This window comes from Eulemur rufifrons, chromosome 29 (assembly GCF_041146395.1).
Source record: "Eulemur rufifrons isolate Redbay chromosome 29, OSU_ERuf_1, whole genome shotgun sequence".
In the NCBI taxonomy this organism is placed as follows: domain Eukaryota; kingdom Metazoa; phylum Chordata; class Mammalia; order Primates; family Lemuridae; genus Eulemur; species Eulemur rufifrons.
In genome coordinates this window covers 79,453,676-79,736,810 of record NC_091011.1, presented here as the reverse complement: position 1 = coordinate 79,736,810, position 283,135 = coordinate 79,453,676, and the positions used below count along the sequence as shown (strand labels likewise).

The following is a 283,135-nucleotide window of genomic DNA, read 5'->3' as shown; positions in this document are numbered from 1 at the left end:
CTGTCACATTGTCAGGCTGGGGACAGGTACCGCTCTTTTGTGGAGAAGGCAATTTACTGGAGGGTAAGGAGCAAGGGCACTGCAACTATCTGGCCTGGGTCCAAATCTTGGTGCCACCAATCTTGGTGCTGTGTGATCTTGGACAAAGTACTTAATCTCTGGCCTCAGTCTCCTCATCTGTAAAATGGGGATGATGGATTTACCTTGTGGAACTGCTGTGAAGAGTTGAGATAACACGTTAAATGTGCCTGGTATAGCACCTGTCAGGTAGCAAGCACCCAGGAAATGTTAGCTGTCATTATTACCTGTCCGAAGCCTCTGTTCACAGCTCTCAGAGTCTATTCCAGGGCACAGGCCAAGCTCCTGCCAGTTAAGAGGCAATGTCCTCAGGCAAGAGTTCCTACTTGACTCAAATCAGAATCACCTGGGGAACCTTTATCACCTAGGTGGAGGATCCAGTCTCGGAAATACTGAGCAGGTGGGTGTGGGTGGAAAACAGAGCAGTGGGTGCGGGGGGTTGCAGGGAGGGGAGGGTTTGCCTGCAAAGCAGCACGAGAGAATCTGTGAGGTGATGGGACTGGTCTCTATCTTGAATGTGGTGGCTGATTACACAATTCTATATATGTGTCTAAACTCATAGAGCTGAGAAAGTGAATTTTACTGGATGTTTGTTACATAATACATTTGCAGCGGTGGGGGGGGGAAGCTCTCTGCAGCAAACTGTATTCTAGAGGAGCATCAGTTAATTTAAAATGTTGTGTTATTTTCTTGATTATGTGATATTTGCGGTGACTATCAGCTTTTAAAAATGTGTAATTTGTTGTTTTTCTTTTTTTTTTTTCTCATTTTAAATACTGTTTCATACTTTAAAAATAAACTCCCTAGGGAAAAGACAGATTATTAAATAAATCTTAAAGGACAACTGGACAGCCATCTAGGGAAAAGATACTTCACCCCATTTCTCATAGAAAAGTAAATTCCAGGGGGACCAAAAATAACTACATTATTTTTCTTAAAAATTAAAGTACTAGAAGAAAAGATGAGAAAGGGTTTTTCAAACCTTGGAGTGGAGAAGGCTTTTTGAAGCATGACACAAAACCTAGAAGCCTTGAAATAAAAGATTTAAAGAAAAGACTTCAAAAAAATAGATGAATTCAGTAAGGTAAAAAACAAAATCATAAAAGCAAGACACTGAAAAAATATATTTTCAATACATATCACAGTTAAAGAGCTAATTTACTTATATGCATAAAGCTCTTCCAAATCAGTAAGAACTGCATAACCCTATAGAAATGTGGGCAAAAGACAATAGATTACACAGAGAAGATCACAAAAAGTCTTCATAAACATAAAGAGATGTTCAACCTCACCCTCAATAAAGGTGAAATAAAACTACAATAAAATATGCTTTTTTAACCTTGTATATTTTTCATCACTTTTTAAATGATAAAGATGAAAACATCTGAAAATACTGTATTATCAAAAGTGTGAGGGAAAACTGGTACTTTTATATATTGTTGGTAGGAATAAAAATTAGTAAACACTTGTGGAGACCATTTGGCATGATCTATCAAAATTTTATACTGGCAATTCCATTTCACATGTTCCCAAAGATACTATAGAAGACTATTCATTGCAGCATTGTTTGTAATAGCAAAGGAGTAGAAAACAGCTTGAATTCACATCCATCAAACGGAGACCGGCTAAATAGACTACCATACATCAATGTAACAGAACACAATTCAGGCTAGAACTGCAATCATGCATTGCTTAAAGACAGGGATATGATCTGAGAAATGCATCATTAGGTGATTTTGTTGTTGTGTGAACATGATGGAGTGTATTATACTTACACAAACCTAGATGGTATAGCCTATCATACCCCTAGGCTGTACTGTATAGCCTATTGTGTATCTAAACATAGAAAAGCTACAGTGAAAATACGGTGTGATAATCTTATGGCAGCACCATTGTATGCATAGTCTACTGTTAACTGAAACGTCATTATGAATCACGTGACTGGATAAGCACTGAAATGGAATGATGTCCAATATGTATTGTTAAATGGACATGGCTGAGTGGAGAACAGTGTGTAGAGCATGGTACTGGCTGGGGGGTGGAGGAGAGACTAAGGGACACATCTACAACTGGACAGATGTCAGATATCTATAAAAGGACACACAAAAACCAGTATTGGTGATTGCCTCTGGGGAGGGGAAATGGATAGCTGGAAGCAGAAGTAGGACTTAACTTTTGTTCCTTTTGAATTTTGTGCCATGTACACGTACTACCTATTTTTTTTAAAGTAATTAAGCTTAAAAACAAAAGAAAGAAAAATACAAATTACTAAGATGGAGAAGCTTCCCAGAGAAGAGAAGGGAAGGAAACTGAAAAGAGGAAGAAAGGGGACGTCCACATTATCTGTATTGTTTTCTTTTCTTTTAATAAAATATGAAATATAAAGAAAAATAGGGACACAGATATTGTAACAATATTAGTCTCTGCACTTTTCTATGTTCACAGACTTTTAAAATAACATTTGCCACAATTTGATCTAGAATTTCAAAATGATTTTTTGTTGGTGTGATTCTGATGACCAGTCAAGTTAAGAACCACTGTTGTAAGGTTGGTTTAACATTAGATAATTCAGGCCGGGTGCAGTGGCTCACGCCTATAATCCTAGCACTCTGGGAGGCTGAGGCAGAAGGATCACTTGAAGCCAGGAGTTGACACCAGCCTGAGCAAGAGTGAGACCCCATCTCTACTAAAAAATAGAAAAAAAAAATTAGCCAGGCAACTAAAAATAGAAAAAATTAGCTGGGTGTGGTGGTGCATGCCTGAAGTCTCAGCTACTTGGGAGGCTGAGGCAGGAGGATCGCTTGAGCCCAGGAGTTTGAGGTTGCTGTGAGCTAGGCTGACGCCACGGCACTCACTCTAGCCCGGGCAACAGACTCTGAGACTCTGACTCAAAAAAAAAAAAAAATTAGAAAATGCTGCTTATTACATTAGCAGATGAAAGGAAAACAATCATACAATCATCTCAATGGATGCAGAAAAGTTGATAAAATTCAACATCCATCTATAAAATTAGGAATAGAAGAAAACTTTCTTAATCTCATGAAGTGTAACTAACTACAAGAACCCTATACCAAACATCATATTTAATGGTGAAAGGTGAAAAATCTTTCTCTTTAAAATCCAGAAGAGTCAAGAATGAAGGATGCTGCTTCTATTTAACAAGGTACTAGAAGCCTTAAGTAGAGCAATAGGGATAAATAAAAGGTATAAGGCTTGAACAGGAAGAAACAAAACTCATCATTCACAAATGATATGACTACGCGTGTAGAATAAATTTACCTAGTTTACTGGATTCAAAATCAATTGTATTTCTATGTATCAGCAACAAACAGAAAGTGAAATAAATATTAAAGGCATCATTTACAACAGCATCAAAACATCAAGTACCTAGGAATAAATCTAACAATATGTATTTAAGAACTCTGTACAGAAAACCGTAAAAAAATACTGAGAAAATGAAATAAGATCTAAATCAACAAAAATATATACATGTTCAACGTCTAAAAGACTCCATATTGTAACGATGTCTTTTTCCCCCCAAATTAATGTAAATAGTCAATGCAATCCCAATAAAAATCACAAGTATTTTTATATTAAAACACAAAGGATCAAAAATAGCCCAGACTCTCTCCTAGATACTGATATACTATAGAGTAGACTAAGTTCATATCCTGTGGTTCACAAAGCATTCTTGGAGAAATTCAGGGGTCTGTGAACTTGGGTGGGAAGAAAAGTACACCTAACTAAAACTTAGCCCTTCCTTCAATTGTGAATGTAAGCAACATACCACAGAACATGTTGGCAGTACCTTTGGCTTTGTCATAATGGAAATCAGATGTTTTTCTTGCAGATGTCTCAAAATGTTGTCAATGCTCATCACCACTTCGTCATGACAGTGGCCATTACTACACCTGCACTAGATCTTATTTTGTGTATTAATAAAGAAGTGCACATACTTGTTTTTATATTTGATAACTATATGTCAATATAATTCATTTCCTTGGTAATCCTATATGTTTTTTAAAAGTTCTACATGTTTTACTTTATGAATTTAAAAATATTATGTTGGAGGCCGAGGTGGGCGGATCGTTTGAGCTCAGGAGTTCGAGACCAGCCTGAGCAAGAGCGAGACCCCATCTCTACTAAGAATAGAAAGAAATTATATGGACAGCTAAAAATATATATAGAAAAAATTAGCCGGGCATAGTGGCGCATGCCTGTAGTCCCAGCTACTCGGGAGGCTGAGACAGGAGGATCACTTAAGCTCAGGAGTTTGAGGTTGCTGTGAGCTAGGCTGACGCCACGGCACTCACTCTAGCCTGGGCAACAGAGTGAGACTCTGTCTCAAAAAAAAAAAAATAAAAAATAAATAAATAAATAAATAAATAAAAATAAAAATATTATGTTGAGAAGGGGTGCATAGACTTTACCAGAGTGCCAAAGTGGCACATCGCTCAAACAAGGGGAAGAACCATACTACAAAGATATGGTCATTAAGATGCTGTGATACTGGGAAGGGACAAACAGACCTATGGAACAGAATGAAGACCCCAGAGATAAATACATACATTTGATTTGTGGCAAAGTGGTGGAGAAAAGATATTTTTTTATTTTTTTATTTTTTTTTGTTGTTGAGACAGAGTCTCACTTTGTTGTCCAGGCTAGAGTGAGTGCCGTGGCGTCAGCCTAGCTCACAGCAACCTCAAACTCCTGGGCTTAAGCGATCCTACTGCCTCAGCCTCCCGAGTAGCTGGGACTACAGGCATGCGCCACTATGCCCAGCTAATTTTTTCTATATAGATTTTTAGGTGTCCATACAATGTCTTTCTATTTTTAGTAGAGACGGGGTCTCGCTCAGGCTGGTCTCGAACTCCTGACCTTGAGCAATCCACCCGCCTCGGCCTCCCAGAGTGCTAGGATTACAGGCGTGAGCCACCGCGCCCGGCCGAAAAGATATTTTTTTAAACAAATGATATTGAGATAATATATGTGAAACCGGAGTTCTACAAAAAACAACTCCAGATAAATTATATACTTAAAATAACAGGAAAATCTATAAAGTTTTAGAAAATAACCTTTAGGGTAGGAAAATATTTTTTTAAATAAAATATAATAAAATAAAACATAAAACATAATAAAACATAAGCACTAATGATTAAAAGTTTGATAAATCACTACCTTAAAGTTCAGAACTTCTGTTCAACAGAAGACACAAAGAGAATGAGAAAGCAAGCTACAGAATATTAATAGATGATATTTTCAACACATACAACCAATAAAGAACTTCTATCTAGTGTATATGAAGAAGCCCTACACCGGTGGCTCATGCCTGTAATCCTAGCACTGTGGGAGGTCAGGAGTCCAAGACCAGCCTGAACAAGAGCATGACTCTCTCTCTACAAAAAATAGAAAAATTAGCTGGGCGTGGTGGTGCGCATGTGTAGTCCCAGCTACTTGGGAGGCTGAGGTAGGAGGATCCCTCAAGTGCAGGAGTTTGAGGTTGCAGCGAGCTATAATGACTCCACTGCACTCCAGCCCGGGCGACAGAGCAAGACCCTGTTTCAAAAAAAAAAACAAAAAGAAGAAGCAGCCCTACAAATCTTACAAAAATGACAGACAGCCCTATGGAAAAATGGGCCAAAGATGTGAACAGACATTTCACAAAAGAAGAAATTCAAATGGCCAGTAGCCTTTGAAAAGGGAAGTAATCAGGAAAACACAAATTAAAACCACAAATATATACCACAACATATGCACTAGATTGGCAAAATTTTTAAAGGCTGACCATACCAAGTGTTGGGAATCATGGGGACGAATGAGGACTTCTACATGGCTAGTGGGAGTGTAAATTGGTGCAACCACTTTGAAAGACAGTTTGGTGTAAGCTGAAGGTATGCATACCCTATTATCTAGCAATTCCACTCCTTAAGTATGTACCTGAGGGACCTGTACCAGGTGCACCAGGATATACATAAAAGGCTATTCAAGGCAATGTTATTCACAGTGGGCAAAATTTAGAGACAACAACAAAATGGATGAGTAAACTGTAGTACATTCATACAATGGAATACTATTCAGCAATGAAAAACACAATCTGCAGTAACACGGATGAATCTTACAAAATAATGTAGCGTAAAAGAAGCCAGACATAAAAGAATACAGGCAGCATCACGCCATTTGTACAAAGTTCAAAAACATGCAAAACTGAACTATACTGTTAGGGGATTCCAAACTAGGTAGTAAAACTACAGGGAAAAAAGGAAATGATTACCAAAAGCATCAGGATAGTCGCTACATCTAGAGAAGGGGGAGAGGGATGTGCCTGGATGAGACAGAGGGGGAGCTTCTGGGGTCAGACTATGTTCTAATTCTTGACCCATGGGTCACTTTATAATTATTTATTATTTAGGACCTCTGTGTTTTATGCACTTTTCTGTATGCATGCTATATTTCACAATTAAAGAGTTAAAAACCTGAAGCAAAAATGAAAATTTGGGCCGGGTGCAGTGGCACGTGCCTGTTGTCTCAGCTATTTGGGGGGCTGAGGCAGGAGGATTCCTTGAGCCCAGGAGTTCCAGGGTGTAGTGCACTATGATCAGGCCTATGAATAGCAACTGCACTCCAGCCTGGGCAACATAGCAAGACCCCCAGCTCTAAAAAATTAATTAACTAATAAAAAATAAATTAAAAAAAGAAAACTTGGGCCCATGGGTGTTTTTCTGTATTTTTACACTTTCCCAAAATATATATTCTTTTAACTGATTCTGGTCACCAGCCAGGTCTGGGAACAGCTCTAAGGAAATTCTTCCTGATCTGCCCCGCAAGTAACTCATCATCACCAACAATATCCCTCCTTTCACCTCTCAAATCAATGTGTGAGAGGCAAACGAGAAATTCCTCCCAGTTTTTCTGTTTCTTTCCTACTTACTGGCTGTGCCCGGGCTGGGTGACAAGACCACACACCCAGGTACACATGCAGAGCACAGCAGTGGTCAAGGAGGCTACGTGCTGGCTCTCAGGGACCTATTTTTCTCGCCAGCTGCTGGCTTCTCTGCTTTCTTGCCCCATTTACTAAACCAGGTTTGACCTACGGTGGACCACGGCCTGGACATTATGTTTATCTGGTCAGCTTGGAATGCCTGGGAGGAGAAATTTCCAGCTGTAATAGGGAGAGATGCTAAGTGATTGAAGAAGCCCAAGGCCAGAGAGAGGAAAGACATAGGAGAGCCCTGAGGTCTATACAGACCTAGAAATTGGACCAACCTGAGCTATAAACTTCCTCCTCAGTGGCATCTTTCCAAAGCCTCAGCAATCTGGGCCAAAGAAGCAAACAGTGGCCATTCCTTTTCAGCAACTCATATTTCCAGATCTGCTGGGAATCTCCATATAAATGTCCAACGAGAACCTCTAATTCACACAGCTAAAACTGAAGCCATACTTTCTTCCTAAATCTACCCCTCCTCTGGCACTCTTTAACCTAGTGAAAGGGAATGGCACCATCTCTCATCCAAGACTGAAACTCGGGGCCTCCTGCTTACTCTGGCCTCCATCTAACTCATCGGCAAGTCCCATTGGTTCTACCTCTGAAACTCAGAGATATCTGCCCACTTCCTCCAGCCTGGTGCCCCAGAGCTGACCGCCAGCATCTCTCACCTGGACTACTTCAACCATCCCCTGGGCAAGCAGCTAGGCTCCAGGTTTCCCCTACTCCGGTGGCTTCTTCTTCTTTTTTTTCCCCTAACAGGCCCAGTGAGGTGCCATCCTGTGGCTTCTTCACATAGCACCTAAAGAGAGCTTTCTAAAATGCAAATATGATTATGTTTCTCCCTTGTTTAGAAGCCTTCGGTGGCTCCTTATCGTCCTCTGGATAACATCCAAACTTAATATGGGGTATGAAGGAATCTCTTTTTGGTCTTATCTCTTCCAATTCTACCCCTCACAAATTTTGATCCAATTCTACTACAATTCTTATACTTTTATTCTTTAAAAGTACCAAGCCCTCTTACCTCTGCACTTTCGTACATGCTATTTATTTCCTCTTCCTATCTCTTCACAACCCAACTCTCCCTTGGCCCTGGTAGTTCCTGCTTATTTCTCCAGGCCTGGGTTAAATGTCAGTTCTCCTGGGCATCTTTCCTTGTTCCCCAAAATCCTTTGTGTTCTTTCAACATCCCAGAATGTCACAATACCTTTCACAGGTGTTTCTAAAGCCTGCTTAACTGTCTGCCTTCCTCTTGATGACAAAGGGATCATGTCTGTATTTCTCACCCTTATATGCCCCAGAACTTGACCTAGGATGTAACCTAGAGTATGCACTCTATACATAACTGAATGAATGAGTGCATATATAGCTGTGGATATATAGGCTTTGGAATAAAAAGTGAAGACCAAGACTCTACCTCCAAAAGTTTACAGATGAATACAACCTAGATCATCCTCATCCTTTACCCACAAAAACACTTCCAAAAGCTGGGTGACACTGACCATATGTAATGCCAAATCAATACCACTCACTCAGGATAGGACAAATCACTAGCCAGAGGTTCCCAGCTGAAGACCTGGCTGTGATTTTCACACATGGCTCAGGTTCATTCTACCATCCATGACTCAGCTCAAACCAACACCTGCTCTGGCCCTACTTCATAAACCAGGAAGCAGAGAGACCCAAAGCAGAAAGAGTAAAACCAGAACACACTTGCGAATGAATAGGACTGAGCTGAGGGATGGTGGATGGCAGCAGAGAAGAGCTCAGAATGAATTAACTGCCCTGGGCTCAGTGCTGGTGCCTCTGCAGGACCCTGCCCTGCCAGAGGCACAGCTAGTGAGATTTGAACCTGCACAGCCAGCAGATGGTTCTAACTCATGCACTTTCCTGCCAAAACCACTCCAGCCTGCTCAGCAGCTGCTGTCGGGAGCATGAGCTGGAAAGAAGTTCCTACCCTTCCTCCTCGATCTGATGGGTAACTACAAAGGGGCCAGCGTCAAACATGCATTTAACTTAAGAGAATTTGACCAAGGGGCCCCACAAAATCCAGAGAGAGGGAGAGAGAATATCCTCTCCGAGCATGAGCAACTCAGAACTGGGTGAGATTCTAGTACTGAGAGACTTGGATTTTCCATGCAGCTGGCTCCTAAACTCAAGTCTCATTTCAAGTGGTGCTCAAAGAAACCTTGCTTCATCTTTCTTTCATGTTCCTTTTTGATTTTCAGTCTTTTGCATGTATGTAACTTTAAAGACTATAATCATATTTTCTATGTATACCATTCTTACATGTGTTCACTACTATATGTTACACATTTATGCAAACATCATAAAAGGAGTGCAGAATCACAAAGACCTTACAATATGGTAATATGTGGATTTTTCAAAGCTACTGTTGATTACACACAGTTTCTATCTTACGTGTCGACTTTAGAACATGATCCCTACATAGGATACAGCTCTGCGTCAATGGGTACCATCCTCCAAGTTCCTCCTCCAGCATCTGCCGCAAACCAAGAACCTTTATGGCCTTGTCCAAGATCCCACAAAGGCTGAAAACTCTAGTGGCCAAGCTGACAATGACAGGCAGCTATACATATACTCTACCCCCTAAGGGTCCTCACCAGACCCTGGGCAGAGCTAAGAGATGTGGCACCCCAGGCCTGTCAAAAGGAGGAGGCTCCTAGGTCTGCTGTTGGCTCCTGATTTTCTTTTCTTTTTCAAGGACAGTTTTACAATCACACTGGCCAGAAGTGAGGGATGACAAGGCCAGTTCCCTTCCCCAGCACCCTCCAGGGCCCACCCTCGCATGCCCCCATCCAGAACAGTGACAGGTGGGGAGACAGTCCACTCCGCACTGCTAAGGAAGGACCTGTTCCGGTTCAGTCTGCAGTTTTGCTCGGGCCCTGCCATAATCCCACCCTGACAAGAGGTGGGGGACCTCTGGGACCTCCACCCACCATGGAAGTATCCAAGGATCTCAATAGCCCAGACTTAAGTGTCCTTCCACAACCCTGACCAGCCTGAGGATCCAAATTTCCAAGAAAACACAAAAGTAATTGTAAGAATGGCCAAATTCCTTCATAACCCCTTGCATGGATCAGAGCCCGCATTTTTCAGATGAGGAGACTGGGAAATCTCCTGTGAAAGCAAGACAAGATCACAGTTTTCCAGACTTCCTGTCGCCCAAATCAAGACTAACAGAACTTTCTGGTTACCTCTTAATTATTCATCACCAGAGGGTTTCTTTTCCTTCCCAAGTTCTTTTCACTCATTCTTTTCCCCACCCCTTCTCTCCAAATGCCTAAACCTCTTCCACAGCCATCCTTCCCTTTTTCTTCTCCACCCCCAATTTCCCCAAGGTCTTAAACACCTTCTTGAATCCCAGAGGACCTTCAAGAGCAGGTGGAGTATCTCCTCTTCTTAAAAAAATGTCCTTTCGTGTGGCTCAGAGGCCCCTCCTCACAGGACCCTCATCCCCCCACCCTTTGCTCAGCACCCTGCTCAGGCCCTTTGTGACCGGCCTCCTCAACCTCCTCGCCCTCCCCGAGGGTCCCTTGCTGCGCGTAACCTGCCCCCAAAGTTTCGGACTCTGTCCCTCCCACCCTCCTGGGTGCGGCCCCCGCCCTCTCAGAAGCTCAGGCCTGACCCTATTCTTTCCACAGTGTCCCCCCCGCCCCACCAGCGCAGCCCCCCGAGGTCATGCTCCGGCGCGCTTACCCGACCAGAGCACGAGCTTGCCGTGCGCTTCCTCCTGCGAGTCCGAGTCCCCAGCCAGCAGCGTGGAGGTGGCCCCGTAGGGCAGCGCCGAGCCCAGGCACACGTTGTAGCGCAGCGGCTCGCAGGGGGCTGCCCGGCCGCAGTGGCTCAGCAGCGGCGGCGGGCCGGTCACGGCCGCGCTCCTTCTCGAGCTCCCACCCGCGCTCCGCGGCCCAGACCCGGTCGCGTTCCCGCTCAAGGCCGCCCCCCGGCCCGGGCCCCCCAGCAGCAGCAGCAGCAACCCCAGGAGCGGGAGCTCAGGCCCCCGCGCGGGGCGGGCAGCAGCCATGGCCAAACCCGCCAACTCAGCAGAAGCCCCGGCGCCCCCGCCCACTCCCCGGAGCCCCCAGGCCACACGCGCAACCCTCTGGGTCGCGGATGCGGCTCAGGCGACCTGTGCGCCCCGCAAGTCCGGGCCCGGGCCTCCCCGGACACTCCGCGCGCCACGGCCCCTCGGCGCCCAACTTCGCAAACTTTGGAACCACGGGCCCATGTTAGGCTGCAGAGGCCCGGGCCGGGATGCACAACTCCCCAGCCCCTCGCCTGGCAATCCAAGTTGTCTTCAGCCCCGGGACCCCTCTGGACCCCCAATCCTCCGCCCCATTCCCTCTCCCACCGTTAAAACCAACTCCCGGCCGAGCGAGGGAGGCCGGCGCAGGCCGGGGCTTCGGGACTGCGTCTCCGGCTCCGCCCCCGCGCCAGCCCGCGGCCCAGCAGCCACCTTCGCCCGAGCGCGCTGCAGCCCCCCGAGTTCTCCCCGCCGACTACCCGGCTCCTTTGTTGCTCTAGCTCGCTCGGCTCTCTGGAATGCATGGGCCTCGCTGAGCCAAGCCCGCCCCCCCTTCGCCAAGGCTGTGGGAGGGACACGAGGAGGGAGGGGAGGGGAGGGGAGCCGAGGGGAGGCGAGAGAGGAGGAGCGCGAGCTTCGGCCTCCCCGCGCCCGGAGGGGCCCGAGCTGGGGGGGATCCGGTGACCCTGACCGCCGCCGCCCCGGGCCCCGGGGAAAGAGATGGATGGAAATCGTGGGCCGGAATTGCAACTAGAGATAAAGCCGGCACCTTAATCGATCTGAGGATCGCTCAACTTGGTAGTCTGTAGGGAGCGGACTTTTCTCCTGGTTTAGTGTGGTAGAGTTAGAGGATGCCTGAAGTCAGCGGGAGCTTGTACTCCATCCCTGCCGTTTCCCAGGCCCGCCAGTCTTTCCTGCTTTTGGTTAGATCTTTCAACTTATCCCGGGGCCCCATGGAAAAGAACTTGGGTTTGGGGTTACCGCTTCTCCAAATCCTTCTGCAGTTTTCTCACTCTGAGTGATGACCTCAGAGTCACTCACGAAAGCTACCCGGGCTGCTGTTACCTGTGGGAGCAGGTGTCTGCAAATCAAATGTGTCAACATCAAGACTTTATTGCTACGAATGTGTGCAGTCTGAACTGTGGTTTCCAGTGACTGGCCTTGGCGTGTCATTGGTTGTGTCCCAAGGAAGCCAGTCCCTCTTTCATGGCCCTTGTTGCTTCTGCGCCTGAGCAAGTTTCTGCTGCTCCTCTTCCCCACTCTGCTCATTTTGTTTTTCCTCACTCTGTGCATCATGCTTTCAGTCACCACACTTAATTTCACCCTGCAGCAGTTACTCCTGCATAACCGTGTAACCAAGGGTCCAGCCAGGAGAGTGGGCTTGCATTGAGCAACTTATCCACCTTGCTGCTCCGACATCACACCAGGGTAGTTTTTCCCTTCTGCCCCCTGGAAGACTAGCTTATGACCTAGCTGAAGCTGAAGTTCTATTACCTTTCACTGTTTAAGAACAAATTAGCTATTGCACTTTAGCTAACATCCTTAACTGGCACATGAGCCCAGGAAATGAGAGAGAGAATTTAATTCAGTTTAGCAAGTCTTTCTAAAATCTCGGGATGTGTGTAGCATGGTGACATCCTTGAAGAACTTGAGGACTTACATTTTACTGTGGAGACAAGGCTTGCCCTCAAGAAACACATATCATGACAAAGCAGCGAAGTTTCCTCCTCTGTGGCAGGGACTTTATCTTATTCCCTTTGTGTTCACAAAGCATCTAGTTCAGTCAGACATACATATCAATCACTTGATAAATAAGCTGCCCAAATGAGGTGTCCTGTGAGTATACTACAGGAATTTATAGCAGAGAGGTCAATGTCAGTAGAAGTGGAGGCGATGGGTTTTGAATTCAGGACTGAAATGTGAGTAGGAGGAGTTAGAAAAGTAAAGAGGAGTAGAACTGGCATCAGAGGTGAAGGAAACTATGACTGCAACTCAGAGCATGACTGGCCTGGCGCTCAGGAGGTAGAGACCAAGGTAAGTAGGAAAACTGATTGGTAAGAAGCCTCAGTTGACATACAGAAGAATTAAGGCTTAATTTTATTGGCAATTAGGAAACAGTGCAAATTTTGATCAGGGGAGTATTATTGATCGTTAGTAATTAATAAGCCAATGTGAGGATGGCATGAAGGGCAAGAGGCTGGAGGAAGGAAGTCATTGGTGATTTATGGAAGAAGTGGAATAGACTGTCATCAGGGCATAATATTCCCAGTGGAAAAATAATTTAAAACATTATGACTTACATCAGTTATATTTTTTCAGTGTTATAATGAAATGACTGTTATAACATGTCCAAGTATGAGCCATAGAAAAAGTTGCCTTGGAGCCTGATATGACATTGATACTCTTTGCTTTGTGAACTTTCTCCACTTTTTTTCTATATGATCATTACTGTGGCATTTTCTCAGTATTCCATATGTGCTCAGGCAGCCCTTTAGCTCTCTGCCTAAAACTGTCAGTGGGCAATTCTTCAGATAGGAAGGCTCTACCATTCCTTGTCTGGGATTTCTTGGGAGGTATGAGGAAGATTCACATTGTCATACTATAGTGTCTTTACACTGGAAATAGAAGAGGGAAATTGAGAAGATCCTAAGATGTTATCTTCTAGCCAGAAGGCTCCTCCCTTCAGGGGAAAGGAGAAAATAATCTGATTTCTCAATTCCATGTGCATGTGTGCGAGTGTGTGTGTGTGTGTGTGTGTGTGTGCCCGCTCACACATGCTCCTGTTTACCAGGCTTTGGCATTCCTTCCTGGGAATCCTGCTGGCCTAGCAAAGGACAACAGGAAGGCAGACTGAGAAAATTCTCATGGCACTGTCTACTGCTACTGGGCCAGGTTCCCATCAGTGGCAGCTGCACCAACGTGCTAGTCCACAGATACAAAAGGAAGTAGAAAGAGATTTAGGAATCCTGTCAGACAGCAGGTTTGGGAGAGAAAGGAAAGTGCTGAATAGGGACCAGGGAAGAGAGAATTTCCTGGTGGTTCCTGAATGGCGTTCAGGGTTCCAGAGAAGGCTCATCCATCTCCTCCTGCAGAGATACCAGGACTGCCAATGTCTGTTAGAGATGCCTCAGAGCCACTCACTCGACACACTGCCGTCTCCAACCTGGTGGCAGGCTGCGAAGTGCTTCTCTCCTGAGCCTGGGCCACCCCCCACGCAGTTCCTCAAGAGTCTTAGCCCCGTCTTCATGTCCTAACACAGTCCTTTTGTCAGGGATGAGAGGCTATCCTGTTGACAATGCATTTCAGTACTTGATTTGCTACAAGTAGCTTCTTGATTTCTGAGTCATTCTCATCAAATATTCTGGCATTTCGAGGTCACACATTCAATGTTGACTCTTGTTATTTGCCTTTGGGCCCTTCACTCAAAGAAGGTTGACATGAAGGTACCTCTGGGATTTTCCATGGGCATCCTTGAGACCCTGGTTGCCTCCTTCGGGTTCAGTTGTTACCCTGGCCAGAAATGGCAGCATAATTGTTGTAGTGCTCCGGTTCTTTTTTCCCCAGTGTTTCCTATTTTGTAATTAAGAGCACTGAGTCAAAGGGAAAAAGCAAAATGGGAAAGGGGCCAGATAAGCAACCCCCTCAGAGAGACAGCACAATAGATTTGGAGTTAGAGCCCTGACTTGGGCCTTACTAGCCAAACACCTTTGAACAACTTATTCCGAGCCTCTATTTCTTCCTTTCCAAAAATGAGGAAATTATCAATTGTGTTTCTATACGCCAGTGATGAATAATCCGAAAGGGAAATTAAGACAGCAATTCCATTTACAATTGCATCTAAAAGAATTAAATGCTTAGGGATAAATCTAACTGAGGAAGTAAAAGACTTTGAAAACTATGAAACGTTGCTGAAAAAAATTAAAGAAGTCCTAAATAAATGGAAGGCTAGACTGTATTCAAAGATAGGAGGACTTAACATTGTTAGTCAATACTATACAAATTGATCTACAGATTTAACACAATCCCTATCTAAATTCCAACAGCCTCTTTTACAGAAATGGAAAAGCCAATTCTCAAATTCATATGGAATTTCAAGAGGCCCTGAATAGCCAAAATAATCTTTAAAAAAGAATAACATTGGAGTATTCACACTTCCCAATTTTAAAATGTACTACAAAGCTATAGTAATTAAAACACTATGTGGCCAGGTGAGGTGGGTCACTCCTATAATCCAATGTTTTGGGAGGCCCAGGCAGGAGGATCACTTAAGGCCAGGAGTTCAAGACCAGTCTCGGCAACATACTAAGACCCTGTCTCTACAAAAAAATTTTAAAAATCAGCCAGGTGTAGTAGTGTATGCCTGTAGTCCCAGCTACTTTGGAAGGTTGAAGCGGGAGGATCGCTTGGGCCCAGGAGTTCAAGGTTACATACAGTGAGTTATGATTGTACTATCGCACTCTAGCCTGAGCGACAGAGCCCTGTCTCTTAAAAAAAAAAACAAAAAAACAAAGCATAAAAACACTATGGTACTGGCATAAGGGTAGACATATAGGGATAAACCCTCACATATATGGCCAGTTTGTTTTTGACAAGGGTGCCAAGACCATTCAATAGGGAAAGGATATTCTTTTCAACAAATAGTGCTGAGAAAACTGGATATACACATGCAAAAGAATGAAGGTGGACCCTTACCTTACACAATATACAAAAATTGACTCAAAATGAATCAAAGACCTAAATTTAAGAGCTAAAACTATAAAACTCTTAAAAGAAAACATTGATAAGGCTAGGTGTGGTGGCTCAGGCCTGTAATCCTAGCACTCCAGGAGTCCAGGGCAGGAGGATTGCTTGAGCTCAGGAGTTCGAGATCAGCCTGAGCAAGAGCAAGACTGTCTCCACAAAAAATAGAAAAATTAGCTGGGCAGGGTGTCGAGAGCTTGTAGTCCCAGCTACACAGGAAGCTGAGGCAGGAGGATTGCTTGAGCCCAGAAGTTTGAGGTTGCAGTGAGTTATGAGCAAGACTCTGTCTCCAAAAAAAAAAAAAAAAAAAAACCACTGGGGAAAATTTGCATGGCATTGGAGTTTATGGATATGATACCAAAAGCATGGGCAACAAAGAAAAGATATATAAATTGGACTACATCAAAATTAAGAACTTCTGTGCATCAAAGGATACATCAATAAAGCAAAAAGACAACCAATAGAATGGGAGAACATATTTGCAAAACAATATCTGTTAAGATTCTAATATCTGGCATATATAAAGAACTCCTAAAACTCAGCAATAATAAAAATACAACTAATCTAATTAAGAAGTGAGGAAAGACTTGAATAGACACTTCTTCAAAGCAGATATAAAAATAGCCAATAAATATATGAAAAAAATGCTCAACATCATTAGCCATTAGGGAAATGCAAATCAAAAACCACAATGAGATACCACTTCACATCTATTAGGATGACTGTAATTAAAACAAAAAAACACACACAAATACACACAGAAAATAACAAGTATTGGTGAGAATACAGAGAAATTGGAACACTCATGCATTGCTCCCGGGAATATAAAATGGTGCAGATGCTATGGAAAACAGTTTGGTAGTTTCTCAAAAAGCTAAACATATAATAGAAATAACATATGACCCAGCAATTCCACTCTTGGTATATATGATCTGAAAGAACTGAAATCAGGAACTTGAATGATATTTGTACACTAGTGTTCACAGCAGCATTGTTCTCGATAGCCCAAAGGTAGAAATAACACAAGTGTCCATGGATGAATGGATAAACAAAACATGGTATATACATATAATGCAATATTATTAAGCCATAAATAGGAATGAAATTTTGATATATGGTATAACATGGGTGGACCTTGGGAAAACATGTTTAGTGAAATAAGCCAGACACAAAAGAACAGATACTGTATCATTTCACTTATATGAGGCACCCAGAACAGGCAAATTCTTAGACACAGAAAATAATAGAGGTTTTCAGGGGTTGGGGGGGAATTGGGGAAAAAGGAGTCAATGCTTAATGGATATGGAGTTTTGTTGGGGATGGTGAAAGAATTTGGGGTATAGACAGTGGTGATGGTTATACAACACTGTGAATATACTTAATGCCACTGAATTGTAAAGGTACTAATGGTTAAAATGATAAATATTATACTATGTATACTTTACTACAATTGAAAAGAGAAAAATAAGAGTATTACTACTTAGCTTTAAGGAGTCTAATGAGAATTAGTATGAAGTTAACATGAAAAACCTTGGTTCTTAAGGGCTTAACAACAGTTGGTTTCACTTTCCTCTTCTTCTATCGCCAACATCCTTCTTATGGTACCATCTCAGTGGTTCCTAGAAGTCCAACTAGTCGCCATAAGCATTGTAGAAATCTGGCTGGTTTGGGAAAGAGTAATCTTACCCTATGCCAATCTGCGACTGCACACTATGGTATTAATATTAGGTTTCAGGTCTTTTCTGAGTGGTGACAGTCTTGTTTTGTTTTGTTTTGTTTTGTTTTGAGATGGGGTCTCACTATGTTGCCCAGGCTGACCTTGAGCTCTTGGGCTCAAGTGATCATCCCACCTCAGCCTCCCCAGTCACTGGGATTACAGTCACCTGTCACTGCACCAGCTGACAGTTTTGTTTTTATACTAAAGAATGTATTTCTCCCCTTCTCAGTAAATGGCACCAACTTTCACCCAGCTGCACAGGCCAAGAACGTTGGAATCCCCCTGGACTCTTGTCTTTCTATAACATCCCACACCCAACCATCAGCAAATCCTGACAGCTATACCTTCAAATTATGTCTAGACTCCAACTACTCCTTATCCCCCTCCACACAGCTGACCCCTTGTCTGAGCTACTATCACCTGTCACCTGGGCCACTCTGAGAGCTTCCTAACAGAGATTCCTGTTTCCCCTTACCCTCCTACAACCTATTCCCCATCTAGGTGCTAGAGTCTGCCTTCAGAAGTCTGTCAGATTATATCATTCTTGTGCTCAAAATTCTCTGATGGCATCTCATCACAGAGTAAAATTCCAATTTCTCATCAGGACTTCACCAAGTCTCTGCTAACCGCTGGCAACCACCTGGATCTCATTTGCTGCCACTTTCTCTAGTCATGCCACCTCAAACATGCTGTTCTCTTTATTGATGAATGGGTACAGAGTTTTTGTTGTCTGTCCTTACACACGGCAAGCAAGCACCTGCTTCAGGAGCTTTGCACTCATGCTTACTCTTACGTTCGAGCTTCACTCAGGCCCATTCAAATTTCTTTCATCAAGAAGGCATTCCTAACAAATCGGTCCAAAGAAAATTAAATACTTAAGTATAAAACTAACAAAAAATAATAAGGATACATATGATGAAAATTATACAACGCTGATGAAAGAAATCAAAGGCAACCTAAATCTTCTGAGAGACATAATGTATTCCTGGGATGGAGAATTCAACATAGCAAAGATGTCAATTTTCCCTACACCTCTAGGTTTAATACAATTCCCATCAAAATCTCAACACATTTTTCTGTAGACATAGAGAAGATTATTCTAAAATTTATATGGAAAGTGAAATGCCCTAGGCAATTTTTGAAAAAGTGTGAAGTGTGAAGAATCACTTCCTAATATTAAGGCTGACTAGATAGCTACAGTAATCAAGACAGTGTGGTTCTGGCAGAAGGATAGGCATATAGATCAATGTAACAGAATAGAGAACCCAGAAACATGCCCACAAATGTGGTCAATTGGCTTTTGATGAAACAGCAAAATCAGTTCAATGGTGGAGGGAGAACTTTTTCAATAAATAGTGCTGGAGCAATTAGATATCCACGGGCCAAAAAAAAAAAAAATGAAACTCCACCTAAACCTCATATCTTAAACAAAAATTAACTCAAAATGAATCATGTACTTAAATGTAAATGTAAAACTATAAAACTTTTAGGAAAAAAAATAGGAGGAAATCTTCAGGACTTATACTAGTTAAAGAGTTCTTAGACTTGACACCAAAATTATAACCCAAAGTCTGGCGCAGTGGCTTGAACCTGTAGTCCCAGATGCTCAGGAGGCTGAGGTGGCAGGATCACTTGAGCCCAGGAGTTTGAGGCTGGAGTGCACTATGGTCATGCCTGTGAATAGACACTCCAGCTGGAAGTGCCTGTGAGCAGCACTCCAGCCTGGGCAACATAGTGAGAATCTGTCTCTAGAATAAATTAAAAAAGCACAACCCAGAAGAGAAAAAATTGATAACTGGGATCTCGTCAGAATTAAAAACTTTTGCTCTGTGATAAAAGAATGAAAAGGCAAATTATATACTGGGAGAAAATATTTGCAATCCCATGTCCAAGAAAGACCTTGTATCTGGAATATATAAAGAATTTGAAAAACAGCATTTAACAAGACAAACAATCCAATTAGAAAATGAGCAAAATGCCTGTAATCCTAGCACTCTGGGAGGCCCAGGTGGGAGGATTGCTTGAGCTCAGGAGTTTGAGACCAGCCTGAGCAAAAGTGAGACCTCATCTCTACTAAAAATAGAAAAATTAGCCAAGTGCCTGTAGTCCCAGCTACTCGGGAGGCTGAGGCAGGAGGATTGCTTGAGCCCAGGAGTTTAAGGTTGCTGTGAGCTATGATGAGGACACTGCACTCTACCTTGGGCGATAGAGTGAGACTCTGTCTCAAAAAAAAAAAGAAAGAAAAGAAAAGAAAAGAAAAAAATGGGCAAAAGACATGCACAGACATTTCACCAGAGAACATACATGTGGCAAATAAACACATGAAAGGATATTCAACATCACTAGCCATTAAAGAAATGCAAATTAAACCACAATGAAATATAACCACAACTTATCAAAATGGCTAAAATAAAAAACAGTGATTAACACCAAATGCTGGCAAGGCTACAGAGAAACTGAGTCACTTATATAGTGCTGGGGAACATAAAATGATACAGCCATTCTGGAAAACAGTTTGTTGTTTCTGAATAAAACCACATATTTACCATATGACCCAGTAATCACACTCCCGGGCACTTATCCAAGAGAAATGAAGACCTATTTCACGCAGGAACTTGTACACGAATGTTCATGGCAGTTTTATTTGTAATAGCTCAAAACTGGAAACCAACCAAATGCCCTTTAATGGGTGAGTGGTTAAACGAACTGTGGTTCATCCATACCATGGAGTACTACTCAGAAATAAAAAGGAACAAACCACTGATGCATGCAACAACTTGGATGGATCTCAAAGGAATTATGCTGAAAAAAGCCAGTCTCAAAAGGATACCTACTGCATGATTCCATTTCTGTAACATTCATGAAATGACATAATTATAGAGATGCAGAATAGATTAGTGGTTGCCAGGGGTTAGTGATGGTGGAGAGGAATGGGTGTGGCTATGAAGGGTAACACCAGTGTGTCTTGTGATCATGGCACCATTGAGTATTTTTTTGTAACAGATTTAATGGAGATATAATTCACATACACGGTTGAGTACCTTGATTATTGTGGGAATTACACAAGGCTACACATGTGATAAAATTACACAGAGCTGTGCACATATATGCAAATAAGTACATGTATAATAGGTGAAATCTGAGTAAGTGCACATATCTTTGCAACCTTCTATGAGCATATAATTATTTCAAAATAATTTTTTCTTAAAAAAATATTAAAGTGTTTTTTTAAAAAATGCCTAATCCAAGCCAGGCACTATGGTGTGCACATGTAGTCCCAATGACTCAGAAGACTGAGGTGGGAGGATAACTTGAGCCCAGGAGTTCAAGTCCAGCCTGAGCAACATAGTGAGACCCTGTCTCTGAAGAAAAAGAAAATTCTTTGTCCAAAATAGCCCTCCCATCACTCTCTATCCTCTTAGCTTGCTTTATTTTTCTTCATCTCTACCTGATTTTATAGTATATGTAATGTACAAGATATAACATATATTTGTATGAATCTGTCGCCTCCAGTAGAATGTGAACTTAGTAGGGCAGGCACTTGTTATGTTCTCTCCCCGGTGCTAGAATGGCACCTAGCACACTGTATTTATTGAGTAAATGCATGGGTTTACCTGGCTTCCCATTTTACTTATTGTGTCTGTATATAAATGAGACCTTATAGCCCTCTGCCAGAAACAACACCTTTATCAAGGTATCCACCCCAGATTCTCAGTTCAGAGTAGCCTTCAAATTTTTTTCAAATGGCCTTTTCCTAGTAATTACATTTTAATAAATGCAACTCTTTAGTGGGGAATACACATTTCATCCCATTCTGTCCATTGCTCTCTGGCTCCAATGAGGACTTTTGGGAATAAATCCTCATTTAATGTCTCTCTGGGAGAGCTAAAACTCCAGCTATGAGAGGGCAGCTAAATAAAGGTCCTTGAAGCTGACAAAGTTGACCCTATGTTCCTCAAAAAGGGCTCAGACTGAGTTGTTAAATGAAATGAAGCAATTTTGTAAGAAAAGAAACAGTACAAAGAAAGACCATTAAACTCTTGGTCAACTATCTTACTACAAATGGTCATAATATATCTTACTATGCATCTGTGATTGGCAAAATAAGAGGCCTTAAAGATGTCCATGTCCTAATCCCCAGAACCTGTGACTATATTACCTCACATGGCAAAAGGGTCTTTGCAAATGGATGTAATTAAGGTTAAAAACGTTGAGATGGGGAGAGTATCCTGGATTACGTAGATAGGCTCGATCTAATCACACAAATGGAAGAACTTTCCTAGCAGCAGAGAGGTGGTAGTGTGAGAACGACCTGACCTGCCATGGCTGACTTTGAAGATGGAAGAAGAGGGCCACCAACCACGGATTACAGGAGGTCTCAAGAAGCTGGGAAAGGCAAGGAAACAGATTCTCCCCTGGAACCTCCAGGAAGAAATGTAGCTCTGCTGACACCTTGATTTCACCCCAGTGAGACCCACAGCAGACTTCTGACCTACAGAACTGTAAGATAATACATTTGTGTTATTTTAAGCACTAAGTTTGTGGTAAGTTGTTAGAGCAGCAATAGAAAACTAATACGGCATCTTACTCTGATTCTAGCTTTTCTATTAGCTTTGCTTGTAAGCAAGAGAAACCAAGTTGAGCTTCCTTAAACAAACAAAGCAGGCGTTACTGTAAGTATAGGGGTGTCCTGGGAAACCCAAGGTGAGAAAGCAGTAGAGCTGCAGAAAGGTCATAGAGGAAATTGCCTCCAGGAAGACCCTTCTTCTGCCCCTTTCATCTCTGCTTCTCCACCCCACCTCCACTCTTTCATTCTCCTCTTGTAAACAGACATTCTCCGCTAGTCCATGGAGTCCAGAGGGCTGAGCCTTAGTTCCACGTTGCCTTCTGTCTTCATGAGATCACCCAGGCTGTGACTAGAATCTCAATCTCAATTCCAAAGTCCCAGGGAAGGAACTCTGCTTGGCACAATTTGGGTTAGGTGCCTGCTATAGGTTGAATTGTGTCCTCCCAAAAAGATATGTTGAAGCCCTAACCCCCAAATACCCCAGAATGTGACCTTATTTGGAGATAGGGTCATTGCAGATGTAATTAGCTGAGGTCGTACTGTAGTAGGGTGGGCCCTTCATCCAATATGACTGTTGTCCGTGTAAGAAGAGGGACACTGGGACACAGACACAGAAGGAAGATGGCCATGTGAAGACAGAGGTAGAGTTTGCAGTGATGCTTCCACAAGCCAAGGAATGCCTAGGTACCAGAAGCTGGAAAAGACAAGGAAGGATCCTCCCCTAGAGGATTTGGAGGGAGCATGGCCCTGGTAACATTTTGATTTCAGACTTCTGGCCTCCCAAACTGTGAAACAATAAATTTCTGTTGTTTTAAGCTATCTAGTTTGTGGTACTTTGTTATGGCAGCCCTAGGAAACTGATACAGCATCCAAGCCTGATCCAATCAGCTATGCCTAGGGGACCAGGTCTCATAGTACAAATGGGGCTTCGCTTCTCAGACTCCCCCCCCCCGCCCCGCCCCTCCCCGTGGCTTGAGGGATGGGGGACTAATTTCCAAAGAAGAAAGAATCATTGTGAGTTGGGCAGATACACTGAAAAGCTGTCCACTCTAGCTCTCTGGAGCTAGGACAAATATGATATTCTGATTTTCTTTTTTTGTTGTTGTTGTTTACTTTAAAATATTTAGCTCTTTTACCCTTCCGGAATGCATTACAGTATACGATGTGAGATATGAATCTGTTACTTATTTTTCATACTGTAATCCATTTGTCTAATAACATTTATTAGTGATTTCTCCCCTCCCATCACTGTGTTGCTTCTTGCTTATTAGACAGTGAGCACTGATGTTTGAAAAGATTTCTGGAATCTCTATGCTATTATACTCATCTGATTGATTTACCAGGTTCCTGGCATAGTAGGGAGAGGACTCTGGAGGCTTAATTTCCAACCTGAGTACTAGACTATAGTTACCACTTACTTTATTCCCTCCTCTAAATGCTTTATCTATGATGACAGGAATATCTAATTATTTTCTGGAGGGTGGAGGTGTTTATAAAATGTTCCTGATCTTTTTAGAGTAATGGACCAAGAGAATTCTTCCGATGGAAGAAGTCGTGCTGCTCCCCTTTTTGAAAGGGGTCCCTGGCCCTCTTAACATATCCAGTCTTCAGAAGAAGGATAAGTCAGAAAATAGCAAAGGCTGCATATTAAACTTCATAATAAATATGTGCCTGGTATACAGTAAGCACTCAACAGATGTTAGGTAATTATCAGAATGAAGGCCAAAGAACACCTTCCTCAAACTCTTGCTAGTATCCAACATTAGCTCCTTCCTACACGTCCCCCACCTGAAGCCATGCAGGAGGCTAGAAAGAGGGATGTGATAGGGTAAGTAAGACCAGCCCAAAAATGTCCATGTCCTAACCCCCAGAAGCCATGCATATCTTTCCTTACATAGTAAAAGGGACTTTGTAGATGTGGTTAAATTAAGGATCTTAAAAGGGGAAGAGCATCCTGCATAATCTGGGTGGGCCCAATATGATTACAAGGGTCCTAAATGAGAGTGGTAGGAGAGTCAGAGAAAAAGGAGATGTGAAGACAAAAATTGGAGTGCTATGCTTTGAAAATGGAGAAAGGGACTAAGTCAAGGAATGCAAGTGGCCTCTAGAAGCTGGGAAAACAAATTCTGCTCTAGAGCCCTCAGAAGGAATAGAGCCCTGCTCATACCTTGATTTTAGTTCAGTGAGACCCATTTTGGATTTCTGACTCCAGAATGGTAAAATAACAAATTTGTGTTGTTTTAGGCCACTACATTTGTGGTAATTTGTGACAGTAGCAATAGAAAAATAATATAGAAGGAATCAGAATTTCATTGAACATTCTACAAAACTTGCTCTCCTGCACACAAGACCTTGTTTAACTGTAGGGACTGAAGCCCACAGACCCTCATGGTGCCTTTCTGGCCCTGCCACCCAGCCAGGTTTTCACGATCCTACAGGTCTCTTCCCTCCACCCCTGCCCACTCAGCCTGATTTCTGCTGTCCCCAAGAAACTCCTTCCATTCAACCACTTTTGGAGCCTAGATTTGATTAGCTGTTCTAAAGTACTGGTGTTAATCCCACATGATTGGGACTAGGGTTACTATTAATAGAAATAGGTAGAAATTCAAGGAGCAAATTCAATTGAAACATGAAATAACAATGAGAAACCTTTTAAAAATTGGAGCATTTTCTCCCTCAGCATCAGGCCAAAGAGAAAAAAAGCTAAAGAGAGACTGAGACCCAGAGACGCTGGAATCTAGCCAGGAACACCCAACTGCACTGAAAGTTTCTTAATATTTGCTCAAAGCGTTTTAAAGCCTTAGTCCAGGCCCAGAAGGCTGGATACCGAGAGACAGCACAGAGATCGTGGTAAAAGTATAGTCTGGAGTTTAAAACAATTGAGATTTGAATCCTGGTTCTGAGGACCACCGTTCCTGGTCTCTTACTTCCTCCAAGAGGCCCCAAACTGAGCCCGCTGCTGGGTGAGCGCCTCAAGGCTGCCGAACCCGAAGAGTGCATCACCCCAACACCTAACCCAAGACACTGACTTCTGGGTCCGTGTAACTAAAAAAAGGAAAAGTACAAAATGCACGTCTCTGGCACTAAGCAAGAAAGGCACATTACCAAGAAAGCGCGCTTTTTTACTCTCCTCTCCCAGAATAAAATGCCCTTACTTTTTATTCTATATTCCACATGATTTTATTTTTTCTTTCCGTTCTGTTACTAGCTGGGAGCTAAACATTGGCGGGGGCCCCCCGGCGGCTGCTGGAAAGGCGCCCTCGCAGGAGCAGAAGGCTCGCTTAGGAGACGCAGGGGGCGGGGAGCGAACTCGCGACTTTGTCTCCCGGCCGGGTGGATTCTCTCGAGGCTTTCCCGGGCCAGGCCAAGACCCCAGCCTGAGCCCCCGACAGCAGGCGGCGGCCGGGACGCTCTCCGGACACTCACCCGGCAGCAGGCTCTGGCAGCCCCCAGCTCCTCCCGGGCCGGGGGCCGGCCGCGGCGGGGGCGGGGACCACCCACGGAGCCGAGCGGCCCGCCCCGCCGCCCGGCTCCGCGCCCTGGCTGGCTCCTCTCCGCGCGCCGCTCGGGTCTTTTGTGGGTCCTCCATAAAGCAGGCCGGGCTGCGGCACCCAGCGTCTTCGGAAAGCGATGGAGAAGTGGGCTCAAGGGCCCAGACTGGGGGTGAAGACATGGCCTTCTTCCTCCTCATTTCCTTCCCTCCCCCCATCCTAAATTTTGCAGGGCAAATTAATTTTAATCTACCTTAATTCGTAAGAAAAATAACATCAGGTTTTGGAATAAAATTACGCTATTCCCAGATCAAATCTGGTAATCTTTCGACCTACTTTAGACCACAGAGGGCGAGGTTGTGGGAGGGTGGCGGTGCATCCGGTTGAGGGAGATGGATCGTGCGGTGAGGCCACACCGGGGAGGTACTGTGGCGTTTAGGGGAGCCTCCAGTGCCCTGCTGGAGGCAGGGCCCACCGGCGAGGCCCTTCTACCCCTCCCCTTCTAGTTGCCAGAATGGAAAATTCATGGAGTCCGGTTTAGCCCAAGTCAACAAACTTTTATTGCCACTTCTGGCTCCCCCAACCCCAGCAAGATTCCTGCTTCTTACGCTGTAGCAATACTGAGCTCCGGCGCAGAGGTGGCGGGGACCGGGGCGGGGCGGGGGGTGAGTACTGGGTGGGTGTTACCACTCCTCTGCACACTGCCAAGTTAAAGAAAACCCCACTTGCTGGAGAGGGAGGGCCAGACAGGGAGGAATTCAAGGGCATGTATGGCTCAGTCCCTCTTGTGTCTGTAGAGTGTAGGGACTATGGTTCCAAACTTCTTTCGAAGGGGGTGGGGTGGGGATGGATTTGGCTGCTGTTGTACCCGTTGCCCTTGCTGCCATGTTTCCATGGAAATGAAGGAGGGGCAGGATGTAGCTCACTCTGACTACCTGGGAGGATGGCAGGGCAGGCATTTGGTAAACATATCCCCTTTCACTCCTACCTAACACATACAGCTGTCCCCAGCCGACCCTCAAGCTCACTCCTCACTGCCTGCTCCACTCCCTTCCTTTCTGGAGCTGGTGTCATACCAACCGGACTCCAGGCAGGGCTGCTGGTGTCTACTCTCCAGGTCTTGCTGGCAACAGTTAGAATCTAACTACGTCCACCAAGCTCAGTCGCAGCCCTAACAGAGCTGCTAGTTGTGGTGCCTCGGTGCAAAAGTAGCAGCAGTACCCCCACAACTCTGCAATTGCTATTGCCCAAACACCTCTGCCCAAACAAGGATTACAACATAAACCCAAAATGCTTAACGGTATAACACTCAAACAATGCTGAGGGCTAGGATGGGGAAGAGGAGACATATCCTTCTGTGACTTCAGGAGCCACCTGTGCACCCTGCCTTCTGCCCATCTGGAGTTTGTTTCTTCCCACTGGGCTGTCACTGGGGGGCTGGAATCCAAAGCTCCACTTGGTGCTGTTCTCAGCACCCGCTGCTGTTGGTCAATGAGGCTTGTCTGTTGCCATGGTGAGGATGTACAGGATGGATTCTCAATACCATGGGTCAGCCTGGTGCTGCTGGTTGTATAGCTGTAGCTTGATCTGATCTTTGATCTGATTCACGAGGATCTGGGATAGCAGGATTCCCACCAGCTGGGAGAGGCAAGCAGGAATTGAGCCCTCAGCAATGAGTGATGCCCTTGTTTTTCCTGACTCAGTCTTCCTAGTGCGGTCAGTACTATCCCTTCCGCTACCCCTCAGCAATGTCAGTTCTTGACACCCTAGCTGATCCCCAGTTGCCCTCCCCAAAACAAAGGAGTCTTTGCAAGTTTATGGGACCCACAAGTCTCGCAGGGTAAGTTACCTGGGGGATGGCCAGGCCTAGTGCCACACCACCAAGTAAGAATAGGTTGCTGTGTATCCAGTTGACCAACTTGTCAATACAGCCATTGGTGTAGATGACTTTGCTAGCTTCCAAGTAGTCCACCTCCTGCATACCTTGGCCACACATAGTGTTGATCACTGCCTGCGGAGAGAGTTGAAAAGCCAGGTGGGACTCCCATTCCAATAACTTTTTGTCTGGGGCCCTAGCTGATGGGCTTCCCACCCTTTCTAAACTCCTAAATTTTTAGAGAATATATGTGAAAGATGCTGGGCTGGAAATCACTAAATGCAAACTTCCCTTCCTCTGACAGGTCTGGATCCAGGTCTCTTTGCTTTAGATCTGCCCCTTCTGAACTCCCATGTGGGCTGCAGGAGTGAAAGGTTAACAGAACCATAAGACTGGGGTGAAGAAAAACACCTGACAGCTATCCTGAAAAATTGGTTGGTAAAGTTAGGGAATGGGGATCCCCAATATCAGCTGCCCTAATTGGAAAGTAACTCAGATCACTGCCCAGGGGGAGATGAGGTGGGATGTTTGCTCACCTGGTCAGGGACAGGCAAGCAACAGGAGTAAGGCACAGAGCAGCGCTCACGGCTGGGGTTGTCTTCCGAGCAGTTGAAGTACATGTTCTGGGACCAGTCCCTGTAGGAAATCCCTCCACAGCAGCTGAACTACAACAAAACCCACCAGAAGTTAAGAATCACCTACCCCACACAGTGAGGTGACCAGGGGAATTCTCAGAGTGGCCACAAGTCTATGGCAAGCTTCTCCTTGTAACTTCAGGTTGTGTTTAAACACAACCTTGAACCTTGAGCTCAAGCTTCCTACTTGCTTTCACCTCAAGAAATTTTCTCTTCTTAATTTCTATCACTTTATGTATGTGCTTGTTGGTATTACAGCTGTGTATGTATTTTGTTTTACACATTCAACTATAAGCTTCTTCAGAGAAGTTTCTGAGCTTTGTAGTCCTGCACAGCATAGAGTCTGGCAAAAGGAGGTGTTCAAAAATGCTGGTTGAAATAATTAAAGTATCAGTGCTGAAAAACTTTGTCTTAAGATAGAGAAAACCGGCCGGGCGCGGTGGCTCACGCCTGTAATCCTAGCACTCTGGGAGGCCGAGGCGGGTGGATCGCTCAAGGTCAGGAGTTCGATACCAGCCTGAGCAAGAGTGAGACCCCGTCTCTACTAAAAATAGAAAGAAATTATATGGACAACTAAAATATATATAGAAAAAAAATTAGCCGGGCATGGTGGCGCATGCCTGTAGTCCTAGCTACTCGGGAGGCTGAGGCAGTAGGATCGCTTGAGCCCAGGAGTTTGAGGTTGCTATGAGCTAGGCTGACGCCATGGCACTCACTCTAGCCCGGGCAACAAAGTGAAACTCTGTCTCAAAAAAAAAAAAAAAAAAAAAAAAAAAAAAAGATAGAGAAAACCCAGCAGGGGAATTTTCAACATTGTGAGTCTATAATTACTCCATGAAAGCAAACTGGATCTCAAAGTCAAGTGTCTGTTGTACCAGGGGAAGGGGAACTCAGCATTGATCTCAAAAGCACTTTTGTTTAAAAGTTAACTTTTGATTCATAGCAGTATCATTCACAATAGCCAAAAGGTAGAAGCAACCTATGTGTTCATCGATGGATGAATGGATAAACAAAATGTGGTATATACATACGATGAACTATATTATTCAACCTTAAAAAGGAAGGAAATTCTGATATATGCTACAACATAAATGAAACTTGAAGACTTGCTAGGTGAAATAAACCACTCATATGAGGTGGTTACAGTAGTCAAATTCACAGAGACAGAAGGCAGAATGGTGGTCACCAGGGAGAGAGGAAAATAGGGAGTTAGTGTCTAATGAGTTCAGAGTTTCAGTCTGGGAAGATGAGAGTTTTGGAGATGGATGGTGGTGATGGTTGCACAACAATGTGAATGTACTTAATGCCACAGGTCTCTACACTTTAAAATGGTAAATTTTATGTTATGTAAATTTTCAAACAATTTAAAAATTTTAACTTTTGAGTAGGTAATATTAAAAAGTCTGTCCAGTTCCCCATTCTCCTATAGGTAACCACCCATAATAATAATTTCTTATATATCCTTCCAGATTCCTTTTGCAAATATGAACATGTATTCTTTTCTCCCTCTTTTTTTTTTTTACACAAGTGGTAGATTACTATATATACTGTTCTGTGTCCTTAAAAGTACTTTTAAAGCACTCTGCTATGTATGTTTTTTTGCCAAACCCCTTCCCAGAATCCATTACCTGGCAGGTAATGAAGAGGCCCACAGGCCTAGAGGGTGAGGTATCTCTTGGGATGATGTTCATTTTTACCCACAGCCCCCCAGACCACTAGCTGACCCCACCACTCTTAGGCCATACCTCCTTCTGGCCAAAATCAATGAGGTTCTGCAGATCCAAATCATCCCGGTAGTGCACAATGGCATTGTTGATGATCTCACTCACTTTCCCCCGAGCCTGCCAGAGACATGGGTGGGGAATCAGGACCTAGGACTAATCCCTAACTTGCTCCTTCCTGCAGAAATAACAGTAGACAGGATCATCCTTCTTCATCTGAGTCAAACTTGAAATCCGAACTGAGTCCTAACAATGGAAGATAGCCAGTTCCAAAGCCCATCTGTCCCTGGGCCCTCAGGTACCAGTGAGCAAAAGAAATGCTGGACCTGCTGTCAGAGATTCTCAAAGCCACATTTCAAGATAATCCAATGTTTATCTACCCCCAGGGCTATTACAAAATACTTGTAGATTGATGTGAAGTAGAGAAACTAATTTTTTTTTTTTTTTTTAATTTGCAGATGAGGTTTACTGAGCTGAGGCACTGACCTCTAGTGGACATTAGAGAATTGCATCTCTTTAGACTCAAAACACATCTGTATCCTTTCAGGATCTTACTAAGCCAGAAGGACTAGGAAATTCTGAATTAACTCAATGGCTCTCAATTTCATAATTTTCTACCATGGTCTCTTTCTTCCTGCTCCACTAAATTTCTCAAAGTTTCCTCCCGTAGTCCTATATTCTGCCCCCAGCAATCATTTGCCATTTGGGAAAGGAATTCTGGTTCTTAATGAAAAAGACAGTCACCAAATGGCAGACCACTTCCAGATATGGTAAGCGCTGTTCAAAATCTTGTTTTCTTTTCTCCCTTCCATCCCCATGTTTATATCAATAAACAATTTTTAAAAGAAATAAGAGGCTCCTTATGTTGTCTGTGTCCCACTTGATCACTGAGTTTTACTTAGTCATTTGCTATTAAAGTTTACAAATTATTTTAACTTGGTGTTCATAGAATTTACTTCCCTGTTGGCCCCTCGGACTGTCAAAGGAAAACACGGTACAACCTTGAAATTCTCTTCAAATGTGGCGACCTTAAAGGCCATTCATTCATTCCTAAGGAGAACTTTTCACAGGCTGGTGTTTCTCAAGGGAGGGGTTGCTGTGGTTAATTAACCAGGCTAAACACAGGCAGGAACTTTCCCTTTCTCTGTCTGGGTCACACCTGAGGAGGCCTCTTGGCTCCCAGTGTTACCTTGTCTGAGAAGACGAAGCCCACGATCCCAGCAGCCAGCTGTAGCAGAAACACGACGGTGAGGCAGAGGGAGAACTGTGGGGAGCAGGCAGGAAGAGGAGACGCCTGTTACCACTCTGGGCAGCACCCCCTCCCTGGGCCATGGGGATTGCGGGGCAGTCACTGGGTACTTCTCCCAGATGCCCCCCACATGGGAGAGGCAGCTGCCTCTGGGACATTGTTACCTGGGGCTAAGCTCTATAGTAAGGAAGTGGACGGCATAGGCCTTGGGAAAGGGTGGGACAGGTTGTAGGAATGACATCAGGAGGTCTTTCTGGTGGGGCCCCTGACCACTCACCGTCTGCAGGAGGCAGATGTTCTCACGGAGGGATCCAATATAGCCACAGAAGGTGAGCAGGAACATGAGGACACCCACCACGATCAGCAGGATGGCAGGATCCACCGCCAGGCAGGCCAAGGCTGCTTCTGGGGGAGGAGCTGTCCTGAAGTCTGAGCCTGGTGCCCACTGGGGATGGGGTGGGAGGATGCCCCCAAACCGTTCTCCTTCCCTTGGTGGGGGAATCTCCAGTATGGTAAGGTGAAGGGTATGGGGAGGCAGTACCCACCTCCCAGGGGGAGAAAAAGGGCCCAGATAGGGTTGTAGCATTTAATTTGAGGAACTAACGATATAAGAGCCTTTATTCCTGGGCTTAAGAGAGGAGGGGCCACTTTCGCTCCAGAAAAGAATTAGAATGGCATTAGGCTCACCAGCTTTGCGGACTCTGTTTCCTAGAGACTGTGCAGTGTAATAGGAACAGAGGTTGAGTTTCTCCAGGACAGAGCTAGGGAGGGGCTAAAGCCCTTGATTGCTCTCTGCTTCCAGAGGCCTCCCTTCTTTCTCAGATACTTCCTAAACCTAAAATGGAAGACTCATGGGGGATCAGGGAAATCCAGGTGGACTGGCATGGGTGGTCTGACACCTAAGTAGACCGTTAAGATTTGGCTAGGCCAGGCGAGGTGGCTCACGCCTGTAACCCTAGCACTCTGGGAGGCCGAGGTGGGTAGATTTTTTGAGCTCAGGAGTTCGAGACCAGCCTGAGCAAGAGTGAGACCCCGTCTCTACTAAAAATAGAAAGAAATTATATGGACAACTAAAAATATAGAAAAATACAGGAAAAATTAGCCGGGCATGGTGGCACATGCCTGTAGTCCCAGCTACTCGGGAGGCTGAGGCAGGAGGATTGCTGGAGCCCAGGAGTTTGAGGTTGCTGTGAGCTAAGCTGACGCCACAGCACTCTAGCCCGGGCAATACAGTGAGACTCTGTCTCAAAACAAACAAAAAAACAAACAAAGCCAAAAGATTTGGCTACAAGGAGGCTACCTTCTTAAGCACCAAAGCTTACGCAGGAAGGCATGCAAAAGGGCCAGGGCTGAAGGAGGCAGAGGAGAAAGGGCATGGCCAGAGTCCTGGGGAGGTGGCGGGAGACCTATGCTCACCTGCATGCTTCATCAGCCGCGCGTACACTCCCACAGCCACCAACACCATGGAAATCACCTGTAGAGACAGGGAACGAGCCAGGCCCTGAGATTTTGGAAAGCAGAGAGCCCTGAATGCACTGAGTAACCTTCCAGGAGAGTAGGAGAGAGATGACTTCCCCAGGACCCAGGGGTGAGCATCTTTCTCCTCTCCAGGTATATTGCTGATAGTGTCTGACAGTGCTTTAGCTCCATAAGATATTTTTACCAAAATCATTTCATTCAATCTTCACAACACGATTATCTTGGAAGGTGGATATTTTCCCAATCTTACAGATGAGGAAATTAAGTCAATACAAGGTTAGTACGGAACAGTAATTAAGAACATGGGTTTCAGAGTGAGTCAAACTTGGGCTCATGTATGGCAAATTTCTGAGCCTCAGTTTCTCTATCTGAAGATGGGAATTAAGAACAAACAAGGCCGGGCGTGGTGGCTCACGCCTGTAATCCTAGCACTCTGGGAGGCCGAGGCGGGTGGATCGCTCAAGGTCAGGAGTTCGAGACCAGCCTGAGCAAGAGCGAGACGCCGTCTCTACTATAAATAGAAAGAAATTATCTGGCCAACTAAAATATATATATAGAAAAAATTAGCCGGGCATGGTGGCGCATGCCTGTAGTCCCAGCTACCTGGGAGGCTGAGGCAGTAGGATCACTTAAGCCCAGGAGTTTGAGGTTGCTGTGAGCTAGGCTGATGCCACGGCACTCACTCTAGCCTGGGCAACAAAGCGAGACTCTGTCTCAAAAAAAAAAAAAAAAAAAAAAGAACAAACAAATAACTACATCTAACAAGATTACTGTGAGAATCAAATAATATAATGCATGGAAAACATTTAACACAATGGCTGACAATACATATTATCTATCATTCCCAATAGTTAACTTGCCCAGGGTCACAGAGAAATAGTGAAGTTTTGAATTCTAATCCATCTACATCAAAGGGCAGCTCTCACAGCTAGAGCAGGCCCAGGATGATGCACACTCCCAGCTCTTTAACCTTCTTGGAGGTCAAGATGGTGTCAAGTACAAGAAGAAAGTGCACTCCAATGTGGAAGAGTGTGGCTAAGTACTGGAGCTGCTGTGGCAAAGGAACCTTTATCTTTATAAACTCTGATTCCAGTGTGGAGTAATAAGAGGAGTTTAGATCTTTCAAATTTTGTGGCTTCTCCCTGAGAGAACAAACCCATCAGAGACTACCAGGAGTCCCCAAAGAAGCCTTCTGTACCCACCAGACCTCCAGGAGTGAGGACAGCCCAGTGTGTGCCTCCCTTGGCTATCCTTTCTTTGTGCCCAGCCTCCAGGCTGGTGCTAAGCAGCAGCTGGCTGTTGCCATGGCAATAGATGGGGCCAAGCTCTGGCAGGAGAGAGTTCTCAGCAGCAGGGACTTGACCAACTCAGTGGGGAAGGAAGTGGCTGGCTAGACTCCACCGTCCTGCAAGAGGAGAAGCCAGCTGGAAAGAGCCACTTTGGGGCTTTGGTGGGAGAAGGGAGCTGAGCCTCTAGAACAGCAATAGGGTCAGACTAGTGCCTCAGGAGAATGACATTTTTCCTTGTAGGCTTCCTTTATGAAGGTCCCCTGCCAGATAGGCAGGTGCATTCAGCAGTAAATGGCAAACCCTCATCTAAAACCACATCTTTCAGGACCCTCCTCCCCCTCTCTTCAGCCCCCATCTTTTGACCCTGCCTCTAACTCAGGGCCCAATGCATTATCCACCACCCCTCAAACTCTGTCCAGGAGAAAGGGAGCTGCTAGCAGAGCTGTCTGTGGGGCTGGAGGTGCCAGCTGGCTTCTGGTCCCACAGCACGACCAGGCCCAGGGAACATGGGGGAGGCAGGGAAACCACAGAGCAGAGATGCCAGTCATCCCCCAGGCCTGCAGGCCAGCCCTCTGCCAGAGTGAGTGAGCATCTCTGCCCCTTAAAACTCACCAGTGCCAATTACAGTTCTGAATATCATTTTACTGACCCATTTAAAATGATGTGTCTGGTCTTTATTTCTGTTGCTCCCAGGCTCCTCACTGTTTACTCATGTTAACTTTTCACTAGGGTGTGTAACTTTCCACAAAGTTGGTCTCTGACCAAATCCTAATGCAGCTAAAACAAGAAAGGCAAAGTAAAGAGATGCTGCATATCACAGGGTAGCTCAATCCTATTTATGCTGTAATTACAGCAATTGCTCTGTCTCTATCTGTGGTAGGTAGAATAATGTCCCCCCAAAGATGTGTATGTCCTAATTCCTGGAACCTGTGAATATGTTACCTTACATGGCCAAAGGGACTTTGCAAATGTGATTAAGGATTTTGAGATGGGGAGATTATCCCTGAGGACCCAAAAGACCTTATGAGAAGGAGGCAAAAGGGTCAGAGTCAGAGGAGATATGACAATGGAAGTAGAGGCTGGAATGATGTGGTGCCACGAATCAAAGAATCCTGGCAGCCTCTAAAAGCTGGGGCAGGCAAGGAGATGATTCGTCGCTAGAGGTTTTGGAAGGAATGCGGCACTGCTGAGACCTGGATTTTTACCCAAGAGACCTGTTTTGGACTTCTGACCTTCAGAAATATAAGAAAATAAATCTGTGTTGTTTTAAGCCAGTAAGTTTGTGGTAATTTGTTACAGCACCAATAGGAAACTGACACACTGTCCAAATCCAATTCATCAGCTGTTGTGTACAAGGGACCCTGAGGACCTATAAACTATGTGTTATATGGTGGACGGACAATAGCATTTATAGCTGAAAACAGTGGTTCTCAACCTTGGCTGCCATTAGAATCACCTGGGGGTTTGGGAGTGGGGCGAGTGACTTAAAAAACTCTTAATGCCTAGGCTGTACCCGAAATCAAGTGGATCAGAATCTTTGGCACTGGGATGCAGACAACAGTAGTTCTGAATGCGTTCCAGGTGATTCCAATGTGCAGCCAAATCTGAAAACCTATAAGTCTAAAGCACAGTCAGCCAGGGAGCTAGAGCAGCAGATGCAGGCTACATTAAAATCAAGACTAAGACTTTAATATTATTTTTAATATTTAATATGATCATTAATGATGCCTATCCCCTGAGCTCTCAAATTCTGCACTTCACAGCTGGACCTTGCATACTGCCATTCCTGCTCCCACTTCCCATCCTGGATTCCTCAAGGCTACTGCCTTTCCAAAGTTAGTGATGCTGCTGTTAATAGCATCACATTTTATTTTATTTATTTATTTATTTGGAGACAAGTTCTCGCTCTGTTGTCTAGCCTGCAGCACAGTGGTGTGATTATACACACATTGTGTGTGGTGGTGGTATGTGGTGTGTGGTGGTTGATTACTGTAGCCTCAAACTCTCGGGCTCAAGCAAACTACTCAAGGGAGCCTCCTGAGTAGCTGGGACTACAGGTGTGCACCACTATACCTGGCACCACTATACCTTTTTCTATTTTTTGTAGAGATGGGGTCTCACTATGTTGGTAAGGCTGGTCTCAAACTCCTCGCCTCAAGCAATCCTCCTGCCTCAGCCTCCCAAGTAGCAGGGACAACAGGTGTGAGCCACCATGTCCAGCTAATTTTTCTATTTTTTGTAGAGACAGGGTCTTGCTATGTTACTCAGGCTGGTCTTGAACTCCTGGGCTCAAGCTATCCTCCCTCTTCAGCCTCCCAAAGTGCTAGGATTAGAGGTGTGAGCCACCATGCCCAGCCAGCATCACATTTTAGAGGTTAATAGAATTTTAAAAATGGGTTTGGCCACTCACTTCTCTACAGATGAGGCTGAAAGACTGGAAGTGATAATTGACCACATGCATATGGGTGCAGTGGCAATATCTGGACCAAATCCAATTTTTCGATCTCATTCTGGTACTCTTTCTACTATATCAGTTTTTGCTGCAAAATCCTTATAACCCCACAATATCACCAATGACCTCCTTTCACAATGAGGATGGAGATAAAGATACTTCTTTTCTTAGGATGGCTTTTCACATTCTGGCTAGAATGAAGCCTGGCTGGAAACTTTTAAAAGCTAGACACAATTTTTAAAATGGCTGAGTCTAGCTTTTAGCAAAATGTATGTTCCTGATAAGTTGTCAATCAAATTATATAAAATAATTTGCACACACCAATACTTTTATCCTCATGTAAGGAGAGTAATCACCCCGTAATAAAAATAGCTATCCCCTGGGCTCCTTGGAGAAAATGGCTGATTCTAGGACTGGGGCAGGAAATATATAAGATGAACCTGAAGCATCTTGTAGTGCCAGAAATTAAGGAAATGCCCCAAAACAAACAAAAACAAAACCCCCACCTCAATACCCACATCAATGTGAGTATGCCAAACAGACACAGGAGCCAATTGAAAAAGCTCCCAATTGGCCAAGGCCAGTGGAACAATTTGAGGATCAATATAAATAGAGAAGTATTGAATTATTACCCAAAGTATAAAATACATATATGTGAGTCCATGCTGATATAAATAAATGACTTATTGAATAAATAAATGGGGGAAAAAAGACAAATCTTCCACAGAGTAGAATTCTAGATGATTTACGTAGATATTCCACCCTCAATGAGATACAGCATAACTCCTTACTCCTAAAGTGTAGACTGCACAATAGTGACTTTCTTCCAAGGAGCACAGTATGGAAAAGGGAGGGGTGGAGGAAGGGGAAGACTAACTATACCATGGAGAAACCTGACAAACGCTACCTCAAGCCAGGTGATCAAAGTCAATATCAACAATGATGATACTGACGAATCATTGGTATGATGTGATAAGATGCAATGAAAATGGCACGTTACCTCTGTGGTCTTCCTCCCAAAAACTTATACCTCCAGTATAACCATGAAAAAAAACATCAGGCAAGTTTCAGTAAAGGGACATTATACAAAATTCCTGCCCAGCACTCCTCAAAACTGTCAACGCCATCAAAAACAAGGAAAGTCTGAGAAAGTGTCACAGCCAACGGGAACCTAAGGAGACATGACAACTAAATGTAATGTAGTATCCTGGATGGGATTCTTCAACAGAAGAACATTAAGTAAAAACTAAGGAAATATGCTGGGCACGGTGTCTTTGTTGCTCAGGGCGGTTTTGAACTCTTGGCCTCAAGTGATCCTCCTGCCTTGGCCTCTCAAAGTGCTAGGGTTACAGGACTGAGCTACTGTGTCTGGCCTATTTTTAGTTTTTTGAAACATGTCCATCTCTGTACTATCTTTTTTATTTTTCTGTGAAGTTAAAACTGCTCTAAAAAATAAAGGCTATTTTTTTAAAAACCCCACCCAATTTGTTAGTTTTGTAAATCTACTTTTTTTTCTTTTCTTTCTTTTTTTTTTTTTTTTTTTGGAGACAGGGTCTCACTTTGATGCCCAGGCTAGAGTACAGTGAGCTCACTGCAACCTCAAACTCCTGGGCTCTAATGACCCTCTTGCCTCAGCCTCCCAAGTAGCTGGGACCACAGGCATGCACCACCATGCCTGGATAATTTTTCTATTTTTGGTAGAGACAGGGATCTTGTTCTTGCTCAGGCAGGTCTGGAACTCCCAGCCTCAAGCGATCCTCCAGCCTCAGCCTTCTAGAGTGCTAGCATTACAGGCATGAGCCACTGCACCCAGCCTTAAATCTACATTTTTAAATATCAGATTTTCTTAAACTGGAGTTCACTTGCATACCGTTTTACAAAGTTTAATCAGGGTGATTTCCCCTCAACCATACCAAAATTTAAGCAGTGTATCTTTAAATTGTTCAAATGACAGTGCCCTGCTGGTGTAGACCACAGATTCTGACTTATTAAATTCTTTTTTTAAAACTTTAATATACTATTACTGTTACCTAATTTATAGTCCCTAACTTTCTCCAATTATCCCCATAATGTCCTTTGTAACTGTTTTATTTATTTATTTATTTTTCTGATTCAGGATCCAATCAAGGATCATGTGTTTAGTGATTAAATCTCCTTTAGCCTGGAACACTCTCTTGGCTTTTGTTCTTTTCTCTTTAATTTTCTTCCTTTGTTTTTGGTCTTTCAAGACACTGATTTTAAGATCTGTGGTAAAATACATATAACACAAAATTTACCATTTTAAATGTGGTATTTTTAAATTTTACCATTTTAAAGTATATAGTTAAGTAGCCTTCAGTACATTCAAATTGCTGTGCGACTATGCTCTGGTTCCAGAGCTTTTCATCACCCCAAATGGAAATTCTGTCCCCATTAAACAGTCACTCCCCATTTCCTCCACCCATTCACTTCCCCCAGCCCCTGGTGACCACAAATCTGCCTTCTGTCTCTATGAATTTGCCTATTCTGGACATTTCCTATAAATGGAATCAAACAATATGTGGCCCTTTGTGTCTGGCTTAGCATAATGTTTTCAAGGTTCATCCACATTGTAACATGTGTCACAACTTCATTTCTTTTTATGGCTGAATAATATTCCATTGTGTGACCATAACACAATTGGTTTATCCATTCATTCACTGATGGACATTTGAATTGTTTCCATCTTTTGGCTATTGTCAATAGTGCTGCTATCAACATCTGTGTACAAGTTTTTGTTTGAATACCTGTTTTCCATTTACCCAGGAGTAGAATTGCTGGGTCATATGATAATTCCATGTTTAATTTTTTAAGGAGCTGCCAAACTGTTTCCCACAGTGGCTGCACCATTTTACTTTCCCACTAGCAATGTATGAGGGTTCCAATTAGATACTTTTTTGGACACTGACATTTATGGTAAGTCCCAGCCAATTGTTTTGCACAATGTCCTTCAATTTGGATTTATCTAGTTGTTTCCTTATCATTAGGTTTAGATTACACATTTTTGACAGAAATATTACAAAGATACTATTATATCCTTCTCAGTATATCATGTGAGGAAGCACAACATATTAATTTCTATCATAGAAATAAGAAACAATTTTACTAACAGAACTGTGGCTGTTAAACATATGTCCCGGAGTCTCATAAAACAATACAAGCAATACTCTAAATAAATTGTTTCCTAGTTTTCCATAATATTAATTTGTTCATGGTCCTCTTCCCTTTGCCTTTTGCTAGCACTTGCTGGCAGATTAGCAGCTGCAGGTACTAGTGTTCATGGGAGAAAACAGAAGATGGAGAAAATTCTCTTCATTATCTTAACTTTTTTCTTACAAATTGGGCAAAGGTAGCCATGATTTGATGTTTGTGAGAAAAAACCATTATTCTAGCCCCTAGGACACTACTTCAAGGCCATCAGCACTAAGAGAGGAAAGGTTGCAGGGTCCCACGCTGAGGTCCTGAACAAGGGTTGTTCTCCTGGCTCTCAAACCCAAATGTCATTAATTACAGGCAAATTAGGTCCTAGAGTCCATTTCCACTGGATTGCACCTTAAAACCAAGGTGGTATGACAAGCCCTGAGGAGTGGACCTAGGGAAGGCTCTCACAGACAACAGTGGGGCTCTGATCCTTGGATATATATGAAATTTCTCCATAAACTAGAAAATATAAAGATATCATGAGTTATCATCTCCCTCTGGCTAATGGTGGGAATGTGATCAAAGGAGGTTCAGCAAAGGCTGGCCCTTACCTAAACTTGAACTCCTCCCACCTTGGACTCCCAAAGTGCTGGGACTATAGGCGTGAGCCACCATGCTGAGTCTTTACCTAGACTCAATCCCCATCTGCTTGCCTCTCTCTTTCCTCCTTCCTGAAGGGGTGGTCAGCCTAGCTCTCCAAATCCACCTCCAACAAGTGACCTCTAGGAGCTATCTCCACCGACAATAGTAGTAGCTACCTTTTGTTGAGTGCTAAGGGCTAGGTACTGGACTAAAGGCTTGAGATAGCATATATAGCATGCTATATATGCTATCTTACTTAATTCTGACCACAACCCCGAGAGGGTATCAGTATCTCCATTTTATAGAACTGATGTTCAGAGAATTCAAGCAACTTTACACAGATCACTCAGTTATTGAGTAGCTGAAGTGGGACTGGAACCTAGGTCCAGATGTCCCCAAAGCCTTATGACCTCGGCCACATGGCTGCCTTCCTGTCTCGGTCTCACAGCAACCCCAGGGTCCCATTCGTTCACCTCGGCCATCATGGGAGGTAGGAAGAAGCAGCTGCCTGCAGTTCCCTCGGGGAGCAGCTGGTAGTCTCCAGATGGAGTGGGGCTCAAGCAATGGAAGGAAGATAGGGCCAGGAGGTGCCAGGGTGGTGGTAGGGCCCAGCAGATAGCTCAGAGGGAAGTTGCTGGAACAGCACCCTGAAAAGGGAAGACACAGCATGGCACACAGGGCATGCCAGCCCAAGCAGCCTCCAAGGGAAAGCCCTGATCTTGTCTGTCTTCCAAAGTCCAGTCTGCAAGAAGCAAGGGAACCAGCTCAGAGTCCCCTCCTCCTCCTCCTCAGAATCTCTTTCCCTCTTGTTTTGAAGATGATGCTGGGGGACCGCTGAGGGTAGAGTGGTTTCCTGTGTGGGAATAAGACTCTGTCCCTACTCAGAGGGAAGTGGGGAGGGAGGGACCACCACCTCTGGTTGCTCAGTCCTTTCCGTCCTTATTTCTGGATGAAGTCAAAGAAGTCACAGCCTGCTAGACCCAAAGCAGGGCACTCTCTCTCCCTGCCCAGTATCTGCACATGCTAGTCCTTCTGTGGTCACCCTGGCACTGCTGTTTCTGGATTTCTGAGGTGGCAACTGTTCGTGTGAAACTGGCTCTCAGCTCTCTCCCTCTGGATTGGATGGTACCGTCCTGCTGGAGTGGAGGAGTCCACAAGACTCTTTCCTCGCCAGTGTCTGGGGCCAAGCCTTTGGCATCTTCCTCAGGCCATGGCTGGTTTTGGTCTTCTAAGGTTAGGAATGAGGAAGGGAAGTCCCCAAGGGCTCACAGTAATATTAATATAAACATTCAAACCCACGGCCCTGGAGTGACCGGTCCAACACACAGCCTAACACCCAGACTCTAAGAGGCTTTCTATGTTTTCTTTTATTCTTTCTAAAGGCTGTTTGAAGTTTATGATTTTCTACTTGGTACAAGGCAAACAGAGCTGCTCGGAGAGTTAGGAAGGCATGCATGTGATCTGCATAGCAAAGGGTATGCTTCTCCTCTTCATTTTCAGTATTTTGCATTTTTTTGTGGTTTTTATAAAAAGAATCTGGCTACTTCAGTTATTGAAGCCAGCCTAGTGCATGGGGAAGGTAAGGGGGAAGTGGGAGGGGTGAGCTTTGCCTCCTAGTGTATTTGGAAGTGTGAAGGAGGATGGGAGGGTTGGGTGGCTACTTAGAAGGGGTTTTTGCCAGGCTTGATGCCTGGTTACTTCCTTGTGGCTTCTGAGCCAGGTGACAAGATGGTGCTGCAGGTGGTCTGGGGTGATTCTGAGTGCTCTAGGGACTCCCATACAATGCTGTTGGATGGGAGAGTGGATTTCTTGAGGAAGATGCCTCACCAGTAGCTTGGATCAGCCTGGGGTGGATCTGAATGCAGGTCCATAGCGCTGCAGCAGAAGTGAAGAAGTTCAGATGCTATAGAGAGTAATTATGTGTGGCTCAGAGGAGATGCTGGAAGGAACAGCTGCCACTTTTTCTTACCTGGCTAGAGAGAGAGGTGCCAGGCCACAAGACCCATTTTAGAGGAGAACACAGTTGGGTACCACATCACCAAGAATGCTCAAGGACTCCAGGTTGTGCTGCATCTTGACAAATCAGTGTCCATGAGGGAGGGAGGAAGGGTATTATGCCTCTGGCCTGTGGGGTTTGCTCTCTCACTCGCCATTCTATAAATATTCAATAAGTACCCCAGTTTCTGCCAAACACAGCTGGGTACTGGGAATCCAGAAGTGAACACGCCAGTGCCTACCCTCAGGAGCCCGAAGTCTAGAGGAGGAGACAGATAAATACACACACAATTGCAGCACAGGTAAGGGATGTGACTATCAAAGTATACGCAAGGTGCCATGGGAGCCTTGAGGCATGGCCACCCAAGAAGCCTGGGCTGAGATACAGGGGCTGAGCTCTGCCTGACTTCCCTTCTGGGCTCTGCCTGACTCAAAAGCCACCCAACTCCTGCCCTGAGTGGGAAATAGGACCAGAAGGGAAGGAGGAGGGAAGCACTGATAATATTCCTGACAACATATGCCCAAGGCTAAGGGATGTACCACCCCTATGTTTTACCCCTGTGCAGAGCTGTCCAACATAGGGAGGTTAGGAAAGGCAGCTACTTCCTAACTAAAAGATTTAAATACAACTGCTATGATCTTGGACTAATTACTCTAGGCCATGGGATCCCAACAATCTGTAACCCAGCAACATGATTTTGGGAAGAAAATCAGAACTCCCAGGCCAAAGGAGAAGTGAGATTTGAAACATGAACACCCAAAGGAGCCAGCAGCTTTCTGAGTCAGACTCCAAATGCCCCAAGAGTCAGGGTCCTAGAACAGTAGCAGAGGTAGCCACTGCCACCGCCACTGCCACCACCATTGAGCATGAGCCCAGGCAATGCTGGCCACCTTCCTAATGTGTTCCAAGCACAGATACAAACACCACCCCTACACAGCAACCCTAGCAGCTGGCCAGAACATGCACTCTTCCTACAAAGGGTATGAGCTGACCATCCCACCCATGGGTGCTTCCTGAATAGATGAGGGGAATTTGATTAGGATGGTGGAATTCTGCAAAAGAGAAAGCACAGTAGCCAGTCCCTGAAGAGGCGATGACAAGAAAGATAACCCCTGATGTGGGGAAGCAGCCCTTTATCTCCAGCTGTACTTGTGTGGAATGCAACTCCGCAGCTCTGGGCTTGGGGGAAAAGTGACACTCAGTAATGCCTGAAAAGTACTGTTCCCTAGGAAGGACAACGTTCCAGGGAGACCAGGACACAGAGAGATTCATCCTTAGATCCAGCCCCAGGTCTTGAAGAAAGAAAACAGTCCCCAAAGTGATTCATTCATCTCTAAATAGTTCACTAAGGCAGAAAATTTTTATCCTTTAGAGGAGAAAGATTAAGGACAGAAAGACAGATACATTGGCTTAGGGTCACACAGTAAGTTGGTGCCAGAAAGAAGCTGGGCCTCTTGTCCTGCAGTGTGCTATTTCTAGAGCCTCCGACTTTTTTATGAGTCTACAGTAGGGCCAAGAAGGGGCTCTACTCTAATTTGGGGTGGTGCTAGCTTGGCTAGCCAGGTCCTCTGACCTTGAGTGAAACATTCTTACCAAGGTAAATGGGTCTATGGAGCCAAACTCTCTCCTGGTTACAACCTCCCAAAGTCCTTTGTCTGATAAAGGAGGGGTGGGGAAGCAAAAAAAAAAAAAAAAAAAAAAAAAAAAGACCAGGAACACAAGTGTAACAGATGCACCCAGCTGTTGTTGCTGGGGAGCACAGACAAGGGTGAGTTGCCAATGGCTCCGAAGGAGACAGTCTTGGCTGACAGAGGAAGCCAGAATGACAACCTGAGGTCTCTGCGATGCTAGTGCTGCCTCTGAGGATGGCATGTCACTGTCCTGGCACACTCAGTGAGCATGTAGGAAGCTTTACTGTACTTGCCTGTAGGTGGGGAGTTCCCCTTAGCACATTCCCCCAGCCCTGGCAGAGCGGTGGAGAGGGATTTTCTTCCCTAACCTCCAGCTGAAGCAGAACCTAGGCCACGGGAACTTGGGTTGACTGGTTAACTGCTAATGCTGCCAATACCCCAGCTAGAGTAGCAGCCATCTGGGCCAAGGACTTCCCCTAGAGGCACTGTGCTTTAGTAGAAAAATCACCAGACCAAGCCTGCTAACCAGCCTTTGGACTTTTGACAAAACATTTAACATCTCTATGCTTCAGCTTTCTATATTTTATAGATAAAATGCAGATGCTAGACAAGATGTCTTCTAAATTTTTTTGTAGTTCTAAAACTAAGAATTTTATAGGAGCCCAAATTTCATTTTTCCCAGGAGTACAATGGCAGAGAGTGAGCTGTCATCACCACCCTCCGGGATTTCTCTCATTTGTCCCAACAGGCCAGCACTTATATACTTTATGTCTGTACTTCACCCCATAGCCCTTGTGAAATCTTTCTAGCACTGGTCTGCTCCCTCTCCTAGGAAACATATTTTAGACTCAAGATTCCTTCCTCCTCCAAGTCTGGACTTTAGGTCTCCAGCTGAGGTGGACAGGGCTGATGGGTTCCCAGAGCAGCAGCTCTGGTGTGGAAGGAGCCAGAAGAGAAACAGGGGAAAGCGGGGAAGGATCTCCCTATGGTCTCAAATCCCAAGGGGCCCAGGGACTCCCTAGCCATGAAACAGGATTGAGCTAGCTTTCTATGATCTGGTTGAGCCAAATTCTCAGCTCCAACAGCGTATTTCTGCCACCCCTGATCATACTGGGTTTGATTTCATGGAGGAAGGAACTAAGGCCTGCAGATGCCCAGGTCAGTCAAGTCAACAATTAATGGCAGGGTGGGGATGAGAATCTAGGTATGTGGAGCCCCAGTCCAAGACTTTTTTTACTTTTCCACCCCCAAGAAGAAGATTCTGAAAAGACCCCTGGCCTTCCAGCCAAACACAGGGGGTTCTACTTAAAGAAGCTGACGACCACCAGACCCCAGGGGTGGAGTCTGGCCCTGAGGAAGGGGAGCAGGCAAGGTTTGGGGCAGTATTGGGATGGGAACGACATCTGCACCTGGAGGCCATTCTTCTCAGCCTCTGGGGGGCCACCAGAGGCCTGCAAAAGGAAGAGATGAAGCCCGTTAACCCATCCTTTCTGAGGCAAGGGGGAGGGAAGGTTTGGGTTTTTCCCTCCCTTTCTCTTCTCCCTTTGCCAGCGGGGCCTCCCAGCCCTCAGGACTGAAAGTCCCCCAATCATAAACGTGCCCGTGGGTCTGCCTTGGGCCAACAGGAAAACCCGCTCCTCCCTTGAACCCACCTTGTTGGCCTGACACAGACCCTCATCCGACCCCCAGAAAATATCCATGTCTTTACTGAATTCCTTGCATACCCCACTCTTTCCCACGCCACCTCCAGACACCACGCCACTGTGGTGTCCCTCCCCAGGATAAATTCCCCCAAAGTGCCGTCGGCCCAGAAAACTAGGCAGTGCCGCTCACCACGCTTGCCTTGTACCGGGCATCCCGGCCGCCCTCTCCTCCGCGGTGGGCAGCCCACTCCGCCCTCCGGGGCACCCTGCAGCCCAGGTGCCCCCACGACCCCCGAGACTCACCCAGAAGAGCATGTTGAAGAAGAAGAGCAGGTATTTCACCAGCGGGCTGACGAAGGAGAACTCGTCCCTGTAGGCGGCCGGCGCCCCGGGTCTCCGCGCCATGGTCCCGCCGCCGCCGCCCCCGGGGGCCTATTTCCCAGCGGCGGCCGGCCGGCCTGCGCGCCCCGCGCCCGGGGGCATGAGCCGCGCCACCGCGGGAGCCCGAGCGGCGGGAGCTGAGCCGCGGCGGGAGGCGCCCGAGCCGTGCGTCTGCGAGCCGCGCGGGCAGGGGAACGACGCCGCCACCGGAGCCGCCGGGAGTCGCCGGAGCCACCGCGGGCGGCGTGAGCGGCGGAGACTCCGCGGCGGCCGCAGGACCAGCCCGGCCAGCCCGGCTCCCAGGAAACCCGGCCCGCCCCCGGCCGCCCATTGGCGCGGCTGCCGAAGCCTGACTTCTCATTGGCCCGTGGCTGATGTCACTAAGTATCCAGCCATCCCTCTCCACTGAGAGTCGGGGGAGACACCTGTTCTGTGAGGGACAACTTGTTAAAGGGTCAGCGGTTCTGCCTCCCCCTACTCCCCGAGAAGGAAAGCATCCAGGCTGCAGCTGCTCAAAGGAACAAGAATGAGGAGAAAGAATGCAAACTGCATCCCACACCCACGTCCTCTACCCAGTTGCTGTGCACACATGCAAACACACATACATTAAAATCAACAAGTACGCACACCGTGTGTCGAGCAATGCGCCGAAAGCTGTGGAAACACAAGAGAATAGAGATAATCCTGGGGGGATAACAATAAAATAAGAAAGATAAAACTAACCTACCCATAACAATTATACTACGCAAGAGTAAATACATTCCTGTTTAGTAACTCTATATTGTAAATACTTATTTCTAAAGCTCTATAACCCAATAGTGAAAATTTGAAAACATCACTGACAAGCTTGCCATCCTAATTCATTATTGTCTCAATCCCCCATCCCCCTCATCTCCTTGGAGTCTTGGTCTACAGGCAGACACCGTTTTTAACATGCTGAGTTGACACACACAGGTTATGTGCAGTGTAGGTGGTGGACAACACTGTGCTGGCTATCATAAGTAACACAAACGTGAACCTCAGGGAGGGATCTGATTCCACCACCATTAGCTGCATGATAGCTGCAAACTACTTAATCTCCCTGAGCCTCAGTTTGTTTAATGTTAAATGGGAGGGTCCTGTTCTAATGATGTTGATGTGCGGATTAAATGAGATAATGCAAGTCGTCACTTTGCACGTGGCTTGGCACACAGAAGGCCTCACTAAATGCGCATGAAATTTTAACAGAATTTAGAATCCAGCATGGAAATATGAAAACTGCACAAATATACATTTGGTGGAAGGTTAGTGAAGATATCATGGCAAGCGAAATTGGGGGACGAAAAGATTTAGAACAGCAGAGATGGAGGAGTAGCATAATCTAGGTAAGCAAAAAAAGGGTGAGCCAAAGCCTGGAGGTGCAAAAGCACATGGTGTATTCTGTGAAAAATAAACAGACGACTTTGGCTGGAGCATAGAGTATGCTTACTATAGCAGTGAAAGATAGTGCTGACTGATGCCAATACATATTGAATTGTGTTAAAATTGTGGAAGTACTTGAATATCAGATTGGAGAGTTTGTGCTTAATTGATTTGGAAATAACAGTATTGAAGAAGGGAATGATGTAAAACCTGCTGTTTTCAGAAAGAGACTGGAGAGAGAAAGGTTTGTTAGGAGCCCACTATTAACAGTCCAGATAATCAGAAATTAAGATCTGATTTAGGGGTAATAGACAATAATAGACTGAGAGGAGAGGAGACGCGTGAAGCCATTGGGAAGACAGAATCTCTAGGGCTTCGGCTATGGTGGGGAGTAGGTGTAACAGAAGAACCTGGAGTGGGGATGGAAGAAGTGAGCCATGGCCAGGTTACTGGGAGATTGTCCATTAACAGGTTAGATGATCACTTGGAGATGAGTTTTAGTATGAAGGGGGAAGAGTGGACAGAAGCCATTTTTTAAGAGGTCAAGTAGTGAATGAATAGGTATCCATTTTCAGATGTTAGAGGGGTGAGGACAGAGAAATAGACCAGCCTGCTGAATATTTCTATTAGACAATCTCCCAGAAATCAGTTTTAATAGAGAAAGAAAGTGGAAGGCAGATCACAAAGTGTCAAGGAAAGAATGGGTGATGAAAAGGAAGCTGTGGATGAGGACTATGGACATTTCTACCTAGAGGTTTGAAGGTTACAGAAGCCTTCAAGGGCCTCAGAGTAAATGGAAAGTTCTCTTTTAGCATATAACAGGCCTGAAATGTTTGTAGGGAAAAAAATGTAAGTCAGTAAAAAGGGATTGAGGTGGATAACGGATGGAACAAGGTTTTGGAATTAATGGGAGAGATGGGATCAGGAGTCAAAGTGATGACCACAATGTCCATAATGTGGAAGTTAAGGATGACATCCATACGGTAGGGAGCCAGGCATCTGTAGAACAAAGAATGAGGAAACTGTCTAAGCACTGAGTTGGAACAATCTCCAAGATAAGTTATTAATTGCAAAAAACAAAGTGAGGAGCCGGGTGCGGTGGCTCACACCTGCAATCCTAGCACTCTGGGAGGCCGAGGCGGGAGGATCGCTCGAGGTCAGGAGTTCAAGACCAGCCTGAGCAAGAGCGAGTCCCCCGTCTCTACTAAAAATAGAAAGAAATTAGCCAGACAACTAAAAATATAGAAAAAATTAACTGGGCATGGTGGCACATGCCTGTAGTCCCAGCTACTTGTGAGACTGAGGCAGAAGGATCGCTTGAGCCCAGGAGTTTGAGGTTGCTGTGAGCTAGGCTGACGCCACGGCACTCTAGCCCGGGCAACAGAGCGAGATTCTGTCTCAAAAAAATAAAAATAAAATAAAAAACAAAGTGAGGGACAGTATATACAAATATATTACATTCTAATTAAGAAGAGAGAGGGAAAAATAAGAGATGACATTTGTATTTACTTGTATCTGCCTAAATAAACTCTGGGAGGAAATGTAAGACACTAAGAAAAGAGGTTCAATACTGGGGTGGGAATGAGAACTAACGGAGGACAGTGACTTTTCACTGTGTACCATTTTATTTATTCTGATTTTACAACATGGAGTGTATTAACTATTCAAAATGAAAAAAATTACAAAAATTGAAAAATCCAAAAAATTTTAAATATTGAAAAAAATTACATCCTTATTATGGAATGCTATGCAATCATTTAAAATAATGTAAAAAATATACGTACCGTCTTGGGAAAAGGTCCATGATCTAGGAAGTGCAAAAACCAGGTTGTGGAATAAAGTATATAAAGTGTCTGATAACCAGGGAATGGTTCCAATTTATTTCAGATCATCAGAAGGTATTTCAATTCGTTGGAATATATGATGTGGCCATTTAAAATGGAACTCAAAAAGATTATGTAATATATGTAAAATTTTAACAATATAAGCATATTCCCAGTAAAGAAATATGTGCAAATTTCTAAAGAGATGACGAACATGTAAACGTAAAATCAGTTGCATTGATGTGGTGGGATGTGTAGCAATTTCTAACTTTAAAAATATATTTAATGTTATTATACATGATTATGAAAAGAATTAAAATATTTGAATGATATTTCCGTAAAGAAAAAAAGTGAGTCATGTTGCTGGAACTAACATTGGCAAGAAGGCATGTGAAGAAAAGAGCAGTGGCAAGGTGTAGACTGGGAGCCTTGGGAAGGAGTTCTAGGTTGAGCAGGGCAGGAAACCCCAGGCAAGATGGGACCACAGCAGTGATGGCCCAGCTGGAATGGCTGATGGCTGTGGTGATCCCAGTTAGCCAGGCTGGTGATTTCCTTCAAAGAGCACATAGTAGCATGGAGAGCCTGCAGTGAGAACTACAAATGCCAGCACCTGCAAAGAGGCAAGTGATTCTGCAATGGTTTGAAATGTGCCGTTGATCTGGGTGGGATCTAGGATTGTAAGAGAACTAACTGCTGGTATGTGAGTCTGCGAGGATTAGAAGGTTTGTCTGCATTATTCTCTCTGTTTAGTGAACTTTCTTTCTTCCTCTTCTTCTTTTTTTGTGTTTTAACTTTTTATTAACATATAACATACTTAGAAATTGTAGCATTCTCTCTCTCTCTCTCTCTCTCCTTCTCTCCCTTTTTTGAGACAGGGTCTTGCTCTGTTGCCCTGGTTGGAGTGCAGTGGTGTCATCATAGCTCACTGCAACCTCAAATTCCTCAGCTCAAGTAATCCTCTTGTCTCAGCCTCCCGAGTAGCTGAGACTACAGGTGTGCACCACATGCCTGGCTAATTTTTCTGTTTTTTGTAGAAAGTGGGTCGTGCTCTTGCTCAGGTTGGTCTTGAACTCCTGGCCTGAAGCAATCCTCCTGCTTTGGCCTCCCAAAGTGCTAGGATTATAGGCATCAGCCACCATACTCAGCCTCTATTTTATTTATATGCTCTTTCTTCCATCTTTTTTATGTGTCCTTTCAAAATCTGAGATCAGTACAAAACTATATGTCCAGAGTAATCACAATTTTGTAAAATAAAAAGAACTATGCATTTTAAAACACCATGTCAGACACCATAAATACACACAATTTTTATCTGTCCATAAAAATAAATAAATAAAATAATTATGTTTATAAGCTTATAGAAGGAAATGCATCATTATATAAACAATGATTATCTCTGTGTGGTAGGATAATGGTTCCTCTTTATTTGTGTTACTTTTCTTTGTCCCCAGATTTTCTTTAGGGAACATGTCTTACTTTTATTGGCAAAAAAATATCTGGAGTTCTTGTTTTCACTTTTGATTAGAAATATTTTCAAATGTACAGAGAAGTAGAAAGAATAATCCAAAAACATCTGTAGCATTCCCACTACCAAATTTTCATTTTGCTGTGTTTCTTTCATCCATTTTTGAGCTATCATAACATTTAACTCTACTTAATTCAGTTTTCACATCTAAAAAGAATGACTTTTTAACATAACTACAATAACATAATTCCTAAGCTTAACAATAATTCCCTAATATTATTTTATACCCAGTTCATACTCAAAATTCCTTAATTGACCCCCAAAATCTCTTATAGTTGGTTTGTTCAAACCAGGATTTAATCAAGAATTAGCCATTGCATTTGGTGTTAGGTGCAGTTCTTTCTGAGAAAATTGATTTAATTGGAACTTCATGAGCAATTATAATGTTTCATGAAGAACATGGCATTTGAGATCTGGGTCTTCAAGGATATGTCAGAATGGACATAGGTACAGCAGTGAAGAGGTCACTTCAGGAGCAGAGATCAAAGTGAGCAAATTAAGAGAACGGGAGCAGGTGTGTTTGGCCAGCAGCAAGTAGCCCAGTGTATTTGGATCAAAGGGAAGAGGGGATAAAAATGGCAAAATAAATTGGAGACAGATCATGGAGGGCCTTGAAGTTGTTTCCAGTCCATTCTGTGGACAAGTTGAGAATTCTAGTGCACCCCCGTTATGAATAACCCATCAGTCCATAATTCCCACAGGACAGTGGCTGTGTTGTATTCGTCTGTGTATCCCTGGCACCGAGCAGAGCATGGATGCTCCGGTTGTGTTCAGTATTGAAAACAGTGCTATTGAAGGATTTTTAGTTGGAGACTGACATGCCAAAATATCTTTTGGGAAGATTTAAAAAATTAGGTGGTTTTCTGGGCACAGTGGCACATGCCTGTTGTCTCCGCTACTCAGAAGGCTGAGGTGGGAGGATCTCTTGGGCTCAGGAATTCGAGGCCAGCTGGGCAACATAGTAAGACCTCATCTCTTAAGAATAAATAAATTAATTAATTAATTAAATTAAAAATTAGGCAGTAGCGTTGGTAAATAGAATAAGAATTTAGAGAAGAGAGCTAGCGGAATAGGCTGGAGTAACTGAAGAAGGCTTCCTAGAGGAGGTGGGGTTGGCTGCCCTAGGTAGGGCAACAGCATAAGCAAAGAGGAGTCAGGAAGGAGGGACCATAGCATAGTGACTGGTGAGGAGAATGTACTTTGGGGTGTTTTGAGAAATGAGGTTCAGGATAGTTTAGGGGGTCTAATAGTGGTCAGTGGTTTCTGGTGTTACTTAATAAAAGACCTCTGATCATACTTAAATTCAAGATTTGGGGTTTTGAAAATTGTGTCTACCTATGTTTTTTCGTAAAAGAATAACTTTTAGTCCAATAAGAAAGACAAAATTGGGTAAGACTATTCTGAGCCTAAAAAGAATTAATAACTCAAGAAAGCCTAAACCAAGGGAATATTAAATCAGAATTATATTGGATTGTGTTCATTTCAAATTTATTAGATAATTAGACTATGATACTGTGCAGAATTGCATATATGAAATGGGAATATGATTGGCAGTGCTCAAAAAAGGAACGGGGTAGCGATATTATGACATATTTAGAGGAAGCTTAGCAAATTTAGTTAAAATAAACTTAATAAAGAAAGCAGAACACTTGCTGAAACCACATAGGAAATTGTGTGCTTTCATTGAAGCTTGACAGTTCTCTCCCCTCCAGAGGGAGGTTGGACCCTCCTTGATTATATTTGAATTAAGCATGATATGTGTGGTGATTAGTACTGAACTGAAGAAAAGAAAGAAAACAAAACTAGCTACATTCACCTTCCCACCCAGCAAATGATTCAAACTTGTTAGGATTATTTGGTGGTGGTTCTTAAGATTTTCTGAGCGTGGAGATCCCCTGGGAAGTTTGTTAAAAGGGAAGATTTCCAGGTCCCAGCCTCAGTGATTCTGATTTTTAGTTGGGAGATCAGGCTAGACAAACAGGCACTCTGGAAATTTGCCTTCTTAAACAAGCAGGCTGTGTAATTCTGAGGCAGATCATCCATGGATAATACTTGGCAAAACTTCTCTAAAGGACCTAGAAGCATCTAGTATCTTTCCTTAGGCAAGAATATGACTTGCACAATTAAAAAATGAGTTCTAATTTAAAACAGTTTTTTTTATTTTTAGATAGGGTCTTGCTATGTTGCCCAGGCTGGTCTCAAACTCCTGGGCTCAAGCCATCCTCCTGCCTCAGCCTCCCAAAGAGCTGGAAATACAGGCACATACCACTATGCCTGGCTAAAATAGTTGTTGCTGATTTAAGTTTGTTAGGACTATATTCAGCTACAAGTAACAGGAAAAAAAAACCAACAGTGGCTTACACAAACCAGTTTTGTTTCGTTTTTGTTTGCTTTTTGTCTCAGCCAACAAGAAGTCTGGGGCTGATCCTTTGTACACAAAGATTTAACAATGTTCTCAAAGAGCTAGGCTCCTTCTATTTTTCTCCTACCCCCTATCTTAAGGAGCAACCTTCATTCTCCTGGTCACAAGATGGCTGCTGCACATCCAAACATCATATCCACACTCCACATAGGGCAAGAGAGAAGCAAAAAATTCAAGCCAAATACAGTCATCCCTTTTACAAAGTATTCACAAATGCCTTACCAGCAACTTGGGCTAATAACTTATAGGCCAGAACTGAGTCACATCACCACCTCTGGGAAAGTAGTAAACATTGCTAACTAAATGTTAATACTTCTCCCAGTAAAAAAATTGGAGTTCTGCTAAGAAAGATGGTGAGAAAGAATAAGGGCAGGAAACTAGAACAATGTTTGTCACACAGTGTTTATTGTGTGTCAGAATGTCTATCAGAATATGTCTACATGTATTAATTCGGATGTTTGTGTGAGCCTAAAGTGTGAGTTAAGGGCCACAGAATTGGTTATAAATTCATTCAATACATTTTTTTTCTTGCAAAGGCATGCAAAGATGAATGAGCCACTATCACCGTCCTTGAGGAGCTCACAGTCTAGCTGGGGGATCAGACACGTATGTAACTCTAACGGAAACTTTTAGATGACCTACCATGACCCCAGTTACCCTTAACTGCTCCATCCCCATCCATAGAGGTAGTGGCTGTTTTGCACAGTGTGATCCTGCCCACCCACCATCCACCCCAGATAAGTCCTGCCCTAAACTTGACCAATCAATTGCTTCACTTTCAAAAAGAGATAGTCACTCTTTGTGTGACTTAACCTCTAACAGATAAACTTGGTAACTGAGGGACACCCACATTTTTTGGCATGGGGACTAGGGAGCAAAAAAAGTTAATTTTCAGCAGGAGAATGAACCAGTCACCCAGAGAGGATCAGGGACGAGAGATGGTTGAAGAGTCTGTCCTCCTCCTCAGTCCTTCGGGCTCAATTGGCTATTTGCACTTGTGTCTTGAGAGTTTCCTTCTTATTCTTTTATTAATAATAGATTTCCGGTTCAGCTAGTTTAAGTTAGTTTCTCTTTCTGCAACCAAATAATACTTACTAATACAACAGCAAACTGTATGATGCAATAAATATTATAATGGAAATACAAGCAAAGTTCTGTTGGCACAGGAGGAAAAGAAACCTTAACATTTCCATTCCAGAAGTGAAGTGAGGTAGAAGGAAAGAGTTGGAGAAAAGAGAGATCAGTGGCATTTGAGCTGAGCCTAGAGGCACGAGGGGGATTTTGCCAAATAGAGAAAAGAGGAGAGTGCGTGATGGTCCAGAGGTTTGTGAGTCTATGATCAGTGGGAGGCAGCCAATGGCCCAGCGTACAGGGTGTGTGAAAGCAGTGGCAGGCAATGGGGGCCTGGGGGACAAGACAAGCTTGTCTGTTCTTGTCATCATAGTTACACATGTTTAAATATGCGGTATGGCATATTTAAAAGATAAAAAAGATAGAAAATAAAAGATCAGAGCAACTTGAAATAATAGGCAGAGGTAAATTGAAGCAAATAATTGAAGCAGGCTGGAGTGTGGTGGCTCATGCCTGTAATCCTAGCACTTTGGGAGGCTGAGGCAGGAGGATCACTTGAGGCCAAGAGTTTGAGACCAGTCTGAGCAAGAGCAAGACTCAGTCTCTACGAAAAATGGAAAAATTAGCCAGGCATGGTGGCACACACCAGTAGATCCAGCTACTTGGGAGGCTAAGGCAGGAGGATTGCTTGATCCCAGGAGTTTGAGGCTGCAGTGAGCTATTATGATGTCACTGTACTCTAGCCTGGGTGACAAAGCAAGACCCTGTCTCAAAATCACAATAGTAATAATGATGATTTAAGCAAATGGGCAGACTGAAGTAGGAAAAGAAAGATGATTTTTTAAAAACTTTATGTCATAGTATCAAATAGACATATATATATGTAAAGAGAATGAGAATAATAGTACAATGAATTCCCATGAACCCAACACCCAGCTACAGCAATCATCAGTTTGTGGTCATTTTTACTTCATCACCACTCCCACTTACTGTCCCCACCACTAGGTTATTGTGAAGTAAATCCATGGCATCATATTGTTGCAAAAATGAAGATATTTTTGAATTATGTATTAATATTTATTAGCCATCATTATTACATTCTTAACTTTATATCTAGGCAGGATTTCAGGCATTTTCTTGCCCTGCAAGTTTTCATGACACATAGTACATATGATAGAAACAATTAATTATGAAAACTGTTTTCATTATAACAACTGCTATTGATTATTTCCTGATCTCTTTCAGGAACTGACTCTGTAGGCAGGAAAAAAGCCTGACTTTCAACACACGGCTGTTTTGTTTTAACAGCTCTGATCTCTTTTAATCGCAATGATGGGTGAAAAGGTGATGTGAATACTACATTTGAAACTCTTTTGTGCTAATGGTCATGCTGATGATGATAGAGAAAGAAAAGCATCCATAGATGTAATCAAGCACTGGATTTGCTCAGTGATATTGAGGCTTTATAGCTATACACTTACAGCTATCAAAACAACATTTGTTATTGAAATTTCTGCAAGAAAACTGTTATTATGAGTCCAAAATTCTCCAGTTCTCAATTCCTTTTTTTTCTCATTGAGACATTATTCTTTTTTTTTTATTTCATCTTATTATTACGGGGGATACAGAATTTCAGGTTACATACGTTGCCCATGTACCGCCTGTCCCCCCAAGTCAAAGCTCCAGGCGTGTCCGTTCCCCAGACAGTGCGCGTTGCACCCATCATGTAGGTATATATCCCTCCCCTTCCCACCCCTCCTTCCTGAGTCAGCACCTTCCAACGTGACCATTCCCCAGAGACATTATTCTTAAAGAAATCATTTCATAGGTTTTCTCAATGACTGAGAAGAGAGTAAACTACACATTGTAAGGATGAGGACTGTATGGCTCACCTCTGTACCTCTGCGGTGCTGGCATGTGGCAGGTGTTCCATAAACATTGTTGAATGGATGAGAGAGTGAACAATTCAGTTATCGCTGAGTAGATCATAGTTGTGATAACATTAGTCTCTGTATGTGTTAATTATGATAAGAGAATATAAAATGATGTTTTAAATATGTTATTTGGGGTAAAAACTTATTTACACAAAATAGGGCCATATGACCAGGTGGTACCTGTAATACATTTCTAAAAGAGAGGTTAGTAAGTGTTACTCATTATCTTAGTCCACCCTGTCTTCTTGGCATCCATATGTACCACTTTCAAGCATACCTAACTTCCAGATAAAGACAAAAGCAAAATCATATTACCACCTAACAAAGCATACTAACTCTTGTCCCCCAAAAAGATACAAAGTCTCCTTATTCATCTTTGGGTAGTGTTTGTCTTTTTTCTACAGGATTCACATTCCTCCTTTCATGTCCTTATGCAACTCAAATACTGAGATATAAGGTTAAACACCATTAACACATTTTATGTTAGACTATAGAAGAATGGGAGAGAAGAAGCAAAAAAAACTTGGTAAATATAGACACAAATATGTTCATACCAAAATAAGGAAAAAATACTCATAACTATTGCACCTGGTTTCTGCAGCTGGTCACATGGTTGCAGTTGGTATTTGTAGCTGCCTTTGTGCACTACTGCGTTCCTTTTGCCCTCAGCACGCACCTCAGCTGGCTGCGATCTGATGCAGAGGAGTAAGTGAGGCATCCAGGGCACAAAACTAGATGTCTCACTCACCTCACTCTGGTCTCAGCTCTGCTGCTAAACACCCTACAAGGCACAGTACAACAAACTGTTATGTCAACTTAAACAACAGAGAGAGTCTTTAAAGGAAAATGATGCTTATTTGTGAAAAGGCATTGCAGTGGGAATATGTGTGCCATAGTAAACCATGTGCGTATTCAGGGAGGTTAAGGAAGACAAACAGTTTTAAAGGAAAAATGAGGATTACAGAATTGTTTTGAGATAAGTATCCTTGGCTACAAGGATCAATAACAAGGGTGGCGCCAGTCCAAGGTTGGAAAGGCAGTTGCTGGGCAGATGTCCTCACAGAAGTATTTTTTGTGTGTGTGTACGGTTGTGATGGCCTTTGTGCAAGTTTGGTTTTTGCAATCTTTTGTGATAGTTCTTGTTATCAGGCATTTGTAGATAAGAACCTTCCTTTCATGGCCTATTTGTCAGGGTTTTTAGCACAAGTGACTCCACATGGATTCTGACAACTTTCACAGTTAACGGCGCCAAGATAGAGGAATTCTGCTTTATAGCATAGCAAGGAAACTTCATTCACTCTAGGACACCTTTGGGTCCAGATTTCAGTTAACTAACCAAGCAAACTACCAGAGCTGTTTCTAGCAACTTGAGCTAACATATTAAATCCAGAATCTCTGTCTAGTGAGCTCATAGCAATAAACTTGGCCTGGTTCCACTTTCACCCTGATCCTATACTCTTAGGATCTATAACCACACATATTCCCAGGTTGATATATTAATAAATTAGTTGATATGAATTATTGAAATAAATTGGTAAATTCATGCAAGGGGCTGTACGTATGTGAACTTGTTCCAGTCTGAGAATTGGTTGATATAAATTGGTAAAATAATGCTGCTCCCCACAGGTTACACTTTGTACCTCATTCTGTGGGGCCTGCTGTAACTTGAATCTTATAGGTCTGGGAGCTATGAGAAGTAGTGGGAATGGGTCCTTAGGGGGACCTGCAGCCGCTTGCAAAGCATCTGCCTCGGGGAAAACCCTTATGGGTTCTTCAGGGAAGAAGAATCTGTCACAAATTCTTAATGGAATGACATGGGAAAAATAAACAGAAATATTGAAGTATAATTGAATTTTACATTTCAAGTGTGATCAGTTCTTTGTAGATATGATTTCTTTACATAAAATAGAAGGAATTTGTCTCTTTTGGAGAGAGGTTGGACATATATTGAGTTTCATAGACTACATTAACTCTATTAGGAAATTCATATGTTTGTGATAACAGTTGCTGGGGTAGAAATTACCACAGGTAATTTTGACCATAATTAGTCTTGGATTTTATGTCACGTTGATTATAAGAGAGTTGTGACTCACCTTTTCAAGGTGATGTATTTGAAATAGAATACTATTCTCTGTAGTGCTTTCTGTGGGTGCTCACCATGGACGAAAACCTACGATAATATGTTTAGACTATGTAATCTGTAAAAAGAATTTGGATCCTTGCAGCCAGAATGAAGTTATGCTTATAGGAGTGTGTGAGCCACCAAGCCCCACCTAATATACTGTTTAAAACAAGTTTATCCCATCTTTCTCAACCTTTCAACACCCTGTACTTTATATGTTAGTTCATTTAATTCTTTCAACATTGACATGAGGTAGGTACAATTAGTATCCTCACTTTACAAATGAGGAAACTGAGGGAAATAGAGGTTTCCTATCTTGCCCAAGGTTATACAGACACAGCCAGGAAGCTATAGAGTTTGAGTTTAAACCCAGATAGGCAAGCTCTGGATCTGTGCTCATAACCACTGAACCTTGCTTCCTCTCGCAGGAAAAGTGTATCTGCAGAAGTAGAGACTTGGAATTGACCAAGTCTAGGAAAGATCCAGAGTCTGACTCTGAGGAAGAGAAAGAAGCTGATATTAAACATGTAACATTTCCAGGCTGTACTCAAATCTTCATATAGCTCACTTAGGATTACATATGATTTCATATTTACATATGAAAAGTGGCAAAGAAATGGTATTCTGGCCAGGCATGGTGGCTCATGCCTGTAATCCTAGCACTGTGGGAGGCAGAGGCAGAAGGATGGCTTGAGGCCAGGAGTTCAAGACCAGCCTGGGCAACATAACGAGACCCATCCCTACAAAAAATTTAAAAATTAGCTAGGTGTGGTGGCACATGCCTGTAATCCCAGCTACTCAGGAGGATCACTTGAGCCCAGGAGTTTGAGGCTGCAGTGAGCTATGATCATGCCACTGCACTCCAGCCTGGGTGACAGAGGGTAACCCTGTCTCTCAAAAAAAAAAAAAAAAAAAGATACTGTAATATTTGCACAAATCCTCCTCCATTTCTAATTACTACCATTTTCTGGAAGAGTTTTAAACAATAAGCTCTAACTCCACCAGATGAGGAGGAAATGTCCTGCCCAGGAAGAGTCCTGCAAAACAGAAAAACTTTAAGACAAGCCTAAAGAGTGGTTGCAGACTTGTCACACATTAGACTCTTTGGATGGACAGCTGAGTTTTCTTTGTTGCACAGCGTCTTAAAAATGTTTAATTTGAATGTCTTTAGCTTGGGCTTACACTTTCCAAGTAGCCGTCATCTTCACCACTCCTAGTTACAAACTCCTAGTTACCTTCAGCCCTAAAAGGCGCTGAAGATTACAGTCTCAGTGCTAAAACTATTCCTATATTCTCATGAAGAGCAGGATGCATAGAACGAGATAGAGATTATTTGTGCTGCAAGAGTAACACAGCCAATGAGTAGCCAGTTCAATGTAAGTAGGGGCACATTGTTATGGGGATGGGACTAGGGAGAGGTAAGGTTGACGGGACAGGAACATGTTGTAGAGGAATCTAAAAAAATCTAACATGTTGTAGGAATGGTGAAAAGATGATCTTAATGAACGTGTGAATTGGCAAAAGGCCCTGGGAGACTTTGAAGGTCTACAAATCAGCAAATGAGCGAAGTTTCTGGTTCTTTTGTGCTCACTCATGAAGTCAAAAGCAGTGAGGTCTTTTAAAATCCAGTGAAAAATTCTCGTTGTACTCAGCCTCCACCGACGATGGCGTTGTTCTAGATCACAGTGGATAGAGGAGACTCACCACGTAGAATTGAGTGAGGCAGCAGGGAGCAGCCTTGTGTGCAGACGTGAAGAGGTGAGACCGTGTGTGCCAACCAGAACGAACTGCATGGAGGCGGAGCAAGAAATAAGTTTGGGGCTGATTGCGAAGGACTTCAAAAGGCAGGCAGAAGAGTCCAGATTGTGTGACATGGGGAACAAATAAGGTTTGTTCTGTTATCTGGAGCCCTGGAGTGACTTGGACATTGCTCTGGTTGTAGGATATCTGGAACTGGAACATGAGTGAGAGGTCAGAAGAGCAGCTGTAGATGCAGAGGGGAGGAGGTATCCAAGGGAACAAGAGGGAGGGAGGTTGCCTTTGTCAGCAGAGTGGGGTCTGGTCAGAGAGGAAACTGGCCAACCCAATCAGGGAAGGCAGAATGGTTTGGTGCAGTTGGACTGGAGCCATGGACTGCAAACAAGAGGGTTGGGAACATTTCCTGTAGGAGCAGTCTCACGTCTGTACAGGGGGTGGGCCACCGTCCACTTTCGTGTCATTTGAGGAGCTCCATATAACTTCCCTTCTACTTCTTGCCCTCACCAGCTTGCCTGAAATTCCCACCATTCTCTAATCCCCATCATTGTTAGATTAAGCTGTGGAATCGCTTTTTATAATGCAAATATTAAAAAGAAAAGAAAAGGAAGTATAGAAAATGCAGATATTTCTGGGAGGCATACCCAGCCCAATATCTGTGCTTAGAAGTTAAACATCAGGACATTTATTCTGTAACATTTATTCTCTATGCCCTCCCTTCAAGCCATCAGAAATCAAAGGATGACAGAGCTCCAAGAGAATCTCATGTGTTTGAAATTCAGCCACTCTGATTTTGGGGTGAAATTATTTCAAACACTTAAATGCGTAGCACTGAATCTTCATCCATTATTTTTTCCAAGCCCAGCACCTCTTCTTCCTTCTGATACCAGTGTACCAGATTTCTTTTAGGGAAACCACCCTACCTCCCAACTCAGGCTAAGTGAATATGGCAGAGATCTACCTTTAGGTCCCAGAGTTGGACCACTGGACTTTGTTCTGGCCAATCAGAGCCCAGGGGTGATGTGATCCAAGTTGGTCCAATCAGAATGAAGCCTAGAATTTGGTGGAACAGGAGAACATTCCTGAAAGAAATTCTCTCTGTCTTTTGCTGGGACCCCTAGCATTACAGATGACCTGCTGCCTCTGAGGGCCACCACAAGGATCCTGAGCAAGAAGATAATACCGAGGAGAGGCAGGGCTGAGAGATGGGGTTAAACCAAGTCCTAATGACATTGTATGAACCACAGACCCTTCATCCAAGGGTGAAAGAAGCCCTATCCTTAGACTTTTCAGTTACATGAATCAATAAAATTGTGTGTTTTTTGTTTGTTGATCTAGTGTTGTGTTTTGTTTTGTCTTGCCCAAGTCAGATAAAAATGGATTTTCAGTTGCCTTTCAACTGAAAAACTACAAACTGGCACAGCATTCCACCGAGTTGTGTGCTGTGAACATTAACCAGGTTCACCTTTTCTTAGGAATTCATCCCACATACAAGATCACCGTCCTAGCCAGTTCTAGGATGCTTGTTTTTACAGCTTAGCTGCTGACTCTTTCCTTACCTCTGGCAATTGCCTATGACCTCCTTTCAGCAGCTCCAGCAAGGAGAAGCACAATGGGGCTCCTTTAAAGGTGATTCCCAGGCCGGGCGTGGTGGCTCATGCCTGTAATCCTAGCACTCTGGGAGGCCGAGGCGGGTGGATCGCTCAAGGTCAGGAGTTCGAGACCAGCCTGAGCGAGACCCCGTCTCTACTAAAAATAGAAAGACATTATATGGACAACTAAAAATCTATATAGAAAAAATTAGCCGGGCATAGTGGCGCATGCCTGTAGTCCCAGCTACTCGGGAGGCTGAGGCAGTAGGATCGCTTAAGCCCAGGAGTCTGAGGTTGCTGTGAGCTAAGCTGACGCCACGGCACTCACTCTAGCCTGGGCAACAAAGTGAGACTCTGTCTCAACAAAAAAAAAAAAATAAAATAAATAAAGGTGATTCCCGAAGTCTGGTTATGTGGACAGCAAACCATCATTAACCTCAGTAGCCACAGCTGGCCTGGGCAGTCCTGAGGCAGGTGATCCACCCCATACTGTGGGCAGCTCTTCCTGCAGTGCTTAACCCCAGAAAAAACCCACTAACCAGTTCTTTACTAAGGTGGGAAATAACCCCAAGAAACCCAGCTCACTAAGCTTGGGACAATCAAGAAATGAGTCAGCCTTCTGGAGAAAACCGTCTGTCCCACAGTCTGTGACTTGCTGTCTCTACCAGGCCCCCACCCCTAGCCCCCAGTCAGTAAGACCTATGCGTTTCTTTTCAAGAGCATAATAGTAGCTTATATCTGAAAAGCTATGAATGCTGTACCTCTTTCAAAGTACTTGTGCATTCATTATCTCATTAGGATACCAGATTTGCTATTTTTTTCTTCAGATTCTTTTTTTTTTTTTTTTTAAAACCCTCAAATCTAGCAGAGAAATTTTTTTATGTGGCTTTCAATGAGCCTTGAGAAGAGAAAATCAGAATTCAATCCAAGAGCAAAGCTTTTCTAGAGACACAAATATAATCCTTCTCTCTCCTGCCAAAAATAACAAGGGGGCAGAGGCTAGATTCTAGAGGAAAGAACACTGAGTGGGAGTTGAAAGCTTTCTAGTTCCAAATCTACCACTAAGTAGCTGTGAGACTTGGACAAACCCCTGGATCTCTCTGCTCTTCAGTTACTTCCTGTGGAAAATGGCAACACTGAGACTTCCTGGGGTCATTGGTTTTAATATTTCCTGTAGACCTTTAAAGCTCAGAGGTTTCATGGCTTGGGGAACTGTAGCGTTTGAAGGGACTGATTTATAAGCAAGTTGGCATGTTTTTATAAGCCCAGACACTCCTTTGTGTGTGCAGGGGAGAGCCCCTGTCCAGAGTGTCAGGAGCCATAGCACAGTGGGACCACACTGAGCGTGGCCCATTCCCCAGAGACTCCAAGGCCCTCCTTAGGCCTCCGGTGGCAGTGGGAGGTTGGTGGTGGTTGGTTGGTTAAATGAAGGGCAAATGCCTGACCACTCACAAAGCGCTGGCCTGTTACTAAATCAGGAAGCTCTGCCATCTACGGGACGAAGGAGGCACAAGCAGATGTCAGAGTAGTTCTTAGAACGGAAGGTAAGTTGAACCCTGGCATTTTTGTGGAGACATGGCCTGTGTAGGGCTTGGCAGGCCAGCGTAGTAGGCCCTACTTAGCAGTGTAGAGACCGGCCCGAGACATTTTTCTTGCCAAGTTCAACTTTCTCTTTACAACCATTTCTTCCAGCAGGCACTTTCTGCCCAACAGGGAGCTGGGAGGGCCCCCAGCGCCATGAGTCCTTTCTGTGTGCCTGTGTTCTCCAACATATCCTGGCTCTTCCTTCCCTTTCCAATGACTTCTTTGAGAAACTAGGATGTCAGTGGTCCATCTTGTCTTACTAGTGCCTGAATTATGTTTTCTCTGGGAGTGGGGACCACGAGCTGTCAGATTGTTCCCACGTCACTCAGCACTGCTTTGGCTCTGGATGCTTCTTCAGCCTCTTCCTTTCTCCCCAACACACACACAATATTAAAATAACCGATTAGCTCCACCACTAACAACAACAAAATCCCTAACCATCCTATTGTGTATCATGTCTTCTCAGGAAGTTTTTCTTTGTTCCTAAACTAATTCATACTAAAGTGCTGGTGGCTGCTCAGGTTCATTACTTGTCCACCTGCCCTTCCACCACTCCGAATATGGATTTGCATTTTAACAGGGGAAGCTGGGTCCAATTTGTCAAAAACTATCCCATGAAAGGAAGAAATTTGTTTCAGAGTCCAGCGTCTGACACATGATGGGAAATATTTTCGTCTTCATCCCTCAAATTACTGAGAGGAGTCTGGGTACTGGTGAGGTCAGAGTGACTGGTGAGCAGCCGCCAATCAGGCCATCCCCTGTGCCAGCAGTGCCATCCTGTTCACACTGTGGTTTCAGCATCCAGAACAAAATCTTACCACACAAAGCGATCTACAGATTCAGTGCAACCCCTATCAAAATACTAATGACATTCTTCACAGAAATAGAAAGGAAAAAACCTTAAAATTTGTATGGAACCACAAAAGATCCCAAATAGCCAAAGCCGTGCCCTTTCTGCTCCCTAATACTGATCTGGTGGCAGAGTAAACACCATGGCACCAGAAACCTTTGTTAGGTCTGAATTTAGGGATGAGCCTCATGGAGACTGGGAGATTTGTGGGGACCCTATATGAAGTCACTAAAAAGAAAAAAGGAGAAAGAGGAATGTGAGGGCTGAGGCTGAAGGGGACCTGCTAGCCAGTGAACCACAATCCAAGGCCTTCTGAGCAACACTGGTGACTGAGTAGATTCCTACTGCTGGGTAGATACCCGTGGACCTTGTTCAGCAACAAAACTGGAGCAGCCAGGAAGACTTTGTTCCTAACCTCACTTCTTTTATCATCAAGGGGCTTTATCATCATCTCCAGGTTTCTGAAACCTCACCACTGTTTCCCAGCTAATTACCCCAGAACCAGACGTGGGCTAACACGGACAGCAAAAAGTTTCTTTGCCCATTTCTCTGACTCACAGGCTTGCCAGCAGCAATCGTGACTGTCAGAACCAAGGGCAGAGTGAGTCTGGGTCAGCCTTGCTTTATGCAAAATGGAGATATGAAAATCCAGATTTTTTTTCCCCCAAAGTGATACATTTGGGAAGTGATTATGTATTTGGTTTATTTCTTTTAATTTTTGCATTCCAAAAGCATTCTGGAGGGTTTCCTTAGTTTTTCTATGTCTCTGTTTTTAAAGGATCATCTTTGATATAAAATTATATAATCACTTTGCCAAAAAAATTGGAAAAAAACTTGAGGAAAGAAAACAATCATATATGACTCCATCATCTTAATACATCTGTCACTTCCTAGTGTTTGGAATATTTCTTTCCCATCTTTTCTCCTATACACTTTTTTTCTTCTAAACATTGAAAGTTCACTTTTAAATTTTTTAAAAAGTAATTCATGCACATAATAAAAAGTATAAAATAGGCTGGGCACAGTGGCTCAAGACTGTAATCCTAGCACTTTGGGAGGCCAGGGTGGGAGGATTGCTTGAGGCAAGGAGTTCGAGACCAGCCTGAGCCAAGAGCAAGACCCCAGCATCTACAAAAAATAGAAAAATTAGCTGGGACTACAGGTGCATGGTGGCATGTACCTGTAGTCCCAGCTACTCAGGAGGCTGAGGCAGGAGGATCACTTGAGCCCAGGAGTTTGAGGTTGCAATGAACTATGATGATGCCACTGCACTCTAGCCCATGTGACAGAGCAAGACCCTGTCTCAAAAAAAAAAAAAAAAAAAAGGAGTTAGGTGGACCCTCTCCCCAGCAAAACAATGACTTTACTGGTAAAAATTATAAAATAAAACACAGGCATATAAAATCCTTGGAAATTGTTCTAACGGCATATAGCAAATAGAGACATATTTAATATGATTCAAGAAAATCTAAATCGTGGTAAGAACAACCAGCATTTGAACCATGACCATTCCTTTCCCTCTCCTCCCCCAGCTCCTTTTTAGGATGCTCTACCTGAGAGCTGTATTTTCAGTAAGAAGATTCTTCCCAGCTCCCAGACTCAGGCTACAGTTTCATCCAGGGTGGGACAGGCTGTCAGGGTTTCATTTCCTCGCCCGTCCTCTGTGCAGAAGTTCTACAGGCAGGATCCATCTCCCTTCCCCACCCACCCCAATCATGGGGCAGAAACTCTATTCCAGGCAGGCAGGCTGAGACTGCTGGGGCCCCACTGCTCCTCTCCCTCTCCCAGCCAGCTTGTACAGTGGAAGTTCTATTAGGTTATTAAGTATGAAATGTCTGATTTCTTTAAGTACTAAGTTTGACAGTTGATATTTCTGACATTTCACTTTGACACTTCTTGTTTTATTGTTATTGTGAATATACATGCTCAGTCTGTCAAACACATGTTTTAGCTTGTGATTATCTTTCAAAAGTTTTTTTAGAGCAATTTTTGTGAAACCATGAATAAGTCAAAAATTTGAATTATTTTCAAATATGAGTTCTGTCGTGGAACCAATGCAGCACAGACATCTCAAAATATCAACAAAGTGTTTGGGAAGGATGTGGCTAATGAACACACAGTACATCAATGGTTTGAGAATTTCCATTCTGGTGATTTTATTTTATTTATTTATTCATTTATTTATTTTTTTTAGAAAATCAAATAAATTTTTTTCAGCTTATTATGGGGGTACAAAAGTTCAGGTTACATACGTTGCCCATGTACCGCCTGTCCCCCCAAGTCAGAGCTCCAGGCATGTCCATTCCCTGTTCTGGTGATTTTAATCTTAAAAATGAGCCACGTGGGCAACGTGAGACCAAGGTGGATAACGATGAGCTAAAAGCTGTAGTGGAAGTGAATCCATCTCAACCTATGCATGAATTAGCAGCAAGGTTTGATGTAACTGTTAATATTCCAACAATATTGGACCATTGGAAACAAATCGGCAAAGTAAAGAAGCTGTATAGATGAGTACTATGTAAATTAAACAAGTGTCAGAAGGGAAATCATCTCAAAGCTTGCCTTTCTTTGCTGTCATGACATAAAGGCAAACCATTTCCACACTGTATTGTTATATGTGATGAAAAATGGAGTCTTTTTGACAATCACAAGCATTCGACACAATGGTTGGATAAAGATGAAGTGCTGAAACACAGTCCAAAACCGAATATTCATCAACAAAAGCTACTGGTGCCTGGTGGTCCAGCGCTGTTATTATCCACTACAGCTTCATGAAACCTGGTTAATCAATTACAGCAGATGTCTACTGCAACCACTTGGTTGAATGATGAGGATGCTTGTGATTAAGCAGCCGAGATTGGTCAATAGAGACAGGGTAATCCTCTTGCAAGACAACGCTCAACCATATGTCGTACAAACAGTGCTGCTCAAACTACAGAGGCTGGACTTGGAAACTCTCTGTCATCCACTGTATTCACCAGACTTTGCACCAACTGACTCCTACTTCTTCCAGGTTTTGGACCACTTCTTGTAAGGAAAAATACTCAATTCTCAACATGCTGTGAAAAACGCCATTTGTAATTTCATGACCACTTGCTCTCCAGGTTTCTTTGCTGCTGGCATAAACAAGCTACCCTTAAGATGGCAAAACTGTGTCAATTGTTTAGGCACATACTTTGATTAATTGTACTGCTTCTTGTTTAAGATATAATAAACTACATTTTTGATTAGAAATTGGACACTTCATATTTAATGACCTAATACACCAAGAGGGGCAAGCAGAGAAAATCAGTGGCTTCCGCCAGTCCCCTGCTGACCACTTACAGAGCCAGGCATCACTCCAGGGAAGGTGGGGCCCCACCTCAAGCTCCAAGGCAGTGGCACAGGGGTTCTGCCCAGGAGGAAAGGCAGCCCATAAGGACAAAGAACTTTAGAGCTCTGCCTGAAGACACAAACTTTATTGGAACAGAGCCTGCAGAACGCTGCCTAAGGATATTATGGAAAACAACAGAGATCTTGATGTAGAGCAGCTAAGAGGAGGCTGGTAGCTGCATGATGTAGCAAAATGTCAGAGCAGCTAGAAATTTAATAGAGAACCAGGGAAACAGAAAGCAGAGCCCTCCTGGAAGCACATTCAACACTAGGGGTCAGGAAGGCTGTTCACGTGTGCTTGACTGCATGGGGCAGACTTAAAAATATTCCCAAGCCACACGCAGATCCATTAACACAGGGCAAAAGGCTCATTGGCACAAGGGCCTTAAACAGAACCTCTGACCAAACACTGACCAGGGCAACTTCTAGGAAGCCAGGCTTAAAAGCAAAATCATACTCATCCCTGGCAGTCAGGGAGGCTATGGGAATACCCAAAGCTGCACTCTATCATGAGCCATCAGAGATGGAACCTCCAAGCTACTAGGCTCTGGCAAACCAAGGGGCAAAAAGATTTAAAGGGAGATATGATACCAATGTCTCATCAAATAGAGAATATCACTTATAATAACCAAAATGAAAAATTCACTAGAGGGACTCAACAGTAGATTTGATCTGTCAGAACTAAGAATTAGTAAGTTTAAAGACTGATCAATAGAGATTATGAAATCATAAGAACAAAGAGGAAAAAAATGAATAAAAATGAACAGTGCGTTGGGGAAAGGTAGGACACCATGAAGTGCACCAAAATATGCATAATGGTAGTACCAGAAGGAGAGGAGAGACAAAGAGACAGAAAAAAATATTCAAAGAAATAATGCCTGAAAACTTCCCATCTTTGATGAAAAACATCCAAGACATGGCCTGGTTTCTCCTTGTTGCTGACAGTAAAATACAAGAGGAAAGAAATAAATGGAGGAAGGAACCACAACTGGATAATTTGAAAAACTCTCAGCTTATCCACATTGCAAAACATGAGAAAGGGTGCCCTGGAGAGAACATCCAGGGTGTGCCCGGACAACTCTTTGCTAAAGACATTAGGCATGTGACTTATGGATCCGATCAACTATCTGAGCAGAAGCCAGGAATACAGTTATCCAGGAAGAATCTATGAAAAGTCCTCATGTCTAGTGGCATGAATTCCCTTGACATCACAGATAACTGACAAGGTTTTTGAGAATTTTATACCAGCAGAAATACTGCCAGCGTAGGCTGAATGAGACAGATATGAAAAAAAATGAAGGAAGACTGAGTCTGGGGACAGAGCCATGGGTGCAGAGGCCAGAGAGGGCAGGGCCATGAGCTGAGAGGCAGGGCTACCACGGAGGGTCCAGAGGATGGGGCACCACACCACAGAGGCTTTGGAACCTCATGGAATTGCCCTGCTGGGTTGTGAGCTTGCTTTAGACAGTAACCCCCCTTTATTCCTTCCATTTCTCTCTCTTTTGGATTGGGAATGTCTCCTATGCCTGTCCCACCATTGTGTTTAGAAAATAACTGACTTGTTTTCTAGATTTAAAAGGTGTATGGACAGAGAGTAATTTTCCCCCAAGATAACCATTTCCAGAGTCTCAAGTATACCTGTTTAAATAATTTAGATGATGAGATTTGGGACTTTTTGAGTTGATATTTAGTGAGATTTGAGATTTAGAATTGGTGCTGGAATGGGTTAAGATTTTTGGAGGTCTTGGGACAGTGTGCATGTATTTTGCACATCGATGTGAATTTGGGGACCAGAGGGTAGACTATACTAGGTTGAACAGTGTCCCCTCAAATTTATGTTCACATGAACCTCAGAATGTAGGCTTGTTTGGAAATAGGGCCTTTGAGGATAACTAGTTAAGTTGGGATGAGGTCATAAGATTAGGATGGGTCCTAAATCCAATATAACTGGTGTCCTTCTAAGAAGAAGAAAGGAGACACACAGACACAGATGCACAGGGAGAATGCCACATGACTATGAAGGCAGAGATTGAAGTACTGCATCTATAAACCAAAGAATGCCAAAAATTGCCAGCAGCTACCAGAAGCTAGGAGAGAGGCATGGTATGGTTTCTCTTTCAGAGCCTTCAGAAGGAAGCGACCCTGATGACTCCTTAATTTTGGACTTCTGTTCTCCTGAACTGTGAGATAAAAAAAATTTCTGTTATTTTAGCCACCCAGTTTGTGATCATTTGTTACAGCAGCCCGAGGAAAAAAAGCAGTGCCAAAACCATTCAACAGGGGAAAGAATAGCCTTTTCAATAGACGGTGGTGAGACAACTGGATGTCCACATGCAAAAGAATGAGATTGGTCCCCCACCTCACATCACATACAAAAGTTAACTCAGAATGGATCAAAGACCTAAATGTAAGGACTAAAATGATAAAGCTCTTGTAAGAAAACATAGAGGTAAATCTTCATGGTATTGGATTAGGCAATGGTTTCTTAAATTGACACCAAAAGCAAAAGAAACAAAAGAAAAAATAGATAAGTTGGAATCATCAAAAGTAAAAACTTTTCAAAATTAAAAAATTTTGTAGTAAAACTCAGTGGAAATCAAGTAGGGGAGAGGTGGGAGGGAAGGGGCAAAAACCTACATAATAGGTACAATCCATCAACACTATTTGGGTGATGGGCACTTATAGCTGTGACTCAAGCATTACAAAAGTAATCCATGTAATCAAAAACATTTGTATCCCCTTAATATTTTGAGAAAAAAATAGAATAGTTAGACAAAAAATTTGTGCTCTAAAGGACCTATAAAGAAAGTGAAAAGACAACCCATAGAATGGGAGAAAATATTTGCTAATCATGTATCTGATAAATGAATTATATCAAGAATATATTAAAGGCTGAGCAAGGTGGCTCGTGCCTGTAATCCTAGCACTCTGGGAGGCCGAGGTGGAGGATTGCTTGAGGTCAGGAGTTTGAGACCAGCCTGAGCAAGAGCAAGACCCCATCTACTAAAAATAGAAAATAGAATTACAAAATAGAAAAAACATTAGAAAAAAATTAGCTGAGCGTGGTGGCACACACCTGTAGTCCCAGCTACTTGGGAGGCTGAGGCAGGAGGATCGCTTAAGCCTAGGAGTTTGAGGTTGCTGTGACTTAGGCTGATACTACGGCATTCCAGTCTGGGCAACAGAGCGAGACTCTGTCTCAAAAAAAAAAAAAAAAGGAATTTATTAGAGATAACTGCTACAATTCAACAATAAGAAGACAGATAACCCAATTTAAAAAGGGGAAAAGGATCTGAATAGACATTTCTCCAAAGAAGAGTTACAAATGACCAACAAGCACAAGAAAAGATGCTCATTAGTCATCAATAGTCACTGGAGGGTGAATTTTGTGATATTTGAGTTATAGTTCATTAAAAAAGCAACTGTGTAAAATAATATGTATAGAACTGTATTTTGGGACCTATAGCATGTGAAAATGTGATATATTTGACAATAACAGCACAAAGGAGACAGGTGGGAGCAAAGCTATATTGGAGTAAGGAAATGACACCAGATGGTAACTCAACTCCATGGGAAGAAATAAAGAGGAACAGGAAGGGTAAATAAGAAGGTTAATATAACAAAGTCTATAAATACATACTACTGGCTCTCCTTCTCAGAGATTCTTTAGAAGTAATAATTATAGCACTGTATTGTGGCATTTGTAACATACAAAGAAATAATATGCGTAACAATAATATCATGAAAAAGAAGGAGAAGGGAACATAGCTATTTGAGAGTAGGGTTTATATATCTCACTGGAACTATTTAAAATGTAAATGCGAGGTCTGCCAAATCAGAATTTCAGAGGGATGGCCAGGGCTTTCTTAGTCCATACAGTGCCTTTGTGTGAGTTCAAAAGGCCCCCCTTTCTCCCATCAAATGTAGCTCCGTGCCAGGGCTGACGGCTTAGCTGGCAGAGCATGAGCTGGATCAACTCCCCACTCACCCTGTGCAGTGAATAATCTGCACAACTGGATGAGGAGATGGTCCCAGGATCCTCTAATAATTCTAAAGTACAGCCAGGGTTGAGAAATACTGGGTTAGGGAATTATTTAAAAAGAATCTGAAGTATCAGGGAACTGATTAGATTTGAGAGGCTGGGCACAGTGGTGCACGCCTGTGGTCCCAGCTACTCGGGAGGCCCAGGCAAGAGGATTGCTCAGGCCCAGGAACCCATATGAGAGATGATTGTTAGGGAGGATTTAGAGGGAAGACTCTGAGGTTTTTTAATCCCAAAGACCGATTGGTAACAGAAATAGAAAAGCTGGAGGGAAAAACCTGATTTGGAGGGAATGAGTTTTGTTTTAATTATGTTGAATTTGAGGTCATGGCAAGACATTAAGGTAGGAATGTCTAGCTGATAATTGGTTATTTGGTTGAGAAAGACGGTTCTGAACTCAAAAACTGTGTACTTAGGGAGCATCAGATAGCATAATGATAACGAAAATAGACATTGTGGACAAAGAGCCTACTTGGTACTATACCCAGTGCTGGACATTGTATATCAATACGAGCAGCAGTAGGCATGAGCTTGATGGAAGACCGTCACTCACAAGGAGTTATTTACCCACAAACACATGTGTTTGGCCAGTGGCCTGGGCTGTACCAGATGAAGGCTGGAGTCAGAAAGTGAGGGGTGACTTGGAGGGTGCAGGTGGTCATGCGCTGATTTTGAGGCCTGTAAGTGGTGCTGATGAGTGACAGGCAGGTGGCTGAGGAGGGTGCTGCCACCTAAAGTTCCAGAGCACTACCCTGGGACTTTGAAACCAGTAAGTTCCAGTATTATTGTAACAAGTGGGTGATAAAAGTGTCAATGGCCTCACAAGTTCCATGGCCAGCTATCACGGGTCTCATGGGGGACAAGCCCCTTTCCATCTCAACTCCTCTGAAGTGTGCCTGGTATTGACATTCACCAAACCAGAAGTTTCGGTGTATTGGTATCTGGGCCCACTGGATTGGCTCTGATTGGCAAGGTGACTTGATACTCTAGAAACATTTGTGACTTGGCCTGCGGATAAATTCCTGCAAAAAAATAGTCAGGCATGAAGAAAAAGGAGATGGTAAGAATAGGATTAGACTTGGCAGGTTATTGGGAGAGGCATGCAGCAAGCCCCACTCCATAGCACAAATGCTACTTATCTCTATGGTAATACACATACAGCTATAGTTGTCCCCATGGGCCTCCATGCTGTGGACAAGCCCCAGGCAGGTTCAGGGCTTGGCCAGACTAGCGAGCAGGTGTAGACAGGTAGCCAGCCTATTTTTTGCCACACTACAGGGCTACTATTTTTGTAAGGTCATCTCCTTGGGCATCTGAGCTGGTTTATGGCATCATTATGCTTAGTTCTTCCTAGAAACTTGTACACAGGTCAAATCCAGAGCCAAGAAGCAGAATTCCGTGAAAGAGAGGCTCACTAACTGTCCTTAGCTGAAATGGCAGATGCCTGCCAGGGTCTTTTTTATTCCAAATGGTCCCATGAGGAATCCAGCAGAGTGGATTCTGTGCAGGATCTTTCTGGCTATATGAGGAGCACAAACCATTTCAGAGTTTCCTGGTGGGGCAAGAAAACAGAAATTGTTTTATGATTTTTCTTATCCCAAATAAATATGGCGCCTAGAGGGTCAAAAAAGTATGCAGCCAGGCACGGTGGCTCACAAATGTAAGCCTAGCACTTTGGGAGGGTCGCCTGAGCTCAGGAGTTTGAGACCAGCTTGAGCAAGAGCGAGATTCTGTCTTTACAATAGAATAGAAAAATTAGCCGTGCATGGTGGCATGCACCTGTACTCCGAGCTACTCAGGAGACTGAAGCAGGAGGATCACTTGAGCCCAGAGTTTGAGGTTTCAATGACCTTGATGATGCCAGTGCACTCTAGCTGGGGCGACAAAGTGAGACTGTCTCAAAAAAAAAAAAAAAAAAAAAAGGAAAAGAAAGTGTGCAACCAAAGCAGGATGTCATGAAACTGTAGGGTCTTTGGTGCAGCGTCGGGGAGGAGAGAGAAGACACTGTGCACTTACCAGCGCTGCAGGAGGATGGGAATGGCCCTTGCAGGTTCAGAATTGTTGGCTCCTCTGACTGCAAAAGCTGGAATTCACCTCTCAAAGGAGAAACTTTCTTTACAATGCCAAGTTAGTCAAGTGGAGCAAACTCACAGTGCCTGTAAGCTCTTCCTTTTCACCTCGCTGGGAATCTCAGATTGGCGAGTTAGTTACTGAGTAACTGGTAGAGGCAGTTGAAGTGACCCTAAGACCTTCCATAGAATCAGCAGTTGAAAGAGCTGCAGCCAGACAGTGAGTTCAAGGTCAAAAGCTGGGAGAAACCAGATCCTGGGCTAAATTGCAGAGCTGAAGTCCAATGCATGTAATGCAACAGGCAAGTGCATGGAGCAGAAGGGAAGAAATGAATTTGTGCAGGATTTAAATCTGGCCTCAGGTTGTCTTGATGCAATGGGTAATGAGCCATCAATTACCCAACTGGGCTGGATGTGGTGAGTTTTGTGCCTTTAGAGTGTCTATAGGCTGGGCGCGGTGGCTCATGCCTATAATCCTAGCACTCTGGGAGGCCGAGTCGGGAGGATCATTTGAGCTCAGGAGTTTGAGACCAGCCTGAGCAAGAGCGAGACCCTGTCTCTACTAAAAATAGAAAGAAATTATATGGACATCTGAAAACATATATAGAAAAAATTAGCCTGGCATGGTGGCGCATGCCTGTAGTTCCAGCTACTAGTGAGGCTGAAGCAGAAGGATCACTTGAGCCCAGGAGTTTGAGGTTGCTGTGAGCTAGGCTAACGCCACGGCACTCTAGCCCAGGCAACAGAGTGAGACTCTGTCTCAAATATAAATAAATAAAATAAAAATAAAAATAGAGTGTCTATAAACATAGACCCTTGGAGTAGATTATAAATTGTCATCACCTAATTCCTCTTATCTCCTACTTCTAATATGCCAAGAAAGTATGCTACTAATTATAGGCCTCCTTTGCAAAGCCTGCCAAGGGGCCTGCCTGCCTTCCTCTCTTTGGTCTTGTTAGTAGAGTTTGTGGGTCTCATGCTTGGTACTTAAGCACACCCCTTTTTTGCACTTATCTTGCTCTACTGAAAGTATTTATTTTCATGACTCTTTCCCCTCACTAAACTGTGGCTTATTGAGGGTAGAGCCATTTCTTATTCATTGGAATTTGTGTTAGCAGTGCTTGACTCAGTATTGGTGCATAGAAAGTACTCAATACTTAGCAAACGAAGGACTCAATTAACCCAAAACTAAAGGCACATATATATTAACCTGGTCCCCTCCTCTTCTGTAGTCTCACCTCCCGTGGCATTGTTCCACATACCCTCAGTTCTCACCACTTCTTTCTACCTGAAGTTCTCAGCCAAGGACACACCCTCTGTGTCCACATCTTTGTGTCTTTTCTACTGTCGTCCCTTCAATCTGGAAGTCTCTTATTCCCTCTCTTTGCTTTTGGACATGCAACTTCATCCTTGAAAGAGTATGAAATTCATACACAGAATGAGAAGGATTTCTCACACAGAGATTAGGATAGAAAGTAGTAAAAAGTTTATTTACTTTCCTGAGAAAAAAAGAAAGAAAGAGAGAGAGAGGGAGGGAGGGAAAAAAGAGAGAAAGAGAGAGATAGGGAGAAAAGGGAAAATGGCACGGGACTGAGAGAAAGTGGTGGGAAGTGCGGCAGCTGAGGAAAAGCTGTTTGGAGTTTTTAAAGGGTAAAGATGTTTTTTTCCCTCTTTGTTACAGACTGATAACAGAAGCAGCTGTGAAACTGTTGTGTGTGCTTGTTCATTTTTGTTCTTTTCTCTGTGAGGCTGACTTTATCAAAGTCCCTGGAATCTGGTTTTGGCAGGAACTGAGGCAGAAAGCTGGAGCGGGGAGTTCGCACACCTGTTGTCCGCTTAGGGCTCTCCAAGGCTATGAAACAAACTCTTAGAGATAATGAGTTAGGCCACAGGTGTTCAATCAAACAAAACAAAGGGACAGCTGTACTGTGAGTTCTCGCTTCAAAGGGGCAATTATGTGTTGTGAGTGTATTTCTCTTCCTTTCTGTTTGATAGTTTATTTTCCTCTGTTAAATGGGTTATTAGTAAGGCCGCCTATCCTTACTTCTCCACCCCCTGGACTGGGAGCTCCTTGAAGGCAGGACTGTGGGCTTATCTGTGTTTCCCGGGAGCCTTGCACCCAGCAGAGGCTCAGTCAGTGTTTGCTCAGGGAAGGGATGAATGACTTTGGCTTTGACTGAAGTGACCTTCTGGCCTCCACCAGGCAGCTTCTTTTTCTGTCTTGGTTAATTGTCATTTGTGTAGGAGGATTTTCTTAGGCGAGATGAAATGAGTAACTACATGAGGCTTTGAGCAGGACTAGTTTGAAAATTGTTGGCACAGTCAACAGTGGCCAGCTATATCCTGTTTCACTGTGGCCATTTAGTTAATAGCATGAAGCCATCTTGGACTTGTTACAGGGGAGGTCCTGGCTCTCCTTATTCTACAAGAGCCAGATGGGTTCGGGAAAGACACTGCGGGGAGACATCTCCACTTCACCCTCTTTTGTCTGTACTTCCTGCCCCAGCCCCTGGACAATGCCAGATCTACACACAATTATAAAGTGGTTAAGGTTTGACTTTGTCTGTGTCCCTTCGTGTGTGCCTCTTTTCCCTCCTTGTCTCCTTCTAACTCTTTCCCAGTTTGTGGACTAAATGTTTCTGCTCTGTTCCCATCCCTCCAGGATAGAGGGAAGGGAATTTGATCAATGAGTAACCAGGGGTGAAAAATTCAAATGCTTGCAGAGGCCAAAGGAAACAAGCCAAGTTGGCTGGATAGGGACAAAGTGACCAGGCCCTGATTAAAGGGGCAGCTGCCTCACTGCTCAGGTGGATGGTTGTTCACAGGGACCTTGGACCCAGGGCTGCCTGATCTTGTGCTTTGCAAAATCACCCTTGTTATGAGCCTTGACATTGTCGGGAAAAATTGTCCAAGACTGGGAAAAGGGCAAAAGCGATTATTGTGTATCCTTTCAGTGGTTGCGGGGTATAGTCTTGCAGATTCTCCAGGGATTACCTGATTCTATAGGAATTTGCTCCACTGATGGGCTTTGAGATGGGGAGAGGAGCCTGGATTATCCAGGTGGGCCCAATGTAATCATGGGGGACCTTACAAGTGAAAGAGGAAGGCAGGAGAGTCAGAGTCAGAGAAAGAGATGTGACGATGAAGGCAGAGCACCTGAGCTGATGCAGCGTGACAAGGACTCAACCAACCATTACGGGCTTTGGAGGCAGAGAAATGGGGCTGTGAGCCAAGGAACGTGGGTGGCCTCTAGAAGGTGGAAAAAGCAAAGCAATGGATTTTCCCTAAAGCCTCTAGAAGGAACACAGCCCTGCCTTGATTTTCACTTGATTTTAGGACTTTCGATCTCTAACTTTAAGACAATAAATTTGTGTTGTTTTAAGATACCAAGTTTGTGTAATTTTTTACAGCAGCAATAGAAAACTAATACCAAATTATTTTACAAGCTGTAGGGGTAGAAGTTACATTGTAGAAAATCGATAGCAATACAAATGCTTCTTGTCCATAGTAACGCAAATGATTTCTGTTCATGGAACTTTAAAAATACTTGTCTGGTGAAGTATAGATCTCTCTAAGTCAAATTCTCATTTGAATTTGTTTTAACATCTTATTGGTTCCTTCATTAATTAATGAATTGAATAAAATCTTTGATGTGTGGTAATTTCATATTTGCATGAGTTCATGTTTTTAACTTTTTAAAAAACTATACTTTAACAATGAATTGTTCATATTCTGTACCACTGTACCTTTGAGTTAAAGCTCTAGTCACACTTTTGAATCCACTGTGAAATCACTTACTAATTTGATTTCTATTTTTCAAGTAGTTAATTATCAAAGATTTCAAAAAGGCATGTGCTAGCAAGGCCTGCAGGTTCGAATCCCAGTGGGAAGGTGTTGTGTTTACCAAGATTTTGGTCATGATGAGCTACCGGCATTCAGACTTGGGAAAGTGTCAAATAAGCCTTAAGGAGTATTTTCATATGCATTTTGGCATTTCTGACAGCTCATACTATATCTTCCTTGTTATCTGCTGCTGAACATATTTATCAACAGGGGATAGGAAAATCAAAAGCACCATGTACAGGAGTAGCTAACTGGTCAACCTTGTAAATCACTGACAACGTGGGGCAAGGCAGGGTGGGGCATGACTGTGTGAGGGACAGAGGCTTGCACCATACAGCTTGCTGCAGGTGCAGTGAGATATATAACTGCTGCTGCTGCTACAAAACACAGAGGCCATCCTCATAGCTGGGGTCACTGAGGTGCAGAGATGTTAAGTGGCTTGCTCAGCGTCTCACAGACAGTGAATGGCTAAGTGCCAAACCAGGTCTTTTCCAGTCCAAAGCCCGGCTTTTTGGTCTCATTCCATGTTTCAGGGCAGTACCTTGCATGCAGTGTAGTGTTGTCAATAGGAGCTGTGCTGCCCCAAGGAGTTTGGGTTATCACAATGACCGGGGGACACTATTGCCATTTAAGGGAATGGGCCCAAGTTGCTAAGTTGGGGAATGGTTGCTAAGTTGTCCTGCAATGAATGTGCCAATCCTGCAAAATGAAGAATTTTCCAACTTTTGAATGTATCCTCGGATATTCATGGAGGTGAAAAACTGTCCGTAATTATCTGAGCCTAAAACCTAACTCCTTTTTGTACATAAGCACAAAATATTTTTTACGTTGTTTAAAACACAGTTAATTTCCTTAGAATACAACTACCATGTAAGTTAAAAGATGATTGTACTTTGTTTTGTTCACAATTTTACCTGAAGTTGCTCACCCATATGGAAAATCATGTCAGGGACAACAATGTATGAGGTTAGAGTTGTAAGTACGACCACTTGGTCTGTGGCTGTTTGAATTTACGGTGAGTCTGCTTTAAGCGGCAAGTATGTATTAGTCCATTACATGTTCTAGTATGGTTATGCTCAATATTCATTATTATTTTATTTATAATTATACTGTTGTTAATTAATAATTATAGTAATTATGTATTATAAATTATCTTTTATTTCTCCTTTATACCATAGATGCAATATATTATCTTTTTTTTTTTTAAGAGATGGGGTCTCTGTATGTTGCCCAAGCTGGACTGTAGTGGCAATTCACAGGTGTGACCATAGCCGCTACAACCTGAACTCCTGGGCTCAAGCGAGCCTCCCACCTCAGCCTCCTGAGTAGCTGGGATTACAGGCCTGCATGCTACCATGCCCGGATTGACTATCTTTTTAAATAAATTTTTTTCTATAAAATTATAAATTGAATTTTATTGTAGTAAAGGGGGAGGCAATACAAAATATTGTTATAAAGGTGGGAGGATTAAATGAAGTTGAGAACCACTATGGTAGAATCAGCATTTGGCCAGGAAGTGGCAAAACCTTGATTGAGAATCTTGGTTGTGCCACTTATTTTGAGCATGTCTCAACCTCCCCAAGCCTGCTTCCTTCTCTGTAAAACAAGCATAACCTCCACCTTCTACTTTTCAGAGTACACGTTGTATTAGCCAAATACTGTACAGGTAGAAGGACTGTCTCCCAATGTAGCCCATGAATAGAACTTGCTTACTTGGATTAAATTGAATACTTAACAATGCTCTTATCGTTCACGGTGGGTAAATTTAGGTTTTAAATTGCCTAAAAGCCTTGAAAAGGCACTTGACAAAAGAAGATATCCAAGCCAAATGGCTGATAAGCTCATGAAAAAGTGCTTTAGTCATTAGGGAAATGTCAATTAAAACTACAAAGTAACACCATTACGCATATACTAGAGTGACGAAAAGGAAAAATAACATACCAATTGTTGGCCAAGCGCGGTGGCTCACGCCTGTAATCCTAGCACTCTGGGAGGCCGAGGTGGGAGGATCACTTGAGGTCAGGAGTTCGAGACCAGCCTGAGCAAGAGCAAGACCCCATTTCTACTAAAAAATAGAAAGAAATTATCTGGACAACTAAAAATATATAGAAAAAATTAGCTGGGCATGGTGGCACATGCCTGTAGTCCTAGCTACTTGGGAGGCTGAGGCAGAAGGATTGCTTAAGCCCAGGAGTTTGAGGTTGCTGTGAGCTTGATGCCACGGCACTCTAGCCCCGGGAACCAGAGTGAGACTCTGTCTCAAACAAACAAACAAACAAAACACATACCAATTATTGTCAAGAACATGAAATAACAGAAACTCTCACGCATTGCTGATGGGAATGTAAATTAGTACACCACTTTGGAAAGCTTGGAGAATCAATTAAAGCAATCCTATGACCCAGCAATTTCACTCTTAGTTATAAAGCCAACAGAATCGTGTGCACATATTTCCCCCAAATTTTCCCAAAAGCTAAATATAAGAATGTTCAAAGAAGCACTCTTACAATAGTTCCAAACTGGGAATACAACAAATGTCTACCACCAATAAAATGGATAAATTTTGGTGTACTTCTATAATGGCATTTGCAACTGAACTAAAATAAAATCTTAAGCCTCCTCCTAGCTGACTGAATGGACTCCCCTTTTGGCCAAGGGGACCCCAGAAATACCCTAAAACTGAGTTGCTGGCCATGAGAAGGGAGGTCAGACATGCTTCCTTCTGCCCACTTCCCTTCTCGGAGATATCCTTTGTCACTCATTAGCAGGCCTGAGGATATGCAAGACAAAGCTTAAACCACACCTGCAGGTCCTCAATTTACTCAAACGATCTCCTAAGTCTAAGTTGGCTGACTTGTCTCTGATTAGCAGACTTCCTTCCTTAACTTAAAACATTCCAAGCCATTAGACAAAGCCTGATTTCTTTAACCAATTACAAATCAAAGTATCCCACCTATAACCTGTAATCCACCTCTCGAGATGTCTCGCCTTATCAGGCCAAACCAATGTACGCCTTCTATGTATTGATTTATGATGAATTTACATGTAATTCCTGTCTCCCTGAAATGTATAAAACCACATTGTAACCCAACCATGGAGAGACCACTTGCTCAAGGCTTCTTGGGTGTGGCTTGGGCCCGGCTTGGGCCCTGGTCACTTATACTTGGCTCCCAATAAACCTTTTAAAATTATTTTTCGGAGTTGGAGTTCTTTTCCATTGACACATAGATTAATTTCACAGTGTTCAGCAAAAGTCATATATGTGAATACATATTGGTTGATTCCTTCTATATGAAATTCAAAAGCAGGCAAAATTAGGCCAGGCACAGTGGCTCACACCTGTAATCCCTGCACTTTAGGAGGCTGGGTTGGGAGGATCACTTGAGACCAGGAGTTCAAGGCTGCAGTGACCTATGATTGTGTCACTTCACTCCAGCCTGGGTGACAGAGCAAGACCCTGTCTCTTAAAAAAAAAGCAGATAGAATTAATCCTTAATCTATGGTGTTAAGAATCAGAACAGCAGTCACCCTGGGGGTGAGTTGTGTCTGGGAGAAGACAGGAAGGAAGGAGGCATTAGGAAATGCTGGGAATGTTCTGTTTCTTGATCTGGATGCTGGTTACATAGCTGTGCTCACTTTGCAAAATTATGTGAACTGTACATTTTAAAACTTTTATTATAATTTGATTAATTTTTTAAAAATTGATGAAACAAAAAATAATTGTTTAGCAGGCTTGTGCGGCTTTGTTCTTTCTCCTTGTGACCAAGCCCCAGCAAGTTTAAGGCTCCATTTGTGACCACAGAGCAGAACAAAGCTAATGGATACCCACAGGGGTCAAGTTCATGACCTCAGTTCTCAGGTAACTGGTCCAGGAACCTAAAACAAGAACGTGGTCAGGCCTACCCTTGTGCAAATGCGGAAAGGCATTTGTGAGTTTTTTCAGTTTTTATTTTATTTTTTCAGTTTTTTCCTTCACATTCTGGAAGAGGAAGAGAGGTAATGTGAAAAGGGAGTGAGAATGGACCACGTGAGAAAGGAAAGGTCACAGTAGAAAAAGACGCAATGAAGAGTGTTCTCTGGTGACATCTTTTCCCCTCCTCTCACGGGCCTTGGATCCCGGAAGAACTTTGGGTCTCTCCGCCCCTTGCGTTTTGTTCCCCTCGCCAGGCGGAGGCCCGTTCTCCGCCGCAAGAGGGCGGTATGGCCGCAACTGCAGCATTGCGAGGAGTCGAAGTGCTGGAGCGGCGGCCTGGGTTTAATCTGGCTTTGAGGGCCAGACCCCCTACTGGTCATTTGTCCCCTCCTACCCCAAGCCCAGCTATGGAGCAACTGTGAAGCAGGAAGGCACGGAGGTATTAAGCATGTTGCATTTCATTTCTGGTGTATTGAAATCTCGGGCATGGGGCTGGGAAATTTGGAGGTGCTTTTTTCCGGAGGCTCATGGGGAATAAAATGTTCGTTTCCTTTGCAAAGGGCTTGGAGTCCAGTGCCAGGAATCCAAGTGTTTCTGGACCAGGGTCATGAGAGCTTTCAAAAGGGGAATAATGACACAATAGGCTTCTTAAAAAATTCCCCAGTAACGCTCTCCCTACTGTCGAGCGATTTTCTCCTCCACTATTCCTCTCCCTGCGCTCCTGCCCAGTGACTTCTCTTCATCAACCCCACCTGAATCACACACGTCGGAGCTAGAAGGGACCTAAAAGATCACTTGCTCCTGTGCTTCTCAAATTATGCCCAAGTGTCACCAGCATTATCAAACAACCCCATCAAAAAATGGGCAAAAGACATGAACAGAAGCTTTTCAAAAGAAGATAGACAAATGGGCAATAAACATATGAAAAAATGCTCAACATCACTAATCATCAGGGAAATGCAAATTAAAACCACAATCAGATATCACTTTACTCCTGATAGAATGGCTTTTATTAAAAAGTCCAAGAATAGGCCGGGCGTGGTGGCTCACGCCTGTAATCCTAGCACTCTGGGAGGCCGAGGTGGGCGGATCGTTTGAGCTCAGGAGTTCGAGACCAGCCTGAGCAAGAGCGAGACCCCATCTCTACTAAAAATAGAAAGAAATTATATGGACAGCTAAAAAATATATATATATAGAAAAAATTAGCCGGGCATGGTGGTGCATGCCTGTAGTCCCAGCTACTCGGGAGGCTGAGACAGTAGGATCGCTTGAGCTCAGGAGTTTGAGGTTGCTGTGAGCTAGGCTGACGCCACGGCACTCACTCTAGCCTGGGCAACAGAGTGAGACTCTGTCTCAAAAAAAAAAAAAAAAAAAAAAAAAAAGTCCAAGAATAATAGATGTTGGCGTGGATGCAGAGAGAAAGGAATGCTTCTACCCTGTTGGTGGGACTGCAAATTAGTACAACCTCTATGGAAAATAGTATGGAGATTCCTCAGAGAACTAAAAGTAGACCTACCATTTGATCCAGCAATCCCACTACTGGATATTTACCCAAAGCAAAAGAAGTCATTTTATCAAAAAGACACCTGTACTCGAATGTTTATTGCAGCACAATTCACAATTGCAAAGATGTGGAATCAACCCAAGTGCCCATCAATTCATGATTGGATTAATAAAATGTGATGTCTGTATACCATGGAATACTATTCAGCCATGAAGAAGGACGAATTAAGGCCTTTTGCAACAATTTGGATGAAACTGGAGACCATTATCCTAATGAAGTATCTAAAGAGTGGAAAAACAAACACTACATGTATTCACTATTAAATTGGAAAGAACCGATGAGCACACATGTATATAGAGGGAAGTAAAACTTAAGGGAAATCAAGCAGGGGGGAGTGAGAAGGTGGGGATGGGCAAAAAGCTACCTAATGGGTACAATGAACATTATCTGGGTGACAGGCACACTTATAACCATGACTCAAGCATTATAAAAGTGATCCATGTAACCAAAAATATTTGTACCCCCATAATACTTTGAAATAAAAAAAAAAAATCTTTCTTACCTGCAAAAAAAAAAAAAAAAAAATCTGGGCTTATTAAAAATGCAGATTCCAGGGCCCTGCTCCAAACTTACTGAGTTAGAACCACTGAGTAGGCCAGAAATCTACATTTTTAAACAGGCACACTCTCCTTCCACTATACACACCTGGTTATTGATGCACACTAAATTTTGAGTTCTTGTTTAGTTCAGCCTCCTCTATTTTCAGAGGAAGAAACAAAACTCAGAGATCAAGTGTCTTGCTCAAGGTCACCCAGCTGACCGGCAGCAGCCCTAGGACTTAAGCAAGACCCTGAGCCGTGTCCTCACACCAGTAAGTTTTTACTCCATGTTTCTGAGAGCCCTCAAGTTTTGAAGAGGTGCTTTGGAGGTTCTGCAAATTTTTGATTGCAAGGTGACCTATTTAAAAGGGGAAATAAACCGTTGGCATTTGCAACTTCTTATAATGTGAATCAGGATTTTTAAAAATATCGCATCTACAATTATCATCCATCATGTCCATTTAATGTTACTGAGATCACTTCAAAAGTCTTACCTTTGGTACTGACTGACTTAAATAAAACAAACTGTTGAAATGCCACTTTTATCTGTTTTATATATTGGGATTCAGTGTAAAATTTCATTCCACCGAACAATTCTACAGCTCTTTATAAAATTTATTGCACAATCATTAAGCTCTGAGAAAACAGTGTTAAGCATTGTGGAAATAAACAAGGACCACCCAAATGAGAGGAAACAGAGGCTGTTTATTCAGAGCTTGCTTTAGCCAGGGAGTCAGCCACCATCATTTGCATTTGGCAGAGATGCAAAGGCAGGCAGGGGCGTGGAAAGCTTTATGGTGAAAAAGGGAAGCCTTCAGGTGTGCCCCAATTGGAGGCTGTTGGTGTGGGAAGCTGGAGGTGGGGCCAAGTAGAAACGGAGCATCCTATGTGATTGGTTTGGGGAATATATTTGGCTTTCTTTGCTTGGTAGTGATTGGAAGTGGGGGCAAACATTAGGGAAGTTGGCACTCATTGACTTGGTCAAGTCCTGACTGTTCTGGGTGGATTGCTACAGAGGTGGTGGTTTGGCTTCCTGGACTGGTTGCTGGAAAGGCTATGAGTCAAAGTTCTATTGTCACATATGGTCTGGCCATTGTCTATTTGCATTTTCAGTCTTTCAGCGTTATATGCATTATTTCACTTAAGCACCATCGCCACCCCATGAGAGTGGTATTATTAACATTATTATCTCAGCTTTGTGAATGAGAAATACAGGTGCAGAGAACTGAGGTAACTTGCCCAAGTCAAACAGTTATGAAGAGGAAAAGCTGGGACTTGAGCCTGGGCAGACCGACCTCAGAGCTCAGAGGGTTTTTATTAAAGTACTATATTTCTGTCTCTGCAGTACAAGAAGAAAGATTGTAGATATTGACAAGCTGTCTAAAAATTCATATGAGAATGCAAAAGACCTACATTAGCCAAAACAACTTTGAAAGAGAATAGTAAAGTTGAAGGGCTGACTTCAAGACTTCTTTTTAATTTTTTAAATTTTTTTTTTTTTTTGAGACAGGGTCTTGCTCTGTTGCCCTGGGTAGAGTGCAGTGGTATCATCATAGCTCACTGCAGCCTCAAACTCCTGAACTCAAGTGATCCTCCAGCCTCGGCATCCCAGAGTGCTAGGATTACAGGCGTGAGCCACCTTGCCCGGCCTCTATGTTCAGCTTTTTGAGGAACTGCCAGACTGTTTTCTAAAGTGGCTGCACCATTGTACAATTCTACCAGCAGTGTGTGAGGGTTCCAATTTCTCCAGATTCTTGTCAACACTTGTTTTTGTCTGTTTTTAAAGTTTTAGTCATCCCAATAGGTGCACAGTGGTTTGTTGTGTCTCATTGTGGTTTGTTTTCGGTAACAGCTTTATTGAGATATAATTCATATAACATACAAAATTCACCCATTTAAAGTACATGCAGCAATGTGGATGCATCTCAAAATAAATTATGCCAAGTGAAATAAACCAGACAAGAGAAGAGTAAATACTGTACAATTATATTCATATAAAATTCTATAATAGAAAATGTAAAAACATACATAGTTATAGAAAGCACATCAGGGGCAGTGGAGGTGTGGGGGGAGTTTGGGGGAAGTTTCAGGGAAGGAGGGATCACAGGAAGGCACAAGGAAACTTTTGAGGGGTGATGTTTATTTTCATCATCTTGGCTGTGGTGATGGTTTTGCAGTTGTTAAAACTTATCATATTATACACTTTACATATGTGCAGTTTATTTGTATGTCAATTATACCTCAAAAGCTATTTTGAAGAAACACAAAAGATACTACAATGCTCTGTTACCTCCCCTTTGTCATGTCACTATTTTTTCACCCCGAAAGCTCCCTCCAAACTTTATTCCCTAAAATTCATTTTGCTCTTCCACCCCCACCAATATCCTCCAACTCCTCGCATCCTACATTGCTCCAGTCCAAGGCATAGCCTATTTCCAGCCACATTCATTGGTACTCCTTTCCCTAAGGCCACTTACATCCCAGGACGATGTATACTTAAGACCCTTGAAGAATGTGGTCCAGTGTCATAATTCTTCATCAAGTTAGTGTGGTGGCTAAAAGCACAGACTCTGGAGACAGGCTGCTTGGGTCCCAATTCTGGTTTTTCTATTCTGACCTTAAGAAAGTTCATTAACCTTTTTGTACCCAGTTTCCCCATCTATAAAATGGGCATAGTAACAGTGTTTACCCCATAGGGTGGGTGTGATGATTAAATGAGTTAATATATGTAAGATGCTTAGATAAGTTCCTGGAACATGGTAAGCATGGGTGTTTGCTATTATTTATTTTTGAAACAAGAATAGGGATTTGCCAAAAAATTGGGGGAGCAGCTATTTCTGGGGATGAAAGACCTTTCGGGCTGTTAGGGAAATACCTTCACCGTAAGTTTCTGCTTTGCAGTAGGGCCTGTTGCTGCCGGCCCTTCTCTGCTAACAATTCTGGCTGGTGATTTTTCTTTGTGCTGTATTTCGTTCCATGGCACCTATAGACTTTGAGGGCTCAGTGAACCTGTGACTAGAGGGAGATACAAAAACAGTGCAGGGGCAAGATTAATCACTTGGAATTGGAATATGCTGTGAGCCTTTGGACATTTGTTATGTGAACCTGGGGAAGGAAATGGTATACTGAGTGCTCCAAGAGCTGGTTTTTCCAGCCATTTGTCTGGTCAGAAATTAGTTAATCCCCTGGTCCCTGCTTCATTGGCATTATGAGAAGGCTTGTAACATCGGGTCCAAAGCACTGCAGACTCTTCAATTTACTATTGTACTTGTGGCTGCCAAAACTTAAAAATAAGAGAAATAAAATTATTATGAATATTAGTTAGGATTAGATTTGGTGGTAACAGAAAAAAAACCTAAAACACCTAAAGCAAGTCAGAAGTATATTGCTTTCTCTTATAAAATTCCAGAGGTCCGTGGTCAAGGGTGGGTAGGCACTGCACAGTGTCAGGCACCCAGGCTTCTTGTAGAGGAAGGGACCTTAACCTTGTTGGTGCCATGGACCCCTCGGCAGTCTGGTGAACCTATGGACCCTTTTTCAGAGTAATGTTTTAAAACACATAGGATTGTAAAGAAAGCCAATTATTTGAAATATAGTTACTAAAATATTAATATGTTTTTAAATTTTGATACAGTAATATATATATTTCTCTGTTAGTGCATTAAGCAAGTTCTAGTGGCAGATCTAATAACTACCATACTTTTCAAGTGGTCATGAGCATAACGATACATCATGATATCTGCAATTATACTGTGATACGAAAATATCAAATGTACTGGTAATATACTATGGCTTTTTGAAGGACATGATAAATTTCCATTAAAGGTTAGTGAAAATAATCCAACCCAAGTTCACAGGCTCCAGGTTTAGAATCTCTCTTCTAAATCATTGCTCTGCCACGTATACCTCCATTCATAGTGTCACCTCATGGTCTAAGGTGTGGCCAACATATCTGCTTTCCAGGGAGTAAGAAGGAGGAAGGGATGAAGATAGGAAAGGGGTGCACATGCCAGCTGTCTTTTAAAGAAGGTTTCTAGAAGCTGCTGCAGAACACTTCCCCTTACATCCTAGAACTTACATGGCTAGAACTTAGTCTAGGTCACCACAACTAACTGCAAAGGAGGATGGGAAATGTAGTCTTTATTCTTAGTCATGCATCCACTAACAATTCTACTACAATGTTAGCAGGAGGGCATTGCATCAGAGAGCAATTAGTAATCTCAACCATATAATCATAGAAAATTAACAATAAGACAAAGACATAACTGACACAGAACAAAAAAGGCTGGCTTAGGACTTGGCTGATTACATTAAAAGATCTAAAGAAAAAGATCTATTTGTCAGAAGGGGCATTGGTTAGCATGGATTCTTAGGAAAGGGCACTTCTGGGAAGTGGACATAGGCAATGCCCGTACACGTATTGCCCCGGAGGCAGGAAATGGCATCCTTTAAACTTGATGAAACTACTTCTAATGTAGATGTGGGGGCAGGAGGTTGTAACCAATGGGCTGTGAGTATTTCTGATCCTGCTAGTAAGACCACCTCTATTGTAAGATGGGGGACCTGGACTGTCTTAGCCTGTCCTGTTACCACTGAACACTGGGGCTTCATCTAACTCCCCTTGTGCTTTTCATGGCTGCTTGGCAGCCAACCTTCTCATTTTCATGGCAACCTTCCTACCAGAGAGAACGTGTCACAGAGAGAGACTTGGAGGGGAGGAGTAGCTTACTCTGTAACATCCCAGTTCTGGCTGTCAATAAGTGAACTGGCAGTCTGGTGTCCCCTCAGTCTCCCGTGCCCTTTTTCTGAGATGAGTCTGTCCTCAGGGTCTGGTCCCTGCTGGGTATTGCCAAGGGCAGGACTTTGGCCTTTCAGAGTGGAAGGAAGGTCTGACCCTGGAAGGTGGTGACTGCCTCCGAGGAGTCTTTCCAGCTCCAGGCAATTGCCCTTAGATGGACACCTCCATCTGCTCTCAGCTGGTGTCTAAAATACGTTGAAAATAGTGTTAGTGTTAGCTGTATTTCATTTTATTATGATTCTTTGAGAATTGAGAAGAGAGAGCGTGAGTGTCCTGGAACACATACTAGGTTTGGTGTCAAGAAATTTTGGTCTAAATTCTGTCACTGCCAGTAACTCTACTGCTCTGAACCTCAGTTTTCTCATTTGTAAAGTGGGCAGAGTAATAGCTGTCTTGCCTGCCTTAAAGCTTTGACGCAAATGGTAAAGCTCCTTTCTAAGGTGGGTCATTATTCTATGAGTACTTGTGGTATTCAGAGTTGAGTATAAAGTAATGCAATGAATGTCCATTGTAGTTACACTCATCTATGACTTTTAACCACAGTGTTTTATTTGGTAGAATACTCTGTGCCTGGACCATGACAGACAGAATTTACCTAAAGGCATGTAAAACATGGTTTTCATCCTTGATATGCTTATGATTTTCCCCATATGTACTCTTTTTTCTGTCTGAAATAAAAATAGCTTTAAAGATTATAAATATAATACATGTTTGTAGAGAAAATTCATACAACACAGAAAAGTATTATACAAAGTAGAAATCTCCCTAAATCCCATTACTCAGAGGTAATCACTGTGCACATGTTGGTGCTCTTCCTCTAGCTAGCTCTATGTTTATAGGTGTGTACAAATGGAATGAGGGGGAGAAAGTTGTAGTAATCAAAATATAAGAAGCCAAGCCCTGTGTTCCTCTGTGTGTAGTGTTTCAATACAACGTCTTTTCTTTTTGCAGGAGGGAAAGGTAACATACACACATGGCAAATGATTCAGACAGTAAATAGTGTATAATCCCATAAAAGGTTGTTTTTCTCCCACTCTTGGTTTACAGCACGCTTCCCCAGAGGAAACCAGTGTTACCAGTATCTTGTGTGTTTTTCTAGAGAATTCTTTGCTTAGCACAGTATTCTTTTGGAAAAACAATTTTAAAATTTTTGTCTTACAAATAAACATATAGCAATATTGACCCTTCTTTTTCTATTCTTCAAGTTTTAACACATGTATAGATTCCTGGAACCACCTCCTCAGCCAAGATACAGAACAGCTCCATTGTCCTGCAGAACTCTCTTGTGCTATCCTTCAATCCTTCTATAGTCCCATCCCCTCCTCCATACCCCTAGAAGCCATTGATATGCCCTTCAACATTACGGTTTTGTCATTTTGAGGATGTCAAATAATGAAATCACACAATATGTAACCATTGAGACTGGCTTCTCACATGTATCATAACGCCTCTGAGAATCATCCAAGTTGTAACCACTGTCAATAGTTCGTTCCTTTCTGTCATTGACTAGTATCACATTGTCTGGATGCCCCACAGTTTGTTTATACTTTCAGCCACAGAAGAACATCTGAGTTGTTTCCAGTTTGGGGCAATTATGAATAGAGCTGCTATGAACATTTTTGTGCAGGATTTTGTGTGCACATATGTTTTCACTTCTCTAAAGTAAATACCTAAGAGTGGGGTTGCTGGGTTATATGGTAAGTGTATATTTAACTTTACAAGCTGTCAAACTGTTTTCCAAGAGGCTGTACCTTTTTGCATTTCTATCAGCAAAGCATGAGAGTTCCAGTCTCCACACCCTTGTCAGCCCTTGGTATTTTCAATATCTTTTATTTTTGCCATTCTATGAAATATGTGAGTCATATTTCATCATGGTTTTAACTTGTATTTCCCTAATAGCTAGTGATATTGAACATTTTTTCATGTGTTTATTTGTCTTCTATATATCCTTTTTGGTGGATTGTCTATTTAAGTCTTTTGCCCATTTGAAAATTGGGTTGTTTGTCCATTTCTTACTGCTGAATTTTGAGAATTCTTTACATATTCTAGATGTAAATTCTTAGCTGGATATGTGATTTGTAACTATAATCCCTCATCTGTAGTTTATCGTTTCATGCTCTTAGTCTTTTGCAGAACAAACTTTTTCAGTTTGATGAAATCTGGAAGAAATATTTTAATATGAGTTTGGATTAGAGGTAAAAATTGTGTCCAGTTTAATACACCCGGGGAGGGAAACTGCCTCCTTGCACTGTTGGGTGGGACTAGCCTGTAGGCACCTAAAAAGACACCACTTTTTGAGCACCTCCTCTAGCTATCTCACTGTGTTACTCTCACACTGTACTATGATATGAATGTTTGTGTCCCCCCAAAATTCATGGTTGAAACCTGATCACCAACGTGATAGTATTAGGAGGGACTTTGGCGAGGTGATTAAGTCAAGAGGACAGAGGCGTAATGAATGGGGTGGAAACTCTAGGGCTGGGACTCAGCAATCTGTGTTTTAACAAATCCTCTAGATGCTGGTGACACATGCTCAAGTTTGAGAATCGTTGGCCTAGAGCTCTGTAGGAGAGCTGGGAAGGTTTCCTTCTCCCCTCTGCTCTTTCTGGGTGTGAGTTTCCTCTATTGTTTCAGACAGGCTGTCTGTGCTGCCCATGCTGCCACACCCCCACAAAAAGTCTTCATGGTAGAAAACGACCACCAAAAAGTCCTAAACTGAAATCTCTTTTGGAGCACTAGTCACATTGAGACTAACATCCAGTTCCAATCATAAATTCTAGGGGAGGCACTCAGGTGACCCAGCTTGTATACATTGTGTCCCAGTATAAACCTAAAGGGAGGAAGGTTGGGCTGGGGAGGGCCATTTTCCAGGAAAGGGGGGAGGGAGGCAGAAGAAACAGTATGTGTCTCTTAGGGGAGGCAATAGAAGAAAATCCAGGGTGACCAACCATCTCGGTTTGCCTGGGACTTTCCGGGGGTTGGCACTGAAAGTCCCAAGTCCTGGGAAACCCCTCCGTCCTGAGCAAATGACACTTGGTTACTCAAGAACTGAAGAGCCATGGGGGAGTGTGTGCTTTCACTCTTGGGAGCTATAAAAAAGGAAAAAGAGTTCATGAGATTCTCAACTAGGGGCATTTGGAGATGTCTGATGCATTTTTGGTTGCCACCATGACTAGGATGTGTTAGCAATAGTCTGCAATGCTTGGGTCAGATCTGCACAAGGAAGAATCGCCCCAAATGCTAGTAGCGCAGCCACTGAGAAACTCTTCTGTAACTAATTGAAGGCATGGCTATCAACCCAGTTGCACATTAGAATCACCTGGGAGCTTTAAAATACCTAGATTGGTGCTCCAGACCTAACCCCAGAGTTTCTGATTCAATTGCTCTAAGGAGGCACCCAGGCATTGGTACTTTTTGAAGTGCCCTCATCAAAATGATTTTAATGTGCAACTGGGTTGATAGCCACACTTGAGAATCAGAATGAGAATCACAGAGGCATGAGTCATGGAAGTTGGAGTCCTAGAAGGTAAAGTATTTGGCTATTGGGGTAAGAGGGAAATTGGAATGTGAGAGGTTGTAGAGAAATCTACAAGGCTGGAGGACAATGATGGGGACTTTGGATTTGTTCAGGAAAAGAGGCTCAGGGGTCGAGACCCAGCAGTGCATAATCAGAGCAGTGCCCACGAGGCAGAGTGGCAGGGAAGGGGAGAGTCATGCATGGATTGAAATATCCAAATTCTTTAGGAAGCAAGAGCTGCTGGCAAGCACTTTGACCCTGGGAAGCAGGGACATGGAGGCAGTGTGGTAAAGTGTGACACTGGTTTCAAGTGCTTGGCTTGTTTCCTGTCTCGGCGCCTCATTAAATATACACTGTTCCTCTAACATTTCCAAAGGCTGTTGGTTTTTGGTCAAAATCTGTGAATTATTTCTAAACATCTCAATAAGACCAAAAGTGACTGTTTGACTCTACATATTTGTAAAACTGTGTTTAATTACTTCACAGTTGTTTACACTGCACCAATTCCAAGGTACTTTCATATTATCTGGTTCTCCTTTCCTGTAGGATGGGTAGGTATCATGACCCCTTTTTGCAGGGGAATCCAGCTTAGGAAGGTAGTTACTTGGCTGGAGTCACATGGCTAGAAAGAAGTAGTCTTGGGACTGGCACCAGGGGGTCTGATTTTAGGACAGCCCTCTATCCACCAGCCTGTGAGAGTTATTCCCTGCCACCACCCCATAGCCAGTGGTGCTTTTTGCATTGGGAGGGAAGAGCTTTCGTCTATCAGCCCCCTTGTGCAACAGTTTGGTCCAGAACACACCAGCAGCGATGCGTTGCTCACTACCCAAAGTAAAACCGGCCTGAGTCTCAGTGAACTGGATAGAATATGAATTATAAAAATCCATCTGGTTGGGAGAAAGCTATTTTCCCCATCCTGTACATCTGGCCTCCAAAGACAAAAGCTCAACGGGAAAGGGGAAACTTTGAGAGTCATTAAGGAAAGGTTCAGTGGTGGTTTGGTGGTACCCTTACCACTCTTTCCCCTGGGATCTCTGTACTATATTTCCTTTTCTGAAATGAATCTCACTTTGTTAACGTTCAGAAAAATTCAAACCTACTTAGTGCTTTCCCACCCCAGCATGTTACAACTGTCCCTCAGAAAATCATTAAGCCAGGCTCTTCTTGACTATGGACCATTAATTTGTGCTGTCATTATTCTGCAAAAATTCCTGGTCTCTGTTCACCATCCTCCACCTCCAGCCCTTCCCACCCGTTTGAATTTGCTTTGCAAGTGAAATCTGGTGACAAGCTGGCTATGACTCAGGGCAGCTTGGAACTGGAAAGCCAAACAAAGGCAGCTGCTGTCCTCAGCAGGCAGCCTTGAATTGGGTTTAATTGAGGAAAAACAAATGTGTTCAGTGTTGGGCTTATGGCTGTCTCAGGTTGTGCAGCTGCAGGAATTTGGTCTAGATTTTGTGCCCTGAGGGCTGATTAGTCAGGAGAAGTTGGGCCAGTAGAGGTTGGTGCTGTGTAACCTTTGCTTGGCAAATAGCCACCAAGATTTAGTCAACACTGGTTCCTGACAGTTATATAACTTCTTCAGGTTTACAGTGTCATCGTTTGGGGGAAAAAATAACACAACCCAGGTGTGTTGATTTTGCTAAAATATGCTTGTTAAAAATGTAAATAATCACTATAAAGAAAAATTCAAATCGTGTAAACCTTTTTAATACATTCAACAAATCTTTATTTTGTGTCTACCATACGCCAGGCACTGTTGAAAGTGCTGGGGACATGGCAATGACCAATACAAAGAGAAATTATTGATGAGACATTTTACATTGTTTATGGCACTGTCTCCAAAGCCCGGGTGTAATTTATAGTTGCAGCACATGTTAATCCACACACTAAATTTTCATTTGTAATACTTTATTCATATGTAGATTTATAAAACTTAGAGTTGACAAGGAGATTCACATTGTTTTTCCAAACATACTTTGTTGTTGTTCTAAATATGCTTAGTTTTCCAGTAGCTGAATCAAGTATCAAAGACTATTTTCTTTTGATATCTGCATCCACACTGACAAAACTGTTCATCTTTTTATTAGAAGAATTGGTTTAATTTTGAAGCAAAAGTACATCAGTTTTAAAACTATGTTTAAGTAAACTCAGTAACTCTCATGTCAACTCAGTATTATTAGGATTAAACGTGGTGAGGTATTGCATAAATGGAAACAAAACTAAATTTATCAATATCAACAAACCATTCTATGAATTTTTTTGTAGCCAATTTACACAATGTTATTGATTTGATTACATTTAAAATGCTTTGCATATTGACTCATTTGAAAAATGTGTAAAGTCATTTTGTTTTATTTATATTATAAAATGTTTCAATTGTAAATAAATTCTTTCACCTGTCTAGCTAGGTCACAAGTTTTTTCCATTTTAGGAGCTTCAGATTTAGCTTATTCATATGCAGTGTGATGTTAGAGAGAAAATATGACTCACAGTGCCATTTTTTGTCTTTGATTATTGAATACTTGGCAAGCATTCCTTTTGGTTCAAGAAAATCATGAATTGGATTTTCTAGTATAGGCAATCGTTATAAAACTCTTCTGTAAGTCCAAGTAACATTGGTAAAGAACACAAGATCATTAGCTATATTTTCTTCTTTTTCAGTCATTCCATAAAGTGGTAATGATTATTCTATAGCATTTGTACATATGTATGAAGAATTTTAACATCTGCATCCATGACTCTTGGAGTCTGCTTCAGAAACTGAACAAAAATATTTTCAATACGTATCATACAATGGAGTAAAGCAATGAGGGAAAAGTTACCCTCTTGCTTTAAAATTCTAATACATCTGTTTTTTTGATTTAACATAGCTAGAGTCTCACCCTCATGATAAAAACAAATTTTTCTATCTCTAGCTGAAATCCTTTGACAGATGGAAAACTGTCAAAAATATGTCATGAGTTTGAGCTTTTAGGTAATGGATTGACATTTCTTTGTAAATTTGGATGATCTACCAAAAGTTTTCCTTGGATAGCGTCTTTATCATACAATTCATCTAAAGAAAACTATTTGAAATTTTTCAAATTTTGAATCAATGGATCTTTGATATCATTAGAAATATATACGTTCTATGAACAAAATATATTTTGTTCATGTATATTCTATAAGCAAATTTGTTTACTGGTTTAATTGAAAATTTCAATTTTTGTGAATGTCTTTTAAAGTCTTTTCCTCATAAATTTCTGAATAAATGGTGATAATTAATTTTTTTTTTTTTTTTTTTTTTTTTTTTGAGACAGAGTCTCGCTCTGTTGCCCTGGCTAGAGTGCAGTGGTGTCATCATAGCTCACTGCAACCTCAAACTCCTGGGCTCACGTGATCCTCCTGTCTCAGCCTCCAGAGTAGCTGGAACTACAGGAAAGGGGCACCATGCCCAGCTAAGTTTTCTATTTTTTGTAGAGTTGGGGGTCTTGCTCTTGCTCAGGCTGGTCTTGAACTCCTGACTTCAAGTGATCCTCTCACCTTGGCCTCCCAGAATGCTAAGATTACAGGCATGAGCCACTGCCCGGCCCTAAAATAGTAATTTTTTAAATCATCCCTCCATCTGAGATTCTTTTGTGTGTGTGTTTGCAAGAATCAAGCTATTCTATAGCTTGCCACATTTTCAAACTCAGATCCAGTTAAAAGTTATTTAAATCATTTTTGTTGGAAATTTAATTCTCATTTCATGTGACTAATTTTGTGGATTCACTTTTGACATAAACCAAGTTATTAATGAAAAATTCCACATCCTAAATATTGTCTTAAGTATTGCCTGCTGTACATGTTTACCACTTTTGAATACAACAAACAGTTTTTTCATTTGCTCTGCTGAAGTAAATTGCAATTGCCATTCATCTTTGAATGTGCACTATACTCTTGTCACTTTTTTCTCTTTGTCTTTTTTTATTACTGTACCAGTCGTAGCTTCTGTATCTGTACTGAATTCTGCCTCAGTAATATGCCTGTTTAGAATTTAAATATATTTCCATATTTTATCTAGAAAATAATTATAAATAGTATCTCAATTTATGATTCTGATTTACATAGGTATCACTCTAACTTGTGTTACTTGCATAAAATATCCAAGTAAATATTAATACATTGTGATATTACATCTGAACATAGAAAAAAGTCCTCTAAACTGAATTAATCTGTTGATACTGACTAGATTGGCAATGTGTTAATGTGTAACACTAGAAATAATGCCCAGACGGTCTGGTACAAACAACATCCTATGAGATGCAGTGGTTAAAGTGAATTGTATAATATTTCTACCAAAACAATAAAGTTTTGTTTAGTGGGAAAAATGAGGATTTATTTGTTACGGTTGCTAAGGGAATTAGAGGAAATCTTGTTGTAAGGTTTTTTGGATTGGCCGGCGCCAGAGAAAGAAAGACAAGCAGAGTTGAAAGGGATAAGTAAAGAGGCTTTATTGGAGCGCTCCCGGGTGAGGGTAACGAGTCCCAGGAGAGGGACCCGGGCGAGATTTTCGGTCCCGGGGGGGGGGAGAGAGAGAGGGAGAGAGAGAGAGAGACCCGAAAAGTCGCATCACCCAGAAGTCTGAGTGGGTTTATATATGTTTTTAGGGCTGGGGGTAGGGGTTTCTTTGGCAGGAAGATTTATGGTGGGGAGAGCAAGGAATTGTCCCTTGCAGTTTTAGGGCGGATATTGAGAAATAGGAGGGGCCTGTGGTATGTGTGGACTCTAGGAACCGAGACTCTTATCAGGGTAACCATCCAGGTGTGGTCCTCGTTTAACTTAGCTGGGCCTTGCAGGCATTGTCCTTGGCAGGTCTCGGGGGCTTCTTCTTTTTCTATTAGGGAGGGGAGGGGTGCCTGCCACCAGCCTTACACTTGTAACTACAGTGTTTTACACATTGTAAGCATTTACCAAATGGTAGCAGCAATGCTGGGAAACCTTTTAAATACTGTTACCTTTTGCCCCAAATTTCTCCATAGTACAGACTGCAAGATTTCTATTTTCTTTTGTGAATTGTGAGACCGCTGATTTTTGATTTGGAAAGAAAGGCACAAAATAAAATACAATTCAATATAAGAATAACCCTAAAGATGTGTGCAAAATGCTCTGGAGTTCAGAACGTCAGGAACAGTAGAACCAAAGATCCCTTTTGGGCATAAGAACTTAGTAGAAAAGGGAGCTGAACAGAGATTCTGGGCATTTTGGATTTATTTCAATGTGGCACATATTTCAGGTTTGTAAAATAGCTACTTGACTACGTGTCTGTCTCCACCAGTAGAGTCAGCGTAGGAACAATGTCTTAAGACATCTTTTGATCTTCAGTACAGTGGACACTCTACCGATAGTTGAATTGACACGCCATGACCACCAGGGATAGAAAGGATTCTTCGAAGAGAGATAGGGAAGTCGGAAGGGGAAAAAATGACTTGGATCCATTTCCAAGGCAAGGAGAGCAGCTCAGGTATAAAACACATGTCAGTCGCAAAGCTCCAGCTGGAAGCGAGGAACAGAGAGAGCTACGTCTTATCACTTCTGACCAGCTCCCCGCCCGACAGGGTCACTTCCGGGAGGGGGCGGGGAGACAAGAGGAGGCGTGCCGGGAAGGAGGCCGTTTGTAGTGCACCAGGCGGAAGTGTGCCAAAGGTATCTGTGCTGCCGCTTCCGGTTCGGGTAAACGCGACTTAGGTGCACAGCGTGGTTTGTGTCGTGCGAAGATAAGCTTCTGAGGGCAAGTCACCGAATGAAGAGGCGTGCACTGGAGTCTCAGAAGTCTGGAGTCAGGGGAAACAGCGGAAAGGCCAGGAACTTGAATACAACCTTACTGCTGTTTCCGAGGGGGCAACTTCCACGGGGAACCCCTCTGCCCTGGTAACGGCCAAAGAGGAGGAGATGGCGCCAGTCAGGGAGCGGCCGTGGCCGAGACTGTGAGGAAGCGCGAAGGCGGAGCAACCGGTTAGCCTCGGGAGAAGAAGCAGAAGGGTCGCTGCCGCCACCACCATGGAAGGCGCAAAGCCGACATTGCAGCTCGTGTACCAGGCAGTGCAGGCGCTTTACCACGACCCAGATCCCAGCGGAAAGGAGCGCGCCTCGTTTTGGCTTGGGGAGCTGCAGCGTTCGGTGAGGGGCCAGAGAGGCCGTTCTGCGCCGCGGGGCCGGGGCGGGGTGGGACCTAGGCTCGAGGGGAGAGCCTGAGCCCGGCGGTTGGCCTCGTGAGGTCCTCCTTAGGGAGGAGCTGCTGCTGTGGGGTGGGGCTGCGAAGCTACATCTGTGCCGCTTTTCGGAAACTAGTCGCAGGTGATCGGTCGCGAACTGGCCCTTTCCCCACCCCGTAGAATCTGATTTGTAGGTCCTAAACTCGCTTGTGGCATCAATCTAGTCGTCTTTCAGTGCTACCCTTGCTATTCCTTCTTAGGCCATGCTTTTCCGTTTTGTCTTGTTTCTACCAAACCCAGCCTGTGTTTCTCCACTTTCCACTTAAGGATGCTTTATCCATCTCTCCCCTCTGTGTCCAAGTGTTATATCTGGCAATTTCTTCCTATTAGTAGCCTTACTCATGTCTCAATGTTCTTGCCTATTTTCACTCCAGTTTGAGTCCTTTCTTCTCGAAAGTTCTCAGGTTTCTAGATTCTTAAACCTGTGAATTTCCCCTTGCTTTGAAGTGCAACATAATATGAAGAAAAAAATCAATTCTGCTTTTAGAAAATCTTTGGAATTCTCATTTTGCTTCATATTGGTCCTCTAACCTGTTACTTACCTAAATTTTAGATTTTTATTTACAATATGGGTATCATAGCCGCGTTGATTATTCCATATAACTATGTGAGCATCCAGTTTAATTGCACTTATTATATTTATTGTATTTCCACATTCTTTGATTCACGTTTTATGCTTCATCCCCTAATTGTCACACTCATTTTTGCTGTGCTTTATTTCTATGTGAATGTGTGCCAGGGCTGTCCGAAAAGTGTCCAGCCATGTAATATGAAAAATAGAGAAATTTATTATATTAACAATGGCTGGATACTTTCCGGACAGGCCTGTATACTTGGTGATTTTACTGAATTCGGTTTCACATGTAAGATTAACTTTACAAATTGTGAAATACTTTGAAAACTAAAGAGGCTTATGCAGACTGACAAAATACTCACCTTTACCTTTATTTTTGCATTTTTTACTCACAGGCATAGTTTTTGTTTGCCCCTTTCCCTTTTATCAATTTATTTGAACTCATAATTGATACTTAAAGGTGTGCTGTCCTATTAAATCAGCCCGTAGGCTACATTTAAAAATTTGCAACTTTGACTTTGAATATTACACGTAACTGGAGTCCCAGTCCTGGTTTCCCTCCTTGGAAAATAAAGGAGCGAGACTCGATGTAAGTTACACAAGAAAATCATTCACATATGGTCTCATCCAGTGTTTAGTTTTTGTGATCTATCTAGGGAGTTGCAATTACCTGATCTTCCTTTAGTTTTCTAAAGTATAAATAGGAGAAATGCTACATGATACTACAAAAGTCAGCTCTTACCAGCTAAACTTGTTTATTGTTATGTGTGTTTTAAACCAATATTTGCCTACTATGTGCCAGCCAACAGCTGTGCTGTGTGTTGGTATTTGGAAATGAACCAGACAAAGGTCTCTTCTTACCACTTAGGGTAGTTGTGATGATTCATTGAGTTAATATCTACAAAGAACTTAGAAAAGTTCTTGGAACATAGAGCTTAAATATGCTAGCAATTATTAAAGTGTTGGTCACTTTTCTTTCCTTTGTTCCACTATTCTCTGTTATAACCTTATATCATCATCACTACCACTGTTAACAATCAGGGTCCCAACAGGAACAGATGGCACACTTGACAGGATAATTTGAGGAGAGTTTATTATATAAAAGTACTAGTATAAGATGTAGTTTCATGGTACCACAAGGAATAGTGTAAAAAAGTAACCCCTACCCAAACTGTTAACATCCTAGCCCAGAAGGGCTAAGAGAGGGAGAAATCACTTGAACTCGGAAGAGGATTACGGAGTTGGCTGCCTTGAGAGGAGTGATGACTACCTGGTGAAGGAACTCAGTTTAAGGTGACCTTACAGGGATGGAGCTGGAGAAATGAATATCCTGACCTATTCTCCTAAATTCCTGCTGTATTCCTCATGGACCAAACCTAGCCAGGAAGCCAGGGGACACCATAAACTGTTGATAAAGTCTATGCAGGTGAGCCTATTAGAGCATGGTAGAAAAGGGTAGAAAAGTGGGCCTGGAAAACATCTAGCAGTCACACATCACTTTTAGGCAACTTCAGCATCTGGATTGACAATTCAGCTAATGCTTTGGCCTCTTGACTCCTTTACTTTGTTTTCTTTAGCCACCCGGTTACACAGTCACACTCAGGGTCTTGTCATTACTAAAAGGTCACCAATCCCCCCAAATTACTAATTCAGACATTCTGCTCTGATCACAACCCACTGTTTCCAGTTTGCCAGTTCAAGAATCTCAAATAACCTCATGTAGTTATTTTTTGAAGTCTTATATAATTTTGATTTTTATCACGATTTAAAAATTTTATTTTTATTTTATTTATTTATTTATTTATTTTTTTGAGACAGAGTCTCACTCTGTTGCCCAGGCTAGAGTGAGTGCCGTGGCGTCAGCCTAGCTCACAGCAACCTCAAACTCCTGAGCTGAAGAGATCCTCCTGTCTCAGCCTCCCGAGTAGCTGGGACTACAGGCATGCACCACCATGCCCGGCTAATTTTTTCTATATATATTTTTAGCTGTCCATATAATTTCTTTCTATTTTTTTTTTTTAGTAGAGATGGGGTCTCGCTTTTGCTCAGGCTGGTCTCGAACTCCTGAGCTCAAACGATCCGCCCACCTCGGCCTCCCAGAGTGCTAGGATTACAGGCGTGAGCCACCGCGCCCGGCCTTATTTTATTTATTTTGAGACAGGGTCTTGCTCTGTTGCCCAGGCTGGAGTGCAATGGCGTCATCACAGCTCACTGCAACCTCAAACTCCTGGGCTCAAGTGATCCACCTACCTCAGCTTCCTGAGTAGCTGGGATTGCAGGCATGGGCCACCATGCCCGGATAATTTTTCTGTTTTTTTTTGTAGAGACAGGGTCTCATTATGTTTCCCAGTCTGATCTCGAATTCCTGTCCTCAAGTGATCCTCCTGTCTTGGCCTCCCAAAGTGCTAGGATTACAGGCGTGAGCTCTGCACCCAGCCCAAGAATTTTATTTTTAAAACAAAAGTTTTGTGCAACATTTTTTTTCCTCATGGTATCAAAACTAACTTCTTTCTTTCTTTCTTTCCTTCCTTCCTTCCTTCCTTCCTTTCCTTCCTTTCCTTCCTTTCTTCCTTCCTTTCACATTTGCTTTGTTTTCTATATATCTATAATAATTCATAACAAAATCTGTCAGTAGTATAAATAGGCTCTTTGTTCAGACTGTAATCTGTTTTCTTTTTTGGCTGTAGGAAACATCTGTCTTGAGAGCTTTCCATCTCCCTGCTCCAATCTGGCCTGCTTCTCTAGGTCTATTGCATAATTATTGTCCTGGGATTCCTGTTTGACACTATCCTGGGGAGTTCCCTTCACCTGGTTGTTGAGTTGGATCCACTGATTCCTATATCCCATGATCTATTCCTGGATCACTCATTTGATGGATAATTGAGAAGGGAACCTTCTTCTCTCATTGTCTTTGTGTTGGTCTTTTTTTTTTTTTTTTTTTTGTGGACTGCTTTTATCTTGAGAGGAGTGCTATAGTCTCCTGCCATGGGGTTTTATAAACTAGGCTGCCAGTGTGGCAAAGACAGGTGGGGGAAAGGCCAGGGGGCCACAGGATAGATCTCACTATTAAGCATGTAGGTTTTGATTTAATCTCCTGTTTTCAGTATGATACACCTGTCGTTAGCTGAGTCTGTTGTCCAGGTATCCGGAGTCACTGTACTTCAGTCTTTCCACAATAAATCCTGAGTCTTCTGTTATAATGGGAGAGCAGTAGCCTGGCTGCTCGAGTGTCAGGGAGAAAATTTGGGAGTCTAACTGCTTCTTATACAGATTTTGAACCCACCCCCTTTTTTTTTTTGTTCCAACTGTACGTCTGCCTTCATATATACCTGGTGCTTTTAATTCCCCAGCCTTCCTAGGGTTTTACAACACGAAGCAGTTTGCCCCTTTCTTTCCCCATTCTTAACTCGTCCTTCCTCCCTACCCCCAGACAAATCTGAGCCTTCTCAGATCTGCTAAGACAGACATTCATCCATTAGCTTTCCAATTTCCACAGTTTTGTTTGTATCTGTTGTCCGTTCCCATTCCCTCTGTCCTTGTGAGTGTTCCTCTGTCTTTGTGAGTTTTTACCATTTATTTATTTTTAAATCTCTTTATTCTGATATTAGTGGATTTTTGGAAGGGACCTGAGAGCAAACAGATGTGCTCAGTCAATTCAGTCCTCTTAACCAGAAGTCTCTGCATTAGTTCTCGAATTTCATTGAAACCTCAGTCCATTGACTGCCCCTTACTTTTTCTTTATTAGGTCTTCCTGTCTTTTCTCTTTACCCAATTTGGATTCCAAGGTCCATCATTCTAGTCACTTTATTGAATATACTATCATCCCTCCCCTCTGATTTCGTAAAACTTCAACATGGGTTTATCCATCTGCTTTTCCTCCTGTCAGATCTAGCTGCCCTGCATCTCTTCTGAAATCTCTGGAATCTTGATGTTTTGGTTTATCCCACGTCTCACCTGCATCCTCAGACTCCTTGTTTTTTTTTCCCTGTAGGGATGGAATCTTGCTCTGTCACCCAGGCTGGAGTGCAGTGGCATGCACAGTCATAGCTCACTGTGACCTGGAACTCCTGGACCCAAATGATCCTCCCACCACAGCCTCCTGAGTAGCTGGGACTGTAGGTGCATGCCACCATACCTGGCTAATTTTTAAAATATTTTGTAGAGATAGGGTCTTGCTATGTTGCCGAGGCTAGTCTTGAACTCTTGGCCTCAAGCAATCCTCCTGCTTCTGCCTCCCAAAGTGTTAGGATTATAGGCATGTGTGCTGCCATGCCCAGACTGTTTTACTGAGTCCTTCCTGTCAACCTTCAGATAGCTGTAATATTTCTCATAGTAAGCAAATATCTTGGGGGACAGGGAACACTACCTTTGCACAACTTTGTTATTTCTTTGATTTCATTCTTCTGTGCTTTTACTCCTTCCCAACCCTGTCTTTCTAATGCTGCAGAAACTAACCCATCTTTTCAAAGCCTAACCTAAATTCTACTTTCTCCTTGAAGTCTTAACTGGTTCTCTTTAGCTGAGTCATTTCTGCTCCCACTGAAAGCCTGGAGCACTTTATTTCATTGCATTTGTCATTGTGTTTGTTTTTTTTTTTTTTTTTTTTTTTACCTTTTTGAAAATTTGTTTTGTCTCCCCCACTAGACTGTGGGATCCTTATCACATTTGCTTATGTAGTCCTATGCCCATAGTTGAAGGAATAAACCATGGTTATTAAGAAAAAGAAATCAAGATGCCTCACACAAAGGCTTTTAAAAATGTCTTTTTCATATCTTAAGTTTATTTACAAACATCTAGTATGCTATGAATTCAAGAGTTTGATCCATCTTTCAAAGAGATTGCACCTCTTAAAATGCTCTTCATATCTGTTGGAATGATGAATTAAAACATCTTAAGCAGTTGGTGTCTTACTGTAAAGAAAGGTGCAGCAAATCCAGATCCAAAGTACAAAGTCGTCATAATTAGTAACCGCCACTTATTTTTCTCTGAAAATGACAAATTCTTCTTGGGGCCCTCCTCATAGTGGCTCCTACGGACAACAGAGGTTGTGAACCTCCGGATGCTCTGTGCCAACATGGTGCTGTTGGAAGCTCTGCGAAAGGCACAGAGACCGAAGGCAGAAGAAATGGCAGCACGACGCTAAGTTCTGAAAATGTTTATTGGTGGAATATCTGCATGGAGGCACGTCTAAAGGGCTGTTGGATAACTCAAAATTGTCTTTATCTGCAAATTTTATTTATTTTTGTTGCCATTCTTCACTATATCCATGATTAATTAAAAATAAACAATTTTCAGCCTCCTGTGGATACGCTGTTTTCAGTCTTTCCATCTTTTTTATTAAAAAAAAAACCTTTATGAGATGTTTATATTGCCCTTATTTTATGCTTGCAAAGACTCAGGTAACGAAAGGGAGAGGAACTTTTTGACTCAATAAGGCTTTCTTGAAGTAGTTATTAAGTGGCATTTGTAACCAAAAGTCTGTTTTCATGTAGTAATAAACAGTTCTAATTTTTGATTCAGAATTGGTAAGGAACAGAATTTGCTTGGTTTGCTATAAAACCACTTTCAAGAATACACATTTTGCAAAACTTATCGTTATTCCTCTCCACCACTCACATTACTAATCTTAGAGTCATTTAGTGTAGTTCCAGTGACGTGGTGACAATACACTTGGTATAGAGGTGCGATTTGGACATGCTTTCACCTATGCTAATAGTTAGCATCTTTTCTCTTTTTCTAATATTTGTATAAAACAGCTATTTTCTGAAGAATCTGTGCTCGTTAAGCTTTTTTCCACCAAAATTCTTAGAAACCTATAGACATGATTATGTTTTATGCGATAGGCAGATATCAATGATAACTTCAAAGTGTTCTGAAAGATCCTTATCTAATAGTAGTACCCTGTTCTGAACATTTAGTAGCTTACTTTGTCCACCCTCAGTAACCAAAATTAGACAATGTAGAAAGCTATGGAAGAAAAGACCGTCTCTTTATAGGGCCAATGAATTATGCTACTCAGTTGTTGTAAGTTTGCAATTTAAATTATAAGTAGGAGAAGACTTACAGAAACAGTCTATGGATTAGAAGTTACCGGAAATGTTTCACAGTCCAATCTGGAAACTGAAAAATCGTGATGAAAAGCATAGAAGACATAAAGAGATGAAATAAACCATGCTTTGGTGGACTCATTTGGCATTGTCATGTTTGGTTTATCACATGTACATGGGAATTTTCCTCTTAGATATCATATAGAAAGGTCATGGGTCATGGAATATCAGGTTTAAACTTCTTTCCTAGTACCTTTCCTCTTTGGAATTTCTTGATTCTTTAGCCTAGTTCTAAAACCCAGTGTTTTCTTTTTTTCTCTAACAATTTACTGATACTGATTTCAGATACTGATTTATCTGAAAATTTAGGCTTTATTTTGGTGTGTGTACGCTTATGCTCTCATTTTCCAGTCAAGTGACCCTTAAAACAAAGCTTTTGAAAAGAAAGCCTAGAAAATAGAAAATGTTCCTGTACAACTTCTGTGGATCAGCTAGTTCAGTGAATGTAGGAATACTGTATGCCTGCACTGGTAGAACCTGGAAGTATGTAAGTAAATAATAAAAACCAAAGGCCTTTCTCCCGAAGCATTTACCAGTTGCCCAATATGATAGCTACTGGCCAGATGTAACTGCTTAAATTTAAGTTAATTAAAATTAAATAAAAGTTAAAATTGATTCCTTACTTGCATTATACACATTCCAAGTATTGGACAGTGTAAACAATGGAACGTTTCATGTCTTTGGAGTATCAGAGTTTGCATATGTGAATTCGTGACGGTATTTCTGTTGGCATGGTAGGCTGTTATCTGGTGGCATTCCTCTGTATTTGGATTAGTTATTTCTTGTCTTGCCAGGCCTGGGGCCAGAGTTGATGATTTTATTCAGGATATAAAATTACCAGGGCACTGCTTCGTTTTCTAATTATAATACAGTTTTTCCAAAGCCTTTCAGATACTTCCTCATTCTTTCATGGGTGATTGCACTGATGTTTATGGAGCACATGGAAATAGGTTTTATGGATTTTCTTTATTGTGGTAAAATATTCAGAACATAAAATTTACCATTTTAACCATTTTTAAATGTGTAATTCACTGGCATTAAATACATTCACATTGTTGTGCAACCATCACCATCCTCCATCTTTAGAACTTTTTCATTTTGTAAAACTGAAACTATACCCATTAAACACACCCTAGTAACCACCATTCTACTTTCTGTCTCTTAATTTGACTACTCTAGGTACCTCATGTAAGTGGAATTACATGGTGCTTAGCCTTTTTATGACAGGCTTTTCTCCCTTAGCATAGTATCCTCAGGGTTCAGTCATGTAGCATGTGTCAGAATTTCCTTCCTTTTTAAAGCTGAGTAAATTCCATTGTATGTATTTACCACATTTTGTCCATCTATTCATCCATCAGTGGACACTTGCCTCCACCTTTGTGAATAATGCTGCTGTGAACGTGGGTGTACAAATATCTGTGGGAGTCCCTGCTTTCAATTCTTTTGGATGTACAATATGCCCAGAAGTGGAATGGCTGGACCATATGGTAATTCTATGTTTACTTACTTTTTTTTTTTTTTTTGAGGAACCACGATACTATTTTCCAGATTTTATAGAATTGTAAGCTCTGTTGAGCATAAAAACAAATTCATAGGAAGTTGAGATTACTCAGACTACATGTCCTATTTCCCTAGCTTGTACCATGATACTGAAATAGTACTAGAGTGTTTTACATCTGTGCAAATGAAGCTCCAGAGAGAAGCCTTATTTCTTTTTCTTGAAAGTTCACAGTATTGCTAAAGGGGATAATTTTGTAGTCTTTGGCACGCAGAACCTCTTTTTTTTTTTTTTTTTTTTTTTTTAAGACAGAGTCTCACTCTGTTGCCCGGGCTAGAGTGAGTGCCGTGGCTTCAGCCTAGCTCACAGCAACCTCAAACTCCTGGGCTCAAGCGATCCTCCTGCCTCAGCCTCCCGAGTAGCTGGGACTACAGGCATGCGCCACCATGCCCGGCTAATTTTTTGTATATATATATTTTAGTTGTCCATATAATTTCTTTCTATTTTTAGTAGAGACGGGGTCTCACTCTTGCTCAGGCTGGTCTCGAACTCCTGACCTCGAGCCATCCACCCGCCTCGGCCTCCCAGAGTGCTAGGATTACAGGCGTGAGCCACCGCGCCCGGCCAGAACCTCTTAAAAGTATTGGCTTAATACTCTTCTGGTAGAGTTTCCAAAATGAAAATATTAGGAAACAGGTGTTTTTCCTTTTGGTGAATTTTCTGTTTAACAGAGTTTACATTATAGTTTTTGCTTATTTTTTTTAAGCGCATAGCACAATTCTTTTGCTTTTCATCTGTATTCATTGTTTCCTTGTTATATTTTTTGTCTGAGCCATAGCGTAATACTGTTTAAACAGTTATCCTCAAAACAAGAGAATGTATTTGGAACTAGACTTGAAAATGTACATGTTTTTATATAAGCATTCAGAGTTTATTTTTACACCTTTACAATGCTTTCAGCTAGGTACCTCACATTTCTATAAGTTTTAAAAATTTGAGTCTTCAGCACTGTGCTAACATATACTTAATATGTGTGATAAAATTCTCATCTGGTTTATATGGTTATTAATATCAAACTTGCTCACATAGTCAGGAATAGAGACCAGTGATGAAAGGAAATACATTTTCTATATTTTTGGCATTTGGGAAGCCCTTATATGGGTTTCATTGAAATGGTTTCAAGCTTGGCATTTTTTACTTTTAAAGCAGAGCTGCCTAGTATAATTAATAAGGGGCACAATTAAGTGATTATCAAGTAATGCATGCCTTAGTTACGTCAACTGAAGTTGATTTTATGGATCCAAACTTATTTGTTTATCTTTTTACAGGGCCATTTTTGGGGTTAATATTCACAGTCACAGGTGATTGAGGATTTTAAGTTTTTGTAGGGATTCCTGTCATGAAAAAATTGGGACAAGATATATCTCAGTACCATCTTATGTGTGATTGACAGCTACAAAGTTGAGCCAGAATTCATCTGACGGAAGTCATTATGACATAGGATTGTTTGAAAATACTTGGCGTAGAAGCACTGGTATTTCAGCAGAAACTAGGAGGGACCACTGTGTGCAGTGCTGTCATTTGGCCTTATTGATTCCTTTCTTTGACATTAAGATAGAACAGTGCATGTGAGCACTACAGTCTTCTGAAATTGATTTGGAGAGTTTTGAGTCTGAATGGCTTATATTTTAAATAATTGTTTTTAGCTAAGAATGTCTTCCCTCCCATATGGGAAATGATTTTTTTTCCTTTTGATTATGGAGATGGCTGTGAAAATGTTAAGCTGGCTGAACTTATCTCTATAAATGAACTTTTTTGCTTTTAGGAAAGTTTTTTACGCATATGAGGGTTTTTTGTGTTTCTGGGAGCTTGCTAAGGGCTTTATAGTTATTTTTCTTTTACAACTTTTTTTTGGAGGGTGGGCGTCCTTATCACTGCTGTGGTGAAGATACAGGCTAAGTTTCATTTCATAATGGTTTCTGTGTTTTAGGCCATCTTGGAGAAGAAGTTATATTGAAAAATATTTTTATGTAGTGATGATTATTTTATGTGCCCCTCAGCTTATTTTTTAAAAAATAATATCCTTTCAAAACATCTTCTCTGCCCACTGTCCGAGAAAACCATCAGTAAGTAATTTGTTGTGGCAAATCTATCAAATTGTCTCAGATTTATAAAATTTCCATAAAGGATTAAATATAAGAACTTAAGAGAGTTGACAACTTAACAAATTATTTTTTGTGTTTCAGGTAATTTAGATTTATTCTTTATTGGACTCATGAAAATGAGTTTTTCTTCATTTGGGAAATCCTGGTTTTTCTAGGTCTATACCACATTGTTGCAGGCCATGTATCTAAAACGTTGCTTTGGCTGATTTATGATTTTCTTTTTAAGAGTTCTTTTTATTCTGTTCCGATAGAATCTTCCATTCCCAAACAAATCCACTGAGTATACTGTAAATCTTCGAAAGTCTTCATTTAACAAATGTATCAGTCACTGATTGAAATGCTTAAAAAAATGCAAGAACCTGACACTTTTATGTTACTTTTCAAGTCTCATGCAATTATCTGTATTTCCAGAATCTCATTTTCTATTTGCCAGACCTCTTTGATACTTAGTATTTTAAGTAATTCTGCTTATTTTGAGGAGTTTTTGTGTAGGATTAACTAGCATCCCTAATCTGCTTCTAATTCTTGGCAGCTAATGAAGCCGTAGGCTCCTATCTGGGTTTGTTCTTGCATTGTTGAGGGCCTGCTCAGTGATTTCAGTTGATTTGGCAATTTTAGAAATGTTGGTGTAGAAGTGAGTCTTGGAGCAACAGCGCACCATTAAAGAAAAAAGCGGGCAAGTACTTTAAGGCTCTGCTGTGAAGTATAATGAAGGACTTAGAGCATGTTAGTGAAAGGATTGCTAGGCCATAGCCTGCCTCATATTCATCACATAGTCATGGAAATATCTTTTGAAAAGACTGCTATAAAGGCCTGCTCTGCTACTGCTTTGTGAAATGGAAGATTGGGATTAGATTCTTAAATGGAAAATGTTCTCTTGTTGCAGCCTCTTTGAAATGTGCTGCTAGTGGGAGCTGCAGCTTCCTCCTGCTGACTCTGAGCCCCAGGCTTCGGTTGAGATGGTCCTTTCAGAAATGTGGAGCTTAGTCCAAGCCTGGATTTCAGTGGGTAGCACCTGGCATCTGTGGCTAGAAAGTCCTATGAAGTGTAAGTGCTTTATTCTCTCCTTGTAAAGAATCTCCATTTCCTTCCTTCTCTTCCTTCTTTCTGTAGCTTAGCAGAAGGGAAGAATAGTGAGCAGTGTACTGTAGCGTCACAATTTGGTTGCATCTTCTTTATGACTCAGTGGCCAAAACAAGATAATTGTTACGTTTTGGATGTCACCAATTCTTAAACTCCCCTACAATTCAAAATAAAGTGATAAATTATGACCCTTCACATTTAGTAGTAGCACTTTCACCTCAGGTGATATTTCATTGACAATTTACTTAGTAGCTTTAATACTCAAGGTTGCCAGGTTTCTTTAGAGTTCATTTGCATATTTAGTTCTTTTTCCTAAAAAGAAACACACTATTTAAAAGGAGAGGCACATTTGACCAGTGGATGAGGCAGTAACAAGATAAATAAGGATACTTGAAATTAGAAGATACAACTCTTCTTTCCTTTTGCTTCTACTTGATAAATACATTTGCACAAAAGTGATTCAGGAATTTTTCTAAGACCAATTCCCCGTAGAACTGTCCTAGGAAATACATATAGTTGACATCTATATTTTAGTTAAAAAATAAAACAAAACACCAAAAACTAAATAATAACATAATGAGCATTAGAAGATGCAAATTTTTTATTTGGTTTAGTTGTCTGGGTCCAAACATCATTCTCTTTTTTTCGTTTTTTAGAAATACTGGTAATATCTTAAAGTAAGCTCATTCCAGAAGAGACTCCTGTTTTTAGAATTTGAGGTTCCCTTCACTGAAAATTTTCTGAAGTTTTTAAATCTTCAGATTTTAGCTAGGAAAATATTGAACTACTTCTGATCACTAAAATATGTAAAAGATACATATTTAAACAAAACAAAACCAAGATTCCATCTTGGCAAGGCCAGTGAAGTTCTACAAATGTGAGGACTCAATGAAAAATGTCTAATCTTCTCAGGGCCTTTGTGTTTAGCTGTAAAGAACTGATTCGCTTGTTCTCTGTTTCCCTTTCTTTCTCTAAACATTTTGGATTTTGTCCTGATGGGTGTCCCCAATCCAGTAAGTATCTCAGCTACTTAGTAATTTCTAAGAATGGGCTTCATGTTTGGGAGACAAAAAGATGTTAATGTCTTGTTATTTGCTTCATATTTAACAATATAATATGTACCTGTTATGGCCAAAGTATTTATCTATGCATATCGGGAGATGCAGAGATAATTAAGGTTGTGTTTTACTTTTGAAGAGAGCTTGCCATCTATTGGAAAAGATGAACAAAGGCCCAGGTAGTTATAGTACAAAGTTCTACAGTTGAGCTGTTGGAGTCAAGGGTACCGTGGTAGTAGGGTTAAAGGATCCATTTATTTCTGCTAGAGACTTCTTTTCTAAGTTGGTTATTTTTAGATTTATTTAGTTACAGAATAATTCAGACTAAAATTTGATTTATTTGGTACTGTAAAATCAGAGTAATTGTGATTCTGTGTTTTCCAGCTTTTTTTTTCTTGCATGTTATACAGTTATTGATATATTCCATGTTAGCATTTTAAACTAGCCTGTCTAAAAGAATTGTGGGACTGTTGTAGTGTGTAGATATCAACATGAGAACTGTTAGGCTATGTAGAAGTTGTGACCTGCAGTCTTATCAATTTTCTGTTTTTGAAAAAAATTTTAAACTTTTTTTTTTTTTTAAAGAGATGAAGTCTTGCTCTGTCTCCCATGCTGGAATGCAGTGGCACAATCATAGCTACCTCACTGCAGCCTTGAACTCCTCTCCTGGGCTCAAGCCATCCTCCCACCTCAGCCTCCTGAGTAGCAGGGACTATAGGCATGTGCCACTTTGCCAGGTCTAAACTTTTTTTTTTTTTTTTAACATTTTTATTATTTATTGATTTTTCTTTTTTTTTCCAGTGGTAGCAGGTCCCATTGTAAGAACTTTAAACTTTTTTGTTGAAAGGTAATTTTTCTTACACATAGTAAAGTATACTATCTTAAGTGTGTATAGCTCAGTGGGTTTTTACTTTATGTGTACATTTCAGTAATCACTAATAATATCAAGGCATAGAACATTTCATTACTCCTACAGGTTCCCAAATATATCTTCCCAGCAAATCATTTCCCCTTTCCAAGCAACCACTATTCTGACTTCTATCACCATGGATTAATTTTGCCTGTTTTTTAAAAAGCAGCTTTAGTATAATATATTCACACAGCTACAGTTCACTCATTTAAAGTATAGAATTCAATGGTGGTTTTCAGTATGTTTATAGATTTGTGCATTCATTACCAGTCGAGTTTAGAACGTTTTAATCACACTAAAAAGAAACCTGTACCCCTTGGCCTGTCTCCCCTTCACCTTCAGTCTCATCCCTAGGCAACCACTAATTGTCTATTCTGGACATTCAGTATAAATGGAATTACACAGTTTGTGGTACTTTGTGACTGGCTTCTTTTTTTTTTTTTTTTTTTTTGAGACAGAGTCTCGCTCTGTTGCCCGGGCTAGAGTGAGTGCCATGGCGTCAGCCTAGCTCACAGCAACCTTAAACTCCTGGGCTGAAGCGATCCTACTGCCTCAGCCTCCTGAGTAGCTGGGACTACAGGCATGTGCCACCATGCCCGGCTAGTTTTTTCTATATATATTTTTAGTTGGCCAGATAATTTCTTTCTATTTTTAGTAGAGACGGGGTCTCACTCTTGCTCAGGCTGGTCTCGAACTCCTGAGCTCCAGCGATCCGTCCGCCTCGGCCTCCCAGAGTGCTAGGATTACAGGCGTGAGCCACCGCACCCGGCCATGACTGGCTTCTTTCACTTTAGTATAATGTTTTTGAGGTTCATCCATGTTGTAGTGTACATATCATCATTCGTTTTTATGGCTGAACAATATTTCATTTTTTGTATATGCCACATTTTATCCATTGAGTGGTCAGTGGACAATGGAGGTATTTCTACTTTTTGGCTATTTATGAATAATCCTGGAGTGAATACTTATGTACAAGTGTTTGTGGAATTTTGAGGTTATAGAATAACTCTATTTTTAATCTTTTAAGGAATGGCATCCTATTTCCAGATCTCTGCATCATTTTATGTTTATCTGCAGTGTATTAGAGTTCCTGCTTTTCCACGTCTTCGCCAAAACTTGTTATGTCTTTTTGATTATCGTCATCCTAGTGGGTATGAAGTAATGTCTGATAATGGTGTTTTCTTTTTTGTTTTTTTTTTTCTCTATATAGTCTTGCTCTTTTACCCAGGCTGAAGTGGAGTAGCCCGATCATAGGTTACTGCAGCCTGGAACTCTTGAGCTCAAGCGATTCCTCCCCACCTCAGCCTCCTGAGTAGGTAGGAGTACAGGCATGCACCTCCACACCCAGCTAATTTTTTAAAAAAATTTTGTGGAGGCAGTGGTCTCACTGTGTTGCTCTGGGCTGGTCTCAAACTCCGGATCAAACTCCAGACCTGCCTTGGCTTCCCAGGGTGTTGAGATTACAGATGTGAGCCACCCTGCCTGGCCTCTTTATAGTTTTGATTTGGATTTACTGATGGCTAATTGTTTTGAGTATTTTTTCATATGCTTATTGGCAATTCTTATATCTTTGGAGAAAAGTGTTTTCAAGTCCTTTTAAGTTGGGTTATTTGTCTTTTTATTGAGTGCCTTCATTTTAGAAATTTCATTGGGTATAGAATTCATGTTTGACTTTCTGGGGTTTTTTTTTTTTTTTTTTTTTTTTTTTTGTGCGTTTTAGGTATCTCTCTCCATGTCTTTTGGCATCCTCATTTCTTTTTATATTTTTTAAAAACACATCAGGTGCTCAGTTTCCTTGTTTGTTTTTTTGTTGAGGCAGTGTCACTCTTCCCTCGGTAGAGTGCAGTGGCGGCATTGTAGCTCACTGCAACCTCCAACTCCTGGGCTCTAAGTGATTCTTCTGCCTCAGCCTCCTGGGTAGCTGGGACTGCAGGCAAGCTGCAATGCCTAGCAGGGTTTTTTGTTGTTGTTTTTTTTTTTTTTTTTTCCCCCGCTCTTTCTTTTTGGTTGGGGGTGGGGGGGTTCTTACTCTTGCTGAGGTTAGTCTCCTGAGCTCAAGCGATCCTCCCGCCTTGGCCTCCGAGAATGCTAGGATTACAGGCATGAGCCACCGTGCCCGGCCTGGCATCCTCATTTCTAACAAGAAGTTTGCTGTAACATTTTACCTTTCTTCCTCTATATTTAATGTGTCCTTCAGTATTTTCTCCTTGTCTCTGGCTTTTAGGAGTTTCAGTATGATATATTTAGTATTTGTTTGCCTGTTTGGGGAAAGTGGAGAATAGTAGCTTCTGTTGTCCTGGTTTACCCTTGTCTTCAGCATTTCTGTTGTCCTCTGTTCGCATTGGTAGAGCTTTCTCAGTGATCTCTCCTTTCTTGTGGCATTTCATGCTCTGCCTTGCATCTTGCCTTGATATTGTGCAAGATAAAATTTTTTGCCCTCTGGTGGTATTGGTGTCAGGTTTTAGTCTGAAATGTCAGTTCTTAGTGCGATCATGGCTGAAGAATGACCAGACATGCCAAAGTAAGACAAGCATGAGGTGAAATTCATTGAGGGGGAGCAAGGTAGGATTACCAGGCTAGAGCAAGATACAGGTTTACAGAGCGTGATACATATGCCACAGATGACAACCAGACCCATTGTCCCAGCAAAGGGAGAGCCAAAGGAAGAGAGCAAAAAAGGGGCTGGTTATGGTCTGTGTCTTGCTTTATAGTGCCTGGATTGGGACCTCCTTACTGGTTCAGACGTCACCATGGAACCACTTTGATTGGACAGTTGGGAGTTACATATGGGTTGTTCTACACATATGGGTTGGTCTAAGTCAATTTCTGGACTCTGTGGTACCTGTGCTGCTTGGCTCATGGGCTAGAGAGTCCTCTGCATTCTTTTGCAGATGATGCACTAAGTTGATTGGCCTGATTGGCAGATTCTTAGGGTATTCCCTCCTACTCCAGGTATGGCAGCAGCTCAGGGCAGGATCAGAGTGGGGCAGGACCAAGATGGGGGCCTGGGGCCCACCCTTGTCCTTTTTCCCAGGTGGAGCAATTGCACCAAGGCCATGCACCCACTTTTGTTGCTAGGAGACCTGGAATCCCTTGCTAACTACCTAACATTGGTAGTGTCATAGGCTTAAGACACTACCACTGTTTTATGCCTATCTCCTAAGGGGGTAGAGGTTTTTTCTTTTACTCCTAGTGCAACAGCTGTGGGTCTTAACCTGTGCCTTGAGGGGTGACATGATTTGCTGCCCCTCCTCCATAGGCTAAAGCTTTTGCTCTGTAGGGGAGGAAGGTTCTGTCCGAGTTTTTTGCACTCCTCTCCTCCAGGACTGCACCACCAAAGGAGGTAGTCTTCTGCTCTCCCCAACCCTTTCTCTTGAGTGTGTAGTGGAGTTCTGTGGAGAAGATCCTGCAGCGGATTGTGAGCTCCCTTTGTGTTTGTGAATACCAGGGGTTCTATATGTTCATGCTAGCCCACATGCAGCCTTTACCAATTTCTTAAAAATTTTAGCTGAACTTTTATTAGCTGGCTATCTGGTGCCCTGTGTTTCTTCTTCTGTTCTGTCTTAGATGAGCCCGTGCTTGCCTCCTGTCTCTTTGGAAAGATCTGTCCTTAGATTTCAGTCAACTTGGTTGCCCTGGGACCTCAGTTTTCTGATGCATTTAAGAAAAGTTATCTTGGCCGGGCGTGGTGGCTCACACCTGTAATCCTAGCACTCTGGGAGGCCGAGGCGGGTGGATCGCTTGAGGTCAGGAGTTCGAGACCAGCCTGAGCAAGAGCGAGACCCCGTCTCTACTAAAAATAGAAAGAAATTATCTGGCCAACTAAAAAAAATATATAGAAAAAATTAGCCGGGCATGGTGGCGCATGCCTGTAGTCCCAGCTACTCAGGAGGCTGAGGCAGTAGGATTGTTTGAGCCCAGGAGTTTGAGGTTGCTGTGAGCTAGGCTGACGCCACGGCACGCACTCTAGCCTGGGCAACAAAGCGAGACTCTGTCTCAAAAAAAAAAAAAAAAAAGAAAAAGAAAAGTTATCTTGTAGTTTATTTGCTTTTGCCTATTGTTAACTTGTGGAAAGCAATGTTCTTTCCATCTTTCTACATCTTAGGTGGATATGGGACTCCCCTTGGGCATTTTTATTCTTCATCTATTTTAAATCCCAACAGATGTTACTGGTTTATATAATCAGTGTTCATTGGGATTTACCCACATACTTAGCTTTTCCACTGCTCTTTATCTGTTCTTGATTGCCATGCTAACATCCAGGATCAATTTCCCTGAAGAACACCCTTTAGTATAATATTTTCTTCTTTGTGGGTCTATTGTTAATGAACTCTCTCTCTCTCTCTCTCTTTTTTTTTTTTTGGTCATAAAATGTCTTTATTTTGTTTCATTTTGAAAGGATATCTTTGAGCAATGTGAAAAACCCATTGTAAATTATTTTCTTTCAATACTTTGAAGATATGATTTTTAGATCCCTTTGTTACTGTTGAGAAGTCAGCTATCAGTCTAGTTGTTATTCCTTTAATGGTAATAGCATCCTTTTTTCCTCTGGCTTTTAAGATTATCCTCTTTGTCTTTGGTTCTTTAGCAGTGTGCCTAGGCCTGGCTTTCTATCCTTCAGAGTTTTGTAGTGCTTCTTAAATCCGTGGCTTGCTATCTTTTATCAGTTTGGAAATTTCTCAACCAATTTCTTTAAATAGTGCTTCTGACTCATTTTCTCTTTTCCTTCTGGAGTTTTGGTTATATGTATGCCCTTTTCATTATGTCCTGCATATTACTTGCATTCTTGTACTTCATTCTTTTCTGTTTTTTTATGGCCTGTTATCTAGCATAGTAATCTTTTCTTCAGCTGTATCATCTGTTCAATTTTTCTCCCAACTTTTTTTTTAATTTGGCGCTTTTTTTTTTTTTTTGAGACGGAGTCTCACTCTGTTGCCCTGGGTAGAGTGCACTGGCATCAACATAGCTCACTGCAACTTCAAACTGCTGGGCTCAAGCAATCTTCCTGTCTCAGCCTCCCAAGTAGTTTGGGACTACAGGCATGCGCTACCATGCCCAGCTGCTTTTTCTTTTTTTTGTAGAGACGGGGGTCTCACTCTTGTTCAGGCTGGTCTGGAACTCCTGACCCCAAAGCAGTCCTCCCGCCTCAGCCTCCCAGAGTGCTAGGATTACAGGTGTGAGCCACCTTGCCCGGCCTAGGACTAAAATTTAGTTGTGTTTTCTTTGCTGGGTTCCAGCTGAAAATTTGGAGTATTTACCAGAGTTCCTCATTGTTGGTAGGCTCTGAATTCTAGTTTTCATCTTTCCCAGTGTTGTGAGATGCCCAAAGCTCTCTAGTTTCCTAGCCTCATGTCTTGTACTTTCAAATTGGCAAATGCCTTGAGGGGGAAAGTGAAGCCAAATAATGAACTGAACTCTCTGCTCTTCCATTCCCTTCTCTCTGGGATTTTGGCCTCCTGTTCTATTAATACTTGTCTTGATAGCTTTGATATCTTCAAAAAGCTCTTTCTGGGGTGTTTTTCTGGTGGTTTTTGGTTGGAGAATTGATGTAACACAAGATAGTCTGTTATAGCCAAAGTTGAAACACCTGATAAATGCTGTGAGTGTGAGAGAGCTTTAGGTTGTTTGAGGAGTATATAGGGGCATAAAACTAATTCCTGTGTGTTAAAAAGCTTAGCTACCTATTCTAAAAAATTTCTATGGAAAGAATCTTACAAGATCTGCATCACTTTTTTAAAAATTGTATATCTCGGAGATCTTTACATATTAAAAGTACACATTCTTTTTCTTTTTTAAAAAAAGACAATTCCAAAGGACATTTTAAAAAAATATTCAAACTCATTAAAGTTGCTTGAAAAATAAATTTCCTTTGCATCCTTACTCCCAAGTTTACTAGTTTGCCCAGTGGCAAAGAGATTTTTGGTTTTGTTTTGTTTTTTGGTTTTGACCTTAATTTTTAAAATCTCTTCTTTTAAGGAGATAGAGATGTTTAAGTCAGAAATATAAATAACTGAGAATAATACAGTTGGTATTTTTTTGTTGGTTTCTGCCATTTAGATTAGAGCACAACTTGGCACTGCACAAACAATGATTTTTTTTTTTTCCCCAAGGATCCTGACGACCTGGTGAGTTGATAGTTCCATTTTTTGGGAGAAAGATTTTATATTAGTTTACTTTAATAGGCAACATTAGGATTTTGTTTTGTTCTTCTGTTTTTTAAACACAGATACAGAAAACCACACAATACAAATGTATAACTTAGTGAATTGCAGATGTCCTTGTGCTCTGTTTGATATAATTACTTCTGTCTCCCTAAAAGTAGACACTGTCCTTTTATAGGAATCCTTTCTTTGTCTTTCTGTATAGTTTTATCACCCAGTCGGGAGTCCCACACTTTGTAGTTGAGTCTTAGTGTTTTGTTTCTTATAAAATATGTTTTTTTGAGTGTCTTTTACCTCTCTGTAGATTATTTATCTGTTGAGGAATCTGGGCCATTTGGCCTGTAGGACTTCTTTCCATAGTGGATTTTGTTGATTGCTTTGTCATGATACAGTTCTATTCTACTCTGTATTTCCTGCAAATTGGCAGCTGGAACCAGAGGTTTGATGAGACACAAAATTGATCTCTTTTTCATTGTGGTAGCTTGTTCTTTCATCAGGAGGCACATAATATTTGGTTGTCTATCTGTTCTGGTTGTTTGCTACTGTAAAACAGATTACTCCAGAACTTAGTGACTTAAAACAAAGCTGTTTTATGGTATAACTTTGTAGGTCAGGAATTCCAGCAGGGCTTGGTGGCATACATTTAGTGGTTGGGCTGGTCTGAAGGTTTCTCAGATGGCTCCATTTATATCCTTAATACTCTGTTAACAATGGCTGGAAGGTAGGGACTTAGCTGGGCCCTTCTAGCTTTCCTTCTCGTCTCAGGGCCTTTCCACATTGTCTCTCCAGTAGAGTAGTCTTGAGTTCTTACATGGCAGTTGGCTTTCCTCAGAGTAATGCTCAGGATACCAAGGCAGGAAGCTCCAGATCTTTTGACCTAACCTTGGAAATCCCAGAATGTCACTTCTGCCATGTTCTATCAGTTAAGCAAGTTACTAAGGCCAAACCATGTTCAAGGGGAATGGAAGTAGATTTTGCCCTTCCGTGTAGGATTAGCACTATATTTGCAGCTACTTTAATATACTCCATTCTACCCGCCTTTTTGTGATGTAATCAGCTATTACCCAGTGCTTGGATCCATTAATTGTTTGTGGGTTGCAAAGTGGTGATATTTTAAATACGTCATTTCTTTTTCACTTATTTACTAGAATACTTCTATAGAGAGCCTTCTCCTCATCTACTATTAGGTTACCTAGTGGTACGGTTTATCTTGGAAAACCAGGATAAATGCACTATTCTTCCCTTGTAAGATAATGAGTTTATGTCTGTCTTCAATGGTGGCTAGTTTTTTCCTATAAAAAGATAAAACTTTATGAATTCTCATGGATTTCAGTATATGTGATCATCTTAATCCCTTGCTGAATTCTAAATAGTCCTATCTTTGGCCTGTGGTTGCCTCATTAAGTTGACTCCTCAGTACTTCTGAAATGACTCTAGTAGTCATAGATAGCTTCTGTGCTTTCTAGTTGTGATGAGATGTATCCTAGACTCATCTTGTATGTTTCCTTCTTCAGACCTTGAATTTGCAGTTCGTTAAGGACCATTGGTTCTTTTTTTTTTTTTTTTTTTTTAGGTTCTCACTCTATTGCCTAGACTAGAGTGCAATGGCATCATCCTAGCTCACTGCAATCTCAAACTCCTGGGATAAAGTGATCCTCCTGCCTCAGCCTCCTGAGTAGCTGCGACTACAGGCGCACACCATCCCACACCTGGCTAATTTTTCTTATTTTTTGTAGAGATGGGGTCTCGCTATGTTGCCCAGGCTGGTCTTGAACTCCTGGCCTTTAAGTGATCCCTCCCGCCTCAGCCTCCCAAAGTGCCAGGAATACAGGCATGAGCCACCTCACCCAGCCCTGGCCTCCTTTTCACTTTCTGTTTCTCTTAAGACATTATTTGATAAGTTTGGTGAGACATGAAATTCCTCCTAGTTTAGTCTTCATCTCTGGTGCAATTTTTTCCTTTAATTTCTAATTTTTCCTGAATTCTTTTGCCTAATTTCTGAAAATTTGTTTCCAATTCTGTTCTTCTGTATCTGGTATCATTTTCTTAATGTCTTTTAGCTCATTTTGAAATAGTAGGCTGGATTTTTAAACTTGTTTTTCTGGTCTTTGTTCCTTGGGTTGTTATTCTGCTCATTCTCTTTTTTCCTTTAGAGCTATATATGACTTTTGACCTCAATTGCTTATTTTTGTGAAATTAGTTTTTCTGAACTTTTAGAAGAAGGCTTGGTTAAGGATAATATTTCCAACTTCATAGAGCTTCCTTGTCTGTTGTTTTCAGGTAGTATTTGCAAATATGATGGTTTGATTTCTGAAATTTCCTAGTGTTGTTCCCCTCTCTTTTTCTTCCTTCTTCTGTATTATAGGTGTCCCATATAATTTTGATTCCGTTTGTAGCAGTTTCTCCTCAATTTGAGGCCCTTTCCTCACTTTGCAGTTTCAAGGTTTTATGGAGGCTAACCTGTTCCATCGCCGTCAGATCTCTTACTCACCTTCTATTGGATTGGGCAACCTCTCTTCCATTTTTATCTACAGTCCTCAAATTGGCTGCTTGTACTTTCCAGTAACTACCTATTGGCTCTTTTGGTGTTCTTCTGTTCTTAGATCCATTAGATACCCTGTTGTTTGCCTCTACATCTGTGTTTACTGAAGCTGAAACCACACAGGTCGTAATAGATGTCACTGGTTTGTCTCATCCACACATAGCTTGAGGTTCTTGGAGATAACTAGATAACAAATAGTTTTGTTGTAACTGTCCATTAGTGTTTTGGTTTTGCTGTCTCATTATCTGTTTTTATGAGAGTATTTGTGGAGATTCCAAAGCTTCATAGAATCTTCCGTCATAGACTCTTTTTCGTAGAATCCTGCTGCCTTGACCTCCCAGAGTGCTAGGATTACAGGTAGGAGCCACCGTGTCTGGCCATCATTAAACATTTATTGAGTGTTTTGGGGACACTATGGTAGGGGTTAAAAAGTACAACAAAATTAATAAAATACACCGTATCTGGAAGGAAGTTAATGCTTTATGCTTACTTTTTACCAGCTTATTTGATTGAAAGCTAAGTTTTTTTTTTGTTGTTTTTTTTTTTGAGACAGAGTCTCACTCTGTTGCCCAGGCTAGAGTGAGTGCCGTGGTGTCAGCCTAGCTCACAGCAACCTCAAACTCCTGAGCTCAAGCGATCCTCCTGTCTCAGCCTCCCGAGTAGCTGGGACTACAGGCATGCACCACCATGCCTGGCTAATTTTTTCTATATATATTTTTAGCTGTCCATATAATTTCTTTCTATTTTTAGTAGAGATGGGGTCTCGCTCTTGCTCAGGCTGGTCTCGAACTCCTGAGCTCAAACAATCCGCCCACCTCGGCCTCCCAGAGTGCTAGGATTACAGGCGTGAGCCACCGCGCCCGGCCTGAAAGCTAAGTTTTATGACAATAAATCTGTAATTTTGAAATTCGGGGTCTCTATTTTCCATTTACTTTAGGAACTTGTACAGGCCATTTGCCAGTCTGTGTATCTTGTCTTCCTGCTTATCTATCCTTGGAAATTTTTTTTTTTTTTTTTTTTTTAAAGAGACAGGGTTGCAGTGGCATGATCATAGCTCACTGTAGCCTCGAGCTCATAGGCTCAAATGATCCTCCTACCTAAGCCTCCTGAGTCCCTGGGACTACAGGCACTTGATGCCACGCCTGGCTAATTCTAGAAAATTATGTTTTTTTTGTAGAGAAAGAGTCTCACTATGTTGACCAGGCTGGTCTTGAACTCCCTGGCTCAAGGGATCCTCCTGCTTCGACCTCCCAAAGTGCTGGCTGGGAAAGATCTTGAAGGATAATTATGTATTACTTATGAAATGATTTATCTTCATAAAAAAATTGATCTCTGCTCTTCACAGTTGACTCTATTTCTGAATTGAGATTGAAAATTTTATTTTCAGTCCATAATTGCCAGTGCATTTAACCCTTTCATGAAGAGGCAGTTTAGTGTAGAATTGGATTAGAATTTATCAGTCATTAATTAGTTGTCTACTGTGTACTGCATGATTTTGTTTTCAAATTTATCTCTAAAATAGGACTCCCTTTTATAATTGTAGCTAGCTGTTGCAGACCAAATTTTATACTTCTGTTCTTTCTGTTATTTCTGTAGATAAGTTTTTCTCCTATGAAAATGATTTTAGTAGCATATGTAGCACTTTGCCAAATATAAATACATCAGAAAATAATTGAAGTATATAAAATATTCACTTGGGCCAAGATAGTTTTTCTACTATTTTATCAGTAACTAAAGATTGACATATAGGACTACTGAGACCAGTACATTTTCCTATTTTATAGAAATAACAGCTTCTGGACTTAATTCTCAGAGTGAACAAAGTTTATTTAAGTGGGAAAAGAGAAGAAACACCCAATCTCTAGGTTAGGGTTGGAAGTTATACAGTGACATTTTAGTTTCATTAGAAACTTTTGGGGCATTTTTCTTCATATCCTACCCCCACACACAATTAATGATTCTAATCAACAGGTTTATATCTATCAATTCAGTTGATTGCTCTCATGCCTTCCTAGAATGAGTCAGAGAGATTTTAGGCAATACTTTTGTTGAGCAAGGCCTATAACAATGTAGTTTGAACTATTGGCTGGGTAATTTGTGGGTAATTTGACTTGTCAGATTTTTCTTCCATTACCTTTGGTCTAAATATGTTTATATAAGTATTGAGGTTGTATGGCATTAAAATTATTTGGAAAAGTAATTTTCTTTAAGACATTTGTCTGATCTGCTTTCAGGTTCATGCATGGGAGATTTCCGACCAATTGTTACAGATCCGACAGGATGTGGAATCATGCTATTTTGCTGCACAAACCATGAAAATGAAGATTCAGACCTCATTTTATGAGCTCCCCACAGACTCTCATGCCTCTTTACGGGACTCATTGCTAACCCATATCCAGAACTTGAAAGATTTGTCACCTGTCATTGTAACGCAGGTAAATCCTGTGCTTCACATTAGGGAAATTTATAAGACCATTTGGATTTACCAGGTTTATTTTAATTGATGTTGCTAGGCCATGTGAGGTAATGTTAACTTTATTAGTGATGCATTGCTATATTTTTAAGTAAATAGAAAATGAAAATTTTAATCTTTTGTATTAATTTCAGAGTTCATTTGGTTTCAGACAAATTTAAATACCAAAAGTGGCAAAGGTGAGTGTATGTTTTCACAGGCATGCTTGTGCCCTGTGCTGCTAAAATTGCAGGAGATAAAAATATTGTATTATGGGCCCAGTGCGTGCTCATGCCTATACTCCCAGCACTTTGGGAAGCAGAGGCAGGAGGATCACATGAGGCCAGGAGTTTGGGACCAGCCTGGGCAACATAGTAAGACTCTGTGTCTAAAAAAATAAAAATAAAAAAATTAGCTGGGCGTGGTGGCATGTACCTGTAGTCCTAGCTACTTAGGAGGATGAGGCAGGAGGAATGCTTTAGTTTGAGGTTACAGTGAGCAATGATTAGGCCACTCCTCTCAAGCCTGGGCAGCAGAGCAAGATCCTGTCTCTTACTGGCTAGTAAAAGTCCCATGAATGAAACACAGTGAACTAGAGCATCCGGCTTTTCCCTCTTAAGACAGGGAAATACATTAATTAGAAAGGAAAATTGGAAGCTTCTGTGAATACATACTCACATGTGTTTATCTGCCTGGCATAGAAGTGCCCTTAAAGAGGAGGCTTTTGCATAAGGCTTCAAGGTGAGAAATGGAAAGAGAAGGGAAATGGTAATCCGTTACTTGAGGACTGAGTCAAAGGTCTCACTTTGTCAGTAGCTTTGGCTTTTTGGCAAAGTGTAATTTATCTGTCCATGAAGTTCTATGGTATTGTGAGATAATTGTGAGATATTGATATATTTTGAGGAAAATCTACAGACTATTATTTCTGCCTTCTTTTTTTTGTTTGTTTTGTTTTTAATTTGTAAAGGTTAACTTTTAAATCCTAACAATTTGTAGCTAACCCAGGAGAGTTTACATGAGAGATACATAGTTGTAGGGATTGGGGAAAATCGGGGGATGGGGGGGTGTGGTGGTGGTGTCAGTTGTCATATTGTTTGGAAAAAATTTAGTTTCTTTGCTTTCCAATTAATATTTTTGGTAACCCTATTTCTTTTCATCTGTTCTATTCATTTATTTAATCTCTCTTATTCAGCTGGCTTTAGCAATAGCAGACCTTGCTCTACAGATGCCTTCCTGGAAGGGATGTGTACAAACATTGGTGGAAAAGTAAGTAATTTGTATTGATCGTATACTAGCATTTGATATTATCATTAACCTATACAGAAATTTGTTAGCAGTAGCTAGACAGTTTCCCTGAACTCTTAACATAGAATTATGTTATTAACTCTTGTCAGATTAAAAAAAAACTCATCTAAAATTTAAATGCTACAGAAATTTATTATGTGGATGTACCCTTGTAATTTACACACACATACACATGTGCACACACATTTGAATTAACTGCAGCAAAGTCTTTGATTGCCTTGTGGATCACACCCATTAACTGGCATAACAGTAATTTTGTAAAAATATTATATAATATTTAAGATTAGGCCGGGCGCGGTGGCTCACGCCTGTAATCCTAGCACTCTGGGAGGCCGAGGCGGGTGGATTGCTCAAGGTCAGGAGTTCGAGACCAGCCTGAGCGAGACCCCGTCTCTACTAAAAATAGAAAGACATTATATGGACAACTAAAAATCTATATAGAAAAAATTAGCCGGGCATAGTGGCGCATGCCTGTAGTCCCAGCTACTCGGGAGGCTGAGGCAGTAGGATCGCTTAAGCCGAGGAGTCTGAGGTTGCTGTGAGCTAAGCTGACGCCACGGCACTCACTCTAGCCTGGGCAACAAAGTGAGACTCTGTCTCAACAAAAAAAAAAAAAAAAAAAAAAGATTATATTAAATTGAAGGTGGTTATGAATAAATGTTCTTACTAACTGGGGTTTGTTTTGTATCTATCAGAGGGACAATATTCTTTTTAGATACATGTAGCCTGCTACTTTAAATAAAGCATTTCCTCATGGTTCCTGGCAAGATAATCTTGAAATTTGCTTGCATTTTGGCATTTGGATGAGATACTATTTTTTAACAAAGTAAATGTCCTTTTTACCTCCAAGTATAGTGTGTCATTAAAGTCTTTATATGGAGCTTATTTTTTTAAGCAGTTTTTTTTGAAAAAATTAACACATGCTCCTTGAAAGAATTCTAAGAGTATGGAAGCTTTCAAAGTACAGTGTGAACACCATCCTTTCTCCCTATCCCTGTATTTTGTAAGTAACCACTATTAACAATTGGCTATATAGTGATACAGATTTTCCTTTGTGTATTTTATGAGAGTGATGTGCTGCCTACTGCACTAAGGATAATAAAATGTATCCTTATATAATGCATATATATTTTAATATACATATACCTAAGTATTTGTTCACTTATTTAATATGTTTCATATACTTTTATTACATTGAGGACATTTTTCCATGTGATGACATACAGATGACCACTTTCATTATAATGGCTATGTATGTTTCATTGTATAACTATAACCTTTTTTATCCTATTTAATTATGGAGGACATTTATGTTTTCCCATTGTTTTTGCTGTTATAAAAATACTGCATTCCTTCGGCTTTACATATAAAAAAATACTACAGTGCACATCTGTGTATACTTATCTTTGCCTATGTATGTGAATTTTTTCTGAAAGGTGTATTGCTGGAAGTAAAATTGCTGGGTCAAAGATAATGCAGGTTGAAATTTTGATTCTAGATACTTTTCTAAAAGACTATCTATGTATAAAAGATTATGTCTCTTTTCTCCCCCTTAACAGTAGTGGGAATGCTTCTTTTGTTGTCATAGGTTATTTTGATGGCTGTTATCTTATGTGATTATGTATTTTCTGGCTCTAAATAACTTGTATCTCCTCCCTTTTCTTTTGTAGATATAGCAATGATGTAACTTCTCTGCCTTTTTTGCTGGAAATCCTTACAGTGTTACCTGAAGAAGTACATAGTCGTTCTTTACGAATTGGAGCTAACCGGCGCACAGAAATTATAGAAGATTTGGCCTTCTACTCTAGTACAGTAGTATCTCTATTGGTAAGTTAGTTTGAAATACTAAGTTGCTGCCCAGAGGCAGAAAGCCATGTTGGTTATTTTGTAATCCAATGGCATTATTATGATATGCTTTCTTTGCAAAATTTTACCATGTTGATACTTTGGCATTTATGTAACATTTTACAAAATACTTTCAGAACCTATACTTTTTGAGCTCCTATATAATCCTGTGAATGTGGTGTTATCTCTGTTTTATGAATGAGAAACAGGCTTTAGAGCTACATGACTGCTAATTCAGAATTTGAACTTAGGCCTTCTTTGGTTTTATATTCTCTGCCCTTCTGCTTCATCCTACAAACTGTCAGCTTTTAGTGAAGGACCATGCTAAGGTAAATGTGTGTAAACTTACTTTACTAAGGAAAGGATCCTTCCCCTTTCTCTCTCTCTAATTGATAAATGATTGTGCATATTTATAGGGTACATGTGATATTTTGATATAATGTATGTACAATGTGTAATGATCAAATCAGGCTAATTGGGTTATCTGTCACCTCAACCATTTATCATTTCTTTGTTTTGGGAACATTCCAAATCTTCTCTTCTATTTTGAAGTGTATAACAAATTATTGTTACTTGTAGTCACCCTTTTGTGCTATTGAGCACTAGAACTTACTCTTTCTATGCAACTGTATTTTTGTTAATCAACCTCTCTTCATCCCCTCCTCTTTATTACCCATCCCAGCCTCTGGTAACCACCATCCTATTCACTACATCGATGAGATCAAAATTTTTAGCTCCCACATATGAGTGAGAACATGTGATTTTTGTCTTTCTATGCCTGACTTATTTCACTAAACAGTGTCCTCTAGTTCCATCCATATTGCTACAAATGACAGGATTTTATTCTTTTTTTATGGCTGAATAATATTCTGTTGTGTATATATATTATATTTTCTTTATCCATTCATCTGTTGATGAATACTTGGGTTGATTCCATATCTTGGCTATTGTAAATAGTGCTGCAGTAAACATGGGAGTACAGATATCTCTTTGATATACTGATTTCCTTTCTTTTGGATGTATACCCACCAGTGGGATTGCTGCATCATATGGTAATTCAGATTTTAGCTTTCTGAGGAACCTCAATACTGTTTTCTATAGTGGCTGTACTAATTTGTATTCCCACCAACATTTCCCTGCATCCTTGCCAACATTTGTTTGATTTTCTGTTTTTTGGTAATAGCCTTTTTAACTGGGGCAAAATAATATCTGGTTGTAGTTTTGATGTGAATTTCCCTGATTATTAGTAATGTTGAGCATTTTTTCAAGTACCTATTGGCCACTTGTATACCTTCTTTTGAGAAATGTGTTTTCAGATCATTTTCCCATCTTTAAATTGGATTATTCAGGGGTTTTTGCTACCAAGTTGGGTTCCTTATATGTTCTGTTTATTAATCCTGTCAGATAAATAGTTTGCAAATATTTTCTCCCATTCTGTAGGTTGTCTCTTCATTTTGTTGATTGTTTCCTTTGCTGTGCAGAAGCCTTTTAGCTTGATATGTCGTATTTATCAATTTTTGCTTTGGTTGCCTGTGCTTTTAAGGTCTTGCTCAAGAAATCTTTGCCCAGACCAATGCCATGAAGCATTTCCCCGATGTTTTTTTGTAGAAGTTTAATAGTTTCATGTCTTATATTTAAGTCTTTAATCCATTTTTATTTGATTTTTGTATATGGTGACAGACAGAAGGAAGGATTCTCTCTTAAAGATGAATTGAAATTTTGTTAGGGTGGCAGTAGAAGACTTTACTTGACCTTTGAGTGCTATCACAATTATAGATTAGCTAATACTACACTCTTTTTAAAGAATTAGATGGGATTAAATCTTTTTCAATTAGTTGGAATTTTTAATACACCAGTAGTGGGTAAATTTATGGTCTGTGGGCTGGCTTCCTATTTTTGCAAATAAAGTTTGATTGGAACACAGCTACGTGCATTTGGTTACATATTGTCTATGTCCATTGTTTTGGGCTACGTCAGCAGAACTGAATATTTTTCACAGAGACCATATGGCCTTCAAAGTCTAGAATATTTATCTGGCCCTTTATAGAAAATGTTTACTTGAACTAGATGATATTAAATTTATTATCTAGCCCATATCTCATTTGTAGATCTTTATAGTCTAGCTTAATTTGTATGATGTGGTTATATAGATTGAGTATCCCTTATCTGAAATGCCTAGGACCAAAGTATTTAGGATTTCAGATTTATTTATTTATTTATTTATTTTTAATATTTGCATTATACTTATGAGTTCAGGATCCCTAATCTGAAATGCTCTTTGGACGTCATGTTGGTGCTCAAAGTTTTGGATTTTGGAGCATTTTAGATTTTCAGATTAGAGGTTTTCAACCTCTAATAGATTATTTTTCAGAGATTTGTTTCAGTACTTCTGCAATATGCATCTTTTTGTTTGAAAAAGCAAAATTTATTTAAAAAATTACATTCAGTTTGGTGTTATAAATTCATTGGAAAATTATTCTTTTAAGTTAAATGTATGTTTCACTTTTCACTTAGTCAAATTTTTTTTTTTTTTTTTTTTGAGACAGGGTTTCGTTCTGTCACCCAGGCTAGAGTGCAGTGGTGTCATCATAGCTCACTGCAACCTCAAACTCCTGGGCTCAAGCTATTCTCCTGCCTCAGCTTCCCAGGTAGCTGGGACTACAGGTGCGTGCCACAGTGCCCGGCTAATTTTCCTTTTTTTGTAGAGGCGGAGGTCTCACTCTTGTTCTTGCTCAGGCTGGTCTTTGAACTCCTGGCCTCAAGCAATGTTCCCGACTTGGCCTCCCAAAGTGTGGGGATTACTCGTGAGCCACCACGCCCAGCCGTATTTTAAAGAAATAGTGTAGGAAATTAGAAAATATAGACAAGCAAACTACATACAAACCATCTGAAAATCATACTTTTAATGCTTTAATACATATTTCTCTGTGAACATTATTTTAGCCCCAATGAGATTATGCTCTACTTAATCTTCTGCACCTTGCTTTTTCAGTCATCTGCTTCATCTTTCCATTTCAGTATATTTTCATATAATATAATAAACACCCAAACCATATTCATATTTTCTCACTTGGTCCTAAAATATCCTTTAGAGAGTTTTTCCAAATTAATATCCAGTCTGCAACCATGCCTTACATCAGTTTTGGATTTTTTTTGTTTTGTTTTTTTGAGACAGGGTCTCACTCTGTATAGTGGTGTAATCATAGCTCACTGTAGCTTTGAACTGCTGGGCTCAAGTGATCCTCCTGCCTCAGCCTCCCAAAGTGCTGGGATTACAGACGTGAAGCACTGTGCCTGGTGTATATAAGGTTTTTAATCACAGTCCCCTGTCCTCTTCCTCTTTCAGCATGACGTTTGTTGAAGAGATTGTACCAGCTGTTTTATAGAATATCTTACTTTGTGGATTTTCTGATTGCCTCTTCTTTGTTTCATTTAGCTTGTTTATCTGTTCTTTGTATTTCCTCTAATTGGAATTTACACATAAAGCAGCCCTTCTCAGTAGTTCATTGAAAATTAAGCCTTAATGCCCTATATCATCCACCATGTGTAAGAATTCTCTGCTTTCTATTAATAATGGTACTAGCTATATACCATCCTTAGGATAATTGAGAAAATAGTCACTAAGATCATTTTCTGTAAGGTTTAATTCTTTCCTAGAATCCTGGTTGAGAAAAACTGAGAGGCTTGATGGATTCACTTTACAAAGCTAAACATTTTTGACTAGAATACATCATAGGTACTTGGTGCTGCATCTTATCAGAAGATACACACTCTTTGGTTGACCTTCCATTAGTGGTTCCAGGATTGACCACTGAGATTAGGATTATGACAGTCTGATCCTCCCATTTATAAAGTTTGTTTTCCTCCTTGTAATGTAATTTGTGCAATGGTAGCTTGTTATTTTACAAATATCCAATTCCCTATTCCCCAATAACCTTTTGTTTAATTGCTTTAAATTCCAGTAGATAGGCCTTACCTTAATGAATAATTTCATTATGGTTTGCAAAAGGATATTTTTTACTAATTTTGTCGTTCCTTTTAGTTAGTCATTACTAACTCTGTCATTTTAATTAGCATTCTTCTGAGTTCCTACTAGGTAGAACTAGGATAAATCTTAATTGTTTTTTAATTTCCTATTTTAAAAATGATTTATTTTAAAGTTGCCTCAAATATTAATTTTTTTCTGCCTTTCTCTTTGTAAAGTATTGTGAACTCATGGATTTTCATTGATTTAGAATCTCCACTAAAATCATTCTTTTGGTGCTCAAAATATCGTAACTTTGGTCACTGGAGCCCTTCTTTGCTTCCCAACACAAAAAGATGACTCATAATCATCCTTACCCCAGCCATGGAATCCTTGGTTCCTTTTAGTATCAATCTGAGTTAGATCAGAAGAAAGAAACCACACAGTATTTTGAATGGGAATGTTTAATATAAAGAATTATTAACCATGACAGGAGATTATAGTAATAAAGGATTATCTGATGATATATAAAGAGTATTCTAAAAAATATGGAAGAGCTATGATGATGATACCGCTGTACTCTAGCTGGGCAACAGTGCAATACCCTGTCTCAAAAAAAAAAAAAAAAAGCATATAGAAATAAAATAGACAGAAGGAGCAGTCATTAACCCTAGGGCTGAGATAGATCTAAGGAAGGAAGAGTCTACCTTCCTCCCAGGGCTGAGATCCAGACCCTGTTGGAGAGGGCATAGCCACAGCTCACTGGATTATAGAGACGTCACTGTGGTGCCGAATACTGCTGGAAATCTCAAATTAGCTGAAAATCTGCTTTCTGGGAAGCCCAAGAAAGCTGTTCAGGTGTCTCATCAGAGAGTTCTGGTGTCTCACCAGAGGCACTGTGCCACACAATAAGTTAAGAATCTCCAGGAAGTACACTCATATCAATGAATTTGGTTCAATCAAATGTTATGTATTCTATCGTCTTTTGTTCTAATACCCTCGGAATCCATTCCTACATCTGTTCCCCTGGTTTCTTTATATGCGTATTAGCAAAGTTTTATAATTCTTTTGGTGTGTAACTTATTTCCTTCTGTGGTACCTGTCCCCCTGGAACACGCTGAGGTTTGTCCCTGATTATGGGTTTAGTGACAACAGGATGTGGTAGTAGTCGGTCTTGAGGAGAATGGACATTTCCTTTCAAGGCACTGTCTCAAGTGAAGTTATCACAGGACATCAAGCTGAGGAGGGCTCGTCTCTTCAGGCACTGGAGGGCAAGCTACTTCCACTGAAAAGGGAAGCTCAGAGTGACATGAAAATTTAAGATTATCATTTTCATTTGGGTCCAACCAGATCTCACCATTCCAAGATTCGGAATCCCATTCCTTACAAATTAATTTCCTAACTTTCACATGAGAAATTTGGTGAGAGTGTGAATTCAACTAATTATAATTCAGCAAGCCACACAACTAAGTTTTGTATACGAGTTTTGGCAATACCAGCCCTGGAGCTACAAAAAATAACAGTTGCTTTTAGAGCTGTCATGGTTCTCAGACTGTGACTTGAGCTGAGAGTTAGTGGACCTGAGTTTCTCATTTTCTTTTTGTAACAACTCAGAAGAATCCAGTGCACATCACAGTCATTGGTGTCATCATTACTGCCTCAGTGGTCAACTGCAGCGGCCACTTGCTTGACTTGGCATTTTATTACAATCGACCACAGATACCTTCACTGATTGTGATGCAGTCTGAAAAATATATTACCTATGGTACTTAATAAGGTCTCTAATTCTGCCTTGTAGCTTGTCATGTTATAGAACCCAGAGGATGAAATTAGTCCAAAATTGCCAAGAAAAAATAGGCATTTGGCTGTAATATCAGGTACCAAAGACCTCTTAAAACCTTTCTCATTCAGGGACAGGTACAGTGGCTCATACCTGTAATCCTAGCACTCTGGGAGGCTGAGGCAGGAGGATTGCTCAGGAGTTTGAGACTATCCTGAGCAAGAGCGAGAAAAATAGAAATTTTTCTATTTTTGTACTAAATAGAAAAATTAGCCAGGTGTGGTGGCATATGCCTATAGTCCCAGCTACTCGAGAGGCTGAGGCAGGAGGATCACTTGAGCCCAGGAGTTTGAGGTTGTAGTGAGCTATATGAAGACGCCACTGCCCTCTAGCCTGGGGGACAGCAAGACTATCTTAAAAAACAAAACAAAACAAAACAAAAACCTTTCTCATTCAATTTCCCTAACACTTTCCTCTAATGGTTACATTCTATCCTATTTCTTGTTAGTACTATACTTTTGTGGTTTATCCTAATGGAGCCGTGCCTAAACATGGTATAGAACTTTCTGAAGTTTTAAATATTACTCTTCTTGCTCTTACAGCTGAACTGAGCGTGGCCTCTAATATTTTAATCTAGATTAAAATATTTTATTAATCTCTATTTTGTTAATCCAAGATCTCAATTCTTATTTATTCCTATTGTATTTTTATTGGTGAACTCTTCTGGACCCTGTATGGCATTTATCCTGCAGCATTTTTGAGGCCTTACTTTAAGAGACAGATTTTTTAATGATATAGTTCTCAAAAAGAAATAAAAATAACTCTTAGTTTTGAAGCTTTGTGGTGTGCGTTTGATTTAATTAGCAGAATTTCTTCTCTTCAAAGCAATTAGTTTTAGATACGGAGTTTTTTTGTTTTTTTTTTTCAGAATTCTGTCCTGAAGATTGAGTCAGTAGTTAGAATATACAAGCAAGTCCATCCATTTGTAAACAAATTGAAATGTCATTTAGGAAGCATACAAGGCCAAGCAATTGTGTAATGAATTCACCTCAAGAGTTTCAAAAATTCAGGTGTTGGGGAGGGTAAGTGAGAATCAGCTCTTAAAGAGAAATCTCTTAGTGGCTCCAGTTCATGTTAAAGGAACTTTGTTACTGCATACATTTTGTTTCTTTCAGCCTTGAACCATATTAAAATAAGTGCCCACTATAGGAATTCTTCTTAGGTGCATTCACTAGTTTACATATATTACGCATCTTGGTATATTTATTGATACATATATTGCATGTATTAGTGTCTTAATCCTTTCTAAAAATGCTGGGCATTTTAGTGATCCCAGGCAACTACCTGGCGTCTCTGAATTTTTTTCCTCTGAGTTTCAAGAGGAACAAAGGGCCTCAGAAAGTCTTAAAGAATAACTAACTAGAACTTAATGGAAGTAGGACTATATTTGTGACATTTTCTCTTCTCATTCAGTGTGTTTTCTGGTGACTTTCTATAAGTACTTTCCCCTCTAAAGCAAGGGTTCTCAACTCTTCTACTATCCTTCCTTCAGTAAATAATTGAGTATGTACTATGTGCCAGCTGTGGTTTTAGACGCTCAGAAGTCATTCATATCCAGTATACTCACGGGATATACCCAGGTTATGTGGATAATTCCCCTGCAGGTCAGCTGTGTAATTCCGCCCTATAAGTATGTATGATGCAGTGTATACAAAATGAATGGAAAGGGAGAGAAGTGAGTCTGTGTAAATGTAGTTTTTTAAAATAAGCAGTCAGGCTGGACGTGGTGGCTCACGCCTATGATCCCAACACTTTGGGAGGCCTAGGCAGGAGGATCACTTGAGCCCAGGAGTTTGAGACTAGCCTGGACAATATATTGAGAACTTCTTTGCCCCCCAAAATTTTAAAAATTAGCCGGGTGTGGTGGCATGTGCCTATAGTCCCAGCTACTCAGGAGGCTGAGCTGGGAGGATTGCTTGAGCCTGGCAGTTGGAGATTGCAGTGAGCTACGATTGCACTGCTGCACTCCAGTGTGGGTGACAGCGAGACCCTGTCTCAACAAAATAAAAATAAAAAATAAACAGTCAATTAGGTTCTGATATTATTAGTTAAAATTAGTATTCAAACTGACATTTAAAACTAGTAAAATAATTGATTAATGTGTGATAGATGATTGTTTCCCCATGCTGTTAATATTTCCTGGCACTCTTTGGTAATGTACTAATCACTGTCAGTGTATATTAGTGTATAGATAGTTGTACTAATAATTATTTGTAATATTCATAAGATCATTGCTGTAGTCTACCCCCTTTAGAGGTTTTGAAATATAAGAAGTTCTTGATATTAATAGCATATTTGTTCTGTATGTACAAGCAAATAGAAAAATTTGAGAGATAACTATGGTGTAGTGGTTAAGATCATAGACTTTGAAGCCAGACTTCTTCAGTTTAAGTCATGGAGATGGTATGTACTAGCTGTGTCATATGGGGTCAAGTTACTTGACCCATCTGCCTCAGTTTTCTCATCTGTATAATGGGGGATAATAGTATCTATTTCATATTGTGGGCATTAAATCTGTTAATACACATAACTCGTATAAATCTCTTAAAATAGCGCCGTTGTGTAGTAAAGCCTCAGTAAATATACGATGATTGATCAGCTTGTTTCTTATTGATAGTTATGTGCTTTTCTTCCTCCCCCTAAAATGTAATGGCCAGGAAGAGAGAGAAAAATAGAAGGAGCCAGGGGCATTTATATACTAGTAATTCCTTTGTCTCTTCTTATTTTCTTCTGTCTTCTTATAAGAAAAGGTTAATTTAAAAAAAATGTAGGCCGGGCACAGTGGCTCACGCCTGTAATCCTAGCACTCTGGGAAGCTGAGGCAGGAGGATTGCTTGAGCTCAAGAGTTCGAGACCAGCCTGAGCAAGAGCGAGACCCTATCACTACTAAAAATAGAAAGAAATTAGCCAAACAACTAAAAAAATAGAAAAAAATTAGCCGGGCATGGTGGCGCGTGCCTGTAGTCCCAGCTACCCGGGAGGCTGAGGCAGGAGGATTGCTTGAGCCCAGGAATTTGAGGTTGCTGTGAGCTAGGCTGATGCCATGGCACTCTAGCCCAGGCAAGAGAGTGAGACTCTGTCTCAAAAAAAAAAAATGTAGTTTTCCAGACCCTAATAACTTAGTGTTCTGTGGGAATGAACGTGGTATATAGTCACATATTAACCTCTCACTTCCTTCATCTTAGAAACTTAGCACTCTTTGGAGCATAGTAATAAAGACAGTCATCTTAAGTGTAGCTTGTGTGGTAGATGAAGCTTCAAATTTGGAGGATTTTCCTGTGTAGTTTATACCTGTATTGTAACCATGAATATCAGAATTCTTTAGACTATGGTTGCCATAAACTTACCTGAATCATTTCATTTTTTCTTCCTTCATTTCAATTCATTACAATTCAAACTAATTAAGTGTGTACACATATTGCCTGATATTGCAACATAGGGGGAGTATGGCTTTAGATCTGGTTTGGTAATACATTATGGGATTCCACTACTTCCCCTGGCCATGCTTCCTGAACCCCATGACAATTACGTTTCTAACTCAATGCCTGTAAAAGCTATTTTAGAACATTCTTTATCTGGAAAAAGTTGCATTACATTTTCCTTTGGAAAAAATACATATCACAAAAACAGTCTGCAAAGAGAAACACTGATGAGTTTTAGTCTGACTTCTATTTTGTCTTTTTTATAATATTTATAGTAGTGTCACTTTCTGTGGAATGACATATTTACTAGAGTATTCCAGTGCTGAAACTAGAACATCAGCTTTTCATGTAGGACTATATAGTAGTATGCCTAGCTAACTCCAGCTTATTTTTATTCTATGAAAATCAGGTGTATAGATGAATAAATATTACTTTTAAAACAATTCTGTTGATAATACAACAATAATACAGAAATGGGAACCAAGAAACCTAATAAGTTACTTCTAAAATGTGTTTATCTTTGGGTAAGTCTGTAACCCGTCTGTACCTCAGTTTCCCTATCAAGAAACTGGAGATAAGAGGACCTGCCTGTAGATTTTCACTGGGGAGAGAATGGATTAATGATATTTGGAACAGTGGCACTTACAAAGTACTTTTAACTATTAGCAGTTATTGTCATCCTTCTCATTATTATACTTGTAAGATGATTATAATAATGGTTTAAGTGTATACATTGACATTATTTAACTTTGTTCTTCTATTCAGATGACCTGTGTAGAAAAAGCAGGAACAGATGAGAAAATGCTTATGAAGGTCTTTCGCTGTTTGGGAAGCTGGTTTAACTTGGGAGTTTTGGACAGTAACTTCATGGCTAACAATAAGTTACTAGCACTTCTTTTTGAGGTTTTGGTAAGTAATGACTTTATTAAAGTATTTCTGCCACAGTCACTTTTCGTAACTAACCTGCTGGGACATAACAGTGTTTTCAGATTACTGCGCAGTGACTGGAAGGTGTATACTAAGAAAACACCAGTGTCCCCTCCTTGCTGCCAAGTTCCAAATTAAAAGTATCAGTTATAATACTCAGAATAGAATGTAGTTATATTTAAGAGGAGAGCAATCTTATATGCAGAGAAATGATCTACATAATAAAATCCAAATAACAACCATTGGTGTCTTTTTCCTTTTTTCAAAAGTATAAAATTATGTGTTCCTAGTAATAGTCATTGAATCTTAGACATTACCATTATGTAATTACATGTACATCAGAAATTTAGAAAATATAGAATAGGTGGAATTAAAAATTATCTTTATTGCATCCAGAGATAATTATAGATCAGAATATTATCTTTGTAGTTGAGATAGTTTAGTTAAACAGCAGTGTATGTACAGAATGGATTTGCAGTTTTTGACGTTAGTGGAATAAGTGGTAATGTCTCTTTATATACTTGTGCATTCCTTTAAACTTTGAAAGTAGTAATGCCTAGTAATTCTTAGTAGATAGGAGTCAGTGCTTAGAATAAGACTAGATTTTTGAACAAAAACATAGCATTGTCTCAAGCACAAATACTGAAGAGGTCTTTGGAGATATGAATGGCTTTGTTGTCTCTTTCTCCTAGAGGATTTCCTTTAATGAAGATGTATTAGTATGGAAGCTCTGTGTATACTGGATATATGATCGTGCACTGTTATTTAGAAGATGGTAGCATGATGCTAGACTGATACCACTGTGAATTAAAGAAGGAAAAGGAAAGCACCTTCTTCAAGGAGACACTTGACATTTTATTGTTGTTAGTGTATTTCTGCTGTCATTCTTGCATTAGAAGCTAAGCCTCAGGAAAGTTAGGGCGCCAATAATTGTTTCACTAGTCATTATCTTGGTCCCCATGTCTGTTGGTAGCCTACCTTAATAATGGTGATTATGATTCTCATCTCACCAAATTGTGTGAAGCATAGTCACTTAAATAAAGTCAAGTCCCACTTCTGTTTAAAAAATTTAACATGATTACATATGAATGGAAGACAGTTTAGAATATACTTCAAACTTAACCATGGTGACTTCTGTTAATTGGGATTGGACTAATGAAGAAGCTGAGCAGTATGCCAGGATTATGTTATCTCCTCTACTAATCCAGTGTCAGGACCCGTCTTGTCACTTGTAAGTAGAGTATCTGGAATCAAGGTCAAATAATCTCGTTTTTTTACATTGATTCAGTGGTTCAAAATCATGCCACATTTTGCTTTAGGTTTGGACCACAACTTGCTTGTACAACTTCTCCCCCATAGCTCTTTTTAAAAAAATAAAAAACCTGATATAGACAGAATAATAAATTTTAACATTTATCTAACTTTTATAACATGGTAGTATAATGAGTATCTTTAAACCCACCGTTCAATCCAAGAATAACCTAATGAACAATTTCCATCTGTGATGTTCTCCCTAACCTGCTTAATAGCTTTTTGACCCCCTCCCCCCACCCCCAGATTCTAAATGTTCTTGTATTTTATTATTCAAGAAAGGCTAACTCACCCTTATTAAATTTATTCAACCTTTCAACTGTACTCTCTTAAATAGAAGCCCTGGAGGCTTTCTTCTTTGAACCTTCTGATCTACTCTAATTTGCATCAATTGTTCTTTAGCTCTAACTCCCCAGCTGTCATCTTGGGACTTCGCTTTATTGTGCTGTCTGAGTTAGATTAACTGGTTTTTTTTGAACCATGGCAAATAACTTTCTCAGAAAAGATACATAGAAAGCAAAAACTTGGAATTGTTACATGCCTGAGAAATATTTTTATTTTGCTTTTGGTCTTGATTGATGGTTTGGCTAGGTATAGAGTTCTAGGTTCAGTGTTATTTTCCTTCAAAATTTAAGAGGTCTTGCTCTCTTTTACTAGCATGCGTCATTAATGAGAAGTCTGAGAACTCTGATTTTTGCTCCTTTCTGTTACCTTCTTCTCTTTTCCCCAGAATCTTTAAGAACCTCTGTTTAACTTTTTGCTATTCTAATATTTCACAATGGTATATTTAGGCATGTGTCTTTGGTACTTGTTGAGCCCTTTCATTTTAGATAGTACTGGAATATCAGAAAAAGGATAGAAAATATTTTAACAGACTTAAAATAGGGCAGGGAACACATGGCATTCCATTTGGAAGGACTCGTCTGAACAAAAACATGGAGAGTAGAAATTATATGATCGCAATTGAGGTACAGAAAGACTGATTTGCTTGGCATGTTAGAGAAATAGAAATAGGATTGGGAAGATTGATGGATGTTGTCTCATAGGTGGCCATGACTAGGCTACTGTATGTTTAAAGTACGTCTTCAGGCTGAGTGCAGTGGGTAACGCCTATAATCCTAGCACTCTGGGAGGCCAAGGCAGGAGGATTGCTTGAGCTTAGGAGTTCAAGACCAGCCTGAGCAAGAGGGAGACCCTGTCCCCACTAAAAATAGAAAAATTAGCCAGGCGTCGTGTCGCGCACCTGTGGTCCCAGCTACTCAGGAAGCTGAGGCAGGAGGATCACTTGAGCCCAGGAGTTTGAGATTGTAGTGAGCTATGATGATGCCACTACACTCTACCTGGGGTGACAGAGTGACACTCTGTCTCAAAAAAAAAAAAAAAAAATCTATAAAGAAGCTAAAATTGTTTTCCTGTTATAGTCTCTCAGTATCCTGGGGGCATTGGTTTCAGGACTGCCACCCTTCCTATTGAATACCGAAATCTGAGGATGCTCAACTCCTTTATATAAAATGGTGTAGTGTTTGCATATAACCTACACACATCTTCCTGTATATTTTAAATCATCTCTAGATTACATACCCAATACAATGTAAATGCTATGTAAATAGTTGTTATACTATAATTTTAAAATTTGTATTTTTTATTAGTTTCATTTTTGAATAATTTCTACCCACGGTTGATTCAATGCATGGGTGTGGGGAGCCAACTGTGCTTGCCTTACACACCTTGGTAATCATATTTCTTGCTTCCCTATTCTTGTTACCTCCCAGCAACAGGATAAGACCTCATCTAACCTACATGAAGCTGCTTCAGACTGTGTGTGCTCAGCTCTCTATGCCATTGAAAATGTGGAGACTAATTTGCCATTAGCCATGCAACTTTTTCAAGGCGTCCTGACGTTGGAGACTGCCTATCATATGGCTGTGGCACGTGAAGATTTAGACAAGTGAGTAATTATTTAAGCCTGGATTCCCTGGGTTTGCCTATAGACTAATGTTCTTTTAAGTCACTTTTTATTATTCATCTATCATTTGTGATTCTCAGTGACTCTGTAAATATAAAAACAGTGCATCCTAAAGATGCTCTATTATTCTTGTCTGAACCTAGAGTGGCAAATTGGATGCAGAAGGAGAGATTGTAGAATTACCAATCATGGAAAGTCATAAGTTTTTGCACTTACGAAGTAAGGCTCTGCAGTTAGGGACAAACTTTAAAATATCAAGTGTGATTTGATGAGAATTTTTATTCAGATGTTTTAGTAATTGAGAATCTGAACTGGCAAGTCACTTGCTTATATGTGTACAAGTATATGGTCTAAGTAAAGGTGCCTGTCATAGAGATTGTGATACAGCATAGCAGTAATCACTAGATGTTCCTTAGGTTGAGAAACCTTTTATTTGATTCACTGTGACTGTGAGTTTATACATACAATATCCAAATTTCTGACGTGGTGCTGCTATTCCTCTTCCTTTTGCAGAGTTCTGAATTACTGCCGTATTTTCACTGAACTATGTGAAACTTTTCTTGAAAAAATTGTTTGTACTCCAGGCCAAGGTCTTGGGGACCTGCGAACTCTGGAACTGCTTCTTATCTGTGCAGGACATCCTCAATACGAGGTAGTGTTTATAGTGTGCTAAGGCTGTTATTCTCCAGGTTGTGTGTTACTTGTTGTCTACATTCTACTGCTTCATGCTTAGCCTTTTATTCTTGAGAAATTATAGTCTTGTTTTTAATTAATCTGATGTGGGGATTTTCTCTGTATTGGAATTTTTTTAAAAAAACAAGTATATTTGAGTTTCTGCTTTGAATCCTTCTTACCTAGTTAGCGGGGCTGACTATTGTAGGCACCTCAAGGAACCCATTAGCAAGAAAGCCCATTTCTTTGTACTGAGCCTCTTCTCTAGCTCTATTTATTCTCTAGAGCTTTATAGCTAAAAACCACCAAATCCTGACTGTACCTCCACAAATCTTAGCACCTAAAATTTTTCTTCACATGAGGAATGGCAATGAGAAAGGGGTTGAAAGGACTTAAGGGTCTCCTTCATTCAAAAATCTTTAAGATACTGTGCCTCTTTGAAGTTTGCTAAATTTTTAAAAATCTTATGTATTTGAGAAGTTTTATCTGTTTTTAGTATAAGATGTAAGAAAGGAGTACTCCTAAGTTGGGCATTGTTTTAAATAGCTCTATTTTGGATCCTTGATGGGAAAAGGATGGAGGGACTCTCTTAATGTCTACTCTTAGGCCTAGTAGTCCTGTGATTCTCAACCCTTTTTCTGTTATCACCTACAAGATAATGTTTGTTTTACATAATCTCATGCGGATATCTAGATTTGGGTGAAACTCAAAACAATTTTGGGAGAAGTATAGCACCACACAATAATTATCACTCCTTTAAGCAGTGCCATCTGGAAAATAGGCTGTGAGTAACATCCCAGGCTTTTTTTCCCTTTCTCTCCCACTCAAGAAAGTAGATGAATAAAAGTTGAGACTGATTCAGCTATGTTCAGGGAATTACAGATGGTTTGCCTGGTTTTGTTCTAATCTCAAACATTTAATGAAAGTATTTCAGAATTTTTAAAAAAATACTTAAAAGAGATTTCCGTTTCTGTATCTTTTTCTCTAAATTCAGAATCCAGTGTAACTTTTGGAGAAATTATCTCAGGGCTAAAAAGGGACTGTAAAGCCAGTCATTCTAAATGAAGTTTTTGGGCCTAATGTGAGAAGTTAATTTAGAGGGGTAATAATAAATCTACTGGACAAAAGGTGGCTTCTTAACTGGTTCCTCTCATAAATTTTTTTTCTTTTCTTTTTTTTTTTTTTTTTTTTGAGAGAGTCTTGCTCTGTCACCTAGGCTAGAGTGCAATAACATGATCATAGCTCTCTGCAGCCTTGAACTCCTGGGCTCAAGTGATCTTCCCATCTTGGTCTCCCAAAGTGTTGAGATTATAGGCATGAGCCTCTGCTAATATTATTTAAAAGTATATCTTCTGCTGGGCACAGTGGCTCATGCCTATAACCTCAGCTGCTTGGGAGGCTGGGTTGGAAGGATTGCTCAAGCCCGGGAGTTTGAGGCTATAGTGAGCTATGATTTTGCCACTGCATTCCAGCCTGGGTGACAGAGCAAGACCCCATCTCTTTAAGAAAGAAAAAAAAAAAGAGTGTGTCTTCTTTTCTATATGGTCCTAGTAATAAGACTGTTTTCTTGTTCCATTCCAATAAATCATCTTTTCTCTTTTAATCTAATAGGTGGTAGAAATTTCCTTTAACTTTTGGTACCGACTAGGAGAGCATTTGTATAAAACTAATGATGAGGTTATTCATGGCATCTTCAAAGCTTACATTCAGAGGCTACTTCATGCCTTGGCTCGGCACTGCCAGCTGGAACCAGACCATGTAAGTTCCCTTCTCTGTTTCTTCAAATCTTTCTTTCCTCCTTGTGTCAGTGCTAATTTGAAAAGGGACTGAAAAGGTAAAAGAATAAAGCTAACAGAATCTGTACATTTTGTTGTTCTGTAGCTTCCACTGGAGAAGTCAATTACCAGTATAATGAAGAGTATTAGGCCTAGGTAGGAAAAAATCATTCCAGCTTAACCAGTAATTCTTCTCCTAGGAATTTATCTTAAATAATTCTGCAGAAGAACAAACAGCTATTTTATGTACAGAGCATTATCTGTAAAAGTGAAAAACGATGAACTCATATACAGCAGTATAAGAAGAGTTGTATAAATTATGATATAGCAACTTGATGAACCATTATGTAGCAATTAAAAATAATGACTATTGAAGGAATGATGAAAGGCTAAGTGAAAAAAACCAGATGTGAAATTTTATACTGTTTTTAATAGTATAAAATATGTGGTTAGATGAAAACTAATACAAAAGTGAAATGTTTGTTAAGCATTTTGAAAATTACATGACTCCCCCTCCCCCACATACGTACATGTTTTTCTGTATATTATTTATACTGATTTTATAGTTTTAAAGAAAATACGGAAATCTGTTTGCTAAGAAGAAAGCATACTAGAAATATTGTAAAATAGTCCATTGGAAAATTCTTCAGCCACCATGCTTTGCTTAGTTTCTTCAAATTTTGCCACATTTATTTCATCCTTTTTGTTGTTCAGTTGGTTGGTTTAATCCTTGTCCTTTAATCTAGGACCTGGAGTAAGTTCAGTTGCTTACAATTAAATCTGACATGCTATTCTCTTAATTTTATTGTGAGTCTGTGTTTGAGTCATGGTATTTTGTATCTCCACAGAACCTTAGTGATGATACAGTCTAGTGGTTTTCAAACTTTTTTTTAAATTGAGGAATCCTATCTCAACTACATCTTACTTGGAAGCCTGATTTGTAATATTTTATTTTTATAGTTTTTCATTTGATCTCTTCCAAGTACCATACAGAACTGATTGGTAATAAATAAACAAAAGCGGGGCTGCTCTGGTTTAAATGGCTTTATGCTTGATCTCCTTGTCTTTGCCAGTTCTGTGGCACCATTTCCCTTGCAGGTAATCCCTCATAATTTTATCCATTATTGCATCAGAGACAGCCATCATTTCCTCCTCCTTACTCGACCTTTAATTTCTTCATCTTAAAGCAAGAAGGTCGAACTATTAATAGTACTAAAGGCTTTTTCCAGGTATTTGGATCCAAGATTCTTATACATGCCCTTAACGTCCCATAATTGGTAACCCTTTGTTTACTTACAGAAGTGTGCTGGAATAGGAAAGCATGGAATGTAAATAATCTTTAAATTTTTTTAATGAAAATCTTCAAACATACAGTAATGGTGAAATAATTTTATAGTGAATATCTATACACCTATCACGTAAATTCTACCATTCATATTTTACTGTGCTTGTTTTACATATTTGTTTACCTATGTGAAATTTTTCTTTAAGTCAAAAACTCAATTCTATTTTCTGTGTGAAGTTATTGTGATAGTGGTTGATTTTGGTATATCTTGAACCATAAAACTTCAGAGGCTTGTTCAGTACTAAGAGCTGACATTCTCTAGGTAGGCTTATAACTTAAACCAGGTCACTTCTCACCCTACTACACTACATTTTTCTAATAACAGAACAAGATGTAGCTTAGAAATACAAAGCACACACACCCCAAAGAGTTTCTCGTAAAAGGTAGAGAATATGTTACATTGACTTGACGTACCTCACGGTTTGGGAGACTATCTGTCTATGGTAAAATACCCTTGTGATTTAGGGCAACGTTTGTTCATTGGGACTTAACTGCTTAATGGTTTTTTGTTCTTTATTCTGAATTTTATAGAGGTCATTGAAAGCCTCAGTGAGTTTGAAACAAATATTGTCTGATTTGAAATTTTAGGAGGGGGTTCCTGAAGAGACTGATGACTTTGGGGAGTTTCGGATGAGAGTATCAGACCTGGTGAAGGACTTGATTTTTTTGATTGGGTCTATGGAATGTTTTGCTCAGGTAAGCCTATTTGGAGATTCTTGCCGCTTTTACCAATCACCTTGATTGTGTTTACTTCTGTCTTCTGTAAAGGTTCCATCTTATTGCTTCAATCTCAGTGACTAAATGGGGTGATAAACATGCAGGTGTCTAGCACACTGCCTGGCATATAGTAGCTATGTTTATTTAGCATCTTACAAGCGAATTGTAGTCTGGATGATTCAGTCATGATTTACTCTATTACTGTTGCTAATGAGGCTGTTCCACCTGTGCAACTGTAATGGAAGATCATAGATAAGCATTAAAGCCTCCAGGATACTTACAGGGAATTTGAACCTAGCCAGGAAAAATAGGCAAGTTTTTCTGCCTTAATAGTTTATATACCAAGCTCCTGGCAATTCTTATAGTTATGTGGCATTTCCTTTGTCCACACTTATGGCTAGATTCCTGTGCAGTTTCATCCCAGAGGTGACTATACTAGAGTAGGAGATTCATAATCCTGTGTTTTTTCTGACAGAGTAGTAGTAAGATTTTACCTCATAAGGCTGTATGCTCATCATTCCATATCACTTAACATCAGCATAATTTCAGGTGGTTTTCATATTGCTGGATCGCACATACTCTAATGAGCTCTGAAATACTAGTTAGAATGCTTTGTCACAGCAATACTGAGCTAACCTGAACTTTTCTGGGGGTAAATCAGCCATTTTGTGTATAATTGGGCATAATCTGATCTAGAAAATGTTAATAAAATTATAACCTTTTCATTTTATATGCAAAGCTTGTTTATTGATCTACCTATGAAGGGTTAGGGATTCTCAAAAAGCAATTTCAGTGAGATCTCTGGATCATAAGCAGATGACCTGTGCTCAGATTTCAGTTTTTCTCTCTGGCTCTCTATGGCTTTGAGCAAGTCCCTTGATCTTCTTCAGGCTTAAGTTTACAAATTTATGTAAGTTATCAATGTTATCTAAGATGTAGTCTGTGGAACACCAGCCCCGTGAGATTTTTTTTTGGCAAAAGAAAAAGTTTCATCATCAATTGAAATTGAGAAATGATTTAAATAATGTGTTAAAGGCTCCATGAAGTCATGTTGCAAGAGGGTTGTTTAATTTTGCCTTCCCTAGCAATGTCTGTTATTTGACTACAGAAATCTTAGACTAATACATAGTCACATTCCACAGATGGATATAATCTGGGAAATTCTGGATCAGAACATTTCTTAGTATCGTGCTAGGTCTATTTATTTTTTTAAATTTTGCTTGCATATGATACTGTGATAGGTGCTTCTAAACACCTACTTTTTAGGAATTTCATCTGTACTACCAGTATTGATGCAGACAAATAGTTAAAAACAATAGAAATGTAACGCCCATGCATATAGAGAGGATTTACATTGTATCTTCAGTTTAAGTATGTTTATGTGTTTATCAGTTATTATCAGGACCAGGAAAAGACACTCTTAGACTGTGTTTTGTTTTTCCCCATAGTACTCATTGCCTGGGGGCAGATGATGATCTTGAAAAACTCTTGGGGATCTAAATGAGTTTATTTCAAATATTAAAATAGTAGTTACTTCTAGTTAATAAGGATGTGAAAAATGAAAATAATATTCTTACCTGGCTGTAAGTAATTAGATTTAGAAATAAGGAGCTGGATTTATTGTAACTAACAGGATTTTTTGGTTTGTTTGCTTTGGCATTCTGTTTTCTTTTAATGGATCCGTAATCCACCTCTTCTTCTCTAGTTATATTCTACTCTGAAAGAAGGCAACCCACCCTGGGAGGTGACAGAAGCCGTTCTCTTTATCATGGCTGCTATAGCAAAGAGTGTTGATCCGTGAGTGTCTAATAAGTCTTTTGCTGGAAACTCTAAATATCAAGAGGAAGGAAAATTACACAATTTTTCTCTTATATGATATATGCTTGGAAACTCTTAGAACTTACTTCTGTAGTGCTGTCTAGTCTTCTGATTTCTAGAGTCTAGTCCAGGGTAGAATTGTTGATGCGATGTTTTAACCACATTTCCTAGAGTTAAAATTATTTTATTCTTGATGCTGAGAATAGAGTACTTATTTATTTTTCCAGCTGAGGCTCCCTTGTAAAAGTTGGTATGATCAAGAATTTGTTAGACTGTTAAATTGTTGGTACTTGCTTAAAAGCAGTTGAATAGGCACTAATTTGGATCTCCTGCTTTTGTGACCTTGGGTAAGTTATCCTTACAAATATTTAATTACATTGTTTTCCTTTTTTCTGTCTTAGAATCATTTGTGAGTTTCAGAGAGGCAAGCCATAGGCACTGCTTCACCTAAAAGAGTAGCAAAATCTAAAAGGCAATTATTATTTTTATTGCCATTGACAATTGTTTAATTATTTGAAATTTTACTTCTAATTGCTTACCATAGAAAATGCTATTTAAGATATGAATCCCTAAAGACAGAATTTACTTTGCGCCATGAGTTTATAAATTGATGTTAATATCTGCCATGGCACCTTAAATTTTGATCTGATACCTACAGTTGAGCTCTCTATTCAGGGCCTTGATTGGAGAGATGGTTAAGGCAGATATTTATAAAAAAATATATAATGCTTCTTTCTTAGCAGCCTTTCAGGGCCTAATCAATAGAATCTTACGTTGTTTCTAATCCAGTAAATATTCGAAGAGATGGAGTAGGTTTATTTATTTTTCTGTGTTAAAATGTTCTAATCCTTAATTACGTATCATACTTTTTCCTCTTAAACCCATTTTAGTGTCTTTTGGAACCATACATGACAGTCTGAAGATTATTAAAATCATTAATATTCTAACTGATATGTCTTGGTTTGAAAAATGATGGTAGATAGTCTTCAATAACTAGTTTAGTATCTCTAGGAACCATAAAGCATAAACGAGAGGTTTTATATTGTTTTTTTGTTTGTCTGCATTTCAAGTCAGCTACATATAATTTTCAGTTCATATAAAGGACTTAATAGACCTAGTTTATCAGCAGAGGGTGCTCTTGCTCTAATCCAGGATATTATTTACATTTTAAACATCTTTCATTTCTGGATTAAGTTTTACCACTTTGGGGGCATTCTCTACTCTGCTCAAAAGAACTATAGCCAGTATACTTGGGGGGTGGGAGGGAGAAAAGGAAAGGGAAAAAAGAAATTCACAGAAAGCTATGGAAAAAAGCTATGGAAAGTGTTTGGTTAACTTAAATTTTCCCTTATGTTCCAAATTGGAGCACCTTAACTAACTCGTGTAGCTGTTTTCTTATTTTTTCAGTTAGTGAACTGGCCACCCATACTTTCCTGTTATTAACATTTCTAATATCCAGCTATACAAAATCTTTTGGAGAATAACAACTAATAGCAAGTGGTCTATGAGAATTATTTGTTTCACCATTCAGCAATATTTACTGAATGCCCACTATGCGCCAGGCACTGTTCTAGGTACTGCAGATGTAGGAATAAATAAAATAGATCCTTTAAAAGAAGACATTCATCTACAGTAAATGTCTGCCTCCAATTTAAAGAGCCTCTATCTGATAGCATGGTGTGTCTTTAGGCACTTGACTGGCATTCTGAAGATTAAGGAGCAATATGTGTCTCCTGAAACAATGATATCTTTGATTTCTGTCTTTCCCCCTTTTTTGAGGATCTGAAAACCTTGCACACTCAGTGTTAAGCACTTTTATCTGAATGGTTACTTATTTAGAAAGAAGCCCTTTAGCATTGCTTTGTGTCACCACAGCCTGTTATTTGGCTGGAACATAACCTCTGAAATCAGTAACTGTGAGTACTTGCCTCTGTACTCAGGGAGAACAATCCAACACTTGTGGAGGTCCTAGAAGGAGTTGTTCGTCTCCCAGAGACTGTACATACAGCTGTGCGATATACCAGCATTGAACTGGTTGGAGAGATGAGCGAAGTGGTTGATCGAAATCCTCAGTTCCTTGGTATGTGTGAACTTTCCTTTGCTGCTGTTAACTTCTGGTTTTCCTGATTTTCTTCTCCTCTCTTACTTTTGCATTTGTTTTCCTGCTTGCTTTTTTTTTAACAAGTGGAATAAACATTGGGAATAAACAATATATTGTAAGTTACTGCTTAGTTGATACATTTATAGTCTGATCTGGGAATGGGACCTTAGAAAGATTAGATCTCTAAATAGGGAAATGGTTTGCTTCTAGTACTCTATGTAAGCATGAACATATCTGTCTTTTTTTGTCTTTGGCATATGCTTGAGATAATCAAACTCTCCTATAGTTCTAACCTCAAAGCTACTAATAGGCTAAAGAAAAGGAGAGTTTTTCAGTGTTAAATACATGCTCTATTTAACAACCAAGAATTATCAATTGAAACTAAATATCTGCAAGTTAAAATGAGGAGTGCTCAGTTATATAACCTCTGGCTGTCCTTATTGACTTGAGAAAAATAACTAATGATCTATAAATAACAACTTTAAAATTGAAGGTTAAAGTTAGAAATCATTTATTCTAACCCCTTCATTTTGCAGATAAGGAAACTAAGGCCCAGAGACACTAAATAATTTATCCAGAGTGTAATATATATCAAGCCCCTGACATTTAAGGATACATTCTGAGAATTTTAATAATACCCAAATTTGTGAATACTATTACATCATTAAGTTTGACATGTTTCCTTGGTGCACTTTTATCACCTTTTTATTTGATTTTATGTTATATATGATCTGTTTTTAGTGACCTTTCACTTGCTAAAAAAAAAAGTGAATGTGTGCCTTTTTTTAATTTCTGTATACAGAGCATATGATAGGCATGCTCACATCATAACTGAGCCACTTTCCAAGTTCAGTTTACCATTTCAAAGTGTTTTCAAATGCTTATTTTCTAATTCTTAGATTTCTTCACTTCTTTTATCTGCCCTGACATTTGGTGTTCTTTTCTGAACTATGTTTTCCACAAAGAAACATAGTAGGTTTGTTTGGTTTTTTATTTATTTAATTAATTTTTTGTAGAGATGATGTCTCACAATGTTGCCCAGGCTGGTCTTAAACTCCTGACCTAAAGTGATCTTCCTGCTTTGGCCTCCCAATGTGCTGGGATTATAGGCATGAGTCACTGCACCTGGCCTATTTGTTTTAATTTCATTTAATATCTTCAGTTCATGTCCAGTGGGCAGCAAAGCTAGGTTGAGCTACAGAATCTTACTAACACTTACTCATTACCACATGCAGTATCTGATTCAGATTTGTGTCTCAGCAATAGACAGATTGCTGTGTGTTCATACACACTCTAGAAGTCAAAACCACAAATAATCAATTTGAGAATCACAAAAGTCTACAGTATTAGAGTTGCTTGGGCTAGATTCTCAATTCCAGGTCTTCTGATTCCTAGGCTAAACAGGGTTGGGGTGTTTGTTTTTGGCAGATTGTGCTGGATTGGTGTGTTGTGTTGGTCATTATACTACAAATGGAGATAACAGTTTTAAGTGGGCTTTAAGAAATTATTCTTTTGATTTCTTCCATTTTTTCATGATTTGCTACAAGGTCACTCTAAAGTACTCAGAATGCTCTTTTAATCGTATATGATTTTTCTTAGAGTTTTCCCATAGAAAAACCTTCTGAAGGTAAAGAAGAAGAGTATAATTTGCTCTCTAGCAATTCACCTTTATAATCAACTGTCTAATGCCGGGCACAGTGGCTTGCACTTGTAGTCTCAGCTACTCAGGAGGCTGAGGTGGAGGATTGCTTGGGCCCAGAGGTTCAATTCCAGTTTGGGCAATGTAGTGAGACCACGTCTCTAAAAACAAAAACAGCCCCAACTTTCTTGGAACTCTTATGTTTGGTAAAATTAAAACATAGTCAATTAATTCATCTAGAGGTACTCAAGATTCATCTGCGTGTTTTTAAGGCTGTTTGTAACTAGCAAGAAGCAAGTATAAAAGCTTTAGACAACTATCATTGTCTTGGTACATGTAGGCTATTTTACCAAGTGATTCATCTCTGGGTATAATCATAGCTCTGAGCTTTGTATTCTTTCTTGCACTGCCATATTATACACGGCCATAATACTTCGATGGCTGTGTGTGCTCTTAAGTCATTGGTTTTCAAACTGTGCTCTTTGAATCCCTAGGGTTACAAGGAATAGTTGACTGCCATGAGGGAAGAAATAAAAGATGAAATAGAACTCAGGGCCTTCTGAGACTGTGTCAGTGATATTAGCTCCATTTTTATATGTTTTGTATATTGATTCTGAACACATTTCATTTTTTTAAAGGGTTCTTTTGCTTTAAAAGAAAAAGTATGTAAACCTCTGCTCTAACAATGTAGAAGTTTTTGTTAAGCGTCACATATATAATCACTACCTGGCTTTTCTCCTTAGACCCTGTGTTGGGCTACTTGATGAAAGGCCTGTGTGAAAAGCCCCTGGCTTCTGCTGCAGCTAAAGCCATTCATAACATTTGCTCTGTCTGCCGAGATCACATGGCTCAGCACTTTAACGGACTCCTGGAGATTGCCCGTTCCCTCGATTCCTTCATGTTGTCTCCAGAAGCTGCTGTGGGCTTGCTAAAAGGTATTTACTATATAAAGTAGTAACAGCCTCTTCAGAGCCACTCTTCAGAGTTATCTTACGTCAGTCATATCCCAGTTTTTCGGTCTCAATGTACTTAGCAATAGGGAAGGTGGCTTTTCCATTAGAGAGAAGGGTGTTGATTATTTGTACATGTATTCTTTTCTTAGAATATTTTAAGGTTATATAATTAATTCTTGGTGCTTGCAGTATATACAGCACAGACCTAGATTTGGGTGGAGACAACACATTTGTACTATGCATAATTGCTTTTTAAGTTGAAGGAATGAAAAGGGAGACCAAATAAGCATTGTTATACCAAAAAGGTAGGTGGAAATTGAAAGGTAGAGTGCATGGATTAGTGTCATAAATAGAAGTTAGAGGTCCTGGTTTCTTAGTAGTCTTTAACTATTACTGATTCAGCTTACCTGAGTGATTGTCCAGAGGCAAACAGCCAGAGTGCTGACAAGGCCCAGACTTAATAGAAGAACTAGAGATATTAAGGCTAGGAACAAGACTTTAAAAGTGATGGCTACTTTTAAATATTTGAAAATTTATCTTCTTAAAAAGGGATCATATTTACTTTGTGAATAACCAGTTGGTAACCATTTATGGGGAAGCACATACTGGCTCCTAGAAAGAAAACACTTTCCAACCAAACTTTCTGAAAACAGATTGGGGTGCTCTGTGAGGTAATGAAATCCTTATAGCTAGTAAATCAGAAAGGATTGGGGTATATCAAATATAGGAATAGGTAAAGTGACCTGTGCAGCTTCTTCTAAGACTGTGAATGTTAAACAATTAACTTGGCAAGAGTAGATGGCCTTATTAGTTCACAGATGTGAACTAATTCTGTTCTCTGCCATTTGTATGACCAGGTTCCTTACCAGCTAGTGTGACTGTGCATTTTTTACAGAAGATTTTGTTTTCATGCCATGGGTTTTTGTTGTTTGCCTTCATAGGCACAGATAAGGCATTGAATCAGAGTCAAATATTCTTGTCATTTTCTAGTGAAGTTTAACCTTGATATTAAAGTGACATCTAACCCATAGTGGAATCTGGTCTACACTTATCAGTGGTATCTTCTAGATGTAGAAAACTTTCTTTTCTGTAGGAATGAATTAAAAGGAAAAAATCATATTAAATTAAATTAAATTTTCCCCTTAGTTTTAAAGAAAATTCTAACTCATCCATGGCTTATTGACTACCAGGGGAAAATCACTCAGTTTTTAATTCTGATTTGAAGATGTAGGGATTAATTATTGTTCTGTTGAATGGAACTTCAGGAGATGGAAAAAAATCATAATCAAGGAGGTTTTTAACCTAGAAAGGATGTAGGCTAATATGTAACTCTTTGGATTTAGGGGACATGTTCCAGCAACTGGTGGGGATAGTAACAAGAAGAAGGCTGAATGGGAAGGATCCGGGCCTTCTATCCTTGCTTGAATCTAACTGCCTTTTTTTTTTTAAACCCATTTTATTGGAGTACCAAATTAAGATTTTATTTAGGGGGAAGGGAAGAAGGGGATAGGCTTCTGTAACTGTTTTGGGGGGGAAAAAAAAAGAACAGACTTAACTCTTTTCTATTCACATCACATATTTCACAGATGAAGAAACTAAGGCCCAGAGAGAGTATCTCACATAAGCTCACAGAGGGGGTTATGGTAAATTGGGAGTGAAATCTCTAATTGTAGCCCACTCTTCCTAAAAGCATTATGTCAATATTTCTTTCTATTATGATAAAAATTGCCTGAGGTGGTTATCACAAATAAAGACTCTCTTTGACCTGCTAAATCAGAATCTCGGGGAAGTTTGAGAAACATTGCACTATGGTTTACATTTAAAAATAGCTTTGCGGCCGGGCGCGGTGGCTCATGCCTTGTAATCCTAGCACTCTGGGAGGCCGAGGTGGGCGGATCGTTTGAGCTCAGGCGTTCGAGACCAGCCTGAGCAAGAGCGAGACCCCATCTCTACTAAAAATAGAAAGAAATTATATGGACAGCTAAAAATATATATAGAAAAAATTAGCCAGGCATGGTGATGCATGCCTGTGTCCCAGCTACTCGGGAGGCTGAGACAGGAGGATCCCTTGAGCTCAGAAGTTTGAGGTTGCTGTGAGCTAGGCTGACGCCACGGCACTCACTCTAGCCTGGGCAACAGAGTGAGACTCTGTCTCAAAAAAAAAAAAAATAGCTTTGCCATTGGCTTTGTGAAGGAAATTTTAAAAGTCTTTAAAGAATTGGAAAGGGGGGCATATTTAAATATCTTTAAACCAATAGACTGCTGAGGAAAAATAAGTTAATATCAACTTCAGTTGAAAATGTCAATGTGAAGGTCTTACCGACTTATAAGCCAAATAAAGAAAAAATCACCGTAAATAACAAAATGTTACAATTTTTAAAACAGTGCTGATCTTTTTAAAAGAAAGGAACCAGTCAGCCTTTTAATCTGTATGATGTAGACCAATTAATTGAGATCTCAATTCAGTCTTTCTTTTCTTCATTTGCATCTTCCTTTGTTGTTCAGGAACAGCACTTGTCCTAGCCCGATTACCTTTGGATAAGATTACTGAATGTCTTAGTGAGCTGTGTTCCGTTCAGGTTATGGCACTGAAAAAGGTGAGTCCACATGAGTAAAATGTGAAACAAGTATTAGACGTTTACATGTTAGAAAGAAAAAGACAGAATTATTTATTTACAGATGATCTTTTATCTACCTACAAAAGCCAAGAGAATGAACTGAGAATTTATTAAAATTAATGTCTATCAAAGTAGCTATGTACAAGGATAAGTATTTCAAGATCAATAGATTCTCACTATATCAATAATAACCAGTTTGAAGTTATAATGGGGAAAGATCATTCAAGTTAGCAATCAAAACCGTAACCTACCGTATTTCCTTGAAGAATTTTTTAAAGATGTCAGCTCTTCTATTATGTTTATAGTGAAATAACAGTAGATATACTAGTGGGATTTTTAGAATTTGATGTAATGATTCTAAAGTTCATCTCTAATGATACACTGGTAGGAATATCTAAGAAATTTTAGGAAATAATGAGGCCACTTGCTTAAAATGTATTATAAAGCTATAATTCTAAAGCTTTATGCTATAAAGCTAAATATAAATTTATGATTATATTTTATATATTAAGTATATGACACTATATACAGTCTATATTATAATATGTAATATCTTAATCGTAATTAAAGTTAGTGGAAAAAAATGATACAGTTTTCCACTCCCCAGTGATCAGATCAAATGTAGTAATGTGCAGTCTTGGCCATCGTGAAGTAAGATGGAAGAAAATAATTTGACAATATAAATTAAAGTTTGTACCATTTGAGTAACTTATAGGACTCTGTTATTTTAAGGAAATAAGCAGAGATTGAGACAAAAGTTGATGTATAAATGTATTTCCTGTAGGCTTATACATGTGGTGACTGAGTGTTAATGTCTTTGTCTCTTCAGCTGTTGTCTCAGGAGCCTAGCAATGGCATATCCTCAGATCCCACTGTGTTCTTAGATCGCCTTGCAGTGATATTTAGGTAAGAAGGAAGACTTTGGATGCCTTACTTGGGTTAAAAGCTTAAATGAAGCCATTATATGTTGAAGTAAACAATCATTTTTTTTCCTAATACTTCCAAGTTCCTCTTATAAATCCCCTGTGTCCAGAGACAAATTAAGCCTGCTACCTGAAGTTTTGGGACAAAGGCAAATTCTAAGAATTCATTCTTGGTAGATCTTTGTCAAAAGACCCTTTAAGGCCAAGCATGGTGACTCAGGCCTGTAATCGTAGCTCTTTGAGAGGCTGAGGAGGGAGGGTTGTTTGAGGCCAGGAGTTCAAAACCAGCCTAGGCAACATAATGAGACCCCCCATCTCTACCAAAGGGGAAAAAAAAAAAAGATTAAAAAAAATATTAGCCAGGCATGGTGGAGCACACCTGTATCCTAGCTACTTGGGAGGCTGAGTCAGGAGGATCCTTTGAGCTGAGGGGTTTGAGGCTGCAGTGAGCTATGATCACAACACTGCACTCCAGCCTGGGCAACAGACAGAGAGACCCTGTTTCTAAAAAATAAAAAACTCTTTAAAAATGAAATTGATTGTCGAGTTCTGTGATTTTCAAAGTTTAACATCCCTCAGCATCAATCACCTGGGCTCATTAAAACATGGATTGCTAGGTCCCATCCAGTGTCTGATTTATTGGATCTTGGGTAGCACCCCAAAATTTGCATTTCTATTAAAGTTCCCAGATGCTGATGATGCTGATGATTCTACTTCCTGTTACAGAGACCACACTTTCAGAGTCATTGTTACATAGTATATGGGTACAAAAAAACAATGAAGCCACTTCAGTGATCAGGTGAAATTGATCCTTTGAGGTCAAGAAGCACCTAATGTTTAAAAAGGCATTTGAGTGACAGTGTTCAAAGGGTGATTCTTACTGAGTTATTCAATTTGTGATTTGTCAGACCTATGGTTATAACTGGAATGGCAGAGTATTAGTTGTGTAGAAGCCTTATATGGGATAAGTTAAATCAAAGACATTGTTTTCACTTATTAGTTATTGTCAGCAGGGATCTTTCTCTGAGTTGGTACAATGCATTCCTTATATAATTAGAGTCCTATCAAAAATTACCTTTTCACGGCGGGGAGCGATGGCTCACACCTGTAATCCTAGCACTCTGGGATGCCAAGGCGGGTGGATCATTGGAGCTCAGGAGTTCGAGACCAGCCTGAGCAAGAGTGAGACCCCTGTCTCTACTAAAAATAGAAAGAAATTATATGGACAACTAAAAATACATATAGAAAAAATTAGCTGGTCATGGTGGCGCATGCCTGTAGTCCCAGCTTACTCGGGAGGCTGAGGCAGTAGGATCACTTGAGCCCAGGAGTTTGAGGTTGCTGTGAGCTAGGCTGACGCCACGGCACTCTAGCCTGGCCAACGGAGTGAGACTCTGTCTCAAAAAAAAAAAAAAAATACCTTTTCACAATAAATGAAAGAAAATATGCTATAGATATAAATGCCTGAATTAAAGAAACTTAAATTTTTATTAAGTTGCTGTTGAGCTTTTTAAAATTAAAGAGTAGCTTTCCTTTAAAGAGATTGGTATTTAATCATGCAGGAGGTTGGTTTTTTTTTTTTTTTCTTTTCTGCTTTTTTTCAAACTAGTGGGCTCTAGAACTAGACTGAGGAGTTGTATTTGACCTATTGTGGGTGGGGCCATATTGTTTCACTGGGTTCAGACTAGAACCATGAGAAATATCTTTGGTGGACTACCATTCCTACAATTTTTTGTCTTTTGATGCTAGGAATGGAGCAATACTTGGTTTCTCATAGTAGATTTGGACAACCTATATATATTTTTTTATTGATTTGGAAGAAACTACATATTCAGGTTTATAAAGGGAAAAAATGGAAAAGATAGTCGTAGTGCCCTATACCTCGTGTACCTAGGGTTAGATTGAATTTGCCTGGTTGGGTAGAAGTGACTTAAACGTAGCAAAAAATGATAGGATGACTTAAAATATGTGCTTGTGTTTGAATGGAGTAGGAGGAAAAGGCGTTGATGTAAGTAAATGACTTTATCATTTGATTTTCTTTATTTGGTGAGAATGATACTAAATAAGCAACGCAGGGGTCAGGGTTCTGGGTCCACAGTGAAATATGCTCTTCTTTCACTCTTTTGGGCTATTGTCTTTTCCCAGACACACCAATCCCATTGTGGAAAATGGACAGACTCATCCGTGCCAAAAAGTCATACAGGAAGTAAGTGCTAATGGATGCCTGTGGAATCAAGGCTTTCTTCTTTTTTCCTTACAAGGCTTTGGGTAACTGAATTAAGAAGGTACTGTCTTCCAGTTTCATAGGGAGAGTGCATTTGTTGATATGGTTTCGATTTCATTGAAATGAGGGTCAGAGCCATCCCAATATTTCTTATTTTAGATTTGATAACAAAACATGCTGTGGGGAAATACACTGAAAGGCCCAAAGAAGTAGAAAGAGATTAACTGTGTGACTCCTAGGCCCGATCAATACTAGCAAAATATTTTTGACAAAGCTGGTGACTTCACTTCCTTATCAGTACATGTTTCCCTTCCATTTTTTTCACTGATAGTAATGTGAGGATCAAGAATCATGTTTTTAGAAGTGCTTTTCAGACTTCAGGGGAGATGTAACATAAATACCACATATCCTTAAGTGTTCAGTGTTATCAAATGATGCCATTTCCTTAACTCTAATCCTTGTTCAAAGTTCTGCCTTCTTGGAACTACCTTTAAACATCTCTTCCTCTATAACTCATACTTATTCTTTTCATCTTCTTTCAGGAAGTCTGAAGTTAAGGAAAATGTATATCTCTGTCTTTTAGCAAAGTTAGACATGCTCTTCTTCCTGTTCTAGAAAGTGACTGTGTTTCTCTTAATAAGTATTTAATAGTATGTTTTTGTGCTGGGTAGTGTATTGAACCTGTGCTCACTGGCCATGGTCAGAGTATGTGTGTCCCTATAAAGAATGTTTTATACAAATTATGTAAATCCAAAATTAGTTATTTAAAGCCAAATCAGATGTTATCAACTTAAAAGCATATTTTCAGCTCTTAGTTGTTGATTATTTTCTTTCTTGTGCTCTTTTACTCTTGACTTAGATATGGCCAGTTTTATCGGAGACTCTAAATAAGCACCGGGCTGATAATCGGATTGTAGAGCGCTGTTGCAGGTGTCTGCGCTTTGCTGTTCGCTGTGTTGGCAAAGGATCTGCAGCCCTGCTGCAGCCACTAGTCACACAGGTAAGTTCTCCATGAGAGGGGAAAATGTTAAATGTACGGAATTTGAAATAGGAGCCTTTAGAACAAAAATTTTGCTGATGGAAGCCAATACTTTTGTATTTATTAAATAACAAACTGAAAATATTTGAAAGAGATTAGGGCCATATGTGTCATTCTAGATCCTTAAGTGTTTTTCTTTCCTCCTTTGGTGCTTAAAAAAGAATAATCTTAAAATCAGAAGGCCACAGCTTCCTCACCCCTGTATGTTGTCTATAAAGAAAACAGTCTATAATCTCTTCTGTACAGTGGTAGTCTAAATAGCAACACATTCCAATGTGAAATTATATGAAGAGAATGATTTTCATGTTTGGTATATTGATGGTAAGTGTTTTTATATTGATTTCCTTGAGGGAAAATGTGGCAGGACAAACTTTGTTATTTCTTGGTCTGAAGGAATTTTCTTCTATCTTGGTCCCAGTTAGTTCACATAAGTCTCTTATTTGTCAAAAATAAATTTGAATCTTTTAGTCATTAAGATTGATATATAATTATGGTGTGACCACTCTGTGAAGTTCTTTGAGATCATATGACATCTAGAACTACTCTATATGAGATGCCTATGCTTAGGTCACTAAGTGATTTGTGTTGATATTAACCTTACAGCAGGGCCAGGACTAGGGTGAATCAAGGGCACGGAACCAGGGGATAGGCTAGGATTGTGGCTCATGCCTGTAATCCTAATACTTTGGGAGGCTGAGGCGGGAGGATTGCTTGAGGCCAGGAGTTCAAGACCAGCCTGGGCAACATAAGGAGATCCTGTCTCTACAAAAAATAAGAAAAATTATCTGGACGTGGTAGTGTGTGCTTGTAGTCTCAGCTACTCAGGAGGCTGAGGCAGGAGATTGCTTGAGCCCAGAAGTTGGAGGCTGCCATGAGCTATGACTGTGGTCCCCAGCCCCTGCGGGCTGTGGCCTGTTACCAATCCATGGCCTATTAGGAAATGGGCCGCACATCACCACCTGAGCTCTGCACCACACCCCCACCTATCCATGGCACCCCACCTTCCCATATCCAGTCTGTGGAAAAATTGTCTTCCATGAAAACAGCCCCTGGTGCCAAAAGGGTCGGGAACCACAGAGCTATGATGATGCCGCTGCACTCCAGCCTGGCCCACAGAGCAAGACACTGTCTCAAAAAAAGAGGGGTGGGGTAAGAAAGAAGGAAGGATGGACTAGGGCACAGAATTTAGGGAGGCAAGGGAAAGTGCCAACCTTACATATGCAGCACTCTGAGGAAGTACCTTCTGAAATTTTGCACCCATGCTGTGAGGAAAACTACTGCAGGGCTCCAGACTAGAACCACACCCCACCTGGCCTGACGTGACTCTTCCCCACCTGGGTGGGTCACCTAAGGTACAGATTTTAAGGAGGTGCTGACCCTGAGAGTGAGTGCCTCCTTAAATTCTACATTATAGGCTCTAACCCTAGTTTGCCAACCCCTTACTAAGCAGCCCTTTAAGAAAAAGTTTGCCAACCTCTGACTTAAATCATTCCTTTGAGCATACAACATGGAACAGATTGATAGCTCCCATCTCATGCTCATTCCATGGCACGTGCTGATAGAAGAGTCACTCTATTTTTCAGCCCCCCACCAAGCTCAGAGGAATTTATGTAATAAGACGAATACACATGCGTTGTGATGGCATTTAAATAGGTGAATGTATAGTTACCTCTTAATTTTTGGTGGATAATGAAATAAAAAATCCAAATCAATTAATTTAAATGTACACATTAAAATTTTTATTCTGTTGAAATCCAGGTATCCTGATTTTGTTTTTTTACTTAACAAATAAAATAAATGGGTTTAGGAGAAACTCAAGATTTAAAGAATGCTTTCACTGTCTTCTGCAAGACATTGAAATGAGGGCATTTGATGCTTTTGTTCCAACTGTGGCTATATATCTTATTTTAAAATGAATTATCTATTATATAATGCAAATGAGAACCTGTAGGTATTGGAAATTTGAAGTATATTGTGCTAAAATTTTGCACATATTACATGAATTCCCTAATAGCTTCCAGCTTGAAGTATTAACTTGAAAAATGACTGAGAAATTGAATACTATGTTTCAAAAAATGTTGCCAACAAGCTTTACTGTATTGCTTTAAAGAGAAGAGACTACTCTGTCTCTGAATTTTTTCCTGGAGACAGTTTCCTAAGATACTTTTTGAAGGGTGAAGAATTGAACTGATTGTTTTTTCCCTTTGCAGATGGTGAACGTGTACCACGTACATCAGCATTCCTGTTTCCTGTACCTTGGCAGTATCCTTGTGGATGAGTACGGCATGGAAGAAGGCTGTCGGCAGGGACTGCTGGATATGCTCCAGGTTGGGGAGAATGGATGCATCAGGCCTGGGGAGGGTCTTCAGGCCTAGCAGTGTGTTCTTCACTGTATCTTTAATTCTGTTGCTGCTTTATGGTTTTCCCCCAAGCATGTTGATTTCCTAATAACAGGGAGGTAGAAACTTCCTAGTTGTTTTCTGGACAGGCCCCAATGAGAGAGAGAGACCGCACAAATGTAATGATCATTACAGATGTTACTGCCTGGTTTATGCTCACCATAGATAGGGTGCTTTTGAGGGAGAAGTGAGCAAAATGAATCTTGTAAACTTAATTTCTTGCCTGGAAAAGACAGTGAACTAATTTACTTAGCAGAGAGTTTTAGAGTTGATAACAAGCATTGGAAAAGGCTCCTGATGTACCTCTTTTTTCCTTCCTTCTAATCACAGGGGGAAATATATTACATAAAGTATATTATTCCTTTTCCCAAGATGTCATTCCACGTAAAATGGAGATTTCATAATTATTATGAAAACTCATTCTACTCCCTCAGTGGGCTAGATCATATCAAGTACATAAATGGAGTCTTTGATTTCAGAAATTCCTAAACTTTGATATGACATCTATCTAGTTTTATCAACTAAAAATTGATACCTTCAACCCTTTCTGAAATGTGGACTGCATGTGTGAAAACTGTGTCAACTGGGAAAGATTTCTATTTTCCTTTTCCTGATCTGATTCTCATCACAATCTTTTTCTTTTCCTACCTGTGCTTCCCTTCTTTGTTTCCTTTGTATTTATTGTGATATTTGGCAAGTCTGAAGGCTGTGGCATTTCTACGTAAGCATTTCTTTTTAAAATCATTGTTCTGTTTTAGGCACTGTGCATCCCCACCTTTCAACTCCTAGAACAGCAGAATGGCCTCCAGAATCACCCTGACACTGTAGATGACCTGTTCAGGCTAGCCACCAGGTAAATCCCTCTGAAGAGCAAACCTTTTTTTTTTTTAATTGCTCATCCCATCACTGCTTAGCTTTGCCATCTGACACTTGGCTCTTTTCTTCTCCTAAAATAAGGTCATTGGAGTAGATAGATTAATAATTCATGGCCCAAGGTATAATTGTGTGCTAGTATATCCCAGAAGTGAGGAGGAGGTATTGGGTGGGAGCAAGAGGTAAAGTAGCTGAGTTCACAATAATAATGTGCATGGTAAAAACAGCTGACTAGATACTCTCTACAATCCTCTGTAGTTTTAACTTTTTTTTTTTTTTTTTTAAGAGTTAGTGTCTCGCTCTGTCACCCAGGCTGGAGTGCAGTGGCCCAACCATAGTTCACTGTAGCCTGAAACTCTTGGGCTCAAGCACTCTTCCCACATCAGCCTCCCAAGTAGCTGGGACTACAGGTGTGCACCACTGTGTCTGGCTAATTTTTTTTCTTGCTATGTTGCTCAGGCTGGTCTCAAACTCCTGACCTCAATTGAGCCTCCCACATCAGCCTCCCAAAGTGCTGGGATATGTAGCCATGAGCTACTGCACCAGCTCACTTTTAACTTTTTATGCTGCTGTGATTTCATGTTTCACCTCAACTTTTTCCTTGAGAAGCTTAGCATCCTTTAGATATAATCATATCTCAGAATAAAAAATTCTTAGGATTTTAAGGTGTCCTTAGAAGTTTTCTGGTACTGTACTTCTCAGCTCTACCCCTAGCCTGCCACCCCACTTCTTAAATTCCTTTTACCAGTAGCACTGACAATATGGTCGCTGAACTTCTGCTTGAATTCCTTAGTTCCTAGCTAAGGAATTTGAACCATAGCAGTTAGTGAACGTAAAAGCTTTTTTTAAAAAAGAGGAACCATTATTTTTAAAAAATCTATTATATAATTTACAAATATAATTTTAACTTGATTATTTCATCTGAGGATTGAATATTGAACACTTTGTTACTTTTCGGACAGGATAGAAAAACCTTTTATTTGGAGTTGATAAGAGAGAGTTGTTGGATGGGCTGTCAGCCTCTTTTTTCCCAGAGTGTATTCCTTGGACAACTAATCTCTAGAGATGCTCTTTGTACAAATAATGAAATAAGTTGGGAAAATACTGTATCTTTTTCTTAAGAGATGCTCCCGGTACATTAAAAGATCTGAGAAACTCTATAGTAGTTTAAAACAAAAAATAGAGAAAACCACTTTTAAAATCCAGAATTTTCCAAACTTACTTGAACACACAACCTTTCTTTGAGAAATTCCTGTTGACATCCTGGGAAACTGGTATTCTATGAATATAGTTTAGGAAATGCTGTTCTAGAGTTTCTAGGACTTGACTTTTTAACCTATGAGACTTTTATTTTTAAGCCCATTTGACTGATTTTCCTTGAAACTACCTGGCTTGATTTTAAAATCTTAGTTGGAAATTGAGTTTGGGGACATATCTTTTTATATGCTAATCTAAGATATGGTCCCTTCCTCCCCTGACTTTTTTTTAAGGATTTTTTTTTTTTTTTTTTTTTTTTGAGCAGCTTTAGGTTCACCATAAAATTGAGTGAAAATTATAGAAAGTTCCCATATGTCCCCTTCCCCCGAAAAACACATACCCTTCCCTACTATCAGCACCCGCCACCAGAGTAGTACATTTGTCACAATCAGTCAACCTACATTAATACATCATTGTCACTCAAACTTTACATTAGGGTTCACTCTTGGTGTTGTACATTCTGTGGGTTTTGATGAATGTATAATGACATGTATCCACCATTATAGTATCATACAGCATATTCTCAATGCCCTAAAAGTCCTCTGTGCACTGTCTGTTCATCTCTCCCTCCCCCCAACCCTTAGCAGCCACTGATCTTTCTACTGTCTCCATAGTTTTGCCTTTTACCCTGACTGCTTTTGTGGTCTAATCTTGTCATATATTATACCTACTCTTTCTTTCCACACCAGGTTCATTCAGCGTAGCCCTGTCACCTTGCTGAGGAGCCAAGTAGTCATCCCTATCTTACAGTGGGCCATTGCCTCTACTACCTTGGACCACCGGGATGCCAATTGTAGTGTCATGAGGTTCCTACGAGACCTCATTCATACAGGGGTAGCCAATGATGTAAGTGTTAACATTGTTCCTTTTCTATTTCACAGCTTACTATCTTCTATCTCTTCCTCATTCTTTAGGGGAAAACCAGTATCCCAGTATTTCTTTATTTGATCAGTATTAGTTAGACATATACCATAGCTGGATCATTCAGTAGCCAAAATATCAACTTAGATCTAAAACACTTGTGTTGACTGCTCTATGCTGTTCAAAGCAGTCTAAAACTATCCCTGCTCCCAAACCATTTGGTGTCTGGTTGAAGAGATAAACAAGTGTAAAGAGAAATTGTAACAAGAGACCAATATTTGATTGTCAGATGAGTGATTGGGGATGAAAAGCTCTGGACAAAAGTAGGTTGGAATAACTTTCTGGAAATGAGAGCCTTAAATGGAGCCATAATATAGGGGTAGAATTTGAATGAATTAGAGGAGGGTAGTCTAACTGGGGTACAAACCAAGATCAGAGAAAATTAGGATAGTACTAAGTGTTAGTAGATAATTAGGAGACCTTTTTGGAGGAGTAATAAAGTGGTTCACAGGATTTTCAAAGGTAGGTTTGGCTAGATATAGAGTAGAATTGAAGATAAGGGAGAGCAATGAAAAAGTATGTATTCCCTTCTACATTCTATTCAGGCTAATTATTTAAGAAGTCTGGTAGTAAAAGGTGTGAGAATAAAACAACTAGAAGTGAAAGGCAGTTTTTAAAAAGATATTTTTCTCAAGATATTAGAAATATGTGTATTTAAAGACTGCAATGAAGGAAGAAAATAAGATTTTTTTGATAGAAAAGATATGAGTATCTTTGATTCTTATTTCAGTTGGTTTTTTTTTTAAAGGAAAATAGGGACACAAGTTATTTTTCAAAGAAAAAAAGATTAACAAAATTGCGATTTTGTTTCTTTTCTGCCTTCTGATCATGAAAAATCTAAGCATTAAGGTTAATGTCAACTGAAACCTATGCCCATTGCCTTATTACTAAACTCTTACCTTTTCTTCCTGATGACACAACATTTTGTGGACTTCATGAATCCAGCTGTTTAAACACACACTCACACACTTACTCTTCCTTGGCAAAGAGAAGTTACTAGACTAAAGGGGAAAGAGTACTTGATCTTTGGAAAGTTGAGACTAGAACTTCTATGATGCTCCTGCTTTCTTATAGCATGAAGAAGACTTTGAATTACGGAAAGAACTAATTGGACAGGTGATGAACCAGCTTGGACAGCAACTTGTGAGCCAGCTGCTCCACACATGCTGCTTTTGTCTCCCCCCCTATACCCTACCAGATGTGGCTGAAGTGCTTTGGGAGATCATGCAGGTTGACAGGCCGGTAAGATTGTTTTCATAAGGAATCTATCTCATAGTCCTTAAACCTAACAGGCTTTGGTTCTTTAAGGCCAATCCTAAGTTTGAAACAAGCCGTGTTGTATGTCCATGGAATCAAATTTAGGATATTGCTAAGTTTAATTGGTAGATGAAGGCACCCATAGAAGGCTAGTAATTCATTACTGGGTTCTTGAAAGTATGTTTATGTGTCACTGTCATGGTGTTTATATATTACCAGAAATAAGTACTAATCATGGAACTCACCTGTGTGGCTGGCAAGTATGAAATTTTTTCACTTGTAAGAGATGCCTGTATATCAGTTATATGGAGTTGCAGATTATTCAAGAAGTGTTTAATCTTTTCAGACTCCTTATGTAGCACTGTGTTTTTCCTTGGTAATAAATATAGCCAGAGCATTTGGAGGCATGTAAGAGTCAAACTAGCCCATAGTATATTCTTGGATTTATTTTCCCTTTGGATTTATTTGCTCTTCACCTGAGCATGGAAGGGTTTTTTTTTAGGCTATCCAGTAATTGTCCAAGTAATTTCTGTACTGGGCCATATGATCATAAATCAGGTTATATATACTCAGTGAAAGTTGAACAGAGTGGCAAAGTATAATATATCCTATATAAACTATTTTTAAAGTAGGGTTTAAAATTTAAAATTTTTAATATTAATATAAAAGCACAGTACACATTGAACCTAGTTAAAGTAAGCTGTCTTTTAGAACCATGGTATATATAACAAATAATATATAATGGATAGTACCTGTAGTTCCCATTGCTGGTTGTTTGATACACATGTTCTGTTTCAATCTAACGCAGTAGCATTTTTATGTTTTCCTAAAGAAAATACTCTTTGGGCCCTGGGGTCAACAAATTTAATTCCAGAAGTTCTTGATTTGAGAAATAAAATGTCCACGCTCTGCTTAAACTTTTTTTTGTAATTATACGTGGTTCCCAGGTAACAGAAGACTTACTATTTAAATCTAACTATATAAGAACATCCTTGATTTGTAAACATGTAGTTAAGTGCTAACAAAAGAAGAAAATGGGAACAGCAAGTTTGAACAGGAACAGAAACTAGGTGCCCATGTGCTCTTAAGAGTTTACTATATAGATACCTACTCAACCGTCAAGTAATTTAAAGTGATTGTCCTCTATAAACATCAACTTACAACTGAGTTTTTGTAAATGAACTCCTACATAAATTTGGGTTGTCTATGGCCTGCAAACTGATTGATAGTGTAACTAAGGACATGAGTCCAAAGAAAATTCACATTCTTGAGCACTTTTGTAATCAAATCATTTTTAAAGTTCAACACAAATTCTTCAATAGAAGATGACATACCAGCTTTCTCTGTTAACTCGAATAAACTATTAAAACCCTTTCCTCTGTTCCCCCCTTTGTTAGATACCCATCTGCGGCAAATTTATTCACTGTTTTCAACCAAATTTTTCAGATTCCTTTACTGGAAGATGATAAGGACCATTATGTGCTAGTTAATTAGTTTTTGCTTTTTAGTTTGGTTTTTTTTATTTTTGTTTTGAGGGGATACTGTAATTAACTAATGGGCCATTTTTGGATGCCAAAACTTTGTCAAGTAAGCGTTCTTTCCTGAATATTTTGTCCTGTTTGGTTTTTTTCTGAGTAGAATGTTGTCTCCCCTGAGAGCAACATTTGCAGTATTATGTAGTACTTAAGCTTTTATATTGTAATATTTGCTTTTGCTCTGGCCTATTATGATCATAAACGAACATGATGCTACCTCAAACTCCTGGGCTCAAGTGATCCTCCTGCCTCAACCTCCCAAATAGCTGAGACCTCAGGCTTTCCCCACTTTGCCTGGCTAATTTTTCTATTTTTTGTAGAGGCAAGGTCTTACTATGTTGCCGAGGCTGGTCTCAAACTCCTGGCCTCAAACTCCTGGCCTCAAGTGATCTTCCTGCCTCGGGCTCCCAAAATGGTAGGATTATAGGCATGAGCCACTGCACCCGGCCAAACACATTATTTAAAATAGCAACAAGAGTGAGATTTTCTAACCCACAGAAGCAGGCAGGTATCTATCACAAAGGAACTGAATGGATATGACTTCAACTGAGAGAGATGGCCTTAAATCCTTAAGATTCTGGGTTCATATTAGATACATACTTTCTGACATGACTGCTTTAGTATACTTTTCTTCCTGCTCCATTTGGCATCTAAATCTTTACTTTGGATTGCTTTTGATGTTTAATTTCAAGAGTTTTTCTGGCATCTGTTTAATTTTTTGAGTATTATGTAAGTTTATGACAGGAACAGAACAATAGTTTTATCTAGAAGAGACTTCACTTCCAAGGTATAGAAGGCCTTTATCTGAAATAATGCCTGCTGCCCCTTTGAAGGGGAGTCCAGGCATGCATTTGGAGACTGCATCAACCCAAAGGGTTTTGAAGGCTAAAGATAGTACTTTTGTCAATTCCTTTACTTGCTTCCAAGTCTAGGGGAGCAAAATGCTACAAAGGAAAACCTGTGGGGTTTTGTTAGTACTTGTAGGGTCCCTAGCGAGTAAGCTGTGTCTCCTTGTAAAACTCTTATCTCCTTTCCTATACAGACTTTTTGTCGATGGTTAGAAAATTCCTTGAAAGGTTTGCCAAAGGAGACAACCGTGGGAGCTGTCACAGTGACACACAAACAACTTACAGACTTCCACAAGCAAGTCACTAGGTAAGTGATGCTGGGAGTTCTTAAAAAGAGTGTGAACAGCTAGGGTATGTGGAAAAAACCTACCTGTTTCTTATGTGCCCTTGGAAATTCACAGTTTAGAGTCTGTCTAGTCTTGAATTGCACAAATTGGCCTTTAAAGCTAGTCTGGGGGGAAAAACATCACCATGTTGCATATATGTGCATCACTTACATTGTACATGTATACCAACTGATACAAGATGTTAAAGGGTAAGTGGAAACACTGTTGAAATGCACTGAGCAGCTCCTCCCCCTTCAGGAAATCGGTATTATCTTCCTAAGTCCTTCTTAGTTCTCATCCATATTCAGGGGTCAAGAATACAGGTGCCTGAATAGGCAAAGTGTTGGTTGTCAAACATTAGAGAGTGATGTAGAATGCAGTGAATTAGAGAATTTCCTCATGCCTAAAGATATTCAAATTCTAATTTCAAAGAAGTTATTGCAGCCCAAACAAAACATCCCTCTTGGGATACATTAGGCCCATGAGCCATGTACTCACAATCTCTGGATTATAGCTTAGTTGATATGTGAAGTGTGTGAGTGCTTTTTTTTTTTTTTTTGTACAAACATATAAAACATTTTTAATATAGTTATATAGTCTTCTAAATTACTGTTTTACAGTCATAAAGGTGTTACTTGATTTTCTTATGATGTCTTTATTAGTAGACACTTAGATTATTTTCAGTATTTCAGTATTACAGATAATACCAAAAGTAGAGCCTTTCTTTTTGAATATTTTCCTTACAGTGTAATCATGAATCAAAGGTTATAAGATGCTTATGGTCCTTGATAATATTAATAACAGCAACTTAGATTGGATTTTGTATCTCTTTGTGTTCCCTCGCCCTGATACTCCTTAAAATATCTAGAATCTTCAGAGTTTTGACTAACTTTGAGGCAATGGCTTATATTCTTACAGTTGTGGAAAGATATATAGGTCAAAGAATGAGTGTTACAGGGAAGTTAGTAATAGTGAAAAAACTGACAATATTCCAATTGCCCATCAGTGAGAATAGTTAACTAATTAACAGTATGTCTATACTAGTAAATAGTCACCAAAAAAGAATAAGGAAGAAATACATGTGATAATACAGAAAAATATACAAGATATATCATAAAGCGAAAAATGATAGTATTATATAACCCAACTTGAGGGTTTTTGTTTTTTTGTTTTTTTGTTTTTGGTTTTTTTTCCTAATTTATTTTTAGGGACAGAGTCTTGCTTTGTTGCCTAGGTTGAAGTGCAGTAATGCGATCATACCTCACTGCAACGTGGACCTTCTAGGCTTAAGCCATTCTCTTGCATTGGAGTAGCTAGGACTACAGGCAAATGCTACCTCGCCCAGTTAATTTTTATATTTTTTTGTAGAGAAGGTATCTCACTCTTGCCCAGGCTGGTCCCAAACTCTGGCCTCAAGTGATCCTCCGACCTTGGCTTCCCAAAGTGCTGAGATTACAGGCGTGAGCCACTGCACCTGACCACTTGAGCTTTTAAAACAATTTTTTAATTTTGATAAAATATAAATAACATAAAATTTACCTTCTTAACCATTTTTAAATATACAGTTTAGTAGTGTTAAATATATTGTGCAGCCAATCTCAAGAACCTTTTCATCTTGCAAGACTGAAACTTTACCCATTAAGTAACAGTTAATTCCCCGATCTCCCCTCCCCACAGTCCCTGGCAGCCACCATCCTGCTTTGTGTTTCTTTGCATTTGACTACTCTAGGTACTTCATGTCAGTGAAATCATGCCATATTTTTATCTTTTTGTGACTGGCTTATTTCACTTAGCATAATGTCCTCAGAGTTCATCCATGTTGTAGTGTGTGCCAGGATTTTCTTCCTTTTTAAGGCCAAATAATATTCCACTGTATGTATATACCATATTTTATTTATTCATTCATGGTCATTTGTGTTGCTTCCACCATTTGGCTATTATGAATAATGCTGCTGTAAACACAGGCATACAAATATCTTTTCAAGACTGCTTTCAATTCTTTTAGGTACCTAGAAGTGGAGTTGCTGGATCATATGCTGATTGTATTTTTAAGTTTTTGAGAAACCACCATACTGTTTTCCCTAGCAGCTTCCCCATTTTATATTCCCACCAGCAATGTGCATAGCTTCTAGTTTCCCTACATCCTCACCAACATTTATAATTTTCTGGTTTTTTGATAGCAGCCAACTTAGCACGTCTCACCTTGTGTGAGGCAGTATCTCATTGTGGTTTTGGTTTGCATTTCCCTCATGGTTAGTGATTTTGAGCATCTTTTCATTTGCTTATTGGCCATTTGTATATCTTCTTTGGAGAAATGTCTATTCAAATCCTCTGCTTATTTTTTAATTGTGTGTCTTTTGTTTTTGAATTATATGAGTTCCTTATTTATTTGGGATATTAACTCCTTGTCATATATATGATTTGCAAACATTTTCTCCTGCTCTGTAGGTTGCCTTTTCGTTGTGTTGATTGTATACTTTGATGCACAGAAGTTTTTAATTTTGATGTAGCCTAGTTTATCTGTTTTTACTTATGTTGCCTGTGCTTTGGTGTCATATTCAGGAAATCATTGCCAAATTTAATGTCAGGAAGTTTTTCCCCCTAGGTTTTCTTCTAAGAGTTTTATATTAATCGTTTTAGGTGTTATGTTAGATCTTAGATCCGTTTTGAATTAATTTTTGTATATGGTGTTAGTTAGGGGTCCGGCCTCTTTCTTTTGCATGTGGATATCCAGTTTCCCCAGCACCATTTATTGAAAAGACTGTCCTTTCCCCATTGGTTTGGCACTCTTCTCAAAAATCATTTGACCATATACATGAGGGTTTGTTTCTGAGCTCTCTGTTCTGTTACATTTGTCTGTATGTCAGTCTTTATGCCGGCACCACATTATTTTGATTATTGTGGCTTTGTAATAAATTTTGGAATCAGGAATCCAGTCTTTCGAGCATCCAATTTTCTTCTTTTTCAAGATAGTTTTGGCCATTTTGGGTCCCTTGGATTCCATATGAATTTTAGGCAGGGTGTGGTGACTCACACCTGTAATCCTAGCACTCTGGGAGGCTGAGGCGGGAGGATTGCTTGAGCTCAGGAATTTGAGACCAGCCTGAGCAAGAGTTGAGACACCGTCTCTACTAAAAATAGAAAAATTAGCTGGCCATCCTGGTGCACGCTGTAGTCCCAGCCACTTGAGAGGCTGAGGCGGGTGGTTGCTGTGAGCTAGGCTGATGCCACAGCACTCCAGCCTGGGTGACAGAGCAAGACTCTGTCAAATCAAAACAAAAAAAAGAGATTCCAAATGAATTTTAGGATAGATTTTTCTGTTTCTTCAAGAAAGGTCGTTAGGATTTTGATAGCGATCCTATTGAATCTGTAGATTGCTTTGAGTAGTACTGAAATCTTAACAATATTAAATCTTCCAATCCGTGAACATAGAATATCTTACCATTTATTGGTGTCTTTAATTTCTTTTGGTAACATTTTGTAGTTTTCAGTGTATGTCTCTTGCCTCAATTAAATTTTTTCTTATTTTTTAATGCTATTGTAAATAAAACAACTGGTACTTTTAAAAGCTATTTTATTATACATTTTATATATGTGTAAGCTACTTTATGCATAGTAAATTTCTGGAAAGGAGTATAAGTTGGACCAGGAGAGGAGGGACACTTTTACTTTCATTTCCTAACTTTCTATACTATTTGCATTTACTTCATGAGCATATGTTATATTTTTATAAGTAAAATCAGACCTAGTTTTGAGAAGGGAGAGAAAATAAAATAAATTCTGGGCAATGGTACAAGAGCTAATTGTCTTTTCTCATAATTGATTTCTTAATGTCACTTTCCAAAATGGTTTACTTTCTTGCCTCCTGGAATATCTCCAGCAGTTTTATTAATGTTAAAATCCCAAACCATGGAGTACTATTATTTTGTAGCTTACAAAGTGGCTCAACTTCATGCCCTGGAAGTCACTCACTTTTAGCCATAGATCAAGTGACATGCATGACTGAAAAATAGCATGTGACCACCTTTGTGACACATTTTGCCAGATATGGGGATTTCCCCTCCACTGGGTCAGCATATATGACTGAGATGACCTTACAAAATTGCTTTCTTTTTATTATGAATCTTCCCAGTAGAAGTAGTATTCTACCTACAAGCTGTCTCAGGGGAAAGAAGAGTAATAGTTGCTTCTCTCTGCTTCTGTTTTGCTTTATTCCATCAGTATAAGGGCAGGATGGGGCTCTAATTTCCTTAGGGAAAATAGCATTTGCCCTCATAAGTGTTTAGGCCGGGCACGGTGGCTCACACCTGTAATCCTAGTACTTTGGGAGGCCGAGGTGGAGGATCGCTTAAGGTCAGGAGTTAAAGACCAGCCTGGGCAAGAGCAAGACCCTATCTCTACAAAAAAATATAAAAATTAGCCGGGTGTGGTGGTACATGCCTGTAGGCCCAGCTACTTGGAAGACTGAGGCAAGAGGATTTCTTGGACCCAAGAGTTTGAGGTTGCAGTAAGCTATGATGATACCACTGTGCTCTAGCCTGGGCGACAGAGTGAGACCCTGACACAAACAAAAAAATAAGCAAAAGACTGGGTTTAAAGTATGTTGGTTTGAATCTTGCCACATACCCTATTACTTTGAACTTCAGTTTATTCATCTGTAAAATAGGGTTAGTACTACCAACCTCACAGGGTTGTCATGAGATACGAAATGGAAATCTAAAGATCTTTCATATAGTAGGTGATCAGTGAATGTTAACTCCTTTCCCCTTGGAAAAGAAACTGCTAGAATGTCATTATGTACCTGAAAAACCAGCTAGGGCATGTCTCCTGCCTACTCTATTGCAGCCACCCACACATTCTGGAATAAGTCTCCACCAAGCCTACATTACCTGGACAGGACTAATATATGACAGGTAGTATGACAGAGTAAATCTGAAGTGAGGTCATGGACATCATTTCCTAATTTAAGGAAAATCTTGAGGCAAGGAAAAGACACCTAAGTGATGTTACGAGCAAAAATATTTGTGATCTTTACCCTGTGATATGGGAAAGTAAAGCATACTACCAACTTGACCTAGTTGATCTTTCATTGCTAAACAAGTTTTGCTGCTCCTCCTATAAGCAGACTGTGACATAATGGTGGGAAATGAACAGAAGTAAGAGATAATGTTGAGGTGCTAGAGAAAGGGTTTGAGATTGCTCACCTTCTCTTAGTAATTCTCTTTCTCTAGTACGCCTATTGCCCTTGAACCTTCTGTCCCATGCATGACTCAGTCTCCCTTATAGTTTTAAGGTCCTGTAACTCCTGCCTCAACATGCTGCTTTGTTTGCCATTCTAGCAAGGAGGGTGAACTGGTTCAGTTTCATTTCAGCAAGTCCAAGCCTGCTTTTCAAATGGTAGTGGTAATTAGTTCCCTAGCTTTTTTAGTTGGTAAGCTTGAAGAAAGCTGGGACTTTTCATTCTAACAGACCGTTCTTGCTTTCCAAACACCAAACGAGCCCACTGTTAACTAAGACAAATTGGGACTACAAGAAACCTTGCCATCATTTCTCATTTCTCTACTGTGGTGTTTAAACTCTTTCATTTATTTATTTATTTATTGGTATTTATTCTGTGACTACTTATCACTTGCATGAGGCTCTTCAAAGCCAAAAGATGTCGAACATGGGAAGCACTGACAATGGAATTTGAAGCCATGTGGGGTTGTCTCCCTGATCAAGTCATCAGTTAGAGTTTGATTATACCTACCAGGATATCAGATCAAAAAAGGTGGCTTCTTAGCATTCTCCTAGAATAATGGAATGAATAAATAAATAAAATGAAAAACTAGGAAATAATAAAAGTCAGGAGGACTGAGGTAGAAAACAGAAAATACAGTCATGGATCGCTTTACAACAGGGTGATGTTCTGAGAAATGTGGTCTTACGTGGTTTTGTCATTGTGTGAATATCATAGAATGTACTTACACAAACCTAGGTAGGCTAACCTGTCGCACGCCTAGGCTAGCAGTGGGTATGTCCCACTGCTCCTAGACTACACACCTGTATAGCAGGTTACTGTACTAAATACTGTAGGCAATTGTAACACAGTGGTAAGTATTTGTGCATCTAAACATAGAAAAAGTATAGTAAAACTATGATATAAAAGATAAAACATGGCACACCTGTAGAGGACGCTTACCATGAATGGAGCTTGCAGGACTGGAAGTTGCTTTGGGTGAGTCAGTGAGTGGGGAGTGAATGTGAAGGCCTTGGACACTCCTGTACGCCACCGTGCACTTTATAAACACTGTACACTTAGGCTACAGTAAGTTTATAAAAAAAATTTTCTTTAAATTTTGGATTCTTCTATATTAACACCTAGTTTAAAACATAAACAAATTGTGCAGTTTATAAAAAAATTTTCTGTCTTTATATTCTTGTTCTATAAGTTTTTTTCTATTCTTACAATTTTCTCTTTTATTTGTTTGTTTTTAAACTTTTTTGTTCAAAGACAAGACACAAACACACACATTAGCCTAGGCCTACACAGGGTCAGGATCATCAGTATCAATGTCTCCCACTTCCATATCTTGTCCCCCTGGAAGGTCTTCAGGGGCAATAACATGCATGGAGCTGTCATCTCCTCTAATAACAAGGACTTCTGGAATACCTCCTGAAGGATGTGTCTGTTTTACATTAACTTATTTTTTTAATGAGTAGAAGTACACTCTAATGATAGAAGAAAGTATAGTATAATAATTACACAAACCAGTAAGTAACATGTCGTTTATTATTATACAGCTGGCAGCACGGTAGGTTTGTTTATACCAGCATCACCACAAACACATGAATAATACATTACACTATGATGTTACAGTGGTTACGACATCACTAGGCCATAGGAATTTTTCAGCTCCATTAATCTTACGGGACCATTAGCATATATGCAGTCCATTGTCAACCAAAACATCATTATGCAGCACGTGACTTCTAGCATCCAAGGAGCTTTTTGATCCATTTCTTTGGTCTTACCCAGAAAGGACACTGAAGTGAAACATTTGGCTGATACTCTTGACACCAGAGCAGTTGCAGATAGGGTTGGGAGCAGAAGCTGAGCTGATTCTAGACACCGTGGCCCATCCCTCATTTTACCGTGTCTCGCTACAGTTCTCCTGTACTTGCATTTTGGTTTCAATACATTTTCTTCTGTGCTACAAAAGAGGATAAGGATGGAGTTACCATTTCTTTTCAAGATGGAAGGTCTCTGGTTAAAGAAAGGTGAAATTTTATAGCTTGTTACAACATTAGGATAGCAAGAGTCTTGAGCCTCTAACACTTTCCTAAGTAAACTCCAATAAAACCAGAAGATTTTTCTCATTTTCATTACGTTTTTAGGATGGAGAAAAACTAGAAGACAGTTTCTAGAATGTTCTGTTAGATGAAGTCATGGGGTCTAAATCAAAGTCCTTAATGATGTTTCAGACCTTATAGTGAATAGGTGGGGAAATCGGGATATAGGCCTCTAAGGGGGGATAGCTCAGATCCGTTTCTGTTGGAGCACTCATAGCAGTTTCTTCCCCTGGTATTTAACCATTACAAGATGGAAAGCAAGTTTTCTTCTACATTGATCATAGGCTGTAGGCCCTGGTCCCTGAGTTTTCCGACCCAGGGAAAGGGCTACAAGGAGGAGCATATTAAGAAGTGAGTGCTTCCTTTTCCACTGCTTTAGCTTAGCCTCGTATTCATTTAGCAAACCTATTATGAAGACAGATACAAAAGAATGAAGTTGGCATCAACTGTTTTCTTGGTGACAGTTTTGGACAAAGAGGGGGCTTTTTGAAAAAAACGGGGTCAGGTGAATATTGGGCTATTCATACCAACCAGTTATCTCAGTGTTTGGGGACAAGGTCCTGCTTCCTCCTCCTCCCTTTTTATGTGCCTTATCCCTTCCTCCTCCCTCAGGAGGCAACCCTGTTCAACTAGAAAATCGATGACTGATAGACTTAGTTGCTGGACTGGGCCTTGTAAACAAAATTTGCCTTTGGAAGAGAATGAGGAAACCAGAGTACCTAAGTTAGCTCAGCTCGTAAAGTTAGAATTATTAGAGCCATAGATTGCTTTTTTCCTTAAGGATTCTGGCTTCTTTGTATTTTTGTCAGGGGCTTCAACCAAGCATTGTTGTAGCAGCCTGCGTTTATTGAATACTGTTTTGTATACTCTGTTATTGCAGACATTTTCCACATGGACAAATTTAATCCTCACAACAACATTATGAGGTAGATAATAGATGAGGAAACTGAGGCAAAGGTTGGTAACTTGCCCAAGGACACAGTGGAGCCAAGGTTTAAACCCTGGCAGTTTGTCCAGAGTCCACTCTTAAAGGACCACTAAGCTTATAATTGTTCTCAGATGTCATAGTTAATTTTTATCCTGAGTTACAGAAAGATTGGAAGCAAGATCAAGAGACGATGGAGAGAGCTCCTAGCAGAGTTGGGACAGTGTGGCAGTGTTGCAGTTGTTTTTTAGCATATTGTATCTTTCTCCTCAGTCACGGAACAACCTACCTTTTCTTTTCTAGTGCTGAGGAATGTAAGCAAGTTTGCTGGGCCTTGCGAGACTTCACCAGATTGTTTCGATAGCTCACAGTCCTGCACTGTGCCTGTCACCCAGGTGAGTGGTGTGTAGTTCCTAGCTTTTCCTCGAGCTATTAGGGATGCTTGGGAATGGGGATGGGTGATAGTGCCCATCATGAGACTAGGCCTATAGCTAGAGTTAATGGAAGGACTAAAAATCTGACTGCTCAACAGCTAGGTTACACAGGGCCCTGATATTTTGGGGGCCAGTGCATCCAGATAATTATCATTGTCTTTTGGATGCTCGTTTTCACCTCCATAAGAAAGTAACTATTGCAGAATGCATCAAGAAAATTCCTTCCCTCTTCCCCTTAGAGACACTTCTAGGATGGTAAGTGTACATACATGGTAACAAGCAAATATTTTTAACCTGGCTACTTCGGTGAAAACAGTGCTGACCTAAATTTGACTGTGATACATGGCATCAGTTTCCTAAAACTAACCTTCCAGATATAATGAGCAAAGAGCATATTATCATTTTTATGGTTTGAATGCTGAAATGCCAGGTTTTACCAGTGCAGGAGGTACAGGTTTAATATCCCTTTTCTGAAATGCTTGGGACATGTTTTGGATTTCAGATTTTGGAATATTTGCAGAATGCATATCAGCTGAGCATCCCTAGTCTGAAAATCCAAAATCCTCCAATGAGCATTTCCTTTGGGTGTCATGTTGGGACTCAAAAAGTTTTGGGTTTTTGATATTTGGATTAGGGGTGCTCAACCTGTATGGAAAAGGAGTAGCATTTTTGGCTAGCTCCGGACCATCAGCTTTCTCCATGTGCTTCCTGTCTCCTGATTCTGAAAGCAAAACAAGAAGCTTAGCTGATGAAAGAAAGGACTGAGTAGTGGGATTTGGGTGCCAGTTTCAAAGTGCTTTTGTATGTATTAACTAAGATATCCTCATATAGTTCTCTGGGTTAGTTACTATTATTCTCATTTTACAAATGAGGAAATTGAGATTCAAAGATATTTAACGATTTGCCTAATGTCACAATAATTGGAGCCAGAATTCAAGTGTAGACATCTGGTACCAGAGTCCTCACTTTAACCACTCAGTACCTTTATTATGTAGTACTCTTGATAAGAGTCTATATTGGTGATATCAGTGGTTTTTAAACTTTTGTTAGTAGGCAAAGCCTTCCTTCAAATTAAAATATTACATGAAGCCCCAACATTTAATAGACTAGAGTGGAGCTTTTCTGGTTGGTTTGGAATGAGAGGCTTGGACCTGCTGGCTCACTCTTTCCCCACGTGTCATCTGTCCCTTGTCTCCACAGTACACTCAGTGTTGGAAACACACTGCAGATGGTATCTCATTAAAGTAGTAGCTCCCTTGAATGCACAAGTTAGGAAATCCAACTTTTTTTTTTTAACTGAATTCTTACAGCAGAGTCCAGAATGAGGTGCCTGAGGAAGTATAGAAACCTCTGCCTTGAGGTTGATTTTATAAAATGCTCGCTCTCTTCTGGAGCACAGTTATTGACTATTTTATCTCTTTTGTCAGGAATGTCTTTTTAAATTAGAAGACAGGAAGGAAACAAAAACCAGACTGTGTCCCACAATCAGAAACCTCCGTTGTGGCAGAGGGGCCTTCACCGCCACCAGGGTGTCCCTCCAGACAGGGAGAGACTCCAGCCTTCCGAGGCCATCCTGAGGAGTTCCTGTTTTGGGGTGTGAGGGAAAATCAGCGCGGTTTTAAAACGATGGCTGTGGCCTGTCCAGCGTGGTGGGAGGGGAGCTGGTTTCCTGGTGAACTTGTTTCTAAAAGGAAAAATAATTTTAAGAAAATAAAAAAAAAAGAAAGAAAACTAAACTGAAACCAGAACTGAAACATTCGCCTGGTAGCCAATGACACGTGCACGCACACATGCACATACACACGCTGATGCACGTGTGTGCACACAGAAAAACAAAAGTACAGACTTTCTGTGAAACTAAAAACATTTACTTAGGGAAAATGTGGGAATTCAAATGAATTAAATAGCTGCAATTGGAAGAAAAGGGTCAAGATCATCTGTTAGGGTTTCTGTTGTTTTTGTCCTCTCTTTCCTCCCTCCTTATTTCCCTCCCCTCGCTCTTTTTAATGCAAGGGAGTAGAAACTTCTCCCACTCTCTCCAACGGTTACTTCCTACCGTTAGAGTTACTCAGACAGGGAGTAAGCAAGGAGTCTGTTCTGCTTTCTATCATGGTCACGTCGGTGATACTCAGGGCCCTCGAGTGTCAAATCCGTGTTTATCTGACCCTGACCCTATTCAGTCTCTAAATCCACTTCCAATCCACATTGGGTTGTTGTCGCTTTGGAGAGAAGAGCCAAAATTGGGGTGGGTGGGGTAGGATATAAATGTATAATTTGTTTTAGTTTTTTAAAGGTTTTTTTCCTCAGCGAATTGTTTACCCATAGACATTGGGGGAGGGGTGTGGGAATATGGAGGCAAAAATGTTTACAGGGCTAACTGTATTTTACTAAAAACCGTGGCGACTAATTGACTTCATGAGGGGTGAGGCTGAAGAGGGAAGCCCAAAACAGATCTTAATGTTTTGAAGGAGTGTAGCCCTGTGCAGCCGTTAGATATGAGGGCACTGTTCTGTCTGGTGTTGTAGCCATCTCAAGAACAAGTCAACAACAACAACAAAAAAAAAGACAATAAATTTTTAAAAATTTAATTAGCGTTTCTTTGTTTTTTCTTTCATTCACTGCCTTGTAGCTCTGAAATGGTACAGCTAGACTAGCTAATTGTTACCTGATAGACATCTGGGTACAGAGTTTAAAAGGCAGCCACTTGCCCTAATGCTGCAGACCCTTCATACTTCAGGGAACCGGCTCATTCTGCTTCTTTATTCTTCCAGTTCACCCTAAAACTCAGCATGCTATAATTGAGCCTTTTACATAGCCTCAATGGGAAAGAGTGAGGCATTCCTCAAACAGAAGAGTGGTATGATTTTTTCGACCATGGCCACCCAAGTAAACTGCTCCCTAACCTACAGAGTTATTGGTCTTTTTTTTTTTTTTTTTTTAAAGCTTTCAGCCTGAGAACATAGCAAGACCCCATCTCTACAAAAAATAGAAAAATTAGCCAGGCATGGTGGTGTGTGCCTGTAGTCCCAGCTACTCAGGAGGCTGAGGCAGGAGGATCGCTAGAGCCCAGGAGGTGGACACTGCAACAGCTATGATGATGCCGCTGCACTCCAGCCTGGGCAACAGGTTCAGACCCTCTCCCAAAAAATGAAAATAAATGCTTTATTGAAGTGTAATTGACACACAATAAACTGCACATATTTAAGGTATATAATTTGATAAGCTTTGACATACACTGCACCGAGAAACCATTACCACAGTCAAGTGACCGTACTCTTTATTACCAAAAGTTTCCTTGAGCCCCCAAGTAACCCCTCTCCACCACCACTCCCCATCCCATCCATCCCCACGTCACCGCTGGCCTGCTCTCTGGCACTGTAGATTAGTTTGCATTTTCTTGAGTTGGATCATACAGTATGTCATGGCAATTGGGCTTGAGCTTGTAACCCTGACGGCAGAGCTGCTTTCTAATATAATACATCTGGCAGTACTGTTGAAAAACATTTATCTGCCTTTTCTTTGCCAAGTCACTTTAACTTTTTCACTACTGAGCTTGAATCCTCAAGCTATAGAACAATATTTGGAGTTGGTGAAAAACAGGCCTTTCAGCATGATATCAGTAGGACTCAGAGTTTTACTCTCTAAAGAGTCATTATTAGAAGGAGAAAAAAGAACTTGAAAGAGTGTTTAGAGTGAGATTATCAGATTCCAGGGGTCAGCACATTACCCCGGCCATTCCTCACATGTTCTGGCTAAACAGTAAAACCTTTAAGTCTTGTCCAGGTGTAGGTTCTTGCAATAACCAGTTGACTTTGCTCTATTTAGGAAATTTGGCTTTTTTCACAGGAAGTTGTGTCTGGAACCAAAAAAATGTGTAGAAGGCTTGCTAAAACCCTCCCTAACCACTGAAAACTAACCTGTGGAATGCATTATCATAGTTAATGCCCAAAACATAGTTTTCAGCTATAGTTTTGAAAACTGAATCCCATTTCGTTAATGGTGCCAAAGCCTCACTACTTACTGTAAAACCTATGGATTATTTGAAGTGGCTATTCTGAATCAGTCTTATTATCTTTTGGCATAGCAAGGAAACCCACCCAAATTTTAATTTAAAAAGGAACTGTTTGGGATCAGGTCCCCTGATGTAGATGTGTGCCTGCATGGCATTGTCTGGTTGAAGTAGAATGAGTGTCTTTCTTGGATGTGCACAGGAAAATTAACTGCACCTGAACTTATCTAAGTCATTTCCCCACAGAATTGTCTGTTCCCTGATTGGATTAGCCGAGCGATTTAGGTCTTGATTCTGTGAAACACAAATCACCCATTGGGGCTGTTCCCAGCAAGGCTATACTAGAAAAGCAATAACGTGTAATTTTTATGTATTTGTTTGAAGGGAATTATTACAAAGTTCAATAACTGAGAATGAGGGTGGAGCGCGGTGGCTCACACCTGTAATCCTACCACTCTAGGAGGCCAAGGCAGGAGGATCATTTGAGGGTCAGGAGTTTGAGACCAGCCTGAGCAAGAGTGAGATCCCATCTCTAATAAATATAGAAAAAATTAGCTAGGTGTGGTGGCATGCTCCTGTAGTCCCAGCTACTCAGGAGGCTGAAGCAAGAGGATCACTTGAGCCCAGGAGTTTGAGGTTCCTGTGGGCTAGGCTGACGCCACGGCACTGTAGCCTGGGTAATAGAGTGAGACTCTTGTATCCAAAAAGAAATGCGAATGTAGTATACATAAGGCATAAAGAAACTTATGCTTTTGAATGGTATCAGCACCTCATGAATTTAATGTAAATGTTCACATTGTGTGGCCCTGGTGTAAGAATCATTTTACAATATGAAAGCCAAAATATAGAGGCCCTCAAAATCCAAGATTATGCAACAAATTATGCCCGATTTTTTGAGATAGATACCAGCAAATGAGAAAGTTGCTTTCCAGAAATGCTCCTTCAGCAAAAATGGGAAAAGCCATCAATATCCTCTTCTACTCTACAAAGACTAAAAAGGGATAGGTTCTTTAAGTCAAAGAAAAGCTGAATAAAAAGGAGTCAAATTAAAAGAGGATATTTAGTTGGATGCAAGGATAAACTTAGTGGGAAGGAGGAGCTTGGAAGAAGGGACAGGGAGAAACAGTGCTGGGTCCTGAAGGAATGTGATCATCCCCAGGGCCATGAGCATCAGGCTTCAGCACAGGTCACTAGAGCACAGGTCAAAGGCCACTACCAAGTGGAGCCTAGCATGGCTCGGGAGCAGTGAATTGCGCCATTCACTGTCCTGCCTTTACCTCTGGAATTTGTTTTGTCTTGTGACTTCTTTTGGCCAGTGTTCATCCACAACTGGCTGCTATAATGTAGAGATCTAAAGGAAATGACAGCCAGGTTTTTTGTTGTTTACATTTTGTTTTATTTTTAAGAAATCAATAAGCAGAAACCCAAGGAATATTTTTGTCATCTGCTGAACCACCACCGGTACTGGGGAAGTTAGTCTACTAGTGGTGGCATAGTGCACATGGGCCTTCCGAGCTCACATAATTCAGCTACTCTAAGTCTTCCTGCTTCGCCATTCATCAAAGGTTGCAAAGTCTGCCTTCAGGGACAAGGGTTTGGGAGACAAAGAAGTGAAGCGGCTGGGAGAGGACTGTATTGAACTGGGAGACCATTCCCCATCTAAAGTCCCAGTTGATTATTGCCATTGGGGAATGTGTGACAATGTTCTCATGTTTGCCAATTTTTTGAGAGAAGCTAGAAATCAGATAGGTGACATCTAATCTTAAAGTGTTGACAATGAATTTCAATGTCAAGAGGAAACAGAACTGCACAGGCCTGTGGGGAGAAAAGGTGCTAACCTCTGTAAATGATTGAAAACTTAAGACACAAGGAACCGTACTTAAGCACTGTACTGTAGTTGGTAAAGTTTCTTAAAGGGGGTACAGGTTAATGATTCTGAAACTTTACGTATGTACAGTATAGAAAAGTGGTGTGGGGGGAGTAACTTTACAGTGGAGGAACCTATCCAACATTACCTGAGCCAAGTGATCAAGGTCAACATCAACAGTGATAAATCATGTGCACAGTATGTACCTTTGATGTGATGTGCTAGGAATGACACTTACCTCTGTGGTCTTCCGTATGAAAACCATGAGAAACACATCAGATAAACCCAGATCGACGGACATTCTAAAAAACACCTGACCAGTTCTCCTCAAAACCATCAAGATCATCAAAAACAAGAAAAGTCTGAGAAACTGTCACAGACCAGAGGAGGCTGAGACGTGATGAGTGAATGTAATGTGTTATCTTGGAGGGGATCCTGGAACAGGAAAAGGATATTAGACAAAAACTAATGAAATCCAAATAAAGTATGGAGTCTAGTTAATAATTATGTATGCATATGGTTTCGTTAGTTGTCACAAATGTACTATAGTGCATGTAAGATGCTAACAAGTGGGGAAACTGGGTGTGGGGTATACAGAAACTCTATTGGCAACTTTTCTGTAAATCTAAAACTATTCTAAAATTGTTTCTTTTAAAAAATATATCTGCACAGGCCACTTAACCATATGAAAAGCTATTCAGCCTTGGTCATAATGGGAAATGGCACTGAGATACTGTTTCTCACAAGTCACCAAAAATCCAAGTGGTGACAATATGCTCTCTTGGTGAGGCTGTGGGTCCAGACACTCTTGTACATTTATGTGGTTGTCTTAGTCCGTTTAGTGTTGCTCTAAAGTGTTACCTGAGGCTGGGTAATTTGTAAAGAAAAGAGGTTTATTTGGCCCACAATTCTGATGGCTGGAAAGTCCAAGATTGGGCATCTGCATCTGGTGAGGGTGTCAGGCTACTGTCCCCTCAGAAGGCAGGAGGGCAGCTGGAAGGAGCTAAGATCACATAGAAAAGAAAGGAGAGGAGGGAGGTATGGGCTCTTTTTAACAACCAGCTCTCTAGGAAACTAATGGAGTGAGAATTCTGCCTTGGGGGAGGGCACTAATTTATTCATGAGACATCTGTCCCCATGACCAGAACACCTCCCCTTAGGCCCTACCTCCAACATTGGGGATCAGATTTCAACATGAGGTTTGGAGGGATCAAACATCAAAACATAGCAGGGGTTTTACCAATATCTAGCAGAATTACATTCTTATTTATGCCTTGGCCCAAAAGTCCCATTTCTAGGGATCTATGCCAAAGATAACACTGGCAAAAATATGAAAAGATAAAAAGTAGGCACAAGTCCCAGGAATTCAAGGTTACAGGGAACTATATGATCAGGCCACTGCACTCTAGCCTGAGAGACAGAGCAAGACCCTGTCTCTAAATAAAAAAGTATGCACAAGCCTGTTTATCCACTGCCTCATTTATAATAACTAATGATAGAAACAACTCAAATACCCATTAATAGGTAGTCAAACAAAAACCTGAATCCAGTCAAGCCTCTACAATCTAAGTAACAATTTATAGGAAATACAGGGGACAAAATATGTTAACACAATATGCGATTGGGAACAATGGCATTTTTTTCAGTTAAATTGAAAGGGAATAAAATTCCCAATTAAGTTTTTAAACACTGAATATTTGATAAAAATTAATTTCTTCACATTGACCTTGTGGTTTTAATTTTTAGATTGTCCTTGTCTTTCAGAGATACATGCTGAATATTTACACATGAAATGTTCTGCCCAGGATTTGCTTCAAAATCATCTCAGGTAGGGGTAGAGATGGAGTATTGATGAGAAAGACGGACTGCAGGTTGATAATCACTGAAACTGTAAACTTGTTTAAATATTTCATAGCATTCTCCCTATTTTCACAAATGTTTAAAATCATCCATAATAAAAAGATGACAACAAAGTGCTCAGGCCACATAAAATTACGACTATGAGCCAGATTCAAAAGGTGAGAGCTACCATTTGCATGCATTGTCCTCATATGTTTAATAGCACATGAATATACATGAGCATGACAGATTATAATGGTCCCAAACACAGTTGCAATACTAGCCCTTCCTTTTACACCATTTCTTATGGGAAAATTGGTTTTGACAGGTTTCTAGAGTGCACGCATTTAACATTCCACACCTGTGCTTCAGCTAGCTTCCTCCTGGAAAGCAAAGCCGGCCAGGTGAGGTTTAGGGAGGCGACTGACTCATCAGCCTGGAATGCAGGCCCTCCCTGTGCCAGCGCCTGAGCTGCGGGCAGGCGGGTACCTGGGGAGAGGGCCACCCCACATCCGAAATAGGGTCTGGTACTAGAAAAAGTAAAGAAACAGCTGAGTCTGTTTTTAACAATTTATTAATCCAAAAATACATAAAATTCTTTCTACCCCATGTTCTTGGACTCTCAAGATGTGGGGTAGCTGCCAGCCTGAAGTATCTGATATGATACCTTGGTGCTCATATCTGTCTCAGGAGGGAGGAAGATGAGGAAGTGAGGCTGAAGCCAGGGAACCCCAAAGTCAGGCCCATGCGTTGCAGAGGCCCTGCTGGAGGGACCCAGCCCACAACACTCCTTGGCTCTTGTTGACCAAATGAAATGGGGCAGCCACAAGAGTGGGCCACCCTGGGGCAATTCCTCCTGTAAAACTAGGTCCCAGGGTTCCCTGCTCACAGGGGCTGCAGGCTGAGTTTCTCCAGAGTCCGGCAGACCAGACCAGAGTGAGCCCAGGAGAGGCAAGCCCAGGAAGGAGAACATGGGTCTCAGTCCTCTTCTTTCCTCTCCTTCACCGCCCAAGTCCACTTCCAGGAAACCCAGAGGTAGGACGCTGCAGCCACCAGGTGCCTACTGGGGCCGTCACACCTCCTTATCAGTCTGTACAGCCACCCGGGAAGCCCGGGCCAGCCACCATCTGCAGCTTGTTACTGCATGCCAACTGGGTGCATGGGCCAGGGCCCCTGGCCAGCACCAAGGCCTGCCACAGGAGGGGCCTGGGCCACAGGCTGCAACCGCTGCTGGGACTGCCAGATGTGATGGAGCTCCTTGAACTGCTCCACCATGCGGTCTTTGAGGTCTGGGTTTGAGATCTGTAGCCGGATGCTATCAGCCGACCAAGAGAGCTCCCCTGAGAACATCTCCAGCAGCATCCGAGCTGCTACGGGCACCACCTGGGAGGCAAAGAGGAGACAGGACAAGGAGACCCATGGCAGGGCTGGCAGCTGCAGGGTGCATGCGGGCCCCCACCAGGGGCAGGTGGCAGACTGCATTCTCTAGCCCTGGGCCTTGATTGTCTCTGGCAGCCAAGTTCACGGCTGCCCAGAGAGCCCTGAGCCTCCGCCCTGGGGCAAGGGCCTAGCCCCAGGATTCCCCACAGTTGAGCCAAGGCAGAGCTGACATAAGGGGTGGGGGATGTACCTGTACAGTAATTAGCTTCTTCTCTCGAGGTTTGGGGTCAGGCCACTCCTCCCCAAAGCAGAAGAAGATCTCGAAGGGTGGTGGGGCGTTGGTCTGGCCTTTCTGGAACAGGATGAGCTCTGCATCAAGATCAAGATCCCTAGTCAGAGGCTAGAACTGTGCCCCTGGGTGAGAAGAGGCCAGGAGGATCACAGCCGGGCCCCTCACCATTGAGAAAATGCTCCAGGCTGAAGAGCTTGGTCTTGACTTCCCGCTGGATGGGGTTGGGGCGCAAGCCATGGGCTGAGGCGCAGGGCCCGCTCCAGAACACCTTGCACTGGCACAGGCGGATGGCATATAGGTCCTGGCCCTGAAGCTGGAGGATGAGCCCGCGGTCCAGGACATCCAGCAGCTGGTTTGTGTAGAAGCGCTGCTTGTCACTGGGAATGTCCTCGGGGCTTGGAAAACGCACTTGCTCCAGGCTCACGGGGCCAAAGAGTTCCACCTGTTCCTGGGTGGCCTCCAGCTGGCTGTAGAAGAGTCGACAGCCGTGCGGGTTGCTGATGATGACGGCCTGGGGTGGCCGTCCCCGGTACTGGAACTTGATCTCCAGGTCGGTCACTGCGGGACAGGGATTGTGTGAGCCCCACACCTCCCTATCCTGCAGCCCAGTGGCCAGACCCAGCCCTGGCAGTTCTCCCACTTTCTCCCCCACCCAAGGGGGACTGGCATCCTCCACCCTCCCCAAAGCCCCTGCCCAGCTGCTGGGTCCTTACGTGGCAGCATGTGGGGGCTGATCAGCAGGTCGGGCAGGAGCTGCTCACTTGCAGGGGGCAGGCTGGCAGCCAGGGGCCCGGGCTCCATGCTCGGCAGGAGCTCCCTGAAGCCAGCGGGGACACCAGGAGGAGGGGCCAGGTGCCTGGGGTCCGGAGCAGGCGGGCCCGTCACTACAGGCAGCTGCAGGGTGGGTAGCCACTTGACATCCTCTTTAGGCAAAGAATAGGGGGCCATGGCGGAGCCAGGTGGCACTGCTTCTGCAGAGGGCCGGGGTGCACAGCTGTTGATGCCACTCTAGGAACTGCCTCCCAAGCCCACCTACTCCCCGCCCTGGGCCTTCCCCCAGCCTCCCTGCCGCCCCCCTCCCAGGTACCTATGGTACCTGTAGCTTCTCATATACCAGACCCCCAACCATACCACCTCCAGCCCCACCTGTGATGCTTAGATTTGGTAACATCCTCTGAAGCTGAAGAGAAGAGGAGGGAAGAGATCAGAGAGGGAGAGGGGAGAACAGGTTATTTTTATTTATTTATTGAGACAGGGTCTCACTCTATTGCCCAGGCTGGACTGTGGTGGCATCTTCATAGCTCACTGTGACTTCCAACTTCTGGGTTTAAGCGACCCTCCTGGCCCAGCCTCCCCAGTAGGTAGGGCTACAGGCACGTGCCATCATGCCTGGCTAATTATTATTTTATTTTCTTAGAGACGGGATCTTGCTGTATTGCCCCAGCTGGTCTTGAACTCCTGACCTCAAACGATCTTCCCACCTTTGCCTCCCAAAGGATTACAGGCATGAGCCACCATGCCCGGTGATTAAATTGATACGATACTGGGGAAATAATACACAAGAACCACAAAGCAATTCCCCCAGCCTTCGGCTTTGCCAAGGCCAGACCCTGCCTCCAGTCCCAGCTCGGCCATCCCAGGCAGATGATAAAAGCTCTCAGTGCTCCAGTTTCCGCATTCGCCCTCCGTAGGCAGTAAAACCGCCAAGCCCTCACGGCTGTGAGGGTCAGACAGCGAGTGAGCACGCTGGGTAGCAACAAACCTCCAGGGAAGTGTAGGTGGGGACTTTGTTCCTACCCTTCAGAATCCCAGAGCTCCAGAGAGGGCAGCAGGAAAGTGGGCTGCGGAGAGCCCCTGCTCAGGACCCCCCACGGTGCAGGCAGACACTGGGAAAAATGCCCCCTCCCCGATTTCCTGCCCCACACTCACCTCTTCCTCTTCCTCCTCCTCCTCCTCTCCTGCTCCAACAGCATAATCGTCAGTAGGCTGGGACTCTGCACAGCGAAGGAGACAAGAGCAGGACAGGAAAGGAGTTAACAGCAGAGGAGAAGCAAGGCTACCCAGGACTCCTGCTGCGGCTTCTGCCCTCTCCAAAACTGCTCGAACACGGGACAAAGGTGAAGGGCACAGCCACCAGGAGTTGGTGGTGAGGAGGAAGGACCCAGGTCCCTGATCCCATGCCAAGCCAGTCCTGACCCACCCATGACCCAGGCAGTGTGTCCTGGACCACTGCCCACTGGAGGGGCCCTGGTCCTGCCTGCAGTGAGAGGTCATGGCTGGGGGCTGGGACCTCACACAGCCTCCTGGGTGGCCCACATGGGGCTGGGCCTGATACCTGCGGGAGCGGGGCCATTGGAGCAGACCTCGTAGATCTTGTAGGGCTGGGGCGGCATGTCCCGGGGCCCATCATAGAAGAGGCGGAAGTCTCGGCTCTTGTTAAGGGCACAGCGCAGGTTGGCCTTCCACTTGGCCGGGTCGGCCTCATCCACCCCTTCGGTGTACTTCCCCGTCTCCTTGGCCCAGGCCTGGGGCAGGAAGAGAGGACAGCTGGCCACAGAAAACCTCTCCCTGGCCCCAGCCCCAGCCGCCTCCTGTCCCTAGGAGCCCCCGCTGTATGGGGAGAACTTCAGCCACAGGCTGGGCCGAGTTGAGCTGAAGGTCCCATCTGCAGCGTGGGGTGCCGCAGTCCTGCCCTCACTCTCAGGGTGCCAAGAAGCTCTGAGAAATGTAGGTGCTGTGAGATGCATCGGCATTCCCTGCTGCGGAAGGGCAAACCGGTGCAATCTCTAAGGAGGACAGTGTAACGTGGCAGATGGGACAGGCTGGGTTTGAATCTGGAATGCACCCCCTACCAGCCCTGTGCCTGGCCATGTCACTTCACCTCGGTCTCCTCCTCACAGTGCCCACCCCGAAGGGCGAAGGGCGGCTGCAAAGACTCAAGGTGTTGATGCACATACAGCAGTCAGGGCGGTGCCTGCACATGGGACAGCTCGGTACACTCCAGCTGCTGGTATTATTTCGGATGGCAACTTGATGAGGCCAGGGTTACCAATGTCTCTCTCTACCCTTAAACTCAGCAATTCCACTTTTATGAATTTATCCTACAGAGTATAGAAGCACCCGCACAAAATTTTGCATGTACAAGGTTATTTACAGCAGCACTACTTATGAAAGCAAAATGACCCAAGTACCCAGTGCAATGTCCATCAGTGAGGGGCTGGTTAAATTACGGCCAACCCATAGGGTGGAGCTCTGGGCAGCATCCAAGAAAAGAAGAGGGAACTTTTTATATAAATACTGGCGTATAGCAATCTCCCAGAAACATTAAGTGCAGAAGAGTATGTATACATCTACCAGTGTTGTGAAAAGTGAGGGAAAGGATAGGTGATACTAGCTTGCACATGCGCAAAAATCTCTGGGGAAGAATGAGCCAGGAAATGGTAACACCATTGCCTCTGGGGCGGGGGATGGGCACAGGGATGGGAGGGAGAGATTTGGCTGTAAACTATTTTATGCCTTTGTAATTTTGAGTTGTGTGACTGAATTACCTATACAAAAATAAGACATGGATTAGGAAAAGAACTTTGAAAAGCTAAAGATCAAGTATAAAGTCTAAGAAAATATGTATCCAAAATTTAAAAAGTAAGCATTGTCTTTGATCCAGCAATTTTTAAGTCTAGGAAATCACTCCAGAGAAATAATTTAGGATGAATAAAGGGTAAGAGTTCAGAGAGTCTATGTGGCAATGTGGTTTTTAACTTCAGGTTTTAAAAGCAACCTAAAGTGTCCAAAAAACGAGACCAAGTGACCAAATTGTGCTAAACCCTTCAGTGGAACTTTCCATAGTCACCAAAAGTGAAGCAGACATGTGTTAGAAAGGAAAGCTGGTCCTGACATTGGGTGAAAAAATGTAGGTTATAAAACAGAAAGATGGCTTGATTCCAATTTTGCATTTCATACACACACACGCACACGGAAAACTGAAAATATAAGCAAAAACTATTATACTAGGTACCTCCTAGCATTAAGATTATAGGTGAGGGCACGGTGGCTCACGCCTGTAATCCTAGCTACTCAGGAGGGCAAGGCAGCAGGATCGCTTGAGCCCAGGAGTTCAAGTCCAGCCCAGGCAACAAAGTGAGACCCCCCCATCTCTAAAAACAAAAACAAACCCCCAAAATACCTTTATGTACCCCATAAATATGTACGATTATATGTCAATTAAAAAAACAAAATTAAAAAAGATTATAGGTGAATTCTTTTAGCAGATGTGTACACTAAACATGTCCTCATGTGTGACAGGGTGAGACAAGAACAAGCAGTCTGTAGGAGGAGGTGCAGGAAGGTCTCCCGGGGACCCTCAGTTCCCACCTTGCTCTGGGGTACAGGTTGAAAAAGGTGTATCCTGTGGCTACATCTGCATCCCCTTAGTCCAGGCCTGGCGTCACCTGCAGCAAGGTAGCTGGGAGAGGGGCCAGCCTTGAGGAGATGCATGTGTATGAGGGGTGTGTGAATGAGTGGGGTGGTGTGTGTATTCCTCTTCTGGGGAGCAGGTGCCTCAGAGGTGCAGGCTCACCCTCCGCCCTGGGCTTACCTTGAAGATGGTGTTATCCCCGTCCTGGCTGGGGCCGTGCCTCGTGGCATGCCTCCAGGGGATGTAGAAGAATTTCTTTTCCCCATTGACCCACTGAAGCCCTGGGTACTGGCAGCTGTTCACCTGGGCCACCAGCCAGGGCTTCAGGCGCACGCGGCGGGGCGGGGCGGGGGCCCCAGGGACCGGCTGGTTCATGGCGGGGCTCTGCGGGAGAAAGCAAGAGGGGCCTGAGCAGCTGCGAGGCCCCAGGTGGGCAGGGGTGCTCAGGGGTGCTCAGGGTGCCAAGCCTCGGGCCGTGAGGGACAGTCTCTCTATTCCGTCCAGGTGTTCAAGGCCAATTCTCTTTTCCAGTCATGGGCTTTCCTGTTGTGGGTTGACTGAATTTCGTGTTTGGGGGAAGGGAAGGAGCCGAGTGACGCCATATTGGACGCTGTGGGCACCCTCCCGGGCCCCCTCTGCCAGGCAGGGGCATCCATTCTCAGCTGCTGACGGCACCAAGCGGCCCCTTTGCCGGAGAACAGCTGCTCACTGTGGGGGGCGGCGGGGGGGTGGCTGCCCATAGCCAGTGCCTGCCTGACACCTAGGGACAAAGCCTGGCTCTCTTGCCTCGAGGGGCCTACGTGGTGCACCGCGTGCTCCCGCGGGACCAGGCTGCAGCCCACCTCCAGCCGAGTCCACATCCCTGCCTCATTTCCCGGCCCTGAGTTGCTCACCGCCATCCACTGAGAGACCGTCTGTAAATGTCCCCAACAAGAATCCTGTTTCGGGCTTCCAGGAAACCTGGCCTTAGACAAAGCAGAGCGTGGGAATGGGGGCGGTTTCCATACCCAGTTCTCAGAGCTTCCTTCCTTCCTCACTTTCCTTCTGGGGGGAAGCTTTGACATCTTTAGAGAAATCCCACCAACCAACTCAACCTGCCTCCAGCAAGGACAGTGGCCACCAAACTCAGATGCCACCCCTCTAGGGCCATCCTTTTCTTAGTTTCTTGGTCCTCCCCCTTCTCCTCCTACTGGACACACATTCATGCAGCTCTTAGGGAGGCCCTGATGTCCGCCAGCGCCTGCACTGCACACAGCTGCAGGAAACAGAGAGGCCAGGTCTAACCCCTACCTACCCATGACGGGAGAGCCCCCTCCCCGGGGCCACTGTGGCTGCCTCCCTGGAGTCAGGCTGACCGTGAGCCCCTGCCTCCTCCCCTCCACCTGCCAACCCCCCTTGCCAGCCCAGAACTGAAACCTCCCTCAGTCCCTCTCCACTCCCAGGCAGTCCCTCCTCTCCCCTTACTCAAGCCCATGGCCCTTGAGAGCCCAGAGTCAGACAGAAAGGACTGAACCATCCTACGACACAGCCCTCACAGGGAAATCTGTCGCTCAGCAAGTAAGGAACAGAGGTTGAGCTGAACACCTCTGTCTTTCCAGGCCTGGTTGGGCCTTGCAGCTTGGAGCCTCAGTTTCCCCAGAAATTCCCTGCCCAGTATCTATTTGGGTTGTACCTGTCTGGCGCCACCTCTGCACTGCTAGAGTCTCCCCCTGCAGGCCTCTCTCAGCAGTGCCCACCTCAGCTGCCAGGGCCCGGGAAGGGTAAGGCCAGCCCCTGCCTGGCCCAGAGGCTGGGACAGGAAAGGTGGAAAGCTTCAGCCCTGCCCCCTGGCCTCAGAAGACTGGGGGCTCAGTTCCTCTTTTTGCCCTCGCCTCCACCCAGCCTAGGGGAAATGAAAGTGGCCAGACCGGACAATGCAGAAATCTGACTCACTCTGAATGAGGGAGGGGTCATAAAGAAAATTCACAAGTGGGTCCCCAAGGCCAAATTCTCAATCTCCCGCCCCATGGCCATTCCCCGACCCCTAAGCCTGCTGGCAGCCCTTGTGCATCCGGTGTGATTGGCAGCCCTGGGTAGCCTCACCCACCTGTATTTGTGTCTGTAGCCCTCTGAGAGGCCTGGTCCTAGAATGCAGGGGTGCTGGTCACCAGCACCAGGTAATTCTGGCTAAGTTAGGGTGGATGGGAGGAAGCTCTGTCCACATGTGGGGAGGGGTGAGCTTTCCCTATGACCCCCGCACACACGGTGAGGCTGCAGCTAGGGCGGGGTGGTACAGCGGGGAGATCAGAAAGGCCCTCTGCCCTCTGATGCCTGGGACAAGGACTCAGTTGAGTCCCACAGTCTGGCCCAATGAGCAAGGTTTTTATTTTTATTTTATTTATTATTATTATATATATATTTTAGAGAGTCTCACTCTGTTGCCCAGGCTGGAGTGCAGTGGTGCAATCACAGCTCACTGCAGCCTTGAACTCTTAGGGAGGGGTATGGAGAAGCCCAGCTAGGCTGAGGGACCGTCTGTCCATCATGCCACAGAAGGGTGTCCGCCTCAAGGGGGTTTTGCCTGCAACCAGGTCCACAAGAGCCTTACCCTAAGCAGCATCTATCACCCCAGAAGCTTCCTCCTGCCTAGAGAAGGGCTTAGAGCTGATTCAGACCATCCGAATGCATTTCAGTTTCTGAACACGTCTGCCTTCTCAGGGCTCTGGGGGCTTGGGCTGAAACATACGCAGCCCAGACCCAGGTTTATGGACTTGAGTCCTGGAAAGTGGGGAAAACCAAGAGGTCCTCCAGCAATTTCCACCAAAAGCCAAAAGGGGTGTGGGCTGCTGAGGACCTGAGGACAAGCAGGTCAGACAATGAGGCATTCAGAAGGGTAGCCTGGAACCCCTGCTGGGGTCAGGAGAGCCCACAGCTCCCCCCAGGGCATGCTGAGGTCCCAGGGGACAGGCCCCTGAGCAGCCACAACCCTGCGGGCACCAGGGAGCCCCTGGGGAGGAAGCTCCACAGCAGTCCTAGGAGGAGGGGCAGAGCAGCAGGGCCCCTGCCACCACCTCCAGGTTCCTCTGGGTCACATGTCTCCCTGCAAACCCCACACCAGCTCAGGGAGAGGACAAGGGGTTCCCTGCACCAGGCCTGACCCTAAATCTACTCCCTCCAGTGAGCTGACCACACGCTGCGCCCTGCGCCCTCCTGGTCGGGACAGGCTGAGGCTCCGGGGCAGCAGGTGCGGCAGCAAGGGGCAGCAAGAAGCCTCTCTCGCCTTCCTCCCAGGGGCAGGCTGGGGGAAGGCCGGGGGCACAGGGGGAAATCCCCAAAGTAGGGCCTTCAGCCTGGGAAGGTGCTTTCCCAGGCCGCCTGGACTCCTGCCAGGAGCCCCTCAGCTAAGGGGGGGCTGGACTCTGCCTCTGGCCGGGGCGGCCCCTCCTTAGGGCCACCAGCTTCCTCCATCGGCCCAGCCCCTGTCCTTTCTGGTCCTGCTCCCTGATCCCCGCCCTGGGCCGGCCCTCGCGGCCCCTCCCGCAGGCTCGCCTGGGGCACCCAACCCGCTCCTCCTGGGCCAGCCTCGGAGCCACCCTGGGGCGCTGGCTCAGGGTCTGCCTCTGGCCCGCTCCTCCAGCTGGTGGCGCCCCCACCGCCCCGCCCCGGCCTGCTGTGCCCAGGGTGGCCGCGAGGCCAGAAAAGTCCCCCACATCCACCCTCGCTCCCGGCACCGCTCCCGCACCTCTCTGCGCCCGTCCTCTCTGTGTCCTCCCCCGCACCGTGGCCACACCAGTCTCGCTTTTCCTGCACCTTTGACTCTTCGTTGTTTCGTTTTTCAGTTCGGGGACAGGACCTAAAGAAACTAGCCCAAGCAGTATTGCGCCCGGATCCTGCACTATTAGAAGGACCAGCGTCTAGGGTTCTGGGCCGCGCACGAGTCAAAGACGGCGCCCCTGGCTGGCACCATCTTCCCACTAATCTCTGCCATTGGCCTTAAGATCTTGGGGGGACGAACGCCTTGGGTGAGGGTGGCTGGGAAAGAGGGATGGAGAGCACACCGAAAGGGGGGATCAGGCCTCGCCCCTCGGTGGCCCACGGCAGACTGCCCAGGCGCTCCCCATCCTCGAGCTCAGGTGCCAGGCAGAGCTGGGCGCGGACCCCGCCCTAGTCCCCCGCCAGCCATCGGCAGGTGCCCCGGGGGCGCAGGCCACGTTCTAGGTCAGGGAGAGAAGTAGGCAGTAGCCGGGCACCGTTCCTCGAAGAGGGGCGCGCGGCGGCCGGGACCTACCTGTCCGCGGTGCGCCCGCGTGGCTGCGCCCGGGAGCACGGGCCGGGCGGCGGGGCCGAGCTGCGCTCTCCCGGAGCTGCGCCTCCTGCCCGTCCGCCTGCTGCCCGGCACTTCCGCCTCTTGCCACCCACGCCCCCGGGCCGCGGCTGCGGAGCTCCGTGAGCCTGCAGCGCCCCGCCCCGCCCCGCGGATCCACCCCGGGGCCCCGCACTGACCCGGCGACTGCAGACCTGGGCTGAGCAAAGCACCAGCCCAGGGCCTCAGATAGCGCGGTGCCCTGGACCTACCACTGGGTTCCTTCAGCAATCTGGAACAGTAAAACAGTCGTTCGACAACCCCACTAGACCCCAATGCAGTGCTCAGTGGGGCCAGGGGGCTTCCCCAGCCCTGCGCCCCACAGGAGCTCAAGGACGGCTGCATGCAAGCCATCAACAGAGACACGCATGAGGGCACGGTGTGGCCGATCGCCCCAGGCTCCCGGGGCGCCTGCCCGTATGCCTTCCCAGGGTGGCCCCAGCCCCAGCTCCCAGTCGCTGGCACCAGGACCCGGACACGCCCTCCTCAACGTGCTTGCGGGGATCCCTGCGCCGCTCTGTGCCTTTCTCATCCTCACCCCCGACCCGCTTCGCCCCAGCTCCCCTCTAGGGTCGCCTTCCGATCCTCCTAGGGTCGGGACGTGGTCGCCAGTCTGACCTCTTCTCTCCCTCGCTGCTACCTTGGCTGTCCACCTGTCGTTTTCAACGTTTTCGGTTCCATAAAGGGGCCTTGCTTGCCGGCCTCCTCCTTCACATGACCCATTACCTCTCCTAGAAGATTCTTGCGTGGTAACTTCTGCTCTTCAAATTTTCTGTATCCGCATCACCTTCCCTGGAGAGTCTGCCTTGACTTCCCCTCCTAGGAGGATTGGTTTCCTGTGACTTTAATGTGTGATTTCCACTGAAATTAGCTTACTCAGGGACGACTCCTGTCTTTTCATTGTTCGTTTTCTATAGCAATTTTTCATTAAAAATATTTTAAATGAAGAAAATCTCCAAGGTAATGGTTTAATTTTAGATAGCAAATAAAACATGTAAGTTCTAGATAGCACTATGTACCCTGCAAAGTTTAAAGCTTTGTGTTTTTAACACATACAGTAGTATTAGCTGATGAATCAGAACTTTGACCTTCCCCTCGCTCTCCTGGGTTGATCTTTACCTTCTTGAAGAGTGAAAAGACGCTCGTGCGTTGTCTTTTTTCATCTCTCCTGTATCTCCCCCTCCTCCCCTCCTTTGTGGCCCATATATTATTATATATAAGTATTTTGTTATTTGTATCTGCTGAGTATTTCACTACACATTTTTAAAATTTAAAATATGGATGGGGAAAATGTGGATGGGTAGATTGTTTTATATTTCTTTAAAAATGAAACTGCTATTTAATGGAAAGTGGCACCCCACAAAATGGGACCGTTTCTTACTGGAGGTCAGTATGTTTAATAGAAAAACATTGCTGTTGATCCAGAAAATATATCGGAGCAATAGCCAAGAAGAGCCTTCTTTTATTGTCAAATGCCCCCCCACACACACTGAGGGACCATGAGACCCTAGGATTCTGCACCCTGTCCCTGCCCCCCACTGTCCACCTTGCTCAGGTGAGGCCCCACCCTTACTTAGAGTCTCTGAACTTCAAGAACCAGCAGGGGCTCCCTGTGTGCAGAAGAAGGGGCGACACATGAGCTGGCATCAGCTCTGCTGTGTTCAAGCTAAGCAACCTCAGATGGGTCCTTGAACCTCACTCCCTCATCTCTAAACATCAGAGCCACCCTGACGTTCCTGGGCTCCCAGCATTGGCGTGGGGCTTCTGGGAGAGGGGCTGTGCGGGGGCTCATCCTGGCTCCAATTCTGCCTTCCCCTGAGCTGGAGAACTTGAGCCGAGAGCCACCCTGGGCCAGAGACAGCACAGGGAGGGAGGGAGGGCAGCACTCTGGGGCAGAGAGCGCCCCCAGATCCAGGGGTCCCCCGGCCTCCCTGTGCTGCCTTGTGGGCGGGAGCAGAGTAAAGGGGAAGTGAGGCTATGCCGAGCCCTTTGTTCACTCCCAGTTCCCCCAGTGTGGCAGGGGCCTGTAGGGGGCAGGGAGGCTTGGCCCCCACAGCCCCAGGAGCCTCAGCAGAGATGTGCCCAGGCTTCCCACTCCCAATGGTGTGACATGGTCCCAGGCTGGTACTTACCCAGGCTGGGGCATCTCCGTTGATTCGGGTAGAAGCCAGGGTGTGTGAGTGTGAGTGGAGCTGGGGCAGCGAGGGAAACCGTGTCACCAGATGGAACTGAAACCCAGGGTGACGGGGAGGGAGGGAGGACGGAGGCCCCCTCCCAACCCTGGGCCAGCCCTGCATTGCAGATGACATCTGCCTTTGTCTCCCAAACTCCCACCCCCTCAGGCCTGAGCTCTTGGGGTTCCTGAGGCTGGCCTCTTTCTCAGAACCCCAAGTTTCTGAGAACTCAGTGGCTGGACACCAGGCTCTGAGGTCAGCAGGGCTGAGTCAAAGCCTAGTTCTCCCACTCGGGACCTGCGTGTGCTTGAGCAAACCATTTACTCTCTTGGAAGCCCCATTTCCTGTCTGAAAGTGAGAATGGTAGCCCCGGTGTGACAGGTCCGCTGTGAGGTCTAGATTCGACAAATGTTTATCAAGCGCCTTGTGCCCGCCGGGATCCTTGGAGTGAGATAGACAATAAATCCTTAAGTAACGAAATTGGGTGAGGCCTCGTGGGGCATCGTCCAGGCTGAGGCTCTGCTTGGGACAGGAGTAACCTGACTTAGGCCTCAGCACGCCCCCGGCTCCTGTCTGTAAAGTGGCCCTGCAGTTGCTGACAGTAGAAGCAGTGGCGTTAGATCAACGCCCAGGACATCGCAGCTGGGGCTTCCTCTTGTTTCTTACTAACTTCTGCCTCCTCAGAGCATGACCTGGAAGGCCCCCACTCGCCAGCACTGTCACACGGACACCTCTACACCTCGAGTCCCCATGTTTCCCCATCTACAACTCTGCCTCTCTTCACGTGGCCTGAGGTCGAGGAAGCTGCCCTGGACACCCGCCTCCCGCCCAGGCCATGGGAACAATCGTGGCTTCCCTTTTCCTGACTGGTCACTTCTCCTGTCCCTGCCGCCCTGCAGCCCGGCTCCTGCCCTCCTCTGTGGACTCTGTTCTGGCTTCGCCTCCTCCTCTGGGCTCGGGCCCACAGCTGAAGCAAGCGACGCAGTCCTCAGGAACGCCCCCAAAGCCCGGTCTCTGCTGACCTCCTGCACCTGCCTCTTTCTCGGTTACACTCTCAGATCCTGGGGCTTCACCACTGCCTGGATTTCTCACCATCTCAGTACATGTGCTGACGACGTCTCACCTTGCCCTGGACTCCTCTCCCAGCTCAGCCCCCTGGGTCTGCGTGAACATCCTCCTCGCCCTGGTGCAGACACCAGGACACTGCCCCAGACACCCCTCCCCCACCGCTGCACTAGGTCTGGCTCCAGCCTCCTAAACCTGCTTGTCTCAGCACTACGCTCAACCACTTCCCTCCCCGCGCCTGGGCTCTGTCACGGAAGGGGTCAGGGCCTCCAGCCTTCTGCCTGTCTCACTGCCGAGCACCAGACACCTGCTCGAGGGGGAGAAGAGGAGGAGGAAGTCCAGTAGGGAGCCCCAGCCTTCCTGCCCCTGCAGTTGGGACAGATGCCAGCCCAGCCCCGCAGGAACCAGCTGAGGACTGGCGGTGTCCCTTTTGTCCCAAGATGAACTTGGTTGAAGCTCAGAGTCCCTAGCTATCCCATCCAGGCTCAAGAGGCCCACCCATCTTTGATGTGGGGTGTGGGGGGCCCAGGTCCCAGGCTCAATCCATCTCAAGCCCCTGCAGCTTAGAACCAAGGCTGGGGACTCTGGTCCGGGCAGAATGGTTGTCCCTCTGAGGCGGGCTCTGGGTGGGAAAGGAGGAGAGATTCTATTCTATCCAGGAGGCGGGGCCAGCCCAAAGGCGTGGGGGGTCTCCTCAGCCTACGTCTGGGCCTCAGAGGGGTGGGGCAATGACAGAGCCACCCTTGGGGGGACTCCTCAAAGGATGGCCCTGGGACTTCTGGCTGTCATTGTTGAGGTATAAGGTCATGGGAGGGGTGAGGGGCATGACATTCCTCCCATGTGGCTTCTCAATACTTAACCATGGGAGGGGATGTCCTGCTGTCCCTCTCTGGCCTCTTGAGGGGTGGGTTGTGGGGGGATCGTGGGCTGAGTGTTTCGGATGTGTGGTGGGGGAGGAGAGGGAGCCTTTGGGGGCTAAGAGCCAAGCAGAGCTGTGGGGACAGGTGTTCAGCTCTGGTCAGCTGGTCACCCCTGAGCCAACACTGTGACATTGTGGGGTCAGGCCTGGGGGGATCTGGGTGGGGCATCCCCCAGGCCTCTCTCCTGCTCTTGTAGTCTCTGATGCCAGGGGCAGAAAGTCCAGAAAGCGGAGAGCCCTGGGGCCAAAGCACCCCGGGGAGACCCATGGGTCAGGGACCCCCAGGGAGGAGGAGGTGTCAGATCTCACTGGAGGGGTTCTGGGGGTGGGTTCTTACCAGGCCAGTGTCCTGGAACCATGGTGCTAAGCAGTTCTCCAAGCCAGGAACCAGCTGCAACCCTGACGCCCACCCAGAGCCCCATTGCGGGCAGACGGGGGCCACGAGGGTGCTGGCGACCTCTGCCAGTCTTGTGGGCCAGGCTCCCTTTTCTCTCAGCCTGTCCTCCTCCCCTCTCTCCTGGGCGGCACTTCCAAGGCCACGAGGCTACTGACAGACCACGACAGCTGGGGGCCATTGCTGGGGAGTGGAGGTGTCGGGGGAGATGGGAAGGAGAAAAGGGCAGCTGCTTCTTCACTGGCCCCCAACTCCGAGGAGGCTTTGCTTTGCCGTGGCAGCCATAGGAGTGCCCCAAAGGGCTGGGCAAAGGGACAGCGAGTGTGGAGATCCTGGGTCCCACCTGGAACTCAGCCATCTAGAGAGCAGGTGTGCTCAGGCCTGTGTCCTCACTGCAGACCTGAGGTTTGGGGTCAGGGAAGAGAGAGTAAGGACACGGGGCCCCTTTGCAGATGAGCAGCTCGTCCCAAGCTACGGAGGAGCCAGGGATGCCCCCCTCTGGGGCTGCCAATGGAAGGAGCGACTACAGCAAGACAGTTATGAAACCTGGATACACACTGGATGCCGTCAACTTTTCACACATTACTGTGTTTACTTGCCACGGCCAGCCACGAGGAGGTGGGTGTTGTTATTAACATAACGGCATCCCCACTTACAAAAAGTAAGCCGAGTCACTTGCTAACCACATCAACTTGCACAGGTCACTCAGCTTACTTCTTTGTGTTCTTGGTGTTTTCTTTGGTGCTCCTTGGCTCGTAGAAGCATCTCCCAGGTCTCTGCCTTCATCCGCACATGGCTTCTCCCTGTGCACATCTGCGCCCACGTTTCCCCTTTTCATAAGGATACCAGTCATGCTGGCTTAGGGCCTACCCTAATGACCTCCACTAATTACCTTTGCTGTCACCCCATTTCCAAATAAAGTCACATTTCGAGGTACCTGGGGTTAGGACTTCAACATATAAATTCAATCCATAACAATCTTTAACAACCTACTCCTCACCCAACACTGGGATCATATTTGATTTTCATGATAACTGCAGGGCTGTGTATTATCTTCATATTATAAATGAAGACATTGGGGTTCAGAAAGGTTAGTCAGTTTACTCAGAGGCACACAGCAAGTAGTAAAATGAGGCACTGGGCTGTGAACCAGACTAAACTGTCAGTGACATTTTATCACTTTGGAGCCAGACAGACCGGGGTTCAGGTTCTAGCCAGATGACCTTGGCCAAGTTGTTCAACCTCTCTGAGTCTGGGTGTCCCCGTCTGTAAAATGGAATTTATGATTTACTATTAGCAACAATGCACTGCCGTGCAGTGGTGGGATCCGGTCCAGCCCAGCACCTGGCACACGGTAGAAGTTATCATGCTAAATAGAGCAGTGGCTGCTCTTCTGAGAACGTCCTACCTTCCGTTGGTTCTGAGAGGCTGCCTCTCTGTGACCGGCCTGAGTCCCTGGGGCAGGCAGAGCCGGGCAGGCGTGCCAGTCCCCACACTCTGGTGGCCCAGCGCTTTCTAGCCCCCACCCCAAGCTGCCCCCTGGGACACACACCGACTCCTCCCGCTCCACTGGGCAGGACACAGCCAGGGGAAGAGTTGAAGGAGCTGGCTGCTGGCGGCCTCCTTCCTCACTCTCCGGCCCTGGGTGTTGGCCCCATGTGCCCGGGGAATGATCGTGGCCCCCAGGAGACCCTGCCTGCCCCAGCTGCCTCTCCTTAGGAACAGGCAGAGGAGAAACCACAGAACGGGGCTGGGATTCCGGGGAGGGGTCGACGACAAAGGGACAACATGAACTGATGGGGACAGTTCTGTATCTCGACTGTGCTGGTGGTTACACAACTCTCTGCCTTTGCCAAAACTCATAGAACCGCACACTGAAAAGAGTGACCTTTACTATGTGTAAATTGAAAATAAGCAAACATTCTTATAGAGTGATTGAGGAGATTCAAACTCTAAATGTCAAGAAAGTTTTAGGAAAAGCTTAACTAATTTATTTGGCTTGTATTTTCCTTTTTATACAAACAAAGGATTCATATATGATAAATATGTGTTATAGAACTCTTCTAAATTAGTCTAAAATAAAAATTCTAAGTAATTAAAAAAAGAAAAAGAAAAAGAAAAAGAAAGAAAAATAGATCCAGGCCAGCAGTGTGGCTCGCATCTGTAATCCTAGCATTCTGGGAGGCTGAGGCAGGAGGATCACTTGAGATCAGGAGTTCGAGACCAGCCTGAGCAAGGGTGAGACCCCCAAGTCTACTAAAAATAGAAAAATTAGCAAATGGTACGCGCCTGTAGTCCCAGCTACTTGGGAGGCTTGAGCTCAGGAGTTTGAGGTAACAGTGAGATGCGAGGACACCACTGCACTCTAGCCTGGGCGACTCTGTCCGAAAGAAAAGAAAGGGAAGGGAAGGGAAAGAAAGGGAAGGGGTGGGGGGGGGGAGGGGGGAAGGGAAGGAAAACATATCCAAAATCATCCTTCAAAGAGGCAGCGACAGTGCCCAGCTGGTCTTCTCCCCGCCTATTCTCCAGCCGGGCTCTTCTGGGCCATCCCCAGCTGTCTCGCTGGTCCCTCCCTCTCTTCACTTCCCCACAGCTCTTGGGAGGCTAAGCATTGTCTCCAGGGGTTTGGTGACATCCACCAGGCTCCCTGACAGCCCCAGGGACCCAGGACAAGGGCCTGGCTTCAGTGTGGGTGGCTCTGGGTGAGAGTCGAGGTCCTGGCAGGAGACAGGTGGCATTAGATAGAGGAGGGTTTAGTGAAAGGAGCATTCACAGAGGTGTGGACAGCGTTACAAAAGCCAGGGCATCAGTGGGGAACCGTCTCCACCCTCAAGGGACTGTCCTTTAGGAGCTGTGGCCATGGCTGGGGGCAGAGGGAAGAGGTGCCCTGTCTATTCCGTTCCTCGCCCTCCCATCTCTTGCCCCCTGCCTCCTGGTGGGAGGGGAGGGGCTGGCCTGGGGATGTGTATGTTCTCAGAGTGCCCTGGGAGGCAGGGCTGGTGGCAGCTGGTGGGGGTGGGAGACTTTCCCCTCAGCCCCTGCAGGGCTGGGAGGGGCCGGCACTGTGCTAGGCACCTGCACTCCTGTGCATGTGTGTTCTCTGACCTGCATACTTCACCCCAACATGGGACCTGGTCTGCTTGCAAATCACCCCTCCTGCTCCAGGTACCTCTCCCAAGAGGCTCAGGGACTTGGTGGAAGCAGTGTGGGGCCACCAGCCTTGACTGCCCAAGGGTGCAGGGGCAGATAGGTGGTGAGGCCCAAATCTCATGGGGAACACCCGGCCAGCGGCTCACAATCTTTGGGATCCAGGGACCAGCATTGGGATTGGGGTGAGGGCCAGGGTAGGAGGTCAGAGTCCTAGGGCAGGTCGCCCCCTCAGGGTCTGCCCCTGCGGGTCCTCAGACACCATAGCCCCCACCTCTACCCTGGACCAGAGCTTGGCAAGCAGCAACCTCTGATACTGCACGGTGGATGCCAGGAAGCTGAGCACCGGCTGGCACGAGGAGCAGGGGCCAGGGTGAAGGTTAAAGGGCAGAGCCCCCTCCCATCATGCCTCAGTTCTGTGCCCCACCCCCAGCCAGGGGCTGACCTCTGGCCCCCAAAGCCCTCAGTCGGGACCCTGTGGGGGTCTGAATGAGTAGCAGGAGGTCCTTATCCCCACTGAGGGGACTGATCTCTGGTGATGTAGGTGACCCTGGCTCTTCACCTTGTCCTGTGGCCCACTTGCTCCCTGCTCTTGGGTCTATTTTCAAAGGTTTCCAGATGTGCTGACAGTGGGACAGCCACCATTCCCACTGAACCCTGCCCCCACAGCCTTGTTGGGCCCTGGGGCAACGGGGAATGTGGACAGCTCAGGGGCCCACACTCGGAGGGGTTCAAGGTGTGGGCCGGGGCAGCGGGGGCAGATGCCAGAGGAGGCAGATGCCAGAGGAGCCTGACAAAAGGCAGACCCAGGCCTTAGGGCGTGTGTTTCCCTGGGGCTGGACATCTGTCCCTACTCATAACATCTGAGGTGATCCCCAGGGTGGAAGCCTCAAAAAGTCCCATCAAAGCTACAGCCTCTGTATTGCTCACTGGGGCCCCCCTGTGGCCACCTCCGTGCCTCAGTCCTGCTCCCTGAGGCTGGTCTGTCCAAGGCCATCATCCTCCCTCAGGCAGCTGTCCGGTCCACCGTCTCCGCCAGGGCCTTTCCCGTGGACAACGCACCAGGACTGGACGGGAAGGCAGTGCAGGACACCGTCCACAGGTGAGCCCTAGAGCAACTACTAAAGAAACTCACTCAAGAAATCATTAAAGGAATTACAATGTTATAGTAGAAAATACTCAATGCAAAAGAAAGAAGTAAAGGAGGAATACAGCAACAAAAAAGACAGGAGACATTTAGAAAACAAGTAAAATGGCAATGTAAATCCAACTGTGTATATCAATGACGTGAATGGATTAAACAATCCAATCAAAAGGCAGAGATCAGCCGGTCTCAATGGCTCGCGCCTGTAATCCTAGCACTCTGCCAGGCTGAGGCAGGAGGATCACTTGAGGCCAGGAGTTTCTAGACCAGCCTGAGCAAGAGTGAAACCCTGTCTGTACAAAAAATACAAAAATTAGCTGGGCATGGTGGTGTGCCCCTGTAGTCCCAGATACTCAGGAGGCTGCGGCAGAAGGATCACTGGAGCCCAGGAGTTTGAGGTTGCTGTGGGTGGTGATGATGCCACTGCACTATACCCGGGGCAACAGAATGAGACTCTGTCTCAAAAAAAAAAAAAAATAGAGTTTACTATATGATGCAACAGTTCTACTCCTCTTTGTATACCTAAAAGAAATTAAAGCAAATGTCCACACAAAAACTTGTACATGAATGTTCACAGCAAGCACTGTCCATAACTCAAAAGTAGAAACAACCCACATGTCCATTAACTGATGAATAGATAAATACAATGGCACATACGATGGAATATTAGTTGTCAATAAAAAGCAATGAAGTACGGCTACCTACAATGACATGGATGAACCTTAAAAACACATTAAGTGAAAGAAATCAGACATGAAGGACCACATGTTATATGGTTCCATTTATTTATTTGGCAAAACAAGAATTTATTCTCCTTTCAGGTAAATGAATTTGGATGGCGGCTGTCAAGGGCTGATCTGGGAGCTGGAGATGTCATCCCTGCGCAAGCCAACTTCTGTCTTTATTCTCTTCTGTCTCCACATGTGACTTCCATCTTCAAGGTTGCCTTACAGTGACAAGACGGCTGCTACACCTCCAGGTCCAAACTCCATGCTACTTATCAGCTGTTACAAAGGATATTACAAAGGATACGGACACACAGAGGAAGAGATGGACAGGGCAAGGCACGGGTGGGCGTGGGAGGGTGGCGTGGAGTCTCCATGTCCCCTCTGAGTGCTCCACCTCCCAGCACCTCCCTGAGTCAAGCAGCCTGGAAGCTCCTGTGTGATTCCACTTATATGAAATGTTCAGAACAGGCAAATCTATGGAGAAAAAATACGTAGAGTCATGGTTTGCTTAGGGCCTGAGAACATAGAATTTCTTTTGGGGGTGATGAAATGTTCTAAACTTGATTGTGGCGAGGGTTGCATAACTCTGTGAATTGCACACTGTAGATGGGCAAATTGTGTGGTATGTGAGTTGTATCTCAATAAAGCTGCTACCAATAAGGGTGGGTGCCTGAGGTCACCACTGGGTGCCAGGACATCTGGTGCCTCGAGATGGCCCCAGCTATAGTTTTGTTCCACTGGCCTCTACCCTTGTATCAGACTCTCCTTCTCCCAGTTATGTGGCAGGAGCAGCTGCTGTCCACGTCCCCTCAGCCTCTATCTAAGGTCCTGTTTGTGTCTAAACCCTGGTCAGTGGGAGAGGAGCAGGCAGGGGTCGCCATGGTGGTGCAGTCTGGAGCCAGCAGAGCTGCGGGGGGAGGCTGGTTCCTCTGCTCTGGCTGAGCTGCTGAAATTCTCCAACCCCCAGTTTCCTGGGCACCATAATGGCGTCATGGAGCGGCTGTGAGCAGGAATTATGGTCATCCGTGCAACCTGCCCAGCACGGGCTGGGCACCCATGGAGGACTGTGGGTCCAGGAGTCATCGTCACTGCGGGGGGTCGGGGAGAGGGGACCCAGAGTGGGGGCTGTGATGTAGGGCTGTGCCCACACAATTCCACGGAGACTGGTTCGCATCACAGCCATTGTGGATCTATTCTAACACTTTCCCAGTTGATGAAAATAAAGTGCCTTGAGGAGCGACACCTTTTACTAATTCACACAAAGTTGGCTTACGGTCTAAATATGTGCTGTCCCGTATGGTAGCCAATAGATATATGTGGTTACTTAAATTAAAAGTAATTAAAGGAATTAAAATGAAAACTTCAGATACTCAGTTGCACTAGACATATTACAGGTGCTCAATAGCTTCACAGGGCCTTGTACTGGACAGTGGAGCTGTCTAGAACGTTCGCAGGCCATTCTACTGGAGCACCAGGGGAGGCACTGCTGAAGCTGAGGGTGAGGCCGAAGGGATGAGAAGAAGAGGGAATCCCAGGCAGGGGGCCACACAAGCTCCCTCTCCTCTCCCCCCACCCACCCTCTTAGCTTCTCCAAGCGCTAATGGGCTCCCCAGGGGTCAATCTTTGAGAAAAGAAAATCAAAAGAGATTGGAGAAGCCGCAGGTGGGAACAGGCACAGGGCTGAGTGGGCGCCTCTGCTGGCAAGCTCCCCCAGGCTGGGAGGTTGCTGGTGAGCACCTGGGAACCTTCTGCCCCCCCCAGGGGTGGCTCTGACGTGGGTTCACATGTGCAATCTGAGTGCCGCAGTCTTCCCATACCAGAAACGGAACAAAATGGAAAACCCACACACATCCCTAAAATCCCAGCAGCTTGCATTCGACAAGGAAGTCCTGGGTCCCAGCTGTGAGTACCACCCTGAGGGCAGTGGCGGTCAGGGGTGTCATTGACATTTCGTACTTGAGTGGACACGCTACAGCTGGGCGCTGGGCCTGGAACGCAGTGAGGTGGACCCGTGGGGGTCCCTCCTGGAAGGCTACTTAGGCTGAATTTGGGAGAGGCACAGCCAGGCGATGTTTCACATCGATGATACAGTACAGCCCCCACCCGCCGCAGCTGCTCACCTGGCAGCCGGCTTATTCTTCCGTCACAGCTGCTGTGACTTGAAAGATATCAAATGAAGTAGAAAAATCTAATCATTTACTAATCCTTCTCTTCCTCCCTACAGTGACCTTTCGCTTCTAGCCACCAAATCCAGAGAGAAAAGCAACCTGCTGCTGTTGACAGTACAACCCGAAGCAGGTAGGAACGGGAAGTCACTCATGTTGGGGTCTCCTGTGTGCCAGGCACCACGCAGATGTCAGATGTCAGGTACGTGTGTCTCGTTGGATCTTCCCGGCATAAGGTAGGAGGTATTACTTCGTTTTGCAGATGAAAGATTTTGGCCGAGAGAAGTTAACTAACTCGGTGCAGTAAGCAGTAAAGGTTAGCACATCAGCTAAGGACCCGGGAGAGAAAAGAATTCCCTTCAAATGGATTTAGCTGAGGAGAATTTAAAGAAGGACGTATTCACAGATCTGCAGGGGTTCTACAGTGGGGGTTAAGAGAACAGACAAGGGAGGCTGAGGCACCCACGGGCTAAACACAGCAGGAAGCCACTGTCACCTCCTGGGCTGAGGGGGCAAGGGGGAGGAACAGTGTTACCACTGGAGCCCAGGAGAGCAGGAGGCGGCCCAGGAGGAAGTACCGCACCTTTCTCCTCCCCTGCCCTCTGCTCCCCTGCTGGTGCCAGCTGAGCCAACAGGAAGGCGTGAAAGCTCAGTGATGTTGTCTGTAGGGGACCGAGAGGGACAGAGAATGAACAGGAGACGGGGAGGAATGAAGAATGACCAGCACGGGCTGTAAGTGGGGGAGCAGGAACTGGATTCTGAACTCATTGACTCGAACCGGGGCCTTCTGCTGCCCCCAGAGCATCACATCCTGCTACTGCGCCCACCTGGGTCCCCCAGGCCCACGCGTGGCTGTACGGGAAGCAGCGGTCTCCACGCAGAGGCATCCGTGCCAGGTAAGGCAAGCCTGGGCCAAGTCGTTCCTTCTTCTCATTTCTAGCAAAAGTATTCCTTTTCTCAAGAAGGGGCTGTGCTGGGCGTGGTGGCGCTCACCTGTGGTCCCAGCTACTTGGGAGGCTAAGGCAGTGGGACTGCTTGAGTCCAGGAGTTTGAGGCCAGCCTGGGCAAAAAAGCGAGACTTCATCTATTTATGAAAGAAAAAAAAAAAAGCTGTTTCTGGTCAGGAAAGCTGCATGTGGGTCCACTGGCCCAGCAGAGAAACGGGCCAGACATTTATTCCAAGCCTGACATTTGTGTGCACCTGAGTCCTGTGTCCACGCCCTTCCCTCTGCCGGGAATCTCATTTCCCAGAATATTCCAGGCAGGACCATGTCTCATTCATCACTGTCTCCTTGTATCCAGCTCGGGGCCCGCCACACATAAAACAGGCTCCCGGTGATCACTCTCAGCTGTGGAACTCAAACGCCTGGCCAAACAATGCCCTTTCCTTGGGGCCCTGGGCTTTCATTTCATAGCCTGAGTTTCCCAGAAGCTTCTTTTACCTTGTGTTACAGGTAAAAAATGTTAATATTGACCTTTTAGTTTGAGTCTCAGAAGGAGATGATACGACAATTAAAATAATAATATATTGTGGGAGCTTAAAAGGTGCTGGGCGCTGTAAAGTGATTTTTATGTGCATTATCCCACTTAACGCCTCGTGCTGGCCGCCTCTTGTGCAAATCCTCTCAGCCACACCTGCTCCAGGTACACGCGGTGTGCAAGCAGCGCTGCACAGGCGCATCCCGACAGCGTCTCAGGCCCCCGAGGCACATCTCTCCCTTCTCTCCCTGGCACTTCTCTGATACACAGCACTGGACACCCTCGGGGACCCGCCCAGCCACTCACTCAGGCGTAACTGGGAGCAGCTAATGCCCTGTGTGGCCACCCCTGATGCATGAGGCACCGATGCCAATGGGTAAGTGCTCCTACTGTGCATCCGCCTTTCATATGGCTCAGATGGTCCTGCAGGACCGGCTGCACAGACGCCCATGGCAGTGGCCGGTTCCATAACGCGTCTCCGTGTTGGCGCCCCGTCCTCCCTGCTTCAGCCTCCCCATCCCTCACTCTGGCTCCTGGGATCATAGCCCCAAACCAGCTCTGCCTTCAGGGAACCCAGGCTAAGACAATCCCTGAAGAGAGCGATGACAGAGTCATTCTCACATCCTCGCGTCACAGGGGGAGGACCTGAGATTTAGAAAGGTTCAGTAACTTGCCAAGATTATACAGCAGGTAAGGGGAGCACCACCGGAATGTATGGAATGTTCCTCCCAGGCAGTGGGAAAATAGATTTGCCAGGGAATTGTACTAGGATTTCTGGCAGTGTTGAGCGTTCGTTGAGGTTTGTGGCCACGAATCTGTAGTGAAACCAGTCCGTCAAGTGATGAGATGTCGTCCCACGACACTCAGGAGCTCTGACAGAGGCATGAAGAAGGCAGGTGGAGGGCGGGCTGTGGGGCCAGGCAGAGCAGGGTGTACGGAGCAGCGGCTGAGAGGGTGAGTAGGGATGGCGGGAGGCTTGGGCTCCTGCTGATGGTGACCTGTCCAGGGAGTGGCAGGGGGATGCAACTCCTGACCAGCTCTTAATCTTTGACGCTAGGAAAGAATAATCTCGGAGGCTGCTGGCGCACAAGCTCCCTCTCTCAAGGCCGAGTAGAGTCATGCCAAGGACGGGCTAGAGGTCAGTGTGGACAGGACTGGGCAGGCCCCAGGGTGCTAAGGACCCAGCATTGAAGCCAGACTCCTGGCTTATTCCCACCGTGACTTTGAGCTTCTACTAAAACCTTATGAGTTGGGGAAAAAAACAAAAACAAATACCTTACGTGTTGTTTATTTGAAATTTAAATTTAACAGGCATTCGGCATTTTTATCTGCCAAATCTGGCACCCCTAGCCCCCTGACTATGAGCCAGTAACACCCCAGCTCAGCCATGGCCGCCTCTTCCTCCCAGCTCTCTCCACGCCCCTGCCACCTCTGCCCTCCTACTTTCCCAACTCGGCCTCCACTATTCCATGGGATCCACCAGCCACCAGCTCCTCCTGCCCATTCTTTAGAAACACCCCCCTTTCTGCAGCCCTCTGCCACCCCTGGCTCCATGCCTAGACAATGCTGTGGCAGCCCCCTAACTGGGCTGTCTGCATCTAGCCCATACCAGATGAAAATCCCTGAAACACCTCTTCCACCACACCACACTCTGGCTCTTCAGCCTTCAATGGCTCCCCATTGCCCACAGAAGAAAGCCCAAACTGCAAGGCTTACTGCAGCCTGTTCCCAAGGGCCTTCCCAGACTGAGTTCCTGCAGCACACCGCTTGCCACCCTGTCCTTGTGCCCAGAGGGCCCTCGAGTACTCCCTCTCCTTCAGCTGATGAAATCCCACTTTCCCTTGAAGATCAGCTCAAATGACCTAGTGTCTGTAGAGACACCCTGACTGCTTGGATGGGCTTCCCTGCCCTCCTGTCCCTCCTCTGGCAAAGCACGTACTGTACTGCCTTCTACACCTCCCCTTACTACGGTCATTGCATCTGAAATCTAGGGTTAGATTAGCTATAAATGCATCTTCTCAACTAGATTAGAAGCTCCCTGAGGGCAGGAAGAAGATGGTGTGTCTATTTCCCTTGTAGTCTCTGGCCCAGTCCCAGGCCTGAGCCAGTGTCTGCTGACTTGAGCCTGGGCTCTGAACTCCTGAGGCCACTGTCAGAGGTGGTGGGCAGGTATCCCACACTTGCTCACTCTCAGGTGGCAGACCATGGCTGTGGGTCCCCAGCGTGCGTGCAGGAGGTGGGGCAGGACTGGCAGGAGGCTGACCTGGTTCGCAGTGTGGGCAGCATGCTCCTGGCTCAGGGCAGGGTCCTCTTGGGCATGGCTTCTGGGTGCAGGCTATGGCTCCCTGCTGTGAGAAGCAGACGAGGTAGCTGCACAGGCCTCAGAAGAGGGCAGGGCCTCCAGCGTCAAAGCCTCGCCCAGGCTGGGACGTGTCAGAGAAGCCAGGGGATGAGTTGGCTTTTCGTTAGTGGGCTACCCTCGGAGTAAGGGCACAATAGAGATGTCCTGCCTCTCCCCCTGCCCCCATCATCTTCTGATGCCCTTGACCCCTGAAAACCATCTCTTCTAGGTGCCAGAGCTCCTGAAGGGTGCATGCAGGAAAGGGGAGTCGAGGCTGTCCAATGACTATTTTGTGGGCATCGCGCTGTCTGGTGTGTCTTCAGAGGTCCTGAATCTAGGTGGATGCTCATCTCAGGCCCTCGGTCGCAGGGTCAATGCCAGCCCCGGGTTGTCCTTCAGGCAGGGGTGGAACAGGGCAATGCAGAAGTCCCAGGGCAGCTCGGGAGAGCACAGCCACATGGGCGCACCCAGGGCAGGTAGGTAGGTCCCGGCTGCTGGGTGCTTCTGTCCACGGCCTCGCCGCATGCCCCCCAAGGGTGGCAGGACTGGTGCCCGGGTACTGCCAATCCCCCTCCACCATCACCTCCCCCCATCCTCCGAAGGCACCTGCCAGTGGCAAACAGGGGACTGCCGTAGGGCAGGACCCCGCCCAACTCCACTGAAGCCCCAGCTTGGGAGGGCACCTACTGCAGGGCACGTCCCACCGGCCTGGGAGCCTCGAAGGTACCTCCCACTCCCCAGTCAGCTTGGGGTGCTGGGCACGACCTCCCATCCTCTCACAGGAGCCCAGAGGCCAGAGCCGGACCCTTCTGGGGGTACCAGCTCTGGGGCTTCCCTCCGTCTTGCCACCACCAAGGATGCAGAGCGCCCCAGGGATGGGCGGGAGTCTGGTTTGGACCACCCAGGGGCGAGACCCCAATGCCCCTTTTGACGTGTTCCCCCTCTCTGCCCCAGCCACACCTCACCCTTTCAGGTAAGAAGAGGCTTAAAGCGTTCGTTCCCCCAGGATCTTAAGGCCAATGGCAGAGATTAGTGGGAAGATGGTGCCAGCCAGGGGCGCCGTCTTTGACTCGTGCACGGCCCAGAACCCTAGACGCTGGTCCTTCTAACAGTGCAGGATCCGGGCGCAATACTGCTTGGGCTAGTTTCTTTAGGTCCTGTCCCCGAACTGAAGAATGAAACAACGAAGAGTCAAAGGTGCAGGAAAAGCGAGACTGGTGTGGCCACGGTGCGGGGGAGGACACAGAGAGGACGGGCGCAGAGAGGTGCGGGAGCGGTGCCGGGAGCGAGGGTGGATGTGGGGGACTTTTCTGGCCTCGCGGCCACCCTGGGCACAGCAGGCTGGGGCGGGGCGGTGGGGGCGCCACCAGCTGGAGGAGCGGGCCAGAGGCAGACCCTGAGCCATCGCCCCAGGGTGGCTCCGAGGCTGGCCCAGGAGGAGCGGGTTGGGTGCCCCAGGCGAGCCTGCGGGAGGGGCCGCGAGGGCCGGCCCAGGGCGGGGATCAGGGAGCAGGACCAGAAAGGACAGGGGCTGGGCCGATGGAGGAAGCTGGTGGCCCTAAGGAGGGGCCGCCCCGGCCAGAGGCAGAGTCCAGCCCCCCCTTAGCTGAGGGGCTCCTGGCAGGAGTCCAGGCGGCCTGGGAAAGCACCTTCCCAGGCTGAAGGCCCTACTTTGGGGATTTCCCCCTGTGCCCCCGGCCTTCCCCCAGCCTGCCCCTCGGAGGAAGGCGAGAGAGGCTTCTTGCTGCCCCTTGCTGCTGCACCTGCTGCCCCTGAGCCTCAGCCTGTCCCGACCAGGAGGGCGCAGGGCGTAGGGTGTGGTCAGCTCACTGGAGGGAGTAGATTTAGGGTCAGGCCTGGTGCAGGGAACCCCTTGTCCTCTCCCTGAGCTGGTGTGGGGTTTGCAGGGAGACATGTGACCCAGAGGAACCTGGAGGTGCTGGCAGGGGGCCTGCTGCTCTGCCCTTCCTCCTAGGACTGCTGTGGAGCTTCCTCCCCAGGGGCTCCCTGGTGCCCACAGGGTTGTGGCTGCTCAGGGGCCTGTCCCCTGGGACCTCAGCATGCCCTGGGGGGAGCTGCAGGGTTGCACTAGCTCAGCAGCAAGCCTTTGTGCATCTCCTCCCTCTACTCCAGGGCTGGGCTCCCCCCATCAGGCTCACCTTCCCCTCCCCCAGAGCTCTCACTCTGGTTTTCTCCATTGGCCCACCTCCTCCAGGAAGCCCTCCCAGGCCAGTCTGGCCACATGCTGCTTCCCACATTGGAACACCTGAGGCCCACACAGCACTGTCAGGCACTGGCCCTCCACCGTCAGCCTGCTTTACACAGTGTTAGCCAGGACAGGGCACGACATCTCTCATCCCCATTTACCCAGCACAGCTAGGGTGCTGGCCCTCACAGCAAGTGGACACAGAGGGTCTCAGACCAGCTCCTGGCTCCTCCCTGCCCCGGTGTGCTGGCAGGCAGGGACTGGGCTGGGTGGGGAAGGGGCAGTGGGAGCCTCTGGGCTGGGCTTACCGTGAGAGCAGCGTGGCGTCCCACCAAGACCACCACAGTCCTGGCCCTCCCAGGAGTCTGAGCATCTCGGTGGCCTTTGCAGGAGACGGGGCTCAAGGTGAACCAGCCAGCGTCCTTTGCGGTGCAGCTGAATGGTGCACGGGGTGTGATCGATGCCAGGGTGCACACGCCCTCTGGAGCCGTGGAGGAGTGCTACGTCTCCGAGCTGGACAGTGGTGAGCTGGCCCTGCCCCTGCCCACCCCCTGCCAGGCCAGGACCTTCTGGGAAGGAGAGAGGGAGGATAGAGGCTCATCCACCAACCCTCTACCCACAGACAAGCATACCATCCGCTTCATCTCCCACGAGAATGGTGTCCATTCCATCGATGTCAAGTTCAATGGTGCCCACATTCCTGGAAGTCCCTTCAAGATCCGCGTTGGAGAGCAGAGCCAGGCTGGGGACCCAGGCTTGGTGTCAGCCTATGGTCCTGGGCTCGAGGGAGGCACTACTGGTGAGTGCCTAGAGCTGGGGAGCAGGGTGCCTTTGGGGGTGCTCAGCCACCAGTCCAGGACTGCCTTGCTCTGGAGGCCGGGGCAATGCTCCTGAGCCCCGAAGTCCTGGCAGAGGCTGCTCAGGGAAGGCTGGGGCCCAGCCTCGCTCTGGGCCACAAGCCCTTGCTGCCTACAGCCTTGCTGCCTCTGGCCCCCAGGCATGTCGTCAGAGTTCATCGTGAACACCCTGAATGCCGGCTCAGGGGCCTTGTCTGTCACCATCGATGGCCCCTCCAAGGTGCAGCTGGACTATCGGGAGTGTCCTGAGGGCCACGTGGTCACTTACACTCCCATGGCCCCTGGCAACTATCTCATTGCCATCAAGTACAGTGGCCTCCAGCACATTGTGCCACGTTGGGGGAGGTCTGTGCCTCAGGTCCCCAGTTGTCTGGAGGCCACGGCATTCATGAAACATCCACGGTTCTGGTGGAGACTGTGACCAAGTTGTCCTCAAGCCAGGGCTCCAGCTACAGTTCCATCCTCAGATGCCAGCAAGGTGGTGACGCCAGGCCCCGGACTGTCCCAGGCCTTTGTGGGCCAGAAGAACTCCTTCACTGTGGACTGCAGCAAAGCAGGCAGTCTGGAGGGGGAGAGGAGGGCACTGTCCCAGGGTGGGCTTGTCTGCAGGGATGGGACATATGGGAGCCAAAAGCCATCGGGGGGCAGGGGTGGCCCTGTGTGAGCGTGTCCCTCTGCCTCCCTCTCCAGGCACCAACATGATGATGGTGGGCATGCATGTGCCCAAGACCTGCTGTGAGAAGGTGTGCATGAAGCACATGGGGAACCAGGTGTACAACGTCACCTACACTGTCAAGGAGAAAGGGGACCACATTCTCATCATGAAATGGGATGACAGAAGTATCCCTGGAAGCCCCTTGAAAGTCAACGTGACCTGAATCCCAGAGATGCCTCCTCCAGCCTCAGCCCCCACCTCTGGCTAAACACACACTCTCACTCACACACACAAACACACACACAAATGTGCCACACCCAGATGCACAATCAGACACTACAAACACCCTGGGGCAGGGGGAGGGAGTGAATGCCCACCGTGCCCTCAGGGGTGGAGGGCCTTGTCTGTCTCAGGGCAGTGTCCCTCCCCTGGAATGTGACAGGGGGGCAGACTGGGGCAGGCTGTGAGCACAGGCTGCCATACAGGAGTGGACAGGGAGCTGTGGGGCCAGGGAAGCCTTGGGCATCTTCCTGGTGTCACTTTGAGCTGCTTACCCCGTTCTCTCAGATTCCTTTCTGTAAAATGGATATACAACCCCCCCTCCCCCGCACCTCCTCCCCGTTGGGATGAAGATTAGAGATTACATAAGAGAAGTAGTAAGTGGTCTCGTACTTCCGTGCTGGGCCCCTTGCTGAGTGCTCTCCTGGCATTAATTCATTAACCTGCACAAACTAAGAGGTGGGTGCTGTTAGACTCTAGTCACAGCTGGGAAAAATTAGCCAGAGAAAGTGAAATGACTTGCCTGAGGTCACAGAGGGGCAAGCAGACCCAGCATCCGCCCCGGCAGCCCTGGGCGGGGTCTGCCCTCAGCCTCTCCACTCAGCCTCCCAGAGGACTTGCCTTAGCCCGGAAACCATTTTCCTCTAACCTGGTGGAATAGCACTGCCACTTCCTCTTTCTTTTTCTGGCCGGCTGGCCCTGGCTTTCCGTTGTCTGTGACCCCAGCTCCAGGCCACCAGGGTTAGGGCTCAGCGCTGATCACAGCCTTCCCTTCCCCCCGGGGCAAACGGCTCTTCACTAAAGCCTTAAGATACATGGAGAGTGGGCTGGGAGACCTTCAGTCCCTGCCTGGGCTGGGGGCAGGGGGCAGCTTCCGACTTCTGGTCTTCACGGCCAGGAGGGAGACTGCCTTGGCAGGATTCACAGCCCCGCCCTCAATGTCCCTCTGCCTGTGAGCTTGGGGCCCCAGCCCTTTGCTTCCCAGCTGCACTGAGGAGTGTCCCAGCCTTGCAGCCCACGTGGACAGCTTCCCTCACTTCCTCTGCCCGCTGAGCCCAGGGCCCAGAGCCTGGGAAGGGAGGCCTCCGTGTTTGGGGTCGAGCCTGGGGCTGCTGGGGTGGGTAGGGGCAGCGAGTGGAGTCCAGGAAAGAAATGTAGAGGTAGAGAGAGGAGTACACTGGGTGTCCTTGATTTCAGAGACCAGGAGTAGCACTTACTGTTACTAATTATTTACTGAGTACTTACCATGTGCCTGCCACTCCCCTCACTTCTTTGTGTACATAATCTCATTTAATCCTCACTGCAAGTCTATAAAGTAGGTATGGGATCCCCAGTTGACAGACAGGTAAACTGAGGCACAGAGAAGTCAGTGATCTAAGGCCACATGGAATTGGCCAAGCAGGGATCGGAACCCAGCTCAGTCTGCTTCTCCTGTAAAGAGGTGTTCCCAGGGCCAGGGAGGGGGGCTTTCCCGGAGCCCGAGCGTGGACTTGGGTTTATTTTCAGGGTCTCCTCCTGGATCCCATGCAGGAGACAGGGGCCTCACAGCCCGGCTTCCTGCGAGGCTGGGCTGCCTTCTGGGGTCAGGCCGGGCCGCCCGGGCGGTGGCGGTGCCCATGGGGGAGGGGGCGCGGAGGGGGATGAGCCCTCCCTGAACAAAGGCTGGGTGGGAGCGGCCTGTGGCTCCCCACCCCGCCTCCCCCAGCGCCTGCCTAGCCGGGACGACAGACAGCGAGGCGGAGCCAGCATGGCGGGGGCCCTGCTGCCCCTGCTCCTGTGGCTGGGGAGCCTGGCGCTGGCCGTGGGCACGGGAGGTGAGTCGGGGCGCCCCCACCTCCTGCTCGGCCCGTCTGAGCAGCCGTGTGGTCCGGTCGGGGGCTGCTTCTCCAGCCGAGGGGGGCGCGCGCCCTCCAGGCCAGCTCGGTCCTCCCCGTCGGTGGAGGTGGATTGGGCAGAGTTGGGGTGCAGGACGGGGAGGGGGCCTCCTGCTACGCCTCGGGAGGGAGTTCTGCGGCCGGGAGTGGGGGAAGAGAGAGGCTGCCCCGGCATCTGGGAGTCTGAAGTTAATTATTTGTCTTGAGAAAGGGGGGAAAGGAGGCCCGCTATGGGAGCTGACTTTGAGTCTCTGTGCTGGCCCTTCCCTGAGGGGACAGGCAGGAACGGAGGGCGCAGTGCAGGGGCCGGGAGGGGAGCAGAACGGTTCCATGGGAGCAACCAGGTTTGTGCCAACCTCGGGAGCGCTGTCTGCGTGCGGGTCTCCCCAGCCTCCCCCTGACCCGCTTCTTGTGTCTGCCTAAGCAGGACTGGAGCAGTGGCAGGGAGGAGGGCTCACGGAGAGCGGGGCGAGGCGGCGCGGGGGTCTAGCCTGGGCGGAGGGTTTCAGCTGCTGAGACCCCATCCCTGGCCACTTTCCTCGCGGTTGGGAAGGAGCCAGGACAGAGTGCTGTTCCAGGGGATAGGATGCCCTGCAAAAGGGATGGCGATGGGGACGGGCGCAAAGGTTTGGATGCCGGGCGCAAAGGTTTGGATGCCGCTGTATGCCTGGGGGTTAGAACCCCTGATGTGGGGGGCAGCAGGGTGGTGGCTGGGGACTTGCTGCTGGCGGCTTGGAGCCTCCGCTGTGCTGTGCGGTGCAGAAAGGTCGGCGGAGAAGAGGTGCAGATGGAGGCAGGGGGGCTGTGTCTTCAGCCTCCTGAATGGGGACAGTGGGGAGAGGATGGGAGAGGGACGAATGGATTAGGGGTCAACTGAGGGAGACCAGAGACTGATGGGATTCGGGAGGGGTACAAAGGAGTGGAACTGAGCCCCAGATTTCTGGCTTAGGTGACTGGGTAGTGGGATGGCGTTAGCAAACGCAGGAGCTCAGGGCAAGGCAGGTTTGGAAGAGGGCAAGCTTGGTTTTGGACTAGAATCTTCTCCCTTGGTGGTGGCAGTGGTAGGGGGAGTGGGTGACACTGTTCTGCCCCACAGGCCTAGTGTCGGTGAGAAACCCTTTTAGCCACCCCAGGCCCAGCCTTACTAATGGGCTGCTGCTGTGGGGAAGACCGGGGGCTCCTGCCCTCCTCCTGGCCCTCCCTGCCCTGGCCACCCCCACCTGGGGCAGGGGTCCTGTCTGCCTGTTCCTCTCCTGCCTTTACTTTCCTGGCTAGGGAGAGGGATCAAAGTGGAAGGTGAAAGTGGCCTTGCCCAGCCCAGGCCTGCACTCAGAGGCGCCCCTCCACCCTTCCCTGGACATAGTGTCATCTAGAACCAGGGACAGGCTGTCTTTCCTCTGCCTGGTGAGCTGAAAGCTAGTGGGCACATTGCCAGCACTTTCCCCAGACCCTTCAGGAAATGCAGCCAAGTCCTGCTTTCTAGAATCCAGCCCACCCAACATGGGGGCCACCAGGACCCTCCACCCCAGGCCTGGAAAACAGTGGTTAGACTTGGGGGTGGGAACAGAGGAAACAGTTGTCCCTCCCTGAGCACATTCTCTGGAAGTGGTGCCCATTCTGACAGGTGTAGACAGGCAGTCAGAGGGTGGGGGCTACTCACGTGCTCCCTGAAAGGACACTTAATATGGCCCCACCTTGCACGTGTCTGTCACCCTCCCCTACATTTCAGCCTTCGCTGGTGTCTGGGCCCTCCCAGCATGGCATGTCAGCTCCCCAGGCCATCGCTGGCCAAGTCCCTGGCTCAAAAAAGGATGGATCATCCTGACACGCCCTGCCATGGCTGGGAACCCTCACAGAGTCGGGGCAGGCTGCAGGGAGGCCCTGGTCTGGATGCTGCTCTGTGTCCCCAAGGGGTCGAGGGCCCTGGGGCTCACTCTGACAAGTCGGTCTGGGTCACTTTTGTCCTCTCAGGGCTTCCTCCTCCTCCTCCCATGCCCCTGCTCCCAGCTTTCACTGCCACACCCCCACAGACCATATCTCCTTCCCTGCATGGTGGGGGGCAGGTGGACACGGTGGGGGCACAGGATGAGCTTCCCCTCCTGCATAGTTCAGAGGACAGAACCAGGAAACCTGGCCGGCCCTTAGTCCTTAAGCTCACACGGGATTCTTGTGCCCTTCAGGTGGGGCCATCCCCAGGGAGCCCCCCGGGCCAGCTGACACCCACACCCACCAGCAGCAGGCACCTGCCCACTCCTCAGCCCCTGCTGGCAGCCCCCAGGAGCAGGGGCACCCCCTGCGAGAGTGGCTTGGGCGGCTGGAGGCTGCGGTGATGGAGCTCAAACAGCAGGTATCATGGAAGCAGCTTGAGCAGGGGGAGGAAGGAGATAAGGGGTTGGGCTTGGGGGGCCCCCAGGCCCTAAAATTGAGTTTGGTTTTAAATGCACGTGGAGAGGCTCCTATCTAAACAGTTCTTAACATCAACTCTTGCACATAAATGAAGAACCTCCAGGGTATTTGTTTTGTCACCCAGATTTTCATATTGTTTCCCGTGTTTGGGAAATGTTATAGAGCAATTATATATAAGGTATCATCAGGAAAGGTTTTGGATGAGTAAAGAAGTCTTTGACTATTGGGACAGGGAGTTGGGTGCCCGTTCTGTCCAAAGGAGAGGCCTGGGGCCCCTTATTCCCCCATGTGAGCTGGGTTCTGATGGAGGCGGACCCACCTCTCTCTGGGGTTGTCAGATTTCCTTCTCGTCCTGCCTCAGTTTTGCACCCACAGATCTGTGGGAGATGGTGGGGGAGGCTGAGCCAGTGCCTGCCACCCCCTGCCCTCTTCCCCCAGAATGAGGACCTGAAGGCCAGGGTGCAGCGGCTGGAGGCCTGCGAGTGCCGCCCCGCCTCTCCCCAGTGCTGGGGGCTGGGGCGCGCCTGGCCTGAGGGTGCCCGCTGGGAGCCTGACGCCTGCACGGCCTGCACCTGCCAGGATGGGGCTGCGCGCTGTGGCCCCCAGACCCACCTGCCCCACTGCCAGGGTAAGTGCCCGCCCATCCACCAGCTGGAGCCACCACGGGGCCTGCAGATGGTTCTGGGCGCCTGAATGACAGTACTGTCTCCTCAGGCTGCAGCCACAGTGGTCAGACCTATGGCAATGGGGAGACCTTCTCCCCAGATGCCTGCACCACCTGCCGCTGCCTGGTGAGCTGTTGTGACCCACCTGGATGTCCCATGCTTGTCTCCCTCACCTGTTGATACAGCCTGGTGTGCTAGATGTCATGTAATGGTTCTACCCGCCCCTCCCCCACACCTTGCCCTCAGCTGACGCCTCCGTGAATGCTATGGGGGCTCTCAAGCCCCTCAATTTGATCTGGCAAGCAGTGGCATGAAGGGCAGAGGATGTAGTTGCTTGTCTTCAGATGTCACTTCCTCATCTGTGTGACCCTCACTGTCCCCACTCTTCTACTGCCCCTGTCATCCACCCCAGCACCCCATCTGCCTGTTCTCTCTCACCTGGCTCCACGGCCACCTTCTTCCGGCCTTTCCTTCCTTCCTCTTCCATTGAGAAAGCCCTTGGTCCTCTTTCTAGGCTCTCTCCACTCTGGGGAATTTGTTGGCACCTGGAAGAGATGGTTTGCAGGGGTCAAGGGCATCAGGAGATGATGCGGGTGGTGGTGGGATGTCTCTATTCTGCCCTTACTCCGAGGGTAGCCCACTAATGAAAGCCAACTCATCCTCTGGCTCCTCTGACACGTCCTAGCCTGGGTGAGGCTTTGACGCTGGAGGCCCTGCCCTCTTCTGAGGCCTGTGCAGCTACCTCGTCTGCTTCTCACAGCAGGGAGCCATAGCCTGCACCCAGAAGCCATGCCCAAGAGGACCCTGCCCTGAGCCAGGAGCATGCTGCCCACACTGCGAACCAGGTCAGCCTCCTGCCAGTCCTGCCCCACCTCCTGCACGCACGCTGGGGACCCACAGCCATGGTCTGCCACCTGAGAGTGAGCAAGTGTGGGACACCTGCCCACCGCCTCTGACAGTGGCCTCAGGAGTTCAGAGCCCAGGCTCAAGTCAGCAGACACTGGCTCAGGCCTGGGACTGGGCCAGAGACTACAAGGGAAATAGACACACCATCTTCTTCCTGCCCTCAGGGAGCTTCTAGTTGAGAAGATGCATTTATAGCTAATCTAACCCTAGATTTCAGATGCAATGACCATAGTAAGGGGAGGCGTAGAAGGCAGTTCAGTACGTGCTTTGCCAGAGGAGGGACAGGAGGGCAGGGAAGCCCATCCAAGCAGTCAGGGTGTCTCTACAGACACTAGGTCATTTGAGCTGATCTTCAAGGGAAAGTGGGACTTCACCACCCAAAGGAGAGAGAGTACTTGAGGGCCCTCTAGGCACAAGGACAGGGTGGCAAGCGGTGTGCTGCAGGAACTCAGTCTGGGAAGGCCCTTGGGAACAGGCTGCAGTAAGCCTTGCAGTTTGGGCTTTCTTCTGTGGGCAATGGAGAGCCATTGAAGGCAGAAGAGCCAGAGTGTGGTGTGGTGGAAGAGGTGTTTCAGGAATTTTCATCTGGTATGGGCTAGATGCAGACAGCCCAGTTAGGGGGCTGCCACAGCATTGTCTAGGCATGGAGCCAGGGGTGGCAGAGGGCTGCAGAAAGGGGGGTGTTTCTAAAGAATGGGCAGGAGGAGCTGGTGGCTGGTGGATCCCATGGAATAGTGGAGGCCGAGTTGGGAAAGTAGGAGGGCAGAGGTGGCAGGGGCGTGGAGAGAGCTGGGAGGAAGAGGCGGCCATGGCTGAGCTGGGGTGTTACTGGCTCACAGTCAGGGGGCTAGGGGTGCCAGATTTGGCAGATAAAAATGCCGAATGCCTGTTAAATTTAAATTTCAAATAAACAACGCATAAGATTTTAGTATAAGTATATCCCATGCAATATTTGGGACATTCTTATACTAAAAATTGATGTGTTATTTATCTGAAATTCAAATTTAACTGGGTGCCCTATATTATATCTGGCAACCCCACCCAGAAAGGAGTCTCAGCTTGTAGCGAGAAAGGTGAGACAGGACTCAGACCAGTGAGGTCTGAAGTGCAGCCTGGGAGTCTGCACCAGAGATGAGGACTGAAGTCTTGGGAGTTGACAGAGCTCAGAGGATAGGGACACACACAGCTTTCTGGGCACGTAGTGCCTCAGGGCCACTGCTAGCCTGTATGTTGCCTTTGGCGAAATAAAAAAGGCACCGCTCTTATGAAGACACTATTTCCATCTGTTGTAAAATAATGGAAATATACTATGTTGGCGTCAGACACTTTACTGCCATCTGCTGGAGAGTTGTAACATAATAAATATTAAAATCTGAAGACCGCCAGTTGAATGATGCTCCTTTGAGGTGGCACCCAGTCCTCTGGGTCTCTCACTTGGGGGCCTGGGCCTGGATTTTCAGGCTGCCCTGGGGGCCACAGGGCTGGAGAAACATGGCATCCGGAACCCTGTGTCATCTGCACCTGCCAGGTAAGGGAATCAGGGGCTGGCCCTAGCCACCACCCACATCCCTGCTGCTTGGCATAGCCCAGGTCTGGCTGTGCAAGCCCAGTCTGGGAGTGAGACAGGGCTGCTGCTGCCCAGGCATTGGGGCCTGGAGCCTGCTATGCCAGCTCCAGCAGCGTGACCGGCTCGGGCAATGGAGAGGGAGGGAGGGAAGGAGGGAGACAGGGTGGGAGGGTTCAGTGTCTGCCCCGCAGGCAGGGACCGTGCGGTGCCAGGGGCCCTCATGCTCAGAGCTCAACTGCCTGGAGAGTTATACCCCACCTGGGGAGTGCTGCCCCGTCTGCCGGCCAGGTGACCTTCTTCCCTGCCCCTTCATCCCCTCAGCCCCAGAGGGTCCAGTACCTACTTGGGGTCATGCCTTCCCTTGGGTGACGTCCACCCACCCTGCTCTCTGGTGACCCACCTGTCATCCTGGCAACCCCTCCTAGGCTGTGAGTATGAGGGGCAGCTTTATGAGGAAGGGGCCAACTTCCTGTCCAGCTCCAACCCTTGTCTCCAATGCTCCTGCCTGGTAAGTCCACCTGCCACCTCTGCCCAGGCCCTGCTCTTCCTTGGACACCCCTGCCCTGCCCTGGGCCATGCCTGCTACTCTTCCAGCCTCCTCACATGCCTCCCGAGCGAGAGCTGGTGCCAGCGAGGCTCTCTCTCCATCTCTGCCCTGCGCCCCACTCCTCTGAGGGTACCCAACACCTACCCGTCATGCCCTCCCTGGGAGCCAGGCCTGCAGGCATGACAGCCACTGGTGCATTACAGAGGAGCCTGGTTCGCTGCGTGCCCATCAAGTGCCCACCCAGCCCCTGCCCTGAGCCAGTCCTGAGGCCTGGGCACTGCTGCCCAACCTGCCAAGGTGAGAGCCCCTGGCCCTTGCCTGGTGGAGCCACACGTGGCTGTTCACACCATTTCTCAAACCCCAGAGCCACCCTGCTGGCCTCTGATGGAGTTTGGTCAGTGGGGGAGCGATGCCCACTAGGCCTATGCTGGAGCTGGAACACCTGAGCTCACATTCTGCCCTTGCCACTGTGTCACTTTGTGCTTGTGTGTAACTAAATGACTCTGTGCCTCAGTTTCCCCATTCGTAAGGTACAGGTGATGGTATCCTATACCTCACAGTGCTACTTAGTAAATGTTCCTTACCCGCTTTGTGCTTCCCAAATGTAAGACTCGGGTCAGCCCTCAAGGATGACCACTAGAGGGTGACACTAAGTCACACATGAATGCAAAATGCTGTCACATGGCAAAGGCTGGAATAGAAGCAGGCGCCAGGTACCAGGGAGATTCAGAGGAAGGAGACCCGATCCAGCCTGGGCACGGCAGGGAAAGCAGCCTTGAAGCCAGCGCTCCCAAGGTGGCCCTTAAGGATGAAAAGCAGTTCGCTGGGTGAAGGGCCGGTGAAGGCGGAGAGGAACAGCCTGAGCAAAGGCTTGGAATCGGCACAGTGGGGATGGGGGGGTGTTAGGTGGGAAGACACAAGGAAACATGAATGGAATGGCCAAAGCTTAAAGTGAGAGGTGACAGGGGCCAGAGATAGGTGGGGCAGGTGGGCTGTGCTAGTACTGGGAAAGGGCAGGCTAAGGAGTTTGGGCCTCACCCTGCCTAGGGCAGTGGGAGCCACAGAGGAGTTTAGGCAGAGTGTGACCCCATCTGGTCTTGGCTCAGGAGAGAGCCAAGGAAGACAGTGGGGACAGGCCAAGGCTGGGGTCCAGGCCACTCCCACCAGGCCTCCTCTCTGCGCCCCCAACCCCAGGCTGCACAGAAGGTGTGTCTCACTGGGAGCATGGCCAAGAGTGGACAGCACCGGGGGACCCCTGCCAGATCTGCCGGTGCCTGGTGAGTTCTGAGGCTGCTCCTGGGCTGTCCCCCTCACCCCCCAGGTCCCTCAGGCCCGCCGTGTTCATTCCTTCATTCCACTGAACTCATGCCATAGGCACTGGGAGCGGACCAGAGAGAGGACACCTAGTCCTGGGTGCTGTGAGGGTGGGGACTGTATGCCCGGCTCTGGGCACAGTAGGCGCTCACAAGCAGAAAGAGGAGAGAGGCGGGGCAGAATGGGATGGGCAGCAAAGGCTCCAGGGAATGAGAAACATAGTGAGACTTGTGGCACCTGGAGCTGTGCTGTGGGATCGGTGGCCACTACCGCACGTGGCTACTGAGCTCTTGAAATGTGGCTGGTCCAAATTGAGATGTCCTATCAGTGTCAAATACATGTCGGATTTTAAAGACTTAGTACAAAAAAAGGCATGCAAAATATCTCACAAATCCACTATGTTGATTACATGTTGAAATAACATTTTTGAAATATTGGGTCAAACGAAATATATTGTTAAAATCTAATTTCATCTGTTTTGTTTTTTTTTTCTTTTACTAAAGTAAATGGCATAAGTTGCCTGCATTACATTTCTATTGGGCAGCACAGATCTACTACATCTTCACGGGAGTCGTGCTTACCTAGGCCTTTGAGGGCAAGCAGGGTTTGCAGGGAGCACAGGGGAAGATGCCCAGGTACAGGGACGAGGAAGGGCAAAGCCTGGGGAGGAAGGTAGGGCCAGGTGGGCCCTGACGTCCAGGCAGGCAGGTGAGGAGGGCTATGCTTCCTGGGGCTGAAGCCAGCGCCCCAGAGCTTCCTGACAGCCTGCTAAGGACTAAGGACTCTGCTGTGAGGGCCCTGGGGCACCCAACCCCACTGCAACCATGTCCTCCCCGTCCTTGTCCATGCTGACACCCCCTCCCCCTGAGAAGACCCTGGTGAGGTAGGAATGTGGGTGCGAATTTGAGGGATGGGTCTGTTTGGGACAGCCCATGGGGGAGTGGCCACCGTGTTAAGTACCAGCTTCCAGACACGTTATTTCATTTCACTTCTGTAACAAGCCTACGAGAGAGCAGGCCTATCATTGCCCACATTTTTCAGACGAGTAAACTGAGCCACAGCGAGTGGAAGTGACATGATAGGTCATAGGTAATATGACTAGTGTCACCCTAGTCCAGTATGACCTCATTTTAACTAAATACATCTGCAACAACCTTATTTCCAAATAAGGTCACATTCTGAGGTCCTAGGGGGTTAGGGTTTCAATACATGAATTTGCACGGGGATGCAATTCAACCCGTTACAACATCTAGTAAGTGGATAACTGGGATCCGAACACTGTTTCTGCCCCTTGGCTGAGCCCTGATGGCCCCTTTGCCTGCCCACCCTCCCCCCACCAGGAGGGCCACATCCAGTGCCGCCAGCGGGAATGCACCAGCCTGTGCCCGTACCCTGCCCGGCCCCTCCCGGGCACCTGCTGCCCCGTGTGTGATGGTGAGTTGTGAGCGGAGCAGCGTCCTGAGCTCAGAGAGCGGAGGCAGGAGTGGGCAGCGAGGGCCCCTGCGGAGCACCTGAAGCACCTCTTCCCAACAGGTTGCTTCCTAAACGGGCGGGAGCACCACAGCGGGGAGCCCGTGGGCTCTGGGGACCCCTGCTCCCACTGCCGCTGTGCTGTGAGTGTGGCCGCCTGGCGGGGGCGGGGGGCGGGCTGGGGGGCTGGCTTCCCCGCCTGCCTCTCACTGTCCATTCCCAGTAGAATGGGAGTGTCCAGTGTGAGCCTCTGCCCTGCCCACCTGTGCCCTGCAGACACCCAGGCAGGATCCCTGGGCAGTGCTGCCCCGTCTGTGATGGTGAGTGGGGGTCAGGGTCACCACGGGAGGGGCAGGCGCTGGCCTGAGAGAGGATCCAGGTGTGGGGGGTTGCTTCCCTTGGACCTAAGCACCTGTCCCACAGGCGAGTCCTCACCTCACCTTCTCGTGGCAAACAGTACTGAGGTGGGCCACACTCTGTGGTGTGTTGGGGGGCCTGGCGGGACCTCCTGGAGGACTTGGGTGGGTCCTCCTCGTCAAGGTTGCAGGGAGGCCTTGGGGTGGCGTGAGGCTTCCGCTTAGCCTCCAGCCCTGTACCGCCATTGTCCTGTGCTCCCACCCAGGCTGTGAGTACCAGGGACACCAGTATCAGAGCCAGGAGACCTTCAGACTCCAAGAGAGTGGCCGCTGCATCCGCTGCTCCTGCCAGGTAGGCAGTCCCGCCTTCTCACGCCCAGATCTGGCCCATTCCTTGAGGGTCTCTCACTGGGTCTCCCTCCTAGGCCGGCGAGGTCTCCTGTGAGGAGCAGGAGTGCCCGGTCGCCCCCTGTGCCCCGCCTGCCTCCGGCCCCCAGCTCTGCCCAGGTGTGTGTGTGTTAGGTGGGGAGGGAGCGCTGCCTCCACAGGGCTGAGGGTGGAGGGTATCCCTTCCTGGTAAGGGGGAGGGGCTGCTAAATCCACTGGCCATTGTGCAGTGTGTTCAGAGGCTCTGGTGGGGATGGCGAAGCCAGGGTCCCCATAGTCTTGGAAGAACAGGGGTGGGCGGGAGGTGTCCGGTTGCCCTATGACACCCCCCTTACTGTAGCCTGCGTGCTGGATGGAGAGGAGTTTGCCGAGGGCGTCCAGTGGGAGCCCGATGGTCAGCCCTGCACCGCCTGCTCCTGTCAAGATGGGGAGCCCGTGTGTGGCGCTGTGCTCTGCCCGCCAACCCCCTGCCAGCACCCCACCCAGCCCCCTGGTGAGTGCCCCGCCCATTCTGGCTTTCTTCCCCTGCTTTGTGGGCCCACCCTGACCAGCCTGCCCCACCCAGGTGCCTGCTGCCCCAGCTGTGAGAGCTGCACCTACCACGGCCAAGTGTATGCCAATGGGCAGAACTTCACGGACGCAGACAGCCCTTGCCACACCTGCCGCTGCGAGGTACTTCCCAAGGCTTGCTGCCACCCTGCAGAGCCCCTCCTGGGCCCACGCCCATTGCTGTCTCCCCTGCTCCCAGGATGGGACTGTGAGGTGCTCCTTGGTCGACTGCCCTCCCACGACCTGTGCCAGGCCCCAGAGTGGACCCGGCCAGTGCTGCCCCAGGTGCCCAGGTATAGTTTACTGTGCTGGGTGGCTCTGGACCCTGCTGTCCCATGGCCCCGTGGGCCAGCAGGTACCTTGAAAGCAACAGCCTTCTGAATCGTTTTCAGTCTGACACAGCTTAGAACTCTATGGAACTCACAGGTTGTGGGTGGGAGAGCAGAGATTTGTTCATCCCTTCATGTTCTTACACCACGCTCACCTCCCACCCTAAGTTTCCTCTTCCAGTTCCCACCCCCTGGTCCCATACACCGCCTATCTACCTGTAGAACACAGCTTCATGCAGCAAAGTTTGAGCCCACCATGTAGGGGACTGGGTGCTGGATGCATGGGACATGTCCCTGTCCGAATGGAGCCTATGCAAGGCGTGTGTCACACACAGGCACACGCATGTGTAAACTCTTTAGTTTTCCCTTCAGAAATACACACCCTCCTGCAGGTGAATGGCCTCAAATGCACACACAGAGGCATGAGCTCGGAAGCATGTGCACGCCTGCACTCGTGTGTGCACAGCCCCCGCCTCCTCTCCCTCTGCAGGGACAGCTTCCAAACCCGTACTTTCCAGTGTCTCTGGGCTCCAGGGGTGGAGGGACTGTCAGGCTTTGCACCCATTCCTGCCCCCACTGGCCTTGCCCAGACTGCATCCTGGAGAAGCAGGTGTTTGTGGACGGCGAGAGGTTCTCTCACCCGGGAGACCCCTGCCAGGAGTGCCAGTGCCAGGAAGGCCGTGCCCACTGCCAGCCTCGCGCCTGCCCCAGGCCCCCCTGTGCCCACCCGCTGCCTGGGACCTGCTGCCAGAATGACTGCAGTGGTGAGGTGGACGAGATGGGGGCCCCCTGAGGTGGCTTGGCCAGGGGATGGCAGCATGGCCACGGTGGGAGAGGGAGTGGCTCTCTCCAGGCCCACAGCTGCCCCTCCCCCCAGGCTGTGCCTTCGGCGGGAAAGAGTACCCCAACGGAGTTGACTTCTCCCACCCCACTGACCCCTGCCGTCTGTGTCGCTGTCTGGTGAGTCTGCGACCCGGACAGGAGGAGCCCAGGGAAGTGGAGGTGGGATCCGGGGGAGGCAGGAGAGGGCCACCGAGATGCGGGTGGGAGGGTGTTCTCTTGGGCCTTCCACCACCAACCCGGCCTGGCGTGGTCCATCTGTCCATCCGCAGAGCGGCAACGTGCAGTGCCTGGCCCGCCGCTGCCCGCCGCTGCCCTGTCCCGAGCCGGTCCTGCTGCCGGGAGAGTGCTGCCCGCAGTGCCCGGGTAGGAGCCGCCCCCCTCGGGAGGGCCATGCCGCTGCTCCCCGGAGCCCCCCTCGGCGGCCTCTTCCTGCGCCTCCTTGACGCGCGCTCTCGCCGCAGCCGCCCCTGCTGCCACCTGCCGGCGGCCGGGTGGCTCGGTCCCCGCCCGCCACCAGGAGCACTTTTCCCCGCCCGGCGACCCCTGCCGCCGCTGCCTCTGCCTCGACGGCGCCGTGTCCTGCCAGCGGCTGCCCTGCGCTCCCGCGCCCTGCGCCCACCCGCGCCAGGGGCCCTGCTGCCCCTCCTGCGACGGTATCACCCCACGGCGCCCCTCCCGCCCGGCAGCCCACCGAGCCCCCTGCTCAGTCCCCGCTCACCCTGGCTCGGATCCTCCTTCCTCCGGTCCCGCCCCTCCCGCGCGTTGGGTTCTCATTAAAAATGCAGGGACAGTGTCCTCAGCAGGACCTGGGAGCCACCCCACGGCCCCCCAGCCCTGCCCTTCTCCCCAGGCTGCCTGTACCAGGGCAAGGAGTTTGCCAGCGGGGAGCGCTTCCCATCGCCCGCCGCCGCGTGCCACGTCTGCCTCTGCTGGGAGGGCAGCGTGAGCTGCGAGCGCAGGGCTTGTGCCCCAGCGCAGTGCCCCTTCCCCGCCAGGGGCGACTGCTGCCCAGCCTGTGACGGTGAGGGTCAGGGGCCAGGGGACTGAGGGGTGGAGTGACAAGAGGTCTGGGTTAGAGTCAGCGTTACTGCCCTAGAGTGGATCTAAAATACTTATTACAGTCAGAAAAAAGCCTGGAACTGAAGCCTAGATTTTCTCCTGCCTCTGGTGCTATTTGGCTGTGTGGTCTTTGGCAAGTTACATAACCTCTCTGGGCCTAATTTTAACTCCTGTAAAAAGAAAGTTGAACCAGCCCCAGTTCCCCGGTCTTCCCTCACACTTGTACTATCTAGCAATTTTTGCCATAGACGCTCTACCAACTGTAATTTTATTCATTTAGTATTTTTCTTCAAATTAACTCACCAATTTAAATTTATTTAGAAAGGAGTTTTATGTCAGACTGTAAATGGAAAATTAGACTTGCCAGGAATAGATTACCATAAAATTGAATACAATTAAAAACATATTGTTAAATTGTAGTCACATACTTTTGCCTGCCAAGGCTTTGCGCCTGAGGCTCGCCCTCTCTTTTTTAAAAAGAGGTGAGCAAGTGTCAGAGAGCTGCCACCACCCCAGGACCCCGCCCCTCCTTGATTAATCAGAAGGCTTGAAGGAGTGTTGGGAAGGGGACCCACCTAAGTCTGCTGGGGCCACCCCAGCTCTCCCGGGGTTGGGAAAATTGGTGCCTTTCTGGCAGTGGCCTGCTGAGTATTTAACCCTGGGGACAAATTCCTTGTGGGTTTCCTCCTACAGATTAGACAGGGAGATTTTTTGCAGGCTGAAGGGGAGAAAGTTTGCCCTTTGGCCAGTGCAAACCCTGTCCCCCTTGAGACTCCTTTGCCTCCTGGGCCTAGACTGAGCCCTCCCCTCCTGCCAGGTGCTAGACCTTTGAGGTGCTGGATGCATGCCTGGTCCCAGCCCACAGCCATGACTGCGACCCTCCCTTTTTGCCCCCCCTCCCTGCCTCTGGCTCCTCTCTGGAAGGCTGTGAGTACCTGGGGGAGTCCTACCTGAGCAGCCAGGAGTTCCTGGATCCCCGAGAACCCTGCAACCTGTGTACCTGCCTCGGAGGCTTTGTGACCTGCAGCCGCCGGCCCTGTGAGCCTCTGGGCTGCAGCCACCCCCTCACCCCGTCTGGGCACTGCTGCCCCACCTGCCAGGGTAGGGCCGCACATCCCCTTCCATTTCTCTTCTGGGGCTCCCAGGGGCCTCCCGCTCCCACATCAGCCCACCCTTGGGATAGACACACACCCTAGTCTTTCCCCAGCTCCCACCCCCACTCCTCTCACGCCCATCCACACCCTCCTCTGTCCCCGCTGTCACCTCACACTTGTTGCACTCACCAAATAACTGGTTCTCTCTCTTCCATATCTTCCTGCTCTTAAATTGTCTCTCTGCCTTCCTAAAAGGTGTCCCCATACTCAAAACCATTCACTGGCTCCGCTTGCCCTAGTGTCACCAATCCGGAGTGGTAACCTCCTTCCTCTCCTGGCTTCCTCCCCGGCGCAGCCCACCTCACCTGCGTTTCCAGGTGTGCCCATTCCCTCTCTCCTCTCCCCACGCCAGCCCACCTGGACAGCATGTTCCCAGCAGTCTCTGCCCCATGTCCTGCCTGCTGCTCCTTTCACCCTTGCTGCCTGGAGAGCTGCCCTTCATTTGCCGTCTGTGGCCACTGCCTTTCCTCCCAGCCCTCACTGTCCCTGCCATGCCAGGCTGTGCTTCTCCCTCCGTCTCCGAGTCCCTAAGCTTCGGCAGAGTCCCCAGGCATAGCTGTGTATGTGTGTGACGGTGGGGGCGCTCCACTGAGGGCGGCCCTTCTATTGCATTCCCCATTCTGCCAGGATGCCTGTACCATGGCGTCACCGCTGCCCCTGGAGAGACCCTCCCTGACCCGCTTGACCCTGCCTGCTCCCTCTGCACCTGCCAGGTGAGGCGGACCCTTTGGGAATGTGGTAACCTTTCATCTCTTGATCGTCCTCTCTGGCCAGAATGGGGCTGTCTCTTCCACCCAGGTCCCAAGGGGTACATGCTACCTGTGACATCTTGTGGGACAGGACTGGGTTCAAGCCTCCTGGGCTAAGGGAGCTGAGGTTTGGGCCTGGCAGGCCCAGGAGGCGTGCCCGCCATGGGGCAGTGTGCAGCCTGGTTTGAGGGTGTGATGGAGTGACTTGGGAGTCAGAAGTGGCAGCATGACCTCTCTCCCCTAGGAAGGTTCCATGCACTGCCAGAAGAAGCCATGTCCCCCAGCTCTCTGCCCCCACCCCTCTCCAGGCCCCTGCTTCTGTCCTGTGTGCCACAGTGAGCTGCCTTCCATGTGCCCCAGCCCCAGCCCTTCCCCGCCTCTCTCTCCCTCCCTCCCTCCCTTCCTGCCAGGCCTGAGGTTGGGCAGAGCAGGGGAGGGGGGCCCAGACCCACCACCCAGGAGGAGTGTCCCCCACAGGCTGCCTCTCTCAGGGCCGGGAGCACCAGGACGGGGAGGAGTTTGAGGGGCCTGCAGGCAGCTGTGAGCAGTGTCGCTGTCAGGTATGGGGGGAGGGTAAGGCGAGGGCTGGCCCCATATCTCTGGGCCCCAGGCTAGGTGGCCAGCCACTGACCTGCATCTGCCTCTCCTGCAGGCCGGCCAGGTCAGCTGTGTGCGGCTGCGGTGCCCACCCCTGCCCTGCCCGCTGCAGGTCACAGAGCAGGGGAGCTGCTGCCCTCGCTGCAGAGGTACACCCAGCCCCCACGCTGCCCCTCCCTTCAGACCCGGGGCCCCATGTGCCCCCCGGAGTTTGCCACCTTCCTGACCCCTGCCTGCCTTCAGCTTCTCCTACTTCTCCCTGCCCAGATGCTGGTTACAGTCCCCTCGAAGCCACCCCTCTTCCTCACCACACCCCATTCATAACAATAATGCCTAACATTCAGTGAGTACAGAGCATGCCAGGGCCCCAAGCTAAGCCCTTTACGTGTATCATCTCATTTAATCAGCACAACAATCTCATCAGATGAGTGCTGCTATCACTCCCATTTTGCAGATGAGAACACAGAGATGCAGAGAGATAACATAACTTGCCTGTGGCCACTCAGCTAGAAGGCGGCAGAGTCAAGATGGGATCCAGGCCATCTGGCTCTAGAACATGAACCTTTCTTAGCCACCTGCTGCCCCTCGCCCTGCACATGGCCCCCACCTGGTGTCACTTCCACAAAACCGTCACAGAGTCTCACTTGCCCTGGGAGGGGGGCAGGACAGATGAAATTCCCATTTAACAGCTGAGGAGACTGAGGCTTGGCGACATTGAGTTACCTTGGGCACGTGGTTAGTGATGGAGCCATTCATTCATTTCACATGCATTTATTCCACGCCTACTGCATGCCAGGTCTTGTGTCTGGTGCGGGGCTGCATGGACAGTGCCTGCCACCGGAGCTTGGTCTAGCAGGCAGACAGGCATGGAACAGGATTCTAACCCAGGTGTTCCGACCCCAAGCAGTGTCGTTCCCCTCCACAACAGACAGGAGTTCTGCCCCGCCACCTTCCTGCCACAGCCCACAGACTCCCCGCCTGGTGCCCACCCTGGGTGGGGGGTCAAGGGCAGATGTCCAATCTCAGGCTCCAGGCTTACCCGTGCCCACCTTGGCCCACAGGCTGTCTGGCTCATGGGGACGAGCACCCTGAAGGCAGTAGCTGGGTGCCCCCCGACAGCCCCTGCTCCTCCTGCATATGTCACCAGGGCGTTGTCACCTGTGCCCGAGTCCAGTGTGTCAGCTCCTGTGCCCAGCCCCATCAGGGGCCTGGTGACTGCTGCCCTCGATGCTCTGGTACTGGAAGCCTGGGGCAGGGAGGGCACACCCAGCTCCACACGTCCCTGCCTTAGAGCTGGGCTGGGTGGCAGAGTCCAGGAGAAGTGGCCTCCATTCTCATACACACCCTGATCCCCGGGGCAGGGGGAGGCTGGGGCGGAGGGCCCCACCCTGGCACTGTGCCAGACTGAAGGCCACTGGTCCTGTTCTGCTCTCTCCCCACCCCCTGAGACTGCGAGCACAAGGGGCGGAAGTATGAGCCTGGGGAGAGCTTCCAGCCTGGGGTGGACCCCTGTGAAGTGTGCATCTGTGAGGTAGGGGGGCACCCAGCTGGGGGCCGGGCCATGGGGAGGGGGCAGGCAGCAGGGGGTGAGGCCCAGCCATGCCGGACACTGCGTGGAGCAGACGCTTGGGGGCTCAGACAGCAGGGCCAGGATTCGAGGCAGGGCCTGGGCCGGCAGGGCCAGGAGGTCTGGGTTTAGATGTGGAGCAGGGGTTCAGAGTGGGAGGGAGCAGGTGACAGCCCCTCCTGGCTGGAGCGTGGGGAGATATAGATGGGGGTCACATTGTGGAGATCCTATTTGGAAGGTAAGGGTGAGCTATGGAAGGTTTTTGAGCAGGTGAATGATGCCACGGGTCAGGTTAGGCAGGGGGATTGCAGCAGGATGGCCTGGCAGTGCAGGAGGGTCAAAGGGCACATGAGGTTTTAGGCCCCAGTGACTGGGAAAGGAGGGGGACTTGTCTCTGGGAATTAAGGCACCTGGTGAGGAGCAAGTCTAGGCGACACTGAGGCGCATCGCGGGAGGGTGCAACAGGCTGCTGGAGGGACCTGAGTCCCAGGGAGGGGAAGGGGCAGCTCTTGGCGTTCATGGCCCGGGACCCACCCCTGCTCACTCATTCTCGTAGCCACAGCCTGAGGGGCCACCCAGCCTTCGCTGTCACCGGCGTCAGTGTCCCAGCCTGGTGGGCTGTCCCCACAGCCAGCTCCTGCCCGCTGGCCCCCAGCACTGCTGCCCCACCTGTGCCCGTGAGTCCAGGGGTGTGGGGGTAGGTATGTGGGAGGGCTGCCACCCCCAGCCGGCTCTCCTTCCCAGCCCCAGCCCTTTCCTGACTCCAGTGGCCTGTTCTGGAAGCCCATGGCCTGGCTGGTGAGGCCTGCGCAGTCCCAAGGGGAGCTAGGGACGCAGGCAGGGACCCCTTGCCTCCCTGAAGTGGGTGCAGTTTGTGGAGCATCTTGCCCAGCAGGTGGCGCTGCAGGATGGCAGTTGTGCTGAGATGTCAGGCCCTGCCGCAAGGGTGGGGAAGCTATTCTTGATATTTTAGAATAAAGATTTCAGATTGGGAGTGGGGGGGGGGGGAGTAAAGAAATAACTATATTTTTTATTGCAAATATGGAAAGATAGCCAATTTCTGTTTCTTGTGTTTAATACTTGTGGCTGACCCCACACCGTCATTTCTCATTTGCTGTGGAGGCGATCTTTTCAGCTTCTAGTCACACACCAGCATCGAAATAATCACCTAACTTTGCAACGCAGGCTAATGTTGTTCTCACGTATAAAAAACATACCTTCTATGATGATAATCGCACTCTCATCCTCCTTTTTTTCAATTTTTTATTGTGGTAAAATATACATAAAAATTTACCATCTTAGCTATTTTTAAGTATCCAGCTCAGTGGTGTTAAATATATTCGTAATGTGGTGCAGCCATCGCCACCACCCCCGGGAGAGCTGCTGTGATCAACATTTGCTAGAATGTGCTTCAGGAGACGGGAAGAAGACTTTAACATTTATTAAGCACCTAATGCATGCCACACACTATGCTTGGTGCTCTTAATAAACAGAATCTCATTTAATTTTCAGTTACCCAGTGATATAAGTGTTATTATTCCATTTTTACAGGTGAAGATATGGAGGCTCAGAGAGGTGGATTAATCTGCCCATATTGGCCCAGGCACTGAGTGTTGGAGCCAGGATTAGAACCTGGGACACCTGGCTCTTCCTGCTGTTTTACCAGACTCTATTGCGGGAAGTGGGAGGGACAGCAGGCCAGGCCGCCTGGCCGTTCTTAGCGACCTTAGGCAGAGGAAGCCACACGTTGTCCGTTTCCAGGCCCCCACCCTAGTAGCTTAGCAAAGCTTCTTTTTAAAAGTCTAAACTTCTCTTTGCTGAACAGGAGGGACAGAGGACTTCTCCTCCCTGGAGTCAAGGTGCTGGGGATGTGGGTGTCCCCTGGGCCCAAGAAGTCTGGGGGCACAGGGGGTGGGGACAGCTGCAATTCTAACCCCTGCCCCCTCTTTCTGTCCCCGCTCTGGGTTCTTGTCTTCACAGAGGCTCTGAGAAACTGCTCAGAGGGCCTGCTGGGGTCTGAGCTGGCCCCGCCAGACCCCTGCTACACGTGCCAGTGCCAGGTGAGCCCTCCTGCCTTGGGGACTCTCAGAACCCCCTCTTGTTCCTCCTCTGTGGGCTCTGGCTGCTGCTGCTCTCTTGCCGTAGCTCTGGGGCTCTCCACTCCGACATTCGCCCACTTGTCCTGACTGTCACATCCCACCTGAGCCCTACTCACAGCCATGCCCTGCTCCCTCCACCACCTCCTGGAGGCTGCTATTCTGCACTTACTGTGTTCACAGGACCTGACATGGCTCTGCATTCACCAGCCGTGTCCTGAGCTCAGCTGTCCCCTGCAGGAGCGCCACACCCCCCCTGGGAGCTGCTGCCCCACGTGCCAGGGTAAGTGCTCAGGAGAGAGACCGGAGGGGGCATTCATGGGCCATGTGAGCATCCCAGGGTCAGCACTCAGAATGCAGGGTTTGTCCTGTGGTAGAAATGAGGGGGCTGTTCATTGGGGTGGAGAAGAGACCCAAGAGGCAGAGGGAGGCAGGGATGAAGCCTGGATTCTCAAGGCCTGGCTTGAGGCTTGTCAGGGGTGTCAGGACCCCAAGTACACTAGTACACTAGCAGGGCATTGCACTGCTGAGAGGGCAGCTGGCCTGGGGCTGGCGGGGGGCTCCCAGGCTCTGGCTCTCCAGAGGACCCTACAGACACCCCAAACACTTGTGCAAGGCCCTCTGGATGCTGGGAGAAGAAACCAGCACCATCAGGGTGCCAGGGGAATGGGGCGGGTGCTTCCCTACTGTGAACCTCAGGGTGAGCTCCAGGGAGGGAGGGTGCAGCTGGGAGGATGGTGGCTGCCCATCCCATATCTTCCTCCTTAGAATGCGTGGTGGAGGCCGATGGCCGGAGAGTGGCAGATGGCGAGAGCTGGCAGGACCCCAGCAACGCCTGCATTGCTTGCACCTGCCGTGTGAGCTGGAGGTGGGGGTGGGAGGTGGAGGACCTCATAGACGGGCAAAGGGAGGAGCGTCCACCACTCCACCAGCAAATATGGGCTCTTTGAGGGGCAGAGGCATCCCGGTGTGGCGCAGGGAGCTGCGGGCTGGGTTCCCTCCCCACCTGAACCGTGAAGTGGGTGTTCTCGTGGGACTGGGGCGGGCAGAAGGGGCTGCTGCCTCAGACCACGCCCAGAAGGCCCCCAGGAGTATGAGGCCAGAGACCTCAGGAAATCCCAGAGCAATGATGTCCGTCCTCAGCGGGGCCACGTGGAGTGCCACCTGGAGAAGTGCCAGGCCCTCTCCTGCCCCCAGGGCTGGGCGAAGGTGCCCCAGGCTGGCAGCTGCTGTGAGCGATGCCAAGGTTAGGGCCAGGACCATGGGGGAGGGGCAGGCCAGACCTGGAGTGTGGTAGGGGGCAGCTGACCCTCCCTGTCTCCTGTCCCTTCAGCCCCCACCCAATCGTGCGTGCATCAGGGCCGAGAGGTGGCCTCTGGGGAGCGCTGGGCAGTGGACGCCTGCACCAGCTGTTCCTGCGTGGCCGGCACCGTGCGCTGCCAAAGCCAGCGCTGTCGGCAGCTCTCGTGTGGCCCCGTGAGTGCTGCAGTCTAAGGCGGTGGGGGCGGGGTGGGGGACACGTGGCACTGCAGTCCAGGTGGGACCAGGCGTGGGAGAGGGAGGCTGGGCTCCGCAGCGACCCCGGAGCGGCGGGCGGCCGGGGCTGGTGCTGTTCCCGGCACGGCCACGAGGTGGTGCCCTGACCCCGCTCTCAGGGAGCCTGGGAGCTGGAGTCCCAGACCCCTGGAGACACCTGGGCAATGCTCGGTCCTCCGGGAGGGTCTGCGAAGGGCCTGGCAGGGAGAGCGGTGTTTCTCACAGTGTCTGGGGCTGAGGCCAGGACGAGGCCCCTGCCCTGAGTCCCGGCAGCTGCTGCCCCCGCTGTCTGCCCCGGCCGGCTTCCTGCATGGCCTTCGGAGACCCGCATTACCGTACCTTCGACGGCCGCCTGGTGCACTTCCAGGGCAGCTGCAGCTACGTGCTGGCCAAAGACTGCCACGGCGGGGACTTCAGGTGCACACCCCACCCCCCTCCTCCCTAACCCCTACACCCGGCCCAGCTCACCACTGGCACCTGGGCCTTTCCTGCACACAGCGTGCATGTGACCAATGATGACCGAGGCCGGATCAGTGTGGCCTGGACCCAGGAGGTGGCGGTGCTGCTGGGAGACGTGGTGGTGCGGCTGTTGCAGGGCAGGGCGGTCACGGTGAGCAGAACCGAGGTGCTGGGAAAGGTGGGTCCTGCACCGTCCACCGCTCGGTCCCAAGGTCGCCCTTCCTCCCGCTTCCCTTTTCTTCCAGGTGGATGGGCGCCCAGTGGCCTTGCCCTTCCTGCAGGAGCCACTGCTGTACATGGAGCTGCTGGGGCGCACCGTTATCCTGCATGCCCAGCCCGGGCTCCAGGTGCAGCTGCAGGCCTGGAAACCTCAGTCCTGTTTAGGCTTCTGTATCTAAACAGAGGGAGTAGAGGTGCTAGCTACCTCCCAGGCCAAAAGGCACCGAGGCGAGGGAGTGCTGCTGGATTCCCAAGGCGGGGAGCAGAGACCTGGGGGGCAGCCAGAGGAGTTCTGAGCCTGGTTTCTAATCTTGGCTCAGCCACACACACACTGGGTTGTCAGGCAGGTCCCAACCTTCTCTGGGCCTCAGTTTTCTCACCAGTTAAATGGGGGAGGGGTCAGTAGGGGTGGGGAGGATGTCAGTTAAGGTCTCCTAGGTGGCGTCTGAGCTTCCTTCCAACTCTCATGGGGAAGAGTGATTTGCCTCCCTGCCCCTAGCAAGAAGCAACTTATAAATTCGTAAAATAAGGCTTGTCCACACTTCTAATCCAGACTGTCATTGTGCTTTGTCCTACGTAAGGCCTGAATGCCCACAAGAAAGTGAATCCCTGGAGTGGGTTGCATTTCACCCGGGGCCCAGTTCAGGGACACCGACAGAAGATGCCCTCGTGCAGTAGCTGTGGGCAGCTCCTCCTGTCATCTGTCTTTGTCCAGGGCTGGCACAGCATGTGCCCCTTGGCCAGGACAGTGTCCCTTCCAAGGGGAGCCTCCCCCCATCCATCCCTGTCCCCTACAGCACAGAGTGTGCTGACTCAGTGCATGGGGCCATGATGGCCCCTGGGCTCTTGGGGTCCCTGTCCTTCCCCACACCCCAGTCCCAGGCCTCTCTGCACAGGTGCTGTGGGACGGGCAGTCCCAGGTGGAGGTGAGCGTGCCCGGCTCCTACCGGGGCCAGACGTGTGGGCTCTGTGGGAACTTCAATGGCTTTGCCCAGGATGATCTGCAGGGCCCTGAGGGGCTGCTCCTGCCCACGGAGGCTGTGTTTGGGAACAGCTGGCAGGTGAGTGGCACGGGAACCAGGGCTGGGGGGTGGGAGGCATAGCTGAGCATGTGTCTCAGAGCAGCCCCTGGTTTGGAGAGGGAGTTGAGGAGTCACACAAGATGGCTTTTGGGCTTTCAGGGAGGTTTGAGGGCTTCTTACCTGTCATGGTGCTGAAGGAGGCCGGGTGGCCTGTTGAAAGAGGCCTCATCACCTGAAACCCCAAGCCCTGCTTAGCCACTCACTGGCTGTGTGACCTTAGTCAAGTCACTTACCTACTCTGGGCCTTGATCTGTCCATCTGTAAACTGGTGACAAGGAGAAAACAGGGGATGCTTCCTTTGCTGTTCTTGCAGACAGATTTTTGAGACTAAAACAAATTATTGGGTGGGAAGTGCTTTGAAGAAGACAGCACACAAAGGTCAGCTGCCAGAGGTGCTGCACATCAGGGGCACTCTCCCCGCTAGGTCCCAGAGGGGCCAGGGCCTAGCCGGCCCTGTTCCGCAGGCCGGGAGGTGGATCCGTGCCGGGCAGCAGGTTACCGCGCCAGGCGTGAGGCCAATGCCCGGTGTGGGGTGCTGAAGTCCTCTCCGTTCAGTCGCTGCCATGCTGTGGTGCCACCAGAGCCCTTCTTTGCCGCCTGTGTGTATGACCTGTGCGCCTGTGGTCCTGGCTCCTCAGCTGACGCCTGCCTCTGTGATGCCCTGGAAGCCTATGCCAGTCACTGTCGCCAGGCAGGAGTGACGCCTGCCTGGCGGGGCCCCACGCTCTGTGGTGAGGGGATGATGCCTGGTGCAGGTTGGGGGAGGGGGCTGCCCAGACAGGAAGGGCAGCCCAGGGGGCTCAGGTCTGGACAGGGTAAGCACGGCAACTGGCGCAGTGTCCAGGTGCCCCAGTGACTCTGCCTTCCACTCTGCCTGCAGCGGTCGGCTGTCCCCTGGACCGTGGCTTTGTGTTTGATGAGTGTGGCCCGCCCTGTCCCCGCACCTGCTTCAACCTGCACGTCCCCCTGGGGGAGCTGGCTGCCCACTGCGTGAGGCCCTGCGTTCCCGGCTGCCAGTGCCCCGCAGGCCTGGTGGAGCATGAGGCCCACTGTGTCCCACCCGAGGCCTGCCCTCCAGTCCTGATCACTGGGGACCAGCCACTCAGCGCTCTGCCCAGCCCTAGCTGGGAGCCACAAGGGATGCCCTGAACCAGGACGACACTGCCCAGGACTCATCAGGCCAGAAGTCTCCCCTTGGCGAGCAGCTCCCACCCTGGTCAGGGCTGTGCAGAGAGTGTCCCACTGGGCGCCTGGGCCCTTCAAACACCCCAGTTGTGTCGAGCCACAAGCAGTAAACTCTGGGCCTGCAGAAGGCTTCCTTGTGTGTGTGTGTTTCCTCCTGGTGCTGGGATGGAGGCTGGGCTGCTTGGAACAAGGGGTCCAGTGGTCAGTGTCCCCAGAATCAGGGGACCTTGCTCACTCCTTGTGCCTGCATGCCCCAACTGGCTGCTCCCTGGTGCTGTCTGGGAAACCCTGTGACAGGCAGAAGGAGGACCCAGGTGTCCTGGTCCCAGCCCTGTGCTCACTCTGTGTAGCAGGCATGGCCATGGCCCCCACGTGGGAGCCCCTGTGGATCCATGTGGGATCCCTCAGGGGCTGAGGAGCCACCGACAGGGGCTGAATCTGCTTGTGGCCTCCCTTTTCCTCTTGGTTTGGTGGCACTGAGTGCTCGGGCACCTTCTGGGCCACTCTAAGAGCTGGTGATACAGGGACTCATGCCTGGGTGGGGCGGGCAGGAGAGACAATAGACCATGATGCAACGTGGACACATGCCTGTGCACGCACGCACACACACACACACACCCCTCAGAACTCCAGAGAGACACATGCGACACGTCGTGCACACCTGCCTATGCTCATAGCCGCACCCACCCAGTGGGCGTGTGGGCCATAGACACTCATGCAGCTTGTGAAAACTTCATCGTAGAGGAGAAAACATGGCGGTTTTTTAAAAAACCTCATAAAGAAAAAGAGTTTATTTCTTACAGTCATGAAGGCTGAAAAATCCAAGGTCCAGGGACTGCATCTGGTGAGACCCTCCTTGCCGGCGGCAGTCCGAGGCTGTGCAGGGTATCAGATGGTGAGGGGACTGAGTGTGCCCGAGAACACGGGTTTTGAGATAGAAAAAGTCCAGAATTTGAGTTCTCTTTGCCATGTACTAGCCGTGTGACCTCAGAGTTTTAGGGACTTGGTATTTTAGGACTTTTAGGGATCAAGGGACTCCATTCTCATTGTTGGGCCCCCGATATTCCAACAGGGAGCAAAGGGCTCTGTACTTGGGAGAGGACACGACAGAGCATCGGTCACCCGCCCAGCGTGCTCAGGCCTCTTTCGTGGAGGATGTTCTCTTTTGGAGCCCTGAGAGGAGAGTTTGCTCTGTTCTGTTTTGGAGCAGGGACAGAGCAGGTGAAGCTGCTCATGACAGCACGGGGTGTAAAGGTGGCAGGCCATCTCCTGCACTTGGTCCTGCCCTCATTATGCAAACTTTTCCTCTATGTAAAATGCAGATAATGGTAACACGTGTCTCGTATGTTTGGAGGAATGAACAGTGACCCGTGGGCAGCACTCAGCAGGTGGACTTGTATGCATGCGTACATATGCGCATGTCAGACATTACTCAGTGGGGATTGCAGACAGGCACACGCACACGCCCCTCTCAGGGTCACAGGCCTAACTCCACACTGCCACCCCATGGCCACGAAACCGGTGTCAGAGTCAGGCCGGAGTCAGGCTTGGCTGCAGCCCAGGCCCAGGCTCGGGTGTCAGGCGCTGCATTAGTGAGATCAGAGCCTTCAACCTCCTCCACCTGGTCTTGGGCTCTGCGTCCTCCACCTCCCTCCAGGCCCCCATGGCGCAGGCAGCCATGCCTGGGGGCTTGGGGCTCCCTTGCAACCCCAGGCAGGCCTTGGCTCTCTGCCAGCACCTCTTCCGGCGCCCTGCAGGCCTGGGCCAGCTCTGGGCTGCACTTTGGAAGGTGAGCGAGGGGCACTTTCTCGGAAGGGGAGGGGACAGCAGGCGAGGGCCTGACTCCACCTCGGCCCCCAGGTGCAAGAGGCTGGGGGCTGCCCCTCGGGGCTGGAGCTGCCCACCGTGTTGCTGGAGATGGAGCGGAGCCAGCAGGCCCAGGAGCAGGTAGGGGCTGGCCAGGGGATGCGGCAGAGGCCAGGGTGGGTGTCGCCTCATGCCCTGACGCCCCATCTTCCTGCAGCTCCTGTGGGACTTGGAGCTGCTGACGGGGGCGGGGCTGCACCTCTTCTGGCCCACACCTCGGGCCCAGTTCTGCCGTCTGCGGGGCCAGGCGCGCTGTGCCCGTGCGTGGAGTAGCAGGGTTGGGGACTCAGAGCAGCTGGTGAGTGGCTGAGCAGGGGCACAGCAGGCGGGGGTAGGACACTGGGGCCCTGCAGGGGTGAGGGCAGGTGGGAGGAGCGAGGAGCAGGGGCCTTGGAGATAGACAGGTCAACTCCCTGCTCTGATGCTCCCTGTGAACTGTGAGCCTCCCTTTCCTCAGCTATAAATTGCGGACGATAACAGATTTTTCCCTAAGGACTGCTGGGAGGACCAGTGAACTCATCCCAGTAAAGGGCTGGACACCGTGCATGCCCATTCTGGGCAGACTGTTCTCATCATTCCACAGTTAACAACTGTCTTGCTCAAATCAACCGTGTGGCGACACCTGGAAGCCTTTCGGGGTGGCTGCAGCATGGGAGGAGAGAGGCCTGGCAGGGCCCCAGAGGGCAGGGGCACCTATGCCAGGGAGGGAGATGCTGTGTGGTGACTGGGCCCCGAGCAGAGCTGGGAACTGGGAATGTGTGTCCCAGTCCTGGCTCTGCCCCAACTGCCAGAGTCACGTTGGGCAGGTTAGTAGCCCTCTCTGGGCCACGGCATCCCCAGCTGTAGCAGAAGGGGGCATTCATGGCCACCATGAAGGCAGGGACCAGCCAACATCCTCGGGCAGAACTGCTGTCTTACCTGATGGCTCCACCGGGCAGGAGGGAGCTGTTTCCAAGCTCCTTCACGTGGAGGGAAGGGGTCATACGAGGGCACGAATACCAGGAGGCATGGCTGACTGGGGGCCTTCTTAGAGGCCGTGACCACACTGGGCGATGGTGCCCTGTGGACTTGGGCACCCCCAACCCTTCCAGAATTCCAGGCTGCACCCTTCACCCCAGGCCGAGGACTCCCTGAGCCAGAACCATGAGCTCCCGGAGGGGTGAGTCTTTCTTCCAGGGAGTCCTGCCATCCCTCTGTGTGGCCAAAGTGGCCAAGAGTTGAGGCCTTTTCCCATCGCCTTCTGAAGTCCTGTCTGGTGCCCCCTCCTCATGCCTCTGGCTCCTCCTAGGCTGTCAGTTGTGCCCATGGTTGCCTCAGAGCCCCTGGAAAGGCAGACCCCTGAATTCCGGCTCCCAGGATCCAGTGATGGGGGCAGGGGCTGGAGGCGGCCACCAGGGACTTAGAGCTTGGGCAGTGGGGTGGGCAAGGCTCAGCAGGCTGGGGTGCTAGGGAGACTGGCAGGTGGGTGCCCGCCCCCCTCCAGAGCCCTGGGCCACTAGAGGTGCAGCTGAGGCAGCCCTTGAACTCCCGCAGAGGGCAGGAGGTGGACCCGTCGTCAATCCCGGATCTGGGTGAAGCCAAGAGTGATGTGGACCAAAGCTGGGGGAGCCCTGGCAGGCCTGCAGAGCCCATACCTGGTATGTTGGTTGATGGGACGGGACAGGAGGGGCAGCCAGGAAAGCAGGGAGCCCCTGGCACTGGGGCAGCCAGACCACATTGGGATGAGACAGGAAGTCCTCACCTCAAGTCCAAGGACTTCAGACCTTAACTCATTCTTCATCTCACACTTTTTTATTGCGTTCCAGGGGCACCTGGAGATGGCAAGCAGGTTGTATTCTGTGTGCCAATTCCACCTAGTTGGTCCCAGCTGTCTCTGGTACTATGTCCAGCAGGACACTCAACTGGGGCTCAGGGGAGAGATTCCAGGAATGACCATCACTGGCAACTCCAGGCCACCAATTACCACCCTTGAGCCAGGCACTGGGGATACACAGAGGGCAAGAGAGACCCGGTCCCTGCCTTCTGGTCACAGCCTGGTGAGAAAACATGACCATCAACAGGCAATTTTAATTCAGTGGGATGGATGCTGTGAGCCTTGGGCCTGTTCACTAAATGAAACAGACTCTCAAATTATTTGTTAACTAATAGATCTTGCAAAGCCAGAAGCTTTTAATTGTTCCATAGTGTACGTGAGAGAAGAGGAAAGTGCCGATGATTAATTTCTGATTGACAGAGAAGTTTTTACAAGTATTTCATCTCTTGAGAAGACAGAGATATCAATTATAACATTATTACCAGAAAAGTACATTCTCTAGTAAGACAACAGATCAGAATTACAGAAGGAGGGGATTGGAGGCTGTTTTCACAGTTCATGGCAATCACTTCTAAAGGCCTGGGAGTCCTAGAAGACTCCTTCGTTCAAAAAACTCTTCAAAAAACAGATTTATGTTCAGAGAGCATACCCACTTGGTCACTGTTATGAATATTCACACATCTGTATATTGTACAAAAGAACAAGATGCAGTATTCTTGTGAAAGTTCTCAATTTAAGACCTTATGAAATCAGTTCCTTTTAACCAGTTTTATGGATGCAGAACAACTCTCCTTCCTCCACAGCTGCAGGGGAGCAGCAACACATCAGCTCTTTTTTTAGATTTCTTTTGTTAATTATGAAGACTTGCAGTTTTTAGGCCAGGCTCTGGCCTAAAATTTTATCTCCTGAATTTCATTTGATTTTGCTGTTAGAAACAAAGAAAAGGCTAAGGAAGATTTTCCTTAATAACAGTAAAAAGTAAGGCACATACAGTGGGTTTCTTCTTGTGGCCTGATGGGCACACCAGGACAAAGTGGGGGTGTCCCTACGCTGAGGGACTTATGAGCCCCATACATGGGCCCATCCCACTCCCAGGCCTCCTGTGGGTCTTAAGGAAGAGGCTGTGCAGGTCCCTCTGGGTGTCTGCCTTGGCTGGGCGTGTAGGAGATGCAGTCCGCTGTTGGCAGGCACACCTGACAAGCAGGCCAGCTGTGCCAGCAAAGGTGGAATGATGAACCCTGACAGCCTTGAAGTTTAAACAGCGCCCTCAGGGCACCCCCAGCCATGCCCTGGGGACACCGTAGGCTTCTTGGCTCCCGTTCAGGTGGGACGTGTATGAGGGCTGGGGCCTGAGCAGAGGGCTCCCAACACTCGTCTTTCTCCCTCAGGTTCCTCGAAAGAGCTGAGCCCCATTACCAGCAGGAGCTTTGGGGAGCCAAGAAGCTCAGAGTTCAAGGTCCTGGCAAGGGCCCTCTCAAGTTGGAGGTGGCAGGGGTGGGCTGTCTGGGAGAAGGCTGCTGGGTGAGGTGGGGCTGCCTTCCCCGGCGGGGGGTGGGGGGGGAAGCACCTTCCACACCACACACAATGGGCTTAACAAATTCAGGAATTGGGCAAGGGCCAGCCACTGGGGTCTACAGGTTCCCCAGGAGAAGTGGCCCTGGTGAGTATTCCCTCACAAGCCTGGGCCCAAAGTGCTCTTCCTTCCCTGGCCCAGAGGGAAGAGGGGAGCCACACGGAGCCTGCGACCCAGAGGCCCCATCAACTGCTGTCTGGGAGTCCACAGGGGAGAGAGCTTACTCCAGGAGCCCCAGCACCCTCTGGCCTGCCTTCCTGGGACCTGCCAGCACCCCAAGATCCCCCTGAGGGGCTGGGCTCAAGCCTGGGCCAGGAGAGAGTGAAACTTCACAAACTGCCAGGGAGGGACGCTCCTCAGAGTCAGGGAGGAGCAGACCCTGATGGTCAGAGCCCGGACGCAGCCCAGGGTGAGGATAAAGGGGCTGCTCCAAGTCAAAGAGAAAACAGGCCTAAGTGCCAGAGAAAGGTGAGTCCTCAGAGTCAGGGAATGCAAATCCTCCGGTCTGCTGCAGAAGGCAGGATCCTGCAAGCCTGGGAGGTGGCTCAGGGAGAGGCGACTGTACAGCCCCTGGAGGAAGGTGGCCCCCCGGGCCATCGGAGGGACTTCAGCGGGTCCCTGGGAGAAGAGATCCCGCAGGCTGGGGAAAGGAACAGCCCAGGCCCCGGAGGAAGAAGCACCCGCCTGATGCAGGGCAAGACCGAGGGCCAGAGACGAGATTCGGTAAAGCCGGGGGGCGCCCAGGAGGGGGCGTGGGCTGCTCTTCCGGGCCCCAGGCCCCCGGCTGGGCGGCGGCTCCTAGGTCCTGGCTCCGTGATGCCCCAGGCACTACGCCCGGGGGACTACGGGCAGCAGGCGCTCCCTGCGGCTCTCCCAAGGCTGGCCCGCGAGCCGCACCCACTGCAGGGCCCCGGGGGGGACGAGGGCCCGGCGGGGCAGCAGGTGGGCGAGGCGATGCTTCCCGGCACCCTCGGGGAGCGGAGGGGCGGCCCAGAGGGACCCGAGTCCTCGAAGGCCGCGTGGCCGGCACCCGCGGGCGCGAGCGCGGCTCAGCAGGAGGCTCTGCAGCGGCTGCTGGAGCTGCACGGCGCGGCCAGGCGGCGGCGGCGGCGGGACCGCGAGCAGCAGCGGCTCCGGGTGCGTCCCTGAGCCTGGATGGGCCGGGGCTGGGGCTGGGGCCTGCCTGCGGCGGGCAGGGCGCCGAGGGGCGGCCGGGGGCTGACTGCCGCCTCCTTAGGTGCTGGAACGCCTCGGCATCGCCAGGAACCGCCACTGCCGGGTCCACCCCCTGGGGCTCCCGCCCAGCCCTGCTCAGCTCCCGCCACAGGCAAGGCCCCCAGGAGAAGGCGGTGGGGTCCCCAGGACCCTGCCTGGGTCCCTTTGAAGCGCGCGCGACGCGCTCGCGCAGTGACTCCCAGGCGGACGCGGGAGGGCGGGTGCCGGGCCGGGTGGAGGCGCTCAGCGCTGGGCACCGCAGGAGGACGCGGCCGGGCGGCGGCGCGCCCTGCGGGAGCAGCTGGAACAGGTGCACCGGGAAAGGACCGGGCGGCTGCAAGCCCTCAGGGCCAGGTGAGGGGCGGCTGGGAGAGGGTGGGTGATGGGAGGGGCCCCCTGTCCCTGGCATCTGGGATGACAGGCCACTCTCTCCCCAGGAACACCCAGAACTTCCAGGAGCTACTGTGGTCCCCTGGCGCTGAGGAGCCTGCGTCTAGAAGGTAGCGCTTGCCCCCCTCGGATCACTGCTGGGCCCTCAAAGGAGACCAGGGTTAAGGAAAAAGCAAGAGGGCAACCTGTGGGTCAGAGGTAGTTTCAGAAAGGCCTGAACGCAGCCCCAGGGCCTGGGAGAGCAGAGAAGCACAGACACACACAGCAGCTTTGCCCCAACAGGAGTCCTGTTATTTCTCCTTCCTCTCCCAAGCCCACCACCTGGGCCAAGGTCAGAGGGCCAGGTCCCGGGGGTCAAGCAGTGCAAAGGCCCCGTTCTTGCGGAAGAACGAGTCAATGCGGCACATCTTGCAGGAGACCAGTTCTTGCTTCACTGGGGGACCTGGAAAAGATGTCAGAGGCCAGGAATGGGCTCCTGGGGAAGGGGCACACAGAGAACAGAGCATGGGAGCCCCGTGTGTCTGCATAGCCCTAGGAATCTGCCCGTGTTGTAACCACTTTGTAGGAAGAAATAGAAAGCACTTCTGAGGCATGAGGGCTGTGGGAGAATACAGGCAGTTGGCTGGATGCCTGGCCACAGCAGTGACAGCAGAATGACAGTCAGCTGTCTGCCACCATTACTCATCACCCCTAGCTTCAGGATCCTCTACCAGGCGGTGTGGGGACACCCAGCCCTGCTTGTCACAGGAACACACAGGAGAGATGGGACTTCCTTCTATCTTCTGCTGCCCTTCTGGGGCTTGCCTCCTGCTTTTGCTAGAAAGGTGCTCCCCTGACTTCTCCCTCAGGGTCCCTGGGGAAATGAGGGAATTTTGGGGGCAAAATCTTGACCCCACCCCCCAACTATCCACCTTTTCCACACAGGCACTCAAGCAGCTGGAGTTCACTGGAAATTCACGAGCACACATAGCAAAGGGACATGCAGCATGGCCTAGCAAGCCGGCAACACTTGCTGGCATATTCCTTTTCCACACATCTGCTCTTCATCTCTAACTACTCCACTGCCGAGGCTCCTCTCCCTCCCTGCTGAGGGCCTGGACTCAGCCAGATGGACAGCCTTCCCACCAGCACCATCCCCTGCCTGCCTCCTCTCCTGACATTTGCCAGCAACTTGAGCTCCCCAGGTGACCTGGCCCAATCTCAGGCCTTTAAATAGCACCCATATGCTAATGTGCACCTTCAGCGCTGACCTGCTCCTGAGGGCCGAACTTACAGCTGCCTTTCGGCACCTCAAGCTTAACACAGCCAATGTGGACCTGTCTACACGCACCCTCCGGCCCTGTCCTACCCTAGTCTACCCTGAAAAAGCCATTGCTTACAGGACAGTCAGGGTGACTTTTTAAAAAAGTAAATCATTGTCACTCTTAAAAGCTGCTTACAACCCTCCACTGTCTTCCTTGGCACGGAATAAAATCCAGACTCCTCCTTCTTGTCACTTGGCTCAGCCTTTAGGTGCTTAGAAAGGCCTTTCCTGACAACCCAACCTAAAGAAGCACATGCCCCAGCCTCCCCGCCCATTGTCACTCTCTAGTTCCATGGAACTTGTCCGTCTCTCAGACATTTCCTTGATCTTATGCTTATGGTCTGGGCCCTCCACTCTGTTTGTGAGGAGGCCAATTTCCAGGAGTTGGGGCTCACCTAGCTGCCAGCCATATGTGAAGTTGGTGGTGATGGGGAAGAGGTAGCGCGTCTCCGGCATGTCCAGTTTTCGGGTGTTAAGGTAGTGGTAGCGCCCCTGGAGGTCGTGGGAGATGCCTTCATACAGCAGGGCCCGGGTAGCAGGCAGGACTGGGTACATTTCTGACTGAAAAGGAGCCTCCGGGACAGGGCTGGGGGCCTTGGAAGGGACTGCTTGGGGGGCAGGTGGGGGTGAGCGTGGGGCTTTGGGGTACAGGGTGGGCAGCTTGAGGGGCAGGCGGGCTGCAGCCTTAGCCTTCTGCTTGGCCTTCACCATCGACCCATGCTTGCGGTGCCATTCACAGCGCACCATCTTCTCCCTCAGATATTCCTCCTTCCAGAAGTTTTGCCGCAGTGTGTCCATGTTGAGCTGCCTCAACATGGTGGCAAGGGAAGGAGTGGTACCCGGGTGGCTGCAGCTGAGGGCTCAGCACAGCGAGCAGAGTGCTTCAGACAGTGGGGTGGCTGCCCTGGGACAGTCACCTGGCAACCAAGCCTCACCTCACACAGGGCCAGGTTCTACTTGCCATGCCCTTAGCAGACCTCACGTGCCTCACTTCCTGAGGCAGCCTGGGGCCAGGGCCCACTGGCTAAGAGCCTGGCCCCCAAACCTCTTGCAGGACCCAGGGTGGATCTAGTACCTTTCAGGTTTCCTGTGCTTCCTGCTTCTGTCCCTTGGGTCAGGCCCCATCCAAGCCCAATGCAGACTGAGGTGGGGGACCCCGGGGGCTGGACTCAAGCTTCCTCCCATCCCTCCACTGCAGAGCTAGTCTTCTTTGATCCACAGGAACAGTCCCTGAGTTATGGTCTCCTGGCACAATCTTCCTGGTCCAACTCTCTAAGCCGGGGTCTTTGGCAGAACCTTTTCCATCCTTGCCAATCTAATCTCCCCCAACAGCCTCATCCCACACAAGTCCTTCCCAGCAGCCAGTCTCAGTTTGGAGAAAAGAAAGAATATTACTTTAATTTAACATTGACAATGACACTGTGTAACAGCACAGGGAAGAGGTAGTGGAGAGAGATGGTCAGGCTTCCTGTTCCCTCATCAGCCTTGATTTTAATGGCAGAGCCCCAGCAACCTAGAAGTGCCTCACCTGGCCTCTCAATGGAGTGGGAAGGGGCAGGGAACTGGAAATCAGAAGCTCAAAACTTAAAGGAGGGCTGACGGCAAGCCTAGGAGAAGCCTGGAAATGACGGAGGGGCTGAAGGGCTGTGGGGAGTCCCCTAGCGCAGGTCTTCAGCAGTGAACATGCCCCTGGCCCTGCGCAGGATGGAGTCCTTGGCGGCATCATAGGGGTGCTCCTTGGATGGGATCTCCAGGACGGCTGGAATGGAGCGCTGGTGGGCGTCGAGGGCGTGTCGTACCATCTCTGCGATGTACTGGTTGATGAGGATGATGCCGATGTCATCCCGGTTTAGAAATTGCCTGTGGGGAGAGAGGAGAGGGGAGTCCAGGGCACATCCAGTTCACTCCTGAAGTCTCAGCTACTTGGGAGGCTGAGGCCGGAGGATCACCTGAGCCCAGGAGTTCAAGGTTGCAGTGAGCTATGTTCACACTACTGCACTCGAGCCAGGGCAACAGAGTGAGACTCTGTCTCAAAAAAAACCCAAATCAAAAAAAATCTATTTACTGAGCCAGGTGTAGTCCTAGCTACTTGGGAGGCTGAGGCTGGAGGATTGCTTGAGGCCAGGAGTTCCAGGCCACAGTGTGCTATAATTGTACCTGTTAATAGCCACTGTACTCCAGCCTGGGCAACACAGTAAAAAACAAAAAAAAAAAACACACAAAAAAAACTATTTACTAAGCACCTACCCCATGCCAGGCACTAGGGTAGGCTACACTCGATAATCTCTGAGGTCCCGTTTGATTGGAAAACTGTAAAATTTTTGAAGTAAAATTTGTCTTTCTCCCACGACAACCTGGGTCACTTTACCAGACACCTTAGAGATCAGCAGATAACAGCCTCCCAGGTCAGGGCCTCTCATACCCCAGGCAGCAGGAACTAGTTTCAGCCGGCAGCTCTGGGCTGGGCTGTTTAGGGGGAAACAAGTGAGAGTATTTTATTCCTGAGACTTGGCACAGGGGCCCTACAGAAGAGGTTAAGGAAAGAATAGAAGGTTGGCATACTCAATTCCAGCCACCGGGACACCTTCTGCGTTACAGGCATGCCTGCACTCACATTTTGGAGCTGTAACCCTTGACCCAGGGCAGAAAGTAACGATTTGAAGTGCCAGGTCTTAGCAGAAGGCCAGACACAGTGCTGATGTTTTGCCTACAGTGCTGAAAAGGAAATTTCAAGGCGGGCTGAGGAGAGCAGCACAAGCAGAGTGTGCACCTGGTTTAAGAGAGGCAGAAAGGGTTGGGACTGAGTTCTAATCCTAGCTCTGCCTCTCCCGAATGGTGTGACTTTGGGTACGTGCCTTAACCTCTCTGAGATTTAGTTTTCTCGCCTGTGAGTGGGAAAAATAACCTCTACCTTACAGGACAGTTGTGAGCCTCTAAAGGAGATAACAATACAAGAAAGCCCGAGCCGACTGGCGCTAATCGAGTGTGCGGTTCCCTTAGGGCGCACCTGGCAAAAGAGCTCTGAACCCCTGAAGAGGCACAGAGGCTGGCCAACGTCGAGGACTGGGCACTCTAGGCGTCCAGCTATGGGCAGAGACAGGTTGGGCTGAGGGGTGACGCTCGTCACGAGCTCTGTTCCCCTTCTTTACTGACACACGATCATGTGAGGGGGGAGCTCGTGAACCTGACACAGCCCTGGGCCCACCAAACCCCAAAAGGGAACGTGGGGCCTCTGTTCCGGAAGGGCAGGCTGACTTCCAGGACCGCCCCCAGCCCCCCCGTCGGCGTCTGTCACCTCGGTCCAAAGGCCGCCTCCGCCCTCTCCCCGCGCTCCCACCAGGCAGCAGAAGGGCCAGTCCAGGCCTCCCGGGCTTTCGTACCGGAAAGTGTCTTCGATTTCATTGATGGTTGTATCCTTCTCCACCACCAGGAAATTAGGGTGGCGGTTCTTGTTAAGCTCCCCTATGCCGCCCAGCAGGAAACCAGTCACCGTGTCCTCGTCTCCGATCACCGCGATTAGCTTCCCCCTCCCCGCCATTCCCGCAGCCAGGCACAAAGCACCCCTGAATCCACGAAGTCAGCAAAGCCCCGCCCCGTAGCGCGTCACCTAGTCGACCCCGCCCCCACCTTTTGAGCATGCGCAGTTATCCCACTGCCTCCCGGGACATGCGCATTAACAGCGAGGGGGCGTTAATCTGAATACGCCTGCGCCATAAAGAGAGGCCGGAACCAGGAGCTGCGATTCCCAGAAGGCTGTGCGGCACCGTGTCGTCTTCCGGGCGTTCGTTTGTTCATTCATTTCATGGTTGGTTTATTCCTTCAACAAACGTTTTGAACCTAGTGCTGCTGGACGCGGAGGCCCCAGAGAAGAAAAGACGCAGTTCCTGCTCCCAAAGGCAAGGTCCGGGTCTGTACTGTATGTGTATGTATGTAACTATGACACTGAAAGGGTGAATGACCCAAAGGACAGATTTCACACACAGGCTATGTGGGAGCAACAGGCTGGTTTATTCATCTGGGTGCGAGTGGGCTGAGTCCGAAAAGAGTCAGCACAGAAGGGGGTTTGGTGAGGGTTTTTATAAACGGGGATAGCCGACTCCCTCCCACCTGCCCTGTTCAGTTCTTTGCTTCTAGGCCAAACTGGCAGGTGAAGAATTGCTTCCTGCTACATGCAGTTCCCGTGCGGCAGAGAACGGTGGGCAGAACAGCTGTTTGTAGTAAATTCTTCAAACAACCAACTCCTACAACCCCTTTGCCCCAGTCACATCCATCCTTCCGCCCCGGCGTTGTCCTTATCAGGAGAGGTAGGGAGGGATAGCCTTGGTCTCTATCAGGGAGGGAGGGGAAAAGAATGCTGGCTGCAGCTGTCTGTTAGATCTACGAAGTCTGGGGACTCCTCAGACCCCTGCGGCTATTGTTTTACAAGCCTAAGTTTTGCATTAACCACATTCTGTCCTGTACATACTTTTCGGGTTCCCACCTGGAACAAATCTAACATTCCACACTTTTTATTTTATGTATATATTTGTGTATATATATGAAAAGGGTAAGGTGTGGGAATAGGGTAAAAATTAGAAAGATTGAGAAGTGGGCGTGGTTGCCTTTCTGAATGCTTGTTTTTCTGTTCCTGGAGATTTGGTCATCTTTGAAATGCAGTCTGGCCCATTGCAGGGGATGTGTGTGATCTTTGCCCTTGAGATTTGGTTTTAGGCAGGAAACAAAGGCCTGGAATTCATCCCCCTGCAGTCTGTCCAAGAGCTTTTCTGGAACACCTTGAGGCTGTAAAACAAATTCTAAAAGCTGTGAGCTGGGGAAACGTAAAGAGAAAGATTTACATTCCTTTTCTGGGCTCTTTTAGGTGTTTGTGCAAACAGAGTCCTAGCAGGTTGCCTGCTAGTTTGGGAAAGAGATAGGAAAGAGTAAGGAGAGTTCAGAATTGATTTTTAGCTGTCATGAGAAAATTGGGAGATTCAAGGCAGCCCTAACAAGACCCCCTTTTTGTTGTTAAATTATTATGTAAAATGAACTCAGAAGTTGGCAAAACGGGCAGAGATCTTTCTTCTGTAGCTTCTTCGAGCTGAGGAGGGACGTAGAGATCTTCTTATGGCGTTCATTTATTAAAAGGGGAGGGGGTTGAAAACGGACGGTCCTGAAGTTAGAATAGAGGCAGGATGGGGTTTTACTGGAGAGAAATTGTCAGAGCCTGAATTTTACTAGATAGTGGAGAATGCAGGGTTTGAAAATGAGAGTTGAAAGTAGAGCCACTAACGGCCTTAGATGAGTTTAAGATCATGCATGGTGAGGAGAGCTCATAATTTGAAAAGGTAGAGAGGTTTCTTGGACTGCAGGCAGAGATGTCATAGAGTGGCCCATAGTGGGGGGATGGAAAGTAAGGTGGTTATTATTAGGGTTTCCAGCGTAGGCAAAGGACTGACTGGCCTGGTATGTAACTTGGCCTTTGGAGGCGTTTATAGAGTGACACGAAAAAGTATAAAGAGGAGGCAAAGCACAATAAGGAGTTACATATACCACAGCATGTTATCAGAGCCTGATATACATGATGGGTTGGACTTTCAGGGAGCTCGCCATGGGTGGAAGCAGGTTCTGGAGGGCCTGCAGATTTGAGTCCTGAGAGATGATTCTCAGATGGGATTTCCAGAAGGTTAGCTGTAGTGGTGGAAGCAGTGAGAGGATAATTTAAAAGGTTGAAGGAGGTTTAATTTGTTCTGGGAAATCCTTGAGTAAAATCTAGTCTCTAGGCTGCAAGTGCTGCGGTCCCTTTAAGAAGCGGTTCAGCGAGTTTTACTGCTGGCAGGTAGGCGCCAGGTGGGGGTGGTGGAGAAAAGGGAACCCAGCCAAACTTACTAATTTTTATCTCCTGAAATCGATTTTTACAATTTTTTTTTTTTTTTTTTTTTTTTTTTTTGAGACAGAGTCTCACTTTGTTGCCCAGGCTAGAGTGAGTGCCGTGGCGTCAGCTTAGCTCACAGCAACCTCAGACTCCTCGGCTTAAGCGATCCTACTGCCTCAGCCTCCCGAGTAGCTGGGACTACAGGCATGCGCCACTATGCCCGGCTAATTTTTTTTTTTTTTTCTATATAGATTTTTAGGTGTCCATATAATGTCTTTCTATTTTTTTTTTTTTAGTAGAGACGGGGTCTCGCTCAGGCTGGTCTCGAACTCCTGACCTTGAGCAATCCACCCGCCTCGGCCTCCCAGAGTGCTAGGATTACAGGCGTGAGCCACCGCGCCCCGCCGATTTTTACAATTTTATACACCTGTCTCTTTTGTAATAGCTCTTAGGCCTGGAGAGGAAAAATAAGGTTGGGCCAGGTGGAATTTAATAGTTTAAATCCTGGAGATAATCCTGTTATTTATTTAGTACTACTTCAAAGGCTTTGGAAAGCAAAAAGGAGAATTAACAATGTTTTAAATAAAAAGTCATAAAAATTTTAGTTTTTTCCATGACACTTTCCAAAAAAGCAAATCTTGGACTGTAGTTGATTATAAACTGTTGTTTAAGAAGAATCAGAACAAAACTACAACCATCCATGAATGGTAGATTCCACAATAGTCATGGTTACAGATGTAAAGCAAATTTGGTTATTTTTGTGACACATAATTTAGTATATATAGTTATTGATAATATATCAAGGCTTACTAGAACTTTAGGAATTTCACACAGCCTTGGGGAAGATATTTATAAGAGCAATTTAATATTTTAAGAAAATTTTGTTTTATCATATACTAAATTTCTTCTTAAATTCCCTTTATAAACTTTATTCCAACCTGCACAGACCATTTACCAAACAAGTCTAAAACTTTGTTTTGTCCTAATTTTTCCATTTTTTAAGTAACCAATCATTTAGAACAAAAAATTCCATACAAGATCCTTTCTTACCAAAAATATATTCCCACACTCATTGCCTCTTTACATTTCTTTCTGTTACTCACAAGTTACTTTCTATTTTGTTTTTTAATGAAATATTTGATGTAAGCCAATTAATTAGGACATTCTGTCCTATACATACTTTTCTGGTTCCCACCTAACAGACATGTAGTTAATTACTCAATACGTATTTGTTTAATTGGAAAGTCATGAACAAGTTAATGATACCGTCTAAGTGAGGTAGAGTCAAGGGAACAGGCAATTACAAAGCCATGTGTTAACTGTTAAAATACAGCACGTGTGCATGATAACTAACCCATGGAGAGGGGGCTGCTTAACACTTCCTCGAGAAGGTTGCATGGCTTCTAAGCTGAGGGCTGAAGGACCAGGAGGATGAAGGGGTTAGGAACAGGACAAGAGAGTGTTCTAGGCAGAGGAGCAGCATATGCAAAGGCTTGGTGACTAGAGAGCACATGGGCCCTCAAGTTAAGTTAAAGAATCTGAAAGTTACCCTGAAGATGAAGTTATTTTGAAGCCACTGAAGGACTTCAAGCAAGAGGGTGCCATCGCCAGACTTATGTTTTAGAGTTGTCACTGTGACTGTGTTATGTGCAGAGGCAAGACTGAAGGAGGAGAAACCAGATTGGGTGCCACTGTAGTGAGAGATGATGGTGGCCGGAACTCGGGTAGGGATAGTGGGGAATGTGGAGAAGCAGATGGAGTTGAGAGAGATTTAGAGCCAGAATGGATAAAACTGGTTTTTGGATCGGATGTGTTTGGGGAGCCAGGTAGAGAGAGACCCAGGTGACTTCCAGGTTTCCAGCCTGTGCAGCAGATGGATGGGAGTAACATTCCGGAGAGAGTGAGCTCTTCGAGACAAACAGGTTGAAGGCGAAAGGGCCAGTCTTCTCTCCTCCCTTTCAAACCACTGGAGAAAACTGGGCACATCTGAGGCAAGGGGGAGGGAGGGCAGAGGAGGGGTGTTCAGGTACCTGTGAGGGAGGAGATAGGCTGAAGGGGTGGGGAGGACCCATGGTATGTGCTGAAATGCAGGGGATGGGTCTAGGGTGATCAATTGAATGAAATGCTTCCTTACCCCGCTTGGCTAGTCAGTTGCTCATTCATTCACACCTATTATTGGCCTCCCAGGGTCAGGGAGTTCAGTCTGGTAGGGGAATGGTGAATACATGGTTACAGATCAGGGTAGTAAATGCAGCCAGAGATGTGCCCCAGGGCAGTATGGGAGCTGGGGGCACTGGTCCCGGAGGGGCAGGGAGAAGTCCAGGAAAGCTTCCTGTTGGCCAGGAAGATGAGGGCGGAGAGGCAAGGGTGTTTCCGGGCAGAGGCCCAAACCGAAGCATGGTTGCCTAGGACCCTAGAGGCGGCGAAGAGGGGTTGGAGGAGGAGGGTGTGATGGGGAGTGGGTGCGCTGCCTGAATCACATGGGGCAGGGGTGGGGACGGCTACTGTCTGAACCTGCGGGCCTTGGAGGCCTCATTAGGGAGAGGAGACTTTAGCCTGGAACAGGATGGAGCCACAGAGGGCCCTAACTGGAGAGGGGCAGAATAGTTCTAACATGACCCCTTCTAGCGGCAGCATGGAGGGTGCAATGGACGGGGCTGGCCAGGGCCAGAGAGACTAGTTAAGAGGCTGATGCAGGAGTTTGGAAGGGAGGCCCTGAGCAAGGTCAGGCTAAAGGTGGGACGGAGCAGCCAGGTTGGCCCAGGAACTGCCCAGAGGGGAGGTTCCTTAGTTTGCAGGTAGTTCTGCCTGCCTGTTGGTTGAGGAACATTCTTGTTTGAGTCAGCGCTCACTGTTTTAAGGTCTTAATTTGAAAACATCCTTGAGGTCAGGCTGCACTGAAACTGACCCCCTTCTGGTCCTAGGGCAGTCTTGCAGAACATGGTGTCCACCCCTCTACCATCCACCAACCCTCCAGCTGTCTGAGGACCAATCCCTGAGCCCCCACCCCTGGCTCTTTCAAGCACTCTGCCAACATCCCAGACCCCACCTCCACCCCAGGCCCTTCCACTAGGCCTGGGTCAGTCCTCCAGGGGACAGTCATCCAGCCTCTGCCTCCCCAGGGTCTCATTTAGTGTTAACGGGCCAGAAGGCGGCCAGCCAGAAAGAACACACTCAAAACAAACAGCCGAGCCTCTGCGACAGGCCGTACTTTATTTGGAGTTTTCCACCTAAGCGGCTCCCAGCTGAGCCACATGACATGTGCAAAAGTCCCCCCAGAAAGCTGGGCCTCGCAGTGTGTAAAAAAGGCCCCCCATGGGGCAGGGCTGTGCAATGGTAAAAAAAAAAGAAGAAAAAGAAATTAGTCCCCCAGGAAGCCTGGCTTGGGCGGAGAATACACTGCTCGGGCCAGTCCCCAGGCCATCCACTGCCGCATGCTCTGGGTCTGTTTTCTTCTCTGACTGTGCTTTCTTCTCCAAGTCCTTAACACTCTGGGGGTGTGGCCACCAGAGGGGCCACCAGGAGTCCTCAGGGGCAGGCGAGGGGCAGGCCGGCAGTACAGTTTGAGGGAGACCTCTCTCTCACACACAGACACCCCAACACAATGCTCCCCTAGTGGCCTCAGCCCCACCGGACAACTCAGGGCTTCCCTGGCCCCCAGGCTCCTGTCCAGCCCCTGAACCTGGTCCTAATCTGCCCTCATGTCACATTCCAGGAGGAGGACACTGCCCTGAGACAGACAAGGCCCTCCAACCCCCGAGGGCATGGTGGGGAGGGGAGGCGGTGCCATTCACTTCACCCCCAGGCAGGTGTTTATAGTGTCTGGTTCTGCACGAGTGCATCTGGGTGTGGCGCGTTTGTGTGTGGAGTGAGAGTGTGTGTTTGGCCAGAGGTGGGGGCCGAGGCTGGGGGAGGCACTTCTGGGATTCAGGGCACGTTGACTTTGAAGGGGCTTCCAGGGACACTTTCGTCACCCCACTTGACAATGAGGATGTAGTCTCCTTTTTCCTTGACGGTGTAGGTGACGTTGTATACCCGGTTCCCCATGTGCTTCACATACACCTCCTCGCAGGGGGTCTTGGGCCCATGCACGCCCACCATCATCATGTTGGTGCCTGGAGAGGGAGGCAGAGGGACACGCTCACACAGGGCCACCCCTGCCCCCCGATGGCTTCTGGCTCCCACGTGTCCCATCCCTGCAGACAAGCCCACCCTGAGACAGTGCCCTCCTCTCCCCCTCCAGCCTGCCTGCTTTGCTGCAGTCCACGGTGAAGGAGTTCTTCTGGCCCACAAAGGCCTGGGACAGTCCGGGGCCCCGCGTCACCACCTTGCTGGCATCTGAGGAGAACTTGGGGATGGAACTGTAGCTGGAGCCCCGGCTTGAGGATGACTTGGTCACAGTCTCCACCAGAACCGTGGATGTTTCGTGAAGGCTGTGGCCTCCAGACAGCCGGGGACCTGAGGAGCAGATCCGGGTGGCCATGAGCCTGGTCAGATGGGCTTCCTGCCCTTCCCCTGCAGTGGGCCTTCAGTGGCACTGCCAGTCTGTGGGACTCACTGCCTACCTCCCTCCAAGGGCGCCCAGGCAGCACGGCCCATTCCCAGCCAGGCCCGCACTGCCAGCTCCAGTTCCTGCCTGGCTCTAGGGCTTGGGCTTTGAGGCTGCGTCCCTCATCCTTGCAGGCTCTGGGAGCTCAGCTAACTCACAGGGCAAGGGTCTTGCTTAGGAAGGAACACATGCCCAGCCCATCCTTCCAGCAGCCTCAAGAAGGGAAGCTTGCTAAGCATTTACTCTGAGGAATATTTATTCTTGGAAGCAAGGACCATGGGCGGCCAGGAGGGAAGGAAGTGGACCTAAAACTTGGGAGCCCCTGCGGGAAGAGCTGAATCGAGTTGGGGACCAGGATGAAGAGGAAGGACTGGATTTTTAAAATGGTCCTGCACGACTCCACAGGATGGGTGCTGTGGAAGGCCAGGCCCACCTCTATTCCCAGCAACTTGACCATGATGTTTGCGGACAGACTATGACCCAGATGGGAGTGGCCACCAGAACCATCGAAGCTGGGCTACAGGCTGGGCAGACCTCCCCCCACCTGGCACTCACCTGTGACTTTGGCCTTGAAGGGGCTGCCCACGATGTGCTGGGGGCCACCATACTTGATGGCAATGAGGTAGTTGCCAGGGGCCATGGGAGTGTAAGTGACCACGTGGCCCTCAGGACACTCCCGACAGTCCAGCTGCACCTTGGAGGGGCCATCGATGGTGACAGACAAGGCCCCTGAGCCGGCATTCAGGGTGTTCACGATGAACTCTGACGACATGCCTGGGGGCCAGAGGCAGCAAGGCTGTAGGCAGCAAGGGCTTGTGGCCCAGAGCGAAGCTGGGCCCCAGCCTTCCCTGAGCAGCCTCTGCCAGGACTTCGGGGCTCAGGAGCACTGCCACGGCCTCCAGAGCAAGGTAGTCCTGGACTAGTGGCTGAGCACCCCCAAAGGCACCCTGCTCCCCAGCTCTAGGCACTCACCAGTAGTGCCTCCCTCGAGCCCAGGACCATAGGCTGACACCAAGCCTGGGTCCCCAGCCTGGCTCTGCTCTCCAACGCGGATCTTGAAGGGACTTCCAGGAATGTGGGCACCATTGAACTTGACATCGATGGAATGGACACCATTCTCGTGGGGGATGAAGCGGATGGTATGCTTGTCTGTGGGTAGAGGGTTGGTGGATGAGCCTCCGTCCTCCCTCTCTCCTTCCCAGAAGGTCCTGGCCTGGCAGGGGGTGGGCAGGGGCAGGGCCAGCTCACCACTGTCCAGCTCGGAGACGTAGCACTCCTCCACGGCTCCAGAGGGCGTGTGCACCCTGGCATCGATCACACCCCGTGCACCATTCAGCTGCACTGCAAAGGACGCTGGCTGGTTCACCTTGAGCCCCGTCTCCTGCAAAGGCCACCGAGATGCTCAGACTCCTGGGAGGGCCAGGACTGCGGTGGTCTTGGTGGGACGCCACGCTGCTCTCACGGTAAGCCCAGCCCAGAGGCTCCCACTGCCCCTTCCCCACCCAGCCCAGTCCCTGCCTGCCAGCACACCGGGGCAGGGAGGAGCCAGGAGCTGGTCTGAGACCCTCTGTGTCCACTTGCTGTGAGGGCCAGCACCTTAGCTGTGCTGGGTACATGGTTATGAGAGATGTCGTGCCCTGTCCTGGCTGACACTGTGTAAAGCAGGCTGACGGTGGAGGGCCAGTGCCTGACCTTGCTGTGTGGGCCTCAGGCGTTCCATTGTGGGAAGCAGCATGTGGCCAGACTGGCCTGGGAGGGCTTCCCGGAGGAGACGGGCCAATGGAGAAGACCAGAGTGAGAGCTCTGGGGGAGGGGAAGGTGAGCCTGGCGAGGAGAACCTAGTCCTGGAGTTTGGGGAGGAGATGCATAAGGGCTTTCCAGGGCTTTCCCACCCTGAGGAGCAGCTGGAAGGCTAGGAGGAAGGGTCTGGGTCAAGGCCAGCTCCATCCCCCTTTCGTAGTAGGCTCCTTTCTAGTGTGTCCCCTGGGCACGAAGCCCCAGTTTGCACATGTCAGTGTGACTTGTCGAGAGCCTGCCTTGCACATGTTCCCTGTGAGAGAGTGAAAGGAAGGCACCACTCTCTGGAAATCAGCAACAGGAGAAAGCAAGGCAGGTCCCAGGGTCCACAGAGGCCAGCCCAGGCTCGGAAGGCCATGTGCGTGCACTTACAGATGAGCCCCTCAGGGGTGCTCTGCAAACCAGCTCACTCCTATTTTCTACTGATTTGATACTTCATTCTCATAATTCTGATATCTAGTGTTAGTTTAGAACTTTCAGAAGGAGGGAGAACAAGAAATGGCAGGTGGCAGTAAGGACAGGGAGACAAAACTGTAAAAGGTAGAAACAAGGCATGGAGTGCCTAAGTGCAGGGTCAGGCCCACAGGGACAGAGCTCACTGTCACCAAGGGCCCTGCCTTATGCGGTACAGACACTGGGGAGAGGGGACTTCTGACTGGCCCTTCCATGGTCACTGCTAAGTCCCTGGGCCCACAAGCCAGTGTTTTTGACTCCTGCCCATCTTTCAGGTGACAGAGGGACCCACCCCAGGCACACACCTGGAGGCTAGTGACCGTGAGACGGCGTGCATCATCCGAAAGGGAGGCCACAGGCACCACAAAGGGGCTGTCTGGGATGTGCTCATCGTTGAACTTGATGGAGACCTCGTAGTCACCTGGGGAAGGAGGCCAGTAAGCACAACCCTTGGGGTGGGGGTTGCCCGGGATGGAACCACCCCACCGGGCCTTGTCCCTGGAGAGGCTCCCTGGTCAGGGCTCAGCTCTGAAGACAGACACATGCCCTAGGGACTTTCTGCCTGGCCAGTGAGCAGGGGCCCAGTCCCCTCCCCCAGCTGGACACCTGCCTGGTTCCTGGACGACATAGGAGACACCGCAGGAGCCATCTTTTCGGTCCTCAAATGCAATCTCCGCCTTGCTGGGACCCTCCACAGCAATGGACAGGCCCCCAGCACCTGCTTCTCGGGTCCAGATGCTGAACTCGGCTGCAGACAGGCAAGCAAGCAGGGCTCTTCAGCACCATCGGCCTCACGCGGGCTTCCTGACCCATTTCCCCTCCCGGCCACCTGCCCCTCACCTGGCACTCCTGCCACTCCTCGCTCCAGCCCCGTGCCTCCGGCCCGCACCTTGTGAGCACCACCTTCGCCCAGCGGCCCCACGGTGAACTGAAAGGGGCTGCCCGGCACGTGCTGGCCACGGTACTTGACAGTGACTGTGTGAGGCCCCATCTCCTGGGGCACAAAGCGCACGCTGTACGCACTGTCCTCCCCCTCCACGATCTCTGCGGCTTCCATCTTGCCTGACGGGCTGGTCACTTGTGCGGTCATGTCCTGAGAGCTGGCCTCACCTGTAGGGTTGGGGGTGTCAGGGCGACACTGGCACTCTTGCTGGGCCCAGCCCTTCCCTCCATCCTGAGTAAAACCCCCTCCTCTGCTCAGACCAGGCCTGGCTGTCCGGGGCCTGGCCAACCGCACCCTCCCCTCCCGCCTCCCTGTGAGGACCCCGGCCCCGGCCGGCGCGGTCTCTGCTCACCCTCCTGCCGGGTGATGCTGCCGAAGGAGCCCAGGCGTTCCCGGCCCAGGAAGTCCCCGAAGACAGCGGGGAAGGGGTCCCCGCCAACCTGGGTGGACTCCTCCACCCGCACCTCACGCTTGGTCTCCCCGCCCCGAGTCTTGCTGATCTCTGTGCGCTCCGTGCGGGTGTACGTGTGGCTGCTGCGTGTGAAGGTGCGCGTCAGGCGCTCTTGGGCAGAAACCATCTGGAACCAGTTCCCTGTGTGACCGAGGAAGCGAGGGTGAGTGGAGGGAGGTGAGGAACGCGTGAGCAGGACAAAGACCCCAGGGACAGCCTCCCCCGCCCCACCCCAGCTCTTCTCCCGCACACCTGGGATCTTGAGGTTGAGGTCACAGGTGCTGCCGATGGTGGCGATGGAAGGCGCCTGTCTACGCCGGGTGATGCTTTCCTTCATGCGGCCCTCACCGGTAACCTTCACAGTGAAGGGGCTTCCTGTAGGGGCAGAGGGGGTGGGTCAGGCGCCCCAGCCTACCAGCCTCCCGGCCTCTCGCTTCAGCCCATAGCCTTACCAGGCACGTGCTTGTCAGCAAACTTGATGTTGATGATGTAGGTGCCGGGCTCAGTGGGGCAGTAGGTGACTTTGCATGTGCCATCCTCCATGTCCTCGCAGTTAATGTCCACCTTGCTAGGGCCTTCAATACTCAGCCCCAAACCCCCATAACCTGGGGGCAAGCAAGGGACATATCTCCCTTAGTCCTGTGCCACCCAAGCCACTCTGCTCTCTCCTCCCCAAACTGCAGGCTCCGCCAAGCATGGGCCTCTGATGTGTACAGTGACCACTAGCAAAAATGCCTCAGTGGGGGCTGGCAGGGAGCCAGGCACTGTCCCAGAGAGCCATGGGACAGGCTGTCTGGAAAATTCCCTAAGGTAAGTCTCTTGGATTCCAGTGAGCAAGGGAAAGTAAGCAGCTCATTTTCTTAGCCTCTCTGTGACAAGTTTAAAAGCGAAAGAACTGGCATGGGGACGTTCAGTTTCTCCCAAAGGGGCCAAGAATGTGAATCCCAACAGAGACAGGCCAGGGAGTTCAGGGAGGAGGGCGTGGCCAAGGGGTGCTGGGCAGGAGAGGAGATCAAGTGCCCACGGGATGCGCCAGTGCAATGGAGGCCTCTGGGGCAAGAAGTACCTGCATTACGAGTATCCACGATGAATTCTGCCACCTGGAAGGTGTGTCCCTCGGACAGGCCCTTTCCCCAGACCCGCACCTTGCTGGCGTCCCCGATCTCAGAGGGCCCCACCAAGATCTTGAAGGGACTGTTGGTGACGTGCTTGCCACTCTTGCGCACGCTCACCACGTGTTCCCCAACCTCCTTGGGGGTGAAGGAGATCCCTGTGGAGAGCGGGTGTCAGGCAGGCAGAGCATCCCTCCAGGGCCTCCCCACGCCCAGGCCCGAGGGGCCCCATGCTCACCGATGTGCCGGTTGGGCAGGCGCTTCAGCAGGCAGGGCTCCTCGTTGCCCGACGGGGCGCGGATGCTGGCCGTCAGCTGGCTCAGATCACTCTCGGTGATCTTCAGTGACACGTCGGTGGAGGTGCCCACGTTCAGCTGTGAGGTCCTCATGGAGTCATCGCCTGGAGGGGGAGTTAGGGCATCATGCCGTTATGACTTCAGGCAGGCCCTGCCTACAGGGCTCAGGAAACTTTCCAGGCAGACCCTGCTGGACTCAGCAGAGACTGGGGACCACCCCCAGGCACTCAGAGGCCCAAGGCCCAGAAAAGCACAGTGTGCACTCCCACTATAGCTACCAGAGACCACGATGGGCCCGCACCCCAATTCACTGTGCTGCCTCTGTCCCCGTGGGCTAAATTCCTACAGGAAGCTTAGTGTCTGAATCCTGAGTCACGTGGTGGTGTGGAAACAGAACACTAGCCTGGAACACACAGACCTTGGCTGGCTGGCTAATCAAGTTGCTTAACCTCTCTGGGACGGGTTTCCTCATCTACCAAAAGGACTATCAGTACCCTACCTTCTCAAGAGTTACTTCAAAGACTAAATGAGATAATGTTTTCTGAAGCATGGGGTGGGAGCGGGGGTTGAGTGCTTCCTAGCTGCTGTGGAGAATAGTGTTCCTTACATTTATCCAAAAATGACTTCCACCTCAAGGGGCCTCTGCCCTAATCTTCTGAGTGACTTAAACAGGATGGGCTTGTGCATACAGCACATGCCGGGGCTGTGGGGGTGTCTCGTAGGTTGCATGTGCCTGTGTGTCCACCTCACCTGTGATCTTGGCTGTGAAGGGGCTGCCTGGGATATGCTTATCATCAAAGCGCACGATGATGCTGTAGTCTCCAGGTGCCGTGGGCAGGTAGGACACGGTGCAGGTGCCATCCTTATTGTCCTTGCAGGTGATCTCTGCCTTGGACGGGCCCTCCACGGCCAGCGACAGACCCCCTGGAGGTGGAGGTGGAGCTGAGATCAGAGGTCCTGCCCTTGCCCCTGCACCTGGCTAGACCCCACCCCAGTCCCTGCCTGCAACACCCCTTACCTTCCCCAGCATCCTTGGTGACAATGGTGAAGGTAGCCGGCTTGTTGACCATGCCATGGCTCAGGCCTGGCCCGTAGGCACTGACATGGCGGCTGTTGATGGCATCCACGTAGAACTGCAGGGGGCTCCCTGGAGTAGACAGAGAAGGGAGCTGGGTCAGCCCAGGGACGGGGGTGCCTGAGCCCACCTTTGCCCCCAGCACCTTCTAGCAGCCTCCCTGCTTAGCCCTCCTTGCTGAGCTGCGAGGAGCGTCCTCGAAGGACATCTGCCTCCCACCAGGACATAAGCCTCCCCAGGTGTCTGTACACAGCAGGTGCTCAATAAATATTGAAAGAAGGCAGGCAGGCTGGAAGCCTGTTGGCTCCTCTCACTGCAGCCCAAGCCTGCTCGGCCCCCAACTCACCAGGGATGTGGTTGCCGTCGTACTTGATCCCCATCTGGTGCAGGCCTTTCTCAGTGGGCGCGTACCTCACCGTGATCGTGCCGTCCTTGTTGTCTGTGATGTTGGGCCTTGCCGTCTTCCCAGAGGGCATCCGCACCTCCCCTGCAGGGCAGACAGAGTCAGGGAAGCCCCAGTTTCTCCTACAACCTCCTGCTGTCCTAGGCCCTCTCCTGTGTGGTTCTGCTACCACCCCAGTTTTCCTCTCTAAGACAAGGGGCTAGGCCTGGAAGAGGATCTCTGAGCCCGCATGCCTGGGGCCCCAGGGAAGTACCTGTAAGCTCCCCTTTCTGTACGGCGAAGGGGATGACCAGGTTGAAGGGCCTCAGCATGGACTCCATTGGCTCCACAGGCACCACCGGCTCCTCCGTGGCCTGTGGCAGGCAAGAGAGGGAATAGTCATTAGCTGGGGAAAGCCTGGGAGCTTGGCCTGCACCGACACTGAAGTCAGAGTCAGGAAAGAACAAGATAGTTAATGGTGAAACCAGAGTGGCAGGAGAGTGCAGCAGCTGCAAGAAAAGGGTGCTGTGCCCAGCTGGGGTTCCATCTGCCCAGCCTGGCTCCCACCTGCTCCCCAAGAGGCCCCCAAACCATGCCCCAGCCCTGGCTGCAGAAGGTAGAAGGAAGAAATGAAGGAAGGGGAGGAGGAAGAGGAGGTCAAGGTCTGCCCAGTGGGAGGCGGCAGTACCCAGTGTGTGGGGCAGGTGCTGGGCCGGGGAGGGGCGTAGGGCTGGCGCAGCTGCGGCACTTCAGAGGGCTCCTCCACATGGGGCAGGGGGTCACACGCCTGGGGAGGCAAGGCACAGGGTGTGGCAGGCTCTCGGGACGGGAGCGACTCAGAGTAGACTCAGAGTAGCCCGGGGACCTGCAATCCTGGGTGGACATCTCAAGTGCCCAACCCTCTGCAGAGCTTCATCCTCCTGCAGGGCCGCCTCTGGGGAGACGGAGCCAGGCACAGTGGGCCTGAGGGTCAGAGAGGAACACACCAGTTCCTCGAGAGAGCCGTGGCCACTGGGCCGGAGGTAGGGCTGTGCTCTGCTCCCACTTGGGGAGGCGACAGGGAAGCAAAGGCTTGACTGTGGCCCCTGGCTCTGTCCAATAGGTTTGGGATTCCTTGGGGACAGCTTCTGGGATCCCTGCAGCTGTAAAGGGCGGGCCCACCTCCCCCAGCTGTCTAGTCCTGTTGTGGCCACGGAACTTACCAGCACGTGGAAGGGGCTGTTGGGGATGTGCTCCCCTCCAAAGCGGATGGTGATGACGTACTTGCCGGGCTCGGGTGCTGTGTAGTAAATGTCAAAGGTACCATCATGGTTCTCGACCACATCCACGTCGAGCTCCGCCCCATCCGGCGTGGACACCGTGCAGGTCACCTTCCCCTCGCCAGCCGCCTTGGCGTCCACAGTGATCACCGTCTCCTCCCCGATCTGGATGCGGGGGCCCAGGCAGGCACCTGCCATGCAGAAAAGCCTGGTCAGGCAGCTGCAGGGGCCGGGCCCAGCCGTCTCTGTTCCCAGCTGCCCCTGCCACCCTGGCCCACAGCAAGGGAAGGGGAAGGGCACTCACCCAGGCCGTGGCCTCCAATGGACACTGGAAAGAAAGAAGAGTGTGAGTCTGGGCCGTGCTCAGGATAGGCTGGGGGTGGCTAGGGGTGTACACAGCAAGGGAAGTGGGGTACCCACCTGTGACAAGGCACTTGCTGGCATCCCCTGTGGGCAGGGCATGGATGCGGAAGGGTGAGTAAGGGATCTCGTCACCGCCGTATTTGATGGTGATGGTATACCGGCCACTCATGTCCGGCAGGTAGGACACAGTGTACGTGCCGTCCCCATTGTCTCGAATATTGGCCTTCTTGGGCTTACCCTCGGGGTCCTGGGGGCGAAGCAGAGGTCAAGGCCTGCTGTGCCCAGAGCCTGAGCGGCGGGGGTGGGGGGCTGCATAGGGACTCACCAGGATCTGGACAGTGAGCAGCCCCTCGCCGGCGTCCCGTGCGTCAATGGTGAACTCCACGGGCAGGCTGGCAGGGATGCCGGAGGCGTTGAGGCCGGGGCCGCTGGCCCGCACCTTGCTGGCATCGTGAGCTGGAAGCACCTTGATCTTGAAAGGGCTTAGGGGGCAGAAGGGGTAGACAGTTGGCTGGGGGTCAGGGATAGGGGGCTCCAAGTCATTTTGGGCCTGGAGTCCTCCCCAGACAGGGGCAGGAGGAGTGACTCTGTGGGGCAGGGAGGGGGGACCTGGAAGTTATATCACATCCTGAGTCTCGGGGGAGGGTCACTCCTCCTCCTGGGAGCCCCCGACACAGCCTGAGCACTTCTCCATTCCCCAGGCAGGTGCTGTGGTTTGTTTAAAGCGGGGAGGGGGGTGGGTCCAGGAGGGTGCCCTTGCCCATGCCTCCTGCACTTTTCCTAAGGTGGTAATTTTAGTGTAAAAGCCCCTGGGGTAGTGTGGCCTCCAGGGCAGACAGCCCTGGGGAAGGGCAGGAGGGGACAGCCAGGGATCAAGCTCAGACAGGGGGACTCTCCCCTGGGCCCGGCAGTGGCCCTGCAGGTGTGGCCCCAGTAGGAGCACCCAGAGCTCAGCCACAGCACAGGAGCCCAAGGCGGGTCCTCACCTGCGTGGCACCTCCTGGTCGGCATACTTGACAGCCACTGTGTAGGGCCCATCAGTGGCGGGGGTATAGTGGACAGTGTGGGTGCCATCCCCCTTGTCCCGCACCTCCACAGGCTCGGCCAGACCTAGGCAGGGGGAGCACGGTCAGCAGGGCCTCCTGATACACACCCACCCCCCTCCCTCCCTACCCCAGACATTCTGTACCTGTGGGGCCCAGCACGGCCACCTGCAGGGGGGCCCGGCCAGCTTGACTGCAGTCCACCGTGAAGGTCTGGGGTACCCGGGCCCTGACACCGGCTCCCAGACCTGGCCCGGAGCACTTCACCTTCCCAGGGTCTACCACATCCTTCACTGGCACCCGGAACGGGCTCCCTGCAAGGAGGACGTCAGTTTACCCACCTGCCCGGGAGGGTCTCCCTGATGTTGAGACACCATGGAGGAGGAGGCCTTCCCTGCCTTGGAAATGCCCACGGGGCGGGCAGACTAACTTGTGAAAATGCATAGGAACTTGCTAAGAAAACGTTAACAAGAATAAATGACGCTGGGTAAACCTCATTCATTTGGGCCTGCAGGAAGGCCTCCCTAATTAATAAAGTGTTAAAAATGGAATATTTGTAAAAAATAAAATGTACTTCTGACATTGTGGCTGATATAATAAAAAATATGTGAAAATAGATAAGAGTAAAAAATTTCCAGTCACGGCAGGCCGAAGTCATGCCATATTTGAAGACATGACACGTCCAAGCAGCACAGCCCGCAGGAGGGCGGCGGAGTTCTTTGCAGACAGCGTGAGCAGGAGGGCACAGGCTGTCCTCACTGAGCTCTGGGGGGGTCCGGACTGTGTCTGAGTGACGGACCCACAGTGAGCAGCGGGCCTGCACGACGAAGGTCTGACGCTCCAGGCCGGCGTCAGGCTTCTGGGGATGAGCTGGGGGGGCTGTCACACCAGTGGCACCTGCTGCCTGCCTCCTCCATATCCTCCCTGCTCCTGGGCTCCTGCCCCAACCTGTTCTAGAGGGTCCCCTCTGTGAATCTTCACATCCGACTTCCAGTGTCCCTCTGGGAGCATGCGTCCTGCAGCCCTCCTTTACCCTCCCCGATGCCCCCAAGCCCCCTCCACACACCTGGGATGGGCCGCCCCCCGAAGGTGATGTTGACATCATAGTCTCCAGGGGTGAAGGGGATATATTCCACGGTGCAGCTGCCATCCTTGTTGTCCTTGCAGGACATCTTGGCTTCTGAGGGGCCCTCAATGGCTAGGCCCAGGCCCCCTGTGCCGGCTCCCCTGCAAGATGACACCCCTGTCAGTTCTGCTAGGACCAGTGAGTGGGGATGGAGGGACAGCTGAATAGGAAGGAAAAGGAGGGCAGGCCACTGGGGCCAGCTGAGGAGGGACCATGGCAGGGTGTGTTCCCGCACTGCCCTGAGAGAGGATGCAGGGCTGAGGCACAGACAGAAGGACAAACAAGGAGGGTAAGTTGGCCGGCAGCAGGGTGGCCACAGCTTCCGGTCAAGGTTAGGAAAGGGGAGGATACCTGGTCTCCACGGTGAAGCGGTTGGCCTTGTTGACCAAGCCACTCTCCAGGCCAGGCCCAAAGGCCCGCACGCGGCTGGGGTCACAGCCCTCAGTCACGCCCACTCGGAAGGGGCTCTTGGGCACAGCAACGTCGTCATACAGCACCTCCACCAAGTGCACGCCTGCAAGCCAGCCACAAGGAGTCAGTCAGAGGTGTGTGGTGCCCACCTCCCCTGCCCGCCCCGAGATGCCCTCATCAGAGCCCGGCCGTGCCCCTCACCCTCTTCATAGGCTGTGTACTGCACTCGGTAGGTGCCATCCCCGTTGTCTGTCACGTAGGTGTCCGTCTTGGCGCCCGAGGGGTTGAGCACGCGAGCCGTCACGTGGTTCCCACCCGTGGCTGTTAGGGATCTCGCGTCCACAGTGAACTCGGTGGTCACCTCCCGCAGGACACCTGGATCCCGAGAGGGCCGTGCTCAGTATGGGCTGCGGGCAGCCTCCACACAGGCGCTCCCCTTCCTCCCTCCCCTGCCGGATGCCCAGGCTGCTCCTCCAGGCAGAGCCTGGGCCCTTCTCTGCCCCGCTGCCAGCTCCAGGTGGTCTCCCACGGCCTCACCTCGTGCCCTGGAGGGTGGGGTGGGTCCTGTGTCCTCTGCCCCTCCCCATGCCCAGCCCAGGGCCTGGCCCCCAGCAGATGGCCCATTCACACATGCTGTCTCCTGACTCTTCTCACCCTCTACCCCAAAGCTTTCCCTCTGCACCCTCCAGAGCAGGGCTCTTAGCTTTTTTGGATCAGGGATCCCTTGAGCTGCTGAGAGAAAGGCTCTCCCCATAAAAATGCCCAGGGACAGATGCAATTTTGCCACAAGAGTGGAGCCAATCTCTGAGCCAGCTCTTCCCCTCAACTCCTTCTCTGGGGTGTCTGGGCCCGTAAGGACTCTGGGGCTGCCCGGAGGGCCTGCCCTTCACCCTAGGTTGCTCCCCCAGCCCTCGGCTCTGCTTCCCTCCCTCCTGCTGACCACCCACAACTTGACCCCTCCTGGCTCCTCCTGTCCACTCACCATGCGGCTCCACACCGGGCCCTGAGACCTTGACACCGCTGGTATCGATGGCGGGCTGCACGTGGACACGGGTGGGGAATTTGGGCACGGGGTGCCCGCCGTACTTGATGGTAATGGTGTAGGTGCCGGGGAAGGCGGGGCTGTAGGTGATGTGGTAGGTGCCGTCGGCGTTGTTGTGGATCAGCACCTCGGCCTTGACGCCGGCATCCGACAGGATTTCGATGGTCAGCTCAGCCTCGCCGGCCTCCGAGCAGTCCACAGTGAAGGTGGCTGCCTCGCCAACCTTGCCTCGCTCCAGGCCCGGCCCGCTGGCCCGCACCTTGCTCGGATCAAACACGGGCCGGATGGTGGCCTTGAAGGGCGAGCCAGGGATGTGGGTTTCGGCAAACAGGATGTTGATGGTGTACTCGCCCGGCTCCGTGGGCAGGTAGCTGACAGCGCATGAGCCGTCCCCGTTGTCCTGGCACTCGATCTTGGCCTCGCAGGGGCCCTCCACAGTCAGCCCCAGGCCACCTGTGCCAGCCCCCTTGGTGTCGATGGAGAAGGGCGCAGGGGTGCCTACCAGTCCACCCTTGAGACCAGGGCCGTAAGCACAGACCTGGGGAGAGGAGCAGGCGTGTGGGCTCCCTGCACCCAGCCTCTCCCAAGCCCGGGGTTTATGGCTGCCCACCCAGCTAAGCACCTTCACCTGCAGCTGCTACTGCGGACTGAGTACTTATAACAATTCCAGCTGAGGCCATGGGGGAGGCAGAGAGATTAGGTAATTTGTCCCAGTTGGTGGGCCCGGGATTCAAGCCCAGGTCTGATTCTAGGGCCAGGCTCTTAACACTAAGCTGTCTCCAAGGCAGGTCCTATGGTGGGGCCAGCCTTGGCCTTGGGTCCTCGACTGTGTCCACTCCTGTGTCCACCTAAGTCCCTCTGGCCTCTGCCCCTAAGACTCATCCGTTTGCCCCACAAGCCCCCAACTCCCAGCTCCCACAGCCCCTCTCTCCTCACCTTGGAGGGGTCAGGGGGCAGGACGCCCTCCACGGCAAAGGGGCTGCCAGGTATCGGGTGACCATCATAGGTGATGTCCACCTTGTAGGGCCCCTCCTCAGGGGGCATGTAGCGCACAGCCTGGGTGTCAGCTCCACCCCCGGGCTCCAGCTTGCAGGGGATGGGTCGTCGAGAGGGTGAGGTCATCCGCACATCCAGCTGGCCCTGACCACCAGCCCCTCTCGTGTTCACAGAGAATGCTTGTTCCTGCCCCACGGCCACCTCTGTGTGGAAGGCAAGTGACAGCATGAGCAGAGACTCCAGCCCACCCCCCCACAACACCCCGCACTCCCAGGGTGGCTTTTGCCCCACTTACTGCTGTTGAGGCCTTGAACTTTAACTTTGCTGAGGTCCAGTGGGGGTGCCACATTCACCACAAAGGGGCTTTTGGGGACAGGGTCCCCACCATAGGTCACTGTCACTGCCATGTTGCCCTATTGGGTACAACAATAGGCCAGAACTGGGTGTAAGACACAGCCTGGCAACAGCGGCGTGGCCGACGTGGACTCTGAGGCTCAGGAATCCACAGCGAGAGGACAGAGGCAGGGACGGGGCCAAGGACCCAGAATTGGTCCTTTGGGATTGGAGCAGGGCGGGAAGGCGGCAGAGCACACCTGCTGGACGGCGGTGTACTTGACAGTGTAGGAGTAGTCATGGTTGTCTATGATTTCAAAGTCCCGCACGGCCTCGCCCTTGGCTGCCCCTGCAAACTGCACGTCCAGCTTGGCCTTGCCGGCTCCCTTGGTCAGCACCGTGAAGTGCGTGGGCTTTCCAACTTCCACACCTGGGGAGCCCACCCAGAGACAGTGGTGAGGGCCCGCCAGCCACCGAGCCCCACCTCACACCAGCCCCAGCCCCTGCCCGGACACTCACCTGTGCGGTTCAGCCCAGGGCCCTCAGCCTTGACCTTGCTGGCGTCGTGGGACGGGTCCACCTTGATGTGGAAGGGGCTGGCAGGGATCTCCTGGACGGGGAAAGGCTTGGTCAGGGCTCTCCAGAGGGACAACCCTGTTGTGGGCTAAGTGCTGGGTCAGGATGCCCCCCAGGGACCCGGTGTGGACAAAGGAAGCCTCCCAGGGAGCCCCCTTTGTTTCCTCTGAGGCACCCTGGCCCCCACAGGAGGTGGCCCAGTGGTGTCTGTGGAAGTGGACTTCCAGGTGCCTGCTTAGACCTGGGAGGTGCAGGTCGCCGTGACTACCAAAAGCCGAGGGGCTGGGGTACCTGGTTGGCAAACAGCACCATGATGGTGTAGCGGCCGGCCCCTGGGGGAGTGTACTTGACTGTGAAGGTGTCGTTGTCATTCTTGATGATGTCGAAGTCGATGTCAGCCTCTGCGGGGCCCACCACGCCGGGAGCGCACTTGATGCCAATGCTCACATCGCCTGAGGGGAGGCAGGCACCTGGCCTTGAGTGGGGGCTCAACAACCCCCACCTGGGGCCCAACAACCCCCACCTGGGGCCCCGCCCAACCCCCGACCCCGCCCCTCCGGTGGCCGCGCACCTTGCCCTGCCTCGCTGCAGTCCACTGTGAAGTAGGTGGGCTCGTTGGCCTTGAGGCCGGTCTTCTCCACGCCGGGGCCATACACCTTCACCCTCTCGGGGTGACTGCCCTCGCCCACGTTCACCTGTGGGTGGGTCGATGCTCGGCACGGGCCTTCCCTCAAGGCTCCTCCCGCCCCCCAGCACCACCCGCGGCAGCCTCAGCTGGACCAGCCTTAGCCTCTTCCTGGGGGCCTTGAGGTGGGGAGGGTGGCGGTGGCATGGGAGCAGGGACAGCCAACGTCTTCCGCGTGGGGACCCGCCCTCCCTCTGGGACCCCGGCAGTGGGCACAGGCAAACTTGGAGGACGTACCCGGAAGGGGCTCTTGGGCACGTTGACGCCTCCCCAGGAGATGATGATGGTGTGCTTGATGGGCTTGGTGGGCACGTAGGAGCAGCGGAAGGTGCCGTCTCCATTGGGGATCACCTTGATGTCGATGGGGCAGCCGTCCGCGTCCTGTGGGCATCGCCCAAGTAAAGTTCCCAGCTGTGGCCTCCTCAGAGCGCCCTCTGCTGGCTCCAGGCCAACTCGGCGCCTCCCCCCTCCCTTCACCAACACACCCGCCCCGCCCCCGCCACTGACGTCAGGCCACATGCTCTGGTGGCCAGAGCCCACCCTGGGAGCCACCTGTGTGGCCTGCTCTCCCAGCCTAGGTTTCCTCATCTCTGAAAGGCCTTGGTCAGGGAGAGGCTGGGCTAAATCAATGTTCCTAAAATTGAACAAGCCTTTTAAAGAAATATCGTCCTCTTGGACCCTCAAGAACATGTTCATTAACCTCTAGCCTGAGAAACTGACTTGGGAACCAGTCTTATTCAATGAAACCCTCTTTCAATTGCAAATTATCAGTATAAAAAGGAATTCTGGGTAAAGTATGTTTTTAAGACTATCATCAGTAGGAAAATATAAATTTTTTTTTTTTTTTTTTTTTTTTTTGAGACAGAGTCTCACTTTGTTGCCCAGGCTAGAGTGAGTGCCGTGGCATCTGCCTAGCTCACAGCAACCTCAAACTCCTGAGCTCAAGGGATCCTCCTGTCTCAGCCTCCCGAGTAGTTGGGACTACAGGCATGCACCACCATGCCCGGCTAATTTTTTCTATATATATATTTTTAGCTGTCCATATAATTTCTTTCTATTTTCAGTAGAGATGGGGTCTCGCTCTTGCTCAGGCTGGTCTCGAACTCCTGAGCTCAAACGATTCGCCCACCTCGGCCTCCCAGAGTGCTAGGATTACAGGCGTGAGCCACCGCGCCCGGCCGGAAAATATAAAATTTTAAATTTCCATAGCACATATGGGGCCATGGGAATCGGTCCTGCCCGACCTTCTGTGCTGCTACAACTTCCTTCCTGGAGGCTCCAACAGCCTCCGGGCTGGCCCCACCCTCCTGGAGTCCCTGCCTTGGGTGGCAAGGGCAGCAGAGAAAGGGCAATGCCCCACCTGGGCATAGAGCTTCAGGTCTCCCTTGCCAGCCGCTCGGGCATCAATGGTGAACTCGGCGGGCTTGTCCACGATGCAGCCAGTGGGCTCCAGGCCGGGCCCAAAGGCCTTCACCTGTGTGGGGGCAAGAGTGGCGGGCTGGGTTGGGGACTGGAGGAGGCCAGTGCACCCCATCCCTGGGCCGGCGTGCAGGAGCTGGGACCCTACCCTGTCTGGGAAGCAGTTGGGTGGGGCTGGCTGGATGTGGGCAATGAAGGGCGAGTCACGGATGTCCTCATCGTCGCAGATGACGTGCACGGCGTACTCCCCGGGCTCTGTGGGCCAGTACCGCACATCGCAGGAGCCATCCCCCTTGTCATCACACTCGATCTTGGCCTGCGAGGGCCCCTCGATGGAGAAGCCTGGGCAAGGCGGGGAGGGTTAAGGGGCACAAGAGGCAGCTTGGACACTCAGGCAGGTCCCCATCCCCCTCGCACCCCCCACAGCCATCCCTCTTTGCCACTGCCCTGCTCAGGCAACGCTCCCCAGCATGCCCACTCCCATCTCCAGTCACTCCCTGTCCTTCTGCCACACCCCTCCCCCACAGCATTCCCACCTTTGGCCACCCAGACACTTACCCAGTGTCCCCACCTCCGTGCCAATGGCCTCCACCACGAAATCAGCTGATTTGCCCACCTGGCCAGTCTCCAAACCGGGACCCCAGGCCCGTACCTTCTGCACTCCTGCCTCTGGGCTCACCTGCACCTCAAAGGGACTGGGGCAGAGAGGGACCTGGTGTCCAAGCTGGGAAGTGTCCCTGCAGAGGCACCCCCTCCCCTCGTCCCTGCAGTTCCCAGGCAGCCCCCTCCCTTCCTCTCTCCCTGTGATGGCCCAGACAGGAGGGTGTCAGGGGGGCGCATGGTGCTTACCTGCGAGGGATGGCATAGCCGCCCCACGTGATGGTCACCACGTACTTCCCAGGCACCACCGGGTAGTACTCGCACTCGAACACACCGTCCCCGGCCTCCCGCACCTTCACCGGCTCCTCTGTGCCCTCTGGGGAGATGGGGGGGATCAGCATTCTGCAAGTCCCATCTCCTCAAGCCCCTCAAGGAGCCCGGACCCAGGCCCAGCTCAGGGCAGTGCTACTAGTGGGCGCTGCTGAAACTCAGGACGGGGGTGTGTCTTCCCTGTGCATAGCAGCCCAGTGTACCACTTACAGCTGAGAGGATCATTCCCAGCTTGCAGACTGAGAAACTGAGGCACAGAGGAGACAGTGTACCTGAGATCCACAGTGCTTATGCTCAGAACCACCAGCCACATTTCCTCCCTGCTCCCCCTGCCCCCTGCCCCCTACCCTGGGCTCTGCTACTCACTTGGCCCCTTGACTGTGACCTTGAGCTCCCCGCTGCCAGCACCCTTGGTGAACACCTTGAAGTCAGCCACCTCTTTCACACGCACACCCTTGGGCTGCAGGCCTCGCCCAGAGGCACGGCAGGCATTGGGGTTACAGGCTGGGGGAAGAGGAGAGGAGAGGTTGGGGGTACTGAGGGGGCCTGGACAGAGCAGCAGCCCCTCACCACTTGCCCCCAGCATCGCTGCTCCGTCTTCTACCCCCTCACAGGTACAAGGCCATGGCCTGCAGCCCTGTTCTGGGACCCTTGTGCTCCCAACACAGCTGGGGCTACCGGGAACCATGCTGGGTGGAGAGCTGGTTACAGAAACCCTTCTCGCTGGGGTCTCAGAGCCAGTGCCACTGGGGGAATGCATGGCAGAGGCCAGGCTGGGAGGGGGCTCAGAGAGATAGGGAAGGACCGTTTATCCACCCCCAAGGTCATCCACCTAGAACAGTCTGGGCCCTCTCAGGTCCACCAAAGCAACCATAGGATCTAAGTCATGCCACAAAACAGTCAGCAGTGCCATGGAACAAGAGCTATACCATATAACATGAAGGTTGCCATTGAACAGGCAATGCACAGAAATCAGCCTGTCACGGAACATGGCCAGTGACAATGAGCCCTGACCTTGCCATGGAACACAGGCAAAAGAATGAGAATGCCAGCCTGCCATGGAACCCATAAAATGGCATGGAACCCACAGGGTGCCACAAAACAGGCAATGACACATAATCTAGGACAACCATGAACACAGGAGATGGCACTACCCAGGGCGTGCCACAGAACACAGACAATGGCATGGAACATGGGGCCTGCCACAGAATGCCACGGAATGGGGGCGATTCCACATGGCCTGGGCCATGCCACCCAGCACAGGGCGGGCCAGTCAGCTATGGCCATGCCTGGCCCCACCTCCGCTGGAGAGTACTAACGTGGCGCCGCTCTCCCGGCCTCGTGGATGACGGCGCTGAGTGCAGGGAGAGAACAAGTGGGGAGTTCACCTGGGGCGCAGAGTCGGGGGCTCACTGTATATGCCCCCACCCAGGTAGCCCTGTCACTTCCCCTCAACCCTTCCAAGGTGGCACCTGCTCTGGTACCCTTCACTGTGGTCTCCAGCCACCGTGGGGGTGGGGTGGGGGCGACAAGGAGGAGCTCTCTCCAGACCCCCCGCCCCCACTGTTCCTCCCACCCACCACAGCCGCAGCCCCCGTGGATTTAGTGCTTCATTTCCCACCAATCCTCAGACCCAGAATTTGGGGGCGGTTCTCTCTGCATCCCGGCTTTGGTGAGGGCGACTGTGGGGATCCGTGTAGGGTCTTTACCTTCCGACACGTGGACGGGGAAGGGACTACGGGTGATGGGGGAACCAGCAAAGGCCACGTGCACCGTGTGTGGCCCCTCCATCACAGGCCTGTATGTGCAGCGGAACGTGCTGTCGCCCTTGTCCTCCAGGGCCACCTCCACTGTGTCCCGCCGGCCCTGTGGATCCACGATCACCACGGCAACATCACCAGTACCAGCCCCTGCCACAGACAAAGGCCATCAGTGCCACTCTGGACACACACAGCTGCTTAGGGCTCCCTCATCCTAAGACCACCCACCCTTGGGCTGGGACCTCTGCCCCCGCTGTCACCCATACCTGCCCACTGTGAGAGGCTGCCCACCTGACACCCCATGGGCCTGGGGCCTGTCCTTACCCGCGGTGTAGATGTCAAAGTAGGTGGGTTTGTTGGCCACATTGCCCACGGGTTCCAGGCCAGGGCCACGGGCTGACACCTTGTTGGCATCTCCCAGGGCCATGCCCACATTCACCTCAAAGGGACTGCGTTCGATGTTCTGGCCGGCAAAGAGCACGGTCACCTAGGATTAGAGGTCAAAGGTTAGCTTCTGGGGCGAGCAGTTCTGAGAGGGTGGAGGAGCACAGCAGAGTGGAGGAGGTGAGAGGTTGGGGCAGCAGGCAGGGGTGAGGTGTGGGCTGAGAGAGGGGTCCACTGAGCCAGAGCCAAGGCTGTGCACAGCAGGAGCGCAGGAGCTCACAGGGACGTACCTTGTGTAACCCAGCGACCTTGGGCACGTAGGAGACGGCATAGGTGCGGTCCTTGTCATTGTTGGGAACCACCTTGGCCTGGTTGGGAGGGGAAAGATTGGAAGCCATGGTGGCTGCAGCTCCTCCTGAACCCACAGTCCCCCACGGGGACACTTTTCCCAGACTCTGCAGCATGGGGCAGCTCTGGCAGCCACGTCCAAGCCATTCCTGTTGCTGGCCCCGTGCTCTCTGGTTCCAATCCCAAGCGAATCCCTTTGTCCCCAGAGGACTCCCCATACCTCCTCAGTGTGGCCCTCGGGATCCTCGATGTAGACCAGCACCTCACCCACGCCGGCGTCCACCGTCTGCACGGTGAAGTGGGCAGGCTGCAGCACGGTGTTGCCCTGGGGCTCGATGCCTGGGGGGCGGGAGCAGAGCCCAGGTTACTCGGGGAGATCCCACACGTGCCAGCCACCCAGGTGGGACCAGCAGGGGACACATATACCTGGCCCATAGGCGATGGCTTTCTTGGGATTCAGCTGCTTGGAGCGGACAGGGGCACCAGGTTTGAGCTTGGCCTTGGGGAACTGGGACAGGTAGGTCATGACAGAATGCTCGTCCACGTTAGGGTCCACAATCTCCTCGGGAGCAATTACCTGCCGTGGAAAGGAACGGTGTTACTTGGTGCTCCCGTCCCCCAGCAGGCCCGCTCTCACCCGCGTGCTGCCAGGGGTCCTTGCGGCCCCTCCCTCTGCCCCTGCCCCTGCTGCCCCATCTCAGCATGTACCTGGGGTACCCCGAGCCAGTCGTCGGCCTGCTGCATGGCCTCCCGGGCATTCTCCACAGGCTGGTTGGGATCCCAGGCCTCCCAGTCAGGGCAGAGGCCTGGAGAGATGGTAGAAGGAGAGGTCGGTGAGGGGGGAGCACCCAGCCAGAATGCAGAGCATTTGTTCATGCAACACCCTGGGAGGCTCTGGCTTCACCCTGCTTCCCACCCAGAGCTAGGCCCCTGACCAGCCAGGTTCCCAATGCCCCCATCAGCTGGGATGCCCATCACCATTTAGAGGCACAGCAGCCCTCCCTGCCACCAACAATGAGGCCTTTCTGCCCCAGCTGACGCAGCCTGGCACCGGCCCTACCAGCAGCCTCCTGCCTGCCCAGGCCCTAGCACAGACCCTGGACACCAGCCCCCGAGAGGACCCCGCTTCCAGACCTGTCTGGCCTCATTAGACACCTCGGGTGGGTGGAGGAGGTCAGAGTCCCTGTCCCACATTCTCCTTGGACCCATCCCCTAGAAGGTCTCCTCAGCTGCCCTGCAGTCCTAGATCTCTAAGCACTTCCCACACCAGCCTCAGAGCACAAGACTCGCTCTCCCTCCCTAACTGCCCACTTGGGGAAACTGAGGCATGGAAGGGAGAGGATGAGTTCTCCTCCAAGGCCATCAGCAGCCCATCCCTCCTCACGGGAAGAATGCAGAGGCAGCCCCAGATCACTCCTGTGAAGGGGTGCGGGGTGATGGGGTGCTTGGCCTAGGCCAGAGCTGGAGAAGGGGGACCATGTGCACTTGCGGGGAGGGGGCCGGCTCACAGGCTGGAATCCATGACTGGCTGGAACAGCTGAGCTCACTGCTGGCAGCCACACCAGCTGTGGGCAAGGGCTCAGCAGCTGGGAATGCTTCCCAGGCGGCCCTACCCCCGCCTCCCACCCCCTGCTCCGCGGCTGACCCCAGGGTGGAGGAGGATTCTCCCAAGGGGCTGTGGCTCCCCGAGCAGGGCTGACCAACCCAGCCTGGAATACCTGTCTTCTCAGGAGAAGAGGGTCGGAAAGGAAGCTGTCCCTGGGGCAGGGGTCTAGTCTGAAATGCTTCAGTTTTCTCAAGGGCCCTGGGCTGTCCCACCTGACCAGGGCAGGGCCCACATCGAGGGGGCAGGCCCGGGTCACCTGCCACGGAGCAGTTCCACACTGGCCTCAGCCCACACCATCCTAGGCCTCAACTCCTCAGATCTGTCCCAGGGTCCCACAGAGAAGAGCCTTCTCTGGGTCTGACTCCTGGCCTTCTTGCTACAGCCCGCCACAGCTCCCTTCTCTCAGCCCCGCGGGAATAGCGGGAATAGCGCCATGTGGCGAGGCAGAAAGTTCATGGGGCAGGGAGTCAAGGTGCTGGGCTCCAGGGGCAGTAGCCCCACAGATAAGCTGTGTGCTCCCGGATAAGTTGCTGGCCCTCTCTGGACCTTGGTGTCCTAGTCTGTAAAAGGAAAGGTTTTAAATCTTCTCCTGCCCCTGCAGAATGTGGCACACCCTCGGGCAGGGCTGACCCCAGCAGCAGTTCTTGGTTGGAGGAGAGGCAAAGCCTGCAGGTGACAACCACGAGCCTCGGCACCCCCAGCCCATCCCCACTGTCCTTGCGGGCTAAGGGCTCCACGATGTGTCCACTGGCCCACTCACCGGGGGCACAGTTGTCCACCAGGGCGCCCAGAGCTTTGCCGTCCTGCCAGTCACGGTTGAAGTTGGTGATGGGCAGCTGGGGCACCTTGTTCTGGATCCAGCCAAGCAGACGCTGCTTGGGTGTCTGTTTGCGGGCATCCTCGTCGTCCTCATCCTCCCACATGGGCATGGAGATGGAGTAGTGCAGGATCAGCGTCCAGATCAGGCCCAGGATCAGCTTCAGGTTCCCATCTACAATGGCTTTGCTGTCTGCAGAGGGAACAGCTGGCTCAGGGGCCCCACCCTCTGCTGCCCAGACCCCTTTGCCCCAGGAGGCCCTCCCTCACCTGCCCCGCTCCTGAGGCACCTGCTGGACCCCAGGGCACAGGCCTCCTCCTCCTGGAACCCACCCCTTCTCTGCCTACCACATTCTCTCCCTCCTCTCCCAGAGGCCAAGTCCTTTATTGGTCCCTGCCTTTCTGGAGGCTGCTTCTTTCTGTGTTCTTGTGGCAGGTACTGTCACCTCTGCCATGGCACTTGAGTCTGCCTCTACCCATGCGGTTATCCTGTATTTGTCTGGCCCTCCTGGGCTGTAAGCCTCTCGGGGGCAGATGCTATTTTGTTTCGTGATCAGTTTTATTGAGGTATATTTGACATACTACGTACTGCACATATCAGAGAGTACAGTCTGAGAAGCTTTGACAATGTGGATCTATCCACAAAGCCATCACCACAAATAATAGAATTATTCCTCACTCTCCAGAGTGTCCTTTCTAAGCCCTCCCTCCTGCCTGTTCCTGTCCCCCTTCCCAGGCAACAACTGAGCTGCTCTCTGCCACGATGGATTAGTTTGTATTTTCTAGAGTCTTATGTAAATGGAATCATACAATATACTTTTTTTGGTCTGGCTTCTTTCACTCTAGATACTGGGTTTTATCTTTCTACCTTGAGGGACTTGAACTCAGTAGGGTTTCAATAAACATTGGTTGAATGAATGAATATTTTTAAAACTGAAGGAGAGGCCGGGCGCGGTGGCTCACGCCTGTAATCCTAGCACTCTGGGAGGCCGAGGCGGGTGGATCGCTGGAGGTCAGGAGTTCGAGACCAGCCTGAGCAAGAGCAAGACCCCGTCTCTACTAAAAATAGAAAGAAATTATATGGACAACTAAAAATATATATAGAAAAAATGAGCCGGGCATGGTGGTGCATGCCTGTAGTCCCAGCTACTCGGGAGGCTGAGGCAGGAGGATCGCTTAAGCCCAGGAGTTTGAGGTTGCTGTGAGCTAGGCTGACGCCACAGCACTCTAGCCTGGGCAACAGAGCGAGACTCTGTCTCAAAAAAAAAAAAAAAAAAAAACTGAAGGACAGAAGGACCAACTGGGTCCCACCCACATTCTATCCCGAATGCCATAAAAGGCTTTTGGGATCAAGGGGTTCTGGGGGGAGAGTGGGGAGGTCCAGCACACGCTCCATTAAGGCTTAAAGTCATGTTGTCAAATGCTGGGGGCTGATGGGCTCTCACGGGAGCCAGGGGATAGGGCAGCCATCTGGACGCGAGTCTCAGGAGCTCACACACTCTACCCATCACCTCCTCTGAGGAACACTTTGGACCAAAACTGGTTCCTTGGGATTTTGGGGGTCTAGTTTCCCTTTAACAGTCAGAGGGAAATATCCAGGAGCCCAGGGTGACCCAGTGTGTTGACAGATCTTTGGGATCCAGTTTCTTTGTAAAAGGCAACGTAGGCCTGAAATCCATCAGCTTCCCTGAACACTGCTTTCAGGAGGTTGGGAGGGGGTGGAAGAGTCTTGTTTACTGAGGTTGCCAAGAGATAGGAGAGGGTGGGGCCGGAGGCTCCCCCTTACACAGCTTTTCCTACCCTTACTTCCCCAGATCTTGGGAAGGGTGCTAGGAGAGCAAGGGCTGGGGAACCCCAGGCATCCTCCTCTCTCCCCCCTGCCCAGGGAGGGGAACGTCAGCCTCCTGGTCCCTCTGGCTGGGGCTCTGGCCCCCTGGGCCCCCCCCACCCTGTCACTGATTCATCCTTCCTTCCCCAGCAGCTCCCAGCCCGCCCCTTTCCCCTGGCTCCACTGCAGCACAATGGTTTGGCAGCTTTCGGATTCCATGACACACTCACTCCCTGCCTCCCCACGCTTTCTCTCAAACACACAGGCCCACAACACTTTCACATAGCCTGGAAGCGCCTCGGGCCTCTCACAGCCCGGACAGCCTCAGTGCTCACACACACTCAGAAGTGCTTCTTGCAAACTGGAGCCAGACCTCTGGGAGGGAGGCCTTAAGGCTGCGGGGGGTGCGGGGGTGGTCATTCATGTTTGCTGGAGAGAGAGGTTTCTCCCCAGCAGCTGGCCCTGGGCCAGCCAGCCAGTGGTCCAGGCTTGGGGCAGGAGGGGGGCAGTGGGGCCCAGGTCCCATGCTGGGAGCAATGACCTCCTCTCCCTCCTCCCCCTTGGAGGCCAGCAGAGGAGGTTGGGCTCACCTCTTGGCCTGCCTGGGGATACCCCCAAAGGGGTGGGAGGAGCCAGACAGCTAGTCCCTGAGGCCACCCCAGCCTCAAGTGGAGGGGGAGGAGGAGAGAGGCTGGGCCTAGGGAGGTGCCGGGACAGCTGCTGTCCCCTCCAGCCCCTCCCTCCATGTTGGCTCCAGGAGAAGGAATAGCAACTGGGGAACAGCTGCGGGACAGAGCTGCCTCATAGGCCCCTTTGTTCAGAGGGGCTGAGGGGGCGGTGGGGGCCAGGACAGGGGCGGTGAGGGTAAGCAGGGCACACAGCTCCTTTGGCCGCGCTGAGGACCCCTCCTTCAGGTGGACTTCTCAGCTCCCAGCTCCCACCCCAGACCCCAACTTCCCTCTGGAAGGAGAAGTGAGGAGTCTTTTGCCCCCCCCCCCCCCCCCGCCAGGTGTCCAGATGCCTAGTCCCATCCTGGGACAATGCCCAGGGAGCAGCCCCCTGGACAGCCCCTTCCCATCACTAACAGGGGTGCGGGGAGCCCTCAGCCTGGGGCCTAGCAGCCGAATTGCTGACAGCTTATCTCATCAGCGCGAGAGAGCCACTTGGCGGGAGTGGGGACCGGCTCCCCTTCCTCTCAGCGGGAACCAGGGCGCTTCCCTCCGCCCCCAACCAGCTCTGGCTCCTTCCTCTCCACTCTGAGCCGGCCCCTTCAGCAGAGCCAAGGGGGCCAGAGCCAGACTCCACTGTGGGGGAGGGGAGAGGTGTGCTCAGGAAGGATGAGGCCTGGAGAGGGGCTGACAGCCAGAGGGAACGGGAAAAGGAGGCCTCCCCGACCCCACCTGGGACAGCCAGCCCTGCCTTCCAAATCCCAGGTGCGGGGGATGCCGGCTTGCTCCAGGCTGACTCAACTGACCCCCCCACCTCCACCCCCTCACAGTGGCCCTCCGCCTCACTACACACCAGGGCGCCCTCCCCCACCCCCTGCCCTCGGGCTTGTCCTTCTGGAAAGCTCAGAGGCATCTGCTGTGTCACGGAGGCAGGGCTATTTCCAGGCCAGGGCAGGCGGGTGGAGTGGGGGGGCAGTGTCAGGGCAGGAGGGGTAAGGCCTAGGGAGGGGACTGGACAGGGCAAAAGGCCCCGGACTGACCTCAGCTGCTAATTCAGGAGGCCTAGAGATGGCCCTGAGGGACAGTGGGGGCGGACAGACATCCCATTATCTGGAGAGGTCTCTGGGACAGCCTGTGTGGGGGCCCACCTGGCCCCATGTGAAACTCCCCTCCTGAGGTCCTGGGGTGCAGGGGCCAAAGGACCCCTTCCTGTAAATCCCAGCAGGGCTCTTAAGAGAGAGGACTACAAGGCTGTGAGGAGAAGGGCAGCCTCCGGCCACTCCAAGCCCACCCTTGATTCCCGGCTCCCAACCCCAGAGTGCCTCCCCACCCCCACCCAGCACTACACACCTTCCAAATCTGGTTACACTCAATGACTTCCTCCCCTGCACGGGCCTTCCCCCCCTCTCCTTGCGCCCGGACCGTTAGCTGCAGCCAATCCCAGGCTTTGGGGGTGGGCTGGGGCAGGGCCTGGACGTGGGGAGCCCCCTCCCCGCAGGCTGGAGCCCAGGAGGACAGGCAGGGGTTAAGACTCCCTGCGCTCGCTCAGTGCCTTTTTAGGTTTCTGAGGCTGGGCCCTGCCTGCCCCGGCCCGGGCCTGAGCCCAGCTGCTGAGCACATGCCTGCAGAGGGCCTCGCGAGCTGCGGCCACCAGCTCCCTCGGCCTCAGAGCCCGTGGATCGGGGTGGCTGGGACCTGTGCTCAGCCCGCCCCTGGCCTGTGGAGAGGCTGGGGAGCTGGGGGCCATCTGCTTTGCTGAGGGGAGAGGCCCCCAGGAATCACTCACTGACACTGGCCCGGTCCCCTCACGCATGGGCTGGGGGCTTGCCCGAAGGAAGCGGGTGGGTGAGCGTGCGCGGGGAGGCTGTAGCGGGAGGGCTCGGACACCGTCAGGTCTGGTCCCCAGGGGGTGCTCGCTGTCCCGAGAGGGGTGTACAGGCAGCGCCCGTGTGGCCCGCGTCGGGGGTGCTGTGGGCCACTTTCGGCCCTAGCTCCCAGCTAGCGCGCCCGCCCCGCACCTGTGTCCCCTGCCCCAGGGGACACCCCTCCCGCGCCGCGCCCGTGCCCTGGCCACCCGCACTGACCGATGGACACGAGCTTGATGTGCTCGCGCTCCAGGAACTCGAGGGCCACGGACACGTTCTCCAGCTTCATCTGGCGGAAGTTGGGGCGCGGATGGAACTTGCGGTACATGCGCTTCTGGCTGAGCACTTCCAGCAGCGCGATGAGGCGCAGCCCGTCGCTGAGGTCGCGCTGCAGGTCGGTCAGGCGCTTGCCCACGCACTTGAGGTGCTCGTTGCACCAGCGCGTGAACGTGTTCTGCTGGATCTTCTTCCACGGCGCGTCCTCCGCCAGGTCCTTCTCCGTGGACGGCATCTCGTCCGCCTCGTCCGCCAGGCCGAAGCCGGCGGGGTCCGAGTAGCCGCTGTTGTTCATCATGCCGGCGGCGGCGCGGGTGGCTGCGGCGGGTGGCGCGGGCTGGGCGCTGTCGGGCGCTGTCGGGCGCTGTCGGGGCGCGACCGCGGGACTCGCAGCGCTGCGCGGCGCTTCTGTCCAACTTCTCTCGCGCCCTGCTGGCGGGGCTCGGCGGGGCTCGGCGGGGCTCGGCGGGCCTCCTCGGCTCCTCGGCTCCTCGGCTGCGATCTCGCTCTCTCTCCCTCCGGGGGCGGAGCGGTGCTCGGAAAGTGCGGGCCAGGCCGGGGTGGGGGGTTTAAGAAGCCCCGGGGTCGCCGCCCCCCCGCCGCGCCCGCGGCCCCCGGGTCCACGTCAGAGCGCCGGCCTCCCAGGAATGCCGCCCGGGCCGCGGGTGGGGGCCGCGCGGAGCCGCACGCCCCGCCTCCGGCCGCCCCTCCCCCACGCGGCCCGAGAGGAGCGAGGGGGTGGGGGGCCGGTGCTGGGGCGCGGGAAGGTGGGGGCTAAGGGCCACAGTTCCCCACCCGCACGCAACACCCCAAAACTAAGCACTGTCAGTCGGGGATGCAATATGCTCCCTCCACACCCTGCAGGGACTGAAGAGGTAAATGGGGAAACTGAGGCCAGTGGTTAGGGCTAA

The 283,135-nt window shown here is 47.1% G+C and overlaps 8 protein-coding genes and 1 pseudogene across 25 annotated transcripts in view; 3 read left to right on the top strand and 6 right to left on the bottom strand.

The window, feature by feature from the left end:
* Positions 1-11,644, bottom strand: part of SMO (smoothened, frizzled class receptor) — a 20,861-nt gene extending 9,217 nt beyond the window's left edge. Inside the window, exon 1 of the mRNA XM_069462702.1 lies at positions 10,781-11,644. Within this exon, the coding sequence (XP_069318803.1) occupies positions 10,781-11,108 (328 nt within the window). The 5' untranslated portion in view covers positions 11,109-11,644. The remainder of the gene's footprint in view (positions 1-10,780) is intronic.
* Positions 11,645-26,180: 14,536 nt separating this feature from the next.
* On the bottom strand, positions 26,181-45,924 carry TSPAN33 (tetraspanin 33). Of its 2 annotated transcripts, none has more exons than XM_069461867.1 (8): positions 45,699-45,924; positions 32,521-32,578; positions 31,382-31,509; positions 31,045-31,119; positions 29,880-29,975; positions 28,036-28,164; positions 27,473-27,634; positions 26,181-27,261 (listed from the first exon to the last, which is right to left on the bottom strand). In XM_069461867.1, the coding sequence occupies exons 1-8, from the start codon at positions 45,798-45,800 to the stop codon at positions 27,160-27,162; spliced, it is 852 nt and encodes a 283-aa protein (XP_069317968.1). In that variant the 5' UTR covers positions 45,801-45,924; the 3' UTR covers positions 26,181-27,159. The 2 variants fall into 2 exon arrangements, with proteins under 2 accessions (XP_069317968.1, XP_069317969.1); XM_069461868.1 differs by having other exon boundaries at positions 31,382-31,506.
* Positions 45,925-97,197: 51,273 nt separating this feature from the next.
* Positions 97,198-177,397, top strand: TNPO3 (transportin 3). Of its 11 annotated transcripts, none has more exons than XM_069462539.1 (24): positions 97,198-97,653; positions 122,081-122,281; positions 123,491-123,564; positions 125,274-125,430; positions 127,991-128,112; positions 135,440-135,583; positions 138,685-138,860; positions 139,392-139,530; positions 141,162-141,308; positions 143,259-143,366; positions 145,093-145,184; positions 147,146-147,285; positions 149,689-149,880; positions 152,404-152,495; positions 153,346-153,422; positions 155,585-155,645; positions 156,523-156,663; positions 158,913-159,029; positions 159,860-159,954; positions 161,921-162,077; positions 163,227-163,394; positions 165,987-166,099; positions 174,679-174,770; positions 176,237-177,397. In XM_069462539.1, the coding sequence occupies exons 6-23, from the start codon at positions 135,440-135,442 to the stop codon at positions 174,737-174,739; spliced, it is 2,220 nt and encodes a 739-aa protein (XP_069318640.1). In that variant the 5' UTR covers positions 97,198-97,653; positions 122,081-122,281; positions 123,491-123,564; positions 125,274-125,430; positions 127,991-128,112; the 3' UTR covers positions 174,740-174,770; positions 176,237-177,397. The 11 variants fall into 11 exon arrangements, 10 of the variants coding, with proteins under 10 accessions (XP_069318640.1, XP_069318638.1, XP_069318631.1 ...); XM_069462537.1 differs by lacking the exon at positions 127,991-128,112 and adding an exon at positions 108,979-109,139; XR_011231795.1 differs by lacking the exon at positions 127,991-128,112 and having other exon boundaries at positions 174,542-174,770.
* A 5,713-nt stretch (positions 177,398-183,110) lies between these two features.
* On the bottom strand, positions 183,111-188,985 carry IRF5 (interferon regulatory factor 5). Of its 3 annotated transcripts, none has more exons than XM_069461435.1 (8): positions 188,791-188,985; positions 186,532-186,721; positions 186,126-186,190; positions 185,343-185,376; positions 184,910-185,167; positions 184,362-184,754; positions 184,155-184,273; positions 183,111-183,907 (listed from the first exon to the last, which is right to left on the bottom strand). In XM_069461435.1, exons 1-8 carry the CDS (start codon positions 188,983-188,985, stop codon positions 183,662-183,664), a joined length of 1,500 nt encoding a protein of 499 aa, XP_069317536.1. In that variant the 3' UTR covers positions 183,111-183,661. The 3 variants fall into 3 exon arrangements, with proteins under 3 accessions (XP_069317536.1, XP_069317537.1, XP_069317538.1); XM_069461436.1 differs by having other exon boundaries at positions 184,910-185,119; XM_069461437.1 differs by lacking the exon at positions 184,910-185,167.
* Positions 188,986-211,845: 22,860 nt separating this feature from the next.
* LOC138377010 (filamin-B-like) lies at positions 211,846-212,449 on the top strand (annotated as a pseudogene).
* A 1,803-nt stretch (positions 212,450-214,252) lies between these two features.
* On the top strand, positions 214,253-237,385 carry KCP (kielin cysteine rich BMP regulator). The gene is made up of 40 exons (XM_069461663.1): positions 214,253-214,319; positions 216,560-216,726; positions 217,224-217,413; positions 217,500-217,576; positions 218,211-218,295; positions 220,349-220,431; positions 220,674-220,767; positions 221,665-221,747; positions 223,125-223,218; positions 223,318-223,397; positions 223,481-223,574; positions 223,877-223,962; positions 224,036-224,117; positions 224,338-224,490; positions 224,563-224,669; positions 224,746-224,839; positions 225,466-225,639; positions 225,753-225,835; positions 225,988-226,081; positions 226,180-226,371; positions 226,569-226,739; positions 227,702-227,878; positions 228,559-228,644; positions 228,925-229,015; positions 229,158-229,240; positions 229,333-229,426; positions 230,339-230,512; positions 230,726-230,808; positions 231,401-231,521; positions 232,825-232,904; positions 233,124-233,223; positions 233,709-233,797; positions 234,084-234,186; positions 234,274-234,416; positions 234,721-234,893; positions 234,975-235,086; positions 235,181-235,282; positions 236,051-236,215; positions 236,661-236,967; positions 237,117-237,385. The coding sequence occupies exons 1-40, from the start codon at positions 214,253-214,255 to the stop codon at positions 237,383-237,385; spliced, it is 4,902 nt and encodes a 1,633-aa protein (XP_069317764.1).
* A 7,225-nt stretch (positions 237,386-244,610) lies between these two features.
* Positions 244,611-246,397, bottom strand: SPMIP1 (sperm microtubule inner protein 1). Its single transcript, XM_069461869.1, has 2 exons — positions 245,977-246,397; positions 244,611-244,720 (listed from the first exon to the last, which is right to left on the bottom strand). The coding sequence occupies exons 1-2, from the start codon at positions 246,395-246,397 to the stop codon at positions 244,611-244,613; spliced, it is 531 nt and encodes a 176-aa protein (XP_069317970.1).
* Positions 246,398-246,954: 557 nt separating this feature from the next.
* Positions 246,955-249,172, bottom strand: ATP6V1F (ATPase H+ transporting V1 subunit F). The gene is made up of 2 exons (XM_069462236.1): positions 248,962-249,172; positions 246,955-247,441 (listed from the first exon to the last, which is right to left on the bottom strand). Exons 1-2 carry the CDS (start codon positions 249,117-249,119, stop codon positions 247,240-247,242), a joined length of 360 nt encoding a protein of 119 aa, XP_069318337.1. The 5' UTR covers positions 249,120-249,172; the 3' UTR covers positions 246,955-247,239.
* A 5,632-nt stretch (positions 249,173-254,804) lies between these two features.
* Positions 254,805-282,522, bottom strand: FLNC (filamin C). 5 transcript variants are annotated; one of them, XM_069462230.1, is made up of 48 exons: positions 282,168-282,522; positions 277,532-277,780; positions 275,874-275,971; positions 275,592-275,742; positions 275,386-275,504; positions 275,108-275,185; positions 274,758-274,920; positions 274,383-274,583; positions 273,040-273,177; positions 272,593-272,719; positions 272,302-272,438; positions 271,892-272,085; positions 271,685-271,798; positions 270,562-270,705; positions 270,211-270,334; positions 269,931-270,091; positions 269,583-269,673; positions 269,324-269,493; positions 269,026-269,143; positions 268,671-268,933; positions 267,675-268,272; positions 266,894-267,067; positions 266,633-266,795; positions 266,222-266,382; positions 265,302-265,469; positions 265,099-265,222; positions 264,438-264,594; positions 264,170-264,359; positions 264,054-264,077; positions 263,693-263,940; positions 263,179-263,277; positions 262,765-262,864; positions 262,455-262,595; positions 262,052-262,180; positions 261,784-261,957; positions 260,976-261,137; positions 260,692-260,895; positions 260,078-260,230; positions 259,878-260,000; positions 259,527-259,766; positions 259,072-259,341; positions 258,842-258,979; positions 258,537-258,652; positions 257,230-257,362; positions 256,954-257,130; positions 256,537-256,755; positions 255,681-255,890; positions 254,805-255,547 (listed from the first exon to the last, which is right to left on the bottom strand). In XM_069462230.1, exons 1-48 carry the CDS (start codon positions 282,520-282,522, stop codon positions 255,360-255,362), a joined length of 8,178 nt encoding a protein of 2,725 aa, XP_069318331.1. In that variant the 3' UTR covers positions 254,805-255,359. The 5 variants fall into 5 exon arrangements, with proteins under 5 accessions (XP_069318331.1, XP_069318332.1, XP_069318335.1 ...); XM_069462231.1 differs by lacking the exon at positions 263,179-263,277; XM_069462234.1 differs by lacking the exons at positions 259,527-259,766; positions 263,179-263,277; positions 264,054-264,077 and adding an exon at positions 263,318-263,325 and having other exon boundaries at positions 259,072-259,336; positions 259,876-260,000; positions 263,662-263,940; positions 282,168-282,485.
* Between the last annotated feature and the right edge of the window lie 613 nt (positions 282,523-283,135).

Coding starts and splice junctions, on each gene's coding strand:
- IRF5 (XM_069461435.1), bottom strand. CDS start 188,985: ATGAACCAGCCGGTCCCTGGGGCCCCCGCCCCGCCCCGCCGCGTGCGC. Junction 184,755..184,909: donor CAGCCCCCACATGCTGCCAC/GTAAGGACCCAG, acceptor CCTGTCCCGCAG/TGACCGACCTGGAGATCAAG. Junction 183,908..184,154: donor AGAAGCTAATTACTGTACAG/GTACATCCCCCA, acceptor TTTGCCTCCCAG/GTGGTGCCCGTAGCAGCTCG.
- TNPO3 (XM_069462530.1), top strand. CDS start 97,534: ATGGAAGGCGCAAAGCCGACATTGCAGCTCGTGTACCAGGCAGTGCAG. Junction 135,584..138,684: donor CACTTCTTTTTGAGGTTTTG/GTAAGTAATGAC, acceptor GTTACCTCCCAG/CAACAGGATAAGACCTCATC. Junction 149,881..152,403: donor TGCTGTGGGCTTGCTAAAAG/GTATTTACTATA, acceptor TTTGTTGTTCAG/GAACAGCACTTGTCCTAGCC.
- FLNC (XM_069462230.1), bottom strand. CDS start 282,522: ATGATGAACAACAGCGGCTACTCGGACCCCGCCGGCTTCGGCCTGGCG. Junction 269,674..269,930: donor TGGTGCTGTTTGCCAACCAG/GTACCCCAGCCC, acceptor TTCCCCGTCCAG/GAGATCCCTGCCAGCCCCTT. Junction 261,958..262,051: donor CACCAAGGATGCTGGGGAAG/GTAAGGGGTGTT, acceptor CTCCACCTCCAG/GGGGTCTGTCGCTGGCCGTG.
- ATP6V1F (XM_069462236.1), bottom strand. CDS start 249,119: ATGGCGGGGAGGGGGAAGCTAATCGCGGTGATCGGAGACGAGGACACG. Junction 247,442..248,961: donor GAAATCGAAGACACTTTCCG/GTACGAAAGCCC, acceptor CTCTCCCCACAG/GCAATTTCTAAACCGGGATG.
- KCP (XM_069461663.1), top strand. CDS start 214,253: ATGGCGGGGGCCCTGCTGCCCCTGCTCCTGTGGCTGGGGAGCCTGGCG. Junction 227,879..228,558: donor CTGCTGCCCCACCTGCCAGG/GTAGGGCCGCAC, acceptor CCATTCTGCCAG/GATGCCTGTACCATGGCGTC. Junction 233,798..234,083: donor GCATTGCTTGCACCTGCCGT/GTGAGCTGGAGG, acceptor GTCCGTCCTCAG/CGGGGCCACGTGGAGTGCCA.
- TSPAN33 (XM_069461867.1), bottom strand. CDS start 45,800: ATGGCGCGGAGACCCGGGGCGCCGGCCGCCTACAGGGACGAGTTCTCC. Junction 32,579..45,698: donor TCTTCAACATGCTCTTCTGG/GTGAGTCTCGGG, acceptor CTGTCTCTACAG/GTGATTTCCATGGTGTTGGT. Junction 31,120..31,381: donor ACATCTGCCTCCTGCAGACG/GTGAGTGGTCAG, acceptor TGCTCCCCACAG/TTCTCCCTCTGCCTCACCGT.
- SPMIP1 (XM_069461869.1), bottom strand. CDS start 246,397: ATGTTGAGGCAGCTCAACATGGACACACTGCGGCAAAACTTCTGGAAG. Junction 244,721..245,976: donor CACATATGGCTGGCAGCTAG/GTGAGCCCCAAC, acceptor CATCTTTTCCAG/GTCCCCCAGTGAAGCAAGAA.